Source organism: Gymnogyps californianus, chromosome 3 (genome assembly GCF_018139145.2).
Source record: "Gymnogyps californianus isolate 813 chromosome 3, ASM1813914v2, whole genome shotgun sequence".
In the NCBI taxonomy this organism is placed as follows: domain Eukaryota; kingdom Metazoa; phylum Chordata; class Aves; order Accipitriformes; family Cathartidae; genus Gymnogyps; species Gymnogyps californianus.
This window is the reverse complement of record NC_059473.1, coordinates 115,542,343-115,830,700: the sequence shown is the minus strand read 5'-3', so window position 1 is coordinate 115,830,700 and position 288,358 is coordinate 115,542,343. Positions and strand designations below refer to the sequence as shown.

Genomic DNA, 288,358 nt, shown 5'->3' with positions numbered 1-288,358 from the left:
GGAGAACACTACTCATAGGTGCACTGCCATCTTCTGGGAGAATCTATCCAATTTTTCAGTCAGATGAATTAGTCACTTAGTCCAGTTTCTGTCCAGTGTAGTGAAGATGTTGATTTCCAGCTAGCTGACAGTACAGCTAAAAGCTTTGCATTTTGATTATATGATCTCTTGCTTCATTCAGCACCAAGAAACAACTGTCATCACAAACTACAGTTATGAGCACTAACACATCAGACTGCTTAGGAAAATCTCTCTCATGGCCACAGAACGCAAGAGATCACTGTAAAACATTATTTTCAAACAAAGTGTTCAGAATTTTTAACTATTGGCTCTAAAATTCCTGTTCCTATCCAATAATCCAAAGGAAAACATAAGAAAGTTGTTGGGTTCCACGTCCAGTCAGAGATTCATTATGAGTTTGAGATATATTAGCCAATCTTCAAATAATTCAAGAGTTATTTTGTATCTATTTTTTGCCTAATGATGCACACTGACCCTCTGGAGCAGGCTGTTAATAACCTGTTTCATAACATCTTCCATGCTTAGACAGATCAGCTGGAAATCAGCTTCATGAAGGGGTCTGTGTCTCTAAAAATATTTTAATACTGCTAATAAAAAGTCTGGATGCCTCAGATGAAAAGCAAACACTCCAGTCTTTTGAAATATTTTTTCTCAAAATAATTCTGTTCTCTTTCATAGAGAACATGGAAAAACACTGCCCAAAATCTCTTGCAGAAATCAAATTAGTTTGTAAAATTTTAATATATACCAAGTCTCTATTGCCCTTTATAAGGTAGGTTACAGAAGTTCAATTTGTAGGTCCTGCAGTGCAGAGGTAAGGAAGCAGAGAAGAGAAAAAGTTTACTCCATCCACCACTTAACATTTATGTGAGTAAATGTTAAGTGAAACAACCTGTTTAACAAACTTAAAATATCTGTTTTATCAAGCCTCAAAAACCTTAAGCAACAATGTATTTTGCTGCTTATATTGATAAGCCATGGACATGCCCGTTACTATCAGCTATACCCAAGAAAAACAAAAAATGTATTACTGTGTAATTCATTTATAATCACCAAACTCATCAGGTTTCTTAACTTATCCTCTTTCTATTCTATCTCCTTTTGTCATAGGCTGGAAGTATGTCAGACTGAGGAGATTTAAAAGGACTACCCATTAGCCAGTGCTGAATCTCACATTTGCTATTTATGCTAATAAGCCATTCCCAAGCCAGTTAATGCACTCAGACGCTCAGTCACTCTACCAGGAATCGCACTCATCAAAATAGATTTTAAAGCAAATGCCTTGTCTTGAAATGAAACGAAACAGCTACTATGGCTGATGAACGCTGGTAAGCTCAGGACAGGATGCATAGATTTCAGAGAGGTCAGTGACTCCTCCTCTGCCACCACCTTGTCACAGCTCAGACTGACTAACACAGAACAAGGTTTCATTTGTTTAGTGGCTGTCTGCTACCAGCTGCTTTTTCCATGTCCCATCTAACTCTGACCTCCAGAGAAGCTCAGTTGGGACTCTCTGTCCTGTGTTTTGAGGGCAAAAGTTAATTGGAATCAATTAGGCTACAACGATGTTGTCCAATGAACTCAGCCCAGTCATGTACCTTCAGACTTTCTGTTACCACGAATATCTGTGATGTTCAGAGAGATGTCAAATTGAGGTATTTTCCAATCTCTGTTTACTCTGCAACTTAGTTTGACCATTTTTAGGTTCCTAAAAATGGGAACATCTGGGAAGCTCACAAGTATGAGTGTTAACTAATGGAAAAGGCTGCCAGATCCAAACAGCAAACTCTTGTCAAATATCTTCTTACTCTCCTACTGTTATCTACCCAGTTAAAAGGACCTTGCAAAGAATGGCAGTCACCGGACATAAAGAGAGGTTCACTGACAACATCAGTAATGAAATTCATCTTCAGTGCTCCCAAGGAAAGCTTATGCATACAAATAGGAGTTCACAGAAGGAGACATATGTTTCCCCTGCACAGTTCTTTTGTGCTATAAATACTCTTCAGAAAACTTACAACAGACAGACAGTTACAGTAAAGAGGTACCAAAGTTTGTTTTGGGGATGGGAGAGGACTGGGAGGCAAGGGGTGAAGTGATTTCTCCTTGGATTGCTATGCACAGAAATGGAATTATGATCTAAGTGTCCACGCTCACTCACGTCAAATAAAAATGAGACAACTCAATTTGAAACTGGGACCAGACGCATTTCCAAGATCCAAGCAGGTTTCCGGGGCTGCAGATGAATGGAAATAATTTGCTGACCAGATAAAATCAATCCATGGTTTTGTCAAAGCCAGCAGTCACAAAGTAATAAAGTAAACAAAAATAGTATTTTTCTAATGCTGGATAGAGTGCTGCTATCCCACACTGTCTTAGGAACCGGGGGGGAGGGGGGGGGGGGGGCGGAGGGGAAGGAAAAAAAGGATTTGGAGATAACTTTCATTAAAAGAGGGATATAAAAATACGGTAGATCTGCTTTTGCTTTCCAGACAGGATTAAAGTAAGCCATCACTCCCCTCCCCTGGAAAGGCCAACATGCCCTATGGGACAGCTTTAATATTCTCTGTGTTGGGAGAAGAAGCACAAACCATGATGACCTAGAAAACAGCACCTTTCCAAAACCAGATTTACAAATATCTCCCATCCATGAGGATCAGAAACAGAAGGACTGGAGGGGTCTGTGATACAGGGATTATCCAAACCCACTGAGCATAGCTGTGACTACTCAGGCTCCTTTGGCCCTCTTGGTTTCTTCTGTAAATTGCTGATGGTCTTTACACCAACATTGAAAAGCAAGCAGTTCTAGTGTAGATGGAAGTAAACAAGTGAAGTTCTAGAAAGATTGCAGGTTGTAAAATTATTGTAAATTAATTTTCTTGTCCATAGAGACAATTAACTCATGATGTTACCTCTTGGCTCCAGAATACACATGCCAGTCCAAAGAGTTTGTTCCCAGAGGAAGAAGTGCCTGAACAGCTCCCTCCATCTCCTCACTCCAGGACCTCTGCCCTTGCTCCTTGCCCTCCTCCCAGCCTCAGCCTGGCAAAGGCTTTCCCCTGGGCTTCCCAAACTCACCTCTGAGGTTTCCAGCAAGACTCTCTCTGGCCAGGAACTACACAAATGCCTTTGTTTGCCAGTAACCTCCAAGGAAGAAACACACAGCTTTTCCCCAGGCTGGGACGAGAAGAGTCCTTCACCTCTCTCCTACATGTGTGCCCTGTCAGAGGACTCAGACAGGGCTGTAGATTCTGCCTTTCTTCTAGTCCAAGTCCATCTGAGGTCCGTAGACTCGTATTGCTGACAGCAGCACATCTACCTGTCCTTCTCAGCGACCAGAGCTGCAGCTTTCTAGTCTGCTCCTAACAATATTTTTATGGAAGGGTCTAGAAGAAATAAAGATGCTTTGTTACAAATTGTTCTGAATTATTCTAAAGCCTACAGTATTTATTTATGCACATTTGTTTGGGACACAATGAAAATTCTGGGTTTTAAGAATTAGTTGAGCACCTCCTACCTGAATATGTCAAGACATGAAAATGAAGCATCAAAAATCATTAGATACGTAAGCAAAACGAGCAATATATTTTTGCTGACATTTGATTTCATACTGAAAGTGGCTTTCCTATATTCATTAAGGGATAAGTTTTTTGATTGAGTGGGGGTAGATGCTGGAAAAAATAATTGTTTCTTTACACCCTCAGAATTCAGAAATGTTATTTCAAACATTTACAAAGGCATGGGTGGAATACAGTTTCTAGTGAACTAATCTAGAACAAAAATGATTGCTCACTTTCCCACAGGAAGAAATCATCGAGTTTCACCCATGCTCCCTTTCCTGTATGATTAACTGATACTTCTGAACCAACAACAGATGACCTGCAGTAACCATTCACAAGGGGCTAAAGTCATAAATAGATACAGTCTCAAAAATATTTATCTAAAAGCAAAACAACTCTCAAATCAGCTGAGCAACATGATAGGTTTGCTTGGCACACATTAAGATATAAGGATTGAACCTTCCCACAACTTAGAGCCTATGCAGTTTTCTCAGATAATCCACACAAGGAAAGCAATAAAAGATCTAACAACTAAGAAAAAAAAAAGTCAGATATAGCTATAAATATCTATGCTGGTAATGAATGCATGCTGGCTATATTTCATTGACAGCAAAAATAATAATGCAGACCAGTTTTATCATGACTTTCAAACAGGAGTGCAGAGTCATAATTAAGCTCAGACCTCAACATCAATGGAAAACTCAATTGTATCAGCATCAACAAAGTCTATATAATATAAATATCTATTAATAATGAGAAGCAACTACACCAAAGGCATGGATAAATATAGAAAAAGCCTATAAATAAAAAAGACTGCATATAACTGCCTGAATAGACTGTGCTGGAAGTTAAATCTTATTAATGCTTTAATGAAATGAAAGCTACCTTCTATCAGCACAACGTTCTCTGAAGAGTTAGGAAGCAGCTGGGAACACCTATCGAGGGTACCAGCTGTCCTCCAAAGATGCTATCCCCAGAAGCTGTGATGCAAGAACCTCAGCTTTTTCAGGTCTTTTGTAAAGTTCCACAGCTGTTGTGGTAGCAAAGCAGAGTTCAAAGGTTTGCACTGCCCCATTAATTCACTCCAGGCTTTAGCCTGCTGTCAATAACTCACGTGTCAGGGTTGCTGGCTCTTTTCTCCTTTAATCAAAGAGAGGAAGGACTGCAGATCTACACAGCCAGTTGCTATGAGTGCTGCCTTACTTTGGTTTATGGAGAAGGGCCAAAGAGTACGGGGAGGTTTTGGGACTTACTAGAAATATTTTCCCCTCCAATTAAGGAGCCATGCACATATTCCAGCTCAGCTGGAGAGGAACTAAGCAAGAAAACTGGCCGGACTTAGAGTGGCATAACAGTATTTACAGTATGATTCACAGATGAAACACTTGCTAGTGGGACACAGAGATGTAAGTTATTTACTTGTGGAAGGAGCTAAACAGGTAGGCAAAGCACAGAAGAATAAGACTACCATATCCCTGACTTCCTTCCATTCTTCTTTCACGTTCAAACTTAAGAGGCTGCTTGAATTTAAGCTATGTATCTTGAAGCTTTATAGCACTTATAAAAATTCAGTGGCACAGGTGGGGTCAATGTTAAATACAATGAGATTTCATCATTCACACAGTGAACGATGAAGCTTTACAAACCACAGAAGTCTGGCATCTATTCAGAAATTACCTGAAATATTTTCTTCAAAATTGCAGGAGACTTAGTACAAAGTTTAATGATTATGTAACTGTTATACTATTTATAAGGCACTTTTCAAGCACACGCATGGACTGGCTGATCAGCATGTCAAACACAGTAAGATATATGAATGTAAGCAAAACGTAACAAAGAAGTTTAGGTCCTGACTTTAAAATGATAGAGGTTGTATTCCACAACCTTGAAGCCAGATTTGGAATAAGTTTAGTGCTTAGAAGTAATTTAAAAAGTAATAATGCTCCTCTAAGGAAAGAACTGAACTTCTATTCTAAGTATAAAATGTGGCTATACCTCTGATATCAGCACACTGAATCAAGTTATATCTGAAAAATTAAGAAAGTATGAAAAAAACCTCTGTCCTGTCTGAGGAGAAACAGATTGGATTTCAGTGAACTAAATGGAGTCAAGTGGTTAAGGACAGAGGTTCAAAATACTAGCAGGGATAAAAATGCAAACTGATGTATTCAAAAGAGCACAGGGAAATCAGACTTTTGTGTGCAAAGCCTGTCAGAAAACAAAATTTCCTGTTGCCATGGAAATTGAAACAAAACCAAAACCCATTCCCAATCACAATGGAAGGGTGGGATTTTGAAATTTCCTCTGCAAGAAATTTTCCAGGGGAAAAAAAAGATTAATTCAGAGCCATAAAAATATGTTGCTTCTGACATATGAAATGCTTTGTATAGGTAAGGATCAGGATTTCATTTCAGTAGTTCAGCTCACCTCTATTTATATAATTAAAATATTAATAGCTATATGATAACAAATATACTTAACACACAAGAAAAACCTTTTCAGTACTATATGCAAACATGTGCATGACAAATTAAACAGATCAATAAGATGATTAAATATTTCTGGTTTGCACTTTGACTTCTAAAATCAAATATGAAATGGAATTATTAGCACTTCCTTACAAGGGTGCTGCTGGGAAGATAAATCACATCTGTAGAGTGCTCACATACCAAAATGATCTATACCAAGAAAAATTAGGCAAATACGCCAAAGACTGATAGTAGCCTTGGAATTTGCTCATGGCAGACTGTCACTGTATCTTTGTCATGCTCCCAAGGACCCTTTTACTGAGTAAGAAGTTATTTCACTCTCTATTGACATGTATTCCCAGTTTCCTCCCCAAAGGTCCTTCCTGCTTTTCCACCAGTGAGACCATGGGAAAATATTGGCCAATACCACGAAGGATATCAACTTCTCCCCTTAAGTCCAAGACAGAGTCACAACAGCAATTCAAATGTACAAGGCTGCGTCCCATCATCTAGCAGTTTTCTACTCTCCACACCCCAAGTTCTTGGGCCAGGGACACCTCTGCGACACGGGTAGGTAGCCCAGTAAAGTCCTTATTGAAGCCACTGAGTCAGACCCTCAGTGGAGTAAGTTTTCCCATCCCCAACAAACTGACAAATTATATGAAATTTTGGACTGTTGCCATAACTATGGAGTCATTGAAAAAAGAGTTGAGTCTCCATCAAGAGGACAGTAATCCAGGGCCTTTTCAACTTTTCAGGCTCACAGCTCCCTTCCAGCCACTCAGCAGAGAATTATTATTTTTTTAAACCTGGGTCACTGGAGCAATCTGCTCTATCTTTATACAGATCTATATCAGCACAACTGAGATAACAAGCAGCTGGAGCTGGGGCTGGGCAAGGGGCCGCAGGGAGCAGTGTGAATTCTTGAGCCACTTCTACCATCAACCCTTCATCTTCAGTCTCCCTGGCTTGAGCTCAGCTCCTTTGCTCCCTAAACAGTACAGAAAAAAACCTGTGTTTTGTCTTCTTGCAAAAGCCTTTTGCATACATTGATTGCTCTAACTGCCCAAGCCTTCTCTTCCCTAGACTAAACAGCATAAATATTAAATAATATTATTATAACAATCTCTCTCTCGAGCCTACCTATCCATTTTAGTACACTACTTCTGCTTACCAGCCACTAAGCAGTTACTGGTTGATGTTAGTTTATTTACTGGAAAGAGCTCTATTCGAAACATATTCACCAATTATTGCAGAAGAACATAAATATCCATTTGTAACTACTACTTAAAATAAATAACAATTTTCTCTCTGATCAGCCTTCACAGCTAGATTCCCGTCAAAGGAATCACATGAACAGATGGAGTCCAACAGGCTTTTCATGTGTTTTCTTTTTTTGTGCTTCATAACGAAGTTCTCACTCATAAACTTGTTATTGTTAAAATGGGCTCATTTCCTTTCTCAGGATGTGATTTTCTTGTAACTGCTTTTTATTTTCTGTCTTGAGCAAACTAGACGATTAATTTCTCCTTACCCATCACCACCTGAGTGTCACGCACATCAAGGGAAGGCAATGGATCAGCGACAGCAATCATGGAGGTGACACAGATGTTTTTTTTTTTTCCTCCATATCAATTCTCCAAGGAAAATAAGCATTTTCCAAAGAATACAGCTAAAACTGGATGAAAACAATTTTTTTGTGAATAGAAAATTCATTGAAAAAGGCTGTGACAGGGAGACCGACTTTATTTCTGAATCCAGCCCACAGTTGGTGGGAATTTTCCACAAAATAAACAAACCGAACAAAAACAAAACAAAAAAGGCAGGAGGGATTTTGGAACAGTGCATATTTCATTGTGAAATTTTCTGAGAGCATCTTGTTTCCAAAGATGCTGAAATGTTGCATTTCAACATATTCTAAAAAAATACTTTTTCATTGTGAAACTTTTTTTTTCATGTCAAACCAGCCTAAATTTAATTAGATGCAAAAGAATTAACTCCTTAAAATCAAATGAAACATTGAGTCAAAGAAAAAAAGCCCAAGGGGTCTTAAATTACAGATTTTTTTTAAACAATTTGGTTCAGCAACCAAATAGAAAAATCTATTGTTTGCTGTAATAAATTATACTATTTTTTATATAACAATGACAGGACAGCACAGGGGACGATTATTTCCCCCTCCCCCTCATACTAATATGTCGTTTGGGTTTTTTTTCCTTAGACTTTTCATTAAAGACAGCTTATTTTAAACAACTTGGCCAAAACTAAAATCAGCTCTTCCAACAAGACCTCAACTTTTTCCACTTCTCCACAGTTAAGTCACCACTTTCCCAGTAACATGAGGTCTTCTTCAAGATCTCCACCCCATTTTTGACCACCACACTCCCCGTAGGGAAGAAGTGTATGGATTGAGAGACAACTGCTGTCCTACGTAGCTTAAATGTCAGAAAGAGAGGCAAAAGATGTGATGGAAGCCAGAAGTGCCGGATGACAGAATGGCTGGCATGGGATCACATGAAATTTCAATTAGAGCCACAAGGGAAGATCTCAATCCTTTGTAGCCCAAAGCTGCTGCTCTCCACCACGAGAGTGATCCGCCTGAGCCAGCCCAGATCCGTCCCTGATGCTCCATGCCCGCCGGCACTGCAATACCTACAGTTTTCTCTTCCTGGTGGAAGCAGGATTGGCTGCCGATCCCTTCAGTACCGTTGTTCCCAAATGACCACAACAAAACGCTTAGCTATCCACTTTCCCAGCACTTGAGCTGCCTTCACACTGCCAAAGCTAACTTTTAATTAAGGTGTCAAAAACTGACAGGATTCATCACAGAGATGGTTTCCTCCACACTGAGCTGTCTCAGATTCCAAACTCTTTTTTCAGCTACTTTTTTTGACCACTTAATTAACAAGTGGTTCATCATCTGACTTGCCAAGAGAAAGGTATCTCAGTCTCCATGAAAGGAGCCAGAGATAGGAAAGAGTCAGCAATTTTTCTTTCCTGCCCTTATTTTTTTTATGTTCAAGTGTATATATAGTTTCTTTTTGATTATTTCATCCAACAAAGATCACTCTGATAATTGTGGAATTATTTGGCCATGAGAGTGATTATTCAAGTATTTTTGCCTGCCTTTTTTCACCACACAAAAAGCCACACATTTTTCTTCTCTTTTTCTCCTCTTTTTCTCCTCCATCCAAAAACAGTCAGTCAGCCCATGTAAGGTTTATTGCAAGTGTTTTTTTGTATGGTGAACTAGATTTGTGATGGGGAAGTCACCTGCATTTTAAAGGAACTGCATACTGAAATTACATGTGGGAGAACAGGATTTTAACAATACAAAGCATTTCTTCCTGACCTCATTCCCTTCACCCTTTCTTTTAGTTTGCTGAATAGCTGGGAACATTGCATGGATTATATAGCCTGGCACACGCTGTATGCCTAAAAGGGGAGTATGTGTTGCCAAAGCCCTCTTGGATGCTCTGAAGTACAGAATCAAAAGGAAAAGAAAGACCACGAAGTGAGCTAGACTGTCCCCTTCCCAAAATGTAGGAGTTGAGGAGAGGAAAAGCTTCAAGACGTGGGGGGTAAGACTTCGCAACAAAGCATCTTTGCAGCATGTCCTCTCTACAGACATGGGTCTTGCCATGAGCCCCTTTTCCTGCTCCATTACCTTCTTCCAGCTGCTCTTATTTCATCTCTGCTCTGATTTCAGGACTGAAAAAGCATTTTAATGCTTGGGGAAATTGGCATCAGATTGAGAAGGACATTGTGGATAGAGCACAGAAGGCTGCAGTGCATGCAGTGCAGCTATGCAGCAGAAAACCACTGGTGCAGAGATGTCATCTTCTTTCCACCCATCGCCCCGAGCACAGAGTATGCAAGAGCTGCGTGGCACATCCAGCGTGCAGATTCCCCACCCCGATCCCCAGATTCCTCCAACACTTATTTTCATATGGACTCGTAATGGCCCTAAAGACTCTCCAAACACTGAATTTTCACCTAAAGTTTGTTATGCTGCTCCCATCCTTGCCCTGTCATTACTCCTATGACAAGGCAGAAAAGCCAGGGAAAAAAGTCTTTGAGCCACCTTTTCCCCCTCGTCTCAGTACTTGCTTTCAAGGAAACCTTGTGTTTTCTAAACCCTTTCCAGATACCCTAACTCTTCTTGGGATTAGTTAAACATTAAATGGGGCACATAGAGGTTTTCAGCAGGCGACAACACAGTGAAAGCAAGCTAACAGAAACCAACATTTCTGCTGCAAGTGCCCTTGGCAAAGACCCCCATTCCCATTTGCATGCTCGCACTGCACTGCCTAATGGGATCACTTTGCATGCATTGCACACTCCTGTAATGCAGCAACTCCTCGGCGAGTACCAGTACGGTAGATTAACAGAGGTTACCTTTGGTGCCAGACTTCTAAAAGCCTGCACAATAACACTTTGACAGCTGTCCAGTCAGTCTGTATACGTCTAGATATATAAAATACCCAAAGCACTAGGCTCCCATTTACAGAGGCAGTCTAAAAGCCAAGAGTACATTACTGCACCAAAAGCTGCAACTAGAACAGAACCAGATTAATACCTGAATTTCTATTAATGTTTCATTCACTGAACACTGCCAGAATTTCAGTTTTGTGACTTGAGATACATTAAATGTACCATACTTACGCATGAATCCATATGTTGTTTAGGCATGCTTCTGATGAGTTTTAAATTCATTCTCAAGCCCTGTAACAGTATATTTGACATCATTCCATACTGAAATGCTGTATCCTATCTTTTTCTTCAGTTTCAATTATCTAAAAAAATTCTCCAGGTAAATATTAATTGTGTATTATTTATTTTGATTCTTCAGTCAATACAAAAAAATGCTAATGCAAAAGTGTGTGATGCCAAAGGCTAAAGAACAGCATTACAAAATAAATTATAAAAAATTCAAGCAGCCCCCACATCCTACCCACCAACCATTTCTCTTTCCACACCTATAGCTAGAGCTAATTTAATCTTAAAAATATCCAGCAAGGAAAAATATTGCTGTGGTTTTGGTACGTTACGTTTTTGCCTTTAAAAAAAAAAGAAAAGTTGGAACAACACGAAAAATTATTGTCCGAAGGGAAAGGGGGTGTTTACAAAAAAGTCACGTTCAGTTTTAACCGCCTTAACTTCAATGTGCCCTTCATTTCATTCAACACTCTCCATCACCACAGAACAGCAAGACTGTTACTCCATCCCCTCCTGAAATATTTAGAGAAATAAGAAAAAAAATGTGTTTTGCTTTCCATCCAGGAGCCTTATGAAGCCATACTGTCAGACACCAGCATCCTTCTGGTTCGTAAGGAATTCCTGTGCACTCTATGAGCATCCAGCTGGCATTTTGGCACCATGAGTTATTTATTCTCCATGTTTTTTTTCCAAAGATCCACAATACAAATATGCAAGATTGCAACCTCATTTTCCAAAAAGCAAAGAAATGGATACTTATTTGTGTACTTGGGGTTACACCACCTGGAATAAAATGCCAAACTTATCTATCTGCTTGTCTCAGGACCTAAGCTGGTCTTCAAATAATTGATAAAAAAAAATACCTAAAGTCCTAAAGTTCACAATTCAGGAGCAGGGAAAATCCCTTTCTGTGAAATGCATGGCATTTAATGCTGTCAAAAAATAATATTGGACCTGTTTTGAACTCTGTCACACTTGTAGTTTCCAGGTTTCTAGGAAATGGGGTAGAAGCTGCAAGGATGATTTATAGCATGTGCAACACTTCAGAAACATCCAAACTCCAGTCAGCGTGAAAGGCAGAGACAGCATCACATCTACCAACTGGCTTAGAAAAAAGGACATATTAGACCTGCAACTCAAAGCCTGTGGGAAGACAGCATATTATTCCAGCTAATGGAATGTGTTCAAGGTTATATACGAATCTCTACCTGTGATTCAGTAAAAGCCCTTGGATGAGCACAACACAGAGTATCCTTCAAATGGCTGCAGCTAAATATCTGAACCTTGAAGTTCTTCCTTGTTTCTACTTTCTCTCCCAGGTCTCTTCTTAGAGGTGTAGGAGGATGGCGACACAAAATTCAGTGATACTATTCTACCTCCTCAAAGACCATTTCATACAGACCTCATTATTTTCTCACCCAACTCCATCCCTTTCTAGGGACAGCTGGCCACACACCTAATAGCCCCAGGAAGGGTCTGCTGAGCAGTCCCCAAGGCTATAGGGGTTCCTCAGCCTATATGCTCAACCAAGAAGAGCTCAGTGTTAAGTGTGCAAAGGAAGAAAGGGAAGCCCACGTACCGGTGCTTGTGCACGGTCCCTTGCTCCTCCTCTCTATTGAGGCAGCTGCAACATTAAAACAGCAGTTGCAACTAAACACATTTCTGCAATTTCTCCAAGCCCGGATTTTTTTGCAGCTCCACAGCTGTAATTCCAGGACTTGCCTCCACTACTATATTTATATTAATGTACAGGGGCAGATTTTATAACACGTCACAGTAAGAATATTTTATAGGGCTTGGAGGAAGCCAAGAAATAATGCAAATCTGGGTCACAAAAGTACTGTCAGCATATTGTGCCTGCCTTTTTGCCAACATCAGCTTGCTCCCTCTGGTACATTATTGTGTGGGGTTTTTTAATTACTACAGGAGCCTGAACTTCAACTTGCAGGTCATTACAGACTCTAACAGACAGCTAGCAAGGCTTTTTGGGAAAGTTCAAATTGTCTTGTACAGGAAGCTGTTTTTAGCAATATTACACTGAATTAATCCTTAACCAGTGGCTATCACTGACCAGCCTTCAGTCTTCAGAATGAATTCCTGTGTCTGGCTTCATGTCACCCAAGTTCAGATGCCTACATCAGAAACACAGTCCTTCCTACACATATAGTGCTGAGAAGGGAAGGATGGCATCACCAGAGGATAATCGTACCTCTACTTCTTGTCGTCTAGCACTCATCAGATCTAACTTCAGCTACCTAAGGGCCAGGCATCTAACCTAACTAAATCATATAGGTTTGTTGTATAGCCATCTTCAGATAGGACCCATCTACAGACAGGACCTTTGTATAGATAGAATGTGATTCTCCTGAGGAGGTCTGTCGTTCCTCTGCTGAGAGAGCGAGCCCAAATGACCAGCCACACAACAGCTGAAGTTAGGGGAAATGAATACTGCCCAGGGTGCCTTTCTGTCTCTGCTGATTCATAAAAGGTCCTAGGACAATGACACTAAATTAGGCTATACCAATCTCTAACACTCATATGCTAGTTAGAGTAGGATTTGCAGTGGAAATAGCGATGAATGCCATAAAAAATTTGGTGACTTAGACAATATATGTGCCATTAAATAGTAGAAAGTAACCAAAGATTAAACCATTGTAATGCAATGCCTTCTTGGGCTCTACCTTGAAATAGTTTTGAAGAAACAATGAGAGCAGATTACCTTTATAAGTCACCACACGAATCCGCATGGTATTGGTTTTAATTGACAAAATACGGGACCAGTTAAGGTTCTCCTCCACCACCAGCCCTCATCTTGGGAACCCAGTTCCTTGGTCTACAGGTTCATGGGCCTGTTGCGGATGCTGCAGAGTCTCTCCCTCCCACTGGTATATGCAATTTGGGGAAAACTGATGTGTCTGCGGATGAGAGAGCCGTTGACCTGCAGCCCTTGACCTGCTAAAACCCCAAGCAAAGACTGCCCCCTCCAATATATTCATTAACAAGATATGAGATGTAGGCAGTTTCTCAGGGAAACTGTCATATTTTATATTTAATCTGATTATATTATACACCTAAATGAGCTCTGCCCAGAGGGTATATATACAATCACATATAAACTATATCCACCCTTCAGGAGCTCTGCCTTTAACTCCTTAACTGTCTGTAACAGCTATCAGCCTATACCACAGTGAATTACCACTCCTTGTACCACCTTAGTTGTGCCAGTGAGGTGGGAGGGCAATGCCCAGAGTGGAAATCAATAACAAAATCTTGTAAGTTGTCCAGAGACACACAGTGACTTCTTCTTCTGCTAGATTGTGCTTAGACCATAGGCTCATCATGAAAAATTAACTACAACTACACATGAAATTAAAAAAGAGGTCTCAGCAAGTCAAGACATTTTGCTGTGCTTAGAAGAGACGCCGCAATTATTGTGCAGCGGGAAAGTACTGAGATGGCTTTAATGGCATCTGCTGTCTCTTGATTGACAGAGCATAAACATTTCAGAAATACAAGCAACAGCACTGCAGCTATAGAGCACCAGACAGCAATATTTACCACCTGCGACCGAGCTGCTGCTATCAGCCACAAATTGCATGTCTAGCACAGGGTTATTCTGATTTTGTTTGAGAAATGTCCTCTTTTGGACGAAGAGGTATTAGCAGCTTCACAAACACTGTCAGCTAATCAAAAAATATTAAATAAACTCTCCACAGCTTAGTGGTTTTCTGTCACTTGCTCTAGATGTTAGGAATGTGTGGAAATGAATAAATGTATTAATACACAGCAGCCTGTCAGGAGCCCTTGGCACACCGTGAGCCCGTGTACTGCTTTTGCCAGTCAAATCTGCCTGATACTCTCAGCATTCCCTGACAGCAACCCGTTTGCATGGGAATCAGCACGAAGTCTGCTTTTAAATGGTAATATTTCACATTATGGTGCCTGACACTAATTTCTACCTAACCCATAAGTGATATTTCATTTACAGGGCTGACACAGATGTGCCATTTTATTTAGCTCACGTTTATGCTCAGTGATTTGAGCCACATTGTGACTTTTCCTATGAAAAAGCACAGCCTGTAAGCGTGTTAATGACTGCTCATACACACAGCAGGAGTGGTCTCTAATTTCATCCCCGCTAAGTTCTGCCTGCTGGGGATGAAACATGCCTTTCTGGACTCAGAAAGACCCTCGTTCTGGGACAGAAACAGGACTGCTGGACCACAGGCTGGGTGGGAAGGGAGGCCAGAGTGGCAGCAGGAGGGGATGCGAGGCAGCAGGGGAGGAAAGGGAAGAAAAGCACTGGTGGGAAAAAAAAAATAAACTGAAGACAAGTGAGTACTCTCTGTCAACTTCTTTCTCTTTTCCTTTCTTCTAAGGTCCTCTCAGGCTTTTCCGTCATCCCTTTTGACTGATAGCTTCCGACCTTCTCTCATTTCTCTTTTCTCATTCCTCTATGTTGGCCTTTTCCCTCTTCTAACACACACAGAAAAATGGTGGCAGTGACAGAGCCTGCTCCCAGCAAGGCACGAGCTGTGGGCAGTTGAGTGATACACCCCGCCAGTTGGAAGCTACTCAAGTAGGGAACTGCAACGCGGTGCAGTAGTGTCTTCCCGTGCTACAGTAGGGAAAACCACTGCAAAGACGGATGCTACTGTGGAAATACTGAATATCGAAAGGGAAGCGTTTGCCATCAAGACAAAGAAACTAATAACATGCCAGTAAACTGTTTTGTATAAAGACAAACAACTCTCTCCCATACAAAATGGGATGCCTATCTGAACGGTAACCTTTTCTGTGCTTTGGTGTCTGAAACAGAGCAGCTGGGTGGGGAGAATTTAGGAAGCATTTTTAAAGAGGGAAAACATGTGGTTTGAGAATACAATAACAATAGACAATCTACCTTCTGTTGGCACTGATATTACATATCATTAATATGTAACTGTAGACCAAGGAAGAAGACAAATTAAATAAGAAACAATCCCCTCTTGTGCTTATGTCTTACTAGTAAATTCTTCTACTAAAAACTTTTACTAGCAGGAAGAACATGCAGTATCTCAGTATTTGCTCTTATCTGCTTTCTTCTGGCACTCAAGACTTGTGACACTCTCTAGTACCAGTGCATGTTACAGGACTGCAGTTCTGTCCTGCGGGCAGTATCATTTGGCATGTGGCAGTAACTGGCTCACATTCTGCTCCCAGTTACACCAGAAACCAAGGTGCTGGATTTATTCCAGCAAAGGGAACAGAAAACAACAAAGCCATTTTTTAAGATACAACTGAGTTGAAAAAAGCTGAGATCTCATCACAGAAATCAAAATAACATACACTACTTGATACATGGATATGTACTTTACCTTCTGATGTGTTCCAAAAGACATGCTTCACTTTGCTGCAAGCTGTATCTATGCACAAAAAAAGTCAGAGGAACTTAAACAGTGTCACAGCCTTAAGATTGATTCATGTGTTTGATCAAGAGCTTATCAATTTTATGACAAATTACCAGTCAGTAAAATTTAACACAAAAAGTTGTATACTCTGTGATCCTTGGGTAATGTTTGATATATAAAACAAGATTTTTCAGTAGCAGGTTTTTTTCAACTATTTAATACAAAGTTCCTGCAGTTTGTTGCATTACAATACTTTTCATTGCTTTTGAACTTCAGTGGCAATGTAATATATCTTTATATGGAGACTACCAAGAGAGTTTCTTTTGACAGAGAGTAATATTTATGCTGTTATTCTGCTGGCTTGTATTAGATTCATATGCACATACATATTTAATATTTTATATCATTGCATCTTCGTAATGTTAATTGTTCAGTAAGAACAAAACACATTTAGGCTAACTTTCCCTTTTGGTATTCCTGCACTAACTATGGGAAGAATTAACCTTAATTATCTGTGAAGCGTCACATACACTTATGACACTCAGCAAGTAATAAGCCAAATTTTGAAATGTCTCCAAAGCTCAAAATATTCTCTTTAAGTCCCACATCACTATATTGGTGCACAGCAGTCCTGAGGGACACCTCTTTCCGAGGTATAGGTTGATCCATCCTATTCTTTTTTGTTTCTCCATCTCAGAAAGAGGTTAGAGCTCTGTGCCTCAGTAAATATAAGTGCACCTCAGCTACTTAATGTATTTTGCAATACAAAACCTGGCAGACACTTGAGAAATCAACCCTCTGCAAAGGCTAAAATCAATTGCCGTCTTCTGGTTTTACTCAGTCTTGAAGTCAACTCCTACTGAGTTTGATCTGCCTGAGTAGAAACTCAGTAAGGGCTTCAGCATTTGGTGAAACAAGTTTAAAAAAAAAAAAAAATGAAGCCTTTTTTTAAGGAAAATATCAACATCACAGTATCTTCGATTCTCCATTGCCCAGCATCTACTTTAGTCACTAGACAAATGAAAGAAAATGAGTGTTCAGAAACACTATGGACTTCTATAAGGTCCTCAAGTTTCTCCAGCACTCCTTTATGCTAGGCTCAAGGGCTGGCTTTCCATTTAAATAGACCTAGAAGATCCAGTTTGAACCAGAGCAGGATTAGCTGGCTGCGTAAGAAATCCCTGGAGAGGAGAGGAATGCACGGAGCTGCAGCACTCTGCCAGGCAATGAGCACCGCTCCAGCCCACAGTACAAACGAGGAAAGCTGCCATCAGCAACAGATGAGCTTTCGAAAAAGGAGCTGAAATAGTTTCATATAATAGTTCCATACATCTCTGATGGGCAATATATTGTAAAGGAGAGCATGTCTGCACATCTCCATTGCTTGGCATTACAGCCCTGGACCGAGAGCCAGTGCAGCAAGATGCTGCTCACATTTGCTGCTACCACTGAGGCAGTAATCTCCAGCAAAGGAGCAGTGCTGACAGCAGGGAGCAATAACTTCTAGAGACCACCACAGACGTTTGCTTCAGTGTCCACAAAACAAAGTCTCTGGGGAAGCCACCGGAGTGGTCTTAATCACAGCAGGATCCTCTCCAGGCACCAGAATTGCTCAGGTTTGCAATTGTAGAAGAGGTGGCTAAACAGTACAATAAGCTCCTGTGCTGCCTACACCAGATGCTTCATCCTGGGACTCGTGATTTAGACCCTTCAGGACCTGATAGAGCTTGGCCATGCTGGACACTGGGAAAAATATAGGCACAATGGGATTAATTTATTTTAAGAAACTAAAAATGTATTGTGCTTTTGGAAAGAAATTCATAAATATTATGCTTCCATGGAGTAAAAACAATATGTACCAATATATTTTCTGCCCCAACTTAGGAAACGGGTTCCCAACTCCAAGATTACATAAATGTGTTAGTGAGCACAGTTTTACATGTACATAATTCCTTGTTTTTCCTCATGTATTTGCAGGTTAAAACTTCACTGACTTGTGCGACAGTTCTTACATGTTTGTAATATATCTCTACCTGAAGAGCAGCAAATTATAAATGCAGATTCTGTATAAGCTATCAGATTGCTGCAGGGGAAAAAACAACCAATAAAACAAACAAACAAACACCCCCACAAAACCAAACAAACACTGATCTCACATTTAAAACTGTTTTCCTGACTTTTTCTCCCAAAAAATGCATAACATCAGTTGTGTAAAAACTAAACCACCATATGAGGCATATTTTAAAGCCTCATATAAACAATGAAGCTTTTATGGCATCCTCAGAGCAAAGAATGTCCAAATATGGCTGAGAGTTAAGTACCCTGAGAATTAACTGCTCTTAATAAATTCACTGAAGTTTGTAAGTCCACATTTACCAAGAATCAGAAGAGAAATAAAGGGAAGAGAATGTGATTCAAGTCATTTTTCTGTACCATTCTCTAAAGATGTTGTGTTATAAACATCCTCCATATCTTGGATGCTGGAGGCATCTGTTGAATCTTGGTCGCTAACTACAATGCCTACTGAAGAAAGGCTAGAAATGAAGGAGTGCATCTTTTTTGCATAAATATCCCTAATGTTAAAATAAGGTAGGTCATTACATTTCTCTTTGCGGTCATTGTTGCATTGATCTGGATCAATATCTTTTTGTTTTTGATAGTACTTTGAAAACTTATTGAAAATAATGGTGATTGGAAGTGCTACCACTAGTATCCCACAGATAATGCACAGGGTACCAAGCAGCTTTCCAGCAAGTGTGACCGGGTAAGTGTCCCCATAACCAACAGTGGTCATGCTGATGGTTGCCCACCACCAGCAAACAGGGATGCTGTGCAGTTCTGATGAGTCATCATCTTTCTCCACTGAGTAGACAAGCACTGAAAAAATAGAAATCCCAACAGACAAAAACAAAAGCAGAAGTCCAACTTCCTGATAGCTATGTCTCAGAGTGGCGCCTAAAGACCGCAGTCCTACAGAGTGCCTGGCCAGTTTCAGGATGCGAAATATCCTCATTAACCGCAGAATCTGAACCACTTTTCCCATGTTTTCAATATCTTCGCTTTCTTCTTCCTTCGTGTCCACAGCCAACGTGGCATAAAATGGGATAATAGAGACAAAATCAATGATATTCAGTGGTTTCTTCCAGAACTTCTTTTGACTTGGAGCAGTGATGAGCCTGATCACTAGCTCAGCAGTGAACCAGATGATGCACGTAATCTCCACAGCTTCCAGCACAGGGTCTTCAATCTCCCTGTCGTTGGCGTCCAGCCTTTGAAACTCTGGCATGCTGTGAATGCACATGGCCACAATTGACGCCAGGACAACACTGAGGGACGACACGGCAATTAACTTGGCAGACAAGCAGTATGCAGGATTTTCCATTCTGACCCAGATCTTCTTTCTTATTTCACCAAAACACAGATTGTCAAACTTTTCCAGCTCTTTATCAAATATGGATGACTCTTCGTTAGAGGAGTCTATACTTCTGTCATTGCTCTTCTGATCCCAGTCTTTCTCAGGACCTTCTTCCTTCCTTTCTTGGTACCGATTGCTGCAGCAGGAGTCAATAAACAGCTCATTTATCCCCCAGTACTCTATTTCCTGGCAGAAGGAAAAGACACAAAGTTCTTCCATGACATGAAGTTTGCCCGTGTAGTAAAAATTCAGAACATATCGGAACAAGGAAGGATTCCTGTCAAAGTAATATTCCTTGTCTGCAACACTGTAATCGTCACACAGTTCTAGAATAGCCTCTTCTGAATGGCATTTGAGAAGTTTCCCAAGTCTGGTATGGGGAAATCGGAGCAAGGTGCTTTGATCCACCGATTGCTTAAAGCCACCCACATTCAAATTGATAAGTTCTGCATCTTTGCCAGGTCTGCGGAAAAATTCACCATAAACCATTTTGAACAGACGAGTTCTACTGCTGGTGCCCAACGAGATTACATTGAACCTGAAAAGAACATAAAATATTGTTAGAGCATTTAATTCTGTTTTGCTCTTGTGACACATTCTTTTTTCCATCTCCGGTTACTGTGAAATGCAGTTACATTGCAATACAAAAACGCAATACAAAAAACCCGAAATGATGAATACCATTATTCAGCATTTCACAGAAGTAGGTTTAAATCAGTTTGATAGTTTAACACAGCTTTAGCAAATTTGAATGCAATAGGTTCTGGTTTAGGTCTCCTTAATTATTTCTAGTGTGGAGGAAGAATGCCTAATTCGTCAGTAAATCAGTCTCTGTTCTACTAGCATATTGAAATTAATAGTCATGAAATAAATTTACTTCGATGACATAAAAAACCTTTAGTTTAAAGACAGAAAACTTGTCAATCCATCATAACACTTAGGACAAAGCTTAAGAGCAGGTGTCTCTCAATTATCGTTTCAGTAGAGTTGTATTGATTTAGATGATGCTGCAATTAATAATCCACTACTCAAGGAACAGACAGTAATTTCTATACCTGTCCATCTTTCAGTGCCTCCTGTAATAGCACCAATTATGATTCAAAGTTAGGACATGTTAGAGTTTGAATATTTTTTGCGGCTCCTCAAGGTCTCCTGACTCATTTAATGAAGGTCATTAAGGTTATATCTATTTCCCTGTTTGTAGTGTGTGCACCATGGTTGCATGCCTGCTGTACGTCAGCATGAGAGAGGAGCACCAGCACTGCTTTACATAAAAGAAACCTGGGCATTTTCCTCAAACGGGAGTCACTGTAGACTTTAATAAGTGCCAGAGTGGATGGTTAGGATACTGGGCCTCAAGGGTGAGCCCCACTTTACACCACCAGCACAAGTAGGAGGCAAAAGAAAAAAATAACCCCACCTCACAATCTTTATTCACTGTCAGCTAGAACAATTCAGCTCTCATTCAGCCTCAGGTATTTGTATTAATGGACTAGTTCTTTTGAGCCATATAGTCCCACTCCCTGAACTTGTAAAGATAGCAAGTGGTTTCTTTCCATACCTTCAAATAAAAGACTAGAGCCATGGGGTCTTGTGGAGAAGGGAAGACTTGACTGAGCTGAACTGACCTCTTGATATGAATCAACTGTGAATACCCTGAACAGAGATAAGTCTGTAGCTCCACCACTGCTAGCTACGGCTCCGTCACCCAAAGTAACTCACTATGCAACTTCTTAGGCACCTCCATCTAATCCAGAACGGATTTCCTCATCATTTTTAAAACAAACTGGCTGAACTGGTTGCATCGTGGAGGTGGAACCGTTTTCCAGCTACTGATCCCAAGTCTGTCATCCCAAATAGGAGGATCCAGTGAGGCTCCTTGCCTTGGAGGGACCTACTCTGCTGCAGAGCTCCCAACCTCCTTTTACTGCAGCAAGACCTAAAGGGAGATAACCCCATCCTGCTTCACAGTAGGGTCAACCCTCATGCGCAATGTTGTCCTTGTCACTTGTTGATTACAGCAAAAGATGGAAATGGGAAAAGCCTTAAAAACTGGGTTCAAACTTATGATTAAATGTCAAGGAGAGGAGAAGGAAATGGAGATACAGATCCACACTGGGAGGGAAAGCGCCAAACTGCCCGGAGAACTGAAGAGTTTATCAGCCCGAAGTTGAATCCCTCCAGCTGAGACTGTTTCATAGTATCTGTAAAATGCAATGATTTATTTTCTCTGTGATGGAGAACACCTACTGTTTAGAGGAGCAGTAACTCCCTGAAACTGCCATGAAGAAAAGGATTTCTGTTGCCTTTTTGCCACTCCAGTGCCTTCAAGACAGGGTGAGAACAGAGAAATAGATCACTGGGAGCTCACGGTGGCAGGGTTTCAGGGCACGAGTTGAGGCACATCAGGTTTTAATACAGATCCATTTTTCTGTTTACGGGGAGGTTACAAAGGACTTTCTGAGCCATGGTCTTCTCACTCACCTCGCCTTTAACTTCCCCACATGCAAGGGTTTCTTTAGGTTTGTCACAACCATCATTAAAGATCTACTCAGTGCTGTTCTCTCTTACTATTTTCCTTGTATTATTTTTTTATAGTCCTTCATACAAGTAGGAACACAGAGTCTGATGCTATAAACCTCACGTATTCTACTTCTGCTTCTTCATGGACTCATTCCAACCAAAGCTACTGAAAATCTCATAGTAATCTCCCTGTGTATAACAACTACTGACACGTATAACACATGAACAACCTAGGCCCAGAAGATGCTGAAACTACGTATTTGTTCTGGTAATTAATTCTGCAAAAAACAGATCTCTATCCAGAGTGAGCTTTATTTACGTAGTGAAAGAAAAATGTTATTTTGAAAAATGGGAAAAAGCATTTCTTTTTCTGGCCACACTACAGCTCCCTTTAAACAACTTATCTTAAATCCAAATTAGTTTGAAACATTAATTTTACTGCGTGCATAGCCTACCATACAATGAAGTTAAAGTTCTTGTTCTGCTAAGAAATAGGGGGGTGAGGAAAGCACTATATGAGACATACTGCTTTCTAACTAAGCAAGACAGAGAATAGTCAGGTTTTATGGCATGATAAACTGTGTACATAGAAGTGATTTTACACCTTAAGATGTAGTTTGAAGACAGGTATTTACTAGCTTACGGAATGATTGTAAGACACAGTTGCTCCAGGCATTTCCCAAGGCTCAGCTTTCAGGAATGATTAAGACATAAAATAAAAGTACTGATCTCTACTCACAGATGAAGGGCAGCAGGACTCAGCTGATAAACAGTACTACACTTCACTCATGATCTAGAGCCAAGCTGTGTTTTATAACACTTTAAATTAAAAAAAAATAAATCTTGTGGACTGGGGTCACTGGAAGTCAAAGTATATTCAACATCAAAAAGATTCTGCTTATTGATTAATTTCAATTAGTAAAATCTCTACTTCACTTTCAGCAATTCATTAAGATGAGAGCACTTGCAATGTAAACTAGTACTACAAAAACCAGGCAAGATCTCAGATTATCTGTGGGCACTTCTGACCATAACAAAAACACAGCAAGTTTTACTCAGAAATGCCTAAAGCAAGAACATAGTGCTCAGCAAATCCTTAGTACACTAGACTCTGACTTACTGTTGAGACAGCACTATAAAACCATATTGATTATGCAGATCATATTCATAATGGTGCCTCCATGTAATTGCTCTGTATAATAAATTCAGTGAGCAACAATTTACTGCTTTGTTTTGAGGGCACTGTAGTCATAATTTGTGCAAGATACAGAGAGAAAATGGATCTTGCTTAGGAAGGCCATGATCTGGAACCTCCTATAATACCACTATTAAGCGATTTTTAGATTAAGGCAAGAATGTACAGGAAAGTTTAATGATAACTAGGTCAAGAGGAGCTTCATGATCTGAAGAATGTCTTGTTTGACTTGCAGGGACCTCAATCCCTGAGCCACGGACCAGGACATTGTTGTGCCAGGCATCATCAGAACAATTTGTGGCATTTAAACAAGTGACTCCAGCCACAGGGCAAAGACCACAGATGACAACTTCTGTCTCAGCACAACATGCTCTCTACTCGAGGGAACCCTTTACTCACTCAACCAACGTTTTTACTCAAGAGTAAAACTGTGCTTAGCTGGAAACGATGTTTTCCTGGAGTGCCAAAGCCTGTGTCATGAACATCCTAAGAACATAGAGCTACCACAAACTTTGCAACTCTCAACTTAAGTGCAACATTAACCTCTTTGATCTTCTGTAAACAACAAGTATTCATATATAACATAATAAACTGCTAACCATTCCAAAGCACACACTTCTTGCCCTGGAGAGAGTATAAGAGAGTAAGCAAACACATAACAGATGTTAGTTACTTGGTTGCTTTAATTGCTTCAGTTGTTTCAATGAGCTACTGGATAGGAACCCATACAGAATAGAAAATGAAACAAAACACAAAAGAAAGATGCTTACTAGAGGAATCAACATTATTTTCCAAGATGATGAAAAAAAACCAACAAATAGAAGTTCCAAATGTTAAGCTTGAGGGCTAAATAAAAGCCAGTCATAAGGAAAGCTGTGTGAAAAGGATACAAACATTAGAATAAAAAACAAAATGACAGGATCCAACTCTTCCCAGTCCAATTTGGAGATGGGCTCTAGCCAGCGCTTCTGCAGTCATACATTGTTGGTGAGGCCACAGGCCCATTGTCTGGCTTGGAAGGGGGACTGCAAATTTCTGGGCTTTTAGCACGCTGTGAAATCCCTAAAGCTCACAAAAGGAGAGTCACAGAGACAGAGTTTGTCTATACGGTCCCTTTGAGAGAGCTATGCCACAGATGTATAACATACCCCAAAGTGCTGTGGTTTCCAACCTTCTTCCGGAACAAACCCCGAAAAGATTTTTAGTGGCAATGTGGATCCCCATACCACAAATTTATTTGTCAGCAAAGTTTCTCTTTCTCATTTATCTTTCACATATTCTCTACACAAAGTCCCTGTACTCTGTGAGGTCCTACATCACAAGCTTCAGTATATCTTTTTCGACGTGTTGCGTGTTTGAGCACGGTAGTACCTCAGCTACTGGTAATTCCAAGTTGGGACAGTTTCAGCTTTTGTTAGCATTAATCTGTCTGTGATTATCCAGGCACAATGGAAAGAAAGTTGAACTGATTTACAGTTGGATAGACTATGTTGTGCTTTGCTACTTAAAATATTCAAAGACCGCACGTCCCTACAGATTTTCTATCAGTTTGCTTCATGGCTACATTGTCTATAGCTTCAACTGCTTGCTAAGCAGTAGCACTTCATAAACCTCTCAAGACTAAGAAAAATTCATGTTTCAGGATGGTTTCCTCCAAGTTGAAAGAATATAATTAAAAAGGGCCTAGTCTTGCTCACACTGAAGAGGGATACAATACTGATGTGAACTTGAAAGGGCATGCAAATCTCTGTAACTCTACAAAGTATTTCCAGAGCTCAAGGATATTTTTTCCCAAAGAATCTGGCGATCTTGGTAGATTTCCATTTTAGGGTTCCCAATTCAGAAAATTGAGTTTTGAGCAAATTCACTCTAAAGAGTCTTATTTGGGCACCCAACCGTCCCCAGGCACCAGATTTTGCTTCCTAATGATGCAGACAACCACCTGGGCTCTAACTTCTGCTAATTTCCTGACAGTTAAGAGCTTCTACAAATCACTCTAGCTACACACGTGCAGCTTTAGACACCTAAATACTTTTAAAAAGCTGTGGATATGACCCTAACAAACTTCAGCTCAGGACCAACATTTTCACTGATTTTTTAAGTGTTTGAATTTGATCACTCATCATAGGGCAAATACTTGTCTAATGCACCACCTAAAAGTACTGTCTATGCTTTCTGACTGAGTATAGTAAAACATCTAAATGCATGTATAATTTACTTGACCAATCACAATTAAGCATTTGGACTGAAATCTTGTTAGTATGACTTAAGCTATTGTCTGTCAGCTGGACAGTAATAACTGCTTTAGCACACATAATTAAGCCTTAAAAAATGTAAGGCAATATTACTTGGCACAGCCTCTTTCATTGTGATATAAGCTGTATAAGTTAACTGTAAAATCATTCGCAAACAGTCTGTGGAGGCAGAGGTTAACTTAAAAAAGTTATCTAGCACAAACAGCAAGACCATCTGAAGAAACTGCTCTGTGGTTATGGACATTCTGTGAGGCAAAGAGGATAAATTCATCAGCTAAATTATTTGCTTAGTTGTAATTTATTTTTTTATACTCCATTGGCAGTGACATCCTTTATCCAGAATATTGCATTAAAATGCCATGAAAATAATAGAATTATGCAACTACATTTCTCTTAAAATGAATTCAGCACAACCTCCCAGAAGACTTAGGTAAATAAAGTTTGAGTTGAAATATCCAGGGCTAAATTTTGTTCTGTTGTTACTTCCACGTAAGCCTCCTTGGCTAAGTTCACCTCTGGTACAATTCTGCTGATGTCACCAGACTGTTTTAGAAACTGAACTTGTACCAAATGTTTGTGCATCTTTGCAATAAAATGGAGATCAGAAAGAAATTATCATCATTTGGAAACAACAGTAGCTGCTAGGAGCACTGCTGACAATAAAATGTAAAATTATTTAAATATCTGTATCCGTGGAAAATAGTCTTCAAGGCAAAATATATATTTTTTTTTAAAATAACCTCCTCCAAAAGACTGCATAAGGAAGAAATGGAGCTATTATAACTCAGAGTAAAATAACACAAGCAAGAATGGAAGAATAAGCACCTCCAGCCCATGGTTCATACCACTTAGCTTAGGCACACGTTTTCAGGTGGGGTGAATCACCAGAGCTGGGGTCCATCTCTGTATTGACTAGACAAGCAGCCTATATGAGTAGTGTCATAAAGTGTCTAACTTGCATGTGACTAATACTAGGTAAAATGAATCCTCCCAAAGTGAAATTCTCCTGATTTTCGCTATAGGGATGCTGGCAAAGACAGAGTATATGCCAAGGGGTGGGTATGAGAAAGGGGCAAGGGAAAAAAGCACTGGCTGTAGCATCAACATGACAGAAGCTTCTTTGGGAATGCAGTCTGTGATCTGAATTGCTTTCTCATATACATAAAGAGCAGGAAGCAAGATCTAATACCACCCAGTTATCAGAATGTCATCTTGTAAAATGATTAAAAGAAAAAAAAAAAAAAGAAAAAGGTATGCTGTCCCTAACTTGAAAAGCTCCTGAAGATAACACACATTATGACAGTTAACAAGGCTTGCACCTTGCAACGTTCCCAAAGGCTCTGCAATTTATATTCTGGTCATATAAATTAAAAGAACATTATCCACCTTAACTAAGTGGAAATGACAGATTAAAATGTGTTTGCTTGAAAATCTACCTGTAAATCCCCACCAATTAAGCATAGTTATAATGCTGCAGTTACGACACGTGTTGGCTTCCATAGACAGCTGACCATATTAAGCATTTCCTTGAGCTATATTGTCCCAATTGCTGAAGTTCACAGAAATATTTGAGAAGATGAGAAGATCCCAAAGGCATTATTACGACCAGGTCAGCATCGCTGTGGTTTGATGGTAAAAGAAGTTGTCTCCCTCCAGGTTAATTTTTTGGCAACAATCTTGTTTGACAGGTCATCTTAACGACACCCATCAAGAGCACAGTTTCAAAACAAAAAGTACTGTTTGAAGTGAACATTGTAACTTGTAGGTCAAAAGATCTCTGCAATGAGGGCAGTATCTATAGATGCCTTCCTTAAATTAATATTCTGTACCCCATTTTCCACTGAGTCCTCCATTGTTTCCATTCAAGTACTTCTCCAACAAGCACGATGAACATAAAATCCTATTGTTATTCCTATTGTAATTTGTAGTACCACTAGTGGTCAAAAACATCTGATACATGATCCCAGCACCAGACACTTTTCCATACAGGAAAAAATGACATGGAATAAAGATACATCAACATATTTCTTAAAAATAATTCTACATTCTCCTTTCATCATTGATTAGTCTAGAGTCTAAGGAGGTCCTCAGTGAAACTCTATTTCACTCATAGAGGTACTTGGCTTTGAAAGGTTAATTACCTAAGCAAGTAAGATGATGCAGATACCCAGACAGGGAAAGCAGCGTGTCTGAGGTCACACAGCAGATCAGCTGTCCACAAACAAGCACAGCCCCCATCCCCTCAAACCATTACCCTCTTCACAGTCTCCTCAATAGCTATCACATACCAAACCAGGTACTGGTACCTTAAGACACAGGATCAGGCACTTGGGCCCAGAGCCAGCAGTCAAATGCATTCTGACAGACTAGACCTATAGCAGGTAATTCCAAAAAAAGTGATTTATAGGAGTCCCCTCACAAACAGAAAGGACTGTCTCTAACTGGACTCAGTGGCAGGTTCAGTAGCCTGTAACATGCACGCTGCTGCTGTTATCCAGCGAAACTACTCAACTGGCCTGTTCATGATCCTACACAAGCTCATTTTTCCTGAAATATGACATCTTCAAATATTTCTTCATTTTAAAAAAAAGCACATTTAGCTAGAGTAGAAAATCTAAATATTATTCCTGCATTTATAGTGCAGTTTCAAGAGTCAGTGGTTGCATTGAAAGGCTATGATGGCAGAGGTGAGAAACTGCACAATCTATCCCACTACTACAACCCCTCCAGGCCTAACATAAAGGGATAAACAATTAGACATGATATTTTTTCTCTAATACACAGGTCCATGAACCATTTAAGATTCTCCTGAGTTTTTAAGAAGGGTATTAATGGTTCACAAGCCTCTGCACAGAAGCGAACCATACCCACAGTGAACCATAACTCTTCCATGTTAAGGAAAGGAATACGGAGTTTGGTGAAATTCAGAATATTCTTAACTCACTACCAGGAAGATTGACCTGATATTCAAAATTTTCCATTCATTAGTCCATCCTACATTTCCTGATTGTAAAGGAAAACTTGTTTTTCTTATTTCTCACTTTGCAGTCTGAGGAATTGTCTGCTAATTCCTAGCACAGATGACTCCTGATGCTGCAGGGCTGTTGATCATTTCTGCTCCTAGATCATCTCTTCCCCGTCCTAATCTTTATCTTTTTCTTTTCTTTTTAGAAGCAAGATAATATTTCTAAAGGACACAAAGTCCAGTCGCAACAGTCAGTTTCACTGGGTGAAAATGTTGTTCTGAACAATGACAAATCTGTGCACCCCATAAAGCAGGGCTTTTCCATCTTATGCTGGGAAGAAACATCTATGAACATAAACCCCAGGATTATGTTGTAACACATCATAGCAGAAAAAACTGTTAGGAAACATGTGAAATCAGTCCTGCCTGTGCTACCAATCACACCTTCACTAGCACTCAGCCACAGGACCAAAATAGCTAAAAGGGCAATTCAGCCGCCGATGGCACAGTGCTAAACCACTCAATTGGCTACCCATTACTTTTGAATCTGTTATAGTTTTATTCTGTAAAGTCCTGGCTTTGGGATAAGCTGCTTAAAAAAATTCTCTCCTCAGAATATTGTTATGGGTGTATCTCAGTCACTTTGGGGTTTTTTATTTATAAATAAAATGGTTACGTTAGTAATGTACTATCGACTACAGAAATTAGGTCAGGAATGGACCTTGAAGAGTATTATAATTCAATTCGTCTCCCACCTCAAGGCAGGATCAGTTATTCCTAAACAATTTTTGACAGATGTTTATTTAATCTCCCACGATAAAGCCTGCCCAGAGAGGTTGTGTAATCTAGACCAGTGTTTGAATGCCCTTGTTCTCTCAAAATTATTTTCCTAACATCTACTTAAGCATACTGTGCTGCAGTTCAGGCCCATGGATGTATATACTTAGAGTAGATTTGGAATGGGATGGAGTGACTGATGGTAGACAGCAGAAACAGGCTATGTAGAAATTCTCTGTAACAGTTCAGTTTCTTCCTTTGCTATATATCTAATTTTACTTGGCAGTCTGAGTAGCTAAAGTTACATGGTATTTATTTTTTTATGTTTTGAAAAAGTCTATTAATCTCAGAGATAAACAAAGGTTTTCTTTACCATGACGAAATTCTCCAAGATACTTGCAGAGTCTCTTAGGCAACAAGAACACAAGCAATTGTTATTGTGGATATTTTGGGTGAAACCTTCAACTGAAAAACTGTCAAAATATTTGTGTTTGAAGCACGTTAATTTCACTAAAGGAGTCTGTGTTGTTCAAAAAAAAATTCTCTTGACCCAAGACAACTCTGAAGCACAGCTCCAGATCTCACTTATGTAAGTCCTGCAGTCTGCTTCAATCCAACAACCACTTTCAAAGCATCCAAGTAACTTTTACAATGTGTGAGCATGCATGACATGAGGCCACACGCTAAAGAAGGATATGTGGAGGCAGCTGGAGAGAATATCTGCAAGAGAGACTTTCTTGAGCATTGAAACCTCTGGATGCAGAGGAGGAGTTGGACGCAGCCTTCCAGCCAACACTGGGAGCAGCTAGTCCAGCGTGCTACAGGTCAAGCCAGCCAGCTGTGTCCATCAGGTGCCATCTCAGAGTGGGAGACAGACTGTAGCATGGTGCTACAGAAACATTAGATGCAGAGCAAGCTCTGGGGACATACTGTTCAGAGCCACTGTGTAAGTCTTACCCATACTTAGGCCTCTAGAAGCCTCAATTTCTTGGAGCACTCAGATTTTGGGACACATGCTCACCACTCCTATACCAGACATCTCTTTGTTCCACCTCTCCTCTTGACTTTCCAGCTAGTATCACAAACTAATTTGTGTTGAAAAGGTCTTTTGGAGGTCGTCTTGTGCAACCCAATGTTCAAAGCTGGTCCAGTTAGAGTAGGCTGTTCAGGGCCAATTGAGTTTTGAATATCTCCACGATTTCCCAAACTCTCTGGGCAACCTGGGCCAGTGTTGGACCCCTCTTATGGTGAAAATATTTTTCTTGAAGTCTAATCACGCACTCTTTTGTTCCAACTTGGGTTCACTGGCTTGCATCTCATTGCTGTGCAGTTCTGAGAAAAGTTACACATCAGGTAACCGTAGAGCACAGTAAGGTTTCCCCTGTACCTTCTCTTCTCTAAATTGAACAAACCCATCTTTGTCATCCTCTCCCTGTATGCTGGGTGCTCCAACTCCCAACCATCTTGATGGCCGCCTGTGGGATTCACTCCAGTATGTCAATGTAGCAGAGAGCCCAAATCTGGACACAGTCCTTCAGATGCAGTCTCACAGTGCCAAGCAGGGAGGAATACCTGCTTCCATGGACCTGCTGGCTACCGCCTTGCTAATCAGGCCCACGATGCAGCTAGCCTTCATTGTGAGGGCACACTGCTCACTCATGTTCAACAGGTTGCCTACCAGGATCCCAACATCCTTCTCTACAGAGCTGCTTTCCATTCAGTCAGCCCCCCAAAACATACTGTTGCATGGGGCTACTGCAGCCCAGATGGAGTTTCTCCAGGATGTTGAAATCCCTTTTAACAGCATCCCGTCAGCATATCAGTGTAGTAGTAGCCATCTCAGTCCTCAAAAACCAAAGGTATTTTCCCCGCTTACTTCAACTTGGCTGTCCCCACAAAGCATTCAGCAAGAAAGGACATTTGCCAGAAAATGTGTGAAGCAAGTACATGACAAGCTAAGATATAAAATTGCATCACTGCACCACCATTCAATTGAATATTCACAGAAACAGCTGAGGCATTGTCATTGTACACAAAAAGGAACAGCCAGCAAATAAGTTTTTCACCAAATAAACATTAGTCCTACCAGTGCAGTTCATCTCAGCACCTGTCAGTGTTATTACCCATCGTTTTTTCAGGAAGTGTTGAGTAGCTGCTAACACCTGGATTTATATATGCAAATTAATACCGCACATGGGCACAACTTGTAAGGTACTATAGGTGTTATGTGCGTGGGCCGGATTCTGGCAATATTAATACATGTGTTTGCACGGCCCATAACAATATAGCCATTTACTCAACCCACTGTCAAGCCCCATAAATTTACTCGGGTGTAATTTTTACTATTGCCTTCCAATGACAGAAAGTTTGGAACAGAATATAAAGCCAAACCAAATTAGAAGGAATTTCAGAAGTCAGAAACAGCCCTTCTTCTCCTTCCTTCTCCCACCTTATTTTTACAAACATATTTTTCTGATGTCTAAGATGACCCATACAAATGTCCAGAGAAGAAAAATGAAGACAGGTGGCTGGGTAAATCCTAATCTCACAAAATCAGCAGAGGTTTTGCGGAAGACTTTAACAGGACGAGGGATTTCTTAGGTTTTTGCCTGGCCTAAACTTCAGCTAGACAGATTCATAAATTCCCACAATGAGCCCCAAGGATTTCGAAGGCACCACAATATGGAGGCAATTCATACCAACAGGTCCAGAGGAAGATCTGAGACCCTGACTATGCATCTTCAGAGAAAGAATTAGATTTAATTAAGCATATGCAGTGCGTTGGAAGAAACTAAGAGCAATACATATTTGTTTTTAGTTGGTAGTTTCCCTTTACAAGCTGCTGCTTGAAGCAATGTACCACTAAACACCACTTTAAGCAAAAAACTGTTTGGCCTTAGCAGCAGTGCTTATCCACTACTTACTAGGAGGAAGAAGAAGACACCTGAAACTACATTTCTTTCTTTTGGCCTACATTTGAATGAAGTACTTCAGTATGTGCTCAGTAAAACCTTGGAGAGAAAAATGATGACTTCTGCCTCTCATTTTATTTTTGCAGCAGTTTCCCACAGGCCCCAGGGGCCCCAAAGATCTTTAAAGTTCAGACTTTTTATCTGAATACATAAACACTTGATACCAGCTGAAATCAGTAAGATTTATCACTAAGAGGAATGTGTCTAATTGCCTAAGATCCAAGTCTCAGACCTAGGGCCAGGAGCTGTCAGAGGTGCCAGCTGCGACTCAGTCCAAAGTTTTCAGATAGAGGTGGATATACATAAGCAACTCTTTCAAGTCACACTGGACTTCTTACAAGCTAACGAATAAACTTGTGCTTAAGTATTACCTTGAACTGCAGCTTTTGCTCCAGTTGCATCCCCTGCCTCTAGCACTTACAGAAGACCTCAGAAAAAGCTGGCTTCACGGCCAGGAGATGGATGGAGCATCCCAGAGAGCCAGGAATAAGCACTTTGCCTAGCAGCAAGTGCTTGCAGATTAAGCTTTTCTCATTTTTAAGATTCAGAGGTTTCAATGTGTCCCACAACAACTCTTATTTGAGTGTCAAATATACTATGAGACCCAAAGAGCTAACTTGTCCTTAGTTTTGTATTTTTCTGTCATCCTAACAAATTAATTAAGATAAGTGGGAAAAACTGCTCTCTGCCTGGCCTAATACACAGCAAACAGTAAAACAAAATCACAACTCCCTGAAAAGAACAGCTTACAAAAAATGAGACCATAAACACCATTACTGTTTCCAGACCAATGGCACTGAGCTAAAATATCAGCAAGGACCTGTGCTATCCCTCTTGTTCAGCTCAAGCTTTTACCAATTTCATGGGTGAATTAAAAGAGCAGTATTGATCCATACTGGCTGTCCTTTTCAGTGCAAACATTGCACTGGACAGGGAGACACACAGATCATCTTAGCTTAAGAAGAATATACCAGGCAGCATCCTTTTCAGCAGCTTATTCAGGGAAAAGGTGTCCGCCACTAAAATGTCATGCTGAAACCATCATTCAATGCTTGTCACTAGCTAGGGCTGAAATACAGAGGACTGATTTAAATTTGTGCTGCAGTAATGAGTTAGTTATTTTCAAAATCAAAACCTAACTTATGGCTCTATTTGTTCTTCTTTCAACTGGCAATAAATAGAGTTCATAAAATTACACAGCAGCTTTGGAATCGTAATCCAGTTAAATCAGCAGTTACAATGATTCAGATAACTGAAGAATTTTAATTAAAAAAAAAAGAAGAAGATAAAAGATATAATAAAACCTTCAATAAAAAGGAATCTTCTTTGGAACATATCCGATCCTCCACCACCCCCCTTTTAAACATACTAATTGACAATAATTGTACTCTAAAATAATATTGTAGATTTATCATTGCATCTCACAAACTATGAGGTCGATTCTCCTCTCACTGAAGTCAAGAACGAGAATCCCCTCGCCCTCTGCAATATGCTCTCCTCTGGTATCAAGGAGGTTCCAATTTTTGTCAAATTACCCAGGCTGTCTCTTAACTCCTCTGTGTAAACCAAAGCTGTCATAGATTTTTCCTGAGTTGGTTATCTATCTGCCTCCCATAGGTAACCTGCCTGTAGTTACATGAACAACAGCAATCAATTTGTTAGGCTCAGAGAAAAAGAACAAAAAAATAGAGAAATATAAAATGCCTCCTATATGGGGCAGCAAATTGCTAATACTAAGTTTTACAAGACTATTACATACAAGACAGTTTTTGTCCATAAATCTCACAGCACTTTATTAACTTCAAAGTGCTGTGAGGCGGATGCCTTGAGCTCCATGCTTTGGAAGCCGAACCTGAGACTTGAGAAGTGACCTGTTCAACGTCACGCAGCAGGTCAACATGTTCTACTTCAACATTCCCAAGTCCATAAAGCCTCTGTCTTTGTTTTGCTTTTAGTGAGAACCAAAAGAGAAGACAAGCAACCCTCTGCACAGGTTGAGCTCTGAGCCTGTCATTATAGTAGCACTGGGCTAGAATGATTAAATACATGGAAGAATTAACCAGTTTTTAAGGTATCAGTTGGCATCTAAATTGCTTGTCCAAGTTGATGAACAAAGGACAAAAATGTACAAAAGAGGAAGAAAAAAAGGGGAAGCAAAATTCTCTCTGTCTCAGATGATAAATAACCTGTCCTCTTTAAACCAGCCACACTCTGTTTTGTCCATGTGGCCTTTGCTGGTTTTTACTGGCAGGCTGGCGAGACCAAAACATTTCCAAAAAAGGGAAAAAAAGAAAAGTTCATTTATTAGCCTTTACCCCAAGACAATCCTGTTCAGAGCATACGCGGCTGCAGCAGAATAGGTATACCTCCAGAGCACTCACATCTTGCTAGCACTATCCTTGCAGGGCGAGAGGGGACAACTGCATTCCTTGCTGCTGCTGGCAGAGGTAAGGATGGTGCAATGCTGCCTGACTGCCACCGCACATGGATCGATTCTGCTGGATCAAAATCAGGCAGCTCCCCCTGCCTAAGTTCAACCTTTAAGACATAAAACTACCTGGAAGAGACGGGAACAGACACAGAGCAAACTGAAGTCAGGCTGATGTCTGCAGTCAGGGCACGTGGCCACTCTGAAGAGAAGGGAGTCCGAAGGGCTGAGCCGTAACGGCCTCCCCTTGTGTCCCCTCCCAGCAATTCCTCAGCAGCTATGAGAGCCGGTAAATCAAGATCTCTCACCTCAGTCCCCACTCACCTGCCAGGGATGGGAAGGCAAAATGGATAAGGCACTTCAGTGTGAAGGGCAAGAAGATGAGCTGGAGAGCTTGTGGATAAAGGGATGGAGAACAGAAAATCATGCTAAGAACAAGGACATCGGGAGTATCTAGCAGACAGGCATCAGTGAGGGAAACAATTTAAAGAGGCCAAAATGAGCGAAGCCGAAGCTCCTTGCAGAATAGCGCATGAAATTCAAGGTCTCAGGCTTTACCTGTAACACAGCAAATGGCCTGAATCCAGAGTAAAGTAAGCCCCAAAACAAGAACAGTGACCACAACAGGACCTTCTAACTTAAGTGATAAAGCTCATCTTTCCAGAAGACAAATCTCTCTTGAAAATAAGATCATGACTGTGGAATGAGCTCCCTCAGAAACTAAGGATCAACATGGTCAACACCATCTTCGTCTTTAAGCAACATAAATCTTTTAGAAGTCATCTCTTCCAGAGTAGAATGAAAAACAAAACAAAAGAAAACCTTTACAAGCAACTGTCACATACAGAACTCCCTCCTAAGAAAAAATGAGCACGTTATCCACAAATGACAGATGACAACAGTTTAACACACTACTGTTAGGACTTTAGATATGTTATGAATGATGGTAAGACAAGACAGAATAGAACATATTCAAATAAAATGGAAAGTAGAGTATAAAGGGAAGAAGCATCAGTAAAATATGGGGAAATAAAAAGGGCCAGAAGGAAATGGGGCATAAAAAAGAATAAATGGTAAAGAATGGAGAAGGATACTGGGGTTACACCTTGGAGCAGATGATCACCTGACATTAACTGGTGCAGAACCATTGACTGGAACAGGTCAAGGACAGTTTCTACCAGCTGAGGAGTTGGCCCTCTACACAGAACCAGACAAGGGCAATCAGACAGCATCCTGCCTGGTTTTCTGGGGGTGTTTTCCCTCCTTGGAAAGTAAAGAGGCAACACAGGAAGAAAATAAGATGATCCTATAAATTAAAAAGGAGAAAGAGGCTCAATAGGAAAAAATGGATGAAGAGCAAGAAATAAGAACAAAGAGATGGGGCAAAGACAAGATAAGAAGAAAATATCCACAGGTTAGTGGAATACATTTTATTTATTCATGAGCTCTGTTTTATTATGTGTCCTTGGCAGACGTCCCATAACTGAAAATTTGCAAGGCAGGGAATGATGCGAGTTTAGAGACTTGAGCCTTGTTTCTAGTCATTAGCCTTGGGCAGGTCTTTTTAATATATGTGCCCCAGCAGCAAGTAAACAAGTTCTTTAAATCAAGAGCCTTTAGTCAGGAGGCATGCTGCAAACAAGTGGGCTTAGCTAGGGTGGGATTCCGAGAGAAAAGACAATAAGCAAGCACAGCCACAACCTGTTTTCAAGTAACAAGAGGAAGGACAGGCTGTTAGGAAAGATACTGCTCAACAGGATACAGTCTGCTTCTCACTCTGACCCTAGCTCACATCAGACTCTGCAGAGCACCTGCCTTTCACACGCACTCCTTGTTAACCAGCACTTATTTTACCTGAGAGCATGTGGGGCTCAGCTTGCTCAGCTGGCCGGGAGGAAGGATGCAAACAGCAGGCAGCCACAGGAGCGGTGGCAGCGGTCTCTGGCAGGGATTCCAGCACAGAGGCAGGCAATGTGTCCAACGCCGGCTTCGCTGGGGGCTCAGCCAGAACAAAGAGCACACCTCTGGCAGATGCACCGACACTGAGTGGGGAAAGCCCGCTGTCTCCACTCTCTATATGGGTTTAAGGTGCCTCTGCAGCTCAGCTCAGTCACTGCTGACCCTTGTTTTGCATTGAGGCTGAACCTGGCCCACGGTCTTGGCACTGAGTATTAATAGTTGATTTTACCTTGCCTATAGCTGTAATTGCACAACTAAGGCGATATTGGTGGCTTAATATGGATTTATCATCTGTTCAGGTTTGAGGTGGTTTTATTCTTCTTGCCCTGGGAAACTTGCTAAGTGCTAGAGAGGGTGAGCAAAGAAATGCTTCTCCTTCAGGACCTCTCTGTTTCTACAAAGGACATTTTAGGAAAACATCTGACCTCACGTGTCTCAGGAATAATGCTAGGGATCGCACTGGAGTTTGCATCAGTTCAGCTGAAAACCGCTGTTCATTGATTTTCTTTTGCCCATACTCACAAATAGGACGTTGAAGGGCTGCAGCCATTTCTGTGGGTTGCCTTAGTGCTGAGACTGATAACAAGACATAGACATTTAGATACGGTGTTCAAGGAAAAAGGTCTCTTCAAAAAGAGCTTTAATGTCCTCTGCTATGAATACATATAGATTTTTCTTATTTTAAGATCAACTTAAACCAATCTGTTCAGTCTGTATAAAGAAGGTCTAACAGACAAATAAAGAACTGTGACTTAGGAAATTTGGATACTATTTCTGGACCTTTCCCATTCTTTAATTCCTGCAACTGAAAAAAATTGAAATAATGATACCGCACCTCTTTATAAAAAGAACTGTTTTGAAATCTATAGATAACAAGCACCATATAAAAGCTAGGTATGATTATTGTCAGTTAAAGTTCTTTTATCATCATTTAGCTACCTACCTGTATACAAATAATCTACACAACTTCAGAACATAAAATCATCTTTGTCTACCCACAGTGCTATCTCAGTAGAAGTTTAGATACAGAAACTAAGAAGTTTTTCCTTATTAGCTGATAGTCTTCCACTCCCCCAAGTGCCACCTTTTTGAGCACTGAAATCTAGAAAAGTAGAAGGCAACTAAGAGAGGATACAGTTCTCTATAAAAAAACCCTCCCTTCTCATCGCAAACGATTAGTGGTTTCAACACTGCTGCAATGGGCAGCTTCCCCCCAGTAGCAGATACTAGATACACCTCGCAAAGTTGAAAAGCCACCTCTGCTTCCTAGTGAGCTTAGGATATGAACACTGATCAAATCCTACCAAAACTGTAGATGATTTAACCCTAACTGCTTAGAGCAGAGAAGGATTTTGGAAAATGCTGCAACTGTGATCAAGGAAAATAAGAATGTATGGCCCAGGACATGCCTCTGAAAATGAGACCTTCCCAAGGTATCCCAAGTCGGACACCCAGAATTTGACTCACACATGCCCTCCGGAAATCCTGGCTCATGTACAAAGTGTATTCTTGCCTCCTCTGTCCTCTTCGGATGTTAGCCTGAGTACCTTATGCCATCTATTGGCGTAGACCAGCGATGGATGCTCTGAGAACTTTAATTCTGGGAAAGCGACTGTGTTAAAAGGGATCTGTCGGTAGATCTGTAAATTCTGCTAATGGAATCAATACACTGCCGCTGCTCAGATCTTGAGGTCTACCTTCCCCAGCAGACGCTCTGAGTTCAGCTCCCAGAATAACCAGCAGTTGTGTTTTGCATTAGGCAAAAGAGAAACAGTATTGACACAAGGCTACCTCACTGGCAAGAAAATCCAGAAAATGAGCAGTGAGGATTTTCACTGTCTTACAGAAGCACATAAGAAAAGTCTTTTTATAAAAAGAGAAAGCCCTTTCAAAATCCACCTGGGTCTAAAATCAGGTAAACTATCCCCAACTTAGTAAGTCGACTTTAAATCGGCCACACAGAGAGAAGAGACTTCTCCCACATTTCTTTAGCCATAGAGGCTACTGTAGTGATTCACGGCTGCTTAAATCTAGTTTACTTTTTAACCTAAACGTGGTTTTAAAAGGCAAGGCAGAGCTCTGCAATGCGAAAGGGATTCAGAGACATCTCTATTGATCCGCTCCCCGCACAAGCCATTAAAAAGCAGCCGCGGAGCAGTCGGCAGGAAAACCGCGCGGCCGCCCTGCCAGCGCCCCGTCCCCTCCGCGGGGGCCAAAGCGGCCCCCACCGCCGCCGCCTCCCCCGAGCCGCCTCCTTTCGGGGGGTCGGAGCGGGGCTGCAAGTCCCGAGCCGGAGAGTTCAGGGCAAGACTTCGGCGGAGCAACGAAGCCCGCCGGGGCTCCCCCAGCACCCGGTTGCACCCCCCCCCTTCCTCCTCCTCCTCCTCCTCCTCCTCCTTCTCCCCTGGCTGTTTGCCCCGCAAAACGCAAGGAGAAGCCATCGCACCTCCGGCACCGCGCCGAGCCGAGCCGTGCCGGGCTGCACGCCCTCCCCACCGAGCCGCGAAGCCGCCCGCCCCGGGGCCGCCCCGCCGCGGTGGGGAGCGCGGCCCCGGGCCGGGGCGCAGCGGGCGGGCGGGCGGCGCTGCCTACCTGGAGCTGCGGGCCGCCGCCGGCCGCCCAGCCGCGCTCCGCCCGGCTCCGCGGGGCCGCACCGCGCAGCCCGAGGTGGGAGGGGAAGGAAGGCGGCGGCGGGCGGGCTCAGGCGAGTCCCCACCCCGGCCTCGGGCATCCCCCGGCCCCCGCCTCGGAGCCCCGCTCCCGTCCCGGCGCCGCAACGGGCCGGCGCTGTCCCGGCGGGGCGGGCGCCGCCGCGGAGCCGCGCTGCCTCCGCCCCTGAGGGTCCCGCAGCGCCCTCGGGGGGTCCCGCTCCGCACCCCGGGGTCCCGCAGCGTGCCTGAGAGGTGTCGCCTTGCCTCCGGGGGGTCCCGCTCCGCACCCGGAGGTCCCGCACCGCTCCCGGGGGTTCCGCTCACGCCCGGGCGGTCGCGCTCAGTGCTCCCTAGAAGTCCCGCTCTGTGCCCGGGGGATCCTGCTCCATGGCCCCGGGGGGTGCCTCACCGCCCCCGGGGGTCCCTCTCCTCTCCCGGAGAGTTCCCGCACTTTGCCTGTCGTTCCCGCAGCGCATCCGTGGGGCTCACACCGCGCCCGAAGAGTCCTGCTCCGCGTCCGAGGGGGTGTCCCGCTCAGTGTCCTCGGGGAGTCCCGCACCCACCCGGACCCCGTCCCCAGAGCACGCGTGGGAACCTGGCTGCGCCCCTCCCTCCCGCAGCCACCTACCAGGCACCACCAGGAGGTTGCCCTCTCTCCCACGACCCGGAGGAAGACGCGGGGAGAGGGGCAGCCCGTCTGGAGAGGGGGATGCTGCCGAGGCTGGGCCGTCGGGGGCGGGCTGGAGGCAGCCCCCTCCTGCCCCGGGGCTGCGGCAGCGCGGCGGAGCAAGTTCTGCGTCTGCCGCGGGTCCCTGCAAGCTGGGCTGCTCGGCTTTTACCTTCCCGCTTTTGTGCAGCAGCGGTGCCAAGTACCGCGCAGATAATGACAACGCGGACGGGATTGATCTGCTATCGATTCACTACCGCTGATTTGCTGAAGTGGCAAATACACGGCTTCATTTGCCGGCTGTACAGCGTGAGATGCGGAGTGTCCTCCCCATGCTGCAGAGGGAAGTGATTTCTTCTCCGTATTATACCCCAAAGTAGTTGTCTGTGTCAGAGCTCATTTCTGCCTTAGTCAAAGGCAGAGGGTAATGGGAAGCCAGGAGAGCTCTGAGCGTAACTGCGAAGCACAGCCGCGCTGGCCTTCGAGAACGGAACATTTTGCCTGTTCCACTGGTATCGTTTTGAAAATTGCCGAGGGTGAACGTGGAGGTTTATTCCTTCGTTACAAATTTGGACACAAAGAAAAGTATTTTCTGCACTTTTGGCGAACTTTTCCAAACTTTTAATTAAAAAAGTCCTCTAAACCATCAACATCATCATAACCAACTGCAGGATTTGGAAAAAAAAGAAATCTGCTTAGTAACTATTTCTGCCAATTTTTTTCCTAATTGATCTTACCTTGAAAAAAATCATGCACAAATGTTGCAGAAAATTCTCCTTTGTTGTATGGGGCTTTTGTTTGTGGTTTTTTTTAGAATTCATTACATGTTTTAAGGAAAAGTATTCAATGACCTCTTGTTGTAGAGTCAACGTAAATACTCACCATGCTGTTGTGTTCCTGGTAATAATTTTGAAGTCTTGCAAGTGTCCTCAGTTGTGAAGACTGAGGAGAGTGGGGATCCTAAGATAATATATTTCTCTCTGATTGTGTTTACTGGTATTCCCTTAAGTTACTATTGCTATGCAGAAAGGGTTCTTTTTCTTATGAGTTATGGTGTATAATTGCATGAATAAATGCATAGTTTATCACCTTCCTATTTCATTAATCATAGAAGTTTTAATCACTGCAGAATATGGCTTGTCCAGATATTGCATCAACCCTTCAATGTTGTGCACAGCAGTCTGCATTTCTGCTCCATGTTTCTTCGAAAAACACGATTAACCAGCAGTATACTAAGATCAAAAGTAACAACCTGCATGGAATGACATTTAGTTACAGAAAAATTGTGAGAAAGCAATGCATTAAGTGCAGAGTGAATTTCTCAGAACTATCCAAATACAAGAATGTGAACAGAATACTTCCTGAAGACAAATGAGGTCATCTTAGTGGGTCACTTGGAGATTTCAGCATAAAATTTGAAAGATCCTGCAGAAATATCGTTACTGACTTTGGAAATGATACTGCAGCACAGCAGCCCATCGCACGGTTACACAACCTAAGTCATCACAGGCGAGAATGTGAGATGCTGGAAATTGCCCAGGAAGGTGAGCGGCAGCTCCCTGGGCAGCAAGGGCACATACGTTTCTGTAACACCCGGTGCAACCTGTAGTGGCAAAGGGGGATGTGGTGGGCTCATTGCTCAGGTCAACACACCTGGTGACACTGGTGACCCTGTCCTTAGCCACTGTTGTGGCCACTGGATATGTCCCATGGTCCTGCTCCGCCTGGCATGGAGGGCAGAAACGTGCTGTCTTGGCTTCTCACCGAGCCTGTCAAGGTGCAACCTGTATTATCACGACTTACAGCTCCTTACATCAGAATGATCTTGCATTGCTCTTGTCTGGAGAACAGACCCAGTCCCTTGGGGGCAGCACATTTAGAAATGTCACTTCTCTCCTCCCAGTGTTCTGCAGACCCAGATGTCTTCTCTTTTTTATCTGCATCAAGAAATATCACAAGACTTACGAATTGCATTTATTTTTGTATTTGATGCATCATGGTTTCTTTTTACATAAGCAGTGTCTGAGCACTGAGCTGTCTGAAGGAGCATCTTCCCTTACAAAGCAGTTTTTCATGTGCTTCCACTAAAACACAGCAACTCCCCTGAGCTGTGATCATGCTTTTACACAGAGGGCTGACTTGAGGTTTTTGGCAGGTTTTTGCATCTTCATTTGAAAACATGCCCTGGAATTTGCTTGACTCGTTCATCTGGAAAAGGAGAGAGGTCATTTCTAGCTTCCTGATGCAGGAAAACTTATTGGCAGCTGTTTATGGTGGGCATGAGCTTAGCTGCTGGCAGCAGGGAAAAGAGATGAAGGGAAATCTAGGCTATAACACCATTATCTTCATTGCACTGCAGTGGTTTATAATATTGCAAAATGGTGTTAACTGTTGCTCGACAGCTTAAAAGGATTGTGAGATGAAGACTGTTAGGGAAAGTGGCATATATAAGGCTGGCTCACAGTATCTTGTGCTCTAGCCAAAGGTCAACCAGAAATATTTGTATTCTGGAACAAATCATTACTAAGTGTCCAGACTAGTTTTTACAAATATTAACTCCTTCAAAGCTGCTGGTAATAAGTTAACTCAGACAAAACTGTTGTTTTAAATCCCTCTTAAGATGAGAAGATTTTCACCAGTGGAGTGAATGGAGTGAAAATTTGCACTAATGAACATATGGCTACATCGGAAGAGATTGTGACCCCCCATAAAATGGCTTACATCCTTTTTATGGCTCTCTAAAGCATGCAGTGAGCCTATCCAAAGTCAAGCTGCCACTGGCTAATGTAAACTGGAAACAACAATGCCCTGAGCACTGTTGTGCATGAGTTTGTTGTGTTTGTGTAATGCTGCCATCCCTAGGGGCTGGCCATTTTTCCCTCTATTTGTTTTCATCCCTGAATTGCCTTCATTCAACCAAATTCTGTCAGCAGTTACATCAGAGGGACCCTATTAAAGGCAAATGGACTCAATGTTCTTCCTCCACAAATGCTCATAACTTAAACTGCACAGCTGTGGGACAAAGTGGGAGTAACTCTGCCTTAGGTACTTTCTTGGGGAGAAAAGGAAAAAAAAAAGGCAATTAGAATGGCAATTCTTCTGTCAGTGAGAGCTGAATCTGATCTGCTCTGCCTGTTGCAATCCCACCCACTCCAGCCCGCAGCGGGGCACGTGGGACAGGGACTGCAACACCACTTCCAGTCCCTGCAGTACTTGCTGATGTACATTCGTGGCCACCGCAGCAGCGAGCACAGGGAGTTGTCACTTGCCACGCAACGACCCATACAAATCACAGCTTTTCACTCTCCTATTGACTTACGTGTTTCTCAGTGCAGGACTCGGGGTTTCATTTGCACCCTGGTTGGATGCAAATTGTCTCATTCAATTGAGTTTTACATGGGGTTTGCACTACATCCACAGAGGCTCAGTCCTCCCTCTCACATAAACCAGAGGAACTACTGTTGTAATATTGCGAGTCCAGAGGAGGGTCACAAAGATGATCAGAGGGCTGGAGCACCTCTCCTATGAAGACAGGCTGAGAGAGTTGGGGTTGTTCAGCCTGGAGAAGAGAAGGCTCCGGGGAGACCTTATAGCAGCCTTCCAGTACTTAAAGGGGGCCTACAGGAAAGCTGGAGAGGGACTTTTTACAAGGGCATGTAGTGATAGGACAAGGGGTAATGGCTTTAAACTGAAAGAGGGTAGATTTAGATGAGATGTAAGGAGGAAGTTCTTCACTGTGAGGGTGGTGAGGCACCGGAACAGGTTGCGCAGAGAGGCTATGGATGCCCCATCCCTGGAAGTGTTCAAGGCCAGGTTGGATGGGGCTTTGTGCAAGCTGGTCTAGTGGAAGGTGTCCCTGCCCATGGCAGGGGAGTTGGAACTAGCTGATCTTTAAGGTCGCTTCCAACCCAAACCATTCTATGATTCTATGATTATGTTTTTACATTGTCACAAGTGAGAGGTAGATTGGAAATAGAGCACTCCTGTACTTGCTTTTGTGTTCCCAATCTGGGGACTGTCTATGCAATTTTGATTTAAGAAAATCAGTGGGAATTTACAACTTTTGTTGTTTAGTTCAGAAAGACAAACTTTCTTTGTAAATGATAGGTCCCTCCTTAATTAGCCTGAGAAAATAACTTCACATAATGCAACATAGAGCCTTCAATTCACTAAATAACATATTTCTAATGATAACAAAGTATTACCAAGAGAAAGATAAAGAGTTTTAAAGGGTTTGTGAGGCAGCATGATCCGGTAACTTGAAGAAACACTACATCTGCTGCAGAGCCAGGAACAGAATTTAGAGCTTCAGAGTTTTTTACTGATTTTTTAATGCTGAGTTTGGTAGTAAAGTATGAGTAGTCAGAGGGCAATACTGCTAGCATTTGAATTTAAAAGCATCTGTAAATGTTTCTAGGAATATGTGAACCACACCAGGTGTTCAATCAAGCAGAAGGAAAGAAATTTGTCAGTGCCAGCTACTCCCTGGTTGCCGGGCTATTGACACATTTCTTAGGAAGTCAAATGCACATGTGCATTAAGCATATTCCATTTCTGAAAAGTAGGTTTTCCATTTATTTTGAAAACATATTAATACAGAAGCTTGTTTAATAGAAGATGATAGACGGCAAGTTACTGAATCACTATTCGCTGAGGTAGATAGGAAATTCCTGGTACCTTTCCTAATTCAAACTAATCTGAAATTACAATGTGACCTGTAGCAGAATAGGTCTAAAGTAGGGCCTTGGAAGCACAATATATAAATGACAACTCATGTGGAAATGCTGAATGCAGGAGCTATCATTACACATGCTACTAATACAGTAATTACACATTGGATATATAATTGGCTTGCCTGTCACAGCTGAATTCTTGCCTACAACAAATACAATGGGCTTTACAGTGCTACGCCCTTTAAAAAATTAATGGGAAAGCATAGTTACTGAGGTAAAAGAAGAAAAAGTCTTGCAGTGGGAAAAGGATGTCTGTAAAGAATGGTGAAGAAGGATCATATGTAATCTTTTCATTTCTCCTACAAGTTTATGGGAGGGGGTGCACTTAGGAAGATGAAGTAGAAGGTGGGGCCTTCTTTCTTCAACTTTCTTTCTCTTTATTTTTTTATTTCTCCTTTGCTGTCTTCTTGGTTTTCAACTCTAATGCTATTCAGTGTTACTAAGGTAGTCCCTTAGGAATCTCAGTCCAGACACATAACTTCATTTGGGTAGATGTGATACAATCAAGTACAAAGGAAGAAATCCTGAAGATTGGATAAGACAGACAGGGCTATAGAAGAAACTGAAAATCAGGGTTTGGAAGCCAAGGTAACACTAAAATGTACAGAGCAGTATTAATGCTATAGCAGTTTCTCAATTTGCTTAACTTTTAAACCTTCTTTTCTTCTATTTCTCTTCAAATCTACAATACTTTTTTTCCTAGTTCTAGCTTCTTTCCTTTCCTTTTAGAGATTTGTCCTTACTTTGCATTTCTGTTCAGCTCTGAAGACCATTTCTCTGACTTGCCATCAGTCACTGGCTGCGTGGGTGAAAGATAGAATTGCAAAGATTTCCCTAAATACTTAAGAGAAAAACAGGCCAGGAATCAATATTGCTATACAGGCATATAGTACTAATTATTGAGATGTAAGGGTATTTACATCTGAAAGCATTCCACCTTGCTCTTCTCATGAATAATGAAAGAAGTTATGGCATTCTTGTGGGTCTGGGTTAGCCAAATAAAATCTTTGGAGTGTATGAAGGGACTACTACATCTTCATTACCATCCTGTGTTTACTTAATGTGTTCTGGAAAAAAATACAGCACTAAAATCTAAGAACTTTGTCCATATTTTGGAAAGTTTCTATTCTGAAGAATCTATGGAGGCAGACCATTGACACAATTACTATATAAGTTCCAAAGAGGGTCAATACAGGGTCTTTCAGCTCTAGAGATACTGCATTTTAGTAAAATGATATGAAGTTCACCCATTTGCATCCCTTCAAAGGTTAGGACTTCAGTCTAAGATAATCAGTTAGGACCTTCTGTCAGTGACAAGTGATTTATTCCATGTATCTTAGACACACACCCGGTATGAAGCTGTTTTGGAGGTGCTTATTTTCATCTGACTGACTACAGGAAAAACTTAAGCCTAATGGTTTAGGCTAAAAACCTAAAATCAAAGGACTAAAAGTAATGTAAAGTGAATTGCATTCTGTGTGTTACAGAACAGGGAAATCTCTTTCTGGTTAAGACAAAAGATATTTACATGATTATTTTTTTGTGATTTAGCAGTTATGGAAGAAGCACTGACCAAAATGGCAGCACCAACAAAATGACAGCACAGCCCGTTGCAGACAAGACACTAACACACTCTTGGTGACACAACTAAGAAGAAACATTGATGTCTGAGAAGGAATGCTTGTTCTGCCCTCAAAAGAATTGATAACCATCCTTGTCACTACATCTATAAACTGGCTAAAAATGTAGATGTTGAGTGGAGAAAGTGGATGAAATGAGGTGTTTTACCCTGCTTTGCTATGAGCTGTAAAGCCCTGCTTTGCCAAAGCCTTCTTTGGCTGCTATCTAATTTTCTATCAAACAGCAATGTGTTCTGTTGCACTGTGCTCAGTATGCTCTATTGTCTCCCCAAATATCTCCCTGAACCCAGAACATTAACATCTTTGAAACCCCAGCTTAGAGCTCATATTAGGTCCAATGTCCAGCAAAGAATGATTAAGCAGGACACAGGCTGTACCGATGGTTAATAGTGCATATGACTGGCTTACTTTTCATATTGCACGTACCTTTTTTGTGGGACTTCTCTGTTCTTTCTGGAAGTTTTTTGAATGTAAACAAGCTACATTTCATATAGCTTTGTTAACAAGGCATATAAAATGATACAGTTTTGTGCTGCTTAAAGATGGGAGCCATTTCACATCCAGCAGTTCAAATGCAGCAAGGAGATATGCCTTTTGCTGAATCCATCTGCTCAGAGTTTTGACTAGAAAGAATAGAGAAAGATATCATTAAGGTAATTGGTCACAGCATGGCTATGAGCCATCAACAGAACATGACCATAAAAACCCCAAGATATTTTCAGTAGAGATAGAGAAACATTCATATCATTATATACAGTGCTGGTGAAACCTCATCTGTATTCTGATTGTCCATATTACAGAAAAGTGTGCTACTAGGATGTTCAGAGGAAAGGAAAGTCAAGTGTAAGATAGGATGAGAAAGATTAGGATGCTTCAGTCCACAAAATGAAAAGTAACAGTGAGTATGAGTTCTCCTTTTGAAAATGAGAAATAAAACCAGGAGGTGAATAAGAGTCATTTAGGCTCAAGAGCTGTACTGGTACAAGAACAAATCGATATAAACTGCTCAAGAACACAGTCTGGATAAAAATTAGAACATTTCCAAATGTCAAGGAAATAAAGATCCAGAAAATTCTTTCATTAGAGAGTTGGGGGGGGGGCGCGGCAACAAATTTGATTGTTTTTGGAGTGGGTTTTAATCGGCTGATGAAAATGATTGTACAGAGGATTGCCTGCAATAGTGGGGTACTAAGTACATGGATTTATGAACTCATAAACTTCTTCCCAGCGCTGAGATTTTTAAGGATACCACTGCAAGTAAATGTGGAAAACCTCCAAATTAAAGTAGCAGCATTTAACATTTGCACAAAGGAAGCTGTGAATAGTTACCCTGATCGAAAACCCTTTTAATGCTATATCCATTTTCTTACAGTGATTAGAATCAGGTGCTTTAAGAACTGCTTCCTTCAGCAACAAACATCTATTTATATGCCCAGTTTGAATGTGGAAACACTAGATGAACACAGATGCAAGCAATGCATCTGATGAGACTGGGCTTACCAAAGTAAAAACAGGTGGGCCAATTATAAATCAGCTATGGAGCAACCTGATTGCTTAATGGAAAGATATATGAATCCCACAGTGAGCTTAGGTTTAATGGCACTGTAGCAGCCCCTTGTACAAATGCAATAAATAGTACAGAACTCAGTAAAATATTTATCTGGATGAATTATGAGGGTTCTAACACAGTGTCAAAACATGAGCTTTTGGACCCCTACAGATACATGAAAATTTTTTGGGATGATCCTTGTAGCACTTGGATTTTTCCAGATATCTGAGTTAAAGTAGTTGCAGCAGAATCTGTTATTTTATTAATACTTTCTTGAACACCAGCCACTGCTCATTGCCTTGCAAGAGGAAAAATCAACACTCATCGCCTTAAGGAGCTGAAGACTTTCAACGCACATAGTGCTTTCTCAAAAGCAAATCAACTTAGCATCAGCATTGCTTCCCAGTCCTGTGCTATAAAGAGACTGCAAAGGAGTTTAAAGCAAACTGCTTTGCAAACATACAGGATTCACTTGCTACTCACAGGAGCTCTAAAAGCAGTCCTGGGACATCTACTGGACTAATATGCGATATTATTAGGCTGACAAACAGTTCTAAAAGCTGCGTCATTACTCTTATAGTGATGTCAGAGTGCTGCTCTTTAATTTAAAAATAACATTGAAAGGGGATCCCTTCAACTTATGTAAAATTAAATCATATCGCTAAGTCTAACATGATTTTATTCTCAAGCTGTAGCAGTCTTGCCTCTAATATGTATAAAATCTAGAAAAGCATATTTATATGTTGTTTAGGGTATGGCAACTGTACAATAAAAAAAGTCAAGCCACTAATCCCCAGCTCTTCCCCCTGGTTTTTCTCCAGCTCTTAGAGCCAGGAGTCTCCTGATCGGCTTGCTCTTGCTGCGCAATATCACAGGCGCAGGCCCACGAATGGACCTGCAAGTTCAGCACAGTAACATAGTAGTTTTATAAACAGACAAGGATATGAAGCATCTAAACCACAGTTTTCAGGAGGCTGCTCTAGTAGTTACATGCCATGCTCAAATCACATTTTCAGATGCCTTACTTGGGCATTCTGACTACAGCCATGTCATCTAAGTTCAAGAGAGGAGTAAGTCACACTCCCTGCTATTCAAGGTTGCCAGATCCTGCCTGTCTCTGCCATAACTGGCAGAAGTAGCCAAAACATCTGCTGTGCTGAAAATACATTGTTTGACAATCTGTTATCAGTAGCAGTACACCATCTCTATACACGGTCCCCCCCACACACCAAAACAACCCAGCTCCTCTCCTTGCATCCAGTCGTGCCAACATTGATTTAGGAGAACTGCAAAAATACGTGTTTTCTTCTAATGTAGTGCAGTCGGCCAATTCAGTCCACAGCATAGCCTCATAAATAGTCAAAATCATGCTCCTATGGGGGCAGCACCTTGCAGCATGAAGACAGAAAGGTTTACCAGATCATGGGAGCCAAGCAGGGAAGATGTTAAGGCAATTTTGCCACTGTGGGCAATGCATAGTTAAACCATAGCCTATTCTGAAAAGAGCCCAATAAGCTAATAAATAAGTGTTTTCACTAAGCTGCACTAAAAGCATTCCTGAACTCTTCAAGAACCTCTAATTTGACATTTCTCCTACAACCTAAATAATGAAATTACAGCCAGAACCTCTTCAGAGCTAGATCATGGGTCATGCAACATCAGTCTTGTCCTAACCGGTCTTCACTGATTTCAAAAGAACAATTCCTAGTTTCCTGCGATGAGTAAGATCATAATCAAATATTCAATTGTTTGATAAATTGTGGGATTTTTTAAGAACCAGTTTCTGCTGCTTCTTTTGAAATGGAGGCAAAAAGCACTGTTGGCATTTTCAGTAGAAAATACTGAGCTTTTGCATGAAATCAGTAAGGGTCAATTTATTAATTTTTTTTATTAGACTCAAGTTCTGAAATCTTAGTGAATAAGTGTTTTCTTTCAGCAAAGTGAAATTAAGAAGCAAAACTTAACTTTTAAGTCAAGGTCAAATCAAAATGGGGTTCAGAGAGGGCACGTTGCTATGCCTGAATGACTCATAGCTGTTCTGATTAGTGTTGGGTAAAGGTGACTTCCACACCACTCATGAATCCTGGGATTTAAACATCACCCTGACTCCTTCAACAGTAATTGAAACTACTATAGAGTAACTCCTTTCAGCAAGATGACATCAGTATCTATATTAAAACTTGCCATGACTTACTGCCAAACTACTAAGTGTCCATGCAACTCTGAAATGATTAGTATTGGCATGCTGTCATCAGCTACCATGGTACCTCGTGGAAGCTGTGGTTCAGTTGTTGAATATCTCCTGTTCTTCTCCATGGTCTGGAGTCTCTTGCCATGCAGCATCTTCCAGGACGCGGGACAGACTGTTATCCATCGAGACACTAGAGTGCATTGCAGATGGGGAAGTCTGGCAGGGGAATTTGGCCTACTGTGGAGATGAGTGAGATCATAGAATCATAGAATCATTTAGGTTGGAAAAGACCTTTAAGATCATCGAGTCCAACCATAAAGACATTTAGTCTATAATCTCCAAATGTTACCACAGAACCTCAAGGATTTCAGCCCAACATCAAAGCAAGGTGAAGTGAAGCCCCTAGATTCTTCCAGACTGAATTTCTTCTGAATTCTTCTTCTTTCCAGACTGAAGTTCAGTTCTTCTGAACTTTCTCTTCTGCTAAGTATTTAATTATTTCTGCTCTTTATCTCTATTTGGGAGTAAAACAAGTGTCAAACTTACTACTGGGACATAATGCCATTTTTTTTGACTGGAACTGATGAACGTTCAATGACATTTATTGTGGAATCAATAGGAGTATATGAAACACAGAAAAGATGTGAGCAGTATCTCCTTAGGCCACAAACTTCTCTCTTTCCTGTAAAATACTTAATTTAGGGCCAATTTTCCCTGTAGTTACCCAAAGGCAGTGTAAATCTAGATTGATTATATTTAGAATAATGCTGCTACAGTAAAACACAAATGATCTTCCATACTTATACGGCCTTTTTGGTACACATATTCTGTAGTGTATGAGCAGTTCACAAACTTTCTTTGTATCTTGCCTGTGAAACATTATTAACCCTGTCTTATAAATGAGGGATGTAGATACTGATGTCTAATGAGACTTCCAAGATCACATAGAAAATCTGAAGCAGACTGCCCCAATCTCAGTATAATGTTCTAATTCAGTGCAATGATTCCTGATTTGTCTCATTGCTCAAGATGAAGAGGGGAAAAAATGGAAGGGGAGTTTGGAAGAGCCAACACGGCTTTTCTTTAGCATAGTCTTTTCCACAGACTGCTGTGGGGTCGAACTGGAGGTTAAGCCCATTTTGCCCCTCTGGCCTTATTCATAGGGTAGTGCCTGTATACAAGAGACTGACTGGTTCCTTACACAATCCATTGCACAAGGTGGGGATATTCCCAGACTTTATCCGTATATTTCATGGTCCTGCATAAAGGTCATTCATCATTTGGCTTTTTATGATTAGAATCTGTTTCCACAGAAGAAGGAAATCTGTCAAAAAGCCAGATTTGTCCCCTAACCATTATCAAAAGTGCTGTGAGACCTTTAACTTAACGCTGGATGGCTGCCAGTTCTGGGGAGAGGAGATGTGTCATTCGAACTTGAACTTTTCTTCTTCCCCACAGGCAATATGGAGCTCTATCAGCAGAGCAATGCAGATAAACACCGATGCAATTGAATACACTTCCAAATTTCAAAATCAATCAATCAATAAAAAAAAGGTTTTCACTGTTTACAGTGTGCTGGGAACACAGGCAACCTCATCCTCCAAACTTTGAGAGCCTAATCCAAAGCTCACTGAAATCGGAGAGGATCAGATTGTTGTTCGTTCAGACTGCAGCATTAAACATTAGAGACTTCATTAAACATTAGAGACTTCAATAAACAAGCATAAAACTGTATTTAAATAAACTACAATTGGACTTACAAGTTAAATTTTATAAAGATACTCTGGGAAGATTACTCTTCTCTTGGTTCTATATTGCTTCATTTTGATTGCTAATAAGACATGGAATTACTTGAACAGACAGAACAAACCTGTTTATTTGCTGGTGATTACATACTATTTTCACTTGCTATCTCTGTTGCTACAAAGTCTAATTAGTACTGGTGCGTGGTCTTGCACCAAAGAAAGTTTCCTTCCTTCTTACAGCACCAAAGACTGACTTACTAGATAAGTAAATGATATTGCAAGATCTCAAAGACTTTTCATAAATAGAGAAAAGATAGGATTCCAAATTAGTGAAATAGCGAGTATAAATCCAGAGAAGTATTGGAAGTGACCAAAGAAAAGAAATCTGTCTGAAGAGAAGAATCCTGGCTTCTGAGCATAGGCCTAAGCATGTCAGGTTCTTCAGCATCGCAGGAGGATCGAAACTGAAGATGAGCTAAAAATACAAAAGGACTATATTTGCATGACCCATCTGCATGACAGGAGCTAGTTTATGTGTCCATTACTTTGAGGGATATAAATGTGCAACAGCATCTTCAAATATAGACAAAGAGAGAGAATGGGAGGGAAGAGTAAAATGTGTTTGTCTATACTTGAAATAGAACTAGATCACAGATTGTATTTTCAATTTAAGAACAAGTAATTCTTTCCTTGTTTATTACAGTTGTCAAGTAACCATATATAACTACATATAGACAAAGACAGGGTTGTACAGGGGCAGCAATTATTAATGGACATCACTGAATGATAAATAAAGAGCTAGCTCAAAAATGGTATTCATTGCACACAGATGTCTGGACCATGGGCAGATGTCTTAAATTGTCTGCACAAAGCGCTTTTGTGCTATCACAGTAATCTAAATTGCTTTGCATTTGGTTCCAGACATTTCCACAAACTGCTCTCCACCGCACATAAATTCCTATTCTCAAATCCTAACTGGACTTCAAGGACCAAATTACTTCCTGGTGTAACTCTTTCGCTTAATTTTGCTCAGTTTTATTGATGCAGACAAACTTTGAGAATGGTATTCTCAATTATAGGAGGTCTCATACACACCTCCATAGGTTATGGTCTTGGTTCAGGGGAGGGCATCCACTGCTCTTGCACCACCACGTTGAAGGAGATGACACTCAGAAAGCACAAGCGGGGAGAAGGTGGGGTGGAGGCATGGCTTCATGCATGCTCTGTGTGCAAAACACAATGCGCTTCACGAGACAATATGGTCGTGATCAACACTCTTGGGGGGAGGCTTGTTTCAAATGTCCTGCTGTACGCTATTCAGAGAAGAAAGGACTACCATAGCATGCCTTATAAAGCTTTAAGTCGGGACATTTGTCCTTTTAAATGTGCTGGTCCCTGGTTTAATCTGTGAATTGTCAGCTGACAATCATCATACCTACTGCCCCTGAACATGGGGGAGCCCAAAGAAAACCACCCTTAACTCTGAGACAGATGGTTTCCTGACTCTCTGGGGCTCTTAGCAATACTGCACTCCTGTAGCAGGACTGTGCCTAACTGAAAATCAAGTCAGTGATGATTTAGGAAATCATTTGTATCCCCAGAGGAGGCATATCTTGCAGCAGTAAGTTGCTGAGTTTTAGTTAATGGCCTCGTTCTATCTAATGTGTCTGCTCTTGCAGATATCACTTACAGATGAACTGTGTGTTTTCTGTCTCCCCATTTTTTTTTTTTTTTAACGTGGAAAATATTTGAATTAGGCTAGCACATAAACACACTGTCTAGGAATAGATTCATGGGAGGAGAAGGAAACAGAGAGAGACAGAGTAGTTGATTGAATACCTATTATTCTGCATTGCAACCTTGTGAAGGAAATGAGTAATACATTTCCTGGTGGACATTTTACAAGGGTCACTTTATACGAGTGAGACTGCAAAATCTCTCTCAGTTTTAGTATTCTTATTAGCATAGAATTATCTGTTACCTAATCCTAGAGGAACTACAATTTGACTTAATTTATCATGCATTTTTGCATGCAGTCAAAATAGTTTTAAGGTACGCTTAACAGACAGCCATATTAGATTGCATGGACCTCCTTTTTTCTTTCATCTAAAGGTCATGGCACTACATGACCTGACCCTACTGCCCGGTTGCTGTTTGCTGTGGGAGAATTATCAGTTACCAGCTGAAAGGCTGGTAACATTAAGATATGCTGATACCAGCACATGGTTCCACATAGTTTTTAGCCCTGAAAGTGCGCATAATACTACATAATTTCTTCCTGTTCTTGCCCTGATACTGATTGAAAGGCCAGAAGGAAAATTTTGTCTGTCATCTTGGACATTTTGGCCATAGAGTTTGAGTAAAGCCTTTTAGTATTCTTTAGAAATTAAAATTGTAACAGACAAGACTTCTTCTTGCTTTTTAGGTAAATCAGCTGGTAATTTAGGTTTGGCTGGATATAAATAATCTCAGATTTATTTGTGTTACTGTATTGCCCAGAATCATAATTCTGATCCAAGATAACATGTGCTACATACTAAAAAAAATAAAATAAAAAACCCCACAACAACCCAGAAACATAAAAGTGCCTAGGAATTAATCTACAGTGGATTGGTAAAAAAAGAAAAAGAAGGAAACAACCAGTGACTGTGTGGGTAAACCAGATGGATAATGCTTTCAGTACCACTGTGATAAGTCTGAGTTGTAGCAGGACTACTGAAATTCTCCTCCCATTCCAGTATATGGTTGCTAGTTACCATGATCCTGTTTAAACCGCAAGAAGTGAATAAGACACCTCCAGGACGCTGCTTTGCCCCATAACCTCCGCCTGCATGTATTGGCAGGTTGAAGGATTAATGGAAACACGGCTAGAATCTCTTTAGGGTGGAAAAGCATGAGCAACCTTGACACTTAAAATATAATCGGTGTTATGGGCTTGTCAACAGCGCAGATCTGCCTTAAATGTCAAGTGGAGTTGATGCAAGCTAGAGGAAATCTCAGGCACTTCCCTGGTGGTACCTAAAATCAAGTTCTGGAGAAGTGTAATAACCTTTTTGTAATATTGTAAAAACACACTGCACAGTGAAATAAAGCCATAATTCAAATGGTTGCCACTCCAACAATAATAAACAGCAATGTGCTATCCAATATTTAAGCCGTGACTGCCTGATTATGGTTTTATTATTATAATCCATTATTTATAGTATCCTTGGTGCTTCTCAGGAAAACTCCCTGTAAGGTTAAAAAATTATCATATAGGGAATTTCAGAAGGAAACAACAGTAACACAAACTACTTGGGGATAACACTTGTTTCTGGGTTAAAATCCAACATCTTGGAGCACGGCAAACTTTTTTACATTCAATTGATTTTTTTACTCTCTTGAAGATGTGGGAGTGGTGCAGTAAGGTTAGCCGCGATAAGCAGCATAAATACATATGTCTGCCTAAAACGACCCTGTGTGATCTTTGTTAGGTTTAAGAACCAGCCCCGGCTGAATGCCGCTGCGCAGGCTGCGCTCTGGGAAAGGTGCGGCGGGCTGGAGCTGAGCAGCCCGGCAGGAGAGTCTCAGGCTCCCTCTCGAGGACATCGCTGTTAATTACAAATAAATCCTCCAGCTCTACTGCTCCTGCAGCCTTCCCATGTGCAAAGGAAGGAGCAAACCCCAAATGCTACAGGCAGAAGCCTAGAACAAGAGAATCCCCAATATAAGGTTAGTCTAGATATAAAACAGAGAGAGGGGGGGACGCAGGCAATTCTGACCACTCATTAGGAAACACTGTCAAGCTTGCCTCTTGGCACCGGTGTTTCAAACAGAAGAATGGCGTGCGCTGACATGTACAAGGTGAATATTCCTCAAATCCTAGTAAAGCTGCTAGAAAATACATACGTACACAAAGAAAATGGGGAAATGAAAGCAATATTTTTGACATGAAAGAGGAGAAATTTTCATTGCCGCAGGGGAACTATGGCTCTGAGAGTTGAGGATGTATTTGCACAGAGTGACTGACAGCTGAACTGAATGATGACCGAGACAAGGAATACTGAATTCTAGCACCCTTTATTACACAAAACAACATTGCAGCAATTATTGTTTATGCTATTGATATTGCTATAATTGTACACAAACAGTGCTCAACACTTACAGAAAATGTGAATGGATACCACAGCAACCCCTTTGCACACTAAGTGACCTGGCCACCTTCTGACCATCAGCAGCTCAGCTCAGCAACCCCAGGGACATCACGCTCCTACGCATCACCCACGGTGACCAGAGTGCACCCACGCTGATGACAGTGGGAAACCGTCACTGATCCGGACCCAGGGCCACAGGTATAACTTCTCTGCCTTCGGCATACAGCAAAGGCAAGGTCCTTTACTCCGATCTGTTTGTGGTCAGATCCACTCCTCCACAGTTTTGGGGTTAATTTTCCACAAATTTGGGGATGTTTTCTGGTCTAGATGTCCCACAGGTCACCCGGCGAGATAGTTCTCGATTTAGTTTGTGACAACCATCAGTCTCCAGCTAGGTTCCCTTTTACTGTTAGTTTTGACCACTTACCTTAAAGGTCAACAGTTTCTTCCCTTTTTTGTTACACTAATTGCCTTAAAGCTGCATTTTATACATTAGCTTCTGGCAGACTTCAGCTGTCCAGGGAAGGCTATGCAAAATCCTCCACAGAGGAGACAGGGTGTATTGCGTTTGCATGGCAAGTGAGGGAGCTGCAGGGGTGGCTTCTGTGAGAAGCTGCCAGAAGCTTCCCCTATGTCCGATAAAGCCAATGCCAGCCGGCTCCAAAACAGACTCGCCGCTGGCCAAGGCCAAGCCCATCAGCGACGGTGGTAGTGCCTCTGGGATAACACATTTAAGGAGGGGGAAAAAACCTGTGCAACTGCAATTGCAGCCAGAGAGAGGAGTGAGAAGATGTGAGAGAAACAACTCTGCAGACACCAAGGTCAGTGAAAAGGAGGGGGAGGAGGTGCTCCGGGCACCGGAGCAGAGATTCCCCTGCAGCCCATGGTGAAGACCATGGTGAGGCAGGCTGTCCCCCTGCAGCCCATGGAGGTCCATGGTGGAGCAGATATCCACCTGCAGCCCGTGGAGGACCCCACGCCGGAGCAGGTGGATGCCCAAAGGAGGCTGTGGCCCCATAGAGATCCCATGCTGGAGCAGGTTCCTGGCAGGACCTGTGGACCTGTGGAGCGAGAGGAGCCCACACTGGAGCAGGTTGGCTGGCAGGACTTGTGACCCCATGGGGGACCCACGCTGGAGCAGTCTGTTCCTGAAGGACTGCACCCCGTGGAAGGGACCCACACTGAAGCAGTTTGTGAAGAACTGCAGCCCGTGGGAAGGACTCACATTGGAGAAGTCCGTGGAGGACTGTCTCCTGTGGGAGGGACCCCACGCTGGAGCAGGGGAAGAGTATGAGGAATCCTCCCCCTGAGGAGGAAGGAGTGGCAGAAATAATGTGTGATGAACTGACTGCAACCCCCATTCCTCATCCCCCTGTGCTGCTGGGGGGGAGGAGGTAGAGAAAATCTGGAGTGAAGTTGAGCCTGGGAAGAAGGGGGGGGGGGGAAGGTGTTTAAGATTTAGTTTTTATTTCTCATTATCCTACTCTGATTTGATTGGTAATAAATTAAATTAATTTTCCCCAAGTCAAGTCTGTTTTGCCTCAGACAGTGATTGGTGAATGATTTCTCCCTGTCCTTGTCCCAGCCCATGAGCCTTTCATTATATTTTCTCTCCCTTGTCCAGCTGAGGAGGGGAGTGACAGAGTGGCTTTGGTGGGCACCTGGCATCCAGCCAGGGTCAACCCCACACACAGGGTGAAGAGAAGTAACTCTGAAACAATGAATTCCCACATGCTTTACCAGAACAGCACCAGTTATCCTACTGTCCCCTGAGAACCTGATAGTTAGGAGCTGACAGCCATCAAAATGGGGGGACCTAGGGACCTAAGTAGGAGCAGATTTAATCAGTAAAGCAAATGAACAGGTGACATGAATTATAGGTTCATAGTTAGGAGGGTAAACAGCTGAAAATGAGTTTCATCAGTATAAAGGTAGCAGCCTTTCTATTCAACCCGAGACTCTGAGAAGGCTTTGATTTCTATGCACAGCTGATGAAGGAGATTGTTGTTTGTGTGTGACTATAAAGGAAAAAGCACCAGAGGTAGAGGCTGAGCAAATGCACGATGGAGCTGAGTCTGGTACAGAGGTGAGTGTTTCATGGCTGCTAAACATAAATGGTCTTACCTAAAGCATTGAATAAATTAACTTTTCTGGTTTACCTTCCCTGCCTTTCTAGTGGTGACTAAAGAAATCTCATTTTGTAATTTCCAAGTCTGGACCTGTAGCTCTAAACTTAAGACTAGTTTAATATCTAGACAGGAACTTTCTAAGCACAGAAATTTGTTAGCAAGCTGTTGTCACAGCTGAAGCTGCTGCTAATACCTGTCTTCTCTTACAGATTGTTACTAATAGGCATATTAATCTCTGAAATATGGACCCAAGAGAGACCAGGTAATGCTGCTGTAAACTGCTTTCACATAACAATTTCCAGGCTTTTTCATAGCTGATATCTGTGTTTGTGTGTGTGTTTCAGAAGAGTCTGAAGCTCTTGTGGCAGCCATACTTGCACATTTTTCTGAGAAACTCCAAACATACTAGTGTCTACTTGGGGTGTAACTACTTATGGCCACTGTTTAGGTTTATGTACCATCATATTAAGCAAATGTTTCTACCTTCCCTCACTCTGGTAACAAGCACTGATGAATTAATAGGGCCTTTATTGTTGTTCTTGTTTTTTTGAGCCTAGTTATTGACCATACAATATGTAAGATCTTTTAAATACAGTAAAGATATCAGTGCTTTGCCTAAGAAGAAACTGTTTTCTTAACCAAAACTGCTGTCTGCTTTAAATTCTTCCTTACAAAACAGAGCTGGTAGCAATACAGAGCTGGTTCTCAGACCGTCTGCCCTACTCACTGCAGGTGCTGTGTAAACATGTTAGCATTTACCAAAGATCAAAGTAAAAAGATACTGGATGAGGTTTTATCCAGCTTGGAGCAATTATAGAGCTTCTGCAGTGAATCAAGTTGGTAGCTTGGAATATGGGCAGAATAAGGTCATGTTCGCCAGCATCTGTCTGATGTTCCCTAGTGTGACCACCTCTGACGTGGGAGTTGCATCTCTGGTTAACTTAAGGGTATAGTGCTGAACTCTCTAGGAAAAAGGATCCTCTCAGCCCTTGAAATGCACCATTACAACAAAAGGTCTCGTTGGCATTAGCTCACTATGCCATAGAAACTTCTGTTTGAAACAACAAATCCCAGTTTATTAGAAATGTGAAATAAAAAGTCGTCTCTGGTCTCTAGTCCTACATTTAGAACAGTTTGTACCTGCTTCCTACCTTTAAGAGGTTTGGCAGCCATAGCCTGGTTTATGCTGTGGTGGCAGCTTGGGACTTGAGCTTCTCAAGCCATCCTCTTTGCCCCTGTGTGGTCCCTTCCCAGCATGAGCCAACGTAGTACTGGTACTTGGGCACGTGAACAGGGTAGGCTGATGGGTAGCTGATGTGGCGGCTCCCCACCCAGACTTGGCTTCTGGCTCCTCTTGTGAATAGGTGTGTATGGGGTTTTTTGGGTTTGTGGTTTGTTTGTGGGTTTTTGTTGGTTGGGTTTTTTTGGTTTAGGGCTTGGGTTTTTCGCTCTTCCGGGGGGGGGGGGGGGGGGGATATGGACACGCACAACTTTCTTGTTCTGTTTTATTCCATTTAAGGTGTTCAGATTAGGGCAGCCAATTTAGTACTTTTTTGACCCTGTTCCAAAATCCTGTTTCCATGACTGGCTGTTGCAGGTAGCATTGCCAGCTGATTAGACACAGTTACTACTGGAATACTAATTTCAGGGCTGGCTTTTCTCCTGGAAGTATTGCCAGTTTAAAAAATAAACAAACAAAAAAACCAACCAAACAAAAAAACCTCAACCCTGACCAGAGATGCTGGAATATGACTGTCACAACACTGACTTTAAAGCAATCTGGGAAGTAACAGATTTCTGTTTGTATGTTACCTTTAATTGCCTACTTACTAGCCTTTCAATATGTTGAACACAGGACCCATGAGTTTGGAGTGCTTGGGGAACCTCTTGCGTATAACACTGAGTGCAGAATACTTTGAGGACAAATATTTATCTTTTTCTGTTGTTGGTAAGTTGATATAGCAGAACTTGGAGAGGGAATTACACATGGTAAAATGTTTAAAATTCTCTGAGGTCTTCCTATACTAGAATTCCTTGGATTATTCTAAGATCATAGAACTTAGTAGGGTTGGACCTCACTGTAAGTAAAGCCAAATGCTACCTTTATTTCTGTATAACCTATCCTGTAGACTTATTGTGTGATAAATTAGCAATGTCAAGTCTAATCATGGCTATCTCTGGACTCAAACTGAAATGCACATGGTAGTTTCTAGGTGTGTTAATGCTGGTGGATTTCCCTCCTGGTAAAAATGTTCCCCAGTAACAGCACATACTATTCTGCAAATTCACTGGTTGAAGCTGGCGCTACATTACTGATTTTGCACTAGCGGCTTTCCACCTTCTTTGCTTACAGCTAAGGGACTTGGTAGAGGCATATAAATTTGTAATGGCGTTTAAGAAAAATTAGCTGGGCCCTCTGGCTATGGGCTTAGTAGTCAACAAGTGGTGCATTCGAGTGAAAAGCACCACAGAGTGCCCTGGAAGGGCAGAGAGAGATAACTTTGGGGCTATAAATATCATCAGGTGTAAGATTATATGCACAAAATGTAAACTTAACCTTGAACTAGCTCTCTGTGCTAGTTAGCTGTCTAACTAGATAGAGTCCATGACATCCATAACATAATGTTCATCTTTCTAGAATGTTAGATTTGTGTAAAAACCTGCTTGATATATGTTCTTTGTTTAGGCATCTTCATCCATACACAAAGATACTCTTCAGCTGGGATATGTATAGCTTGAAACTATAAAGCAATTATTTTTGGAAGGAAAAAAAAAACCCAACCCTAAAACACAAAATGAAGAAGCCCAAAACCACAAAGACAGTTTTGTAGCCTAAAAAAATCCAAGCTAAGCTTTAGTGTGTTCGTCATCCTGGTAAGACCCCTGAAGAGACTCTGTTGGCCAGGCAGGCATCAGAGAGAAACACGGGCCTGTGCCAGCTGCAGATCAGACTCCTGATGTTGCTAGGCTGTCATCATCTGTCAATCCTGACAACTTTGACACTGATGACCTAACTGACTGTTCTGTGCTTACTGGGTTTTTTGCCCCTTTAGGATTTAATATCTTTCCATGTTGGTTATCTCCCCCTCCCACCCCCCCGCCCCACCTTCAGTCCTTGAGCTGCTAGTGTTCCCTGTCCCAGTCTGTCTGTAATCTTACCTTTCTAACTTTCTATAGACTTTGTTACAGCTCTCTTTCATCGTTTTGCAATTCTCTGAGCCCAGGGTAAGGAGCTGGGTCCTATTGGAGCACAGTCAGCTGAACCCTGGGGCAAGGACAAGTTGCTCGGGGAGTTTGCAGAGCAGGACTTATACTCACTAATACCACTCTTCACTAATTGCCTATAGATCAATCTGGCATAGCCTGGGAGCTAGATGAGGTCATGGCATCACAGTGTGGCTATACAGTAACTTACAGCAATTGGAGTAATATAGAGTTTCATGCTTCTGCACTAAGCTGCCATTCTCACTTAGAGGTAAGTCTATTATAGGCATTTTGACTACAGTACCATTGTAAGAGACCTTTATGTGAAAGATGACTAAATTACTGATAGGTATTAATTGAGATGTTGTAATGTCTTGAACTTCTGTTAGCAGAAAATTATTTAATTCTCCTCAAATGTATCCAGAGGTCTGAGAATATCCCATGGTATTGACATTTGAATGGCCTACAGATGAACACATGAAGAAGCGTATCACATATGCCCTTGAAGGGCAACTGTTTTCTCTTGGATAAGAATAGGGAATTCTGTCTGGCAGCTGTGTTGTGCTCTGCTCTAATATTTGGTGCCTGAGACACATTAGGGCAAAAGCTCAAAACCTTTGACTGCTTGTGTTGCTTGCACACTGCTACTATGTCATAAAACATAAGATCAGCTATATTTTAGGGAGCATATTTTTTGTCCAGTTCTGGGGCTATGCAAAAGGTGGAAGCTGCTCCCCAAAGTATTATGTTGCTATGTAGCTATACACCCATACGCATATAGCCTATGTAGTTAATCAAGTAGAAAGCAATAATGCTTCAGTATGGAGGAGCTCTTCTGCGCAGAGGCTAGTGGGTGGGTTTTGTAATTTATGTTTAGGTCACAAGGACAGGTGGTGCCTAACTAGGGAAGATCAGTCTAACAAGCAAGTGTTCCCTGTGTCCATGCAGAAAGATGTGTTCATAGTAACTATACAAATCAAAGCATCTCATACTCCTGATATGAAAAATGCGACAACTTATCTGAAAAGTGCAAGTTGCCATTATGGTCCATGGAGTCCGAGAGAGTTAGTATGTGAAAGTAACTACATGGAGGTAAGTACTGGAGGGACGTATGGGAAGATACTTAAAGTAAGATAAGGAGGTAAGCACTGGAAGATGCTCTCTTTGAGGCTGATCAGATGCTAGGAATGTGTATTGGAAACAGAATTTGAATGCCCCACCACGAACAGCTCACTAGTGAATGCACAGCATGCACCTTGAGTTTAGTGGTGCATTTATATTATGCTTATATAGCCTACTTGCCAGCATTAATATCCAATAAAGTTGTGAAATGATATTCAAAAGGTTAAGCTAATGGATTGAACTCACTGAATGTTGCCTCAATAAATATTTGAGATAACAGAAATGTATACTTTCTGAAGGAAGTTTCCCTACTGAATTTGCTGGGGAAAAATGCAGAGAGGGGAAAAAGGACTCCTCTTGGAAGAAGACATGGGAGTCAAGAACAGATTCCTGGCCTTAACTGGAAGTAGAAATGGGAAGATAGGTGGAAAACAAAAATAAGCTGAAATCAAGTGGACTATAGATAATGCACCATGCATGATGGCATCTTATGCCATAATTTTTTACTTGGCAGGAGGAAACCTCCCTCTAGGAAATGCTAGTCTCCCTTGAAAAAGACTTGTAGGGTGTTGAAGACAAGGAAATAAGTGCCATCAGCAAACCCCTTACAGAGGCTTTTTCCCTTCAGGTTTCTGTCAGGAGGGAGGTTCCACAGACTGTAAAAGACTTCATTCAAGATGAACCTGAGGACTGGACTCTTGACTTTCCAGAGGTGAAACTACAAGTTTTCTTCCTAGTAAAAGCTAGTGCTACTTCTGGCACAACCATCCTTCTATTCTATGTCCACACATTACAGAATGTCCTTTCAAAAAGCACTTAAGTAGGAAGAGCAGAACTTCTGTACCAGGTGGTTTTAGTATAGAGATTTTTATGTCATAAATAGACAGCTGTAGGCCATGTCTCCAAGGAAGAAATGGAAACTGATTTCTCAAAGTCCCTAGAACTTAAGTCCTCCCCAGGCAAGAGACTGTGCAACAAAAACTGTCTCTAAGCCCTCATGGCCCAGGAGTGAACTGTGGATAGGCTTTTTTCTTCTTGGACCCTGTATTTGCAATGCAGCAGTGCAGTTAATCTCTGATGCTCTTAATATGGAAAGTTTTCTGTATGTGTAAGGGGGGAAAGCTGGAGTGGTATCCCACTAGTAGTATTTAGAATAAGGCAACAAAACTGCTGGGCAGTTCAATACCATAAATCATTCAATATAGTAAATCTGTTACTTTGAACAGCATGTTTAAACTGTTGATGAATTTCTCTGGGTAGGCAAAAGCAGGAGAAGCCTCAATATGGCAAATAGTGTTTCATCAGCCAGAAGAAAAAAAGGCTCTGCTTGTGAGTGATGCTTGGAGTGCAGGCTATGGACTCAACACCACAGACACCAGGGTTCTGCTGCGAATACCATACACTGCTGCGCAAATTCAGCTGGTCGAGGTTGGTATGCTCATTCCAGCCCAGCAAGCTGCCAGGCTGTGTAGGTCTAACCAGAGCTATTCCTACAGGATCAGGGAATTACCTTTTCTGCAGTGAGATCAAGTACATTTTACAAACAGCGATGGATGATCCTGATGGTGGATACTGCTGTGGCATGTCCTGTAGGTGAGAAATGCAGTACCTTACTCCAATGCTTAAATGTACAGGGACCAACTTACAACTAGAGTAATGAGCTGACAGCTTTCATATCTTGTCCCTAAGATGGTGTGGACTACACTAACAAGACAATCATCTGGACTGTTCCAAAATACATTCAACTGCTCTCTGCTGGAGCGACTAGCTTTAAGGATGTCCTTGTTGAAGCTGGTGTGGATCTACACAAACTCTCTGCCAAAGAAATGGCTTCCAGGAAATATATATTATCGAATGACTTAAATGCAATTACAATGAAGATACCAATAGGTGCAGAAGGTGGCTATTACAAGGTTAGTGACTTACGTTAGGTACCAGGCAACAGACTTTCTGGTTGTGGTTTGTTTTTGTTTTGTTTTTTTTCTGGGGAGGAATAATTCTTCATCCCATTCCTTTCAAATGAAGGGTGGGGGTGAGGGGGAAGAAAGGGTATATTAAAAATTCCAAAACTCCTGACCAAAGATAGCTCTTGTAAGTGCCACTTTGTGAAGAATTTCTTTTCTTACAAGCACAGATGGACAGAATCCTACACAGAACTATTGATTTGTTTCCTTCCTCAGGTTAACACAGAGCTTTCATCTTTTAGTCCTGATGTCATACTCCTTGAAGACAGTCCGAACTGGACTGTAAAGCATGCATGGGTTCCGTTGTGTTTTACACAGACCATTTAAGAGAATGGGAACAACCCATTTGTCCACCAGCCCATATGATATTGGGATGGGCTGAGACTATACATCTAAATCTAGTTGCTTGGAGTGAATTGAATCCTGGGCAAATGTTGTAACAACTGAACTTCAAAGGAAGTTGCAGGAGGAGCCCTTTCACTGGTGAAGTAGTCCCCTGCTGCTTTGAAACTTGGGATTGGGGGACAATTTTCCGAAGGAAGTCTTCTGAGATAATCTAAACTCATAGGGATACAGCACATGCCACTTAAGCATTCATGATTCCTGAGCAGAGAAGGACAATTGTTTGGAGCTGTAGCTTTAGCTGGCCTTGAGATGCTACAATACAACTTTAATGTAAAATCATGTTATACTAAAGGGTGTTGATTTGAAATTCTAGACTTCTGTGAGCAGTGGACAGCATGGGGTAAAATACACCATCAACCTGTTCTTGGAACATCAGTGGGAAGATAACAAATGGGGACTAACCAAACATACTATCATCAAGGAAATAGAAACACCATTTGAACAAGTAGAACTTGCTATAACCAACAGTAAGTAGCCTAATGTTGAATTTACTGAGGGGTTTGGTACTGTTAAGAACTTAATGTTACTGTGTTCCTTTTCAGACTCAAATCTGAGTGCGAGGCTAATGAATGTGACAGTGGGAACATTCCTCCCAGATGTGGAGCTTGTGAACTTAACCATTGAGGGGGCAACTGTTGCTGTACCTGAAGCTGTTCAGCATGGATATCTAACATACGAGATCAGATATGCTAATGGAAGCAAAGCCTACATAACACAAGTCCCACTTGATGCGCCAAGCGTTAAGAAAGAGGTGTGTACGGAGACACTGCAGCATGCCATAGTACAGAAATGATGATATCACTTGGTGATTTTGATTTCCAAATATGATTTTCCTAGTACGTGAGAGCAGACATGAGAGCATACACCCTGAATGTCACGCTTGCATTCATAACCCATCCAACAAGTGAGACCTTCACTGTTCCAGTCATAATAGTGTCAGCTGTTAAAGATGCAGGTAAACAGTGGAACTTGGGCAAAACTGTACCAACCTGGCTGTGAACTCAGCTGTTAACTGGGCTAATTTGAGCTAGGGATACTGTTAGTCCTTAACAGCTCTATTAAACTCTGATGGCAGCTAGGATGCTGGCTGACTCTTGATTGTATTACAGTACTGCCCAGCGCAAGGGGATTTTGTGATGGGAGGAACCTTCATCTCATTATCACTCATGGAAATGTGGACCAAAACTGGCTACCCTTCATCTCAGACTGGCACCTGACCCCAGAGGCCGCACAGAAGTACAACTACAGCCTGAGGGACAATGGCACTCACCTGGCAATCTCTGTCCCTTTCCTCTCTTCCCATGTGAACTATGAGGTAAGGATGCCAGCATGTAGCAATTAAAAGGCGTGCTCTAGCTGTGAGATATGAACAGGATACACTATGTCCTTGAAGGTGAAATAAAACTTCCCTTTGAGATAGGCTTCAAAGGATTAATGGAGGACTATTTTCTGCCCTTGGAAGAACACTTTAATTTCCCTTGGTTAATGTTGGCAGAAGTAGGCAAGAAGAAAACATTCTGCAAGCACTTTAAGGCTGAGCTATCTTTAATGGCAACTGTACGTGCAATGGAGTTCGTACTGCACTCTATTGCAAAATGACTGGAAAAGCTCATTGTGTGAGCTTCTAGATTAAAAAAAAACTTTATTGTGGATTTGACTTTGATCAAGCACCATTATCTTTGGCTTGTCATAACCTGCCTTCTTAGTTTTTGAATACTTTAGTTGAACAGTGTGTCTTTATTCCCTTGTTTAACCTGTGATTGTCATCTCTAGGATTTTCATACCTCTGGAATAAAGGCTTCACTCCACTTAACCTTGAAGGATGGCATCACCTTGGCTAGCAGGAGGGACTTCTCAGTTTCCTGCAAATTTTCACCTTCAGAGCTAATACGTAATAACATGTTGGGGATTAGCTGTTAATGCTCTTTGAGTTGCATAACTAAGCCACACCAGCCCATGCAGTCTGGATGGAGTCCTGGAGTGACTATCTTGTCTAGTACAGGAGGCGGGAAACTCCACTTCCCCTCATGCCTCCAAAATCATAAAGCTTTTTTAAAGGGTTTTTGTGGTTGGTTTGGGGATTGAATGGGGGTTTTTTTGGTGGGGTGGGGGGAGGATCATCATATAAATTAGTCATTCTAAAGCTACTCATCAGTATTGAATGTACTGAAGAACTTGGCTAGGAAAATCCTTTTGGGAGAGGGGGAGAGTTCCTAGGAGAAGGCTAAGTGAAATCACCAGCTTCGTCCATGTAGTTCTTCTGGCAGTTAGCTTGAAGAAAATCAGGTGTTAGTACTGAAGAGAGTCTTGCTCAAAACTTAATCCTTGTGAGGAATTCTTGTGCCAAAAAACTTGCTAGCAAATCCATAGAGAACCTCTTTGTTGTTCTAGGCTACAAAATAAAGGAGTTTGAGTCCTGATTTGTATGAAAATGTATTTTTCTTTTTCAGAGTGCCTGCCCAATGGCACTGTGGTTATTACCGCAGTAAAATTGGTAGGAGTTGCAGACCTGGACACCAGCCTGCTTATCTTGAGGGACAGACGGTGCAAACCCAGTCTAGTAACAGAGAAGACTGCAACCTTCAAGTTCAATGTGAACACTTGTGGAACAAGTAGAAAGGTAAGGGTTTAGTTACATGAAGTTTACTCTGCATTGGGGTAGGGTTATTACTAGAACTGGCAGAGGCTCAGAGTTGAGCAGAAGCTGCAAGAAGGTCACAGCTGACTTTGTTAAGTAGTTTGTCAACACTCTTTTTCTGATGATACTAAATTCAGTTGGGCAGAAGTTATTATTTGGTAAAAATAGTTTTCAAGGTCAGAAGTGCTTTCTGAAACTAGCCTTCAGTCTGACACCTCTGAATTGTTTAGTAATGGACTTGAAAGTGAGTTTATGCTGTTGAGATATACTCATATGCCTTGCACAAGCTGGTTAGGTGTTGCTAATGACTGCCTGGCCCAAGACTAGAGCGGGTCCTGTTCCTGCCACCTACACACTGCATAAATAGAAAACAGACAAAATAACAAAGGATGAGATCATGCTCAAATTCAGGTCACCACAAATGCAGCTTGCTTCTGCAAGTGTTGCATCTCATGCTATACACTGATTCTGTCAACAGAAACAACTGATCTCTTTCTCAGGCCCAGTGCACTCCCTTTCTGGGGTGTTATGTCATATTCAAGGTATTGTTAGCTAAAACTGTTTCTTCTTGACTATGGCATAGCTGTCGGCTTTAGTTCAGTAGGCATAGGGCTGTTGGCCAGTAATTTCTGGCCATTCCTAAGTGTACTCTGCTCAGTGCAATTTGCCAGTCAAGTGAAGGGATGTGGATATTGTGTCAAAACCAAAGTAAACTCCAATGTAACTGTCCTGTTTGTAATGCTGTGTATCTTTCAGTTCAATAGCACAACTATGAGATATGAAAATGATGTACTCTATTTCAGACCTGGCAATGATACACCAGTATACCAGTAAGTGTCATTCCCTAGAAGAAGGCTGTCCAAGGTATTTTGGTTTCTAAAAATCTAATGCTAAACCTCTTCCCTCAGACTGAAATTTGTATGCTGGTACGCAATCAAGCAGACTGTTAATGTCCAATATGAATCTAAGAAGAACCCACCACCCAGTATTAAGCCAGGGTTTGGCTCTCTTGCTCTTTCATTGAAGCTTTTCAAAGGTAACATTTATGATTAGGCTCCATAGAATCACTGAACGGTTGAGGTTGGAAGGGACCTCTGAGGGTCGTCTTGTCCGTACTCTGTTCAAGCAGGGCCACCTAGAACAGGTTGCCCAGTACCACGCCTGGATGACTTTTGAATATCTCCAAAGATGAAGTGGAAACCTCTTTAAGGCCTCTAACAGCGGTTTTCCATTCCAGAGTGCAACATAAATGGTCAAGTATCTGTAGTGGATCAGACTTAGCATCACTGACATATGTGTGGTTTTCCTGCTTGGTTTGGGCATGCTAAAAGTTTTATGTAGTGGATGTGATGTCAGCTTCTCTCTCCTATCAGCTCCCTAAGTGTTGCTAAGCAGAGTTAGCACTGACCAAAATAATCACAACCTGTGTCAGAGAAGGAAGCTACGTGCAATACTGCTGTAAAATTGTAACTACCCTAGCAGAGGGGGCTAACTGAAGCCTGAACCAAACCCTCGCCCTGACTGGGGTGGCCCTGATGAATTTTTTACTTCTCCCCTGCCCTCCAGTACCTTTATAGAGGCAGTTTTGAATGAGCATCTTGCTCCAATGGATTTTTGCAGAAGGAGGAGTGTCTCACCTCTGGATCCTCAGAGCCAAGGAATGCAGTTCAGATCTTTGCTTTCATTGCCAGTTCTTACTTTTCTGTCATCCTATCCCCATTTGTTGACATTCATACACTCTCCCAGATCTTAGTATTACTGTGCCAGAGTAAATGGTGTTGAAAAGAAGAGTGAAGCAGAAAGTTTGTGAATACTTACTCTGTAAAAAGGAAACTAACATCAATACTATCTTCTAGAGAAATCCTATTCAGAGCCCTACCAGGAATCAGAATATCCTGTGGTAAAATACCTGAGGGAGGCACTGTATTTTGAAGCTGAACTGCTCCAGCCTAAAGATGTGAGACTGGAACTAAACCTGGATGACTGTTGGGCTACGAACTCCCAAAGCCAGGACAGCCTTCCACAGTGGCCCATCCTTATAAACGGGTAAGGAGGGCTTCCCTCCTGTATTTGGTAACTCTTCAGCACAAGGCCCCTTACCTTAGGTGGGAGGAAAGGGGAAGAGGACACAAGTCAGCTTGGATGCATTGTTTTGTCCTGATGGGCAATTGCTGCTAGACTATGGACCGCATGTCGGTGTCAGCACAGTGGCTATGCCTTCTGGTGGCAGCAGATCATGGGAGTGGCCAGAAGTGCTTCTAGCTAACAGCTTCCAGCTGGAAAGAAAGAACAAGAAGTAACCCTGACTGTGGCCAAAGGCAGGGATCATGAATGGCGGAGGCTCTATCTATACCCTTACGGCCCAAGGAAAACAGAGAGGGAAGCTCCTCTGTATTTCACCTACTTGCTTTGTTTAAATATCTGGTTGAAGTGATGAAGTTAAATACATTTTCTTTCACTTTCCCAAAAAGGTGTGAAAACAGCAAAGACTCCTACAGAACTGTCCTACACAAAGTTAATTATAGCCTCAGAGTAAAACTTCCTCAGCACCTAAAGAGATTTGAAGTGAGGATGTTCACCTTTGTACAAGGCACAACTCTGTTACAAGAGCAGGTGAGATGTCTCCATGGTCTGTCATGTGCTGTCGGCAGTCCCGATATATGAGGCTGGAGCGGTGCATGCAGCAAATGCTGTGTAAGGTCTCAGCTGGCCAGGTGCTGCCTGGGGCTATTAGCCACCTCCTTAAAGGCATAACACTATAAGAGTAGTGAAGACTAGCCCCTTAGCAGTGTTGAGTTCATCTCCTCTGGGGTCAGTACACATATTGGACGTTTGCCAAATAAGACTCCCCTACACATAATATATTCTTGTCTTGTAGCTGTATTTCCACTGCAGTGTGGTGATCTGCAGCACTATGCAACAGCCTTCAGGCTTTCTTTGTCCAAGGAGATGCAATCCTGGGAAACACAGACTTGGTAAGAGAACGGGCACTTCTCAAGTCATTCCTGAATCTTTGCTCAGCAATATGGCACGTGCTCTCACGAGCTGTCAGATCACAGACTGCTAGTTCTAGCGTGTGCTGTACAGAAAATTAAAACCTGAAATGTCTCACTAGACCGCAGTGCAGAATCGCATCCGCATGGGCAAGTGTCATCAGGAGCAGTGCTTGTTAGGAAGGAAAACAACTAGCAGAGGTTGGTGTCAATCTTAAATTACACTACTGAAATACCAAGCATACTGCTGTTGTAACATAACAGACTTCTGTGTGCCTCTCTTCTCCCTGTAGGTGAATACGCTGACTTCTGACAGAGACTAAACAAGAACTATTTAGTTTTATGAAGTTGCAGTTAGGTGGCCTAAGCAAGCACAGCCTGCACAGACTTACAAGTAAAGACATCTTGAAAGTATCTACTGGGAAAATATATTTATGGTGTCTACTGGGAAAAGGGTCAGCTAACCAGTATGGATGTATCTTTGTCTTCAAGTTAAATAGCGTATTGCTCTCTTGTGTTCCTCTACGGTGTTGAACTCTTAGTCTTTTGTGTGACTTGCATCTGACCTAGTCTGCTCACCTAATGTGTCCAAAACTTGTGTCTAGTCACTTTGCAGTTGGAGGCATCTGTTTTGGGGTAGGGGGAGGAAGGTGGCAACAGGTGTGAAGTCAATTGTAAATCACTTTGAGGTTTTTTAAAGCTTCAGTATGAACAAAGGATTGCAGGGAGCTTAATGTCAGTAAGAGAAAGTGTTTTTCGAATCAAGATGGGAACAAACCTACTTGATCCTGTAGTGGCTATTGACAGAAAAGCTGTAAACTGTGGATCTCACAGGAGCGTTGTGGCTCTGCAATGTCAAGTTGCCTTCCCTAGGTGGGAGGAAATTGCTCACAGGTAGCATCAGTGACTGCTTAGCTGAGTAAGCTGTCAGCCTAAATGAAAAAAGCTTTTAGTGAAGACTTGTAGTACTAGTAGTAGTAGTATTGATAATACATGGACTCTATCCACGTATATCCAAGTGTTAAGGATTCTTCCTCACTAGAGAACATGATGCTTGGGAGCTCCTGTCAGATTATCCTGTCTCTCTTTTCTCTCTCTCTCTCCTTTTTTTTTTTTTAATGGGAGGAAAATTTCTTGATTTCTTCTTGGCCTCTGAACAGTGATGTGAAAACAGTTCAGTTTCAATATTGTATTTTCCTGTTCTAAGGAAAGCTATTCCTTAGCATGAATCGTTATCCCTTAGGGCTGAAGATACAATAATGGGTGTCTGCTTTTTTAACTTTATATTAAATGGAATTATACTACAGGGAATTTCTGTGAAGGCTAACTTGAGCAAGAAACTATTTTACGAATCTATTTGCACTTTGTGAAAGAGCATGGTGTCTAAAAGATTGTAGCTCTGTTGCTACAATACCTGTACAGAAATCCCACTAAAAAGTTTGTGCTATGATTACAAGCTCATGTTCCTAAGTCTTGTCTGTCTTTCAGTTGCCTGCTAAGCATATCTGTAGTAGGTGTCTTCTACTGTCACTTCTGGAAAAATCTGTGTGGGTGTCATGATGAGGGGCATGTCAAGTCCCTAGCTGTGCATCAAAACTGTTTTCCAATAAAGGAGGCTACTGTGCTAAAGGAGTCTTATTTTGTTACTCCTGTGGTAGGTGAAGACTAAAGCCATGGAGCTCTGATATTGAGGAATGAGATGTAAATATGTCAGCATGGGAATAAAAGGGAAATGCAGAACATATAAGCCTGACAGCAGACTTGATAAGTCAGTGACTTCATGCTTAGTGCTTTCCCCTACATTAACCCAGTGGGTTAAGTACTAGCTATTCCTCAGTCTGCAGGCACAATCTATTGAGAAACCAAAACACACCTACAATATGCTGCCAGGGTTTTGCACCTAACAGAACACAAGTATGGGCACTTTAAGTGGTATGGTGACTTCCCTGTGTGTCTTGCATCACGCTGTCCCCCAAGAAATGAGACTGTTATGCAGTGTTTTCTCCAGATAGGTGAGTGGCAATCTTGATCTGTCATGACAGTGCTCTACCAGCACAGCATAGGCTGCCTTGCGTAGCCTGAGCCACCTTCTCCCCTCTTACAGCTGGGGCGGGGAGGAAAATGTAACAACTAGGGACTGCTGTGAGAGCCAAGCATGAGGTTGGGTGGCCTATTTCAGTACTGTTAACCCAGTCTCAGTTGTGGCTTCCTGGGTTTCTGATTCCTTTCTTCCAACCAAGACTCGAGAACAACATTACTTAGCAATAGAAATGTGGTATTTACAATCTTGTCCAAGGCACCTTCACTTCTTTTCATAAGATTAGTCAATATCTTGATTCTGTATCTGTTGATGGGGATTTAAGGGTTCTTGAAAAGCAAGACAATGCCCAGGTAAACTGTGGCTCTACTCTTCAGTTCTTCTAAAAGCTCTGCTTAGTGCCATTTTGCAAAACAAGAAGTGTTAATAGATAAGATGGTCCTTTACCTTTTTGATATGTGGGAAAATTCAAGGAGATTCCCCTCCATGGTAGGACTAGGATTTATATAAAGCTTCTTGTCAGATTTTCCAACAGCATGCGAGACACAAAAAATCCATTTGAATATCAGTAAAATCTTTTAAAGACATGACAGTAATACTCTCTCTACCTCAGAGGTGTCTGTTTATACTAAAATTCAGGAACTGCCTTCCTGGTTATATATATATAAAAAAGAAAAAAATCCTCTTCAAGTGTTGTATCAACACCTCTTTGCCTTTTAAGTGGATATTTTATGACCACATGCTTTTCCCCCTGGTATTTGGGATGTTATTTTTATATCCCTGTTAACACAAGTTGAAAGCAGATCAATCTTCTTTGTTTATGCTTAACGTCTTCTGCAATTTCAACAGGTGAATGATAAAAGTCTAAGGGAAAAGAGAAGTCTGGTGTGATTTGTTTTTATAGGAAAATAGGAACAATAACAGAAGTGTACTGCAGACAGTTATTTCCATTTCAAATAAATGGCGGTAAGTCCGTGCTACGAGTAGCCTCATTATATCTGGTCACCAATAGAAACGCAGAGCTCTCATTTTTACTGTAGTCTATATTCAATGACATGGCTAGTATTTTAAAACTTTGTACTGCTTTAGTGATTTAAAACATCAACAACTTACTATTAACACTGAAAAATTAAGAAACCTGACTTTTATATTTTCTGGCCCAATTGATTTTCTCTTTTGGTATATTGCTTTGCTTTTTTTTTTTTTTTTTTTTTTTTTTTAAAACTCAATGTCTTCAGTAAAAGAGTAAATGTTATGCACCTCTATCCAGAGGAAAACATGTTCTGCTAATGATCTAATGACTTGGGAAGCTTTGGTTCAAGTTTTGGCTTCTGCTACAAGTCTGAGTCTTCAGCTAGTCACTCCCATACAATTTCTGCTTTCATTTGTGCATGCGAGTCCAGAAACACCTAAATACAGCGTTGGCTAGATTCCCAAATCCCCGACAGGCATGTGCTTTGAAAGAAATGCTTTAAAGCATAAGCAAGCTGAATCGGTCTACTTACAGTACTTGGTGTAGTGATAAAAGAGCAAGCCTAGGCTCATGTTGCTGTGTAAAGAAGCAAGAAGTCAGGGGCTTGATCAGGCAGGCGGTTCAGATGGACCCAACTTCTATAGCTCATTAAAAATAAGCTGCGTTATTGGAAGCTGGGACTTCTCTTCGCAACCAACTTTCCCATCTGTTAAATGCAATAATAGCATTTGTAGTTGTACGGTAAATAAGTTAGGGAGTAAAAGTAAGTCAGATACTGGCTCCTTAGAAGCTGGGGTGTATGTAATTGTTGGGGGGGGGGGGGGGTTAGCTACTGCCATGCAGAGCTGGAGCAATGGCCCCTGGCATCCCTCGGCAGAGGGGATGTGGAGCTACGGCAGCTATGAGATAAGCAGCTCTCCTAAGGAACTGGCTGAAGCCCTTTTGCAGGAGGCTTTCTTCCCCCCCAAGCACACCTATGTGCAGCCCAAATGTGTAACCATAAAACCTCTTGGCACCTACATGGTGCTCCTCAGCGTAGAATTTCAAAGCGCTGTGTGTGTGCGGGTGGGTGGCCCCAGGCTCCCCTCTGCTTTGGGGGGTGGGGGGTGAGATGTGTGGCTCACAGAGCCAGGGCTTGCCTGGGGAGCTTCTTCCACGTGTGATTCTTTAACCACGGGGGAATACCGTCTCTGAGGTACTTTTCCCACCAAGAGGGAATTTGGCCTCCTTGCCACCTTCAGGGTGTTTGACTAGGTATTACGGCTGCTGGCAGGCAACACACTGCTGCACCCTTTTTACACGTTGGGCAGAGAAGTTGTCATTCTCCTGAATTCAGGTGGAAAGCCTGCCCTGGAGAGTGAAGCTGTACAAGTCTCCTGAATCCTGGGCTAATACCCTACCTATTAGGCTTCCTCCTTTCCTTCGGTGTGCCTTCTGCTAAATAAAGCAGCATCATATACTTCCAGCTGCATCAGAACCAGCTCTGGTCTCTGAGGCATGAGAAGAAACCCGGAGCCTATTCTCATACTGTTGATAGCAGCAACTCCTCTCCCCAGCAGCACTAACTGCCTGGCTGATGGCACCAAAGGAGTTAACTTGTATAAAATCCATTATATGTAACTGCCTGCCCTGCCTTATTCTTCCCTAATAAAAGGGTTAGGATGGCTGTGGGGCAAAAGTCTCTCTTTTCTCTGGCTTCTGAATCTTTAAGCACTCTGTCTCTCCGATCACACATGGTCCCCCACCCTCAGCAATTCACCCAGAGTGGAGGCAAGGGTGCAGCTCTCAACATGAATTGCTGCTCAGGAAAGTAACTGGTGGGGTCCAGCCATCTCACCTATGATTTGGTGCCCCTTGCTCATCTTTTCTCTTGCCTTCAGCCTGCCTCACTGCACTGCTCTCCAGTGTCTTTGGGCAAGGAGAGCATATGCAGAGTCTGGGCTGCTTCTGTCTGGCTCAATGCAAAGTGTGTTTTTTAATGTCTGGGAGCACTTGTTCAAAAGGCAAAATATCTACTTGTGTGCAGCAACTGACTCTGGGAGCAGCAGGATGGTCTAATCGTCAGTAAACTGAGAGTGAAGGACTAGTAGTTCAACAAAATCACCAGATTTCTGTATCTCAAGGCTTTTCCTGAGATTCTAAAATTCATTTCAATTAATTAATTTCTGTAGAAGATCCTATGTTCTTCATCCCTTGTCTCTTTAGTATTTGAGCACTTATCTGCTGCCCTTTCAGCTTTATGACTAGGCCCTTTCGTACTTTATGAAGTATGATTTCATGTACCAATTTCTTGTATGAGAAAACTGTGAATGTGGTGGAAAAGTATGTTTTGGTGGTGGTGGTTTCTTCTTTAGTACCCATGTTCTGCTCTCCACGTTAGTAAGGAATTGCAATGACATGCTAACCTGGAAAAGGGAAAGCTCTTGGGGCCAGAAGAGTTCATTTCGTTGTCTGAGACTAATCTCAGTTCACTCTCCTGTATCTCTTTCTCTTTAGTACAGTAAACAACTCTCTCCCTTAGGCAGAATGTAATTTAATTCCTCAGCTGTGGACTTCCAGTGATTGTGGGGCTGCTACTTTAGCTTTATTTCCATGTAGATTTTTAACATATTGTGTTGAGAGAAGATGCTTGTATGTGAAAGATGTCCTCCATTTCTGTGACTTGTGCAACTTTTTCAGACTGAGGTTCCATTTTTTTGCCTCTGTTCTATGGATTACTGGTGTTGCTGTTGGAATTCAATATAGCTTTATGGACCTTATGTACAGTCCTGGAGGCTAGATCTCATACCCTTAAGTGGGGAACTTGGTCTCTTTCACATGAATTAAATATTCTAAATTCCTGGGGGTAAAGGAAAGAGAAAAGAGGAGGAACCTTGACTGTATTCCATTTTATTGAAAAATAAATAAAATCCAACACTTAGTAGCAGCAGGACTTGTACCATCATCAATATAATAATTCAGACTATTTCCTCTGGGTCAGTGAAATGTCTATGCCAAGGGGAAGAATTACAAAAGCAGGGGTTTATAGAGATGCTCTATGTCAGGCAGAGCAAGAATTCATTTGTTTCTGGGAGGGGAGAAACAAACCTGACAGATCCTAGCAGAACCCAGTCACAGGCAGGTACTGAACCTACCTATGGCTCCTACTCATACACCTCAGTCACTTTTTTCCCCCCCCTCACGTGCAGGTGGAAGGAAAGATCCTCTGAAAGGGGATCAAACTAATTAAACAGTGCAATGTATTCTAGTAAACTAACTCCATCTTGGACATGGGCTTTGGTCCTATTGCAGCACAGGGAGTGATTTAGAGCAGACCGTTCCCTAAGGTCAGCTTAGATGCAGCCACGTCATGCTGGAGCTCAAAGTGTGTAAAGGTATGACAGTGGCCACTGGAATTCTGGGGCTAGGGGGTAGGCACAGGCAAGGTCTAGTTCGCCGTCACAGCAGCAGTAAAGTGTCCTTCTGAAACTCAAAGCCTTGCCTTTGTGGTTACTTAGAGCTGTTGCTCTACCTTGGACTTACAGGGAGACAGAGGAACTCTACAGGCATGTCACAAGCTATAGCCCAGCACATTCAGGGCCTTCACCTGCCACTTTCTCTGGGGTGGTGGGAAATGCTGACCCTAAGCCACTTGTCAAATCTGCAGGGTAGCTCCTACTGGGACACTCTTTCTGCATACAGCATTACTTAGCTTTGTCTATGAGCAGTAGCCTTCTGAAACCATTAGCTATCAGAGTCTTCATTTGTAGATGGGTAAACTGAGGCAGCAATGCTGGATGAGCAGCCAAGGTCATAGATAAACTAGCAATAAAAGTAGATCCTTCTAACTCCTTGTTCCTCTGCTTTAACCGTGACCCTATAGGTTTCCCTAGCTAAAGAGCTGAAAAGTGTAGTCATTATCTGTAGTTTCAGGTGTGCAAGATTTAAGGAACAAGGTTAAAAGTCTTCCCAAGCATAGACAATATAGCCAACCACTATACTTGTGAATGATGATGGTCTTTAACTAACATCACAGAATGACAGGGCTATTTTCCTGTGCATCTGTTGGTGGTTTGCCAGCGCTAGTGAGCAGGTACCCCTTTACAACCGCCAGTGACAATGAGAGTTTTTGAGAAAGGATGTGGGATCAAGCTCTCAGTTATGGTTCTGTGCAAGATCCCATGGGCAATGTGCAATTTCACTCCCTTGCAAAACATAATCCAGACTGACCTTGTCTATGTGGCTCTTTATCTGCTCAAATCTGGATCAGCTGCACAGGCTTATGCTGAGGAATGCTATGCTGACATTAGTGCTGCCATCTCATATGTGCATAAAATATTCTCTAGTTCGACAGTTTCACAGGGCTTTAAAACATGATTCTACTTACATTCTTGCTGGAACCCTAAAGCTTGTGAGAAATCTAACATGGGTTAAAACAAAGCAGAAGTGTATGGGATATGCTTAAATGTGGTTACATCTTGAGTGACAGTGCTACCTGCATAAATTTGAATGTAGCTGCTTTTTTGAGACACTGATGGATTTCAGGCTGATTGCTCCAATATGCACGTGCCATGTGAGAAGAGCACTGAGTCAGCTTAGGCTGAGCCTTGGAGAAAAAAATGTACAAAGACCATTGTATTTCCTTCCAAACAAACAGAAAGAGGGGAAAGAAAAAAAGAGAAGGATGCAATAAAGTTTTAGCTTTGCGGTGCTCTGCTACAGGTTGTATCCACAAACCTAAACCATCTGCCCCACACAGACATGCTGATCTATCCATCCTGGTGAGACAAGCCTGTTACCTCCTGGCTGCTGCCCTCTCTGTGCCTTACATCTCCCGGCGGAGAAAAGGTTAATCTGACCTAATTAGCTCCACACAACTCAGCCCTGGGTTTTGCTCCTCTCTGTGTGTTGCTGGCCTCGGCACAGCCAAGTCTGCAATGAGATTTACAAAGCAACCTATATTTTTTGGCGGTGTGGTGAGACCTGTGTGATACCTGTCAGATGAAAGTCAAAGTAATTAAGGATTAAGAGTATGTCCTCATTTGTTTGGTTTTTGAAGGGCTTCACTCGTGTGTTATACAGGACTCTTACTAGTTGTAGGAAATAGCAGATCTGACAGCTTTTAATAAGGAGACATTATGGTTACTAGAGCCCTCCTAGGTTTCAGTACACCTCGAGCATAAAATTTTGCATCTTTCTGATACCTGATTCAATTTATTTCATGTCAGAGAGAAGGAAGATAACTCAGCCTAATCTTATTTGTTCTAGTAATTTGATGTAAAAATGGCTTCCATAATTTATCAGGCATTGAAGCAAGGGGGTTTTATACATTAAATACAGAAATATTATATGTTTCTGTATACATTAATAAAGAAGATAGGATTTAACAGCAATTTATCTATACAAAATGTCAGTTTGCTTACATTTCATTTCCAATATTTAGCAGTCATTGCTAGATTTTACTAATCTATCAGTCAGATATATAATACAAGATGCAGACTATGACACTGATATTTATTTGTTTACGAGCAAAGATGTTCTCACTATTACTTAGTTTCTTGATTTTTAGGTACAGTGGAAATGTGGATAAATAGACAATACTTGGACTAACTATACATGTTCTTCCTCATCCTAGTATTAAAGTGCCTACAAATCAATACACTTAGTATTCTTACAGTGTTGTTGTCATTTACTTTTTAAAAAATCCAGTTTAAAACCTATGGATTTACTATTGTCCTTATTAAACAGAAGATCAGTCAGAACAGTGATACGTAAATCCTAGGAAGGTTAGTTGACTTTTTTTTTTTTTACTTTTGTATCAGACTAGGTTTAATATTTCTCAGAAGCTTATTATTATGAAAAAAAAAAGACATAAAAAAAAGCAAAAAGCAAGACTTTTGTCTCAGCAACCTGCAGCTCAGGTTTTTAGGCAATCCTACATCACCTTCCAGCATCGCGTCCTATGTACAACAGCGGCCCTTGCTCTCCCTGCCTCGCTCCGTTCTCCTCTCGCATCCTGCACCACCGTACTCTGGCGAGGAAGAAATTTTGCTGCTATTTTGTTTGTAAAGACCCTGAGCGTGCCGGGGCGGGTGCTCCAGGTGGGGTCTACACTCGCTTGACGCTGTTGAGGAGCTCCGTCAGTTCGCTGATGTACTTGATGGTGTACTTCAGGGTTTGTATTTTGGTGAGGGGCTGTCCCCTCTGGCTGTAGACGGGGGGCAGGTAGTTGCGCAGCGTGTGGAGCGCGTCGGCCAGGGTCCTCATCCGCAGCTTCTCCCTCTCGCTGGCCTTCCTCCTGCGCTGGGCGGACATACGCACCTTGGTGCCCTTGGGCAGACGAGCCTGCCCGGGGCTGGGCAGGTAGGCGGGGGGGAAGTCCACCAGGCTGTAGCCCACCAGGCTGCCGCCGCCACCGCTGCCGTAGGGGGTCTCCGCCACCGCCGGGCAAGGGGACGAGGAGTAGGATTCAAAGGAGGGCGTCGGGGATAAGCTGTGCGGAGACGAGATGGGGTGCAGCTCGAAAGCCCCGGCGGCGCTTTTCCAGTCCCAGGATGATAAGCAGACGGAGTGCTCCGAACCCAAAGCGTCTTCCATGTTTATCAACGTCTCGTGCAGTTTGTCCATGCTGGAGGAGCGCTCAGGAGAAGCAATGCCCTCTGCCCGCCAGCAAAGGCTGGAGCCGCCGGCTGCCGAGACCTTTTTATGATGGAGGGAGGAAAGTGACAGAGTGGGAACGTGGGTTTGGCGAGAGGAGTTCAAAGGAGCGCCACAAGTGCTAAGATGGAAAATGAACTCCTGATGTGCTAGTTTCTTCTCAATGATAATTATCAACCTTCAGCTAAAAAGCCTTTAAGCTAACAGGCAACAGCGAGAAAGGAGGAAAAAAAGATTATCTTCTTGCAACTAAACCAATTAAGGCTGCGCATCTACGTGTAACATTGCGCTGGGGGGATAAGTGGTGAGAGAGGAAAAAGAAAATTAACAATTTTACAAAACAATTTACAGATGTAGAATTTAAAGGTAATGACCACTAAAACAAACGCTGAATTTAAGCCACTGAGCACTGATTTCTGTGTAACTGTTTGAAGGCGATGGCACTACAGCAGTGATGATTTGATCCGTGCTGACTGCTGCTGAAGTAGTCTCTCATTATCTGCATCTTAATCGTGAAAGTCAAAGATAGTTTGTTTGGATTTGTGCGTGTTATGGCTCTGTGGATTTCTCTTCTCATTAGATTGTAACTTTTCTCTGGATCACTTTAGTTTTCAACAGGAGAAAGGAGGAAAGAACAGCAATGTATTCCCTGCAGTCTGTAGATTCATTTGCTATTTTAAGTCATGACTGGGAAATCAAAAAGGAAATCTGTAATTGTAAACAAAGTCAAAGTCCCATTTAAAAAAATAAATAGGAAAATGTAATTTAAAAAAAAAAAGTCTAGGATATAAAATAAACAGTGTATAAACTTGGGGCTCAGACAAATGTTTTACATAGAAATTTAATTCAAAGTAATATACAGATTAGGCGTGTGTAAGAGAAGACTAGAAGCTACTTCTGTAAAATTTTCTACCTCTAGGAATCCATTCTTCTGCCAAAAAAAACCTTTTCCAGCCCTGACTCAATGCAACAGTGAAGTTATATGTTAGGCAGTTCAAGTGAAAATGTATATCCTATAAATTAATAGCATTAATAATGAGCACTTTTCATCTCTAGGCTTCAGAACAGCTTACAGTGATGATTAATGATGTCTATTACTCTGGGGAAATGGATAAGCAGAGGTAAGGAGTAACTTGCCCAAAATCACACAGCAAATCATTAGGAGAGCCAGGAAAACCATCCAAAACTACTGAGGTCTGCAGCTCTACTGAGCAGCTCGGCTGCCAGCCATGACTTTCTATCAGCCCATAATGGAAGCAAAATGTAACATATAATGAAAAGAAGGGGAGAAAGTGTGCCAACCTGGAGGAAAAAGAAAAGTGGGATTTATTTTAGAGATTCCTACTGTGTAACGATCTCTGTGTGCACCATAATCCACTCAAAAAAAGAGGCGAATGCCTCTGAATGGCACATAGCCGAAGCAAGCACAGGCTTTCTGGAAGACACCATTTCTTTCTGATTGTGAAATCCTCACTACAACCATTCAGAAAAAAACAATCCAATACTCACCATAGTCATTAGGAAGGCTTTTGTGAATTTTTATGACTTTGGGATCAAACATTGGGAAGCAGCTTGTGGGAGACAGAATTTATGCTGAGATGAATAAGGAAGAACCAAAAAGCGAAGGATTTTTGCATTTCAACGCAGGCTGAGACAGTTTGACCATGATGACATCTGCCCCACACAGAACTCACGGCACAGCTCCCCACAGTCAAGATTGCTTTGAGTTTTATGGTTACCCTATTGTATTCTGAGCTCTGCTTTACTCCTCCTTTAAGGAAAATGAGCTGAAACAGTCCTAAGAATCACAAATGCCTGCTACAAATTAGAATTAAGACAAGATGAATGACAGGTATTTTCTGTGACTTCAGTGAACTGAATGAGTTTCATTGAGCACCAAGACAACGGTCACAAGGCCACAAGTTAGATACAAGGTCTAATTTAGCATAAATAGGGGACTCGTTTTTGTCCCAGTTAAAATTTCTCTCCCACTCTTTTTCTCTTTTCCTCCCCGTATTTGTGTTTATAGTGCCTTTTCCATTTGACATCCCCTGCTCTTATTTTATGTCTTTCCCTTTTTTGGTAAACACAATTGAAAGTCCACAAGTACACATAAATCAGGAGGGGGAGGAACTTCTGTCAGAATGTGCCAAGAAAAAGGATCTTGCAAATATATGAATGTGCGTGTATATATATAAATATATTAAAAATACACATATTGAGCATCTATATATATAAACTGTTCTGCTCAGCAGTTTAGATTTTGGAATCAAATGTTAATTAAATGCAGTCAAATTTAGAAGCAAAAATTTCAACAAGTCACTTGTTTGCTGACTGTAAACAATGCATGTTGCCAGTTAATTTATACCCCTAATCTATGGGTAAATCATAGAAAGTGTTGCTCAGACACCAAGGGGAAAAAGATTTTGTGCATGTCCAAGATGCCATCGCTGTAAACGACAGGTGAACACAGTCAGATTTCATCTCTATATGTAGGGATTCGGATGAGATTAGGCAGGGAAGAGGAATGCAAATTACAACAGTAGCTATATCTTTTCTTACAGCTTATGGGTAAATGTTCAGAACGACCAAGGCAGGGTATTAGACTATGTGGACAACTGCTCTGGTTGCATGAAAATCACTGGATCTTATAAGCTTATGCTTTTATAAACTGTTATACGGGCAGGAAAAAATTACAGGCTTTTCTATATTAATAGATAATACAGCGTTAATGCTCATACTTGAGAACTGCCTTGCAGTTGTGCATCCTGTTTTATTACCGTCATGCTCCCTGGTGCTATTTTAGCTTGGACCCACCCAGTTACGTCCCACACATTGCCTGACTGTGGTTCAGGGGATGCCACTGAGGGCACAAGGGTGAGCAAAGGGTTTACCCATATGAAAGCAAGCTTTGCCATAACACGTGTCTTCAGAGTCAAAGAAGGGGCTCTGGCCCTGTTTGCTCTACTGGTATAGATGCAGCCTAAGGTTCAATTTTGAAAAATAGCCACCCATTTCTACCCACAGCCCCCACGTTCCCAAAATGTGCTCACATGAAGTATACCTCAGTTTTGGCCAAATCGGGAAGCTATGTAACATCTCTCTCCACGATCCCTGTATGATCCATAGCCTATGTAAGTCGATAGAGTCTCATGGTATGTAGCTGTTCCTGGATTACTTAGTTTTGGATAGCGCTACGTTTCCACCCGCAAGTATGAGAATCCTGTTAGGAAATTATCTCGCAAAGTAGAGACAATTATAACAGGTAAAAATTACTGGAAATGGTAGAACAGTTCACAGTGTTGTTTTATAACAGGGCCTTAACAAGAACCATACAGAGGAAGGCATGGCTACAGGCTGGGTACCAGGTTTATTTTTCTGTACCCTACGGCTATTTGGTGCTCTCTCACTAAAGAGCTAAGAAAATCTAGTATTTCAGGTGGCACTTTCCTAGAAAGTAAATCCATGCCAAAAAAAAAAAAAAAAGTGGTGTTTGAAGTCTTTATTTTGTTCAACCTCACACAAATTTTAGGAATTCCCTTTTTGTCTGTCAGTAATGTCAAAACATTGAAAGGCAGTGAGATATGAGGCTAACACCAATGAAATACGAACTGACACTTAAAAAATGATGAGGCATTTTCTGCTTGGCTGATAGTTTTGATTTTCATTTCAGTAATTTATTCTGCAATATAAAGGCTAACATCTCAATCTTCATCTTCTTTAAAATTAAAGGTTCCCTGCTCATATTTCTGAATTCATTACGGAAGGGAGGAGAAGCATGGATGCGTGGAAGGAGCAAAAATTTTTCCATTTAAAAAAAAAAAATCACCCATGAAATAGAAAATTTTTAGAGCTTCCATATGTTTCTGATTCAGGTTTTAAATTTAAAATAAGTTGTCCAGATAATCGCTGTCATCCATGAGTATGGTAGATGATAAATGCATTTTTTGTGTACAGTTATTTAAGGACTGATCTACATTTTTTTTCTATATTAGAGTATATTTTCACCAAGCTGTGAGTTTGGTAGGAGAAATAGACTTGTAACAATAAGTCAAAAATCATATTGGATGGGAAGAATGCAGGCTGAAACTGAGTAAACATGGATAAATGTGTTTCAACAACACTAATCCCATAACAGTCAGCCTCCTTTACAATTAGGACAGAAGTCTAGTCTTATTTTATTGATAAGAAGCAGATCATACTAATATCCTTGTAGAGCACTTAGACGATAAAGCCTCATCTTGCAGTTCGTACCATGAAAAAGTATCTATCTCCCAAAAGCTTTTAAAGTCACTTCATCTCTTATTTAACCAGAGGTTTACCAAGTATTAGGTGCTACGCCGCCCACTCACTGCGGAGGTGGCTGTTACCATCCTGCTTTACAGAGGCGCGGACGAGGAGTCAATCACCCATATATAAAACGTGGGGCGAGCAGCTGCAAGTCTCACTAACTTCAGCAGACGCAGCAGGTGTTCAACACTTCTGAAAAATAGTGTTGAACACCTCGGTTTACGCCCAAGCTGGCAATAAAGGAAGGAAAGGATCCACCACATTTGTTATCCAGAGTCACATTAGCCACCAGATGATGCTTCTCTCCTTTTTAAGGCTTTCCCTCAATTTGGATAGATACATTTTTTTAAAATGAGTAGACTTTGAAGCTTTTTTCCTACTTGTGGAAGATGGTTTAATCTGGGTCCAATCTCAGTTGAAATAAATAAGACTTCTAGGTAGGCAAGCTGGTCAACGAATACATACTTTTTCTTTTTTTTTTCTTTTTTTTTTTTTTTTGAGGTCAATATGCCAAAGAATACGGACAAATAGCCAGCTACAATTTCCAGAGAGAAAGAAGGCAGTAAGAGAACCAGAACTGATCCTGAGTCCAGCCCTATGAAAGGGAGCCCACAACCCCCACTATAATCAATGAAAACCATGTGTAAATTGGATGTCTAATTGTTATTACCACCTTTGGCCAAAAAACGTGGGGCTAGCACAAGAAAAAATGTTGTTATTCATTTGTAGTAAGACCAGAAATAGGCTAGTTCTAGTGCTGTTAAAAAATCCTGCCATAAACATTTAAAACCTTTAATGTTCTCAAGGGCACAACTCCAAAATGCCAAACTAAGATTTTGCTCATGGAGAAGAAACAGACAAGTAAGTATCATTGATTTCACCAGGGCTTTGCATAGCGACAAGCACCTCTCTGGCGTTCCCTGGCGGATCAGGACCTATCTATTTGTTTATGTCCTCAAATGTAAGTATTTGATCCTCCAAATAGTAGCAGTCTCCATCGACTGACAAGTGACATCAGCTCTGCAAGTCATTTAAAACATCTGATCTCCAAGCAACTGGCTTCCCAGATGAAAAGGCCTACGTGTGGAATTTACACCTACCCACCTTTTAAGTAGGGAGTTTATTACCTAGTGGTTTTCAGGTGATATTTAGGAATGTCTTTTTAATACCCCTGTTAACAGAAGTTGAAAGGAGGTTCGACTATGTGGTTGGTCTTTAATGTCTACTGGCTACTTCAACCAGAAGGGAAGGGCAAAGCTGAGGGAGGAAGGGGAGCCTAACAAGGTTTATTTTGCTCAGAAAATGAGAAGTAACAGATATTATCAAAATAATAGAAGCTGTTTCTGTAGGAGAACTCCATTGTCGCTTAGTGCAGCTTAATTGTATCGGCTTTCACATTTGGTTTTAAAAAGTTTTGTCTGCTGTAATGAAGTGGATATATTTCAGTTTTTCATGGGAGAGGTGGAGGGTTACCTGTTGTAAATATTTCAAGATAATCAGCAATGCCTCCTTTTCTACCCAAAAGCATATGGTCAAATTTAATAAATGATAAAGTACAATATAGTTTATCTCCAAGCGTTTCTTTTACTCTCCATATGAACAGCTTGATGATTGCCTTTGCCATGTGTGGTACATAGTGGTTTCACAGGGCTTTTTAAAAAACTGGGATAGCACCTAAGGGTTTGTACTCTTGTTTTCCTGCTATTACAATGGGCTTTCGTGCCCTGTGCTCTAAATGGTTCATTTTGCAGCATGATGAATTTTCCAAAACTAGGTAAATCTTACAAGAAATTCCAATAGCCAGGAAAATTGCATTAAAAGCTCAGTTGTGACTATTCCTAGTCCAGCTGCACAGCTGAAGCTGGGTGTTTGTGAAGGGAACTATTTTTCAATTGCTGTGATTACATTTCAGCTCAGGCTGTTCCTTTTCATCCACTGAACCTCCTCATCAGTATCTGCTCATTTCTTCCTCCCCCGTGTCCTAGCACTGATGTGCAGAATTGCTGCATGCTGCTAATAGAAACCATGTTTCATCTCGGTGCTAAATGAAGTTATGCTCTGGGCACAGCCTGAAGTTCAGTTTAATAATTATAAAATGGATCAATAGTCTGGGTAAGAGACAACATACAAGTGTTAGATTACAAATTTTATTTCGCTCTTGCACATTTCACATTCTGAAATAAAGCGCTGTGTGCCTGTTTAAGCCACCTTTCACAAGCACGTGGTTAACCCACGGGTGAGGACCATTGATTTTAAACTGCAATCATAAATTTCTTGGCAGGTTGCTAAATCTTAATTTTAATCACATTCAATCCCACAAAAAACCAAGTCTGTCCTTCAGTCTACTGATGAACGTGAATTGCATATTAAGTTTGGGAATTTTTTTGCATTTGCTCTGAATGCTTCCATGAATTTTGCCTAACAAATTAAACTGTGTTATAACAGTCCCATGAATACATTTGAGTAAAATTGTTCCCATTTTTTTATAGGTAACGTTGAACATCATACAGAGGTTTTCAGATTATACTGACATGGGGGAAGTGGTTAATGTATTGGAGAGCAGAGCTGCCATTCAGAGGGACCTGGACGGGCTGGAGAAAATGATCCGGGAGCAGCCTCGGGAGGTGCAAGGAAAGAAAATGCAAACCCCTGCGCCCGGTGGGATAACCCCACGCAGCAGCACAGGCTCAGGGTGACTGGCCAGCAGGCAGCTTCCCAGAAGAAGACCTGGGGAACCTGCTGGGTTGACAGACTGGAGCAAGTCCAGAGGAGGGTCACCAAGCTGGCCAGGGGGCTGGCGGACACGGCGTATGGGGAGAGGCCCAGGGAGCTGGGTCTGTCCAGCCTGGAGACAAGAAGGCTCAGGGGAGGCCTGCAACTATCTGACGGGAGAGGGAAAAGAAGAGAAACCAAACTCTTTGCAGAAGTTCACAGTGGAAGAAAGAGATACAACGAACACATTAAGTTCTGAGTCTTACAAGCCTTCGACCTTTCAGTGATGCATTATAGGTTTCCTGCTGTACTTCTGGTGATAGAAGACACTGATATTTTTCCTGCCTGATTAGATTTTTGGACAGTTGTGTTTGCATGACAAGGGCATGTTGCAGAGGTCTGTATTCTCCACCTCTGAAGACCCTGCTCCCTTTCTTTGCCTCATAATCAGCTTTTATTTTCCACCTCTCCTCAATTTTTCTACCTCTAGCTTGTCCCATCTATGACTAAACATTATTTCTTTTCCTCTTTTCTCTATCTTTTCTTTTCCTTTCTCTCTCTTTTTTTTTTATTTTGTTTTGTTTAAGGTTTCATCTATGTGATTTTCAGTCTCTTTCTCATTCTTTTTGGTGCTTCTTGATACTGACAGTAGAATGTAATGCCTTTTTTAACATCCCCTGCCCATATAAATCATACATCTCTGTTTATCTGCTCATTTGCATGGATAAAGTTAATCTTAGAAGCAGGAAACATTTAATTATCCACTTGAAACAGTCTTTTCAGGAAGCCCAAAGCACAGATTATCGAATAAATAGTTACAGTAGTTACAGTTACAGTATATAGTTACAGATAGGGGCTCATTTAAGGTTGTAAAGTTGCAAGAAGTCATTTACTTCCGCCCACCGCTGTTTAGAAAACTCTTATATTATTTTCATTTCTATTTTGAAACACATGAGAGAGCAAAAAACCTAAACTCCTACCAGGAAAACTTATGTATGGGCCAGTAAGTTAAGTTTATAAATCTATTAGATCAAACAAAGAGAAGGTAAAACAAAGAGAAGGTAAAATGTAGAACTAGTGGGAAAAAGGGATTACTAATCAAACTCTTAGCTTGCCTTCGCTCTGAGAGCCCATATAACTGTATGCTGCTGGCCACCCCATCACTCTGATGAGACACAGACATCTGGTTTGCACCCTGCCCAAGTTCCTGCTTAGTTAATGGTAATTGGGACGTGTAAAATTGGTGCATGCATGAATAAGCAGGTAGATCTTACAACAGCAGCTATGCAAATCTTGAGGGCAGCTGGTCCTGGCTAAAATTCTGCTCTCAGAGTCCAGTTTGCTGCAAACCAGGGAGAACAGTAAAGCACTGCCTGGAGAGGCAGCGTAATCACAGATGGGAAATCAGGTCACAAATGTCCTGTTCTCAGCCCTGCTACTGACCTGCATGATCATAAAGAGACTCCGTCTTCTGCTCCCGCTCCCCCAAATCTCTCCCTTCCTTAGATACAGACTGTGTCAGGGATCTCTGCAGAGATCTTCTATATGATGACCATCACAGCAGTCCACTTAAAGCTTGTGACACTGTCCTATTACAAAATACTGTATAAAATGGAGACAGTATCAGAAAACAATTAAATCTAAATTCTCCAGGTGATATTGCTTTAAGCCAGTTGAACCTCCAGAGAAGTGATTTTCTAAAGTAAATACTGACAAATGGGTTGTAGTAATTAAAACAAAAAAAAAAAAAAAAAAAGAAAAAAGGAAAAAAAAAGGAAAACTTTAATTTCCCTGACATTGACCTGCCGTGTCAGGCTGGGATGCACATTCATCAGTCTCTTGCTCTTATCTGATATCTGACATTCTGTGATGAGTTGAAAGCAAAGTAACACAGATGGATAGTGCTCTCTTTTGAAGAACAAAATGTACCAGGAACTGAATTTTCAAGTACATTCAACGTGAAGTTAACTCTTAGATTGAAGGAGCATCTTTTAAAGGAGAGGGAGGGAAAAAAACAGAGGACTCAAAAGGGCTACTGGGGATTCCCTGTTAAAGTGCATATAAAGTAAGCTAACATTTACATAGTCCCTGCTACTTTCAATGTACTTCAGACAATGGCTAAGCAATACTCATTACACAGCTTTAAAAAGGCTGAGTATTCCAGGGTGGTGAGCCGCATCCTCCAGAATACAACATACAGCCTGAAACCAGCTATTTGGCCAGACACCTCCATCCTTGGAGTTTTCCCAAGATCAGACAGGCTGTCCTCCTCCAAGGAACCTAGCAAGCCTTGTCTTCTTTCAGAGGAAAAGCTCAGTTTGGAGAAATATCATTTGCTCATGGCACAGGAAGGAATTTCATGCAGGCAATTTTTAATTAGTGAACCCAGCCTACCTTAGGAATCAAGTTTGAGATGGGAATGAAATGAGCCCCTGGCTCACAGACCTGGAATTAACCATTATGATCCAGCAGAGAAATCAGCTCATTATATTAAATTTTAGACAATCACGAGGGATACAATAGTCTTGTTTCAAATATTCAGCTTTGTTCCTCCTGAATCCTGTGACTCCCTTCTTATTTTGAGGTCAATTAGTAAACATTAAGAACATCCTTTATATATCCTAGGTTATATGCTTGATTTTGCTCACATATGCTCATTGTGCCAGTAACACCTGATTTTTTTTCAAGGCTTCATCTTCCAGTCTGAAGATAGCTCTTCTGCCCAGAGCGTTATTTTCTTTTTTTTTTTCTTTTTTTAATAACAAAGCAAAAATTTAAATAATATTTAAGAAATGGCTCCACGGCTGTCGTAGTCTTTTCTCGAGCTTGCTAGGTGCCAAAATTCTTCAAGTGTCCTATGGTAAGAATTTCCATTTCAACAATAAATTCAAACCTACAGAAGCAGCCAATCCTTATGGCTCAGTGGCCTTTACGTCAGACACTGTATTCCTTTAAAATCTTCCATGAGGACTTTCTCTAGCTTGAAAGAAACTCTGATAAAAGAAGTTCAAATATATTTTGTCTTGCGTTATATAAAGGCCTCTCCATTTCAGCAATAGAATATTTTCTGGACACAAATTGTATAATGATTTTTTCTCGTGTACTTCTTCAGGGTGACACTCGAGCTTCTTTTGCTCCTAGATCTTCCACCTGGTGAAACGTGCATGTAGGTGTCTGGCCAGGGGCACAAGCACTGGAGGGAAAAGATCAAAGGCCTATAAATGTGTCAAACTTTCAAATGCAAATCACCTGCCATAACGCCGCTGAGAACAAATCCTTCATTATCACCATTCTGTGAAAGGCTTAAATTAGCCTGAATTGGCTGAAAAGAACAAGAAAAAGAAAGCCATTTATCTTCCTGTGAGTTTTATTACCTTTAGATTTATTTGGCTAATGGTCCAATAGCCCACTAATCAGAATATCTGCATAACAAATTCTTCAAATGATCCATAAATAAAATATATGATCACATAATGTTGCTATTAAAGTCAAACCGAGATCTGTGACAATAGGTTATTAAAAAAGTCTTTACAGTAAGCCACTCTCTTTTTAATTGCCAACCTCTGAGCTACTGTGATTTATGTACTAACAATTATCAACTGACTTCTTAGCTTGAATTACATTTAGGGGAATTTTTTAATGTGCACTTCTTAAACTGTATGTTCTCCAGATAGATGCCATACTCATCCTTATTTTAGGCTGTCATCATTCTGAAAACATCATTACTTTCTTAAAAGGTACTATGTCTTGGTTTTTTTATGTATAGTTTCAGTATTGTAATAGAGTATTTGATTGATCTAATTGACTAGAAGAGCAAGCGTTTAAAAAAAAAAATTGCACTATACTTAATCTTTATTTATAAGGGGAAATCCCAGCACTCTGTTTTGTTAAATGAACAACTGCAGAGAGGTTTGTTAAGTGAGCTTTATTGGGATCTTTGAAATAGGATAAGCCTTGATCAGAAAGCTCTTGGTCAGGATGGACAAGGGCTTGTCTGCGGGGAGCTGACCGGGGACCCTGAGCTCAGCAGCCATCTTCAGAGGGTGTCCTTGGCTGGGTCTGGCGAGACTCCCCAGAACATCTGTGTTGGCAACTGTTATCTGCACCAGGGACACTTCGTACCTCGCTGGCTTTTCTGTTGGTCAAAGTTTTGATACATTCCTTCCTCCACAGTCCCCCCACTTGGGTTACAGTCTGAATTATATGATCAGTTAAACACAATACACAAGTCAGGGTCTTTTCCCCAGGGGCAAGTAACAAGTTTATACGAGTTCATACAAGAAGGCTATACAAATCTACATGGATGTCACATCACGAGGACCCTACAGCGTTGAAAGCCTTTCCCCATTCACTGTCATGTCAAAGCATTTCCAAGTCTTAGGCTTCTGTGGTGAAAGTGGCCTGGCAGTTGGAAGACATTTATGATTGTTGATAGTCATTTTTTCTGCGTTTCTAATTCATGGCCTCCCAGCACAAAATGTTTGGTTTTGTTTTTTTAATAAGAAAGAAAAAAAGAAATAAAACCCAAACTTAATTTGCTGGTATTTTACAAAATAAACATGCTATCACTAAGAAGTTGTTGCAAGATCCACACCACTATTATTGGAAGAAATATAATTTTCTTGAACAAATTTTTCAGTTCTCTGTACATATTCAAGCACCTTCAGGGCAAGACCCACACGGCCATTTTGCACAGTTATATTCTTCAGCTTATCCATGCAGGGAGAGGAATGTCCTCTCTGTAAGACCTCCGTGGTGGGCTACACAGAACAGAACAAGCAAAGTACTAATGGCTTTTTAAAAATTATTTATCAAATCTGCTAGGCTGCTATAAGGAATTCAATCAGCTATTACGGGATGCCTTCCAGCCCACCTTCCAAACCACTAACACCAGACACTGCAACATGGATGGTGCTGGATAAAGGTTTGGTTTTTCTTAAATAGAATGAAACTTGGCCTTTGTAGCTGAAAAAACCCAAACCAAAACAAAATGTCATTGTGAATCCTGCTTTCTTTCTACGTTATATCTCAGAACCTCTTAACCATGTGATTATCATAGTGTTTTCTTATGGTATTGCCAAAAAGAATATTCATAAAACAGAACAACAGAATAACATATTCTATGAGTTTTTACGATTAGCATACTAACAACCATAATGGTTAGCAACTGACAGTAATACTGGGAGAAAATATAAATATACCATCAACTGAAAACAGTATTTCTTTAGAAATGACAAACAAAAATCATGAGGCTACAATTTTTCCCAAATATCTATCTTGCAAATTCTAAGCAATCTGCGAGCAGTAAGATTTGGGATTTTTAGAAAGGTAAACAAAGAAAAGTCCAGAAAACAGAGTAACAGCCTCTGTGACGATGGCATATCAGCAGACTCCAGAACAAAGGTGTATTTGTGCTTGGAGATGCATGGGCACAATCCCACCACCTTCACTTGGGCTTGATGGTAAGAACACCTACAAATCCCACACATCTCATGATGTTCAAAATAAATACATAGGGAACGCAAACCAGTATCTGAAACCATGCTGTAAAAGCTAGTATTTTCAGTTTAAAAAGGTAATAGAGAAGCAGAAGTAGATGCTGGGCTGTACGTGCCTTACTAAAAATTATGGTAGGAGCCAGACATGGGGAGGACAGCAGTTTGGCATGGGTTTGTACAAAGGCAGAGCTGCTGAACTGCATGCCTTGGGCTATCCCAGGAGGTTATTCCAGAACTTATAACACAAGTCCTTGGGAATTCTGGATTAATATATGCCCTATGCCACCCCACTGTAGTATCTCCTGCTCCTCTGCTGTATCTCCTAAACTTCTCCATAATATCAGCAGCACCTTTCTCAGGTCTTTGATAACCCCTCATGGCAAAACCACTTTTACATCCTCATGTCCCCTCCATGCATCCTCCATCTTTTTTGATCTGCCTGATAGCCAAAAGATAGCCCATGTCACAGCTTAGGGAAGCACGTGTGAGCTGACTGACCAGCTGGCCGTCATCAGAGCCACTGCCGATTTCTTTCCATCGGGAAGGCATGAAAAGTCTTTCTCTCTTCCCTGAGCAATTATCAAAAATTTGTAGCCCTGAAACCATCAAATTTGGTTGAAACTGGCCAGTTGTTAAAAAATATCAGTGAAGGACAAAGGGAAAGAAGTCACATGACATAGATAAAGCATCTTTCCATAAGGCTCTATGCCCATAACTGGGTGGTGGGGCTACTTTCCCAGAAACCCATCCAGACCAAGAAGGGCACTGAACCAGTTTTCTCCTTTTCCAACTGAAATTCTCTGTTTATTAAGAACTTCTGTGAAAAAGACACCCTACGTTCTTCTGATCTATCCAACAGAATAAGAGAGGCCTGATTAAGTCTACTAAGCAGTAGTTCTGGTTACCCACTCCCAGGAAACTTTCAGATGTCTATAAACTCAAAAGAATGTAAGAGACTGGCAGCCTGTACTGCTAAGCAAGCTTTCTGGAGAGAAGTAAGGTTTACCCATAGTTAAACCACAAAAACAATTTAGGTATAGAAAAATGCAATTAATAAAACTGTCCCAGTGCCATACAGTCATCTATGAACTGCTAATTGCCCATTCATTCAGCAGCATCTCATATGAAAGATGCTGTCCTCCTCAGCAGTGTCTTCCTAGGTCATACTGAGACATCAGCCCTGTAACTAATTACAAGAAAATAGACCATCATCTCCCCTGTTTCTAACTGGCAGGTCTTGGTAAAGAGGCCATTCAACAATTACAAAAACTAGTGTCATGTTAGCCTGGATGAAAAGTCTTATAAATCCCCTGTACTGTAGGTGTGCACGTGGCTGTAACTCCTGGAGCCCTTTGTTCCATTAAACTCCAGGCTTTGGGGAATCTGAGCCTGAGCAGAGGGCTCTTTTCCACCCAGCTGCAGATCAAGCAGCGAATTTAGCTCATCAGTGCAAAAGATTCAAAGAAAATGTCTACAACACATCGCAGTGGGCTGAGTGAGAGAGAGGCTTAAAGGCTAAAGCTGCTCTGAGACCTGGCATTCATGCTGGACTGGAACACAGCCTGAATTTGACCTGAAACGAGGCCACAAATTTCATGTTTTTGCAGCAGATAAAACTTGGACAGTTTCTAGGGTTTGGGCTATCTTGTCTGTCTGTTATTTGTTACGTGGTGTCACTGCCAAGGCAGCACTGGGGTGTTGGGATGGAGGAAGAAGACAGCACGTAAGGGTTCATCTAGTAAGTTTGCCCACAAATTTATTCAAAGCAGACCACGCTCACAGTTCCTCCCACCATGTCCTAAAGAACACCCATAGCTTGCCACAGATCCAACCTTTGTCAAGAATGTTTGGTAAATTGGACAACTAACTGGGCTTCGAGCTTGGCTGGGGAGGTGCTCTAGCAGAGCAAATTGCATTTTAAAATAAGATATTAAAATAACATAAATGCTAACATACAGCTACTTCTACGCTATCTTGGCATTAAAAATATCCCTGGTTAGCTTCTTTTCCTTCACTGTATTTTAGTCAGGCAGCTAATTCACTTTAAATATCCATCAGGTGGAATTTTAGTATAGGTAGCCGTTTTCATGGAGCAAAATTTTCAAAGGTGTGTCCCTTTTCCCAGCTGTGCTCAGTCTTTGAACTGACAAAATCTCTCCAACTCCGTCAAGGGAAATTGGGGGTGTGTGGAGACAAGGCTTGGGTTTAAAGAACTTTTAAAGTTTGATATGTGATTAATCTTACTAAGTTAAATTAAGTTCAGTACTGGTAGTAGCTACAGTGCAGAATACATGAGTAAGAGAACTGTGCAAAGAGTGGTTCTGTCACCCATCATAATTTTGTTTTCGTGAAACAGTTAAAGCGTTTTGTTTCCTGAAGGAAAAAGCGCTAAATCTAGCACTGAGTTTACTGTTTTGTCAGTAGCACTTGGGTTTATAACAACTCTCAATAATATTCTAACCGGTTTCCTTTTATCTGCTGATATAATACAGCAGGGTTTGACACCTTTTTAGACATGAAAAGACTATCTTGTCTCAAGTAACAGCTGCCATGAGTCTCTTTCACCACTATGTTTCCAAGCACCTTTCTTGACGTAAGAGCAGAGCCAAGCCTGTGCAAATCCTCAAAGTTAAATAAACCCCTTCCCAAATTGGGAAATTTCTCTGTTAACTAGCAAAAGATTTATCGAGTTCATCAATTCTATCAACAAAGTAGAAATTGGTAAATGCAATGAAAGTGATTTTTTCCTTTTGTTAAGCATGTTCACACATGTTGATATTTCAAGAATATTTTCCAATGAAAAAAGTAAGAGCATGTGTAGCTTGATAGTGGGATATATAGACATTGAAGGCTGTTTTATTTTGGTTTTTAAATTATATTTTTTGTAGCTCTCTATGCATATATTCCATGTAAACAGTATTTATTTTCCTTTCTGGTTGATTCCTCGTGGACCTGAAATAGTGAGTTACAATCACAAGGAATGCCAAATAAATGTTTCCCTTTGTTAAGCTATGCTAAATATATTTGCTACATCTAAGCAGATGTTTAATACTGTTTATAAGTGGAAATAATGACATTTATACTGCTAAGACAGAACCTATGACTCTGCACTCTCTCTCTGCAGGAATCATTCAAGGTAGAGGGATGCCAACATCAGCAGTGACAGACCAGGTGAAGCACTCGGGCTGGTACAGCAGTTCTGCAGACAAACTTTCAGAAAAGTACTTGAAGAACGACGCATCCTTTACTTGCCCCACCTCCATAGCAGGTATATCTTTATTACTTTACATGAAGCACCCTGACACAGCCTGTTTGGGCTGACCAGGACAGATAATAAATGAAAATATATTCAGGGTCATCAGGCTGATGCATCACATTCATTTATACTCACAGCCAGTTTAACATAATCTTGTAGGAATATTTCCTGCAGAAGAAAGTTCTCTGTTACACCCACTCAATTTATTTAAACATCATCTGCACAAGTGTGAGAGGTTGCAAAGCAGTCAGCTTTGGCACGGTAAAAACAGTTCCAAGGAAGAAAAATCATCCCTAATCCTTAGACTAAGTTACAGAAAGATGAGAAATCAAAACACTTTAAAAACTGTAATCTCCCTTCTGTAACGAATCACAAGTTTAATTCAAGCAACAGTCACCCCCAATGATAAATGTTCTTGTGTTTATTTGCTGCAATGAGCAGCTATAGCCTAAGTGAGAGAGGGCATCCTATACAGTTGTTTTCACAGCTATTGCTGCTTCTAAAGTAGTGGCAGAAAACTTGCACAAAATTGAGATGCATTGCAAATGAAAAAAATGAATTTTTTCTGCTTTTCATGCTTGAACTGTACTTATGAAACCAGATTAATTTGTAGCAATAATCAGCAACATAGTCTCTTTTTTTTCCTCTGCAGTTCTTAATATCTTATGATTATATCTCATTTCTGGTTTTCATCATCCGCAAAACATGAACTTGTCGTAATTCTGGCACAATATTTTCAGCGAATCATCCATTAAAGCAGTCGCCCCCGCCGGATTTGGAAAACAAACAAAAACCCTCCAAAAACCGCTCTTGCCCCCCAATTCCAAAGAAAACCCTAAAACACAGAAACCCACACACTGTGGGTGAAAATGTATGATCCCTCCAACAAAAGGGCGCATTCCCATACACTGGGAGGGAACAAAAGTGAGGTCATTCACATGATGTTGGCATTTTTATTAATGAAAATTCAAACTCTTGATTCCAACTTTCAGTATTCAAAGTCAGCAGCAAGGAAAAGAATCATACACAACCAATAACAATGTTTTTCCACAAAAAATGGTCTGATCTCTCCACTACTGACCACTGCATAAGGAATCTCTCAATTTATGGTCCCCAAGTGACTGCTACTCTTATTCTCCCTAGCAATTCTATTCTTCTAGCTACCCTCTCACATCAGCTAGGTGGTTAAGAGTCTCCAGAAGAGAGAGAGCAACTTCAAAACTGATAATAAGTTTCCAATATTCTGGATTTTTTGCTCATTTCCATAATACATTTCTCATTTGGAAAAATCAATGATAAATAAACTTTCTCCACCTGCCAACAGAGGAAAATAAGAAACTACCATTTTGGCTAATTACAGATTACATTATCTACAAACTACCTATTTCTTCCTTAAACACATCTGGAATTTAGCTTCCTAACTTTTAAAGCCTTAGCCTTCATGAAAAAAGAATTAACTTTTTCATTAAGGCATGGATATTCCAAATTTCTATTGTTAACATTATATCTTGGTAAGGGTGGCCTTCCTTCTGGTTGGTCCATAGAAAAAGTTATGACCACTTAAATGCAGGCAAGGAGGCATTTTCTAATAAGCTGTTGAAGACAGCTTTCTTTTGTGTATGAACAGAGACTGCTGCTATATTAAAGAGGCAGGAAGAACACCTTCAAAAACGTAATTGTATTCAAGTTCCCCCTTTAAAAAACAAATCTTTACATATTATTCAAAGAATCTGCAATATCATAATTAGATTTTGATTTTCTGTAACTTAACCTTCATTCTAAGTAGAAGTGAGTGTTATATGGGATTTCATATCTTCTTTAAGAAAAAAATGCCCCAAACTATAAATGTTTGATTAAAACAGCCATCAAATTTCCTTAAAGATTAGATATGACAGCTACAAAACCAGAATATCCTTACATGGCTTATTCCATTCTTTGGAAAATGCACACACTTACAATTTATTATAGAGCATGGCAGATATAAATTTAGCTACCCTGCAAGGTACATCTGCTGTGTGTCTCTATCTGGTCCGTCAGAGATAATCAACAAACCAGCATCGCAGGATTTGAAAACCCATTTTAAAACCAGCAAAATTAAGTTAGTGGAGCAGAATGGAAAATTTCAGTTTGAAAGAGCTGCATCACTTTGTCTTATTAAGAATATCCAACAGCAGTGCAGGCACTATTTTAATAAGTGGTTTTATAAGCAGAAGGACTAATAGCTGTACACAAAATCCTCACAACTGGCTGGGAAAAAACCCTTCTTACTTCGTAAATAAACCTCCCTGCTCCCTTGTATACTATATCCTGATGCTTATGTATCAAGTTCAGCATGTAACCAAGTCCAGAATAACTGGCACTTGCCTATAATCAGCTATTTGGTACTTTTGCTAACATTTTAGTTTCAAACTTTAGTTCCAGTATGCAGTATTTCACAGCACTTCTTATTCATCAAAACTGTGTCCACTTAAAATTGATAGAGCATACTGCAGAAACTTTGAGGAAGAACTCTGTAAGAGCTGAAGGTTCAGAGTTAATTGTTATCATAATCTATTTTATGGAGAACCTAATTGATTTCGATTCTTCCTTTTAGTCTTTCAGACAGGGGAAGGGGACTGTCTGCCCATGCATAAGTCAGAACAGCACTTTTGGCTTGCTGCATGGGACCAGAACCCGACCTCTCAAATGGTTGTTCTGGACTTGGGGAACAATTAACTTCCCCTACAGAGGATGGTTTTGGAGATACTTGCAATGAGAAACTATTACCAGCTTTTTTTAAATTGGTCATTTTCTTCTTCCCTTTAATTATAAGGGCTGAGTCACTGTTTGTTCTTTTGCTAGTAACATGTTACTCCTTTTCTTTGTAAAAGATTTTTTAAACTGACCAGGATTCAGTTGCCTTTTCTGCTGCTCATAAATCAGATTTTTATTCATATTCCCATCATCGCTGTCTTCACTAGAAGAACATCTGTTCTGACACACACTCCTTTTACAAGAAGTTTTCCAAGTAGTTTGAATACAAGCTTTTTTAATGTGACAGCCAGTTACAACATCTGCTGGCTTTTGAGACACTGGAAACATTTCACACCCAGGATGCAGTGTCTCTGTTTGCTCACTGAGGGCTAGAGATGTTGAACTGCTTATATTACGGTCTTTTTGCATCATTTCAGCCAGGCTGTCAGCTTTTTTGTACTGACCTTGATAAATGTGTGTGCTGGATTCCCTTGCATAGTTTTCCGATAGCACATTTTTACTTTCCTGCACTAGTTTATTTAACTGACACGAGGAAGAGACATAATCTTTATCAGGATTCAATGTTTCTTTTGTTTGTTTAAAACGTTTCACAGACTCCAGTTGCATTACATCTTCCGACAACAAAGGCTTTGATGGAATGGAAGTCTTAAGTATTCGCTCACTTAAAGACCACTTCTGAAGTTGTCCCATAGCATCATCTGAAACCAAATCATCTGCACTATCAGAATGATGTTGATCAGACTGCATAGCATCAGAATATTCTGAGCTATTTCTTACTGTTTCATGACCTAGTGGATGCGAGTGTTTTATGCATGTAGTTAAGTCAGCTGCTGGATCACGGGCATCAGCCCCACAGGCTGGTGAAGCGCTGAAGGTGGTTTCTTTCCAATCAATACTGCTTAGTTGTAGACCAGCTGTTACAGAGGAAGAGGATGATATCCCTGAATTTTTAGTAAATTGTGCTGGCAATACAGATGAGTCAGCCAACGTACTCTGTAAGAGCGAGTAAGGTGATGTAGTCAGAGAAAGAGTAGCTGCTGATGCTGGCATTTGAACAGTTGTTATGCAGGAAGCTGCAGCTAACACTAGGTCTTTTGATTCAGTACTTCTCTGGTGTATCTGATCTTCTGGAGGAGTTTTTATATCTGACATGGAGTCTTGCACAGGAAGAATTCCACATCTAGATTTTAAATTCATTTGAGACAGAAGATCACTAACTTCATCATACACATTTGATAATTCCTTTTCTTTTGGTCTGTCTTTCCTGTCTGAAAAAAATAAAGAGGGCATATCAAAATGGCATATTAACCACAGTTCAGATTTCCTAGCGCTAAAGTATAAAATGGTAAGATAAAAGCACAGTCCCTGCAAGATACCATGCCCTGATCTTGACAAAACATGATATTGCTCAACAGTGGGAGAAATGTTTGCTGCTTTTGCTTCTTGTATTCTGGCAAGACCCATAAGTTCATAAGAAATAAGCTTTTGGACTTACTTTTCTGTTTCTTCTTCAGAACTTCTGATTTTTCCACTTGATAAAGGGCAACAACATCAGGATAAGCAGCCTGAAACAAAGACTCCTCTTCTACTGTTACTACAAACAACTCCACAGGCTCATCTTCTGCATCAACATAATGTTCTAAAAGAATTAATGGATGTACATTAGACATGTATATACACACATATCAAAGTAGGGAATAGAAAAACAAAGAACATAAGATTGATTTGAGTACAAAGAAGGTATGTAAAAAGGTCAATAGTACAATGTTTGAGATTTAGCTACAAGTCAAGTCTCTTTCTTTCTGCCAGTCTCCTGGCACAAATGGACATGCTGAAGGGAGAAGTCTTGTCAGCATAGAAAAATTTCTAGCTAGTAAACAGGCACAGCTTCGGGTACATAATGAAATAAGATATGAAATACAGAGTCCAGGTCTTATTAACACGTACCAGAAAAAGTACCTGAAGAACGAGTCCCTTGCTTTCTAGGTAGGTTTTGTTTTGTTTTTTTAAAGCTTGCTTTTACTTTCAGGGTATGTGAAATTTGATGCACATTTTCTATTGTTTTCATAGAACAGTTTCCAATCTCACCCACATTTCACTGCCTCATAATGTTGTCAAACTCTCCTCCTCTTTCAAGCATGCTTTTCTTTTTTTCTATGAACTGTTTTGTTCCATAACGTACATAGAGACCAGACCAACCTGGTTTTTGCCACTCAATTTCAAAACAAGGAATTCCGTTTTTAACACGTGTCTTGACTATGCTGTAAGAACAAAAGGAAGTCCATTAAATGTTTAAACAGGAAATGAAAAATCTAAGTTATCTAAAAATATTTCAATACTCTAATTTGTAATGATTCAGAGGAAAACATATTCTTGTAATAGTGAAATTAATACACTTTTTAAAAAATATGCTACCTCTCTGTATAATTTATACAGTAAAATTTTGGGTCTAGATTTGAGTACTGAAACATTTTTATTTTTTTAACAATACAGCTCAGCAGAGCATAACAAGAAACGAAAAAGCTATTCTGTAACAGACAACCATAACGCAGATTCCTACAAACATCGGTCTGATATCTTCACCTAATGCCACAGAGAAGGCTGTTGCCATAGACAGTAATTTTTTGAATGACCAGACAAGGTCATTTATATTTTTTGCATGAGAGCATGAAGGAAGATAAAACAGGAACTGAGCAGGGACAGTCAGTCTTTATGAGATTTTTCTAAAAACATTATCTGCACCCCAGTTTAATAGGTTCCTACATGTGAAGAGGCTCCTGCTGAATCATTACGGCATTTTTAAACACTTGTTAACATAAGAAATCTTCTAGAGCACGCGTGATCTGTCTTTTAAACTCTTGAAACACTAGGAAGTGTTATAAACAGAGGTGTCACTTCATTCATCAAGGTAAATGCTGGTAATTTATCTAGCCAATCCATTTAAAAAGCAGCCCCCAATCAGTCTCTCCACTCTTTTGAAAGGTAACACTGAATAGAACAGCTTCCCTGCAAGTAATAATTTAACAGACTATAACACATCAACCCAGAAGAGATAGTATCACATTGCTACTGACTGTCCTGTCCTCCAAAATTAAGGTCTATAAAATCTTGAACAGCATCAAGGAACATGGAAAAACTACTAAGCTTCTTGCAATGTAAGAATTTGGAGGGGGAGGAGGAACGTGGGTTTCATTTGGGAAATGAAACCGGCAGATACTAAAGTCACAATTAGTCACAATTCCCTTCACACAGTGAAGTTAAGTTCAGATTTGCCAACAGACGCTGTAGATTCTAAAAGTTTACGTAAGTTTAAGAAAAGATTAGATCATTTAAAAAAAAAAATACATTGAGGGCTGATAGAGTAAGGTACTAATTCTGGCTCAGAAAACCCCTGAGTAACAGAAACCTGGATGGTGTTCTGGGGGAAAATAGTTACATGCTTATCTTGCCCTTTTTTCCTGCATATCCATTTTTAGTAACAGGATACTTGGCCATTTTTATATTCCTAAATGCAGCAGTCCTGAATGAAAATGTGGTTTTGAGAAGAAGGGGTAGCAGAATAGAACTGTAAGCCAATGATTTCATCAGACACATAGTACGACAGTCGGTAGGTCTGATAAGGAATCAGAGACCGTGACTGAATCTGCAGATGCTCATTTTTACGTCTAGGCTCTTATTTTGAAACACAGAAGTCAATTAAACTTCTGCTAAGAACCTGAGCAGAGGATCAAACCTGTAATGCTAGATCTCATGTGCAGATTCAAGGAAACAGAATAGAAAGTAAGCAGAGGAAAAAGCAGGCATTGTCAGTTAGAATGAAAGGAAACTGCTATATGTATTACTTTGTGCAGCAGTAGTGTAAGAGTTGGTGTACTGATCTAAATTTTTACCTCTACTCAAAATGAGCACAAAGCTTGAAACAGAGACGGAAGAAAAACATTTTATTTCCATTAAAAAAAAGGAAAAAACCCATGATTTTCATCCAGCAGCAGAAGTAAACATATTAAGTTCAAGAAATCAAGCTACATTACCGTATCACCTGCAGTTGTTTTGAATCAATGTATCCAGATTTTCTCTGGATCATATCATAACGTGTCAATAGTGCTAACAGTTTCTTACAAGCGTAATGTTTGGTCCATTCCATCTTCTCAGAAGCAAATATCTGTTAGTATAAAAAAAAAAAAACCATCCCAAACTTTAAAACTTTCTTATTCTGTTAGATATCATCCTTAGACAGCTATGTAGTAGGGACACAGGACTAAATACTTAAGATTTCTAGAATGCTTTTATACATTAGTGTAATGCCCAACGATATCTCACTGCCAAGGGAGGGAACAGTCACCTATAACAGGGCAGATTCATCAGCTGTCAATAACAAGCCAAAGAAACAGTTGTGTAGTGGCAGCAGCAGGGATAAGACACTTGCTAAACACCTTATCAGATTCAGATCAGCTACGCAAGGAGCTGTGAAAATTAGAGATTTTGCATGCGAGAGAGGGATGAACATGGATTTTCATTAAAGCTACATTGCTTAACAGCGGTCTATCATGCTATACATAATTCTCACACTGTCATCAATACTGGAAAATGAAACATTGTAAAAGATCTGCTTTCACCAGTAAAAAACAAATAAAAATCATTCTTAGAAAACAATGCTAACATGCATATATTAACACTCTCCTCTGCTCCGCATCCCTCGCCCCCCAAAACCAAAAAAAGAAGCTTCACAGGATATTTATCCTTTCTTCTATGGACAGAGGAATAAGCTAGACCACTTTTGAGCTTTGTGCACTTTGAATTAAAGGGTCTCTGAACTTGAAAGCTGGCAGTATTGTGCTAAACACAAGCCTGCTATCTGTTTTTGGGAAAACATGCAACATTCAGAATAAAAGCCACTTCTGCTTGTTATATACAGAAGCTGGTTATCTCGATACCAAAAATATCATTAAAAAGAAAGTTTAACTTTAAAAAAAGTCTACAATCATGACTTGCTATAATACCCAAAGTTACTATATATGCACTGTGTCAGTATGATGATGAAACAAGTATGAGTGAAAACAAGAGCTGTATCTGCTAATACCTTTATGAAAGGTGGATGAAAACAAAAAAGATAACAACCCTGAAGCATATATTATGCCATATGACCATGCAGTACTTTATACGCTATGTAGATAATGCAGCACTTAGCAACCCAATCTAGTAATACTGGACAGTGAAAACAAAACAATGGCAAGTGACCTTTTTTCTGAGTTCTCTTTCTTCCGCTTTTCTACATACCTATTTATATCAACTGATTTTTTTCAAAGTCTTCAATTTTAAGCTTTCAAAAAATGAGGTATACTAAGAAGTTGTAGCAAGATTCTTTAATTCTTATTTCCAGTAAAATTACCAATGAAGATCAAAATTATCACAGATGCCTTTCTTACTAATAAACAAAAAACTACAGAGCTGAATATCCAGTATTTTGTTATATACCTGAAAGGACAACAAATTTGGCCTTTGACATTCCTTTATGTTGATCACTTTATTCTTGTTTACAAGAAATTCTTGGATAACCTTGAGATAAAACAAAAAAGAGACAGTTTAAGAGAGGGCAGAAAACTGAAATTTCAATTAATTGACTAAAAAAATTAATCTTTTAATAGGTTTGTTTGTTACCTCAGAGAATGGAAAGCCCTCACAACTGTTAGCTTTTCTGCAGGTAAAACAAATGTGTTAGGAACTGAATACAAATGGGAAAAACGCAGAATTTAAACGCTCACCCTGCACATGAACGCAGGGAAAAGCAGTTCAATTTTCAAGACATTCCTACTTTCTGATATTGTCCTCCACTGCACTTGCTTGTTTCACTCGCTCTAACTGATGCCATTCACAAGGGCAGCAGTATTTGGAGTCATTGGATTTGCAGTATCTAGTGCTTTCACAGAATTTACATCCACTGTGCTCATGTTCCTTGTAAGATCCTATAGAAGCAGATGCACAAAGTGTGAGGAGAAAAGAGGTTTTCAAAATCTCCAAATATACAAAGCTAATAGTACAAATACAAAGCTCAGAACACATATGAATCTGACACGAATAGTAGCTGTAAGCAGATCTGAGTGCATTAGCTGTATTTATGTATCTACAGTGAAAACTGACAAATACAAGCAAGCTTTCTTTTTTTTTTTTGTGAAGACTTTTTTCCCCCAACAGTTTCAGACCTTATGCTGAAAACTTGATTACCTAAAAACTACAGAAGTAGTCTGTGACAACCTGGCAAATGTATACAAGTAACATATTTGAAACAAGCTTGTACTTCTCCAAGTGATGGGTTTGAACGAGTCCACTGATCAAAGATGCTACCAAAATGAGGTTCCTTAAGATTAATTTCTTTTTAAGAAAACACTGCAGCAAAACCTAGCAACGCTAATGGATCCAGTCCTCTTGATGCAAGACCAATTCAGGCAACTAAAGAAGTAGTTGCTTGTCAGTATAGCATACTTTCTTTACTGATAATGTTAAAAAGGCAAATATCTGGGATCACACAACAGCATTGTGATAACATTCTATCTGTTATCAACTAGTTTCACATTTGAAGAAAGGTAGTCCCCAGCCTCAAAAATATTTATATGAAGATACATATACAAAATACTGAAAATGTGAAGATACCCCAGAAGCTGAATGACAAGGAGTTTTTAATGCTAGTCATAAAAAAAACCAAAACGCAACCAAGCAAAAAAACCACCGCCCCACACAACCAGAAGAAAAAGTAAACAATTAAGCTGAAAATAAAATTCAGTGCTTTTCACACTGACCTGGATGATGGCATTCAGAACAGTGAGTTACCCTTTTAACAACCAAAGCTGGATTATTATCATACTGAAATTGTTCCTTCCATTGCTCAAACCTAAAAGGAAGATATTAAAAGGATTAAGAAATATTTTTAACTTTCATACTTAAGTCACTGAAAAATACTCCCTTTATACTTCTGAGGCATCTACCCGAGAAACAGAATTTTCCAATTTATGAAATAGGTTTTTTTACAGTACATGATATGATTGTTGGATTTCTAGTATTGACACACACAATATGATAATAGAAAGCATTTGCTATCTCACGTCCTGATCCACAACCCAATTAAAAACCAGCAAAAGTCTCTCATCAGTCCCTATGACTTCCTTTCCAATGTATCAACATACATCTGCTAGCTCAAGAGCTAGGAGCCAGTTAATGTTTAAAACAATTAAGAAGCTTGCCTAGCAAAACGCATAATTCATTTAGCAAACAAAGTAAGAAATGTGGTAATCTCTTCCCTCCCCCCAAATTAAAGCGTTACAAACATTGTCTTGGAGCTGAAGTACATACTAGCAAGTCTTTGAATAAAATCAAAGTACTTCAGCATACAACATAAATTTTCATTTTACCTTTGCAATAAGTTTTGACCTCGCAAAGTCTCAATTAACTTTAAAGCTTGCTCCTTCCCAACTCCTGGAATGCCCTATAGAGACAGAAATATGAAACATTATTTAATGACAAACAGAAAGCATTCAGATTTTCATAAAAAACTGCCTTCATAACATTATGTAGAGAATTGACAAAAAATGATCCCAGATGTTGAGAATAACTTGAGAAAAAAAATTTTTGACCAAGTTCTAGTCAGAGAAGGTGACAGATTACAGCTGTACTACCAGTGTAACACACAAGCTGCATAAAATGTTCTTACGCTCAATAGCAGCTCAGATAAAACCAGGCAAAGAAGGTAGTAGAAAACAACAGGAAAAGAGGTTTTGTTTGTTTTGTTTTCCTTCTTGCTATCTGCAACAGGACAACAATATAAAATACTGGTAACATTCTTGCCAGCTAACTGCCAGAGAGCTGAAACTTTTCAGAATTGTCTTGGAAAGACAAGACGAAGACAGACCTTTTGGATTTTAGAGTCAAAAGGCTGGAACTTAACAGACAGAAGAAACCCAGCAAAAAGCTTTCACTCGCACGAAAGAGATGCTTTACGGCAACAGAAACAACTTTTAATATTTGAAGACCTCAAGCACTTGCGCTTTTTTTTTGTCACCTCTCAGAATTGATTTTGTGTAAGAGCATTTTCTGGAAAATAATTAAAAACCCCAATAAAACCACAAACCCAAAGAATTCCTCCCCTCCCTTTCAATAATTGCTTGCTTGATTTTGATATTTACTCCATTATTACATCCGTAGTATGCATGTCCTTTATAGGAAAAGGGACTACCACTATGGGTAATAGTTAGATAGGAACAGCAAATATTTTCAAAGAATGGTTTGGGTTGGAAGGGACCTTTAAAGGTCATCTAATCCATCCCCTCCCTGCAATGAGCTGGGATATCTTCAACTAGATCAGGTTGCTCAGAGTCCCGTCCAGCCTGACCTTGGAGGTTCCTTCTCTGGAACCTAGCTCATAGACTGAAATCCAGAACTTTGTAGTAACCCCTAGACATACTGAAGAGTGAAAGTCAGTTGATTCAAAACAACCAGAGGGCCACAAAAATGATCAGAGGGATGGAGCACCTCTCCTATGAGGACAGGCTGAGAGAGTTGGGGTTGTTCAGCCTGGAGAAGAGAAGGCTCCGGGAAGACCTTATTGAGGCCTTTCAATACTTAAAGGGGGCTTATAAGAAAGATGGGGACAAACTTACTAGTAGGGCCTGTTGTGATAGGACAAGGGGTAATGGTTTTAAACTAAAAGAGGGTAGATTTAGACTAGATATAGGGAAGAAGTTTTTTTACGATGAGGGTGGTGAAACACTGGAACAGGTTGCCCAGAGAGGTCGTAGATGCCCCATCCCTGGAAACATTCAAGGTCAGGTTGAACGGGGCTCTGAGCAACCTGATCTAGTTGAAGATGTCCCTGCTCATTGCAGGGGAGGTTGGACTAGATGAACTTTAAAGGTCCCTTCCAATCCAAAGTATTCTATGATTCTAGGATTTAAAACACACATAGTGCTTTTCCAGTTCCTCTTTCAATCCTTACCCGATTTTGCCAAGAATCAGTACAGTTGAATATAAAGACTGTATTGAGTATGCTTTCTACAGCACTATTACAAATAAATCTATAGCTTATTTTTATTCAGCTGTAATAGCTGAACTGAATATATGCAACCATATGAAATAAATGTACATTCAAAACCAATTAGAAGTTCTCATTGGACTGCAGCCAGACACTCAGGTAGAGTCAGACATTCAGCTTCTGCAAGGGAAGCATCATTTTGATATATATTCAACAAAGTAAGTGCAATTATAGAGTGGTATTCTCATTTATCTGTTCTGCCAATCCCCATTCCCAATGCACTCCTGTAATTCAGCTTTCCTTAGAAGTTTCTATCTTTATCCACTTTGCCGGGCTGCAGTAACTCAAAAGATCTATCTGACATTACATAGTTGTGTCACTTTAGGACTATGCAAGTACCTGGCATTCCATGAGCTGCTAGTTCCATTACAATAACCCCTGATTCGCCACTATTTTTTTTACTCCCTCTCTCTTTATACAATTATTTTGTAATAATAATAAACAACTATTGAAAGATTCCTATAACAGAAGCGAGTCTTTCAGAAAAAAATAGAGCTATTTGCTCTTTCAGCAGTATCAGTTGTTTAAAAGGACAGTTTTATCAAATTCAAACACAAAGATTTAAGAATAACTAGATATCCACTGCAAGCCTGAATGGGAGCAACCATTGCCTGAAGTCACTGTATGATGCACTGTATGGAAATCAAATTTCATCCCGCTTCCTTTCCCTTTCATTACAACAGCTTCTGTTCAAAGTCTCCAAAAAAATTCAAGGGCTTACAGAAAAAAAAGGAAAAAAAAAAGAAAAAAGTGAAGTAGCAATGAGTGAGATCCCTCTCACTTCATTCATTAGGCAAACTTTCAAATAGGTGACTTCTACTTCATAAATCACTTATTTACAAGCAATAGAATTAAAAGTGGATACATCCAAACTGCATCCAGAACTGGCATTACCAATAACTACAGTTTGAAACCATAACTACTGAGTCTTCCAAACAGCATAGACAAAGCTGTTTTTCTCATTTTCCACAGCTATTCTGCCAGGGATGTACTTATATGCGAATGGTTACAAAGCATCCTCACAAACAACTGAGTTCTCACACCTTTGCTCAATGTAATCAACATCTAAACTTTTGTCTCCACCTCCATTATAGAAAAAGTCTGGAATAATACACAACAGTTTTAGAAGGATTAATGTTTATGAACCATTTTGATTATCTTTAAGCCTTCACAAATAAAATTTAGAGTGACTTACTAAGCATCATCTTCAACTAGATCTCAGTAATCATGCATTGCATACAGTTTTGTCAGCATGCACACGTCTCCCTTGATATAGTTTGTTTTTCAAGACAGTGTAAGTACCTAATAAAAAATAATTATATTGCTTACCTTTGGAAGATAATCACAACCCAGAAGAACAGCTAGCCCAATCAAAGACTCTCTGTCACATCCAAGCTTCTCCTTAATAGAGGACATTGTATAACAGTCAAGATGTGGATCCTGCAAGAGAAATTCATTGTACATGTTATTTCTGTAACATCAGGGAAGGAACTGCCTTGAGTCAGATTCAGTTGTGACTGCTTACCCACCCCTATTCACCCACATCTGCAGGAAATGTGTCTATCCCATAATAGAGGTCTGATAGCAAAAAAAATAAGCAGAATTAAAATTTATAGTGTAATGCATGGGCACCACATGAATAACTACCATTCTGGAATTTCAAGTTTTAAGTACGGGCATCAACTGTTGAAAGAAACTAAAATAAGCCAAGGGGTGTTTTTATTGTTTACTAGATGTAGAAGAAGTGTCGCAAAACTAACATTATCCAGTACTAGTGGCTGTGTAAGTCATCTCAGGAACTGCAGTTTTTAAAATCCATGTAAACATTTTAATGTGCTACTTGAGTAAAAAAAGAAAAAATAATTAAAATGTTACCTAGCATATTAGACATGAGCTAAAGCAACACTTGAAGCTTTGAAGGGTAGAGGGACTCAAACACAACAACATGAAATCAAGATTAATATAAATCAAAACATAGGGCACTGCCCTCCTCCCCCCCCCAAAAGACCAAAAAACCCCTCCACACAAGCCAACAATCCAAAATAATCCAGTTTTCTGGAACAGATGCCCCTGACAGACACACACTCACATGAGTTATTTTTTTATGTTGGCTTAGATATGTAACAAAGTACACCTGAAAGATTGAGGCCGCCTTCATTTTTGGTAATAAATGACAAGGAAGTTGAATGAAAGAAAAGAATCAGGTCAAGACAGAACCCAAACACAGTGCCAAAGCAAATCATCTTCCATCAACTTTAATTATTTTTTAAAAATTTAATTGTTCATAGTGCTTTTTTTCCTCTTCTGTTGATTTTCTCCTATTACTGAAATATTTTCTCAGTAAGTCTTTCAGATGAATATTACTTAAAATTCCAACACCAATATAATTTTTCCTCCACTTTCTTGTTAGTTTCACCAGACAGAACACATGCATTCCTTTCTCTGATTTATAGAGAAAGTATAAATTATGGAAATTTGGGGTTGCCTTTTGCCAGTTCTGGAAAATTGCATTCCTAACAAATGAACACTTCAGCTCAAGGTCAAATTGATTTGTTTTTCTGAATGATCACAACAATTAATTACGATACAGATGTACAATCCCTACCCTATTCATGTTCAATCAGAGACTAATAGTATTAATTCTAAGTACATTCATAATAAAACAAAACTGTAAGATGCAAGCATGTGAACACTGTTATTAGACCCAGGAGGCTGACCACTCCCATATGCCCTAATGGTAAATTTATAGGAAGCAATTACTTCATTCAAATTCTCCACTGTACAAGAGGAAAGGGGGGGGGGGGAAAGGTTGCTACTTAGCTTTATATTACACATGACAGGAAACTACAATCACTGACAATAATACCATAAGTGTTCTTCAATTCAGTAGTTTTGCTCTCACATCCAATACACAGATTGCCAGTGAATCAAACAAAATGTTCCTGTCTTAAACATACTATTTTAAACAAACCCAACTACTAGAGGGTAAGTGCGATAATATCTAAGTAATTGTTTCAAGTCCCTTTTTTCTATTTACATTTTTGGGAAGAGTCTAAAAAGAGAGTGAGAATGGGATGAGGTACATTACCTTAGCATTCATGGCAAAGTTCCTATAAACTGTTTGAGCTCCATATAAGAAGACATCTCCATCATTGGTAATGCAGCCATCAACATGTCCTTTTGCATTGAGGTAGGCACACATTGCCTCTGCTTCCCCAGCTGCTTGAACCCAAGGGACGCCTAAACACTCCAGCAGTTCGAGACACTAAAAGAAGGAATCCAAAAGGAAAGAGAGATTGAATGCTGAATTAGATCCACTTACCAGCATGTGTTTTCTCAGACACAGGTGTATACAAAAACTGCTACTGTTGCACTGCCTACAGAACACTACATCAATACAAGCACTACTTTAGGAGAAACATAGTTTACTGTAACACTGAAAAGAAATATCCAACTAAGATCAAAGTATTAGTTACAGGACTTGAACACAGTATGAATAATGGTTACTCCTTCACAAAAACCTTTACACTTTAAACATTCAGGATGTTTTCAAAAGAAGAGTAACAAAGGAATATTTATCTTTGTGAAGCAATGCTGTTTACTCAAGTAGTAATACCAGGCTAGCACAGACATCTTTCAACAGACGCCAGACTCCCTGAGAATATCAAGCATGAAAGTACAGTACTGTCGGCCTAGTAAGACTGGACCACAGTATAAGACATACTGATATATACTCATATATACTTCTTACAAATTTCAGAGAAAAGAATTTATTTTAGAATTTAAGAATAAAACATGAATTGATACATTCAATCTACTGAAGCCATGAACATCTATAAATTCTATCTCACAAAATTCTGAATAGACAAAAATGGTTAAATATCCGCAACAATGAATGAAGACGACAATTACTGAATAGGAGGTCTTTGCAATCAGAGTTGTCTCAACCATCTATACCAAGACAACTATACAATCTTCCTTTTAGCCTAATCCAGTAGGTTTCCAACAACTACATCCTCTTAGCTATTCAGCTAGTTTACCAAATCATAGATCTAGGTTACAAAACAGTTCTGTGTACCCCTTCAAAAAACAAACTAGCTTAGCTTACATAGGTACACAACACATTCCTGTTTTCACATATACTCCAATCTAGAAAAAAAGTATCAATACTAACACTGTAGAAGAACAAGGAAGTTGAATTTCTGTAATAAACACTCAATTACGACTGTGGCTCACTACAGCATAACATGCACAGGAACACATCAAACAAGAAAATTATTCTGACTGACATTGTCCCTCTTCTACAACAACAGTTAACAGACGCTGTAAGGCCCAATTTCAAAGCCATGTGTTCCCTCACAACTCAAAATATTGTTGAAATTTGTTGTGTAGAAAATTGTTAATTCTTTCAAGTTCTTGTATTTAATTTGGTTAAGATTTCTTCCTATCACATTAAAAATACTGAAACACAGCTCTCAATTACTCACCTCTTTTAAAATGCCTTTAAATAAAGATCTCCCTGTTCTTGCAGCTCCAACTTTCTTCGAAGGTCCATAGCGCATCTCATTCCTCTTACTCATGGTGTCTGCCTTCAACTTGGGGGCCTCTCCTTCCGTGACAAACACTAGTTTAATTCCCATTGATGTTAAGAAAGAGAACCGAAAAAATAGGTTTCTGCAATAGAGCAAGGTGTTCCATAAGCTGCAGAATTAGTGAAGCCCTATTTCTTCAGACGTTTTCCTTATATCCCTCAGCTTACCTCAGGCACAATCTTAGCTTTCTCTCCACCTTTTATGATTCCCTCACCCCCAAGCTAACAAACCTTTTATCTATATCCCTGTCGTCAACTGAAGTTGTTTTACTATGAACTTGTAACAGCTTTACAAAATTCCCAAGAAAATACCACATCAGAACATGAAAGATCTTTTTTGGGTGTAAAGACATAAGCAAATTTAAAAGGGTTAATAAAAAACATTCAATATCCAAAGTCTGCTTCCAAAGACATACCCACATTGATTCTTTTATATCAAGTTTTAATCTCAAATCTATCAATACAGGTACATCAGATTCTGAAGTGACTGAATGCTGTGGTATTAGACAGACTTAGAGATACCATTACCATGCCAATTTATTTCATTTGCAAACCAGCATCACTGACGGGTGGAATTTTGCAAGGGAGCAATAATAACTATTTGGTCTATAACAGTAAAACTGAGAGCAGTAATATCAGACAGTATATGCTTTTTCCAGTAATTCCAGGATCAATCTTTCAAAAGGAGTCGACCAAACATTTGTATCTCTTTGATTGACATGGAAAGACCATTACTCTAGATTTAATTGTGTACATTTGCTATTGGAAAAAAAAGATAAGCCGATATTTTGAGGCTAGTTCTATTTTCACAAATGATACAGAAATCAATCGCTTACAACAAGTTTCTCTAAAATACTTAGCAAAACAATTTAATTTCCAACTGCCTGAAAACATTTTTTTTTGGTAGAAATCTGTTCATCCCTTTGTCTTGCTTTGGAAAGACTGCATAAGAGATCTGGACTGATGCTTCCACTCCACTGCACAGAGGACATCCATCAGAGAGAAGTAATGACTTTGGTCATGCTTCAAGTTTTATAGTTAGTCATCCATTTGGGGTCATAAGCATAACATTTTAAGAAATTATTCTCAGAAGATGCTGATATTTCATATCAGCTGTATTCAACAGAAGCCACATGAATGTCTAACAGCAGCTAGTAACTCAGTATTGTTGAGCTAACCAATAACATGTCATGTATGAAAATATGAATATGTTTTCATTTTTGTCAGCATCATTTGCAGAAAACAGTGCATTGAAGTTACAGCTTCTTATACTTGCTCATCCCTTAAGTATAGGATTCATTTAAATTAAAAATATACATATTCTTCAAGGTTGTTCATAAGCCTGAAGAATGATTTAAACATACTTAATTCCACATGAGGTCTAACTAGAATTTTAGTTTATAAGCCAGATCAGCCTAGAGCATGAATGACTCTCAGTATGCTCTGAATTGAATAGCATCCAAACTGCTGTGATAACAGTAGAAACTCCCATGCCACCTTCCATCACACAGCCTCAGAAATACATAGAAATTAGCACACTGATTTGTGTTCCTTAATAATCTGATACCACACAGTGCTACACCACAGTAAGACAAACATGGCTCTGCTTACATCCATCTCAGAGTTACCTACAGTTGAGGCCTCAAGACAAGGTAGGCTGAGCCCAAGAACTTCTATTTGCACCCAAGCATTAAGTTGAATTCAGCCAGTATGACTGAGTCTTCACTTTAAAACCTTTACGTATGTAGCACAAGTGATAACAACAGAATCAAAACAACAGTCATATGAATTTCTGAGGTAGTCTTAAATTTGGAATAAGTATCATACCTAAATTATACAGCCCCAAGACTTTTGGCTACAATAATTTATGTGGATACCATACCTCAGATGTGGCTTGGTAACTACTCCAATCATCTTTTTAACAGTCTGTGCTTCACAAACCCACAGACTTAAATCAACAGCAAGTGTTTTTCCTTTGAGACTGCTCAAGTTGACCGGTTGTCTCACAGGCTCAAGGATTTGCCACAGATTAGTCACTCCCATCGTTCTAGCTTCTTTGTTGTCAGCATGAAGGTTTTAGCTGTGAAGACCAAGCAAAATAAAATACTTTCAGAATACAACATGAAGTATGACATATTATGAACATGAGTTTGGAAAATAAATATTTAGTCATTATCAGTTTTACTTTTATGAGCCAAGAACACTTGCAATCAAGCCTTCTAAGTATGTAGTGACTCCAGTTCACAGATGGTTTATTACTAAATATCTTCTTTGGACTGTACATTTTCATTGCTAACAGCTTGAACATAAATAAAAACAAACTCAGTTGGGGGGGGGGGGGGGGATATCATTCATTTCCAAGTCTCATGTGTCCCTTACATATGCACAATCCAAGCTTTATTTAAAAACAAAGAAAAACCACACCTCTCGAGGCAATTACTTCCTGATCTGAAGTGGCAGGATGCATGTTAAAACATTTCTGTTCAAATAGAAGTAGCTTAAAGCTACTTGAGGAATATTTACAATGATGACAGAACTTAAACTTTCCTTAGTATTCCAAGGTGATATAAGAAGGGTCAACAGCCACAGATTCTGCTTGGGAAATTCAAGTTGGACTTCAGGAAAAAAAATGACAGAGGGTATGGCAGCACTGGTTGCCCAGAGGTTGCAGAATCTCCGTTCTTGGAGATTTTCAACATCCAGCCAGCATACTGTCTTACTGGTTTAATCCAATATTGGTGGAGGTCCCTCTGTGAGCAAGGAATCAGCACTGATGACTTCCAGAGGTCCCTTCCAACAAACATTTCAACATTTATAACACTGTGATTGCAGAAACATGCAAATATTTTAATTGTGGTATTGTGTGACTGGCACTACCTATAATGAATGCCAGCTGAAAACATAAACCCATTAGGTGGTATATTTCTTTGTCTCTTATTTAACTTCACTTATATAGCTCCATTCTCCATGCTACCCCATTACCGGACTTAGTTTTCTTCTTTTCTTTTTCATTATTCTTCTTGTTTTCATACCTTGCCAGTTCTATACAAGGCCTCTAACACATACTCTGCTTTTCCTCCTCACAATACCAATCTATTCCTGCACTGTCTTATTGTACAAAGTTTGCCTCATGCTTATTTCTCTACTTTTCCTTCTTCTCCCTCAATATTAGAAGATAAAAATCAAATAAAAGCTGGGATGTTTTGTATTTCTTTCTTTCTGATTTTGAAACTACTGTATACTCAGATAAAACAAAACCCTCCTTGGAATAAATCATGACTAGATGAGCTAGCTACCTGTGCTCTGAGATCTGCTTAAGACACATGAGGAGCCATGCCACCTTGTGGCCTCTAGTGAGCACGGCCATGTTAAATTCAGCAGTCGTCCACATTTAACACCATCACAGTCTGTCAGAACAGCAAGCCTGTCTTTGTAGGGTGCGTTGTTTTATGCTCTAGAACTGTTTTCAAGCAAGGCAGCTGATCAATTTCAGGTTGTTTTTAAATCAAGTTCTCATGTTAAGATTTACTTTCAACAGAAATCATGTTTCTCTAATCCATTTCTTTACTACAATCACTCAACCTGATTTTAGTTGTATGCATACAGGGCATAATGTATTGCTTTTGTTGTTGTTATACCTCAAGCACATATAATGAGTTAAAAATACAAATAAAGCATGCAAATACATCGCGTAATTTCTTGAAGTCCAGGATGATCAATTTCTCTGATGCACAGGGGAGGCTAACAAAAGGCATCCAAACCTTCTCAAAAAGACAAGTGTGATATTCAGCTTCAGTGAGGTTTAACAAGAGAACACCTAGCAAAAAAAAAAGATGTCTTTTTTGATGTTATCATTTGGTTCCTGCCAGTCTGCATCAATACAAAATTAAAAAAAAAAACTTTGTTAGTTGATTTCTAAATATTGTTATGGAATGTCACATGGTACTTAATTAACAGGAAGACAAATACACTACAAACACTAAACATTCCATAAGATTACAAATAATAAAGAAAAAAAGTATTAAAAAATTGAAAACTACAAAAAATCCCACTTTTTTTCCATTATGAGATAATAAAGTATTGTTATTTGAGGACAGAACTTCTCCTTACCGCCATTCAATATATATCTAAGGTTGAGTTATGAAAGCCTGTGAAGCCTACCAGTCTTTGCTTTTTTGAGCGTATTCTGTAAAATATTTAGATCTGGATCCTGTATACAAACAGATCTACTACTTTAAATAGGAGTGATCTGTCTACTCAGATTTTAAGGACCTTCGTTCATCACAAGCCTCCAATCTGCTTAGAGAAATAGTAACTTCCAAAGAAGGGAGACTGAACCTGATTTTTTTCATATACTTAGCAATCACTGAAGACATCATGCTATTATAAGATCATTGACGGGAAATGTAAACTAAAAAATCCCACACAAAACCTTCTCAATTTCTCATTGGGCTAGTATGTGCTACAGCTATATAGCTTTTATGTTTTATAAATCGTGTTTTAAGACTATATTTTACTCTACAAAGTTTTTTACACAGCCAGAAAAGTAAGCCAGTTATTTGAAAATAACTACAGAAGGCATTTAATGCTGAAGTTTAATTCATACAGATATGCTTTCACCCATTTCCAAGGTAACTTGCAAAGACTGCCAAGCATATGCTTTATGTCTGACCCAGAGCCCTTTAAAAAAAAACAACAACAACAAAAGCCCACAACACTTTTTTAACCACTCTCCCACTCCCTCTCTGCGCTACTGCGATACCCCAGCACCTGGCACAGCTTTGCCAATAAGCCTGAGCACCTGAAGCACAGCAGTGACATGCTTCAGCATTTACAGATTCCTCCTCAAACCCCTACGTTTTTCCCCTTGATGAAAACAAAACCGAGAAGTTGCCTGAAAGCGAAATAACAAGACGCACAGGCATCTTGAATACAAGCATCTGAAATTCCCGCCTTGATGCGAGCTAGAGATAATAACGCACCACACAGACAGAAACAGGCGCTCCCCTGACCCGCTGTGAGACGAACAGCCTTTTGGAGGGCTCTCCCTGACCGCTAAGAGGACTGCAGGCCTAACACCCTGACTCCAAGTCTGGGGCAGGGGGTCTGCTCTCCCTTCCCGCCCGCGAGCGGACGCCTGCGGAGCCGAGGCGCCTTGAAGCCCGCGACGCCTCCTCAGCGAAGGCGATTCACCCTTCGGGGGGGGACTAGTAGAAACCGACATCTCGGTTTGAGCCCCGAGAGGCTCAGGGAGACCCGAGCAGGCCCAGCCGCTAACTCCCGAGGCCCTCACAGCAGAGAGAAGGGGAGGGGGAGAGGAAGACACCCCCGGCGCCGCTCACCCGCGCCGCGCTCCGCAGCCCCAACGATCGCCGCCGGCGCACGCGCCACCCCGGCGGCAGCTCCGCCCTCTGGAAAATGGCGGGCGCACGGAAACGGCCCCCTCGGGGGGGGGAGGGAGCGCGCAGGCGCCGCGCCTGCGGCGGCCTTTCCGCTGCGCCCGGGCGGCTGCACCGCCCCCTGGTTCGACTCTCCCGCCGCGCGGGGCTCGGGACCTTCCCGGGGTCTGAGCTGGCGGCGGCGGTTGTAACGGCCCTGCCCGCGGCGGCCTTGAGGGAGGAGAGGTAGGGTGCGGGGCGGGCGACCTGTGTGGGGTCGGAGGCCCTGGCGGCCGGTGCCGCGATGGCCGGGCGCGCTTCTGCTCTCTGGGAGCGGGGGGCGGCTGGGAGGAAGGGAGGTCGGTCGGTCGTAGAGTAGCGGCGGCGTCTGCCCCCGCACCGGCGCGCTGTGTCAGGGCAGTGCCGGGCCGGGAGTCCCGCGCCCCGCCGCGCTGATCCTGCCCGCGCCGGGGTTGGCGTTCGCAGGTGGTTTTGTGGGGGCACGTTAGCAGCGGGAGCTGGCTTTTGTCACCCGCTGTCCAGCATGGCTGCTCTGCCTGGTGTGAGGGCTCCCCGCCGGGTGCCCGGCTTTGCTCGACGGCAGCCGGCGCTGCGAAGGCGGGGGGAAGCGGGTAAGGGCCGGGGAGCGGCTGCCGCCTGGGCTTTCCAGCCGCGAAGGGACCGGTGTCGCTTCTGTGGGAGGTGAGTGGGTCCTTCCAGGTCGTCCGGAGAAAGTATTGGGCCAAGCAACAAATAACAGTGGGATTGGAGGTGCGAGTGGGGGGGATTTGTGCCCCCTCTTTTCTTTGTTCCTCCTTATAGAGGAGGTGGAGCTGCCTTCTGTGCTGCTGTTTGTCAGACAGTGCTTTTCCAGTGTCTAGATGGGTTGGTATAGACTTCTTATGCATTAGCTGCGAATGTATTCAGAGAGGCATTGTGAATGTAAGAGTCATGTAGTCTAGCATGGGACATCTGGCTTGGATAGCCCCTAAAAATACGCGGCACTCCATTGCTGTGTATGAAGCTAGGCTTCTGACTTCGAGTCTCTGAAACATGCGCCTTTTAAGTACAACAGATTGTGAATGTTCCCTTCCTTCATTATTATAAACTGCTAGAGTTAATTTGTAATTTATTTATCACTATCGTTTTGTCTGTTTAAACACAGGTAGTGTGCTATACATGAGCAGAAGACTACAACTCTTTTCTTCCTCTTCTCCCACCCTATGCTTCCTCCCATATCTTGCATTCATCCTGCCGTAGGGCTGCTCTAATGTCTTCTCCCTACCTCTCTTTTGCTAACTGGACGAAAGGCAGTTCAGGTTGTAGCTGGTCTGGGTTCAGAGTAGTTAAAGTGGATGTTTCGAGTGGCAGCTGCTTCCTACCTTATACAGACACCAACACAAGGCTGCTAGAAAGCCAGTGGAGTGGTTTTGGTGGCAGTAGGTTGGTTGTGTCTGCTCTGAATGAGGCCGACTGTGACCAGCCAGGAAGGGAAAGGGGAAACCAGTTGTAGAACTGTGGAAAGAGATGCCATTGGGTAAGTTGGAACATGGGTAGACATCAGTGCACGTTGCTTCCAGTGGATGCAGCCTCTGTTTTCCTATACTTTGATGTTAACAGGGTAAATACTTTTCTACTATAACATGTAATACTCCTGATAGTTTTATACAGCACATTTGTGAATCGCGTTTTTCTTTCGTCTTCTCGTTACATGCATAACAATTACTTGTAATAATTTGTAGTGATCCTGTGATGTTTTTACAATTGGATCTGTCTTGCCCTTATTTGTTCCCAATTCATAGCTCCAGTTTTTATTCCTGACTGTACACTCTTACATTCTATGATAGTAAAGTTCATTTTCTCTATTAAATCAGTACTTTTCTTTTGTCTTTCTGAATAACAGTAGGGTTCTCACTTGAATTATTGGTGTTCCTGAGTCTGTCATAACATAGTCCTACTTTATATTGCAATATAAACATAAATTTAGATTTCAGTTTTTTAAATATGATGCCTGGTCCATTAAAAAAACCTTCTGTTAACATTTGTCAGTAGTGTCCATTGTTGGCTTCCCATTAGTCTATTACATATCTTAAAATACTTGTACTAATGTGTGTGTTTTGCCAGTTTAATTGTTTCCAATATAATATTGCACATTTGAATAACCTTCATAGGTCAGATCGGCTGCTTTTCCTTTACCTTGAATAGTTATTCCCAAACTATTGTTAAAGTCATGATAAGTGGTGCTGAGAGTGAGATGAACTATTTTTTCAATTAAAAACTTAATGGAGAAAATTAGGGGTGTCTTGGTGCAAGAGTTTTGGGAGCAATTAATGTAAAAAAAGGAACTTTTTCTGTCAAAAAAGTCAAGATGAACTGAAGATAAAATTCAAATGTATGTGTCATTTTCTGTGGGTTTTAATTTTTTTTAATGTTGATTATTTCTTCCTTTAGCTTTTAAAGCTTTGTTTCTTGTGAAGTCTTGTTAGTGGATTCCTTGTTGCTACAGTCAGTTTCTCTTTCCTTCTGGCTTTTTTGTACTCACTGTAGGTATTACATCCGCTGGTACTTGTCATAATAATTTCTGAGGTCACTTCAATAAAGTTTGCTTACAGTTTCAGTTAAGTTTTGTTTGCAGTACTAGCTCTTCAAGAGTTCTGGGGTGCAGACTGTTCTGTCTTTTGCCTTCGTCACACTTAGATTACATGAGTGAGTTTTCTTCTAGGTTATTTTGTTCTGTTTTCCACTCTATACTCTCTTTTTCTTAAATGTCCAAATGGTGTAGCGATGGAACTCATAGCCCTGACCTTTAGTTCGGACATTAATAATTACAACATCTAAATCTGGTGTTTTCCCTTCTTTCTAGAGAGAGATTTCAATGGAACAGCAGATTGAATGAATGCTAGTCTTCATATTTGGGTGATGGATGAATTCCAAGAGCATACAAGTGACTCTTTCCTGGTCTGTGTAATTTAAGCATAAAAACATGTTTATGTAGGAAACTGAAAGTAGCATAGCAAAAGGTATGTAACTGAGTCATGAAGCGTGTTTGCTCCTTGGTTTCTATGTGTATGGTATTAAACTACATAACATAAAATGGAAATGACAGATTCCCTGTAAATACTTAATGGACATAATAATAATAATCCAGTATTTGATCTGAAATCCCTGCCATACAGAATTATTGCAAGAATGTCAGATGGGAAGTTTATTGCATTTCTGCATTTGCTTTGAATTTTGTTCATTGCGCTTAATGGAAAGAGATGCATATTATTTTTTTTAATTCATCATTTAGATGCTGTGTCAAAGAAAATTAATGAGGAAATTACCAGACACTGTATTTTAGAAACCAGTCAATGAATATCTAGAATAGAAATTAAACACTCTTTGTAACGATGTAACAAATTTTAATGTCTGTGGTGTTTCGTATAATAAATGCTATTGTCTGTGATGCTCGGTAATATGAGCTATCTGACCTTTCATCAGTTGAAATCAGGCTATAGTTTGACCAGAATGTTAAGGTGACACAAGTAAAAGAAGCTGCTCAAAGAAACATCTGTTTCTCTACAATGACCCAAATGTACAGATCTGCATGGTGGAATAGTTGGGGAACTTATCTAATTTAAAAAGAAAAAAGTTTTTTCCTGCATTAATTTTCAGTAGAATCGGTGCCTTGAGACTGTTTATTATTCTGCTGCATAAAGAGCTGCTTGAACTCAGGGGGATGAGACAGAAACAGAAGAGGCAGAGGGAGGAAATACTGCTTCTCTCTGTTGCAGTGCTAGTTCTTATGACTAAAGTTGTAACTTAAGTCTTTGTTTCACTGAGTTCTCTGTAGATTCTTGAAGTTTATTAATCTTAAAACATTTAAAGAGAGAATGTGGAGCAAGACCCAAAGAGAAGTTCTGGGAGGGCCAGAGGGCTTTAACGAGGGGGCCTCATGAGGCCCTGAGGCTTTGCATTGCACAGCTGGAACTGCTGTGCTGATCCACCCGACTTTCTCTCTCTCTCGGATCGTGTTGTCTCCCCTGCAGGGCACAGGAGATCATGTTAGGAACTGTTAGGCTGACCTGTCTGCCTCCTCTCCTGGATCGTCCCATCTGTCCTGTGGGACAAGGAAGTGGTCATTCATTATCGTTAAATGTATCTGTGACTAGAAGTGTTCTGATGTGCAAGCCCCCAGTGTGTTTAGTCTCCACACAGTCAATTTGGTCTCAAACCGTCAACTTTGGACATGCAATGTCTCTAATACTGGTCATTCTTTCCTGCACTGCGCTGCACCCCATTTTTTTAAAATTATTACTTTTATTTATTTATTTTCATAAATAAACTCAGCCTACTCTTAGGCCATGTGTGATGCAGTGATGTTTATATAGCAGTGGATATTAATTGCATTTAATGCCTCTGAATTTTGCTTGAACTGGTAAGATGCATTTTAAGTTCATTGCCATCCTTCCTAGAAGGGAGCTCTAGATTAAATTCTAGTAAACAAAGTTGTCTGACTAGGAGAACATACTCCATTTCAGAAACTTTTTGATGTCAGAATACTATGCAGTTGATGTCAGTTTTAGCCTGTTTTGGACATTTGCCGGTAGGTGACTTAACTTAACTACTGGCAAATAAAAAGATTGTGCGTTGCCTTTGTATAAACAGGACCTTTCTTCTACTTTGGGAAAAAGTATGTGAACTTCCACGTTTTGTGTAGTGCTTTGGGACTGTAGGTATGAAGAATGTAATAATGTACTTCTGGGGGAATAAAAACCATGCCCTAAGGTCACAGTTACAGAAAATGTGAGATTTTGACTAATCTTGATGCCTGTTGTTTTGGTTTTATGTGACTTTAGTAGATCTTGTTACTTTTGCAAGATTCATTTCTGACCAGTCGTATTAGTGCAGGAAGTCTGTGCATTATTTATTCATTTGTAGAGCAAATATATACGTATGTTATCTATATAGAGAATAGTTATCCTTCATTAGTAAAATAACAGCAATTTGTTTACTGTGATCACATTACACTGCCTCACACAAGCAGGGTGGCTGCGTGCAAGAAACCACACAGGAACAATGCTATGAATCTAAATTTTCCTTTATTCTACTTTTATGTGTTCTGCATATTAATTTTCTAGGCATTTGTCAACCACATATAATTAATACATTTTCTTCTTGGCTGCGCAGCTCACTTTAATCAAACCTGCATTGATGCTGCTGATCATACTGTGATAGTTACGTACTTTTTACACCTGAATCTTCATTACTAACCAAAAACAATTGTAGCAAATATCCCAAAGTCTAATGTACCAAGGAAAACAGAATAAAGGTTGATTTTATTGTTAACCAACAAACAAATTCAGCTTGATTAGAATAATGAAGTTGTGTTTCTTTTGTTGTAATACAACTTCTTCATAGTAAGTTTAGGCTTAAATTCACTGAGATTTCAGTTCTGAAAAAGTATTTGTTGCAATGTTTGCTATGATCTTAATGTTTCTTTTAGCAAAGTAAACAAATTGGTATGTCGGTGCTATCATCTGTAGGTATGTTTTCATCTAGAAGACTGAAACGTAGAATCTTTCATTACTTTCATTTTTCAGTACTGATGGGTAAGAGAAAGGAAGAAAGTATTTCAAAGCCTGGATCCCATAAAAGGCAGAGACAAGAATACACAGATGAACATAGTGATGAGTCTAATGAAGAAGAAAATTCACAGTCGTCAGCTGATAGTAATTTCTCTTTACTGTCGGTAAGTTGTTTAAAAAGTTGGGGGGGGGAAGATAGAAGAAAAAGTTGATATAAAAAAGTTCTGTGCCTTTGGTTGATGTTGAAATAAATGTCTTGCATGTAGGCTTCAGTGGAACCAATATAAAAGAAATTAGAGGTAATATCTGTGATGAGGGCTTCTGCATGAGTTCATTCTTATGTTATTTCTTTTGGGTCACGTAGTTATAACAGTTGATCATAAAATAACAGTGTTCTAGTTTTATAGTATGAATACTACTGAAGCTGTCAAATAACCAAATAAAGGAAACAGATTTTGTTTGATAGAAGTATGGTATATTTGGTGTATGGTTGTAGTAAGAGCAGAGAAAATATTTAGAAAAGAAATTCTTTACTAAAAGAAGCACCAAATACTTGTTTGTTTTGCATAGCTGACACTTTCAAATGACTAAAAAAGAAAAATCTAGTTTGAAATGCATATTTTGATGGAAATGAAACTTGAAAACGGGAATACCTTTTCTTTTTGCTTTTCTGTAATAGTTGAATTCTAATTTGATGGAGGATTTTTAAAAAATAATTTCTGAGATTGCAATACTGTCTTGTGTATTTAGACTGGACATTAGGAAGCATTTCTTTACCAAGAAGATGGTCAAACACTGGAACTGGCTTCCTAGAGAGGTGGTTGATGTCCCAAGCCTGTCAGTGTTTAAGAGGCATTTGGACAATGCCCTTAATAACATGCTTTAACTTTTGGTCAGCCCTGAAGTGGTCAGGCAGTTGGACTAGATGACCGTTGTAGGTTCCTTCCAACTGAAATATTCTATTCTATAAGACGCCATGGTTGATTTTTGGTGTGCAGAAGCATTATTCCTCGCTTCATTTTCTTAAACAGCAGCTGTTCTGTGTCATTGGTTTGTTTATTTTTCCTGAGGACTTTGCTTTCTTAGAAAACATTGCTTTTCTGAAGCACTGGTGGTAAAACTAAAGTTTCCTGTCAAAACAATGTTACACCGGTTGAACAGTGGGCTGTCCCACTTTTAGTTTCATTTCCCCTGTCCTGCTCTAATTTAATTTCCCTCGTTCTAAGCTGTGCTAAGAATTCTCACAAATAGTATTATTCAAGTAACAAGAAAGTCTTTCTGTGATGCTCTTTATTACTGCTCTGACAACCATATAGAATCCATGATCTTAATCTTTTATATTTTATTAATTGTAAGTTAGTTCTGGGGAGAAGTGAAAGTTACTATGGGTGAGTGATCAGCTCTGGTAACTATTTTCCTCTTTATTACGTAACTGCTCTGTAGCAAGCAACTTTTCATAGTGTCATGAAACCCTTCTGATTTCCTTGTAGCTTGTAACCATTGATGTTTTATATCATGCTGTTGTTTGAATTCTCATTATATTTAAAATGATAAACTGTATCTCATTAAAATGCATGCATAACACCAGTTTCAATTGTTAATTCTTTAGACTGCAGGGGAAGTTGGGATAATTGAAAGTATCCAGCTGAAGAACTTTATGTGCCATTCAATGTTAGGGCCTTTTCAGTTTGGATCAAATCTCAATTTTGTTGTTGGAAACAATGGAAGTAAGTATTAATTGCATCATTTCTTTGTCAAAGAACACTTTTGTTAATAATTCAGAAGATGTAATTTTTATTTGAAAAAGAATTGCTAGTCGTCTTTTAAGAATGGAGACGGGTTCACTTTTGGACTTGGGAGCCACACAGGTCTATCCCAGTAGTTCAAGGCTGGTGAAAAAGTTAGGTCTTTAATTTGGAGATTTGCGAAAGAGAATGTGAATATAAATCTTTTCATAGCTAAATCATATATAAATTTATATTTAAACTAAATGTACTCATATGTGCATTATTAAATGCACGGTAATTGTCCAAGTATATGTCATGTACAAACTGTTAGAGGAGAAGGAAGTGATACTTATTTATGAAAGTTCACTTCTTTGGAGGGAGAATTTAAAAAATTAAACGTAAATTTTGAAAGAGAGCTTAAACCCTTTCAGATAGTTATCTAAATGGTAATGTGTGTTTGATTTCTTTTGTTGTATACATGTTTTCTGTATGCTTGTAAGGAAGGGGAGATTCTTTCCTCCTGAGATAGGGCATCTTGTTGAATGCAAATTGCTAAATAGAAGTAATGGAAGTTTGGCTCATGGTAATGGTGGTTTTTTATTTTAGGGAGAACCTTGGAAGTGGCGGATGTTTTTCTAGAGTTACTGCTATTTTATATGTTTGTTCAATAAAGACAGAATTTGGACTTTGAGTGCATGAATACGTAGGCAGTCAAACAAAAATCTGTAATATGGGTGAACTGGATAAAGAGTTACAAGAACTTCTTTTTTTAAAAAGTTCAATGCTTCTATTACAGGTGGAAAAAGTTCTGTATTAACTGCTCTTATTGTTGGACTTGGTGGAAAAGCCACTGCAACTAATAGAGGTTCCTCATTAAAAATGTTTGTACGAGATGGAGAGACGTAAGTAAGACTTTTTTAGTTTTAAGGTTGAACATGTTGTTTAGCCATTGTGATTCAGGTTAGCTGATCAGTTTTCTGTTCACCTTCATTTTGTGTGTTCTCTTATTGGATCTACCAGATTTGAATAAAAAGCATAACACTGAAGAGATCATATTTAAACAAAAAACCCTAAAACTACAAACAAAAACCACATTAGGAATTTTACCACTAATTTACCAGTAGTATACCATTATCTTTGAACTAGCTAACACAGTGATACGTCCTGCATATTGCCCAGTTCTTGTGTATTACTTCCACGATGTACTTGAATATCCTGCAGAAGAATAGAGTTCATTAGAAAAAATTCATAGGAAACTAGTTATCGTTGTTCTGTGAGCAGTGAGGTTAATTCTTTTTCTGGTGACATGAATGAATATACAATATAAAAATCGTGACATATAGGTGGATTATTAAACATGCAGGAAGTGGATTCATGCAAGAGTGGGGATAACATGCTTAGGGGAATCAATAAAAAGATAGGAGAGCAGGTTTAGAAGTTTACATTTACATAAAGCTGTAACTCAGAGCCCCAGGCTTTTCCTTTCAGAGGTGCTGGGAGTCAAATTGTTGGCAGTACCTGCCTTATGTATAGTAACTTAATGTTTCAGCATTCATTTGAGAAACAAAATCTGAATTCAGAACTGAAACCACACCTCATCTTTTCTAGAACACCTTAAGCATATTGCTATAGATTACTTTGGTTAGGGATGGCTGTAGAAGCTAAGCGACTTTTTGCTACAGAAGCCGCTTTGGGGACAGGAGAACAACCAAAAAGCAACTTGATTCTGCAGCCTAAAGATGGGGGCACTCAGATGGGAAAGGAAGGTGGGGGAAATGTGCACTCACAACTATTTGGTTTTGGCTCATGATTTATCTGAAGCATTGAAGGTGCAAACAAGTGAGTGTATGGCAGCCTTTCTGGCCATGTGTCTCTGATGCCGTTTTGGCTCGGACAACATAAATATATCTTGTTCTGATTGGTACTATGACTGACTTCCACTTGTGACCTGTACAAGACATGACAATTTTTGTGGAAAATTAGAATGTTCTGATTTTTTTTTTATTTTTTTTTTTTTTTAGATTTGGAACTATTTTTAGTTGTCTTTTTTATTATTTTTATTTTTTAGTTCTGCAGATATTTCCATAACATTGCGAAACCAAGGTAGAGATGCATTTAAACCAGAAGTGTATGGTGGCTCTATTATTGTGAATCAGCACATTAATCTGGATGGAAGCAGAAGTTATAGACTGAAAAGCAAATCTGGTTGGTGGTAGTTTGTTTTCTTCTCAGTCTTAGCTCTTTAAATGTTTTTATTGCTTTAAATGCCTGGATGTTAGTAAAGGATGATGTTTTTAATTTCATTCATCATTCGAGGATGATGATGATGTCCATTTTTTGTGCTTAACTTAGACTAAGAATATTTTAGCATTTCAAAAGCAGTTGTGTCAGGTTCTGCATGATGTGAGGTCATACAGTATTTGTCTTTATGAAAATCTGCTTGTGTGATGAGGCTGAACATAGTTTTTAGTCTTTTTGAGTTTTTATTAAATTTGCTGATTTACCTAAATTCTGGCACAGAGGGTTTATGAGGCAAGGAGGGACTTTAATTAGAAGTCTTTCTGTACAAATGCAAGTATTTCAGAAAGATTAAAAAACCCAACCAAACAGTGTTTCTCATTTAGGACTAAATCTATGTTACAAAAATACTAATCTCATTTTTTACATTTACTAGGAACCACTAGATTGAACAAAAGGCTAGGGCATTGTATGTCTCTCTACTTTGGACCTATAGGCATTTTTACTTTCTTTTTTTACCATTAGGGACCTTAATTTCTTCAAAGAAAGAGGAACTCGTAGGAATACTGGATCACTTTAATATACAGGTAATTGTTATAGTGTTTAAATTCTGCGCAATTTAAGACATCAGCATGTGATGTTATAATTCTTCAAATAAAAAGCAATGTTCCATTTCGTTAAATGGGAGAGGTTCACCTCTTCTGTATTCTTTCAAGATCAAATACAATGGCAAAAGAAAATTGAAATTTATATTTCTCATACAATGCAGAATAAGAGTCTGTGCCAGAGAGATAAGTATTTACTATCATCTGTGAGCCATGAGTCGTGTATCCCGTTAATGTAAGTCTTAGCATATGTAGGTTTCTTTCATACCTGGAGCTTTTTTTTTCCTGCTCATTATTTCAGTTTCTGCTGTTGCAGAAATTTGAGTATGTTTTTGCTGCTTAAATGATTAAGGAAAGATCAGGTAGTGCACATGAACTTTAAAATATTCAACATATTTAGCTTTTCAAGTAATATAAACTTCTGTTAGTATGTATTGATTTTATTTTGTGGAAACTTCTGTAAGAATATAGGGGGCAATTCATTGCATTTAATGCAATACTTTGGTCAATTAAATAATGAGAAATTGAACAGCACTGGATGAAATTGCTAATGCTGGTCTTGTTAAATAAATGGAAAAAACAGGCGCTGTCTTTCTACAAGTCAGTCTTTCTCCTGGAAACGATTAATTAGTTGTCCTTGTTGTGGTTCTAATTTGTACTTGATGGAGTTGGATTTTTTAAAGTTTTTGTTTGTTTGTTGTTGTTGTTTTTTAAAAAGGGGTGAGAGGAGTAGAAATCTTAATTTCTGGATCTGCTTCTCTCAGCTTGTTACTGAATTGCTGGGCATGGAACAGGGAGATGGTTTGTTCACTTTCGTGGATATGCAGTTATATGAGAACTTTTTTACTTAAAATGAAAAGAAAGTAATTTATTTTTACAGGTAGATAATCCTGTGTCTGTTTTAACCCAAGAGATGAGTAAGCACTTTTTGCAGTCTAAAAATGAAGGTGACAAGTACAAGGTAAGAAAAATCATGTAACATTTTGATTAAAAATTAAAATAGTGGTTTCAAATTTTTAGAGGTGGCATTTGGAGGGGAAAAAAAAAAAATCAGAATTCTTAATTTTAATGACCTGTTGTGGGTTAACTCAGGTAAGCAGCTAAGCACTACACAGCCACTCGCTCACTTCCCTTCCTTGCTGCCCACCACTTGGGATGGGAGAACAGGAAAGGAAGAGTAAAAGCAAGAAAATTTGTGGGTTGAGATAAGAATTATTTAAAAAATGAAGGAAAAACTGGGAAAAGAGAGAAAGAAAGCAAAAAAACCAAGATGCAAAGGCAATCACTCACCACCTCCCATGGGTAGACCGATGCCAGCTAGTTCCCGAGCAAGAGATGGCTAACCCCCCTAAACCCTCTCCTCTCCCTTTTTTATTGCTGAGCATGACTGTGCTGGTTTTGGCTGGGATAGAGCTAATTTTCTTCATAGTAGCTAGTGTGGGGCTATGTTTTGGATTTGTGCTGAGAACAGGGATGTTTTCGTTATTGCTGAGCAGTGCTTACACAGAGTCAAGGCCTTTTCTGCTTCTCACCCCACCCCATCAGCGAGTAGGCTGTGGGTGCACAAGAAGTTGGGAGGGGACACAGCTGGGACAGCTGACCCCAACTGACCAAAGGGATATGCCATACCATATCATATGGTATGATATACGTCATGCTCAGCAATGAAAAGCTGGGGGAAGAAGAAGGAAGGGGGAGATGTTCAGAGTGATGGCGTTTGTCTTCGCAAGTAACCATTATGCATGATGGAGCCCTGCTTTCCTGGAGATGGCTGAATACCTGCCTGCTGATGGGAAGCAGTGAATGAATTCCTTATTTTGCTTTGCTTGCATGCACAACTTTTGCTTTATGAAACTATTTTTATCTCAACCCATGAGTTTTCTCACTTTTACCCTTCTGATTCTCTCCCCCGTCCGACCGAGGGGAGAATGAGCGAGAGGCTGTGTGGTGCTTAGTTGCCAGCTGGGGTTAAACCATAACAATGATATTTTATGGGATGGAATATCTCTCTGGTTAGTTGGGGTCATCTACCTGATTGTCTCCCCTCCCAACCTCTTGCACACCCCACCAGTCTGTTCACTGGGAAGGCATAGTGAGAAACAGGAGGCCTTGATGCTATACAAACACTGTTCGGTGACAGCTAAAACATTAGTGTGTTATCAGCATTGTTTTGGTCACACATCTAAAATACAGCACCATAACAGTTGCTATGAAGAAACTTAACTCTATCCCAGCCAGACCCAGTACACTATCTGATTGTAGCAGTCATCCACTTGCAAAAACAATTTTTTTAAAGTTTTTTTTTTCTCTAAAGACATTGATAAATTTAAAAAAATCTTAGGACACTGCTGAGTTAGTTCATTATTCAGAAATACCCCACCAGTTATTTTACTTTGGGTATCGTTCACCATGCGTAAAGGTTGGGATGAATGGTCTTTCTATGGTAATTATTTATAGTTCACTTAGATAAGCTGCTGAATCTGACATCTGCATCTCTTTATTCCTTTTTAGTTTTTTATGAAGGCAACTCAGCTGGAACAAATGAAAGAAGATTATTCATCTATTATGAAAACTAAAGAAAATACATGTATTCAGATAGAACAAGGAGTAGAGGTATGTAAAAGTGAAAGTAATTATTAGTACAGATCTGAGCACTGAAATAACTAGGAGTTAAACTACATAGTTTTGATTTGTTTAGGTCTCAGTGACATTAAATTTAAAAAAAAGAAATCTTGCCAAGATTTCATATTTTATCACAGCTTTTTGCACTCACGATTGAACTTCTCTTTCTTTTTTTTTTTAAGCGTCTTCAAGAACTTAAGGAGCTTTATTCTGAAAAAAAGGAACGTTACAAAAGCATTGGGTTTGTAAATGACATGCGAAATCATCTTGAAGATTTGAAACATAAAATGGCGTGGGCAGTGGTAAATGTCTTGTTAAAATATGTTTCCTCATATGAAACGTACTTTAAATTATTCCCAATCTGCTGCAGACATTCTAATATATGCTAATATATGCTTCTATTTAGGTAGGTGAGATGGAAAAAGAAATACAGCCAATCAAAGAAGGCATCAGAGCCGAAGAAGGAAATACAGAGAAGTTTGTTCACAAGCTAGAAGAATGCCGGGTACATATATGGTTTAAACCATAAGTCACTTTAGTTTGGCTCCTTGACTTAAGAATAAAAATAGTATTTAAACTATGATTGTCCTTTAGCTTGTAAGCTATTGAAACTGGCCATCTTAGCTTTTCACAAGCAGCTAAGAACATTCCCATTTATACACTTTTTCACCATCTAAAACTTAACAGTAGCATTTGCATTCCACATTTCATTGGATAATAATAGTAGGACATTTTGTTTTCTGATGTTTAGTAGGGGTATGTGTGTGTGGTTTTCATGCTGATACTTTTGTTTCGGGTGAGGGTTGTATTATTTTGACTGGGAATTTGAGATGACTAGCATTGCATGTACCAGTGAACAGTAATTTAAACTGTTTTATTGTTGAGAGTACTTACTTGATGCCTCTTTCTGTAACGTTGGAGCCTCTTTCAGAGATCTGTCATATAGGTTTCCTTGGGTATCATTGCCTGTAGAAAAGATCAGTGTCTGATTTCAGGAGACATCTGGAAATTTAATGGACTCTCTGGATGGTACTTAAGACTTCTGTAGGTAGCACAAAAGAATAATCTTGCCAAACATTCAGATTCACGTATGGAATATATTTTTTGCAGAGCAACACTAGACATCATTATTTTGAACTTTTCAGTCTATTAAAACTCCTTCTCCAAACTTTCTGAATTGGCACTCATTTTTCATTGATTTTTTTTTTTTAATGTAAAACAAATACATACTTCTTTTTTTTTTTAAACAATTGAGACATTTTTAGTTCATGGCTGAACATGTCTGTGTAGTGTTGAAGGAACATTGTCCAGATACTGGTTTCACTTCTTTCCATATCATGGTACTTGGCCTTATTGTATCAAGAGTCCTGTGTTTGAGTAAACCTTGAGTTAGAAAAGAACGTTGCTGTTTACTTCACAGATTTGGTAGTCTGTTGGTTTCCTGAGTATGTTCCTTTATTAATTTTCATCTTAGCATATATTTGGTGGCAATGACTTGCTTTTTTTTTTTTTTAACAAAAAAAAAAGCAAATGAGACATGTAGGATGGATTCTTTTGAGAGATATTTCTTCTGTAGCATTAAGAGGTTTTGAAGAAAATTTTGCTTCCTTACTACTTGTGTATCATTCTCTTTTTGCACCAAAGGTAAAAGTGAATGAAGCAGAAGAAAAGTACAAAACAATACAAGAGAAGTTAATAACAATAAGTGAAGAAGCACAAGCCCTACATCCTCAGTGTATTTCTTTGAAGGCTGATGTGCAGGCAAGAAGAAAAGCAGTCAATGAAGCTGAGGTAGGCAAAAAGAACTTTCAAAGTTCATACCAACTTAAAGCTTTAATCTTGTCCATGCTCTACCCATATGTACTTCACCAGCTGTGTCTAGGTTTCCTGAAACCTATAGGTACAATTTCCTGCCTGACTTGCAAGTAGTTTCTGTTCGGGGGCCATGGCGTTTATGTCTTTACACAGGTGTTAAGCAGTGTTAAGCTTAGGTCAAAATAAATATGGTTCAAGTTAACTGTGTTATTCTTTCTTTTTCACACTCTTGAAATTCAAGTTGTGTTTGTCTGTTTTGATGCAGTTCAGTGTTTATTTACTCAAAACTGTAGTTCTTTTTGAAATTATTTCTTGCTTCTATTTATTAAACTACTGTATCCTTCATAGGTGCTTTATAATCGTTTCAAAACTGAGTTAAAACGTCTGGGAAAAGACGATGAACAGCTACGTAAACGAATTGAAGAACTGAAAAGCAGGTAAATACAGATATAGTGATTATGGTGTATGTTTTTTAAGGTATAGGTATGCAGGGAGCAAGCTCTTCTGATTAATGAGAAAATCTGCAGTAACAGAAGATATTTACTTAAACTTTAGCAGGGTCCGGTTAAATATTTAAATATTTCTGATCCTGCTTCTTCACATACTAAGATTTTGACTAGAAGGTGATGAGGTAATTTGGCAGAAAAAAAGCTTTTCTTTTTTGTTGGTGATAATATACATTTAATAGCTTCCATGGTGTTGCAAAACAAATACACCTTAAACTAAATGTAATGGGAATGTAACTGGGGAGTTGTGTGATGCAAATTAAAAAAAAAAAAAACCAACCCAAATTGGTATTTATGCTTTGTAGATCTTGTAAATGCACAGAATCTTAAATATAACTTTATCATGCATAAATCTTTTGTATGATACAGATAATAAAACAAAGTTCATGTCATAAATCATCAGTGTGGTTTTAAAATATTGAAGTATGATCTTTTCTAGTGCTAATCAGGTTTCAGAGCCTGAAAAATTGGAAAGACAAAGGAAAATCGCACACTTAAGGGAACAGTTAAAGGCATTCCATGATGAAGAAATAATGATTGGTCAACAGGTGGATCAGTTTCAGCAGGCTATATATAAGTGTGAGGAAGAACATGCTAGACTTAGGTAAGTTATGCTTTTTGAATGTAACTGTTTTCCTTTGTTCCAGGTTATAAGAGGTCCCTTCTTATGTACCTGCATTCCCTGAGGTATTAGGCTTCTGTTTCTATTTTTCTTTTTTTTTTTTTTCCTAGTTTATCTTAGGACTTTCTAAACTTTTGTCTTAGGCACAACATGACTTAATTTAGAAACTTTTGAAAAATTGAGAAAACTGTTTTGTGAAAGGTATTACTAATTTAAAGCTTGATACAAATCTATATTGTCAGTTTAATGCCCTTCTTTCTTCCTCCCACCATCTGTCCCTTATTCTCTTATCATCCTACGGGCAAACTGTGATTTAAATTTTTTCATGTTGTTTAATACACTAGCACATCCTGATATGATGTCACAAGATGTATGACACAATATAAGGAAATAGATACACTTAGGGATAATTATTGTATCTATAGTTAAAGGCAGATTTATAGAGACTTTGAAGCAAGTGGTTCAAATACCAATTTAGCCCATACCCAAGCTAGAAAAATAAAGCACTCTTTGGCTTTGATTTGGAAACCTGAACTTGAACAATGATTACTGGAGGGGATTATGGCAATGTTGTCACTTATTGTCTTAAGAGATTTGAGAATTGTTGCTTACTGCACTTGATGTATTAGTTTAAACGTGTTTTATCAATTATTGTAACCAACAGTTACTTTGTGTTCTGTTGAAGACCTTTGTAGAAGACAGTGAAATTGAAGCATATAGTTAGAAATAAAATAAATTTATTATAAATTGTTAGAGCTAAAGTCTTGTAAAACTGTTGCAAAGTAGTATTTTTCTTTCTTGCTTTTTTGTCTCATGTTTCTTGAAACTATAAAAATATTGTTGCATGTGTGTAGCTAGCTGTACATTGAAGTATTGAGGTCTTGATACACTGTCCTACTAGCACTTAAAAAATGAGACTTTATAATTATTTTAATCAAATTCAGGCTTCATAAGCTGTTGCTACTGAAAAAAATTCTGTTCTCTTAGGAGAGAAGACTGTGATGCGAAACAAGCACTGGATGCCAAGCAGAAACAGCTGAGAGAGCTGAAAGATAGTAAAACAAATACGTTGAAAAGGTTTGGACCACATATACCAGCATTTCTTGAAGCAGTTGAAACAGCCTATAGGCAAGGGCACTTCAAACACAAACCTGTCGGACCTTTAGGTAAGAATGACTGCTGAAAAAGACATATTTCCTCATGAGATTTATTGCATGGCTGCTAATGTAACCAGTGATCTTTTAGAAAAACTATTTGTTCTTTAAGGAGCTTCAGATATATCTTTCTTATGTACTTCCTGGACTAAAGGTTTTATCCTGGTAGGTTATCTTTTGCTTCTGTCCTTTTTATCACATGAACTAGATGTTAAGGTATAATGGTAAACTGTCAATGCACCCCTCTGACTCCCCCACACCTCATAAGGCTACTGTGCTTTGGCTGCTTGTTCCTTGGTGGATAGCACTGTCTAGCTCTTGGACAGATTTTGTTCAAAATGTCCAGTGGCTGACTTGTGGGCTTGTCAAACTTGAGATGTTTTGCATGGAGCAACTCAGACAGAACCAATTGAGATTTTCTTGGAAAGTTTGGTTTCATTAGTTTTTTGACCAGTTCTGGCAGTGACTGCTATTTTCAATTTATGAATGGGAGTATAATGGCTTCAGCATATTCTGGAAGTGTAAGCATAAAGGCCAAGTACTTAAGTACTTGGCATTTACTGCAGGGTAAGAACGTGCAAACACACGTACTACTGAAGACAGGCGATATAATGGAAATCTTCATGTTTGTTTAACTTGCAGCATAGTTGTTCCTCTGCCTTCACCCTTAAAGCATTACATTGTTGATAAGCAGTCTTTGCCTTGATATACTCCTGCTGAGCTGCCATAAAATTGGTACCTTAATGGAAGTTAGTAGTGACCTGTCAAAGATCTTAGAAGAAAATGTAGGCCTCAGAATATGTATAGGTGTCTCTATAGGAAGAGAAATTATACATCTGTGTTCTCAGGGGAGCTTGTCTGTTGTGGAGTTTTTTACCTTTTAGTTAACTCCCCCCCCCCCCCCCCCCCCCCCCCCCCCCCCCCCCCCCCCCCCCCCCCCCGTAAGAAAGGTTTATTTTAGATTCTTAAAATAACCCATAACACAACAAAACAAAAACCTTGAGTGGTAAAAATACACTACTGGATGTTTTGTTATGGAACACAGCTCCTAAAGCCTTGTCTCTTATGTTTATTTAGGTGCTTTCATTCATCCAAAAGATGCTGAACTGACCTTGGCTGTTGAATCTTGTTTAAAGAGCCTAGTTCAGGCATTTTGCTGTGATAATCATAGTGATGAAAGAAGTCTTCAGCTACTGATGTCAAAATATTATCCACATGGATTTAGACCTCAAATAATTGTAAATAAATTTCAGAGTAAAGTTTATGATGTTAGACACAGGTAAGTTATGTTTTGAATTTTATTGCTTAGCCTTGATGGTTCAAATTATTATTAGTTGAAAAGAACTATTTGTAACTTTTTTTTCTTTTAAAGAATCTCATGTGACCTTTATGAATGGTGTTTTTTCTTCTTTTCTTCAGAGGAGTTCATCATCCAGAATTCCCATCAGTTCTCACAGCACTGGAAATAGATCATGCAGTGGTTGCCAATTGCTTGATTGATGTGCGCGGTATAGAGACAATCCTGCTGATTAAAGTAAGGCTCTACACTCCCTGTTGGTCTTTAAAGAAAAGCATTTTCTCTTTGTATGGAGCATATACGATACCTTCACTGATAGTGTCTGTAATGGACAAAAGAGATAGGGAAAGATTCCGCCCAGAGAAGAGGTGAGGACCCTGATGGCTCAGCTGACCCCGACTGTATCAGTTACCAGTGTTATAGTGCAGTACACACACACGTATGTAACCACTGGAGGGTTCCCAGTAAGGCCCTCTTGGCATTCAATAAACTGTCAGCAAACACTATTTTCTATCATGGGCGAGACAGAGTAAACTGACATCCCATAGTGGATTTAGATACTGGGATTTATTCAAGAATCAGCAAGGTTAGAGCTTTTTACTCTTAGTTCCACAAACTTACTTGTTTCCCTGTACCCCCCAACACTACCTTCATACGTCTCAACTTCTGTCCCCAGCAGGGAGATCACTGCTGGTCAGGGAAGGTCAGGCAGAAAATCTTATTAGTTCCTGCTGTGCCACTGCTCACAAGTAGCTGTTTGGGCTGTTCCTGGCCAAGGTACCTGGGCATTCCCTGGAATTTGTCTCTACAGATCTCTTCCCATGTGTTTCCAGAATCTTCCCTGTTTGTTTCTGGGATGTTCACCACCGCCTTTCTGGGCCTCTAAGTGGTCTAGTTTCCCAGTCTAAATAGTCCATGTGTGTGTGATCAGCCTCCTAACTGCTGTCTCTGTCTCATGTCTCTTTATTAATTGGTGGGTTCAGGATGGTTTTGTGTAGTCTGGGTGTTACCAAAATTTGCAGCCAGCCCCTACCAGTTGTACCTAGCAACTGGCAGCTAAGTACCAGTTGTAGCTGTAGCAGGCTTGTGCTTGGGAGTTCAAAAGTTTCCTTTCGAATATTCAACCACCCACTCTTACATTAAATTATCAGCTGCGTGTTAGCATTCACAGCCTAATTTATTTTTCACCTACCACAACAACCAGAGCCCTTTTGGACTACGCAGTGTTAAAGTATTTGAGATGAGAGAGTACAAAGAAACATGGTTGTGGATAGTCTGGTAAAATAAAAAAATAGCAATAATCAGTTATTAAGTAGGATTTGAATGAGGTGACTAGCAACTGGCATTGAATTAAGATTACATACTATTTTGATAACAATCTATGTTTTGATGACCATAAAAACATGTTAATGAACTTTTTTCTGCCACTATATGATTACTGATCTTAATTGATTTTTGATTTTCTGTTACTACTGAAGATATCAGCTCCTGCAGATAAGATTACAGATAAAATGTTCAAAGATAAAAATAAGATGTATATATTTTTATTTAAAGCAAGCAGGGTATTCTCTAAGCAGCAGAACTAACGATGCTTACTTTTTGTGGATTTTGTTTTTCTCCAAAACCACTTGTCCCAGTTTGTCCTCTGACATTCTTACTGGAAAAGAGGCATTTTATGCTCTGTCTAGTGCAGAGCTGACTGACTGTTTATTACGTGTGGCTGTTACTGAATGGGATACGTAACAGCTGAACTTCCTAGGCTTTTCTTATGGCAGGAATGCTAGTTTTGTGCTTCCCCCTCTGCCTTACCTAACCACTGATTTTTCATAATGTTACTATCTTTGAGCCCTACCTGAACAATTTCAACTGAATCTGAAAGAAGTTGAACAGGTATTGTGTGGAAGAAATGATACTTCTGAATGGATAACACGATTGCCTCGGACAAAGGCGCTTGTGACCACTTAGGCTGGCACTGGCAATGTTTTTACCAGCATGTTTCCCCAAACTTTAATTGAATATTGTTTGACGTACTTCACAGCTTGCTTTGGAAGATTGTTTCCTGTATGTGTATTCCACTTTCAATAATTAAATATACCTGTGACCTTTTGGTTAGTGATTTTTTTCCCATTGCAAATTATAAGGGACTGATTAGACTACAGAACTTACAATGCAGATAAATTTGTAATAGAATAAAAGAAATTGGCAGCTAAACTAAGTGGGTGGTTTTTGAGAACGTGAATGTCTTATTCAACTAAGAAAAGCAGATTCTTGACATTATAGACTTTTTTTCACATTGTTTCATTACTGTATTTCTTATTTTTCATTAGGAATTGAAATTATTTCTGGGTGAGAACTTCTAGACAAGTTTTAAATTGATATCTTTAATTATGGTTGCTTTTCTATTGGTATGATAAGGCCATTGTATTTTTCAGAGTAGCCGTAAAGCTCGTGAAGTAATGCAGTTTAATCGGCCCCCAAAAAATTGTAGAGAAGCTTTCACTGCTGAAGGTGATCAAGTATTTGAAAGACGGTATTACTCTTCTGATTACCTCAGACCCAAGTTCCTCAGCAAAGATGTTGAAGCAGAAATAAGGTTAGCATCTTGTAATGTTGTATTTGTAAAAAGTGCACTTGTTGACATGAATAGTGGCATTGCATATTTGTCTATTTGCATATACACTACTCTCCAGTCTCTCCGTTTTCTTTCCGAGATTTATGCTTCCTTCTGAAAATTCTGGAAAACCTCTTTATTTCAATGCCTTTCTGCGATAGGTACAAACCTGAGTTGTACCTAGGTATTTTTCAGTTTGTGGCATGTAAATCTTGCCCAGCAAGTAGGGATTTGCTGGGCTGAATACTCCAGGAAATCTAGCTACCTTCCTTTTTATTTTACGCTTGCTGAAAAAAAGTATGGAGTCAAAGCTGTTTCTTTAAAATTCTAATACCTGAACAGTGGTATCGTAGTTTACTGCAAAGGAAGCTTGATTATTCAAACCAAAGTTACCTTGGCACACGTAGTCCTACTGGTTTCAGAACTTTGCATCTGTGTTTTCTCAGGCTTTTGACTTCATTTATGGTAGGTATCTCTGATAAACTTGACTTCCCTCTCCCTACATTTTACTTTTTAGGTTTTTTTTTTTTCTCATTACTTTCAAAATGGTAGTTTAAAAAGCCAAACATATTTCAAAGTTTACAAACTTGAACTGTCACCAAGCAAATTGGTGACAATAGAAGACTTTTATTTTGAGGCTCAGATTATATTAAAGACATATTAAGTAAATATTTTAATTTTAGTATTAATAGCTGATAGTGTAGACTGAATTGAATGTTAAAAATTTATTTCTGTAAACTCAAAAAATTTAAATATGTCAGTTAACTGTACTTTGTTCGTGTCAGTATATAAGGAACTTCACTCAAAGATTATCTTAACTTTCAAAGCGTTACAGGCATTTCATTACCAATATTGCTATGGGGGAATGATGTAAGCCAGTTAAAAAGGAAAAATGTCTTCCTACCCGCCCCGCCTTCAGAACTTAGCCTAAAGCTATGACACATTTATCTGGAGTAGTATATGCAATTTATTAAACACTGATTCTGGGATCAGACTTAATCAGTCCATTTCATGCATCTATAACAAAAGTTGGATTAAACACTTGTATTACGTGGGGTTTTGTTTGTTTTTTTTTAACTGTAATATTAGTAAAGCTTCCCCTTTCTTTTGCAGGGGTGAAAGACATTATCAAAGTTTTGCCATCTATAAATAGTGATAAAAAATAGCTTTGTTTTGCATTTCAAATAGTTTTACCACAAACTGAAAGAATTATGGGAAATCTCTGGACATGACCTCCTTTGTAGAAGGAAAAGTATGAGACTATATAAACTAATTTTTTCACATCTCTGTTAATGTCTTTTCTCTCTAACTGGAAGTGTTTTATCCTAGTCAAAGTATTTGTTTTCTCTCAAGATGCAGTAGTATTTTAGAAGTAACACCACTGTTTAGTTCAAACATTGGCCTGTTTGCGAAAATTGCTAACAGAGATTACAGGTGGTTCAGATTACACGAATGGTTTATCCGCTAGGCATAGACTAGGACCATCAAGCAGTTATCTGCTGGTTATCAACTATGAGTTCTGCTGTAGAGCTTTGGTGTTTCTTTATTGATCATTAAAACCATCCAATGCATAATAAACTTAAGATTTTTTTGTTTGTTTGTTTGTTTAGGGGAGTACATTTTTACCCTTTGTCTTGTCATGCATTTAGTTTTTATTTGTGTATTTCTGTGTGTGTGTGTAATAAATAATATCTGTGTAATATATAATATCTCAATATCACTTTGTTTATAAAGTCACTTGGAGAAAGAAATTGAAAACAAAAAGGCACAGTTGACAGCATCTCAGCAACGTTTACATTCCATTGAAAATGAGATTAGGCAGAATGAAGCTCATCTTCGTGGTCATCGACAACACCAAAAAGAACTACAGGTAAATATAGGTACAGTGTTAGTTTTCAGAAACTGGTCAGTCTTTCCCTATTTCGTTTTGACTGCTGCAATATATTTTGAGTGGATGATAGTTTTTAATGTTTATCCTTATTTTTGTTGTTTGCTTTCATGTTGTTTACTTTTGTAGTATGCTTTCATCATTTAGGACAGAACGATAGAGGCCACATCAATCCTAGCATATGCTGTTGTTTCTGTATGGTATCTTTTTTTTTTTTCTCTCTTGTGCTAAATCTCACAAATTTCTACTGCTTATTTTGACACAACTAGGAAGTTGTTGCAGTATTTGATGCAAGCTTTTCCCTGCTTCCCCCTCCTTTATTTCTGTTGAGCCTTGCCTTTTCATTCCCAGAATCTTGTTTCTTTTCATGCTCTTAATTTATATTCTTAACCTATTTTAGTACGCTGAATATTTCACCTTTAAGTTTTCTTAATTTTAATTTCTTTATAAACCATTTTACAACTATTAGTCGTCTTTCTTTGTTTTCCAGTACTTCTAGATAGTATATATATTTGTGGTGGCCAGTGATGTTACAGTTGGACAGTGTAAGATAATACATACTATATAAGATTATATTCAGTAAATTACAAATAAGAACCAGCAAAAAACCTGGCACGTGGACTCAAATTGCTGAAGATAAATATTTGAAGGAAAAATAAAATATATTTTATTCAATTGTCATGTTGAATGGAAATACAATAATAACTTGATTTAAAGTGCATGTGACTTTCAGAACAAGTTATATCTTATAAAAATGGATTCCATAGGTAAGTGGGAAGAGTTCTGTCTTTTGTAGGCACTAATGAAACTGAAAGACCGAATATCTTGCTTTCTGTGTTGACTTAAATGAACAAACGTGAACTTTTCTCTTTAGATAAGCTTAGGAATATTTATTTTCTTTTTCTTTTCAGATAAAAGTAAGAACAACAAATGCAGAAATAGCGGATCTTGAAAATATGGAAGAACATCAGTCAGTGGACATCCGTACCTTAGTAAGAATAGATTATCAAATTATGTCTAATAAGGATATGAAATAATGTCTTTTAATGTTGGCAGTGTTTTGCAATAAGCAAGTACTGTAGATTTTCAACTAGTGTACAAGTTGGATAAATAGTGAAGAATGTAACACTTTACAGAATGTCTACAATTATGGCAATGGCATGATCTTATTTATTTTTGGTGAGGTTTTGTTTCGGGTTTTTTTCTTCTTTTTTTCTTCTTTGTTTCTTGTACTACTGCCCTTTTTCAAACCAATAGCACTGCAGGTTTATGGAAGGCAAGGTGGTCTTGTAAAGGGATATTCCATGCATTTGCTTTCCTCATTCCAGACCCGCAGTACTGTAAAACTCTGGTTAGGGAGAAGTGGCACTGTAGATTTGGACGTCAGAAGTGGCATCATCAAAACATAGGTAAAGGCCACTCTGGAGCATAATTAATGCCACAGCACTGCTGCTCTGCCCTGAACCCCCAGTTTCTTGCTTTGCTGTAGCTTCACCACACAGAAGTTTTAAAGTTCATATATCGCCCTAGGGAAGGATCAGGGTAGTATGATGATTCCTTCAAAGTTCTTATCCATGTGTTCTTAGAATGTGCGTATAGTAGTTTAAGAAGAGAAAAAATGTGTGATATTCTATTGTGATTTGTATGTTGGTGGCCATGAATTTCAACTGCTACTCTGTAATAAGCTAATGTATAAATGGCCAAGATTTAAATTCTGAGAATCGTGTTGATAGTTGTTAGTAATAATCCTGACGACAGTTGTTTCAGTTAAATTCCATGCCAGTTTTCCCACTATTTTATCTGGGATCAATGACAGGCTCAGTTGCCCAGAATTTTTTTTTTTTGTCACTTCTGATGTTGGCACAAGCTCACAATTTTTCGGTAGTCTGTCTTTCAGTGTGTGTGCACACGCGTGCATGTAAGTAAACATTTCAAAATTTACTCAAAAAGGGATCAGTACAGATTCTGTAAGCTCTTGTAGGGTTTCTCTTTTCCAGATAATCTAGTTCTGTTGGTTTTAAAAAAAGTATAGTCTTTGTCCTTTTGGTGAGATGGAAAAATAGGCTATTACCTTTTTGTAGGAGAATATCTTCCTGTTTAAAAACTTTTGGACACTTGCTTTTTCAACATCAACATTTCTACTGTTGCCTTCTGATAACGGTCTTATGCAACTGGTAGATTTATATATTTGCTTCTCCTTATTCCTTTCTTGGATTTTTGTTGGTTTTCTGTTTTCTGCACTTTCTGACCACTACTATGGATTAATTGCTGTTCTTTCACTTGGTATTTGTCTTTCATTGCTGCCTTGATTTCGCAATTGTTTGATCGTGAAAAAGAATCTTAGCAATACAAGGTTTCATTTACGTATTTTTCCCAGGTTTTGGAATATTTGTCTTTTTGAATCAGAAAGTACGTATGATGATAATTCATTACGAATGGTATAATTTCCTAGGGAACAGTGATGATCCACTTATTCTTCCTGTATTCTTTTGTATACTGGATGTATATACTCTGTCACAGATCCAGAGGGAAGTTACCTTGTTCTTTTGTTTAAAAAAATTACTGTAGTAAAATATTAGCATGGCTAAGTCTTCACAAAATCCTAGCCCCTTTAGTCGTTTCATCACAACTCCCAAATAAAGTCCCTTTAATTTTCAGTCAGATAATTAGGAAATTCCACTTTTTATTTTGCAGTTTGATTTAGTGGTCTCCTACAAGATCAGTCAGTCTCTTCTTTTGGGCTTTAGTGACAACTACATTGAGCTGCTTGTATTCTTATTAGAGTTACAGAGTATTGCATGTAATCGTGTACCCTGATAGTGATAATAAAGTAAAAAGCTGTACAGTAATTTGCAAATGTATGTCTCCTTTTATTATTCTTCATTTTAATATGTTTTGACAGGAAGATGAAGCTGAAGAAAATAAGGGTAAGATGGAATCGGTAAAAAAAGACATGCAGCAACAAAGCAGAAAAATGGAAGAACTGAAAAATATTCTTCAGATAGCTGAAAAAAAATTTGAAGAAATGAAAGAAAAAATTCATCAAGTAGAAGAAATTGCTGGTCCAATTAAGGTAGCAATAATTTCATATTGTATTTTTAATTCGTTCCCTTTGTGTGGCAAGGGGAATGAGGTTAAAAGGAGGCAGGAGAAAAGAGTATGCTCCTTCCTGATACGTTTAAGGTCTACCAATGAAAATGGAAACAGAGCATTCCATCTAGAGCATGTCAAGAAATAAGCCTGGCGATATTTTGAAGGTGATGTTGATTGTTAAGTGTAGTTGCTATAGTGTTTTATGTTTAAAGAGGGTTTGTTTCCAGGTGTTTTTAGTCATGGACTGAAAAGGAAGGAAAAATAGTTTCCTTGACTTTCCTTTTTAGTGCATCACATTTGTTGTTTTGGCTTATTTGTTTGTTTCTGATAAGGCCTGGCTAAGAGTGTTCATAACTGTTCAGTTTTCAAAATAACATTTGAAGTTCTATATGAAATGGTTGTTATTCTATAAAGTTGCATAATCACAGAAGGTACCAATACATAGTTTTAATTATTCAAGACTACAGAAGACACCTGGAAATAGCAGAGAAGTAGCAAGACTTAAGATAAATAGCAGAGTGGTGACATACAAAATTTCATACTGGCAAATGGAAGGCAATCTCATGTCGCCAAGAAGAATTAATGGTTTGAAAATGGGAAACAGAAATAAGAGTCCAGCATGTCTACAGTATTGTAAACTTGTAGAAGGATGGAATGAGGAAAAAACTTAGAAAGATCACTATAGGAATCTCTTATATGCCTCACTTAAACTGTCTATTGCTATGTAGTCAGCCCAAATTAAAAAAGCAAGAACAAACAAAAAGAGGAAGGAAACAGGTAAGGAAAACCACTGATAAATATGTTAGTTATAATGTATCTAATATAGAAATTCTAAAGATATGTTCTGTTTAAAAAGAACCACTGTGTAAGGAAAGAGAATAGATTTATTCAGAATATTAGAACATTATTGCTCATTATTAAGAGTACTAAACACAATAGAGGGCAACTCTTAAATTCCTGAAAGGATTTTGAATTAGATGTACTGCTATGTGTTCTACAGTTGTTTAATGAACTGTTCACATACAGCAAGTTGTGGCTTTAAGGCAGGATTAGAAAAAGGTAAGAGCATCCATTATTGTTGGTGATGGTTGGTTTTCTTGTTTGTGTCCTGGTTTTGGCTAGGATAGAGTTAATTTTCTTCCTAGTAGCTGGTATCCTGGGATGTTTTGGATTTAGTAGGAGAATAATGTTGATAACACACTGATGTTTTCAGTTGTTGCTAAGTAGTGTTTATACCAAGTCAAGGATTTTTCAGCTTCTCCTGCCCAGCCAGCAAGAAGGCTGGAGGGGCACAAGAAGCTGGGAGGGGACACCGCCAGGACAGCTGACCTGAACTGGCCAAAGGGATATTCCATACCATATGACGTCATGCCCAGTATATCAGCTGGGGGGAGTTGGCTGGGAGGGGCAGATCGCTGCTTGGGAACTAACTGGGCATTGGTCGATGAGTGGTGAGCAATTGCATTGTGCATCGCTTGTTTTGTATAGTGAAATTCCTTTAGTATTATTATTGTCATATTATTATTATTATGATTATCATTGTTTTTCCTTCCTTTCTGTCCTATTAAACTGTCTTTATCTCAGCCCATGAGGGTTTTACTTTTTTTCTATTCTCTCCCCCATCCCACTGGGTGGGGAGTGAGCCAGCGGCTGCGTGGTGCTTAGTTGCCAGCTGGGGTTAAACCACGACAGTTTGTTATTTTGGTTTTGGTTTTTTTGGGGTGTTTTTTTTTGTTGTTTTTGTTTGGTTTGGGTTTGGTTTTTATTTTTGTTTTTTAAGATAAGCCATCTAGCTGACAGGGATGAGGAAGAAAATTGTCTTCTAATTTATGTCATTCTTTATACCTCTTTGCTTCTCTGGAAAGATATGATATCACTTCAACTGTATCAACACTTACGTAGTATAGAAGTTGCTATAGTCTACATCATATTATAGGTATAGCAGGACACTGAATTTCCACACAGAAATACAGTTCTGGCTGATGTCACACAGGCATCAGAAGTCCTTGCTAGAATGAGTGCAAAAAATAAATGTAGTTTTTGGAGGTTTAGGAGAAAGGATGGCTTTTTTTTTCCCCCCAAAGATTAAAACATCCCCTCAAGATGTGATTCCTAAAAACATTACAAGCATTTATTATGTCCTTGTAAATTGAGTATAGACTTTCTGATAAGTTGCTGCTAAAGCTCCTGGACTTTAGAAGGAGTAGTCTTACTGAAAACAAAATAAATTAGACAGTGTTAAAAACAACATAATTACCTGTGATAAGTCAGTAAACATTAGAGAGATGCTTAGGAATCTACCCCAAACAGCTCACACCTTGATTTATTCCAAACAGGATGAATTAAACCAAGCTGACTCAGAAGTGGAAAACAGTAAACGCTGTTTGCAGCACTATGAAGACAAACAGAAAGAACACTTGGCTTGCATAAAAAGACATAAAGAATTACTAGCTGCCAAAGAAAAAGAATTAGAGGTAGGTGTGGGTTTTTTTTCTTTATTGAAGTCAGATGGTCATGATCCTTCTAATACTTAATAAATCATTCCACTTGTACAACATACGGACCATATTAATACTCAGCTACACTGAGTATTCTCTCAGCTATGTCTTAAGCTGACTATCTAAATCAAGTAAAAGTAATTTTGTATAAATGAAACAAGGCCTCTTTTTGTCTGGCAGAGCACCATTTCTGTCTTGACAGATGAGTTAGGGGTTATCCATCTAGGACTACATCTTCTGTATTTTGCTATGAAAAGATTAAAATTACTTAACCTTAAAATTTGTGTTTTAAGTTAAGTTGAATAATACTGTTCTGGTTTTTTGGATGCTAGGTTTTTCCTTGTACAGACCTCATACCTGATCTTTTGAAGACTTATCTAATCAAGCTTTATTAACTAACTCTGAAATCACATCTGCAAAGACTTTTGGAAGACTGTCCTATTTAAATATGGTGAATTTGATTCCTTATTTATCTGTATTAGCTAAATAACTGTGAACATATTAAAGATCTCAGATGGATACAGTTCTTAGCACTGAAATAACTACCTATAAATGTTGTTAGTAAAATTGTTAATGATGACTAGGTTTACTGTGATAAGTACAGAAAGAACGATACAGAAACATAGTTCTTGCTTGGAGACTTTGTTTTTTCATAGCACACAATATTTGTTGTGAAGACTAAACAGATTTTTTAAAACTGTAACAATTAATTGAGTTTCAAACATTACTTTAGGAAAAAATGGCACAAGCTAGGCAAATCTACTCCGAGCGCATAGAGGTCAGCAGAACTGTTAAGAGTCTTGATGCAGAAATGAATCGCTTGAGAGAGAGGATAAATTCGGAAAATGATCGCCATGGAAACAGAGAAGAAATAGTACAGTAAGTAATCTTTAAAGTCTAAAGTAGTTCAGGTAAAATGGAAAAGATAGGGGAAAGAAGAGTTTTCTTATTGACTCACAATGCATTTGTATGTGTTTTTAGTGCTTAAACCATGTACTAAGGTATGGAAACATGCTGTGCTGATTGCTCAGTCAACCAGTACTGAACAGGTTTAGAAGTGTTGAAATACCCTTTCGTGATTTTAGACAGTGTCTGTACTATATATATGAAGTTACCAATAATCAGATACCCTCTTAGTGTTTAGAAGTATCCCAATTATGACTGTGTGGTGCGAACATAACTCGCTGTTGTTCTGTGATGCAACGAGCATTAAGCATACTTCTAGTTTGAATAACTAATGAAGAAGTTAGGCAATTACTTGAGGTTTTGACTGCAGTGTATTTCAAGGAATCACACACCTTGGATATTCTTGAGCACGGGGAGCCCAGTCATTCGTTCTCCTTGGTGTAAGAGTTTCCTTTCAAAAGAATTAAAAATAGAAGTAAAATTTAATTTTTGACTACTTTTTATTTGTGAACAGTGTCTTACTTGACTCATCAAATGCTTTTAGCTTTAACGTAGATCCTCACAAGAAAGTTTTTATTTTAATGTTTTGATTAGCAAATTGATTTTCAGCATTTACAACAATAGCTTGGTTTTAATGTAATGCATGTTGATCGTAGATTTTCTGTTAATTAAAACAGGCAATTTCATGATGCAAAGGAAAGATATGAGGATGCAAACAGTAAAGTAAAGAATTTAAAGAAATTTATTAGGCTACTGGAAGAAATAATGACACAGAGATTCAAAATATATCGGCAATTCTTAAGGTGAGTTAATTTTACTGTAATTTCAGGTTTCAGATAAACTAACATGTAGACAGAAGTATGTGCCCATGTTCCAGGGTGAAAATTATAGAGCAGACCTGTGAGAATGAGATATCTTTAAGGTGGTATTCACAGCAATCTTTCTAACCTAATCTTGCTCCCAGATCCAATACTATCGTGCCTGACAGTTTAGAGGCAGCCCGGACTGACAGCTGGAAAAACAACGTGATCAGTGGAGGCTGTATTTTGCTTCACACTAAAGGCCTCAACTATGCTGACTTAATGCAAGGCCGTTCTGTTTCGGTGTTTCAGTGGTGGTTTTGGTCAGTAAAATATCAGCAACATACTAGCATTGAAATCATCTGGACTGCCACTCATTTTCGTTGAGTACAATTAGTGGTGCTGTGCTCACATAATTTCATTGTGGGCCAAACACTTTTTCTCTGCCCCGTGCTGAAGAACTCTTAAGATCTTTGTTCAGATTCTGCAATTTGACAGCTTCTCCTCTCATGGAGTTTCCATAGCGGGAGTGCTACCTCTTTCTAGCTTCAGTCCCTTAGTATCCTATACCTATCAATGAAGATTTTGTGGTGGCCTCCCTTCAAAAGGACTGATGGTCTGTTTTCCAATGCAGTCCTTTATTGTTTATCATTCCCTTCAGCAGAAATTGAGGGATATCTGTGTTGGCTCTGCTTTTTGTACTTTTTGATCTGAGATTTGGAGGCGGTGCCAGTATGATCCTGATAAATAGTAATAATCAGGAGAATCCCAACCTTTGCAGGTGGAAGTATAGAAATAACAGTGGGTAAGATTTACCTGCAGAATCTGATGCTTGCCTTATGGTGCCCATATATGTCAAACTGAATCTTGTTCCTAGTGCCCAAAATTGAATATGAATCTGTCGTGGTTTAACCCCAGCCAGCAGCTAAGCACCACGCAGCCGCTTCCCCCTCCCCCAGTGGGGTGGGGAGAATCCCACTTTAAGATGTGTTAAAGAACGATAGTTCTTTCTTGAAGGAACTGTGATGTATTGTCTATTGGGGAATTATATGCTAGAATTGGGGGGGAAGGGGATGGGGGAGAAATTAGTACTCAACACTCTTTAATTCCTGGAGTCTAGCAGAGTCTGCGTAAGTTCTTTACTATCCTTACTGTGCAGTCCTAATACTGCATAGGAAAGAAGTGGAATGTGGTCATTTTCTGTTGAAGTTGTGGAAGAATGGTGTAAAAAGCTTCCAGTCTATTGAAACAGACTTCTAGAAAATACAAAACCTGTACATCTGGATTTCTTACCTTGTTACTTTGTGTCAGTGATTCTCTCCAATAGGTCCAGTATCGAATGTCATCCACTCAAGAGCATAATTGATTTGGGAAAATGTTATTAGTGGAGCAAGGCTTAATATTTAAGATTATGATGTGGAACTGTTGATAAAAATCTGTTGTCGCTTTTTCATGTATTTTAAAACTTACTGACCTAATGTTTGTTTGCTTGATTTAAGGCTCCTTTCTTTACGATGCAAACTCTACTTTGACCATTTATTACGTATTCGAGCCTGCTCTGGAAAAATACTTTTTGATCACAAGAATGAGACACTTTCAATAACAGTAAGTTATTTTATATTACTTCAATTATCATAATATGTAATGAATTATTATTATTATTATTATTACTATTTTAATGTCAGCTGCTAGAACATGCATTGCAAAGGATAGAATAAATTGTTCTCCCCTCTCCAAAATGTGATATGCTAAATTGTAGGATGTTGTTGAAAACAGGCAAGAACAAAAACCATATTGCCATCTTACATGGGCAGGTTGCTAGATTACATGGAATAAATTTGGATGGTCTTATGCTGAGGATGAGAATTCACTAGCGTGTCATCCTAGTCAGTCTTTCAAAAGTACTCATTCCTATTTCATTGATAGGAAGTTTGCCTTTATTTGTGTGATTGTATAATGGCTCTAGTTTTTATTTAAACAACTTCTAATGGCTGAAAGCTTCAATATTATGTTTTTTCTGTGTATCTTTTAACATACCTCCCAAAAAGTTTTAGTCATGGGAGTATTTACTTTTGTTTCTGTGGGAGACTTCAGTTTTAGGAATTGAGGGGAAAATTGTGTAGTGACAACATAAATATGTGTTGACACAGTCCTAATTAAACAAGTGAAGGATATGTATCTCAAAAACCCAAACTCAGTCCGTAAAATGTCAAGTCATTACCTGGCTTTATCAGAATACTTTTTTTTTTTAATAGCTGATGTTTCATGTTTCTCATCCAAGAGATCTGTATTTAGTCAAGGAACGTAAATTGAAAAAAGACACCACCACCCCCGCCCCAAACCCCACCAAAAGACCCCACTCCAAAATAATTCTTATTTCCTGCATAACTTGTTAAAGGTAATGCAATTAACAGGACAAGAAAATGCTTAAGTTTAATCTTAAAGGGCGAGTGCCGTAAGGTGTCATCATAATCAATGGAACCCAAGGACTCTTCACAATGTTTCATGTATTCTGGTAAAGAAACTGTTCCTCCTTTAAACTCCTGCTGTAAATCAGTTACCTGCTTTTCTATTGTAGCTGGTAACCATTGGATTTTACTGTAATATAACTACACTGGTTGACATTTATTAAACATTGTTTAATAGCTATTAAAAATAGAGAATTAAGTAAGAAAACACTGGCGGAGTCATTCAATCTGTTCAACGTATTTTACTGTGATGGAGAAAGTTGCAGTGATCGTAGAAATGTGTTATTAAATGGTTAGGAGCCACCCCATTCCAGAATGACAGTGGCAGTGAAGTGCATAAAATTGTTCTCAAGTGACCTCTATCTGTTCATGTGTAATGTGTTTGCCATTAAAATTATGATTCTGTTAGTAAGTCTTCATCTCAGGTCTAAAAATTGCTGTAATATTTTTATTTCAAGGTTCAGCCTCGAGAGGAAGACAAAGCTGCCCTTAATGACGTGAGATCCTTATCAGGAGGTGAACGTTCCTTCTCAACAGTTTGTTTCATTCTTTCTCTGTGGTCCATTACTGAATCTCCTTTCAGATGCTTGGATGAATTTGATGTCTACATGGTATAGTTTAAACTTAAACTACATTTGCCATTCTGACTTGTATAAATTAGTGAAATAGTTGGCTTGTTATTTGTATTTGGTTAGATTTTAAAACACTATAGTTAACTGTAGATAATAAATAAAACCCCCCCAAACCAAAAACCAAATCCCCCAAAACAAAACTTCTTAGGAATCTTGTTCACTTTGCTTAGTGACTTTTGAAGCTTATTCGCTTTCTGAAGTTGGTACCCAGAGTTATGACCATCTCTGTTACTTTACATGCTTAAACCTTAGTTCAGCACAAAAATCATAAAATATAACTTTTTATTAGTTCCCTAAGCAGTTGTTACTGTGTTTGTCACAGGTTGCCTCTGCATATTGCTGTGACAGTTCTGGGCTTAGCATGTGCTTTGGCTTCTACCAATTTTGAGGTCAACGTGGGTTTTTTTCAGAGCAAGTGTAGCAATTGAGTTCACTATTGCTACTCAGAAACTTGTTTTATACTTCACCAGGTAGCATCTTTCCAAGATGCTCAAATACAGAATAATGAACAGTAAATACTAATGTCAGCTAAAACTGATAAACGTCATCTTTGTGTACAGCTTCCCTAGATAGGCGATTAACCAATATTTTTATATATTTTTATTTTATTTCTTCCTTATTAATATGCAGTGTGGTGTGGTTTGAGAAAATAATTAGTTCTGTGAGACATAGAGTTGATACTGGATTATTTCATTTTGCCTTCAGTGTCCCTCCCCTATCAATGACTTATTTACTGGGAGTCACAGGCTTAAGAGGGAAAAAAAGATAATATACTTTGTATATAAAGAATTTCAGAAAGGAAAGTATGTATCTAAGGTGGTTGAGCAGTCATTTTTCAGCCGACTTCCCAAGCTTAGGTCCTCTTTTACAAGTTAGTTGTGCAGAAGTTTATCCATCTGTCCAGAAGAGGGTGGATAGTCAGAACCATAGGCCCTGCAGAGAACTTCCATGTCATCTATTCCATAAATAATTCCACACAATTTGTCTTTCCACTGCTGTGCCAGTAAGCGCAACCTTACTGTCTCTACGTTTTGTAGTTACTTTTGGTGTAATCCTGGAGACCCACCACAAGAGGACTCCATCAGCATATTTGAAAGGAAGATACCTAGTTTCATGTGTAACAATGTATAGAAGCAGAGCTTTGTTTAACCCCTGCTAATAATAGCATCTTTTTCAGTAAGCCTAATGCATAAGGTTGTGTTCAAAATAGTAATAATAATAATAACAGTAATAATCATAATAAAAACAAGCTACGTAATATCTTAGGTTTCATGCAGCCCTTAAGAGGCAGGATTTTATGGGAAACATTCTACTAAAATACAGTTCATCTCAGCATACCAATAAAGTAAGAAGTACTACATGTATATCAACGCTGATAGAAGAACATTGTGACTAGGACTGTGTGATTGTTCTGATAGAAGCTTTCTATTTTCCATGTATACTAAAAAGTAGAGTTTAAGAATTTCCCAGACTATAACTTGTAGCTTTTAGAATTTAACCCTAATGTTTCTCCAGCTTAGTTTTTATTAGACTTTTCTTTAGCTAAGCTTTACTGTATATGAATTAATTCCGGTAGGTTTTTCTATTAAGATATTTTCTAATGAATTTATTCTTAAGCATTTGTCCTAACTTGTGCAATAATAGGCCAGTGAAGCACACAGTCAGTATCACTACCTGATAAATCTTTTGTCTTTAGGACATGGTTAACAGAAGAATTGCAATGGATATGATTCTTAAAGTGGCTGACTCTCAGCATCATCGACAGTTCATTTTGCTCACCCCACAAAGCATGAGGTAATACTGTTGTGTTATTTTTCCTGGTACAAGAATTACAAGGAAGTTCTATTGCAAGGAATATAACTTGAAAAAAGTAAATATGAGGAGGAAGAGATTTTGCTGTTTGTAGCAGTAGAACATCACACAATTAAGGAGTTCATTGCTGATGGTTCTGGGAATTTACTAGGTTTTTCACTCTTCCTTACGTAATGTCTCTTAATATGATAGTTCAGTGGCACTTGAATCAGTTTATCTTAAGTAGAACAGCTTTTTGAAATGTTTTATTGTGTAAAGTAGGCTCCTGGTAGCTTTTAGCCCTGTATCTGCCTCTCCCCTCCCAAAATTAACAGAAGACTGCATTTTTCCATTTTTCCTGCTAATACTACAGTACTTTCAAGATGTTTGTCATTTGAGTTGGTTTTGTTGGGTTTGGGTTTTTTGTTTGTGTGTTTGTTTTTTAGTATCACTGATCTAGAAACTGATAACTTACTCCTTGTTTTCTTTTTTTGATCTAGTAGCCCAAAATTCTTTAAAAACCTCCATGTAAGTTCCTGGTAAAGCCATACCCAGCTTAAGGGGACAGTCACTGTCTAACCTTATGCAGCCAACTCTTCTCTCTAATAGCCAAATGTAATCAGTGAAGCCTGCGGAGGGTAATTAAGCAGTCTTCAAAATGAAGTTGATTTACTCTTAATTGTCTTCCCCTACTAAAATCTATAAATAGTAGAATAATGGTATTCTGTTGTTAATTAAGTGGAAATGCTTTGTGGGGAATTTCTGAAACTGTATTCAAAAAACATACAGGAATTTTCTGTATAGTTACTGTTTAAAAGTTTAATAATTGAAGTGCAGCTTGGTTTTGTTATCTTTTGTTGCATGTTGCATTTTCAGCAAACATTTAATTTAACAAAAGTACAGAGGCACCTTCAGAAAAAATATATTTAGGATAATCAGTGGAGAAGCCTGTATAAATACATGTCTAGTAACTTTGCTCATTGTTAGTATGGTGTGAGTGATTATACATGTATAAAATGTGTGCCACTTCAGGATCTGTAAGGCAAATATGAACCATATTCGATCATTATTTCATTTGGAGTTTCTCTTAAAAGTACCTTTTCTGTAATTAAGGTAGGCTAATCGTTAGAAATTACATGATTGAAATCAGCCATTGTCTTTACCTCAAGCTTTTACTGAAGTCTGGCTCCAGTATCAGCTCAGTGAAGCCAGAACTTCACCCCATGTTACTGTTTTTTAAAACTGTCAAAGAAAAAAGATGGAGTTATTTAAAGGAAAATATGTAATGGAAAGAATCAAATGGAAATACTAAAATCTGTGGAGAAGAAACACTGTTTAAATGATGTGTACTTCATTTTTAGTTCTCTGCCTACGAGTTCCCGTATTCGAATCCTCCGAATGCAAGACCCTGAAAGAGGCCAAAGAACATTGAATTTCCAAAATAGGAATGACAAAGAGGAAGATCAATAAGTATCTCTGTGTATGAATGTGGCATACTATTGATGATAAATGTGTAAGGATGTGTGTAAAGTTATTACTTCCTGATGCTGGATAAGAGGATATTTTGTTAGATGCTCTCAGGAAAATAAGAGGTTCCTGGTGGGGGTTTTGGGTTTTTTTTTTTGTGGGTTTTTTGTTTGTTTGTTTGTTTGTTTGTTTTTGTTAGGAATTACTGTATGTGTACAGACCAAGAATAAGCAGAGTTTTGATGATGAGAAAATCCTGAATGTTCAGTTGATATTTTTACCTACCAACTAGTAGAATTTTTTATCAGTTGTTCTGTTTTTTCTTCTGGAAAAGAAGAAATATATATATATATTGTGTATAACTATGGAGTAATATTTTAATAAACAGTGAGAACTGATACTTGTGGTAATATTTTAGTGTCTCTACACACTTAAAACTAGCATTAAGTTAAAAATGTAGTTCTTCCTAGCTCTGCTTTATTTCTTAAATGTGTGCTAATTAATACCTGCAGTAAAATATGTTTCATTTTTTTTTCCAGTGGAACCACAGCAGCTGAACATGAGAAACTATTAGTACTTAAAGTGTATACTTGCATAATTAGAGAAGTGAAAAATTTATTTGCAGTATATTCTCTGGGCAGGAAAAAAGTCTTTTTATTTCTTCCTAAAGAATTTATAGGAAAGAGTGTGAGTTTCTTTGGACATTAGCTTACAAAACCTAGCAAATTGTGGCTTTTTAAACTTAGATTTTTAATTCCAATAAACTAAAGTGACAGAAGTCCTTCCAATATAGAGGAATGAAGTGGAATAAGAATTTTGGGAAATAATACAGTAACTTTTCTACAGCATTGTAGGCCTGTGTTTTGTTGCATGTCCCTGTCCCCTCCCCTTGTTCCCCCCCTGTCCCACACGGGACTATACTACAGCAGTTAAAATAAACTTGCTTTATTTAAATAATATAAGCATTTATTGGGGATAAGAGGGAGAAAGAAGAATCAGATTTTTTAAACCACCCCAAATTAACTTTTTTCTCTTGTGTTCTCCTTTCTCCAGGAACTTGAAATTGTTGGGAGTGTGTCAAAACCAATCACTTTTTAGAGTTCAGCCATTAGACATACTTTTTTCTTTTTTTTTTTTTTTTTTGACGTTATGGGGATACAAAAGCCATTGAGACTATTCAGAGAACAGTTCTGCAGTTTCTGCAGTTGTTTACCAAATAGCAATTCCTCAATAAAACCTCATTGCAGTGTAAGTTTTAACTCGACTTCATAGCCGAATTTGATTTTAGCCGCTGCACGGTATTTTGTGTTCTTTAATATTTAGTTTTTACGCAAGCATGTATTAAACTTGTCGGTATCTCTAAAATATGGAAGCTAGATAAGCATTGAAGGAAATACACTGAGAAAGCTAGCTGCAGTTGTAGTGCATTCTAACTGTACGAATTAAGTCTAGTGATCTTTTAAAGGCTTCAGATGTTTACTTCTGAAAGCCCAGGGTAATGGGCCAACAGACTCATAGCGGCCTCGAGGACATTACTGACAAAACAGGGCCAGGCTTTTTGTTGAAGTGCGTGGCAGAAGAGAGGCAGAGAGTGGTCATAAATTGAAGTGGGGAGGTTCTGGCTGGATAAACCAGAGGGAGGAGGGATTGTTCAGGATGAAGATACGAGGCATTTGAGCTTGTTGTCCTGACAGGCTGTAGAATCTCCATCCTTGGAGGCTTCTGGGGTCTGAATAGACTGCTGCACCTCCTTCAAGCAGGGAGTTGGACAAGAGACCTCTGGAGGTCCCTACCAAACTAAACAGTTCCATAATCCTGTGATTTGATGGAATATATATTAAAGATACTTACAATTTTAGGATTATGTGAAAATACTGGGGGGGGAACCATACAAAGTGCATACTTGGCAAAACTTGTCTGGAACATAAGCCCAGTTTGTTTGTACTGGGAGTCCTCGATACTATTACATGATCATGAACCACATGTTTAGTTTGACTCGATTTTATGATGAAAATAGAATATGTTTCAGACCCTTTCACAATATGAAATGATAGAATGGCATAGCGTTATTTCCTCCTGATTTTCTTCAGCATCCAAAAAATAAAGCAAGAGTGCAGAGGCAGGAGAGAAAAGCATTTGTCTTCATTAGTACTTTCATAATGAGTTGTGTGGAGAAAAGAGCTTAAGGAAAGTTACCACATTCCTACTGAGCTAACACTTCAGCTTTCTCCCAAGTTTTCTATAGACTTACTTGAAATATTAGAGCAGTTGGTGACAATTGTGGTCTTTAGTTCAAATCAATATATTGTATTTATTCTAATCTACCACTGTACTTGATGAAAATGTGTGCCTGACTGTACAATTATTATAAGCAACTGTTTTCATGGTAGAGGATTAGTTCTGAATAAACAATTACTGAAGCACTTGCTTGGATGCACTTATTTTTGCAGTTGTGATCCTACTAAGGTCTCAAAACTATCTTCTTATTGGTACTTTAAATACAGAGTTTACTGTACCAGCTACCTAGAGAGAGAATTGCAGTGCTGGTGTTACATTTTCTGACACTGTTTGAGTTGTTGGCCATTTTATATAGCAATGCATTGCTTAATGCTGCATTAAAGTAAATGGAGCCTGTCCAGCTACATAAATTCAAGGCTCAGGGAAATGTAGAATGAGGTACCGCTTCTCTAATAAGTATATGTAAACCAAAGAGGCATAAATTCCCAGGAATATTCAACATCCTCTCTACAACTAGTAATTTAAGCCTAAGTGGAAACAATGGGCATATCATCCTCAGAAGTATGTAATGTTTTCAGAATGTGTGTTTTATTTTTAAGTTACAGCCAAATGTACAAGGTATACCACTCTCTGATTTGCTAAGACTATTACCTGTGTAGTCTAAGTAAAATTCTGGTATTAAAAAACGTAGTTGAAATTTCTGCCTTTTGCTCTTTGTTTGGAATACTTAAATATGAGAAGATGGCTGTGGTTGTGGCAACAATTGATTCAGTGTTCCGCCCACCATGTTTGTTAGCAAAATGTGTAAAACTGTTTTCTGTTGGTTTTCTTCCCCCCTCAATTTTAAGATGAGCTTCACTTTTTAAAGTTGAAAATACAGAGAATAATTTGATTTCTGTCATGTTTTATTGTTTGATTTTTAGCTGTTAAGAGTATCGTCTTGTTTCTTCATAAGGTAAAGAAGAAATATCAAACATGCAATTGTAAGATGTTCAGACTTTTTTTTTTGTGTAATCCTGCAAGCAACCAACTGTTTAAAGCAACTGGGAAATGTGGTGTAGGAAAGATTTTTATCTGCAATTTCTGCAGTCTGCTAGTTTTCGATGCTTTCCCAGGGCTGTGCAGAACTTGTACTTGCCACAGTATAGAGATAAACTTGATTGATGCACATAGAATTGAGGAGGAAGGTGGTTCTCTTCACTGTCCCTTCTCAATCATCATACTTTATGATTATTTTATTAGTAAAGATTTTTAACAACATGTCTGTTTATATTAAACCCGGGGTAGTGTAGTGTCATATGGTAAGAGGAAAGACTTTTACTTAAGAAGGGAAAAACATTAGAAGACCAGGTTTAGGCCAAGCAAATAAACTGTATTTGACTTCCAGCTAGCTTAAAAAGCTGTGTAAGCACAGGTCTGGTAGGTATACTGTTAAATCTTAGCATTAGCATCTGAGAGGATAAACAGCTGCTCTGTTGGTAAATACAAGGACTACAACTTCTGGTTTTGTACAATATGACTCTTCTAGTGAGTGAGTGAGTGCAAAGAAGTTTTCTTTATGCTTTCATAACGAAATATATATTTCCCAGTAGTACAGTGACAGATAATTAAAGAGATTGAACTTTTTTTTTTTTTTCCTATTACCGTGCTGAAGACATGAAATAAGAATTAGGGGAAAAGGTCAAATGTTATAAATTTATTTTGGGACATATATATTGCAACCTCTGTGGAAGCTTTTGAAAATTCAGGCAAAGATCAATACACTTCCAATAAAACCTTTAAACTTCCAATAAAACAATATTTTAAACATTATATATATATTTATATATATTTTTAATTAAAGGGATCATTTTAGCAGGATTTTCTTTTTTTTTTTTTATACTGCATTCCTCTGACATAGCTCTTTCCAGATTGAAGGGATGCAAATGAGGTAAGAATTAAGGCAAACCTAAAAGGCATGCAAATGAAGTACATTTATATCCACTGACAATACAAGCACATGTGTGGATCAGACGTAAGAGCTGAGGAACTCTTCCCCTCTGTCTGTCCAGTACTACTTTACAGCAGAATGGTGACATGATTTATAATAAACAGTTAACATTACCATGGGAATTCAGTGTCACTAACATTACTCAGTCTAGGAGACACAGAGCTAGCATCAGTAAAACATGAACAATAAATAATATAATTCACTGCAGCACAGGACTGCTGCACAGGCTTCAGAGGAATAGGGTTGTTATGAAATGACATTGCACACATCACGTTGTGGCAGTTTATTTTTATAATATATACTTTTAAAATTCTTTAGCAAATGACATTCTCATGCACACAAGTGTTTCAAACACAAGAAGCAAGTCCATTTATAGGTAGTCCAAGCAAATTTTTGTGTGTGTGGAAATAGCTGCAAACTGAATGGAACATTAAACTTCTGTGCAGTCTATGACGCGTTGTACACAAGCTCATTTTTGAATGTCACACTGCAGGAGTAATACAATGGAAGGATCACTCTTTGCAGCTTCTTTGAATTCATCCAGTGTGATCTGGTCGTCTTTGTTCTTATCCATCTTACTGAAGATCTTGTCTACCCGTTGCTCAGGCGTCAGACCATCCTCATTCATTTTCATCATTATCACAGTGCCCACCATTTTGTAGATGGCCTTTGGAAAGAAACCAAATGGAAAATTCAACATACGAGTTAACCTGATTTTTTGATGTGATCAAATTCTGGAAAGTTATTCCAACAATAAAATGATTGCCAGTTTCCCTAAAGATTTTTTTTTCTTTTTTTTCTTAGAATCTGATGTCCATATACTTAAAACAAGGAAGAACATGTTTTACTTTCGTTAGACGTAGATTTACTTCGGTGGTTGCGTTTTGCACCCTGGAATGAATTTCTTTGGCTTTCTGTTTCACAGTGCAAAACTGTTGTAACCTGTTCTCTGAATCAACTGTTTATTTGGCTTTTAGTCACTCCATTGAAATATTTCACATAAATTCTAAATAATCAGTTTTAGAAGTCATCACCTTTTAATAGCTTTCTATGTGTACATGTGAGCAAAATCTAGTATTAACTACTGTGGTGAGTAGCCAGCAGATGACAAGGGTGGTAAACTTTATCCTTCCTGTTATATGCTGTGGTCATCTTAAAGCCCATCTGTGAGACCTCACTTAAAATAGTGTGGTGTTATCCCTGTAAATTTCTGTAATCATCTAAAGTTAATCTCCAGTAAGGTTTCAGCTACTTGAGCTACAAACCAGTAATTTCATGGGTGTTAAGTGATTTTGAGATGGGCTTTGTAAATCCTTTGCTATGCTGTTCTTATGGTTAATCCGTTAATCAGAAAAAAAACCAAAAACAAACCTCTGGATATTTAAAAGCTTCTATGCACATATGTACTCTCTGCAATTCTCAAAGATTACGTTTATTAAAATGTTAAGTGTGCTTGCACTACTTAGGTATGAGTCAGTATAGGATGAATGTACATAATGTACTCTTTTAATGATACAGTACAGCCTCTTGTGTGCTTAAGATCTGAAGGGTATGTGAACAAGTCATCAAATTTTATTGATGTTCAGACATGTTATTTTTGAGTGTCATATTGATCTCACCTCTATAATTTCCAGCATTTCCACTCTTGTAATTTTACCATCACCATCCAAGTCATACATGTTGAAGGCCCAGTTTAGCTTTTGCTCAAAACTGCCTCGTGAGGTGATGGACAGTGCACAAATGAACTCTCTGAAGTCGATGGTCCCATCTCCATTTTTATCAAAGGTTCGGAAGGCGTGCTGGGCAAACTTTGAAGCATCTCCATATGGGAAGAACTGCAAAATAAAATAATAAATAGAACTGTGGGCAACGCAGGGAGCAAGCTATGTACCTGCCAGCAAAATACTGAAGTGAGGCATTTATGAAGAGTTGCTGGTGGGCTTTGTGTGAAACTGAGGATAAGCAATGTACGCTTCCATAACAGTTACAGTGTAACGATTATTAAAAACTTATTTCTACAAAAATCTCTTCGCTTACTGCAAACTATATTACAAATATATTTAATGCTAATTTAAAGCTAAATTAATGAGATGAACCTTAAAGTGAAGTTGGGTGCAAATGCGAGATTGCATGTAATATTCTCCAACTATGAAATACAGCAACCAAGGTGCATTTTAACAGTATTTTTTCTGCCTGGGAGAAACCAGCCCTTGACATGCTGCAACCAAGTAGATGTGTGGGCTTGTTGTTATATAACTTCATTTGTTTTAAAAAAATAATCCACACATTGCATAAAAAACCAGGAACATATGTTCTCTTCTGCCAACCAACATTAATACAAGTACATAAGATGAGAACTGAGACTCAGTTAAACAATACAGAGCAAAGCTTTTCATGTTTAATACCCTTTATCAGTGAACACTGCAACTGACGGTAGCGTAACAAAATATTTTAAATGACCATCTGTGTTGGGTTTGTGTGGCAAGGTTTTGGTAGCAGGGGAGGGGCTACAGGGGTGGCTCCTGTGAGAAGCTGCCAGAAGCTTCCCCTATGTCCGATAAAGCCAATGCCAGCCGGCTCCAAGACGGACCCGCCCCTGGCCAAGGCCGAGCCCATCAGCAATGGTGGTAGTGCCTCTGGGGTAACGTATTTAAGAAAGGGAAAAGAAGTTACAGGGGAGTTGCAGTTGCAGCTAGAGAGGAGTGAGAAGATGTGAGAAGAACAACTCTGCAGACACCGAGGTCAGTGAAGAAGGAGGGGGAGGAGGTGCTCCAGGCGCTGGAGCAGAGATTCCCCTGCAGCCTGTGGTGAGAGGCAGGCTGTCCCCCTGCAGCCCATGGAGGTTAACGGTGGAGCAGAGATTCCCCTGCAGCCCGTGGAGGACCCTGGTGGAGCAGGTGGCTGGGCCCAGAGAAGGCCGTGACTCTGGGGGAAAGCCCACGCTGGAGCAGTTTGCGGAGGACTGCAGCCCATGGGAAGGACTCACGTTGGAGAAGCTTGTGGAGGGCTGACTCCCGTGGGAGGGACCCCACGCTGGAGCAGGGGAAGAGTGTGAGGAGTCCTCCCCGTGAGGAGGAAGGAGCAGCAGAAACAACGTGTGATGAACTGACCGCAACCCCCATTCCCCATCCCCCTGTGCTGCTGGGGGGGAGGAGGTAGAGGAATCGGGAGCAAAGCTGAGCCCAGGAAGAAGGGAGGGGTGGGGGAAAGGTGTGTTTTTAAGATATGGCTCTATTTCTCATCATCCTACTCTGATTTGATTGGTAACAAATTAAATTTATTTCTTTTTGCCCAAGTCGAGTCTGTGTTGCCTGTGACCATAAGTGGTGAGTGATCCCTCCCTGTCCTTGTCTCGACCCATGAGCCTTTCCTTATATTTTCTCCTCCCCATCCCACCGGGAGGGAGAAGTGAGTGAGCAGCCGCGTGGTACTTCGTTGCCAGCTGGGCCTAAACCACGACACCATAACATGTAGGTTTTCACCTGATATTTTTTCCCTCGGGAAATGTATGATTTAAGACGTTTGAGAAAGTAGTTGTTCATTCTGTGGCCCAGACTCAAGAAAACATATCTCTTAAGAAAGGGAGTTTTAAACCAGCGCTGAAGCCCCATTGCAGTGCAGGGACTGTACACAAATAATGTTTGTTTCTATATTCCCAGCACAATTTCATGGAGGTTTTCATACTCCTAAAACATAAATGTGCATTACTCCCAATCTGAGAGCCATCTCATTTTGTGCTTTTTAAAATTCCAATTCTTAGTAAGTATTGCATTTAATAATGTAAGTCTGAAGGAAAGACTTCAGTGGCAGCCAAGGAAGTGGATCTGCATTTTACAATTTTCCTTTTCCCCATCCAGAGCTTTCACTGCAGGCTGATGGTTGCTGTGGTCAGCTGTGAAAGCTCTTGAACAATACACTCAAATTTCATGGGGGAGCTTAGGGATCTCACAGCATATACAGAAATGGGCACTGCTAATTGTCTGACTAAATACAGATGTAGAACATGGCAAGCCTTTGCTGCTTTTCTTTTGAGGAAGCCAAATGACTATTTGGATACTGTGTCTTCCCCTAAAATGCAAAACTTGGTAGCAGCCAGCTGCTTGCACTATGTGGCCATGCGGGTCATGTCAGGGGCCACTGTTGCATTGCCAAAGGGGTCCTAACCTGAAAGTTTCCTTTAAACTTACTGTTTTTTCTGATACCAACTTTTCAGACACAATTCTGGATAACCTTTGCATTGCTAAAGAGGTATGATACAATCGCTTCTCTGGCTCAGTGGCATTATAGTAATTGTAAAATCTTCCTCTTCCCCTCAAAAGAGAGAGCAGGGTTAAATTTTGCCCACCTCCATCCATTCAGAATATTGCCCTCTTGTGAATTACCCCCAAAGGGATGCAAATCGCTGTATTATCCCCAAAAAAGGTATCAAATATGCCCATCTCACTTCCCAAGTATCTTTTCGGGAAGATATTTGAACATGGTGTGGAGGCATCGAGAGAGAAGGACAATGTACCCATTCCAGTGGTATTTTGCCCAGGTTAACATCGCTGATAAAGTTGTGATTTTCTCATTTGACATTGTATGGGTCAGCATGCACCCACTCTTTCTATGCCCCTTCTCCGATAGCTGAAAGAGGCATTTAGTATCGTCTCCTCCTGAAAATGTAACTTAGGTGCCTGTACTCAACCCAGCCCGTTTCTGTTTTGATAATCCAAACTGATGGAGCTGTAAATACCTCAAGGTACTGTTGCAGCTCTTTCTGTACTTTCTGTTTTTTGACCTTTAAAAATTTTTGGACTCCAGTATGGTAAGCATGATTGGGCTCGTAAACACATACAAAGATACATGGATTCTCTGATACAATGCAGGACTGCAGCGACTGCGGCTACCAGACCTTGCTGAATTGCTCTTCTAGTGCAAACCTCAACCCTTTGTCAAAGCAAACAGAGCTCCCTCTGCGGGAAGGCTCTTTGGGCTTACAGTCCTATATTCGGCTGTGTCAGAACAAAGTTATGTGAATGTTATCCAAAACCTGAACGTTATTTGCAGGTTATTGAAAATCCTGCTCACTGCTTCCTCTTCTTCATGATCTACCTTTCCCCCAACTTCTGTACCAATTGCGGATGTTAACATAGGTGATATTTAATTTTACGTGTGTGTATAGATAGATGTACACTTCTGCAGACCACAGGTGAGAAGTTAAGAAGTGGCTCTTGTTGCCCTGTAGCTCCACCGGGACTCCACTGCTCCCCCCTTCTATTCTTGGGAGCTTGCTGGCTGTTCAAAGCTGAAAAGACAAATCTCTTGCTTTTTAAATCTGTACTGATCACTGTCCTGTGACATATGCGTTACAAAACAAAATACTTCAAAATTTTACAGTCTTCCAAGTTTGTCTGTTAAGAGCTGACTGTTGCTGAGGATGCGGCCTGATCAGTATTTCTGTGAGACTGTCACTCCACAGTCTCTATAACAGAAAGGCAAGTAGCTAGAGGGAAATGGGATTGTCCTTTTCGCTGTCCAGAGAACCCAAATACATTCAGGTGCTTTCTCCTATGATCCAGACTGAGAAATGGTACAAATGTACTGGTGGGACCAAAGAACTAAACTACAATGAAGAAGCTCACCTACAAAAATGGCTAAGAAGTGGCAGACACCCAAAAATACTCAAGAGCCCAAGAACGAAGTGGGGGATTAAGAGGGGTCAGTGGCTGAAGATGCCAAAAAACATTTCTAAATTATTCTTGGGGAAACATGAACATATCATTCAGTCTCCCATTAGAGGAGCATAAGCAAACTGTGACTACCTCTTGTGCCAGTCATACCATTAACCTCACGTAGCAGGGAGAAAAGCATCCTTCTAATTTTTTCATCACAGACAAGACGACGAGTTTTTCTCTTCTGAGGTAAGGAAGGTGGTGGCACTGCTCAGAGCTAAGCCTTGGCATTTACAGCCTAGTAAGGTGAACAAATGGAACTGATGCCTTTTTGTTTTCTTTTTTTCCCTCTCTGTTTGCCTCCCTCCAGGGAGCAAATGCAGTAAAAGGTTCTTCAGGCACTGAAAGCACTCTTCTCCAGTCTGTACCTGCTGATTTGTATTATTTTTAGCTCAGAATGACTAAAAAACATTGTCAAAACTTGTTTAAAAACCTACTTGAAGACTTCCATTGGCCTGTTTTGAAATGATTCATAAATAAGAAATGGAGTAAAAGAAAACCAAAACAATTACAGAGCAAAAGAAGCCAGCTCTGGTAAAACATTATCTGACTATTAAAATACAGTGAGGCCTTAGCAACGTGTAAAGGCACAGACTTTAACTACTTTAACACTAGTCTGAGCCAAGGGGCAATGGGAGACAGGGATCTCTGGAAGACAAACACCCATTTTTGGCAGGGGGAATATGAGGAGGGTGGTTTAGTCCGCCTCACATGACACTCTGGCATGAGCTCAGTGAATGCCTCAGAAACAAGTAAAGAAACACAACTGGGATTTTCAGGGGCTACAGACACTGGGCAAGTCAGTCCCTTCAGCCTTCAGCCTTCTCTGCAAACCCTTGTCCAGGGGATCAATCTACATACGAAAGCAATACGTTCCCTTCTGCTGCAATGGTACCACTGAAAAGTGCACTCTACACACCAGCATTGTCTCCTGCTTTACCCTTTTCATCCAAAAATCAAGACAAACCTGGGCTTTTTACAGCTTTTTGGTTCCACAGATGGCCAAACACTGGTCATTCCTTTGTTTCTGCTTCTCTAGTCTCATCTCTTGCTTGGCCTGTATGTTTTCTGACTGGTTAGATCAACATGCTGGTGTGTGAAGAAAGCGTTATCTCTACAGACAACTAGCAATTAGGAAAGGAAAAAGGAAGAGAAAAAAAAAATCCCTCTTATTCTGCTTCTAAATTTTGGAGAAGATTGTCTTGCAGATTCTTAGCTCCCAGAGTGTTTCTGGACACCTTTCTGGTATATGGGGGGCTTTCAAAGGGTCCTGGAACAACAGTACCTAGCGAATAGCATCTACAAATTGTACATAACTTAAGTCTTGGGGAAACTGATCAAGTACCTAGATCAGTTTGGCTGCAGATGCTTTAGCATCTTTGAAGTGATGCTGTTCACAGACAACTCTGTGACCAGCTCTATTCAGATCAACTTTGGGAGGGAGTTATTGAAAAAGCATAAAGCATATGCTAAAGCATATGGCTAAAGCTTTAGCATATGGCTAAAACATGAAGAAAAGAACAAAACCAAAAGCAATGCACTTCCCCAAATTCCCCAGTGATGGGGGGGTCCAAAAAAGAAGGGTCTCTCCTTCATTGGTAGGGTGGGGTGGAGCAAATCTATAGACTGGCCTGAGTGGTGCTTTGTTTTTCGTGCAATGTTTTATCATGTTTCAGATGCATTTCGATTAAAAGGGAAATTCTGCTATAAAATGGAGAAAACCAGAATTAGAGTGGTGTACAGAAAGCTGAACACGCTGCCTACACATGCCCAGGTGACGACTCGGTCACTGGTGTAAGGTCACAGCTTCCAGCATCGAGGTGGGAGCTGGAGCGCAGAACGGGAGGTGGGCGAGCAGGAGGTGGTACAGGGCTTCTGTATCCCAGGCTTGAAGAAGATGGAAGAAGCAGCCGCCGATTTCCCCCAGGAGAGGAGACGCCCCATGCGGGGCTCAGCACTGCCGCGCTCTGCCGAGGGCTGAAGCAGCAAAGAGGGACAAGCGGGGCACAGCCAGTGCAAGGAGCAGTGCGAGCATCGTCGGGGGCCAGCACATGGAAACAAACCTAGCAGTTGGCTCCCATGGGAAAAACCTTATACAATTGATGCTGTTACACTTTAGGAAGGAGTTACTTACCCTTTTTCTCTACTTTGTTAGGGTTTTCTTTCCTCCCTTTAATACGTTTGCTAGGTGCCCAGTTCACCTTTGTAAGTAGAGAACATGAGCACTTTGAGAATCAGCAAGTTTGGCTGCTGGTAGAAGCTCAGACGGGTATTTTTTATAGCAAACCTCTTAAATTTGAACCCAGACGCTGATAGCTGCTGGTCAAGCCCCATCTTACAGATCCTCGGAAGGGAGGACACTGAGGGGGATGCCTGTGATGACTGAGGAGAAGGTTGCTGCTCACGATTTTTCAAGAGGACGAAGCTCTGGGTTCCTGCCAGCAGTACAAATGCAGGAGTTGAAGAGACAAGAAAAAAGATTACTTTTTAATTCTCTCCTTTAGAAAAAATAATTGTAACTTACTATAACGTACTGTACTCTTGCACTTCATGTGTTAAGGCATGAGAAGGGGAAGAGATGTACAGGCTGCAACCATCGGGACCTGTTGGGAAGGCTGTGCCGCTCTGGCACCAGGGTGACCTGCAGGGCTGCAGCCTGTGCCTGCCAGCACCTCTTTGTACAAAACTGCAAACTAATGTAACAAAAGCATAACCACAGCAGCACAAAAAGACACCGCCAGTACATTTGTCCTTCTTCTGGAAGAGATTTGACTGCCCTGGGAAAACACAGCTCAAGGGCAGGTCAGGACAGATAGACCTTTAAAATGGATAAAGACACATTTTCAAGACTTCCTGAGGATGTGTGGATTAGGAATGGATAAGGCACAATGTGCCCCTCTTACTCATGTTATGTCTCACCCTTATTCTCTGGAGTAATGGCAGTGAAATGAATGTGAAATGTTGTGAGCTGCCTCCATGCCCAGCGCTGAAGTGGAGCTCTGCCAAAGGTGGTGGGGACCAGCAGGACAGGGCAAGGCCGAGCAGGATGGGGCTGTGAGCAGGAACGCCTGTGGGTGTGAGAGCCACAGCATCACCCTGGATCGGTGCCGTGCATTGCTCTTCGGTCAATGGAGAGAGGCTTCTCCAAAGAGCCACCTGAAGCAGTCAAATTAGGTGTCTCTCCCTTGACTGGCTGCAGGGGGAGCAGAGGGATCATTAAGCTTAAATTATGTTTTTTATTGCAAAGTCAGTCTTCACAGTCCTAAGCAGGGAGACTTCTAGTCCTTGTAATTCTCAGACTAGGCCTCTTCCCAGCTATCTTCTACATACTTTTGGCTGAACAAGTGTCTTCAGTGCTTGCCTACAAAACAGGCTTTCCAAAGGCACAGCAGTGGGATGATGCAACATCCTTTCCCTGCTGAAAGGTCTCAGCTTGGACGTGGAAACCCCACACTCGCTTCCCTCCCCTACCTGAGACAAGCCAAATGAGCAGCTCAGGAGAAAGGACCGGCTACAGCATAGTACAGATCAGGGAACTATGAGTTCCCAAACTGGGAACAGCTTGTGTGAACTAATATTAAAGGGATCAGAAAGAGAGCAAACTTTTTTTTTAACACATTAGTGGTTGAGGAACCACCTTAGGAGACAGAAGATTTGGATTCTAGTATTTCCCCCACTAAATATATTTAAAAATCTACTTTAACTCAGGTAATTTTCACAATTCTCCTTTCACTTCATCTGCATCTTAACCGCTATGATGCTAAGCGGAATGTATATTATTAGCAGTATGGGCCAATGCAAACAATCCAATTACTTCAATGGGTTTTGAATTGGGCTTATGATCATGCTAAATCTGAAAGCATTTCCTTACCATTTTCTAGTTCTGTCAAAGGTTCTCCCTGAGTTACTATTCATTGGCTGAGATCTTTAATGAACTGAAACACATCCAAATGCTGTTATTCAAGTCCAGACCCCCAAGGGCCTTTAGGCAACCAAGGCAAAACCCACAAAGGGACACAGGCAATGAAGGGTACTGAGCAATCGCCTCCATAGCCAGATCTTCCATCACTCTAAGGTGTCCAAATGTTTTGGCTATGGATTTTGAAGGGCTTTTCTCACACAACTCTTCTGTCTAGACTTTGGAGATCCTCTTCCCAGAGGCAATTAACCACACCTTACTGTGCTGAAGTCCTTCTGTGGTTCCTATCCCCAACTGCCCTTTAAATGAAAAGCATTTAGATGCATTTAGATAACCACTGAGGATTTCAGTCTCAGAGCTCTCCAAGGCAGAAGTTCACTGCAGAGACATAACAGGCAATGAATGAGCACCCAAGAATTTGGCTCCACAGAAGCAGAAGTAATTTCAGCAGCTATGCATGCTTCCATTAACAATTTAATCAAATGTTAAGGGATTTGGATCCCAGAGATACAGATGTTCCTGTCCTGTACCCAGCTCTCAGCCACAGAGTAGCAGCACATCAGCCCAGAAAGGCACATCACATGCCTTTGAAAGGTCTGGGGCTGTCTTGTTCATACACATCAAAAATGAAGTGAGGGTTACAACGATTTAATTTCATTACTGAAATTCCAGGGGGTGGAATTGGATGATGTTTCTGCACTGCACTAGAGATGGGATGCTGTAACAGATCCAGACATGATATTCAGAATTGTGGTACAGATGGAGACCCTCTTCTCAACCTTCTCCTTATCCTCTGTTCCTCTCCACCTTGCATTATCACTCTGTTACACAGAGAAATCCTAGGAGAGGTCTAAAAGCTCTCGCAATAGCTCACCCCCAGCTACAGCACTGATGCCACTGATCTCCACATGACCTGAAGCAAGTGCTGCACTAATGGGGTCATGGGGATCCCCGATCTCTGCTCCACCACAGGTACAGCCAGAGGAAAATGGGCAGGTTGGCTGGGTCTTGTGGGTTAATGATGCATGTAAAACTGCCTAGAATAGCAGCAGGGTTTTGTTGAGTACGTTTCAAAGCTGAGAGCCTTGCCCAACCACATCTTGTGTGTATTACCAGGCTAGGTAGCTTAAAAATTTCTTTTGCTAAGCTATTTTTACTTTGCAGATGAAGCTGGAAAGAGCAAGCACAGCCCTAACAAACTCTGTTCATGGTTAGTGAATTGTATTTCCTCTGCCTTCCAAAATACAAATAAATGGATAAAAATGGTACTACTGTGTCAGAGTGTGTACATTTGAAATCCAAGCTCAATGTATTACTCTAAGGCACTAATGTAACTCACAAAACAGCAAGATTATCAAAGTAGACCATGATACTTAGCGTGTCCATGTGTAGGACTGCAGCTTCTGCTGATGGAATACGCAATGAAGCAACTGCATTGATGTATTTTTTTCTCTTGCATGTTGATATAGCTACACCGCTTCAGAAGTCAGATTCATTTTGTGTTCCTCCTACAGCTGCCTTTACTGGGAGCAAAACATTATCAGTTTTCCTATTTCCCCCTCTTCTCCCATTCAGCCTTTGAAGGGTTATTATCTCCTTCCAGCTTGTCATACCTGTACCAAAGCACTTCACACCCAAAGCATGTGAGTCCCTGCTCAGTACCTGGGAGAAAGGCCATTTTCTGGCTCAACTCTAGCCTTTTTATTGTGGTTTACACAGACAAAAGGTCCACTGAGCTGACCCACTGGAAAAATGCAGAATCAGAGCATGCAATGCCACAACCCAGTACTGCAGGTCTGCATGGCTTTTACCAGCCAGATTCCTGCGGAGAAAGCAAGTTCTCTCAAGTCAGCCAAAAAAATGAGTCTGATGATTATGTTTTGCTGAGTATCAGGGAAGAGATTACCCCATAGGATTACAATGGATTGATACACATGAATCTGGGCTTCAGGCTGACAGGATACAGACCTGAACATTTCAACACTGGCAAAATTCATTGCTGCAAAGCAGAAACCAGCATGGTATTTTCTGCAGCAAGGTGAATAAAAAAAAAGACATCAGGGATAAAGCATCAGTTGCAGAGCAGGAACGATACAGAAACATGAGAAAAAAACCTTATACACTGTCCCAGAGCTAATCTTCACAGTAAAAGCCCTCCAGCCTTCTGCCCCCATAGATGCTGCATCTGGTATAGCTGCACTCTTAAGCGTATCTGCAGTGTAAGGTAGAAATATCCCACCTAGGAAAACTGCCTCCAGCCACCTGGCTTCTGCTTGCCAGAGGGTCCCAAGGCAGTGGGCACCATCCACGGCCATGGGTCTATAGGTTTCAGCAGCAGCTGAGCCACGGGGCTGAGCCTCTGGAAAGGATAATCTCAAGGACCACCACAGACCAGAGTCTAAATGACTATTTAGATCCAGGTCTCAGTTCTCCATGTGTAAGTTCGTGAGATGTCCCCACCTCAGAGGTGTGCTGCGAGGATAAACACAACAAAGAATTGCGACTATTTCAGATACTGCTGCAGTGGGAGTCATACAACTTGCAAGAACTGGGGGGAACTGCCAGATCTCATGGATGTTTACTCCTTATGTCTCTGCTCAGTAGCTTTAATGCTGGGAACACGTATGCATGCATAGACACATGGGGAGGCTTATAAGCAGCTGTTAGTTCCTCACATAAAGAAGAAATTCTTCACATAAAGAAGAAATATTTAGAAGAGCCAAGAAATGTAATTTCTCCCCTTCACAGGGAAAATTCACAACTTGTACAGGCTGAAGTGGGATCAGAGAAGAGTCTGTGTCTTACCCAGACATCCAAGGAGTGACTAGCTCTTACATTATTGTTAAGGACTAAGTCACCCTGTCTTGCAGATGTTCTTAGCCACTGCAGAAATCTCATTTGAAGCATATGGAGAAGAAATATTTGAGAATTCAGGAGCTGACCTTGAATTATCAATACTAGTTCTTTGCAATTGTGTGACACACGGGTTAAGTTAGGAGACCAGAGAACAAGCACACACCACAGGCTATGATAAAGCAAGACCCACAGTAAAAAATCGGCATATGCCAAGAGGTTGGAGGAAGATGGATGGGAAAAGAGAAGCCACACTTCTTCTCAAACATCCATCTGGCAGGGTCTACCTCTAAAATAAACTTTCAACCTGAAAAATTAATCTCTATATTCACATTTGTGGGGAATTAGTTATTAACTAGCAGGAAATGAATCGATTTTCAATCTCAGCTTTTCTCTGATTAGATTTGGACAATAAGAAACTTAATTGAGCTGTGGTAGTGCTATAGGTCAATACACTAGCAGATCAGTTATTACTCAGTGCTAACAAAAAAAAATCTTCAGAGAGAATTGTCGTCAAAACAATTAGCATTGCTAGTGCATAACACCATGACTACTGCTGATTAAATGTTATTTCTCTTTGATCTTCCTTAACTGAGCAGCAGCACTGGAACACTTTATTTATTGGCACAGTCTTCCACTACCCCAAGGTCAGCGATAGCACAGGGCTATGACAATGTCAGGATCCTGCTGTGCTGTAGCTATGCCCCAGCCTAATTACAACATCCTTTTTCTCGACACCATGTTATCTCTTTAGGAATCTGGGAACATACCAGATGGAGAATACACTGATCTGGGACATTTCTTTTTTTTTTCCCTCCTTTTTTTTTTCCCCAGTAAAAATCATCTGACTCCTTTTCGTTTCTGAAAAAGGCTGTATTTTCCCAGTGAGTTTTGGCTCCCAAGGTTCAGAGTATTAACTTGAATGCTGTGCCTGCTGTGTTGTGAAGTCCTTAGTGCAAATTTCCCAACAGAACGGGACTATAGAAGCATCAGTAAGTGCTATTTCCAGCCAAAAAGGGATTTGAAACACGAGCCACTAAAGTCTGAGACAGCCATCTTACGAACATACAGATGGAACTGCAGAAGAAATTCTCGTGCCTGAAATATCTGTCTCATATACTTATGTAATGTCCTCCTAAAATTCTTATACATATGGAGTTGTTATAGCCCCGTACTGCAGAAAGGAAACTGCAGAAAGAGAAGGAAAATGGCTGTAGCTGGGAGTATCAGAGAACTAAGGATTTGAACCTCAAGATCTCAGTGAGTGCTAAACTACAAAATCCCTTTTCTTGATATTGAGTGCAAAACCGGCTAATTCAGGAATTACCAACAAATAGCTTTAACTTCTGGGGAGAACTATCAATTCCCTTACAAGCACAGCTCACTCCAGTGAGCTGGGAATTGGTGGCCTCAGATATCTTTTCCAGTTCATAAAACCTTTGGCCACAGAGCAGTCCATAAACCTTTCCATCCAAGGAAGGAAACTACAACCTGAAGTCCAGAAAGACCAAAGGAGTGGAAAAAGAGGAAAGTTTTATGGTACCACGAGCACCTTGAGAGAACTTGTCTGCTGAGAAAAGCATTGAGTATTCAAGGAGAGAAAACGGGAAGGGTGGACTGCCCCCAAAATTGGTGTGCCCTGCTGCTCGTTGCCATCACAGGCTAGAAAAGGGAACCCCAGCCTGCATCTCCAGGCAGCTCGGTCCCAACAGGAACACATGTAACAGGATAAGTAACCGGACTACAGCCACAGTCTCTAGGTCAGTCAGTGTGCAGCGGTGTGCGCTTCATCCCTTTGTGCCCAACCAACCCCAGGCAACGGACTGGGAGCGGTTATTTTTTGTGTTGTACCCAAAACGTTTAACAACACCTAAGGGCTAGGCAGAGTTAATGACACAGAGTACTTGGGAACCCACCTGGGTAAATCCTGACACCTCTTTGCTTGGAGACCACACAACATCTGTCCCTAAACTCCTGTGGTCTTGGCACACAAACAGATATCTGATCAGAGTTGGTAACAGGATGTTTTACAGAATAAGGTTTCGATGCGGGACAAAAGCGGGAAGAGCTAAGGGAATGGGAAGGACCTCAAAGTTAGAGGTGAGAGGCAGGAAGGATGGTAGCAATAGCAGCAATAGTTAGCATAATAGATAAGGGGCAGGTGGGCAATGATTTTGTATCAGCCTTTTTTTCCCTGCTGTCCCTAGGCATATCATATTGACCTTTATTTTCAGTTCTGAGTTTCAAAGCAATCCAACAATTCACAGAGGAACTGTACTAAATTGAAGTTTCTAATAATTTGAAATTGGAAATGGTCCCACATTTCTAACTGCTGCAAGGCCTGTCTCAAAGCTTTTCTTTTGCGATGAGGCTGTGAGCAGAAAGGTTTTCAGGTTTCCTTCTGAAAATTTTGTACAGCCCTACTTAGGAGATCCGTCCACCTGTAACCCTTTCAATTCTGTTCTTATGGAGAATAATAAAAAAAAAAGGACTCTTAACACAGTGCAGTTTTAAGATTCCAGCTTTGCGAGATAATGTATTTTCTTCCATATCTAGGCTTTCTCTTATAACACAAACCTTTTGAAAGGTCAATGCCAAGACTTACAAGCCCAATAGTTTATAAAAACTTTGAAATACCAGCATTCTGGTGCAAAGGATCATGTGTATGTAACTATATATATCTCTAGATATATTTAGATATATATCAAAGGAGTGGACTAAATCAGTTCTTGCTTAGAAAAAACGTCTTGGAAGACAACACTCTTGAGCTCACTGATGTTTAAAAAACTGCAGTTTTATTTATGTGAAGTGTTATGCACATTTGTAGTTCCACGTGAATAACGGTATTATTACTGCTGTTATTGACAGTCACAGTATCTAGGAATCTTGGTTGAGCAGTATTTGGATAAAACCTAAAGCTCAACACAGAAGAAAAAAGAAAGAGGAAAGAGGAAAAGTCAGTGCAAGGAGCCTGGAAGACTTTTCTTTGTGACTTGATCCAATGGATTTTCCCAAGAGTGGGAAAGGAGAAGGGAATGACACAGCCCATTGTGTCACCTTCTGGGAATTAAGAAGTATGGGCAGGTCTAGAATAAATCACAGGTATTCAAACAATGAGAGCTCTTGGGTACACTATCTCCTTGTCTATTAGCTCCACAGATCAACGCCCCTAAGGGGAAGGGACCTTGAACAAAGACTTTCAAAGGATGAATGGAAGGATGTAAAGGAGCATTACATTCTTGTTCCTTGTCTAAAATGGTGCAAGAAGGGAAAATTCTCATTGTATACAAATCGTATTTTCCATCAGTTACGTTCTTTGACATCTGTAGAAAGGGATGTAGACAAACTCCCTGTGGGCCATAAGGATCACTGCTTTCACACAGAGATGCCATCTCCCTGGATATGCTGTTGCTGTGCTAGTACTGACTGTGCTCATGAGCCAATGCAGACAAAATGTGGATATTGATACCAGTGATACTTAGTACTAGATGTTTCCCAAAGGTGTCTCCTTTTTAGGCAGTTGGCCAGCTAAAGAAGATAGTATCATCCCACAGAGTAGAGCTTCTCCCCAGTTTCATCCCTTCTACTCCAGTCAACTCTTGGGGCATGCAGACTTCTATGAGATTAACTTAAGTGAACTGGATGTTTGGAGGGGGAAAATTACCCCATAGATGCTGTTTCCTCAGTACTGTAACTTTGTATTATCACTTTCCAGTGGGTTTCTGTGGTTTTATCCACTCTTTCAGGTATCATCAGACATGACCACAAGGGCTCATTTTAGAGAAAGCCATAAACCTATTAGTATAAACTGGAACATGCTAGTTGTTCATTTAAAGCATTGCAAGCGAGAGGCAGGGTTGCCTTCTCTCCTGCATTTGCCTGCGTAAGTAACTTAAATCCTTTAGCACATGGCACCTTTGAATTTCAGCTGCTTTTTGCCATGAGAAAACCACCACTGAAGAAAAAAGATACAATGGGTAGAGCAGCCTCTTCTGTTACAGATAAATCAACCAGCTAAGAGCTTACCTGTCACTTGGTTCCTTTAAGATCTTATAATTATTCATATACTTACTCTATAAATGACCTAACATTAGAATGCAATAAGACCATACAAAGGGATAGTATAAAATAAATTCTAAAATCTGCAGAGAACGAGTTACCTTTAGTTAAAAATTATCTTTATCTAAAAAGGTGAACAAAACTATACTAACAAAAAAGATGTATCAACATGCATGCTTAAAAGCAAGCTACTATCCATGCCCATTCTTCCAACACCAGGATATCTCATTGTATGCACTATTTGACACCATTATAACGACTGAAATTTCAATAACATAATTAGGAGTCAGCTGAAGAGAAGACACAATAAAAAGCGCTTAAGCAATACACTGCTCTAATGCTGATTCCTTGCTGCTTTATTTATCACAGAAGCTTAGTGTAGTTACACGTTCTCTTTCAGATTAAGTTACCCTCTGTGCACCAGACCAACTGAATATGCCCATACCACTTTAGCTGCGCATAAAATTCTGAGCGTGACAAATGTAAAACTGATGTCTTCACTGTAGTGGTGAATGCAATTTCATTTCAAAATCAGATCCATTTGAATTCTTCCCCTCAGCTACAAAAAAATCTCTAAAAACCTGAAAGCTCAACTAAATCCACTTGCAAGGAGCAAAACACAACGTCTATTTATAGACACAGCAAAGCATAACTAGAGGGATGTATCAAAATCAATGTTTCCCATTAATAAACATTACCTCAAAAATACACTCAAAAATGTAGACTGATGCAATTTGAACTGCCCAGCAGTATAATTATGGTAACTAGCTCACACTGGGGAACAACTGTTGCTTTTCCACACTGAGTAATGAATATGAGTAATAGATTTGACTTTTTCCCCCAAGTATTCTGGTAAACATGTTAAATAAATCAGGTTGTAGGCTTTCATGAATACACAACAACAGCTACTCAGTCCTTAGCAAGCACGGAACAATACAATAACAATAATAATGGCAAAAAAAAGAGTTCAGTACTGGGGTGAGAATTCGAAGGAGGATTAGTCATACATGCCTTCAGATAAGTTAGCTCTCTTATCTTATGAGAGCAGCAGATCACATAATCTTTAATATTCTTGTACCCCAGAGTCAATAAAGATGAATAAAAAGCGCTATAGACGTTAATGGTTGAACAACAAACTATGTAATCATGACCAAACTATTATGCTACCAACTGCCTTCCAGAAGGATGCTGGTTTACGCTTGCCAAGAGGGATCCTCCCCGGAAAACTGTTCTTGGTGATGCCAGTTCCCAAAACGTCCTTTTAAAGTTTGCAGTTGGGAGATACAGCCCAATTCCTGACATATCTCCTCTATGAGTTGACTGCATATAATGCTCTCTAGAGATGAGTTATTTCTAGAGGAACAGTAATGACATATATTTCACACATATTCAATAGACTCACATTTCATACCAGATGTAATTAAGGATGAAAAATAATGAGCTAATTCTAGTAAGTTCTTAAATTCTCCAACAAAAACAAAAAATCAAAACCAAAGTTACAAGAAGACAAGAATAAATCAAGAAGCATTCTCTCGACTGGTGCCTATTACCACAGAAGTAACAGGTAGGCATCTTCTCCAGCACGGAGGCTTTTCTGAATTTGTCCTCCTATTGCATTCCTTTCTCAATACACTCCTGGCTTAAAGGGTCTTCTTGATGGTCAAAGGATTTTCAAACCTCCAAACACTTCATAAATCATCTGTGAGAGGCATTCAATGAACAACCACTCTCTCAAGGCAGCTGTCTCTAGAATGCAACTAGTTTCACAGAGACTCTATGTGGCATCTTATTTAAAATATATGACAGAGTTGGCATTTCATCTGTTTTAGAGTTCATGCTCTCATAAAAATAGGGCAAAGCCCCTCTTCTCATAGCGTGAGATCTTTATGGAGAGGTGGCAGCATCTTCATAACTAAGGTTACAACCAGATTTCCTTGTAAAGAAGTCTCAAAATTCTTTGCATCTTTCCTCAGTGACAGCCAAATACCTAAGGGTGATAATGCTGCCCAGGCAAAGACCTTCAACAAACCAGCCAGGGAATTCAGTCTCTGAGGATGTAACAAATACTTACTGAACAAGAAACACAGGAGAATTGTATATAGTCCCTGTTAAACAATAGGAGAGAAGAAACTTGAAATATGCCTTAGACAGGACATGTCTAAAGAAAAGTAATAGCCTACTAAGCTAATGGGCGCCAGCGCTTTTTAGTGCTGTCAAAATATGGAGAAGTTTGTCTTCCAGGCTGGGGTCTAGGGTCCAACTAGAAAACACAACACTGGCATTTCTTCCTGCACCTGGGATGGAGCCCAGAGGATACCTAGTACAGCTGCCAGGGCAGATTTAGCAGCATCATCTGCCATGACCCTCGGCAGAGACAACTCATGAGAAAGAAGGTAAAATCCTAAACCACAGCACCAGAGCTCTCAAATTGAACATTTTAAGCACTCACCCAAGCAAACACTATTAGTAGTCAGCAGCAGTATTTTGGCTTGTCTGAGTACGCCGAAGAGAGGATTCTGAAAGCACCGAAATCTATGAACGTCCATCAGAAACTGCTTTTTGAGGTAGCTCTGTTCTTTTCTTACACAAGTACGTGTAAGAGTTTGTACCTCTGATAGCTCAGTTTCTCCTACTAAAGTGTAACCAACTCTTAGGAAGCTCCCAGAGCTCAACGGTATTTTCACAGAAGTCTGCCAGTTGAAGACTCCCTGTGTCAAGGTTTTGGCTCTCTTCATTTGGGGAACAGTGAGAGTACACTCAAAGCAAGCACAGAAAAAGGTAGATTTTTCACAGCTGTCCAGGTTATTCATGAAGAAAACCATCTAAATTCAGTCTAAATAAAGCCCTGCTGGCAGAGAAAGAAGGTCTTGAATTTAATCCTTTCCACCTGCTGCCAGCATCAATACTTCTTCCAGCCCCACCCCAAAAAATGTTTATGGCTGGTTCTCTTATTCACTAGATTTCTGACCGCCACTCAGCTGTGGACAGTCCTGATATCTAATCGGTACCACAGTACCTACATTTGTCATCTGTGAATATACTACCTCTATTCTGGTACCACTGTTTGCTGAAAAAATACTTTTGCGAGCCGATGTGTTTAAATGTTCTGTCACGTTTAGTTTAACAGCCAGCCTGACAAACACCAATTCAAAGCTCATTGCTTCATTCTTCTTCATCAATGGAAAGAGATGCTGCATCTTGATGGGCTGATATATCCCAAGACAGGTTATATATCCCAACAGCAAGCGTGACCTGAATCCCATTCCAGGTGAGCACTTTGTGATTTCTTGGGTTATGAAGGATTGCATGACTATAGGCTGAATATATGAATAGCTCAGTGAAGAACAAGATTTTAATTCTCAACTGAAATATAAAGTGCTACTTTCTCATGCTGTCTTTAATGATGACGTACCTATAACCTCTCCAGATTTACTAATGAACTAGACAGTCCTGTTGCATTTCCAGTAAAATTCATAAACATCTGCAATCTACAACAAACTATTCTAACTGCTGATATGAAATGACAGGGAGAGAAAGCGATGGTGCGGCACTGAAGCTTGAACGCGATGCAAATTTGAGGTCACAATATCATGTGTTTGAGACCTGTCATGAAGCTGAAATACAAGTGAAGCTGTCACAGCGATACAGTGACAGTACAGTTCAGCATGCTGATGAAGTGACTAAAATCCACAATGACTGCAGAGCCAAGGGGAAAAAAGCTGGGTCTTTTCCTACCCTGTGTACATAAATAGGAAAGCTTCGATTCTGTTGTCCTATAAGCACACTCTCCGAGATGTCAGTCTAAAGCAATGACTGACCTGTGCTATATTTATAGAGTGGCAGAATATGTTGGCTTTTCAACTAAAATGTATCCTTGATATTTCCATTCCTGCAGCAGAGCTGTGTTTTCACAAGAGGGCAATGTACATGTTCTAGTCACAGCAAACTAGTTTGTACTTTTCCTTTGACAGATATCAATGCTCCCATTGCCTCAGGAGAGGTAACAATCTGTAGATTTAGCTAGCTATACCAATTTGTGAGATATGTGGTTAATAACAGGTTTTCAATTTTAAAAAGAGCTGTTTTCACACCTACAGAAATCTGAGTGATCCCAAAGTGCTCTGCTAGCACCAGTCTAATCTCACAATCTACCCACCGGGGTGGACACCAGAGTACCAGCAAAGCAAGGCAACAAAACAAACGAGCTTGCGAGATCATACATACCTACCAACTTTACCACTTTTATACCTGACCTATCACCTTGTTACTTTTGGGTCCATCTGCTTGGGACTTTTGGGTGGAAAACAGCATGGAATATTTGCTTTAAGTAGCCTTTAGGAAAACTCAAATTCCCAGATAAAGGGCCACTCTGCATTTGCAGACTGAGTCCCCAGTGAAGCACAGCAAGTCTGACATGTACCAGAGTGGCTGCCCATGCACTGCAGAGTCAATCTGCACATGTACAACATGCCCAGGGCTGACACCAGAAGGTGCAAAGCTCATTGTCTCAGTGCAAATTAGTTATACAACATATAAACATCAGTTATACAACATACAGACATTAGGAGGTGTCGAACTGTTATTCACACCGCATGGTGTGGAAGCACGTAACTCTCCCTAGGAAGACTACCAAGAAGTCCAGACACAACTATGAGAAACAGCTTTTTTTGAATTTTGGATATTGGCAAGAATTAGCACGGCTGAATCATCTACAGCTCTTGAGCCATGAGAGCAAACAGTGCACTACTGAGAGGGCAGGCAAATTTCTGGCTGCTCCGAAAAGCACAGGAATTACAGTTTCCATGTAAAGGAGGTGAGATCTTGGTTTCTAAATACCTTGGATCGTGAATCTCATCTTCTTCCAAATTCTCCATGGAAAGGTTGGTTTTTGGTTTTAGGCATAAGAAACAAATGCCAAGGCCAACCAATGAGCTAAGATAAGGCTTCTATGTCTGTGTTATGTTTCCGAACAAGTCTCAACCATTTACTTTAAGGTAGTCATTCATATTTGAATACTGCATCACTCATTGCTTTACATTACACTATTTAAAGCCAGGTTTTCAGCTTTACTTAAAGATTGTCCAAAGCTGAGGGAGAGTATGAAGCATGAAGTACCTAGTAGGAGCCTCCACAATGGGGGGCCAGTTTCATCCTGCCCTTGTGTCTAACACCGCTTAACATTTCTGGGCTGCTAAAAGGTAGGCAGCATCCAAATAAGCTTCAGGGAATTGGCAGAGCTCTGGGGCCCTGAAAATAGTGACCATTTTCACTGGAAACATTTATGACATTGGAAGGAAGATTCTTCCACGTTCCTTAGCTTGCACCGAGATCCTGTAGGCTTGTCCTCCCTCCGCCTGGGGAGCAGATACAAAGAAGCTATGGCACTGCTCTACCTCCAGAACGCCCTTCCACCAACATCTCTTTTCAGTTTAACTTGAAAAGATAAGAGCAATTTAATCTTTCCTGCCTTCGACTTGAAGGTTTTGTTCTAAATGTATTTTGACAGCAGAAATAAAGACAAAGTTTTAATAGAACTAACTGAACCACCAACTGAATTATGTATTTCCATTTCAGGAGACAATCTCACTGCTAATAACATCACTCTCCTTCCAAAAGCATGCATGACAGAATTCAAAGCATTTCTCTGTTCCTTCACGGTATTTTGTATCTGGCAGTAGCTATGCAGCATACAGAGCTCCCTCTTACACGTGTATGTGTCATGTGTCTCATTCGCTTTGTCCAGGAGTCGGGGTGGGACCATCTGAATTGCTGAACCAGTCTGTCTGGAAAATTTGTATGCTAGCGGATTAAAATGCAGACTGAACCCTGGCAACGTCCCTGCTTTGGATCTCTGCCTAGAACCTTTATTTCTTCATATTCAGTGTTCTCTGGAAGCATGCAGCAGCTGCAGGCTTTCTGTAGGACCCCCACACCAACAATCTTCCCCCAGAATGGAAGCACATGGCAAGGCAGGGTCTAAACTGTATTGACAGCCTGGAGCATCTTAATTTTCTAACATGGGATCTTTATTTGGTTCCCATCTTACAGAAACGACTGCAGTCACCAAGCAGCTTACTAAACCAGGGCCAAATCCTGAATAGGCGCCTTGCTCACAGATTTGTTCTTAATTAGCCAAACACCCACTGAAGTCACCAAAAGTGCCAATAAAATGAAGGCACATTTTATTTTGTGACCACAAGGAAGGGGATTGAAAGAATTTACATCAGCTGCTAAACATAAGCTCTAGTGACAACCACTGGATTATGAGTAGTGACCTAGATGTAAAAAGCTTTGATCTTCTTACTCCTGGGTTATTATCCAGTTTCTAGATCTCTTAAGGTCAATCAGAGTGAACAAAAATTAGGATGGGTGAAAATTGTGTGCGATACGAGAGAGGACCATGGAATATCGATCCCCAGACATTTCACTGAATAAAGCAGGCAGACACCAGCAAACATGATTAATAAGAGCAAGCCAGGAAACAGCATTACATTTCAAAGAAATCTAGGGGTGAATAGCTTGAGGTAATGAGATACAAAATCTTTCACATGTAGGTCACCAGTTTTAATCCAGCTCTGGTCATAGCAAACTGGAGTCATTAATATCTGACAGCTGTCTGGCAGTGATGTAGAATGAGATGGTGGTCCTGGTTTAATTGCTAGTGGTATCTGCAAAATAAAGCATATCAACAGAACTGTAATGCTGTTAAAAGTCTAAGCAGGAAGGTCAAGGACTGACTGGGCATTGAGAGAGGACCTCTACCCCCTTACTGAAAAGTTTCATTTTCTGTTAGCGTCAACTTGAGATATCTCAAGGGTAATAAATCTTTGTGAGAGAACAGAGGATGAAGAAAGCAAAAAACAGTTCAAAGAGAGCTGTGGAAACTTTGCTGCCTTGAACCCAGATCAAGGGCCAGCTCCCCAGCTAGTGCTTCCACTGAAGTGCTAGCGCTACACCAGTTCACATTGGCCCAGGGCTTCTCTCTGATATTTTCAACAAGAGCAGCACAGAAGCCAGGACCAGCAGATGAGAGGGCAGACACATTGAGCCATGGAGCCGGGGAAGGAAGGCAGAGAGCAGACCAAGGCCACAAAAAAGAGACTGAGAGGGAAGGAGGAGCCCTGAACAAGCTTAGAGGATGACAACACAGAAGATGACCTTAGCATGGGTCTTTCCCCACATGGAGCTCCCTGGTTTTCACATCTTGGTCCAGCGAAGAGTTATCATGTACGCTGTTGGTCCCACTACTGTCTCTGAGGTGGGTCACAGCGGACACCACGGACTGCAGGAACAACCCACGTGGCCATGTCTCACTAACTCATGCTGCCCCTCAGCCCAGGGTCCCTCTTAGAGTCACAGTAATACGCCAACCGAGGAGGTGTGGGGAGAGGATGAAGTTGTAATTCGCATAATCGGAATAAAGGGTCCACCCAGAAATGATGAATAAAAAACAGAACTCCTTACTGCTGCCTTTTCAAAACCTTTTCTTTACAATTAGAGAAAGGCCTGAATTTCCAAAGCCCATGTGAAATATCTAACATTCATATCAGGAAGAGAGAGATTACTTTACAGCTCGCAAGATAGATCCTCCCAACTGCAGATCAGAACAGAGAGCTCTGATTTCTATGTTTAACTAAAAAATAATATTTTTTTTAATTTTATTTTTTAGTAAAGGCTAAGTTTAAAAATTCAACTTTGATTTGTAAGAGCAAATGGTGATTTTTTTCTTTTTCTTTAATAACTGTGCCTTTATTTTTTTGGACGAGATTTATCTCACTTTATCTGTCCCAAAACCAGGTATTCCATCTAAGGTAGTTATCAAGGTTCCCTCAACTGTGACTGAAGAGAAGCAATCACCTCCAACAGGAGACTAGCCTGTCTTAAAATAGGAGGATGCTTGGAATAAGTAGGATGAATTCTCTCAGGAGGTGGTTGCTGGAGGTGCCCAATGTATAACTAGCTTAGACTCCAACATGGCAAAAGTTAAGTGAGTTGAACACAATCTGTTGTAACCAGAGTGACTCTTCAAGAATTTTATGGACATTCTCGTGGATATTTTGGGTTCTGCCTTGAACAATGCACTCTTGATGCTATTATATAAAGCACAACATTTTTACATGTAATGGTCAAATTATCTGAAGATATTTGTTTGCAAAAATGACAAATCAAGTATGTGCCTAAAAAGAATAGCTTAGAGTTAAAAATGATGTTTTTTAAAGTTCTTCTTCCTCACAACTACCAGTGCTGTTTTATCTGTTCAGCATAAGAAAAATGCCAAAAAAGGAGCCATGCTTTTTTTTTTTTTAAGTATTTTCCTTTTAAAACTCCTCCACTTGCTTTTGGAACTGTGTAAGTGACATGCCAGAGTCACATGTCCAAGTATTTCGCATTCAGCAATTTCTTATAAAAAACAGTACTCTTTCATACTGCATTTTAGAATTGTGCAAATTCTATACTGATGATTCAAATAGCCTCTCCAGCTGTTAAACAGGGATAGCAACAGACTTATCAACGGAATTATTTTTTTTCCTTTGACTGCTTTCCTTAAGTAAACAAATAAACGATACAGAAATGTACTGAGGTCGAACAGCCCCAGGTGACAGTTTTCCCAATTTCCAGGATAATTCTGCTTAGTACTTTCCAGCCAGCTATCCATCAAGCTATAAGGTAACCACTAGATGGTGGTGGTGTATACCACACACGAGGTACCTGACACTTTTTGCTTGGCTTTCGCAGAAACCTTGAGGAAGGAGAAACATTTCGGCACACTGTACAGACCTCCACTGTGGTGTAAGTCAGTCAAACAATATCCTTGATCCTTCCCAAGCAAGAGCCAAGTACTTTAACTTGCTACAGGCTGTTGTGTCACAAAAGCTGCATAACAGAAAGTCTTAATACTTTGGAAAAATGTCATGCCCAATGTGGTACAATCGAGCGCTGCAGGACATCATTGATGAAAACAAAAATGAGGAATTCAGGAGTTTCTCTAGACTTCATTTAAAATAATCACATTCTGCCCCATCATACTACAGCTGCCTTTCTTGAATTGAGCTCCATAATTGGCAGGGGAAACCTTTGCTTTCTCTCTTATGGAATTTACATGTTCTGCTGCTCTTTCTTCAAGCAATGTAATTAAAAGAACCTGCTTAGCATAATTAATTTCCAAACAGGTTGGATGAAATGGGATTGTATCCCAAAGGCTTTTTCAGCATTGAGTGAAACTACTTCTTCAAGTGTACTGTAATCTAGAGTCTCCTGTATATCAATCTCTTGCATTTTGCATTTTAAAAGCTCTTCATTTTGAAAGGTGCTACAATTGGCAGCCCAGTTCTGAGTTGGGCTGCTGATGTAGACCTAGATTACACAGCTCATTCTGCAAACCATGTCCCCCAGAGTATCCAGCCTCTGAGCAGAGGGAGGATGTGTAGTCAAGAGCTCTTCCATGTTGAAGAGTTTTTGTTGAAATCGACTTATCTTCCTCAAAAATCCTCACCCCAACCTGATCTGAAACAACGACATGGCATTTTAGATGTTAAAGGGAATATTACAGTCAGTCCTGCACAGCCAACCAGAGGAATGCTGAGGGAACAGGGAGGGAGGAACACCTTCCCACAGGGAGCAGCTGGGACCTCCGCTCCTGCGCGACCACTTGGACTAGCTGCGGTCGTCTCCTGCCAAGAGCAGTTCCCCCGACTGCACCAAGACCTGGCATTATTCCTCCCTCATGTTTAGGCTGTCTGTAAGGACAAGGACTTAGAGAGGGGCCCTTTAGTGCATCACCCTCACTGGCATCTGCTCCACCTGAGCAGCTGAGACATTGCCCACAACACCCGGCAAAAAGCGCACCCACAGGACCCTCCTGCTCCCTCCCCTGCCTGTGAGCAGGCTGCAGAGGCACGCACAGAGCCCCAGCCCTTTTGGGTGCTCCCTACAATTAGCAGTCTACTAACTGCGACATCCACACTTAGCTTCTTTTTTATTATTTGTTTATATTTTTAACTGAGAACCCGTCCCCTTCACTCTGCAACAGAGAGATTTCAAATTTCTCGAGCTCCCTTCCATGACAAACTCATTTCCAAAGAGTGATAATAAATCAATCATTTATGGCATTAACAGCTTAGCTCTAGAGATTTTCAATTTCAATACAGTCACCGCTAGCTGATAACAGCAGGCACATGGAAAGCCCTACCCCCAAACCTCATTTAAAGCTGATCATGCCAGATTAGAAAGAAAGATTTTAATGATCTAACCTGAGAAAAGATCATTTGGGTAGTTTTACAAAGAGGGAAGTACATTTATGACACGACACTGATGGACAAGTGATGCAGAAAACACAGTCCAGTCTCCTTTGGCAAAATCTTTCAACCACTTGAATTTACATGGGGACTAACAGACTTGATGTCTGGCAGTGCAAGGGACAGGGATTGTTCTCTACTAAAAGACTGATGTGTTGTAGTGAAGCACCTATTAAACTCGGCTATCATGCAAACAAAAGTCATTTAGCAAGGTCATGATTTCTCATGATTATATGATATTGCCTGCCAATATTATTTCTATTTAAGCCCTAGTTACACTGCTTTTATGAGCAGTTATTTTCTAATACAAGCTATACAGCTCATCAGGTAGTGAACTGGGTGATGCTGCTCAAGATATCACTGATGGGGAACACTTGGGAGGGAAGTCACCAGATTTCATCTGTTGATTCATGATTGGAAGGAATGAACATACATGATGCTGTCTGAGGCACTGGTCATTTCGAGGTCATTCCTCGAAAATCAGACATGAACCCCAGATAAATGTCAATCTAACAATGCTTCTAAAATATGGGGGCTTTTGGGCAAATTCAGTTATTAAAAAGAGCTATTATCTTTATTAATGAAGTCCTCTTCAACACACATTCACTGTATCACATCACTGGAGCGTTAAGAGATATATCACAACTAAAAAGCCATGAAAATAGTCTGCAGTGCATACCTGAAGCCTCGATTTACAAACTTATAAGAGACAGGGAGGTTTATCAAGAGCTGTATGTAAGGCTATTAATTACAATCTACTAGGTTTTAAGCAATAAATTTAAAATCAGAATGATAAGACAAAAAATAAATTTAAAATCAGAACGATAAGACAAAAAATAATGTAATACATTTTATCTTATTTTAAATTATTAAGAGAATGGGAGAGAAACAAGAACTTTGCTTCCATAGGCTACATAATTTTAGCTGGTTAATATCAAATACTTTATTAAACTCTTTAATAATTGAGTTTCATTATTAAGTACAATATTGAATGAGGTATTAAACTTGTTAAAGAGGGGACAGATAACTTCTTGAGCAGCAGACTCAGAGAAACTCATCATTGCATCTCACAATCGAGTGCCCATGTGGATTCTCTGATATCTAAGAAGGTTTCAGTGCATGTTGGTGTCTTTCCTCTGTGAGGGTATTATGGCCTCATGTGCATATTTGTTATATAAAACTTGTAGGAATTTTTTTTTTTTTTTTGCTTTGAGACTTTTATTCCTCTGTCCAAATTGTATGAATCATGGACATAGATTCAAAACTCATTAGGGGAAGTCAGAAAGACAGATGCAAACATGCACACAGCTCAATCACATCATCTTTATTTCCTTAAGAAAGGAGACAGCAAATATTGTCCAGACAGATATGACAGACTAACTCTAGGACGAACGAGTGACCTTGGCCAGAAGCTCTGGCACAGGACAGACCAGTGCTGCTCCCTTTGTTCAGCATGATGTGGAAGAGGTTCAGGGAGACTGACAAAGACACATTAATACCAAGTGTCAAGGGCACCTTAATGGGAGTTTGGAAAACTGAGTTTAAATACTCTCAGGTAGGGGTAAGATTACACCTCAACCCCCAGTATACTTTAAGGCACTACACTGGGGGCTATAACGGAGGCAGAAACACTACTTTTATGGAAAGGCTTGAATTGGCTTTGGTGCCCTGCTCCAGGAAGGGCTCTCCACTCTTGGAATCAAGAACTGAGGGACACAGCTGCCTTCAGCCCAGGTCACGGGATGGAATGTTTCCTGGGAGCAGGGCTTAACCTAAAACCCCCTCCTGGACATTTCTCATCAGAGAATCAGCTCTCCCCTGAAAATATTGGCTCAAGTGTCTCAGCTCACCCTACCCATTGGGCAGGCACCTAGACACACACCTTGTGTGAAGAAAAAAAGAAAAATTATTTCCTGTTGAATCTGTCCAGTTAGGTCAATTGTACATTTTTTGTTTCTTTAACATTTATATTATGCTGGTACACCCAGAATCTCTTGTGCACATGTCATTTGCACAAACTCTCCCCAATGGTACTTTCCTTCTACGCACACTGTTCATGTTACTTTTTCCAAATCAGACCACTTACAAGCAATTGGCAGCTCTTGCTTGGGAAGAGCTTCATCTCCTTTATGCAGATTGTTAGCACCTGGATTTCAATTCTGAAGCTAGAGTATAACACAGGGACGCTTAAGTCATCGACCTTAGCACTGAATCATCCATCTCAGGTCCCTCTTTCTTGGCAAAGGCAGATGAGTATCATCTTCTCTCATGTTGGCACAGAGAAAAAGAGATCAAACCCAAGCAAACACGCTGTAATAAATAGGACCCTGATTTGTAAAAAATAAGGCTTGCCGTGCAGAACAGCCACTGCTCACACAGTTTATTGATTACACACATCACATGTGGAGCCCTCCACTAGCAACAGAAGGGAAAATAACAACCATATGTTCTTAGTTGCACAACATTGTGGAGGGATAGCTCACTGACATCAGTAAGCCTTCTTGCTGGAAAAGTGCTTTTATATACAAAAGGAAGATGTCTTTTAAAGATTAAGCCAATGAGAGGAAGATATGAAGATATGTCCTTAATGAGTTCAAAAATTGCCTCACAAGACCACTCAATGATTTATTTCTTCTTAATTTAGTGATCGGTGGTTCTCCAGAAGAATTAAAGATTGTTCTGACAGCTGACTGAAATCATCACGGCTTTTGGACTCTTTTTTTTCCTTCTATCTGTCTGTTACCAGAACTGTCCATCTGACTCTGACTTCGCCCTCTATTAGTAGACTGTTCCTATTTTACCAGTAGACTATTTTAGCAGCAGACTGCTCCTATTTTATCTGTAAGTGAAACAGCATTGCCAGCTTCACAGCGCTGTTTCTTACTCCTTCAACATAGAATAGCAATTTGCAAGGACACTTTGGGGTGACGGTTTGAAGAGGACAGGAATAAAGACTACCTGCTTTTTCTGGATCTGCCCTATGGTCCCAGCTTCAAAAGCTGCTGGTTCAAGAGTGATAACATAATCCCTGTGCCCCGGGGAGTCCCAGCTGAGGTCGCTGCGAGCACAGCTGCCAGCACAACCATTGGCAAACACAACTCCCCGCTGTCAGAGCAGATGCAATACAGGCTCTGCTCTTGTCCAAAATCGGTGGGATTAAGGGATTCATTCTCTTGGCTAGTTAACCCAGGGACACAGTTCCTCCATTCTCAACAGGGCTACTGAAAAGAACGGTAAGTGGGTGCCTTGACTGATGCATCCAGATGTGGTTTTTATAGAATAATAGAATCATTTAGGTTGGAAAAGACCCTTAAGATCATCGAGTCCAACTGTAAACGTAGCACTGCCAAGTCCACCACTAAACCATGTCCCTAAGCACCATGTCTACTGTCTTTTTTGGCTGTTTTGGTTTTGTTTTACTTACAAGTCTTTTATTTGTGACCCATGATTCTATTTAGTCTTAGTCTTATCTTGCATTTCAACTTCTCCTTGGGTACATTAGTTCAAATTCTTTCAGTTAAGTTAAAACACATGAGCCCAGGTGAGAGCTTTAATGGAATGCTGGCATGAGAAGGAATCAAATTATTTAGAGGTTTATTTTTCTTCCCATGGCTCTTCTCCACTGGTGCCAATGACACAATCTCTTTATTCCACGCACTTCAGGTTGGTGCCTTCAGGCACTGCTATTCAAGAAGTAATAAGATCCCCCTTTATGAATCATAACACACATGAGAAAAGAAAAAGGTAGCCATACTCCGTGAGATATCAATTACTGCTCTCAGAACAGCAGTAAGATTTTCAAATGAGATAACCATTGCTTCTTCTTACAGCTTTAAATATATCCCCAGAAGAAAAGACAGTTAAGGCTGAGAATACATTGCCCTTTAAAACAGCATTAACATATTATATTTAACAAAAATAATACAGCATTGTGAGACACAGGAATCCAGAAAATCCAGTTAAAGACCCAGCATGGATATTAAAGGGAGCAGTTGCAAAGGCTGGGGTTATCCGAGGGGTACTTGTTTCCCGAAGGTCCTCTGTAGTCAACAGAGAGTGACAGGTTTCACATGTCGTCAAATCAGAGCTTAAATGAGATCCTTGTTCTGGGTGATCCTGAGGAGAAGCCTTTCTCTTTTCTGTAACTTGAAGAAATCTAGGAGACACTCACTTCTCATTTGGTGAAGGGCTTTGTCAAATTCTTTGTATCAACCAGATTATCTTTATACACATGCCCACCTACCCCTTCAGAGATCTCTAAGAGGTGAGGAAGGAACACATGGTGTTGACTCTTCCCCAGCAGACTGTAAATACATAAATCCCAATGGATAAATTGCAGACTTCATACTAGTGATGCTGACAGGGGAAATATAGCTAAACTGGACATAGTTACGTGAGTACTGAAGAAAAAAAATCTGTGTTCAGTTAGACTGAACAATTGATTTAATCTGATTTTTTGTATGTCACTTTTTCCATGTCACTTGCCAATTTTTTTCTAAAAAATACAGTGCATTTTTATTACAGAAAGATAAACTAGTCCTAAATTTTTTAAATTATGTTACAAATTCAGTTATTCTATTCTTGTTTTCCACGGCCATAAATGTGTTAGAATAATTTTTTCTGCATAGTATTTTGTTTCGTTGATTTTCACAGCCTAAATATTTTGCCCCAAATGTCACAACAGTTTTGTTGCCTCATTTCAACAATTTTTTTAGTAAAACAGTGTGTACCAAAGTACAAGCAATACATGTGAAAATGCTTTGTTTCTTACAACTCTAGTGTTAAGGGATTACATGTATACACATCATTTCCAAGCAAACCAAGGGAACTAAAGAAAGTATTAGGAATTTACTGCATAAACTGCCTGTCTAAAATGACATTTTATGATGTTATATTCTCATCAGACTGTGTCTTGAAGTGCAGGAAAGAGTAACCATTTTGTAGGAAACTTCTCTTAAATGCTTTAATAAAGATAGTTTAATGTGTTACTTGGCTTGTAGTGTTATTCTAAAGGAAGGAATGCCTTAAAGAATTATAAAATGCCTTCAAAAGCAGGGAAAAATATGAACAAACTTCAGAGGAGAATAAAAACTTCTGCTTCTGTTGTACATGATGAAAATCTGACATTTTCTCTGTCCAAACAGTTTGAAGTTGCTCGTTGACAACGTTCTCTGTCCTACAAAAATCTATCTTCCCACTGTTAACACCATGCCAACACTGCTGCAAAATACATTTACCCGTCCTGTCACTTCAACCTGCAGGCTTCATGGTACCTCTTTCTTCACTGTACCAAGGCACAAATGTAGACCAGCTCTTCACTTCAAGCAGTGATGTTGCCTGTAACTATCTACAGTTTTGGAGCAAGCAGCATTATGCATTCTTCCAGTGCACATCCACTGCAGGGTATTTCCTCCTCTTCAAAATGTTTTCTTGAAATCAGTCTGTGGCTACCCAAGGCTTGACGATGGTCACCTGGCATTTGGGTTGTGACTTCTGGGGCTCTTGGTATTTCACTATTCACATTTATTCTCGTGGTCTGTTTTCCCCCATCTACCACCTCCTCCTTAAATGCAGACTATAAGGTCTGCAGGGTAAAGACCATCTTCATGTCTTGTGTTGGTACAACACCACTCATCATGCACCCTTAGACTTAAATGCTAATGCTATTAACTGCAACAGCATTTCTAACATCCAAACCATTTCTTAGAAACAGTCCCACCCTGTCAAACCAAAGGCATGAGACCAAAAACACCAATAGAAAAGAAAGTCAATCAAGTCTTTGAAAAGCACTTGAGACTGACTCATTTGTCTTCAAATACATTTGTCATCAAAAGAAGAAGCAAAACCACTATACAAAATACTAGGAATCGAACCTGGTCTATTTAGGAATACTATATGCATTCAATTAAGTTTTATTCTTGATGTTCTCCCTACTCCTTGCTCCCCATTATCTAACATTGCATGTAGACCTAACACTTCATGGCAAGATTTGGCAAAGCAAAAACAATCTGACAACAGTTTATTTTCAAGAACAAATCACCTAAATATAACAAATTGATTGACTCTCTGAATTTTCTCTAACACATTATATTACCCCTATTTACATGTTTCTAGAATGGAATTGTATTCCTCTTATACCTCCACATTTCTACATATTTCCAAAAACACATTCCTCACTTGTTATTTTAAGTATATTACACATCTATATTTCTATCCATCCTTTTTACAGACCTGAGATTTAAATCCAAGCTTTGGCAGGTAACTCAGCCCTGTTGCTTAGCAGCGGCTGAGACACGTGTAAATGCAATAATGGAAATTCTCGCGGTTACAAAAGTGGAAAGCTCTTGCCCGCTAAAAGCTGATGTTTATAAACCGGCTGGAAGCAATATTAGATTAGAAAAATTCTTTCCAAACAAAATACAGTCTTGAATACAAAGCCAACCAGCCTGACACAACCTAAATAATAGAGAGACTGAGGTTAAAAAAGCAAGAGTCAATATTTAATTATGATTGTTCTTATGTATTGATTACTCTAGTATTTTAACCATCATCTGATTACCAGTAAAACAGACCACACTCCATTTCATTTAATGGGTGAAATAATGGATTCATGAAAGTCAACTGCAAAACTTTCGCTGCCTTTATAGAACTGGGATTTCAAATTATCTCAATTTTTTTCATTAAAATTTATTTTTAAAAGCACTGAGCCAAGTGCCCATGTGAATCCAAAGCCAACTGCTTAGCACGCCATCTCTGCTTAAAAAAATACCTGTTTTAATCTGTATTTGACAGGTCCATATGCTCACAGAAACATGTGGATTACAACTGAAGCTACCATCAGCAAGAAGGAACCTAAAATGGTCTCCAAACTGAAACAAATGGACTTGAGAATGACCCTGGTCAATGATGAGGACTGTCTGTTCCTACATGTGCTTAAGTGTCTTCTGCATTGCTGGCGTGTAGCATGCTGGAGGGTTGTGCCCATGCTCATCGTTACAGACTTAAGGCTTAATACTTTGCGCATGTAGGATACAATTTGTCTTAGGCATCTAAGTTGTCTGAGTCTAAAAGACAGCTATGAAACTTGAGAATCCCTTTATAGTGAATGGAGAACAGCATTTCCATAGCACCATTAATTTCTTCCAAAAATAAATGTTTAAGATCAGATTAATTCTTTTGAGAACTCTCCTTCAGTCCATCAGCTATTAAAGAAACAAAGGTGGTTTTGTATAAGGCAGACAAAATTAATAATCCTCTGGAAATGCCTCTCTCTTTCCACTGACTCTAGTGCAGCCTAAATGACAAACTAGCCTTCAGATGGCAAAATTAATCCCAACCCTTACATCTGTGCTGAACCTCCATGGCAGGGATGTGGGTGAATAAATAAGCAATGATCTAGTGGAGAACGTGCTGGATTTTAACTCACAGGATCTGAGTACTATCCCCAAAGGTACTAATAATCTCCTGAAAATTAACTTAAGTCCATTTCCACCTCTAACCCAGACTGATTCTTACAGTCTGTAAAGCAGTTATTTTGATACCCAGATCTTGTTTGGAACTCTTTTGACCTAAAGATAATTTAAAACATCATATTTTAGTCTACAGTGCCACATTCCCTGAGCTCTAACTCCATTTGTTGTTTATACATTGCAGATTTACACATTGCACAAGGTTTTTTTCTTCACTGAACTCTGTACAGCAGAAAGGAAGAAATAACAGTTTTTCCTATTCCGAATATTTGACAAAAGGTTTTATTTATCCCATCTGAACACCGTTTATTTGTGATTTTTTCTCCCCTCTAAATATGATGGTTTGTCAGCTTGTGTCGCTCATTCTCTATTCATTTCCATCAGCTGTGTCTCTGGCTCCCATGAGAACACTTCAATTTTGTTGCAAGGCCCAGAAATATGATAATCAACAAATATTTCTGGGTCAAATCCATTGTCACAGTGTCAGCATGTTCATGAGAAATAGCGATGCAATTAAACACTGATTTGCCACTCCAACTACGACCAAGACAGATATAAAATACAGTTTGGTTTATATAGACCTTTTTAAATTATCCCCTTTAAGAACCTTGTGAAAGATAATCAGTTATACTGAAGAAACGAAACAGGAAAAATGCTTAATACTTTTATGGTGTTTTGCATTTTACTGCTGTACAAACATTAACTAATTAAGCCTCACAATACCCAAGTGAGGAATGGAAGGAAGCATTATTACAGTTATATATTATAATTATACTGTCTCATTTAGAATTTCCTGGCTTGTGACTTTTAAAGTAATTATTATAATTATCATAAAACTAATAAAAAGTCAGAAACAACCTTTTTTTTTTTTTTTTGTGGCACGAATGTGCTCTAAGCTAAGCAAAGAAAGAGTTTACTAATGCCTAAAAGCACACTTTTTCTTCATGTATCTATCTCAGCTTCTATTTTCCCTTTGTCCATCTGAGTCCACAGGACTTGATCTTGCTTCCACCAAAGGGGAAGAAAATCTTGCCAATGACCACAGTGGATCCTTGATTTTAACAACAATAAAAAAAAAGAGTGTGTGAAGTGAGTTTTATCTCTGTGATTTTTACTATTTGCTAAGAAAACATTACGAGATCTTGATAGAAAACATTCTTATATGTTCCAAACAACATTATAAAGTCTCTATGATATCTTGTAATTGGGATTAATTTTTAATTTATTATGTAAGATTGTTTTTCTCTCAAATACCTGTCACCAGTGTCTGGATTCCTCTTTCCAATTCTAGCCCTCTAAGAGTTCACTGACACCCTTTAGATACAGGTAGACAGGTTCCTTCAAAGAATGGTTTCTGCCATCTCTCTCGTACCTCTATCTTGTAACAAGATGATTTTCCCACTGGAGATGCCTTTGCTCTCCAGTAATAACATAGTCCCATATGTTTCTTGTATAATAGTGGAATTTTCAAGGTCTATGGGGACAAAATCCATTTTATTAACCATACAAAAGTATCATACAACATTTGAACTTTCAACTGGCTCCATCGCAATAGCCAGTCACTGCAAATTCTTAGGAGTTAACCACAGCTGGATCAGTCTCTGGGAGAAGCTTCCTTATAAGGCCATAATCGATTGAATGATAATTTGGAAAAGGATCTCAGGTAGTTTCTTTTAGCTGGAAGCACAGTAGTTGTGATAATTTCTTTCTTCTTCTTTTTTACTTATATAGTATAGACTTAATGGTACTAACGTACGTACAGGGGATCCAGCAGAAGAGAAGAAAGAGCAGTAGTCTAATGAACCCAAAATACACACAACACTATTTTGCTGACAGCTGCTTGAAAAAGAAACAAAGAAGTAAAAAGATCTGATAATATCAAGCAGGTCAGGCCAAGATTAATAGAAGATTAATAGGAAGATTAATGTTCCTAACTTGCAATCCAGAAACCATCCAGAGCACTACTCAGTATTCTAGGTTGCCACCTACTACCTGCATACCCCAACCATGGCTGGACATGGTGCTCAGTTCATCTGCCTATTAGAAAAGGAAATCACCATCAAATGCCATCAACAGTGGTTTTCCATAATATAACTCCTTTTCTGCAGCAAGCTGCCAACACAATCCTTGGGCTAGTCGTAGATAGTATTTTGACTGTACTTGCCTCATGACACTAGAAAGACCATCTGGCTAAACAGATGTGGTAATCTGATTTGTTTGGCCAATGAACTGAAAAAAACCACAATGGCTTGAATGGGAGTTCCCAGGAGTGCCCAGTCCAGCATCTTCTCTTGTGCACTTCCAAATACTATATTTGTCATTTCAGGATGAGCTTGGTAACAGATTATTTGCTTGTGGAAGTTACCAAGAGAGAAGGAATTTCCATACAAAAGACGAAAAGAGGTGAACGTATTCTCATCACAAAAAAATTACTTGTAAGGCCATCTGTCATTCTTTTGCAGGATATATCATATGTTATAAAACAAGAAACTGGTAAAATGCAAGCCAAGTCTTGGTCCCACAGAAGCTGTCAAATCTCCCATGGATTTGAACAGGACCATTTGGTATTCAATCTGTTCATTTATAACCTTATTTAAAGACTGCAATACAGTTCTTCCCAGAACCATGTATTTTATTACAGATGTATAACCTTAAACATGGAATGGATTGTCTAGATAATGTCGTCCTGCCAACATTCTCTTCATCAACTGTCTTAATTTTTAAAACCCTTAGGTTTATAAAAATATATGTAACTTTAAATCTTCCAAGGTCTACAGCAAATTTACACTTATCTAGCCTCAATTTCTTCTCTTTTTAATTTCCTTTCATTCCTCAAACCTGTACTGTTTGACACCACCACCATTCATATAACTGGCATTACTGCCAAAAAAAAATTAATAATAAAAAAATTACAAAGAAAAAAACCCCCAAACCTCTGACATAGTAAATTAGAAATGTATACGTTCAAAGATCAAAAGAAAGGCATTTCAAAAATCTTTCTGAAGACATTTCATTTTAGTTCAAGTAAAAGATTCTAGATAGTTCCATTTCTGAAAGTGTTTTTCAGCTCCATTAACAATGAATAACGAACACTCGACTATGCCCACTCATTTTGCTTTGCTGTGCAGAATCTTGCCAGAGCTTGTAGACTCGTATTTTAGGAAAGTTTTCAGCTATAAGGTCCTCCTTTGCGTAAAGGATCGGTCTGGCTTTCTGATGTTGGACTGCCCTTTTCTTAAGGTAAAGAGAAAGACAAATTAAAATAAAATGACCAAGCCCACGTCATAGGCTGAATGAGCACAACTAACAGCAAGTTTCTCGTTATGTTGAAGTCACGGCATCCCTTGCCCAACAAGGCAGAGTTGCAGAAATTCAAAAGCTGGAGAAGAAAAGGACGAAGGTACAGACATCACAACAGGCCTCACCACTCATCTAGCCAGTGCCCTAGGAAAGAAGGAGATGAGCTAGCTGAGAAGAAAAGAAAAGCACATTATGGTTAAGAAAAAGATGGGGATGTAGCTCAAGACTCTTCATGCCTGACAGCCAGGATCCTGCAGAAGTTTGGAGATGCCAACGTTGCATCTTCTGGCCCACTCCAGGAAGAAGGAGGGCACTTTGCTCCTTGGGGGAGAAAACTTTTCTTTCTCATTATATTGCATTCTGTGAATTTACCCAGTGATAGCAAGAATTGAGGCCCTAATACAATAAATAAGTTTTAACAATTCTAAAAGTGCATTTTTAGTCCATCATGGATTATACTTAAGAACTATTCTTACTTTGGTCAAACTCTTACCCTCCACCATAATGCTTCCACTTCACTATACATGTGACTTGTGCACTGCTACCACTCCCTTTTGTTATACGGTAAATGATCTACACAGTAACTAGGGATTGCTTTTCTTGCAAAGAGCGTTTTTTTCCCCTTGTTCTTTTGGCTCCAAGACATCTTGTCTGTACAGTAACATGACTTCAGCTGTCCCTTGACCCAGCTATTGCTGGCAATAAAACCTGGGAGAGACTTCTTCAACCAGCGAGCTACATGAACTCACTCACACCACACATATACAGGACTTCCATGGAATTTTTATACCATTCCAGGCTTTTACTCTTGTTGTGGTTTAACCCCAGTCAGCAACTCAGCACCACGCAGCCGCTCCCCCCTCCCCCCTCCCAGTGGGGTGGGGAGGAGGATCGGGAAAAAAAAAAGTAAAACTTGTGGGTTGAGATAAGAGCAGTTTAATAACTAAAGTAAAATAAAATATACTACTAACTAAGAATAATAAAAATATAGTAATAATAATAATAATTGTAATGAAAAGGAATATAACAAAAAAAGAGAAATAAACCCCAAGAAGAGACAAGTGATGCACAATGCAATTGCTCACCACCCTCTGACCAATGCCCAAGCAGCGATCCACCCCTCCCAGCCAACTCCCCCCTGTTTATATACCGGGCATGACGTCCCATGGTATGGAATATGCCTTTGGCTAGTTCAGGTCAGCTGCCCCAGCTCTGCTCCCTCCCAGCTTCTTGCACACCTGCTTGCTGGCAGAGCATGGGAAACTGAAAATCTTTGGCTTAAGATAAGCGCTACTTAGCAACAACTAAAACATCAGTGTGTTATCAACGTTATTCTCACACTAAATCCAAACCACGGCACTGTACCAGCTGCTAAGAAGAAAATTAACTCTATCCCAGACGAAACCAGGACACTCTACATAAAAGGGAAGGAAAAAAGGTAAAAAGCGTTCTTGCCCACTGGTGTACTTCGCAGTGACATGGGCCATCCCACAGAAATCAGTGGTCCTCTTAGGACTACGTACTTGATTTCATAGAATTATATGTAGAACAATATTTCTATGAATCTGGAAACTTAAATATAGCCCAAAGTATTCTGGCAATACGTAAAATGCATGCACATGAGCCCAGAATAGATGAGAGCAAAGAAAACGACTGAGATGAACAATCACATGGAAATAAAGAACATTGGGTACATGTATAGAAAATGGAAACAAATAACTGAAAACTGGCTGAAGGCAAGTACTATTGGTGATAATGCAGGGATAATGTTTTCATAGGGATTAACTGTTCTGGAGCACTTTTCCCATGTGTAAAGCACAACATACTTTTTACTCAGATAGGTTGATTTGGCAGCCTCTTTATTGCTAGCAAAAACTATTTATTGTGCCTGTGCAGGAAAAATTCCACCCTTGGATAGCCAGAATGCAGTTCTTTTATCTCACACTGACAATTGCCTGCTGGATAGAGTTCAAGAGCTAATTTCCCACTAATAGTCCACTTCTATAGAATGCCTATTAGAAGTTTGTGTGCCAAATCAATCATTTTCAAAAGTCTTTAATAAATTTGGCTACGTGTTAATGTAATTCTTATACTGAATGTATTAAATTCAGCCTTTGGAAACAGATTTGATTTCTTTGGCAAAATGTCATTATTCTTACAGAGAGGTAACAAAAAGGTCCATCACTTTAAAAGAAACTGCTGAATATAAAGACCAGCATTTACCTTTTGTTAGCATTATTTTTTCACTAAGTTTTATTGCCCTGGACCTGCTGGTGATTTTCTGTATGAGCAACTTAATTTTCTGAGAAGAAAACAGGATTTCCTTACATGTTGTTCTAGCGCATGTGCTCTTTTTCATGATTTTTCATGCTTCAAAGATACCCCAGGGTAGTAGATACAGGAAGCAGAAACTGTCCTTATTCTCCCTACTCTTGGCCGTACATTAGAATAACCCCAGAATCTATGTCTCTGGAAAAATAACATCAGGCCCATTAAACACCATTTTCCTGCTATACAGAAAAACTCCAGGGGAAAAGAATCTTAAAAATAAATGAGCGGACAAACTAATACACCATAGGGGCTAATTTGCGGCACGGAGTTTGCAATTCTAACACAAGGCCACTAATTTGTTGGGCTTCCCTTGTCATATACCGTATTTAACTGTAGCAAGAACTAACTGATAGATAAATAATTGCTTCTTCAAGCCAAGATTAATATAGCATGCTTACAATTAAATATGACTATTACTATTATAAACTCCCATTTTCAGAATCCTATTTTATATACCAGCATTTCTTCCAACTCAAAAAAAACATAAAAGACATTAGATATGCTTTAAAGAGCTGTTCTAGACTTTAACCATAGTTTTCTTGCTGGCTTTTTAAGAACCACCATATACTGGAACTCAGAAAATGTACCTTTCTCAGACCAAGTGTTATCTGAAATATTACTTTTCTTTAAAAAAAAAAAAAACAAACAAATGCCATGTATGGACATGATATTTTAAAAAGTCAAGTATGACTTCCTAAAGTAATAAATGGAGTGTTAAGGCATCCTTTGTTCTGCACAAATGAGCATCGGAAGAGATAAGATGAAAAGTATGTGTGCAGTACCATTACTGTGAAGCTGATGCTCAGCTGTACCTTTCTGTGGCTTTAGATATACATGAAATGGTATGACTGGATTCCTCCAAGAAAACCTTGGGATTTGGTCACCACTAAGCAACTGTGAACTCAGTGGTGGATTACCACCTAAAAGTGACTTGTCCTAATCAAGAAGCTGGGAGAAGTTTAATGTGTGTATATAATGTTTGTACCAAGTTTACCAACCCACGTGTAATATAAGACTCAATATGCTGAAGATGCTTTGTACTGAAATGTAGAAATTGGACCCTGAGGGAAGGAGATGTGTTTTACTCCTGAATGAAGTTAGGAGTGTTAAAGGAGTACAGGGGATGGCACCTGACCTGCCAAAGTGCCACCAGCATCTGTGAAAGTGGGAAGCAGTGATTTAGTGGGAGGAACAACTGCATCCTTTCCCACCAGGGCTAAGGCATGTGTGTGTGAGTAGGGAGACTCTGAAGAGAACTAAGGACATCCGCATTTCACCGGGACCACGTCCAAAGAGCATCACCTTATAGCTACCCATGTTTAGCAGCTGGCTGAAAAGCAATTGGCTGGAGTTTGTTGTGGTGAAAACAGATCCATGCTAGGAGGGAGGACGCCTCCTGAAGTCATCTGCAGGCTTTACCTGTGGTGTCCTGTGAGGCTTTCACAGTACAATTTCTTGTTTTAATTGGTCCATTCTTAGACAACTCCATCATTTCAGTTACATGGTTTAATTACATAATTATCTGCACTGACACATATAAAATTAGGCACTGTAATTGCTACATTAATAAACATCAACACAATTAAAAGTGTTTCCATTACCAAAAAGGTGTTTAGATGAGGGACACAGATCTAGTCAACATGGACACAAGAAGTAATGGTAGCTGGAGCCTGCGAACATGAAAGCAAATTCAAGGACTGCTCCTTTTAATCAGTTCTTGTGTATTTGGTATCAGCCCTAGGACAGAAATCACATAGCCAAAACTCATGTGTCTTGGAATAGGGCTTTAACCGTCTCCTAGCCTGATCAGTTTGACAGGGAGGAGCAAATTAGTGAATATCTGTCAAAGCAAGCTGTGAAGAGTCATGAGTATGCATACAGGTGTGTAATTTCCTAGTAAGGGATAATAGCAATTCTAGGGTATATATAGCCTTCCAAAGGAAAGGGGACACAGGCATTTAGAAATAACTTTGTAATTGAATATACTTCTGTTGAAAGCTGCTGACAAAGTCCATATCAAATCTTATTTCAATAAATGACCTAAGAACTTTTAATTCTTTTTTTTTTTTAATAGCTTTGTTAACATGGAAATAATCCCCAATTGACTTTTTGATATTCACTTTGAGGTGAACTGTAGTGTTGATTTACACTTCTGCTTATACTGCTGTTTCTCTGGACTACAGGGAGATCTTATTTAAAGCTGCATATTCAGTTCTGGGCTATCCATGCAATCAGACAGCCAAACTTCACAATTTCTTACACAGGTGGATTTCACACCAACCTCTTCTGAGAATGTTTCATAGCTATTTCAGCAAAATGGCAAAATCTCCTCCAGTCTGAATTTCCTTGTGTTGATTACTTTATCTTCCAAACCATATGTTTTTCTCATTTTGTTTTGTTTGTGATTGAATATAAAATTAAGATAGCTAGCTAATTCCCATGCCAAGTAGCAGTAAGTCATCTCAATTCAGCAATCAATAGGTTTGTCGGTGCAAATAGTCTATTCCTATGAGCCTTAATTAAACATGAAAAGATGGAAATTTACTCTCATTGAAGAGAAAAAAAGTTGATACCCCAAGGTACTGGAAACGTTCAGACTATGATTAGTAGAAACCTGACTGGAATCTCAGCTAATGTCTACATGATAATAAAAACTGCATTTAACTTGGCAACTAAATGAGCTCCCAAATGTCTCTCCATACCACAGAACCCTGAAAAAACACCTGATGTTTCATTACTTGCACAGCTACAGCTACCCACAGCAGCGTGTGTTGCAGTGGTAACAGTGATTTGCCATCTCAAACTACCCCAAGCAGATGGAGCAGGCTGAGATGCAATGTATGGCTGCAAGAGCCATGGTCCAGACTAATCATACCCCTTTAATTTTTAGAGTATTCATACCCAGCTACAGTGACTCACAGCTGTTCATCTGGGAAGCTCTAGAAGTACTTATCACTAAGGTAATTTAATTTTCTGAACGACTGATGAGTTCCCCGGGAGGAGAGTGGGAGGTGAAGCTCAGGAATGGAGTCAGAGACGTCACATCACGGCGAAGGGAGTCGGTTCAAAGCACCAAGTTCTCATCCATACCTTACGAAACAAGGACGCTGTTTTCAGCCCCAGGCCTTGTGTACAAGCAAGATGTTGGAAGCAGACTTTGATACTAGAGGAAAACTCTTCAACGTTTTAAAACAAAATACTTTAAATCATATTAGTTTACTCCACTGCTGAAATGAAGTGTCCTGGTTTCAAGGAACCTGATTCCTTCAGGAACCCTATAATACCAAACAGCTTTTTCTATATTTTAAACAGAAATGTTTATAGTTCAAGCAATGTGACAAGCTGAAGTCCCTGAAAGACCTTAGTTCACTTTGTTTCAAGTAACAAAACCACATGCTTACTAGCCTTCAGAACAAGTTTTAGGATGATCCAGTTTTCCAAATCAAAGTTACTGAAGACCTAAAACACAGGTTTCCACTAAGACACGGTCACAGTTTAACTGTGGAGCACAGATCACAGTGTAGATCTAGAGTAGAAATTTGATTAAAGTCTGGCCAGAAGTGCCGTACTATAATGTGCATGTATGATCCCAGGAAGTCATTCCCAAGTCATTCTGTAGGAAAAAAAAACTTCACTCCAAAGAAATAAAGTAAGGGCCATTTGTATTTTGACCCATAAAATAATTTCAACCCTGACCTTGCCAAAGACATCAAGCAAGTGGTTTAACCTTTTTTTATCTCAACTGTCCATACATAATATAGAGACTTTATAAGTTCCATTCACAGTTATTTTATTTAGATTGCAAGAGAAGGGAATATCTCTGAAAAAAGTTCAGTCAGTATCACCACTCCCTCTCTCCACTGCACATCCTCAAGGGTTTTTACTGGTTTTGTGAACACTCTTCCTTGTGATGAGAAGGAAAGCACTGAGGTGGTATGAAGGGAGCTAGGAAATAGGAAATTTCAGGAGGAAAAAAGTCCAAAACACTTGACTTCTGCAACAGGTTAGGTAAAGGTTGTGAACCACTGATCAGTCTTGATGACTGCTCTGAGGACTACTTAACAATGGTAAAATAAGCATCGTTACAACAAATAGTAGACCTGAACACCCGAACACAGCTATGGGACTTGGCGCTGACAGTTTGTTGGTTTTTTTTTTCTTTGAGGTCCTTAATACTTTGTGTTAGCAATGGCGCTCTCCATCCAAGCTGCACACTCCTTCTGTATTACCCTTCAGGGAAATCATAACTGTATTAATGAATTTAGTGTTTTGCTACAGAAATAATTATGATATCCCAAATTCATTGTTTTGATTTCTCTGAGGAATCCAACACAGAGCAAAGGTAAGCTGTGAAGGAACAAGGTCTCTTATAAAAATGCATGACAGTTTTTGGAACTGGTGAGCTTCCTTCAAAATAAAAGACGAAGTAAAAGTAATTTGCATGTTATTGTCGGAAAATTTACCCAGTCTGGATTCTTTTATTGGGCTATGATGGAAACTAGGGCATGCATGCACATGGTGAGATTTTTAAGAATTCCAGGCTGGATTGTCTTGCTCTGGCTGGATATACTCTCTTCAATGCTTTGGACTTGATGTTAGTTTAGAGTGCCTCCAGGAACCACATATAACCACAGAATTACAGAACTATTCAATACTTAGTAATAATCAGAGGTTTGGATTAAACCTTCACATCCCCACACATCTGCTGACTCTGTAAGCCCTGGAGATGCCTTTGGACAGTCGGACTGCTTTATGGATTCATGTGACCATCATTCCTACCTCTTCCAGAGAGCGTGTCAGCATATGTTACTGAATTGTTCAAGCATCAGGAAGATGCATCCCACTAGCCTGGACACTCCACAAGCTGCTATTTGGAGCAATTAAGATTTAGCTATTTAGATTTCATCTCTTAGAAATGTCTGACTTCCTCATTTTCTAGATTTAGTGTCTCCAGAGATCGTCTGGAGGATATGGACCATTATGTGCTCTGCAACAAAAGCAAAGAAAAATATATTTTAGCCTTTAAAATGAGCCACTAGCTAATGCTGCAAAAAGAAAAGGACTTGTCCTTCTTTGCCTCTGAAACTGTTTTTCTACTAACTTCGGGACCCTTACTCTCACCACTCATCCATACAGACTTAGTTTTTAAATAACTGATGCCTTTAAATGACAGCTAGCAATGCGTATGTTCTTTGCACATGATGAGGAGCTCTCCAGACTCTAGATCCAGCTTGTAGGGCTGGATGTTAATGGAGCTTGCACCAGACTTCACAGGACTTGGGTCTCATGATGACAAACAATTTCAAGAGCTCAGTGCACTCCTAAGCACTTAAATAAGGATCAGGAATGAAAACTCCCATTAGCTTCAGTGAGATTAGGATTTCAATCTAAACTGACTCCATTCTACATTGTTAAAGGCTCTTAGTATCCAGTATTGTGATTTACAGCCATATTTTCAGAACAGTTCGCGACCCAGCGTGCTGGTCCTCTTCTGAATATTACTGTTTTCATTTTACTCTGCAGCTTAAATAAGAATCCATGTTTATTTACTGTATTTTATTTTTCAATATGGTTGCTGATCTTTAAAGCTCTGTTTACTAAAACCAGATTTTAAAAGATGTTGTGCAAAATGATATTAAGTCCAGCCATTATTTTTCCTGGGATCACCACAGAGACAGAAATGCAGCAGAAGGGCATGTTACCAGTATCTTCCCCTTCCCCGAATCATTCAAAGTCAGCTTCAAAGTTAACACTGCCTTCGGGGTTTATTTGATTTTGGTTTTATATGTAAGAAGCATTCTGGCCCTTTGTTTTAAAATTCATGCAGCACAATCTCAGCTTCTGTTTGAAACATATAATAAGCCTCTTATGTGGTTTTCTAGTAGACCTGCATTTTGGCACAGCACCTGCCTATTCATGATTATAAGGAGAAGGAGGAGGAGGAATAATGGCAAAAGCAGTTTTGCATGGAAAACATCCAGGCAACAAGACCATGCCTTTTTTTTTTAACCAAGCCCTGTATGAAAAGTGATTGTGATCTCTTTTGTTTTTAAAGTTATCAGAACTCAATTTTAATACAGCTTTGGAGCACTAAACATATACTTCATCCTGAAAAGCACTCCCCTGTGATAATGCTGGACCACAAATACATTTGCTTTTCAGCATACTGCCTTTTGGATTCCGCTATATTAATTTTCCTTTCACAGGAACTTTCACTGCACTTCTGGTGAAAGGTTTTTTACTCTTTAGGAGCATTTGTTTCTAATGATTTTACTGTAATTGTCTCAAATGTGCAGATTTGTATTAAGTGCTTAAGAAATGCATTAAGTATCTTTACCTCATAGATTTTTCTACAAAGCCCCCCAAAGCAAAACTTCCACTGATGCCAATAATGTTACTGTTATATCTTTCTAGCCTCTATTTGCCTATATCTACATATGTCCTGCTTCTTATAAAGCCACCTTGGAATGCCCCTGGATCAGAGCTATTCGTTGCTTTACTTGTTTGCGTCCAATGCTATTTCTAATTGTCTCTAACGTAACAATAATAGTTTTATCATTCCATATCAGTTTTAAAAATTCAATAACACAGCAGTACTATTAACCTGTTTAAGGATTTTTTTAGAGTCATGTTTATAAATAAATACATATGATGTTTTCCGTGTTGCAGTTAAATTTAGGTGGTGCATCCAACAAACACACTGTCATATTGTTCAGGAAGACTGCTAGCACCCCAGATGTGATCTTCTGGAAGGTAGCAACAGCATGGGCTAAAATCATTGTATGAGTAGATACATCAGTATTTTTGATAGTATGCATGATTTCAAAACATGCTGTAGTTCTTTAGCAATGCAGGATTGGTATAATATACCTAAATACATTAATTATATTGGGCATAATATACCTAACATTGTATAATATACCTAAAAAGTACTCCTATTATAGGGAGAACTTAAGTGGCCAAACTGCACTTGTAAAACCAGCACAGCTCTTCCAGTTAAAAGAGATGATCCCAGGAAAATCAGTTTCTGCCAGTGCAACTGCATCTATGTTAGGGGTATCTGTAAACACAGCTGTGCTGTTCTGGAATCCCACTTCTTCACAGCCACTGAAAGCCTGAAACGCAGCTCTAACCTAAGATTTTGAGGAGCTCTGTGCCATCTTTAGGAAGATGCTAGTCTGTCTTGAAAATCTGGATAGAGAAAAAGAGGCTGCAAATATACCCACTCAAATTTCAATAGATTTTTGAGATTCTTTTGTTCTACACATATTAAAATGAAGGACTCGAAATCAATTCCCTTCAAGGCAGGAAATGTGAGATAGAAGCCAAAAATATGACAAACCATTTGATTGTAATTAATCAAATAGCATTACTATTTTTTCATGTAAACATTATCTGTAAAACCCCAAAACATAGCTAAATAATAGATGTGCAATAAATTCACAAAGTAAATGACTGTATTTAATGCTAGCATTATATCATGATCACTCCTAACCCTACTCGTCCAGTTAAAGGACCATTGGTGCTTGTTTCTGTCATTAATCCAGAGGATATGCTTCTCATGTTCAGTGACCCAGTTCCAAGAAGTATCACAATATAGAAGCCTATTTTTCCACTTAATAAACATGCATAATTCCTGTGAACATTAGCACTGATTATGCACACTTACACACTCTAGGGCATATTCATCTAAGCTCGGTGAATTCAAAAGATCTGAAGGAAAATGTATTTGGCCCTCTAGACTGCAAGAAACCCTAAAGAATGATAGGAACAGTCCAGAATGTTTTATTAGTATATTTTATTTTAATGACACTTTTGTATATTAATTCCTTCAGCTCTCTGCCCACAATGCTAATGATGTTTTACATAAGATACAAGAATTAAGGACTCTTTAGAATAGAAAAAAGGAAAATGAAGAGAACAAGCAAGGATTAAGCTTAATGGTTAGGATATTCTCTTTGAAGATGGAAACTGTAGGTTCCAGCCTGTCCGATGCTACTTATCATTATTTCCTGCAGAAAAAGAGGTTAATTGGGATATTGCCAGCAGCCCAGAAGGGCATATCTCATCACAGGTAGAGCAATGAGAGGGTGAGCAGCGCAGATTCAAACTCTTTACAGGGACATGATAATTGATTCAGAGTTTCCTACAGCTTGATGAGTACTTAAACCACTGTGGTAAAGATAAGGCATTCACATTATCTTCATTACTTAAGAGAGAAAGAAACAGGACTCATCACTTGATTTTGCTTTGACTTCTAACGTCCTAGATAGTTCTCTGCAGGAGAGGTTTGAAAGATGCAATTCCCATATGAAAACAGATGCATATACCCTGGAGAAATGTAGAATTTAATATAAAATCCTGCCCTGAGCATTACCTTGTGGTTTTGCATTGGCACATTTGTTTACAACGTACTGGCTTTAGTTTCAGCTTCCTCAGAATGGTATCCACAAATTTCTCCCCCTCCCATGCTCCGTGCAGACTGTTGGGACAGCTAACTCAGTGTTTCAGAATTTAGGTGTCTTTGTGGCTCTGGGCCTACAGTATATAAATAACTCTTCAATAAACTATTTCAAAAACTGCTGAAGCATTCATCTCATTCAGCACCATGGAGGGAAACACGAGCCCTAATAGCTTGCCACAGATTCCGGATCCCAAGAAGAATCTATCCACCCAAAAATGTACCAATATTTTTAATGAACCTGTTAGATTGCAGACAATGCTAAATGTGCAACAGTATAAAGTATATTTCTGCCTATTAGCTGCTTATTTAAAAGAGGTGTTCTTGACTAAATATTTTTATAGACACTGCCACTAAAAGTGTTGCAAATAATTTTTCTGTAGAGTCCATTTGCATAACTGCTATTTATTTTAAGCACTGCATGATTTGTATTCATAATGGAAACTTCAACAGCAAAGGCTTCCAAGCCAAGCTAGAGTAATTCTCCCTTTAGTCAATACAGTCTTCATCTACATCAGTAAACAGCACGGTACAACTGATGCAAATACGTAGAGTGGAAGCGTTAGTGTTGAGGACCTGACATCCACATCACACATGTTCTGGATGTTTTACCTGAGACCAACTCTAGCTTATTAGCAGCCATTAGATACAGTAATACATTAGGTGTGATCCCAGGACACATCTTCGAGTTACATTTCATCCAAAAAAAAGCAGTTTCTGTGCCCCAAGATTGTGCACCCCACTCTGTCATTATGATGGAAGAGAAGTAAGTGGAGATAACCAGGAAATTCACCTCAAAATATTGCTCCTGATATAATCGAAAATGGTTTTGCTCTTTAAGCTGAGGATATTTTCTACTGTGTGTAAGTAAAAGAAGAGCTTTCTTTGCATCTTAGATGACCAACACCCTTTTATCAATACACATGAAAGTGCACCACACAACTCTCATGAACAAAGAAACAGCGTCATCTTAAGAAAATGTAAATCTGAACTGAAGGTAAGTCTTGTATTTCTTTTCCAAATACATTGATTTATGGAAATCTTCTTCAATAAAATCGAGCTCAGACCAGCAGATAAATGTCATCCCTCCCAACTATAAGTTCACGCAGAGGAATTACTAATCAATACTCGCTTCATACATTTTCACCCTGAATATGCATTAAAGGAACTGAAATGCTGTAAATGTAATCACAATGATTTGGGTCTCCTGCTGGTGGCTCCTCCTGGAAAGATCAAATTTCGCATCTGGGCTTTTGTCTGCAGCCAGGGCAGGCAGAACATCCTACACAGAAGTCGCCACCACGGCCAACACTCAGGCTATTAGCTCCTTGAACAGCCCAGGGACATTATTTTACAAGCATTTCTGTGACAGAAAGAGAAGTAAAGCTCTGGATTTACTACAGCTAATTGTATCTCTCCTCTGCAAAATTAGCATTTTGCCCTGTATACAGACATTATATATAGAATGACAATAAACTGGACTAAATATGTGACAGTACCATTACAGAGCAGATCTCAAAACCCCTAACTACCAAAGCAAGGGAGACAATCTTATTTGATGTGCATATCTAAAAATATATGAGGCCATAAAACTAAAAGCCAGATATTGCAGCTTAGTGAGACTACAGAGCTGTCTCCAAATTTCAAGAGCAAATACTGCTGTGCTCTTCATGTTATTTTTTGCACTACCATTTTTGTAAACACGATACTGAATTTACTCTCTGATATTTCTTCATGAGTAAAGTATGTTGTGTAATATCTGTGAACACTTCAAACACCTCTTTGAAGGGAGGAAGTCCTAACAGTTTTGAGCTATTTTCAGAAGATATCTTTCCCCACAACACATAAAATCATTAAAAAAAAAAAAAAATTAATCCCTTTGCTGTGATTTGCCAAAAAGAAAATAATGATTTCTAAAGAGTAAAACAGTTGATGTACTTTATTAGGAATCCATATTTTGTAAAGACCATTTACTTTCCTCAGAAACATGTATGAGACATGATTAGATGTCTGATCTTGCTGGATGTGCACTGAGTACTGTTTAAAATGGAAGCTATAAATTATCAGTCAATAACAAGCACAATACCTGAGGCAGTAAAAATTCTTTCATCTGAAAATAACAGTTATTACAAAGTCAGTCGTTTCTTAAGAAAAAGATTGTGAGGTAACATCTTGAGCCATAAATATTCAAATACGAAGACAGAAGGTTATTTATATAAGCTGGAGCTAGCAGTTTTTGTTAGACCATTCATTAGAAGGAAAGAGGGGCTAGGTAATAATTTGCAGGATCTGGTTCAAGGCTGAAGAAATTTAGGAAAGGACTGTAGCATGCATTTAAGGGAAAAGACAGATAGTCCCACTTGTCTGCAGAAATTGTCAGTGTGCTCAATATTAACTACTTACATTTGAAAGGCGTTTTTATTTTTATTCAGCCTCACATTGTATTTATGAACCGTTCTGATCCTACTGTTCATCATCACCATCCAATATTTTTCCTAATTAAAATTACTTTGAAGTCTCTGACCTTTAGGCAGACACTCAATTCTGAATTAAAATATAATTATCTTTGTAACATGAATACACTTCTTATGCTGCCCCCATGCTCTTCTTATTACTGAAAAAATACCTAATAAATGTAAGGAAAAGACTACATTGAACTTGATAAAATAATGAAAAAAACGAAGAAAATAAACCGAGCAGCCTGGTTTTCCTTTCCTATATAACGAGGGCAAAGCAACAGTAGGGAAAAAATAAAGGCAAAACTTAAATTTTAGAGAAAGAAATCCTGTGTGCACAGTGTGTAATTTATCTGCAGGACATACTGTCACGAAACTTCACCACTTCTTCTGAAACCAAAAGAAGAACAGTCTTTTATATGAGTAGGTCCAGCAATCACACGGTTTATATTCCAGCGGTATTACACAGGTACAGCGCCATTTATTGAACAGGACCACAACCACTCTTTGAAGGTGAAAGAGGCCCATAAATTACTGAGTGCAGAGAATATATTTCTTGTGAGCAAATCACAGCTTTTTTTCTAAACTTTTGGTTCTGATCACTGTAGCTATATGAATCACTGGTGTGACGAGGGTAGCACTTCCCATTTATCTCCTCATCTTCACCATTGCTTCTCTAAGGTATTCCTTTGTCTAAATGACTGGCAGTTCTTGACCATATGTTTGCTTTACATTACTTTGCAACCTTTTCTACGGCCAAATAATAGGAACTTAATAAATAACTTACTTTTACGTAGAGCTGCTGAAACTCCTCAAGGTTCAGTCTACCACTTGGACAGTCCTTTAGAAATCCTTTGTACCACTGTTTTAGCTCGTGTTCATTGAACTCCGTGCTCTTCACCAGATCTTCCATCACCTCAGGGGCCAGCTTGCTATTCTGTTTCCCCATTCTGCCTGAAGAAGAAATAAATTAATACAATTAGCCAAGTTGCTGTGAACATTTTAAACTGGAATTAGTGACAAAGCTCGAACTCATCACTTGTTTTGTACTCACTGCTGCTTTTAGTCAACGCAACTTCACAGATTCACTAGTGAACAGGAACCTAAGCTATGCTTGAATATTAGAGGCTGAACATGGTGAAAAAGACAACATTCTTCTTTCATTTAGGAGTCTTAAGGCCTGGAGACAGACTGCTCATTTGCATTCAAATTAGGTAATTTCTAGCTTTTCTTTACACTAAGGCTGAAAAAGATGACTTCACTTTTTCTTTGAATTTAACAAAAATTTTTCACAGATTCAGGGACGTCCACAGAATTCCTCTTTATCTTTGTCTTGAAAATCTCTTCTGATACGACACCCACATTAGCAGCTACTCCTTACAGGTACGAGGCTGTGGACAGACAGGCTTGTAATGTACAGCACTAGATCTTGCACTGGGAGAAGCAACGCGAGAGTCCACACACTTGGTCTCAAAAAATGATGAAATCAAACTGGAAAAATAAATGTAATTCTTATATATATGCACATATACATGTATATATACACATATGTATACATGTAAGTATATGTATATATTTACTGCATAGTTGATACACAATAGATGGTTTATATTTCATCACTGTTAACTCTGGAGATATCCACTACATTTGTTATATACATTTTGAATACACACTTATAAATATTAAACATAAAACATACAGAAATACAAAATATGGATGTGTGTATAAATACAGTAATTTCAGTACTACTCATGTTGGCCCTTTGAGATATTTCCAGGTCCTTTGACGTCTGACCAAAGATGTCCTTTGAGAGAACTTTTGAGAAATCCTTTTCTTTAACTTTTTCCCATTCTACTACAATTTGTTTCATGACAGGAGATGTCTTTCAGTTATTTTTTAATCAGATGACAGACAGTACTTAACTTGTCCTGTACAGAACTGCAAAGCGATGAATAATTTCTTTCCTGAGCCTAGCTTAGCATTTCCATTTTTATCTCCCAGTATAGCATCTGTCTCCAATGACAGCACCACACTGAATGCATTGATTTCTAATCCAGATCACCACCCATTCCTGATACTAATCTATTGCTTTTGGCATATTCCCCTATTCTGAAGGAAGGTGGGTCCCCCACAGGGTCACAAGTCCTGCCAGCAAACCTGCTTCAGCGTGGGCTCCTCTCTCCTCAGAAGGACATACTTTGCTCTGTTCCAATGAATCAGTATATTTATATAACTTCCTTTATGGGAACCTTCCTTGAGCAGGCACAAAGTTAATGATTCCTCCTGGTCTGTGTGTGGCCAACACATCCCCTGGTGCCATACTACCAGCGGCACCAGGTCTCTTCCTGAAACACCACATGGCCCCTCTCCCCTTTGGCCATGGTCCTCCCTGGTCTGTCCTCACCCTCTCCCACAGCCCCCAGCCCACCAAGACAACCAGGGCTGGCAGCAAACCTCTTTGCAAAGACAGCACACGACTTGGTGGCACAAACACCCCCGACACCGAGAAGGAAGGTGTCTTCCGTCGAAGCATTCAGCTGGTACAAAGTTGGGAAATTCAGTCATCGGAAAGTACGAAATGCCACAACCCATCAGGCTAGAAACTCCAGCCAGAAATGTCTCAATGCCTTCATGACATGGCTGTTTTGTTAGACAAGTGTGCTGTGCTGTGCACAGATGTAACTGGAGGTGCAAGTGGGCCACCATTTCTTGGGGTGCTTCCAGCAAGCAGATCCTCCTTCCCCAGGCTCTGCACATCCTTCTACCAACGCTGTGAGATGCTGCAGTGCTTCCCTGCTCGAGGCCCTGCACAAGAACCCACTGCAAGGACTCACACAGCTACTAATTAAGGGCAGCACACACTTCCTCTAAACTTACTTTGAAGCTTTGCCAAGCTCCCATCTACACATTTTGGTAAACTTAGCACAAATATGGGAGAGTTCAACCTTCCAGTTAATTGCCACAGGCCTAACTGTACATGCAGATGTCCAGAAATTAGCCGTTTTGACTAAACAGCGGGTTTGCAATTTATAGTATTTAGAACAATTGCCCCAGCCTTATCTTTGAAGTCCCCATCTTCTCATGTATGACATTGACCTAATTTGGCATAATCTGAATTTAAATCCCATGGAGACTAAATTATACTAATACAGTTATTTCTCTAGCTACAACTCAGATGGCTTTTAAGTGAAACAATAGACTGTTTTATTTGTTTTAGTCTTTAAGGGGCCTGTTTATTTCCCCTTTTTTCTTTTTTCTCCTTTAAACTGTTGTGCTGGTTTTGCCTGGGATGGACAGAGTTAATTTTCTTCATAGTAGCTAGTATGGGGCTACCTTTTGGATTTGTGCTGAAAACAGTGTTGATAATATACAGGGATGTTTTAGTTATTGCTGAGCAGGGCTTACACAGAGTCAAGGCCTTTTCCGCTTCTCACCCCACCCCACCAGCGAGTAGGCTGGGGGTGCACAAGAAGTTGGGAGGGGACACAGCCGGGACAGCTGACCCCAACTGACCAAAGGGATATGCCATACCATATCATGTCATGCGCAGCATATAAAGCTGGGGGAAGAAGAAGGAAGGGGGGGACGTTCAGAGTGATGGCATTTGTCTTCCCAAGTAACGGTTACACGTGATGGAGCCCTGCTTTCCTGGAGATGGCTGAACACCTGCCTGCCGATGGGAAGTGGTGAATGAATTCCTTATTTTGCTTTGCTTGCGTGTGTGGCTTTTGCTTTACTTATTAAACTGTCTTTATCTCAACCCACAAGTTTTCTCACTTTTACTCTTCAGATTGTCTCCCTCATCCTGACGCAGGGGGAGTGAGCGAGCGGCTGCGTGGTGCTTAGTTGCCTGCTGGGGTTAAACCACAACAACTGTGTTACCCTTTGCAGTCATAAGGTGCTTTGCTTAGGACCCAGAGGACCCTTAAAGATTCTCAGCAATTATAGTAACTACCTTAGGTAGATTCATAAGGCATCTTCTGGCTCTCTTAATTTAGCCAAGTGTGCTTTTACTTGACTCTTCTCACCTGGATTCTTATCCCCATTAATATTTAACTCAACGACACTTACACATGAAAAAAAGCATCTTCAATGGGTAAAAATTGGGTGGTTTGACTGACAAATTTTCTGTAGTAGCAACTTTTCTGTATTATCATGTTAGCTTTATAGCCCTTGGACCTGGCACTACACAGAGGTGGAAGCAGACAGAACTGTGAATCTCAGCAGCATCTTCCAAAGTTAGCTATGTTGTTTTCAGTAATGTGGACGTAAAACTCTATAGAAAATGGAGTGAGTGGGTCTGCACGTATGTAAGAATACATGAATAAAGAGCTGGACAAACATATCCACACATAACCTTTTCTATTATCAGATTCAGAGAAACAAGACACCAGTTTTCTGCCTCTGTGATACAGGTCCCTAGTTTTGGTCAGCTGCTTGTTCTGCCATAGGTTGTCCAATAAGTCCCAAACGCCTTCCAGCCATCCCTGGTGTACCTCACCATATAATATCCCCTAGTAAATGAAAACCACAGCTGACATCTTGATAAGCACTTTCAGAAACTATTTTTTCCACAGAACCAAACCACTATTTGAGGAAGGTATAATTTGAGACTGCTGGGTTCTGTACTCTTATTTGCTGCTCCAGCACAATATGGTGCATAATCTGCCAGGCTCTGTTTGAGACGAGGGACTGAACAAGCTGACCAAGCCAGTCACAATGCCTTCCTGTAATTAGAGGCACTCATTCTTTCTTCTCGTTTTAAAGTTCTTTTCTTATGGAATTGAATTACAATCTGCAAGAAAGCTCAAGAGTCTCATATAATTATCAAATATAAACTCACACTTCTGGCGCTGGGAGATCCGGCTTATTTGGGAATAAAAACTCAAATACATAGATTATCTAGTTAATCATATTCTAACATCTTCTAGAGTTTCATTGAATCTTTTATTATTATTGAAAAAGTACAATCACCCATTAGCAATGAGTATGCCACTGCCAACACATTTAATTTTCTAAAATGAAAACTATTTTTAATTAACTTATAATCATCGTTTGCCAAACATGTTTTTTCCTTGTGAAAATCTATGAATATGCATTAGGAAAAGACAGGAGAGAACAGCTGCACAATCACTAAGTTTTCAAGAGGAGGAAAGGTCACTCTGCAAGTATTTCTTTGTTTAGTAAATTTTATTCTTTTAAACTAAAAATTTGCTTCCAACTTCCATGATTCCAACCATGCAATGTGACAATCCAAGCACTGTTATTCATCTTCTGTTGTATTTTCTGATTAGCAAAAATCATGAAAGGGAAAAAAACAAAAAAAACACCCAAACAAAAAAGCAACATGCTTTGATTCCAAACCATCATGGGGGAGAGATTCACGATAAACAAGGAACCAGGTACGTGGGTGGCACTTAGCATGAGTAAAGGTGTCAAGTCTGTTCCCAATGAGATTACTCTGGCAGGAGAATGCTTATTAATATTAGCAAGGGCAACACAATCCAAATTAGAGATCAAGAAAAACACTAGAACTCTACTGTTGTGCCACAAGTAGCAACGGCAATAAAGGTTGAATTTAAAAACACATTATCTTGGCTGAAACGCTGCAAAGAGGCTGTCAGCTACCCAGAGAAACAAGCTTTTCAAAAATGCTTAGTATAGTAGTACTTCAGTACTTCATTAAGTAACACCTTAATTGCTGCTGTTACAGGTCCATAGGAGGGTCAGATTTAAAAGATGGTATTTTATTAAACAACCGATCCCCAACCTGAAGCAGTCCAGGCTGTGCCAGCAGCAGGCAGGGACAATATGAGGATGTATTTGCCTGCTTTGTCCTGCTGGACTTCAGGAGGTCCACGCCAGCCAGCCCGGGAAGCAGGAAAGGGCTGCAGCAGCAGCTGGAAGTTACTCTGAAATGACTCAGCAGCACGGCTTAGCAAACTGATTTTATATGATTTACTGGGGGCTTTGGAGGTAACGGGCATTAAGTCACATGCAGGAAGAGGAAGACAGTTCCTCCAGTTTTAAGATCATACCTGGTTTTAAAACAGTTTTTCCCTGTTTATATCTTTTGTTTGCTATCTTCCCTGCAATGCTATCACGTGTCCCACACATGCTTGTGCTCTCCGCTATCCGCATGATCATCATCCAAACCTCCTGGCCAATGGCAAGGTTTTATCTCTGGAATATTTTACAGCAATTCCTGCACCGGTTTATCAGGTCTGCCTCTCCCACTTGGCTTGCCAGTACTACACTGCCAGTGTGAGCACAGTTTTACAAACCAAAATTCTATTAAAGACCTAAGAAGAAGAAAAAAAAAAAAAAGTTCAACAGCAAAACATGACTTACAGAAGCTTGTTTGCTGTTTGACGATTTCAAAACACCCCCAAACTGTTGCTAACACAGCTCCATTCCCATCTGCTTCCTCCTTCCCCTCCTCTTCGTTCCCCTTTGGCCTCCTCGGCAAGCGTTCAATGTTCAAACGGACCAAGTGCAAACAAATATAACTCCGGCTGTTCCTAAGTAAGAGTAAACTGAGTGCTGCCGAAGATCTCATATTTGTGCTGAAAAAGGACCCAAATTCTTTTGAGAAGACAGCACCAACAATGCCCAACCACGTCCCTAAAAACCCAGTTCTGTGTCGTTTTGCTTGCTTTCCTTAAACCCAGTCATATAAAACCATTTTCTTTTCAAGTTGCATTAGGAAAAGTGTTGCCAGCAGGTTGAGGGAGGTGATCCTTCCCCTCTGCTCAGCACTGGTGAGACACATCTGGAGAGCTGTGTCCACTGCTGGGCTCCCCATACCAGACAGACATGGACTTACTGGAGTGAGTCCAGCGAAGGGCCACGAAGGTGATGAAGGGACTGGAGTATGTGTCATACAAGGAAAGGCTGAGAGAGCTGGGGCTGTTCAGCCTGGAGAAGGGAAGGCTCAGGGGGTCTTATCAATGGGTATCTAAATACCCAACAGGGGGAACAAAGATGGCAGAGCCAGCCACCTCTCCGGGGTGGCCAGAGAGACAAGAGGCAATGAGCACAAACTGACATTCAGGAAATTTTGTCTGAATGTAAGAAAACGCTTTTTTACTGTGCAGGTGATCAAACACTGGAACAGGTCACCCAGAAAAGTTGTGGAGTCTCCATCCTTGAAGATACTCAAAATCCAATTGGACACAACTCTGAGCAATCATCTCTAGCTGACCCTGCTTGAGCAGGGGGTTGGACTAGAGCATCTCCAGAGGCCCCCTCCAACCTCAGTGATTCTGTGATTCTGTGAAACAGTTAGGGGGAATGGGGCAGTCATACCGCCTAACTTTTGGTATCCACAGTAGCTGCCTAGTTTCTCTGAACTCCCTCCATGAGTAGCTGAGAGAAAAAGGGCTCATCCAAAGGATCATTCGGAGAAGATGTGCTGGTGACTGCAGTCACCTCCCTCCCCTCACTGACTCCAGGAGTGCAGGGAGATTCGCCTTATGTCCCTGGGCGCAGGCACCGAACTGAACAAGGCTACCCCAACTTATTTCAGTATATTTTGGCTGCTTTGATATCTGCCCATGTTCACGCTCTTGTTTTTGCAGTAATCCTGCATGAGCTGAAGGGAGTAGTCAACCAACATCTCTGCAGCCTCATGAGGTCTGTGCATGAAATGAGTTCCCTTGTATGGTGCATGTTTTTCTTGCTCTTCCCTGGCTCTGGGAAATGGGAATGAGTCGTGTGGACTATGCCAGAAGCAAATGACAACACTCACTTTGCCAGCTCAGCTGTGCTGGCAGGCACTCATTAGGTTGGAAGGAAAGCTGTGGTTCATCCCCACCCCTCTGCCCACTCCCAACCCACAAGCTCCCACAGGAACGTGCTGACTCCTGGGGACTACATGTGAAATCCAGGCATTGAGCAGGCAAGTGTGGTGGGTGTCTTTGCAGTCTTTGACACAATACAAATCTATAAACGGTACATTAAACACTGTATAGACTCCAACATACATACATATATAGGGATAACAAAACTCCAAACAATTAAATGCTGGGGAAAGCAGAGAACTATGTCTATAATTTATAATAACAGAATAATTTTCATGTTATTTTTGAGCAGGCTGCTTATCAAATTTCCAGCTGTGTGCTGATAATAACTATAACTCCTGACAACTCCCAGCATTGTTCCTTTCTCCCCAGGCTACTTCTGACACTGCCTCTTCTCTACTAATGTCAGCATGAAGGACAGACAGAAGCAGGCTATCAAGCCACACAGATGCCTCATTCCTTCAAATATACTTATTGTTTCACAGAAGAAGAAATCTGAAGCTGTAGCCTGTCTCTCACACACAAAAAACCCAATGATCTCATACCCAAAGCCCCATGGAAAAAAGTACCCAAGGAACTGTATGTGTGGAAAAGAAGAGGAATTTCCCCACCCAAATCATAAACAAAGGCTACAACTAAAATGACCTTGTCCAACAGCAGTGCTTCAACGGCGGATGACACCAAGCCAAGTGGTGCAGCTGATACACTTGAGGGAAGCGATGCCATCCAGAGGGACCTTGACAGGCTTGAGGAGTGGGCCCATGCAAACCTCATGAAGCTCAACAAAGCCAAGTGCAAGGTCCTGCATCTGGGTCAGCACAATCTCCAATATCAATACAGATTGGGGGATGAATGGATTGAGAGCAGCCCTGTGGAGAAGGACTTGGGGGTATTGGTGAATGAAGAGCTGGACATGAGCCGGCAATGTGCGCTCGCAGCCCAGAAACCCAACCGTGTCCTGGGCTGCATCAAAAGAAACGTGGCCAACAGGTTGAGGGAGGTGATTCTGCCCCTCTACTCTGCTCTGGTGAGACCCCACCTGGAGTACTGCGTCCAGCTCTGAGTCCTCAGCACAGAGAAGACATGGACCTGTTGGAATGGGTCCAGAGGAGGGCCACAAAAATTATCAGAGGGATGGAACACCTCTCCTACAAGGAAAGGCTGAGAGCGTTGGGGTTGTTCAGCCTGCAGAAGAGAAGGCTCCAGGGAGACCTTATTGCGGCCTTTCAATATATAAAGGGGGCTTATAAGAAAGACGGAGAGAGACTTTCAATACTTAAAGAGCACGTACAAGAAAGATGGAGAGTGACTTTTTACCAGGGGCTGCAGTGACAGGACAATGGGCAATGGGTTTAAACTGAAAGAGAGTAGATTTACATTGGATATAAGGAAGAAATTTTTTACGGTAAGGGTGGTGAGACACTGGGACAGGTTGCCCAGAGAAGCTATGGATGCCCCATCGTTGGAAGTATTCAAGGTCAGGTTGGACAGGGCTCTGAGCAACATGATCTAGTGAAAGATGTCCCTGCCCATGGCAGGGGGATTGGACTAGATGATCTTTAAAGGTCCCTTCCAACCCAAACTATTCTACAATTCTATGCTTCCTAGGCAACTTGTGAAGCACCTCCTCACATCAGTTGTCAAAACAATTTCTAAGCCAGCTTGCATGAACCCAAGCCCTGTCCTACACCTTGCATAGTAGAACCACATTGGACAGGGAAAGCCCTTTTTTCCTGCAATATGTGCAAAAGATGAAGATATTTTAGAGGAGAAGGTTCTGGTACTGTTGCATGATACCAGATCTTAATATGCTGACACCATGTAAGTACTACACTACTATTAAACCTTTTGAAAAAGGGGTCAGTCAGCTTAGAAGGAACTACTGGTGGCATCAGCTGTCTTTCTCCCTTCACTGTCTCTCCTGCAAGCCAGCCAACTGGATCCTCTTCAGTGACCAGGAGCCTTTACTTCATGATGGACACTGCATCATGTCGTGGCATCTGTGGCTCTCCAAAATCCCCCTGGGTCAAAGACTCCCTCACTCGGCTCAGTCCCATCCTCCCACTCCTCTTTCAAAACCCATGGATCCAAACACACAGCAGGTCCACGCCTGCACTTTGCCAGCAAGGAAGAAGGGCTGCAACAACCTGAAGGAGTGGAAGATGAAAGCATCCACCTCTAGGGGTTTCCTGTCAGGGCAGAAAAGCCAGGCAAGGACCACCATCCCAGACACTGGCAGAGGCACCTGGGGCAGAGAGTACCAGACACGGTGAAAGCCAAATGGGGCTGGAGAATGCCGAGCACTGTGGACCTGCTCTAGCTGACCCTGCTCTGAAGAGGGCCTTGCACTACACAGTCTTTGGACGTCCCTGCCAACCTCCACGGTTCTGTGACTCAAGAACTGCGGACATCCTTTCAGTAGTAATTTTGGGAGAAATTGATTATCAGGTATAGGTAGAGTTAATAAACTGTCATATTGATATATTGCCTGTCAGTGACCTCAGGAACACGTTGTTCCCCCCACTCAGAAACAAAATCCATCCTGAACTACCAGCTTTCTCCTTCACACAAAACTTAGGGCTCTATTCTGAGTGTTTAACTGAACTTATGCTTCCCATCCCAAATGATGGGAAGTCCATCAGTGAAAAATAAGAAGAACTTTGTGTGTGTTTGTGTAACAACATACTGAAGTTAGAAGCAGTCATAATCTACTGCTGATAACATAAAACTCAAACGAAGGGTGAAACAAACAGGCTAGGTTCTGATTTATATTACACTACAGCAAAAACTGGAATAAATCCAGTGATTTCAGATTACTTTACTGGCTTTACTAAAGATCAGATTCAGGCCTGCAATCTCTCCGTGTAAAAGAAATGGGGAAAAATAGAGAGTAATGACATTAAGGAATGCAATTATCCAACTGAATTGAATAGTAAATGGAGAAAAGAGGTTTAAGCAAAAGAAGAGAGATATATTTTTAAACTTTATTTGAAATGAGATGGATATTCAATTAGATTCAAGCAATAAAAAAACATTTGAAAGGGTAAAAGCTGTGCAGGAGGATGCTCTAACATAACAACAACTGGTATGTAGCGCTTTTTTTTTCTAGGTGACTAGGAAGAAAAAATTGGATTTATTTCATTATAAGTGTGGATTTGTTTTCTGTTGAGTCTGGAATAAAACAAAAAGGGAGTTCTCTACATTTTCAACATGAAAATCAAGGGCAATACCAGACTCATCAGTAGCTCCACTGTTGATGCACCACTGTGGGTCACAGTAGGGCTCTATTCAAAGCCCAATGCTGAAGCCAGCAGCTTGGGTATAAACTAACCTGCAGATGTGTTCTGAAGTACATCGCAGGGTCTTATTTCTGCCCCCTCTTCTCATTTGGATTGGGAAACTGCTTACAACATGTCATAGCTGGCTTTCCTCCTTTGCAAGTGGACATAGGAGGAGGTACGTAACATAAAGCAGAGACTTATCTGCGTTGTTCAACAAGACACAAGCGCTCAGAAGAGCTTCCACTCTGCCACTTAGCTTTAGACTTGGAGAGACAGGGACAAAATCCCTCTTTTGCTTGTTCCTTCTCTCAGTCTCTTTTTAGACCACAAGGAGGAGAGTGTCCCTATTTCTGCAGAAAGTTTAGGCTCTGGATGATCAGTAGTCCTTAAGAAAATTGTTGCTTCCTCCTTAACTCTGTTATTTGACTTTGTTGCATGCCATAACTCAAACTTGTTTGTTGGGTTTTTTCATGTCCACTTCTCCAATATTTTGACAGAATTTGGTGACTTATATGCTCTAGAGAATTTAGTGATTAATTTCTGAAGAGAACAACGTTTGTTAATGCTGAGTGTCAGACACACATAAGTACATCTGTTGCCATAGTTTCATTTTGCTATTGGCCCAGCTTCTATCAACTGTGGTGATCAGTAAGTAACAAGGAGGTGCGAGTTGAGGAAGAAGTCTCATTTTTCAGCAGTGGAATGAGTATTTTCTTCACTGGTCTATTCTCTTCAATTTTGTCCTTGTAAATAATAATCTTAAAATGCATGCAGAACATTTACTGTGCCTTTTTGTAGCAATTTGTATGCTGAATACCATTCCAATCACCTGATTATCCAGAATGCTCCAACATCAGAGCCTTGATTGCTGTGACAAGTTTGTTATATACCTTACACCAAATATAAGGTTTTGATTCCTTTCTCTGAGGTTTTATTCTAGAATATGGTTTCCAATAGTCTTTCCCTCATGAGATGCCCTGATATGTTAACAAAGAAATCCGTAACCTCCTGGACATCGCTAGTTCAGAGTGGCCTTTCTGATGCTTGTAAAGACAGCCTTGTAAACTTGCTTAGATCTGAAATTGGATTTCTAAATGCTTAAAGTGAAGCAAGAAAAATCCTACCTTGCTCATCGACTGTGGATAACCTAGAACCAAAATGTCATTCCTGATCTCACTAGGAAGCATATACATTTGCCAAGGTTGATTGTTATTCCTATGTATCACAACCTTTATTCAGGTGTGATTAATGCCATTACAAGTACAACGTGCTGGTGTACCAAATACAGGAAGTCTTCCCTGAACTACTATTTACTTCCATCAAAGCAGTGGAAAAATTAACTCTTTTCCACCCTTTTTCAGGACCCCCAAAACCAAAATAGTTTTAAGTAGCTGAACTGCAGAGACCGGGCTGCTCAAGATTGTTTCATTATGCCCTTGTCATTCCCTGCTTTTTCCTCAGTACAGTTCTTAGCCAAGTAAAGTCCCAGCCTCAAAGAGTAAGAAGAATATTTTTTATTATTATTAAATACAATATTCTTTTATAAGATATTTCACTCTGATCATCTAAATGATATATTAAAGTTTGATCTTCTCCAACTCATTTCTAATACTGAACTCTCTCTTTATCCACCACAGCCTCTTTAGCAGCCATGTCCATCAGTGCAATACACTGTCTCATTGCTCTGGATTCAAAGGCAGAAGCGGGTATGGTGAGCACTGTATGGCCCTCCTCCAGTCTCTGCTGGGATTAACGGCAGCAAGATCAGTGCCTAGATTGTTTCCTCTCTGTTCCCATCTCACAAAGCAGTGACAGGGTCTCTTTTTCATCTTGTTCATGCTCCTGTGTCCTGTGATGACAACTATGACTGACAAAGGATGGAGTAAAACTCTGAGTAGGGATATCAGCATATGGTCTATAAATAGTGTTGTGATAACTGAAATAAATATAAGCTAACACATATGGATACATTTTAAATTTTTTGCTTCCATTCAATTTCTGCATGAAAAAGGAACACTTAAGACTCTGGAGTTAGCTCGCTTTTGCATACGCATCTATGATGGCTGTGAATGAGCTGATTTCAACTGATGATTTTGACCTATGTGCTAAACAACTACATTACTAAAAACCACATGACTCTATTATGAGAGATATTAACAGAAGTGGTTAGCAGGAAAGCAGATTACAGCTTTTTATTTTACTAAAAACCTTTCAAAGTCAAAACAAAGTGTTTACCTCATTGTGGCTAGTAATCCATTCGTGCAACACTTGCCCCAAATTCATTATAAAGGAATCGTCAGAACTATCCCTTGTGACTGCTTCAGATGGAGCATGATTAAATGCAGAGGAAATACATTACTGAGAAGATGAATCATAATTCTGCAGAATGAAATCAATGGCTTTACACTTTTGAGTTGGACATTGAGGGGCGGTCAAAAATGTTACTCATACAAACAGGTGAGCAAATGAATCACGTAAACAGCTTGAACAAGAAAAACATACTTAAAATTTGACCGGCAGTAACACTGACTATCAAAGAATTACAGAAGAAAACCTGAAAATATTTTCTTAAGGTAGAATTTTCAAATAAAAATTCCTTCATTGCACTACTATGAAATGTAAAGTTTTTCCATCACTTTTGATTTCTATGGGTTGGAATAAATGTAATAATTTTACTTAGAGTGGTTTGATGGCTCATTTGAAATAACATTTTAGTTCCTTCAATCTAGTTCTAACCAGGCAGGCTGATAACCATCTCACAGCAACGAGAGGACGAGATGCCCTAGCAAGTAGCCACTGAGGTCAACTCAGCTGCCTAGACACAGGGTGTTCCGGTTGGTTCCTGCGTTAATATCTGCTAGCTCCATGTGGATGTCTCAGACACCTTAGGGCCTTTCAGATGGCACTAGACGCCTCTGCTTAAGCAGCTGAATCAGTTGAATGAGATCTTGCCACCTAATTTAGACAGCTAACTTGAGCCTAACAAACCAGCTAAGTGCCAAAGCACCCTGTTTTGGCAACAGAGAAAAGCCATCACAGAGAAACCCTACTCACCTAAATTAATTCGTCAAGCTTATATCTATAGGCTCTCCCTCTGGAGTCCATGAAAAATGCCTGCCTTCCCTTACTCCCCACTTATGCTAGGAGGACGGCTTTGTTATGCACCTGAAGGTTAGGTGGGAAATAAGGTGTTTCTGATCTAGCTTAACACGCTGATGTTAGTGTGCTAGGCTGTGTTCACCACCAAGCTGTCAGCCTTCCCGTCCATTCATGCTAGCACACGTGCAACCAGCAACGAGCGCACGTAGAGTCAGCTGTCACGTCAGCAGTGCCAAAAGGAGAGCTGCTAAGCTCACCTGTTGCTTGTGCCTGTCCATATATACTATCGTCTTTGCTATTGTATAGAATACTGCACAAAAGGTCCAAAACATAGTTGATCTCCAAGTCATTTTTCGGCCTTGACTAGTATCCTTGATGGACATTGGAGCAAAAAGGTCAAGGCTGGGAAAGTGTGAAACTGAACTGGTCCCACCAGGACTGAATTTAGAAGTATTCGTTGTGCTTCCTCCTTTAGGAGTTTTGCTTTCCAGAGCTGCCAATCCAACTTCTGTCATATACGCACACAATTAATTAAAAGTGTAAAAATGGCTTCAATGCAGATCGAAAACATGAGTTCTTCAGTACAGAGTATCTCTGTTACATGGGCAAACCCAGCATCAAAAAGCAATAATGCACATAACCATCGCCTAGCATTTCCTCATTAATTAGCACACGCTAGTAATACTGCTATTTGAAATCAGACTGACAGATAACACAGATGAGTCTCACAAACCCTTCTTCCTGGAAAAATATAAGTATTTTTACAGATGACAGAGCTCCTAGCAAGGTTATATATTGAGGGGAAAAAAAGAACGCACTCTGACATTAATATTGATAGAAACTGCAAAATGAGCAAAAAGGACAAAGCAAAAGGAAAGCTGGCTGTCTCTGAGGAGACGCTATGTCCCCAGTACAGGAGCCTCATTATTATTTCATGACCTTAATGGCAAGCCTCTAAGCCTTGCGTATGTCCTTCATAACAAAAAATTAATTACAAACACAAAACAGAAAATCTCGCATATGCAATACTTGAAAGCTGTTAGCTATTTCTTCTAGTTTTGACTTCATTTATACAGTACAATAGTTCTGAGAGACAGCAAGGTAAAACACACAACTTTTTGTAAGTCCCAAATATGAATCACAGCATATGGTCTTTCTGTTAAAAGAGAAGCCAGAGGGAGGCAGGGAGAGAGAGAAAGCCTCTTGTGTTAAAGGACTGCACAATGTTATCATTTCGTACATTAAAAATAATTGGAACAATTTCTTCCAACTGTTTTTCAATAAGAGCTCTACTGGAATAAATTTTTATAACAACTGGTTATTGTGGCGGTGCTAATAAACTGATATACTTGCTCAGCTGAATCCGTGTGTGTGCACACATGCGCTTTTTTGGTGAAATAATAAAAGAGAGACAAAAATGAGAGAGAAACAGAGTCTAAATTTCAGTAGTATTTACCATGACCAAGAACAATAAAATCTATACTGAGGAAAAAGAAGGAAACAGAGGAGACCTATACAACACATCACATTACACATCTGTAGTACCACACTATCCATAAGAACTTCAGTGTCTCAGCCTGCAAAGGACAACACGCAAGGTACAGTCTATTGGGTTGGGGTTTTTTTATTTTAAAGAGATGCTTGCTTTTCAGATTACTTTCTAAAACGCTGTTTTTCTAGGACACACAGTTCAGGAGTTATCTTTTTGGTGACGACAGAAAAAGGTGAGCAAAAAAAAAAATGCAAGCAACATTTTTGATTTGGACATCAGTGCATGTAGAATTCCTTCAGCAAAGCACATGAAAGCTGTTACAAAGGAACAGCTCTGGGACAGGCCATAGCAATACAACCAACAAAACAGAAAAAAACAATGGTAATGCAGATAAAAATATGAAAGAAAACAAATGAAAGTTATATAAACATTTAAATTATGAAATTCACAAAAAATACTGTCTGAATTCCTTGAGTTTATCATCCCCCAGGATAAAGCAATTGATAGAGGTTGCTAAGCACAGACAAGCTGACTCAGAAATCTTTTCAAAGGTCTCAAAATTGCAAATCTAAAATATCAGCCTGCAGTTCTATTAAATTGTCTAGGAAAATAAAATTTTGTTCTGATTCACTGCCCACCTCTGGTAGATAAGGACCCTCTGGGAAAACTACTTTAGAAAACCTAGCAAGAAAAAGACATTATTGTAGGCTGTGAATCCTGGAAAGCATGACATATAACTCTAATTCTGAAGGGGAAGGATGTTTTTTCCTGAAATAGGGCTGTCTGTCGCTGAATTGTCCATAGGAATAGTTGAAGCCCATGGAACTGGACTACAAAGGTGCTGGACAGAAAAGGAGAAGTAACCATAAAAAGACAGTTCCATTTTAAAGCAGAGTTGCACTTGCTGGGACAACCTCGAGGGGCTTGCCAAAGCCGATCAGGGAGTATCCCTCCAAGTTGAGGGGGAATTGTTGGAGGTAACAGGCAAGGATGAACAGCCTGGACAGCATTCACACGGCTGTGCCTGTCACAGTAACTGCTGCTCCCAGGTGACAGGAGACAGCAGTGGGTGAAATATTTTTATTCCTAACCATGATACTAAGCAGCTGCAACTTCATTGACAGCTACCCAGGACTATTTAAGTCTGTAGAATCTGGAAAGCTAGAAATATCAAACACTGCCTTCCCTGGCATTACCTCATGATTACTTCACTCATTGCTGGAGAATGTGGAGGTGAAAGGGTTTATGCTAAAAAACGGTTGTTGCTCTCTCTAGTGATTCCAGAGGCTGGGAGTGACTTTGAGGATGATATAATCTCTTTCATATTTCTTATACTTCTGCAATAAGGTACACAAATTAAACTGCTGCTAAGAAAGAGCAAAAATATCTTGGATGACAAATAGAAAAATATCCTTTCTTTATAGTCAATGCCATCTTCACCATTTAATTGCATCCACAGCTTTTTTAATTGCAAAAATGCCCCACAACTTTAGTATATGAATATAACATCTACAGTGGGATTGAAATCACCTGACCTTAATGCTCTCAAATTTTGGTGTCTACACTAAGATAGTCATTTAGGCCAACAGAGACACAGTCATCTCCAGATAGCGACTCAGCAAGTTGATCTAAGACATTTCTCCTAGGATGGGATGAGTCATACTTTGGAGGTGCTGTTCTCTCTCCATTGACTCTCCAGACTATCATGTCTAATAATCATTGATTAAATTAGCTTTCCTGAATTTGTCTGATCCCTTTTTGACCACATTTATATCTTTGTCTCCACAACATCCTGTGGAAATCAGTTTCATAATTTAATTAAACATTATACAATAATTTCATTGGTGACCCTATTTCTTGTACTGTGAGAAACAGTGACTATTTCTTATTCACCTGCTCCTCATCAGTCATGAAACAGCCAGACTCTGCCTAGCCTATGCTCCATGTTCCTAACCAACTTTACTCCCTTTTTCTAGACTTCTTACGATTTTACTAACTCTTTATCATACAAGTGACTATAATTACAGATAGGATGCTCCATATGCTTATACAGTAGAATATTTTTCTACTTCTGTCCTAGTATTTCCTAGCCATTTTAACTGCTATTTGTCATGAACTGGTAATTTCAGAGATCTATTCTCAGTAATGCCCAGTTCCTCTCCTGATTTCTACTAGTTAATCTATATTCATCAATGTATTTTGGCCCACAGACATTACCTTCCTCTTATTGCAAACAAATTCACTTGCCGTTTTATCTTCCCAATATTCAGTATTACATAATCATGCTGCAGCACTTTATAGTCAGATTTAAATCTGACTGTTATGGGTAATCTCAAATCATGCATACTTTCTCACTTTACTAGCCAACTCCCCAAGTCATTTATGAATACATTTCACTTTTTTCCCCACTCTCCATAAATTGTAAAAATGTGTGGTAATTGGTTTTATGCCTACTATCTTTTACCATATTATGTGTATATAAGTACTACAAATGACTTTTAGAAAATTCAAAATTAGATAGAGACGGCTTAAGCATGTTGCTATCATTAAAGACTATAAACTTGATAAAATATTTCATAGATTCATGTATTTTAACAACCTGGGAAGAAGTGTTGTGAACATTTAGGATGGAAATAGTAGAATTTCACACACAAATTCCTGGTTCATCTCCAATCTTTGTCATTGAACAAGAGTACAGTTTTTAGACAGGCACCTGGTATTGATTTAAAGCTTTAAAACAACAGATAATCTACCAGGTCTATAGTTGGATCAGGCCCTGCTTATGCTAAATGCAGCACTGGTAGAGCTGTTAACTCTCTCTGGTGTGACAATACAGGGGAAAAGTTAAAGGAAATGAAGGCTACAGCTTAGGAATAAGGTAAACAGTGGAATAAAATAAAATAATAACAAAAAATCCCCAAATCCCCAAAACCCAGCAGCAAGAAACAGAGTAATCTTAAAAGCTATTGTGGCACTTGCCAGGAGCTTGGAACAGCTAGTAAATCAAATCAGAGGATGCAATATAAAAACTGTTGGCTGCCAGAAGGCAAAGAATTGTTTGAGCTGGTTATAGTTGTAGCACTTTTTTTTCTTCCTTTTTTTTCCCTAAATTACTCCAAAAAGACTCAGTATAAAGAGAACCTGTTACAGAATCCCCTCTGGAACTGAACAAGACTCCAAATGATGGACTTTTGGTAGCAATATTTTTCAATCTCCAAGACGAAAGGGAATACAGAACAAATGATATTCAGGAAATCTGTCTGCTTTTTCATGGTGGAAAAAATGCCTTCATCTTTCCTGACCAGAGCAGCCCCATTACTAAGGCCAAGCAAAAGGGGAGGGGAGTGAGTGTACGTCAAGAAATAGATTCAGGGAAAAGGATCAAAAATCTCTTTTCTCACTTATAAAAAACTGTATTATATTCTGTGGGAAAATGCGTGTATCTTGGAACGGAAAAATGTAGACTTCAAGGCAAGTGGTATAAGGAGCCAGATTTACAAAGACATGTAAGCACTTCTATGGGTCTGGACTACTGGCTAATGTAGATGCTGTTATCTAATTGCCTTGGTTCATTTCTATTCAAGTAAGTCAAGGTGATGTTCAGTATAAATGTATCAACCGTCTCTCCGGCAGCTTGAGTGCTCTTATGAAATCTCACCAAGTACCTAAATAGCTGTGCAAATCTCATCTGAAGTATTTAGTTGCTGCATTCCCTGCTCAAAATACAACTTAAACTCTGTCACCTCTACTTTCTAAGAATATGACACCAGCATACAAAGCAGGCCAGGCACTGAACTTCATAATGCTAGCCTGGGCATCCATGTCTTGTTTTACGTGGTACCGCTTCTCAGCATTTTGAAGGTCCCAATTTCTCACACACTGCCACCGTGAAACATTCAGGTTGGCATTTGATTCTTCATAAAAATAGCCACGCACATGAATAATCATATGTCATATTAACATCAGACCTGGGGAGCTGTGAGTGCCAAGCTGTGAGTGCACGTTAACAGAGTGAGGTAAGGAATGTGCCTGAATAGCCCAGTGAAATTACCGGCTATAATGTTGCTGAGAAACACTGACACGTATATAGATGTACACACGCAATAAATATAGGCTAAGCTGGTTTTATTATGCAGACGTGCTTAGCATTAAGTGTGTCTACACAGTATTACCATGGCTCTGCTGTCAGACAGACGGTTAGGTAACAGTAAATTGATTGTGAATCTCAGCCCCAAGTTGTCCCTCTTCTTCCTCCTTGTCCAGTCTTTTCCCTGTACTTTTGGCTCCCTGACAGCACGCTTGCCAAGCCAGTCCCAGTAAATCTGTACCAGCTCATCCTGACTCTTTCTCCCACTTTCCTTCCCTCCTTCCCTCCTACCTGGGTCTTATTCCCTACCCAATGCCAATTCTCATCACCCCGGTGTTTTATCTGCACTTTTTCTTTTCCTTTTTTGGCTTTTCGTCAGCAAAAGCAGCGAGAGCAGTTATGTTCATAGCATGCAAGGTGTATGCATACGGAAAAAAAAAAAAGAGCTAGGCTTGCTTAAGCTGCAGAGGAATTCATCTGGGCAACATCTTATTGACATTCAATCTTGGCATCTTCAGGCACAAAGATAACACAACCACCCCCAAAGACCAGAGAGGGATGGATGCCCAGGCTGCCAGCAGGGCTGTCAGCATTTCACAGAGAGGCAGCCGCTGAACGGGAGGGACCAGGGGCAGGCCTCAGCATGTTTAAATGATGCTGCACACTGTACAATATTTGAGAGCATTTTATGTTAAAAAACAGGTTGTAAAGCTAAGTGAATTATGCAGCTTATAATTATGTTGTGTAAAGCTTAAACAACCCAAGGCAGCCATCCAAGAAACACCGTGATTTACAGGCGTGAGATGTAGATGCAGGGAGGAAGGCAAGACAGATACAAATGTCTCCCTCACACGTGGGCAAACGTGCAGGGTTTGTACATGTATGTGTACTCCTCTGACTACCCAAAATCACCACAGACTGGTCGGAGGAGAAAATGCTCATAGAGAGGAGCCGTCTGTGGGCAGGAAGAGCAGGAGAACCAGCTACGTTCATTAGCAGTAATGCCAAGTGAGACATGCAGCACATGTTCAGAACCTAAAGGGTCTTGGTGAATCTAATCACCTAAAAAGTGGGATAGGAGGAAGAAATGAGGGAGGAGTTGATATCCCTAAAGGAAGAGATTAATTTTGATATCCTCAAGTAGAAAGAGAGAATTCAAACTACCAGGGAGAGAGGTTGTTACTTATATTTTCTACATGTTATTCTATATCCCTTCTTCTCTCCACACCCCGAAAAAAGCAGCGTTGAGTGAACCTATTTGTTCGACACTTGTAAGCAGGGAAGCCGAGAACACTGTCCACTCATCTCATTGCCTAGGTTTCTAGGTGGAGGCTTGAACTGGCTTTGATTGTTTGTTTGTTTGTTTTTCCCAGAACAAATGCAGAAATGAACCTGACTCTTGCTGCTCCCAGTCTGCCCCTGATAAAAGGGTAAAATGGAGATGGAAAAGGACTGGGGTCAGAGATGTCACTTGCATTTGTACTTTCACTTTTAAAAACTAGCTATACTTCTCAAAAAAACTTTTCAGAACATCTAGGAAAAACCTTTTTTAAGGTTTTAATCAATTTGTTCCTCTGCTCTGCTTGCCATATAGATCTGTTGCCAAAAAAAAAAGAAAAAAATCTTAAATCTGACAGGCATGGGAAAGCCCTGAGGAGCTGCAATCCCCCAAACAACCAAACAACTACTGTCCTGAATTTTCCGTCAAATTAGTGCCTGCCACCAAATAAAGCCACTCGACAGTCTGCTCATTCTTCGCTGATGTCATGCTTCCACCATATTCCATTATCGGTGCTCCAAACTTTTTTAGAAACATTATTTTTCCCTAACTTGAAAGGAACTAGGTTGATTTATGACTCCAAGAACCTGGCCAGAATGCAGGAGGACATCAAACTGCCAGTCTGTAACTCAATCTGTTCCCTCAAGAAACTGAATGAAAATATTTTTTTATTATTAATCATGACAATAAATAACAAAAATCAGTCACAATTTTTAAAACTTTCGTATGACTAGGGACAACAGAAAACTGAGCAATTGTACTATTAATGCCAAACTATTTGAAATGATTGCAAAGAAAACCAAGAGAAGACTCTTTTTCTCTAACACAGCATCCACAAATCATGCACAGAATAATAACAGGGAAGTTATTATATAGTCAGTAGACGTGAACTTGATTAATCCAGGTTATTTCTACCTGGGTGGTAGCCATCAGAAGTTGGATATCTAATCTAAACCAGTCATCAAGGCTCCAATGCGCAATGGAGAGAAACAGGCACCCAATTCACCAAGAAGCAATTCATCCCGTGCTAAAAGTATATATACAAGATAAGTGGGATTAATTGCTCTCTGGAGATGCTTACTCTTGTTTGACTAACAAGAAAGCCTACACAATTAGTTTAGACTAAACATTTAACTTCTAGACAGCTAGAATGGCATGAAAAAAAATTCCACTCCTTGAGCTCCGAGTGAGCTGACTCTCCCAGTTTGGGGACAAGTGCGGAGCCTACAGCCAAACTGTGCTTCAATCCTCCTGACCCAAACCTGGGTACTACCTGGCTGGCGAAGTCCAGTGAGGAGGCAGTGGATCTTGGCTGAACTTGTGGGACAAAATACCAGCTCGACATTACAGCAGCCCCTGCACAGACTCTTCCCAAGAAATTGTCTTTCTGCCAATACAGCCAGTTACCAATCTGTTCCAAACAGCTCTGTTTTGGGGCCCAGATTTACTAACAAAAATCACACAGCTTTATGTTCTCCGATTTCTCTGGCCCTTGTATGGCCATTGTCACACATTCATTCAGTTAATAAGCTTCCCTTGGATGAAAAATGGGGACTATGCTAACTTAATTATTTTTAAAGGTATTTTTAATAGTTTTGACAGGTTAGTACCATTGACTTGCTGACACTTCCATGGGGAATGGCTTAGTACCAACTGGCTCCAGTCCTTGGTAATTAATATATAGGAAAGAACACAAGCATTTCTACAGTATTGTATATCTACAATTCTATAAACTCATTTTGTATGAATGTATCAGTAAAAGGTAACTTTAGAAAATAGCATTTATCTGGTGTTACATAAAGAATTAGTCGTATCATCCCCACTGCATCTACAGGGCTTAGTTTCAAGCACCTGGAGATAGGTAGATATCCTGTAAGTTCTACTTCTCCAAACAGCACAGGTCATTTTGACATTTTAAGAGGACTAAGATACTAGGCATCTAAGCACAATGTAAATTAATTAAACGGGTTGAAGCAAATCCAGTCACACCCAAGGGTCCCATTTCAGACACCATGTAACTCCCTTTACTTCCAGGTCTCACGACATGTTTCTCTAGATTCTTGCTTTTCTTAAAGAATTGTCCTCTGAATATAGAAATGGCATGCAGTCATCGTTAACCTCAGGCTTAGTTAAGCTGCTTTGATTTGCTTTCAACCACGACATATACTCACTTTGTCCTTGCTTTTGCTCTCTAAAGCAATTTATAAAACTTGAAAAAAGGACTGCTTTGTATCATATGGAAAATAACTGTGCTGTAAGGAACAATATCAAGGCTGAAAAGCCTAAAATTAGACCTGCAAGCTTTGCTTTTATTGGCAGCGATGTGTGCACATTCATATTGTCCCAATCCTACATTCTACCTCTGCTATTCTTGCGAAACACACTACTTTCTGAAAAACATCGAAGTTTAAAATTAGCAAACCTCTCTGATTCAAGGGTATACTGACCTTGGTGATTTGCTCACGTTCACCTTTAGGCTTTAATAGTGAATTACAAGATCAGCTTATTTTCAAAAGCCGTAGCAAAGAAAAAGCATTTGCAGAACACAAAGTTGAACATCTCTGAAATGATGCCTGGAATAATCCTGTAATTTCCAGGTTGAGGTTTTTTTTTCCCCCCTCCTAAGAAAACTCAAACACAAATCTAATAACTGTATTTTTCTATCCTGAAAGCAAGCTAGTGAGGAGATATGCACTATATAAAGTGGCTGGTGCTGGGCAACATGGGACTAACAGGGATAATTTAGTCATAATAGGTTAGAATCTGCGATATACCCATTCTCTTCTCAGCTACATCCATTCAGTTCCCACTGTAGTCAACAGGGGGAATAAATAAGAGCAAAATGTATCCAAAAGGTCAAACTTCATGGATTTTCAAATGAAGAAAGCCACAGAGAGGCTAAAGTGAAGCCAATATTAACTACTGCCTTAAAGATAATGCAAGCTGTTGCTAGTCTAGTGTTTATTTTGGGTGTCTGCTTGTAGAATTTCAGGGTAAAATATGAGATTGGCAGTGAGCCTGAAGGGGGTATAGTCAGAGCAGTCCAATTTCAACAGACTATCAAGATGAACTGTTGGGAGTTATTTTACAGGCTAATGGCTATAGCTCACTCTGAAGCACAGTGTTATTAATATTTGTAGAACACTATGATATAAACAGCAAAAATACTTCCACCACCTAGATACCTGTGGTATGCTCTGACAGAGCACTTTTTAGATAACTAAATACCATTAAATGCGCCACAAATGCTATACTTGAGTTAGGATATTAGATACAGATATAAGTAATGCAACAGTTACTTATCCATCAAAAAATGCTGATGTGGATCTCTAATGTAGCACTAACAGCCTTAGGCACTAAATCAGGGGGTGATTTTCTGTCAGAAAACAATATTTAATTCTAGCACTGTTACAGTGAACAAGGAGACAAATAGTTTCTTGGAGTTAGGACCAGGGGAAGTCTAGACAAAGCTGGTCCTGAACTGCATTCAGTGTTTCCCACTGGAAAATCTGTGGCCACAAAAAGTAATGTTTTCAAAGTAAGACAAAGAGCAGCTGGAGAATACTATTTATTTCATCACACTGATTTTGTCAGTATTTCCTAATGTTTCCTACACCCTGGAAACTGCGTAGGCTGTCCTTCAAGCTTCACTTACCCAAGCAGCAAGCTCCACAGGTCACACGGTGGCATTTCAGACAACGTTGGGCTTTTGGAAAAAGAATTGAGGCTGGTTGCGTCACTGAGACAAAACGGAGATATTAACCACCAACTGCCTCATGAGCAGGCTGTCACAGCATGGAAACCCTGAGAAAGGTAAATACACCATTCTCAGGACCAGGAAGTCTTGTCCTAGTTCCAAACTCAGGATGAGGTAATTTATTCCTGGGACTGCCCTTCTTTTGTGCCTGATTAAGCCAGGTAATTACCTCCTGGATTTTGTGGGTAGGAACACGATGTGCAATAAGTCCATTTATGGAGCTGTGGTTTCAGTCTCAGGCTTAGCTTTCTATTCTTACATATAGAGAGTCGCTTTTACTGCCTTGATAACTGCCATCTTTCAAGTTTCTGTAATTCTTCCAAACTTCTAGTGATTCAATCACTGTGGACATGCCTATACTTGAATATTAGTTCAGACTAAAATCAGGAGTGGATATGAACTACAAAAGGTATTCCTGAGAAATTCAAGGTAATAACACTCTTATCCATTTCTTATTCTTCAGAAAAGCATCTTATTAACATAGCTATGTTTTCAGAGAATAACAATTCTCTAGACTAAGACTATCTAAACATAGAACTATTTCAGAATAGCTTTTCCCAGAGAACATCAGGAACAGGAGAGCTCCTCTTTGCTATTCACTTCTCTACATAAATGTGATCTCTCATTTTACATAGAAGGTATAAGATCCATGGACCTAGATACTTACAGAAAGAAATTGTATATTATTTATTATTGATTATAATGGATAATCAATAGTAGAATTGATTCTACTACGGGATTTTACCAGAAGTGCACTAGAAGGAGAATTACCACTTAAAAATAATCAAAAATGTTATAGATTCTGCAGTGAGCTGTAGAATCCTTTTAAAAGATTTAAATTTAATTAAATTTAATTAAATTAAATCTGTGTAAAAGATTCCCCACAGATCCCCAGATCCCCACACAAGCTATGCACACAGGTGCCGAATACTTCATAAACTTTATGTACTCCATACTATACCGTATAGAGGTTCTGCACAGAGGTAGAAGGTAGCTTTGCAAATTTCTTCATGAATAATGTAGAGAAAAGTAAGTTAGGGTCTTCTGGAGCCAACTGACAAAGCAGAGGTAATGGCACAATATCCTGAGTCTGTGTGTGAAACAGCTGAGTAAGAAACTTTTCCTCAAAGCTTCACACAGACCTTGGGGAAATGTGAGGTTAAACTTGTGACCTGGGCATAACTGATGCGGGATGTTTATTTCTTCGGAAAAACGGGTTATCATTCAAGCTGCCTGTGGTGTCTTCAGGTCTTTATTCACTTGGAGTGTCTTTGTGCTAGGTGCCAGCTGTCATTAAACCAGTGGTTGCTGAGGCGAATTGTGCACCGGACTGCCAAAGTGCCCCAGCTCCCGGGCACGTCCCCGGGACGGCTCTCCCCAGCCCGCCCAAGGCAGAGACCTGGTGCCAGCAGGCTGTGCCCACACCAGATGCAGAAGCAGGACCCCAGCAGCATCCTCTGTGCTTTACTCCACGCCATCCATTCCCCAACCAAGGAAGTACTTCTTTCACTCCAAAGCAGTCTAGACATGAGCTAATATATACACAATGCAGATGCACAGGAGATTATTACCTGACACAAAACCAGAAGAAACCATCTGATAAGAGAAAAAAATTAGACACATTGAGTAAGCTTCATGCTAGTGAATATATTCCTATTATAATCTCCTGTTTGAACAGCTACTTCATCTGCTCACTGCAGAAAGGGCTGCTTGCTGCTTCCCACCAGCCATATTCTGCCTTTCCACTACTTGAGGCTTGTTTTTATTTTGGCTGAGTGGAAGGGAGACTTGGAGAAGTCCTTGCAGGAATGGCAGAGTGCAGGGAGTTGCCTTGCCTACTAATCGATGCATGCTGCCCAGGAATAGAGGCAGGATGAGCACTGTTTCCTCCCTGCTTGTTCATCTGCCCCCCTGGGAACAAGCAAAACCGCAGTGACACATTAAGGCATGTGCTGTCAAAGTGCCTCAGGCAGAAAAATAAGCGAAGTATCAAGTGACTGAGCCCTTTCAGCTAACCATGGGATGTAGGGCTGTTCCAGCCAAAGCGAAGTCCAACTACAGCTAAGCCATACCTTTAAATTTTTCATTTAGAGTGATAAAAGGTCCCATTGAACAGTCTGAAGCTACAGGAACAGAATAAAACTGGCAAGCTCTTTTGCTGAAAAACAACCAAACTGTGGAGTTCTACTTTCAGAATACACACCTAAGCTGAAAAGTTTGCTGTACGAGCTCCGGAGTCTTGCTATGCTAAAAAAAAATTGTACAACCAACTCTTACATATGGCAGATTTTCATCTTTTGTCTTCCATAATGTGGACTTGGCTGACAGCACTTAATAACAACTTAATGGAGCCTGATGGAGTTGAATTGGCTTATATCCAGTATGACTTGTGCTCAAATGACTCCACTTTTAAATATTTTGCCATAATAATAAATGGGAAGTAATGATCACCCACAGTTGGCCAAAGTAATAGAGATTTTTCAAAGGAAAAACAGGGAACACACATCTTCTGGACCATTCCACATAAAATATGTACCTTTCATTTTCTTCTGCTCTAGTACTTTTTAAAAAACTATTTTTACCAGGTCTCAAGTCTTTACATTGTCACACCCATTCCCCTCTGAAACAAGCAAGAACAGACAATAGCCACTCCTGCCAACTCTTACCGTAGTGACGAATCTCAGGCACAACCCATAGATTAGCAGAATGTAACTGGTTATGCCTGTTTACTGCACTGTACTGAGAAATCTTCATGTTCCAGTTTATTCACAGTCAAACTGATTTCTAGGTAATGCTTCACATGTCCAAGGCGAAAAGCCACAAAGCCTGTCTAAAATGGAATTTGGGTATATATTACAGGAGAGCTCTACCATTTTATAGTCTGCCATAAAGCATACAACTGAGAAGAGGTCAGCTGCATGCTTCTTTCTAAAGGATAACTTCAAATCCAAATGAGAAACTGATCTGGGACCTTATTTTTTCATAGTACTTTGACAACTATGTGTGCATGAGCAATTTTCATATTTGTAGTGGAGTGCTGACATCTGTATTTTATTATGCAAAAACCTATGAAGAAAAAATATGTCAAGGACTATGGCTAAACTGATAATTAAAACTGATGTAATAATTGTATGTAAATGTAATACAGTGATGTAATTAATCCAATGTAATTAAAACCCAGAGGTAATAGAAGCATGCATCTCCTCACTACCTACTTAAAGAGCCCAATCCGTGCTCTGCAGCCCACTTCCTCATCAGCTCTAGTCCAAGTGGATCATCATTATCACACCACCACCCGACCGAGATCTCAGCAGCAAAAGCATAGGAACCTGGGAGAGATGTAAATACCTGCTTATTTCCACTTTATAAATATTCCAAAATTAGACTGGTGGTGGCCTAATCATTTAAATTGGTGCCTAATCATTTAAATTTAAGGTATACAATAATTATTACTTTTAGTTCATTAATACTTCTATTTCATGTTTAGTTCATCAACTACACACAAGCACTTGCTTCTGTAAGAATTTGTAAGGATAGCCAATATTTCTAAACTGCACAGTTTAGCTTCATACCAAGTACCTCAGAGAGCCAAGAGGAAAGACAAGCCTCAGGAACAGGTCACAGGCAGACAACGATAACAACTCTGTATTGGTCCCATTACTCCATGGGATGATGATTACATAGTGATTTTAATATGACATAATCCAGTTCTGCTGCCAAAAAGGGTTATACCCTCCAAAGAAAACCCCTCTCATTTTTGGAAACAACTGCTTGCCTAATGTCTTGTGTATACCTTAGGATTTGTATAGCCATGTGCAAGGGATGCACTGCCCATGCCCGTTCACCCAGAAAAGAAAAAAGAGGTCATTTGGGTGAGCTAAACCACAAAGCAATAGGTGGTAATAGGGAAGCAAGGCAACAGGGAAAGCTTCCCTTTCTAGCAGATGCATGTGATTTGGTGACCATACCAACCCAGCTGGGAAAGGTTGGGTTGGGCTGGATGGAGAGCTCAGCCCAAGCTGGTGCCACCATTCATCCTCCCACTGTCAGGAACGCAGATCACCTGGTGCTGGGGTAATCAGACGTTGCTTTTCACTCGGGACAGACCAGTGTCACACCAAAAGTCCAATGGGACACTGCTTTCATCCAAATTTCTAGGTCTGAATCCTCATTCTTTTCAAACCCCAAATGTAGTCACGCCACCAGCAGATCTTGTATTACTCGTCTCACTGCCAGATGCAGAAGACAGTCATCAATATGGGAATGATACCTGAACCATACGGGCAACTCCTTTGAGGAAGAGATTGGCCTTTGCTGATGTACAGGACTGAAACACTTGTAGCTTATCAGTGAAAAACTTACACAAATGCCAAACGTTTTTCCACCTTGACTTGTAACAACTAGAAATAGGGTTTTTGAGGTTTTGCCCAGCCTCTTTCAAATTAGCAGTGCAAACTGAGTTCCTTCCATGAAAGGAACTTCACTATAGCACTGTGATCAAGCAAATAGGTAAAACATGGTCTACAATTCACTATGAGAATCAGGGTCTTGGATTCCATCCTCTGCTTTGCCATCGATTTTCTAAAAGTTCTTGGACAAGTCACATTTCTGCCTTCTGCTTCATCATGTAATACAATGTGAATGAAATCATGCCAAATTCTATAAATTTGCCAATACTGTAGGTGTCATATCCCATCCAAAACTGACATCAGTGGTGAAAAACTACATGGCACATAAATACAAATGCAAAACAATGAGCAACTTGTCATTTAAATACTTCAAAATCAGGGCCCCAAACTAACAGCTTTTTACTGCAGAAAAGTAGGATTTTTAAAAGCAGCAGTTCAGTCACAAGATCAATGAATCATATGATGAGAGAACATACAAAGTCTCATGCAAATGCTTCACATTTTATTTTTCAATCCTTCTCCCCACTTAGTTTCATGTCCCAAATGCCTCTAGACGAGCAAATTCACCTGCACCCACACAGAACTCACTGCCAGAGGGAGCCTGCACTGGGGGTGTTTCTCTGGTCATTTTTAGGACTTACTTTTATGTGACTTAAAACCATCTCAATTCTCCTTCTTCTTCCCCAACAGCTACATCTATCACCCATCTCACACATACATATAAGCAAAGTTATCACAGCTCAGCTAGCCAGCTATTGGCATAAGCACCTAACTCAGATGCTTTTGCCCTACTACAGCCTGATACAGCTTGGCTATCATTACATCTGAAGAAGCAGTTCAGAGAAAAGTGGCACAAATCTGCTGGATTTATCACTAAATTCAATGTTTCCTGGAAATTCAAATTTTCCCTGCAAAGTTTTCTCACAACACCTAAATAATCGTGAAAAGTGGTGAATCTGTCGGTAATTTTCTAATTAATCACCCTTTTTGTGAGAGGCTCTCCACTCAGTCTTTCCTAGATGCTGACACCTTTGGCTTCTGCTATCTTCACATGCCATCCTACTCCTTTTCCTCACTTCCCCCTTCCTTTTTGATTCATTTAAAATGTCTTCTCCTAGCACTGAAATCCTCGCAGATCTGATCCTGCCTACATCTCTGACATGATTCATGATCACACCTTCTCCTTTTCCCCAAGTCTCATCTCCTTTAGGCTATGAGCTTGCTGAACACTTACACCTACATTTCTAGTCAACTCTATGTGTTCAAACCAACAGATTTTCCCATGTATTTAAATCTAATCACTTGCAGAAGTGTTTTGGTCGTTCAGGATGTACTTTGTACTATTCAAATCCATTCCTTGATCCAATTTTTCCAGTAGGGATCTGACAGATCAGCTCACAGAATGAGTCCTTATATTTGTATGGCCTTGGACTTTGGTCCAGCTACTTCAGGATGGGATTGATTCAGAAAAGAAATCTCCAGTTCACATTTAACGCTATGGGAATTTTTAATAATGAAGCACCATCAAGCCATCCTTCCATTTGCTCCTAAGTATTTCCTCATGTCTGTGCTTGTCAACAGCACTGCTAATGCCACTGCCCACTGATGGCATACATTTCCTTTCACTGTACAACCACATCTAAGTCACTTTTACTGTAATTTGAATTTTTGCAGCATGGCCAATTATCATAGCACAGCTGACACACAGTGACTTTGCCCCTACAACTTGTGTGAATTTGATCGCTTATTTTTTTGTTTATTCTCCTAGATTCAACATTTATAGAAGAGTATCTCATTACTCAAGTGTCCAGAGTGATACCACTAACTTCAATCATCCAGAACAAACAAAAACCTGCTAATTTCTGCAGACTTCTTGAAGGTATTTTCAATGGAAAACAGTATAAGACTGAAATGGCTACTAGCTGCTGTGTAGGTCTTACTAGAATCGGGAATCTCATAAATTACTATTCTGAGTGACAAAATGCAGAGTTGCAGGAATAGGGAATATGTTAGTTGTCTCACACAGCTTCGGATGTTGAAGCCCTTCTGAATATATCAATGCTGACAAGAGTAAACGGTTGGGTTTACTGGGCAACACTGAGAATTACAACCTCTTAGATATCTCTGTTACATATAATCCCAGAACAACCTTGAACATTTCATGAACTCTTTCTTCTATCTGGAGATGAGCTGACATTGATATGTTGTTATTGGTCATCACTAATACACTCCTGTTGGCATCAGGGAGATGCATACAGCTCAAATGAGTCACATATTGCAACACCTTGCAATTTACATGGAAGAAAGTGGAATTTTCAAAATATCTTTCTGTCTCTTCCTCAGCCATCTATGGAATATAAGACACCCACTAAAACTCAAGCCATAGTTAGACACAGTTATTTTTCACATATTTGAAGTGCATGAAGTTGCAGGAATTTTTTTTATTTTAAATTGACTATCTGTATTTCACCAACATTAAAACAGCAATACAAAGTAATGATAGGACTGTTTGACACTGAAATACAAATTACTTTATTATTTTATATTTACCATGGATTTCTCATGCAACAATTCAGAACCTTGTTAAATTGTTTTCATTTATTTAGTCGCAGATTATGAAAAAATCTACATTCAGTGAAAAATATCTGGAGGTACTAATCTAAAGTAATGTATCTCACAAGTAATAGCAATTAACTAGCAAACAGTTCTCTAGCTCATTCTTGTCTAAAGAAAGCAAACTGCTTTGTGACTGAAGAACTCCTATTAATAGATTTTGTTAAGCTAATTAACAACATAGATGTTATGGCATGAAGTGATATGTACATACTGATAGGAGGACCATTGATAACAGTATGCAGAAACAAAAACCGCAGAGTATGTTATGCTAAATTATTGTAACATTTTCAGTCTCCTGTATCACATCTTCCTACCCCGACATTACACAACCCAGAAAAAAAAAAGAAAAAGAAATACATAGGCTGTGTTCCTACTATGCAGATTTATAAGAAGCTACATCTTGGGCCTTGCACTAAGATACGGGGAGTTAGGGCACTGAAGAGAGTGATTCAACAGATAAAGCAGACAGACACACAGAAAGAACACAGCTGTATTCAACATCTGTTCTCATTGTACTGTGACTTCTTACAGACTTCTCTTTGAAAATACCAGTCTAGAGATATTTGGATATAAACCCAGCTGTTTAGAACATGTTCTAGGGTGTATCTACACTGCAGCCGCTGCAGCTGGAGCAGAGCGTGTGCCTGAGCCAGCTTGTAACTCGCTGGCTTTGCCACTGCAAACAGTCCCACCAGGGCAAAGCAGAACGTGGTGTAGGCTGCGTAACCTGCTCAAGGGCAGGATGAAGACCTGAGTACATAAGCCATGTTAAGCGCTGTACTGCTGTGTCTGGCTTGCTGCAGGTACATCATATATTTGGTTTAGGGCTAGTTTGAGTATGTCAGCATACTTAATTCACAACCTAGTGACTGCAGAATAAATGTATCCTAATTAGCTTTGCAGGAGATGGACTCAGTCGCTGCTCTCAGTCATGCATTGGTTCAAAGTCACTCCATGACATCTCTGAACATGCACCTTATCTTTCTGCACAGGTTATAGTTACAGTATCTCTCATATGTTGTTAAAATTCTAATAAAAATATTTACCCTTATAGCACTGTACATACAGCTGTACTTCCTAGAACATACACAAAGGCCAGATTCTTGTTTTATAAAGCTCACAGTTTAAAAAAGAAACACAAAACCACACTTAAAATGCAAGATGGAGGAGGCAACCACCGTGGTGAAACATGCACAGCAAGGTATCGTTAAGGAGAGGGAGACTATTAGGCAACAGGAGACTGTTGGAGCAGAATCAAAGAAGAGAGGAAGCAGAGCCAGAGAGGGAGGAAAAAGGGATCAGTAAAAGCTGAAGGATGAGATAAGACATGAGGCAGAGTTAGTACCTGCTGACACTTCAGGATTACATTCTCATATAACAGAGTGGGAAGCCTGGATGAGGAATGTTCATCTCTTAAACCGTCCAGAAACTAATATTACTTATTGATCTGTGTTCCAGTAGCACCTCTTTGTGGCAGACACTTGAGAAAAATGTAAAGCATCATAACCCCTTCCAATCCTCCTACTTCTCAAGACACGAATTAAAATAAATAAAAAATAGCCATTGAACTAAATAGCTAAGCACTTGCCCAATGTGTACCATAGCAAGAGACAGCTCTTGTAAACAAAACTTGTTAATGAAGAATGATAAAGGCTACTTTGTGATCTACTTACCATACTGTCCTGGTTTCAGCTGGGATAGAGTTAATTTTCTTCCTAGTAGCTGGTATAGTGCAGTGTTTTGGATTTAGTAGGAGAATAATGTTGATAACACACTGATGTTTTTAGTTGTTGCTAAGTAGTGTTTATACTAAGTCAAGGTTTTTTCAGCTTCTCCTGCCCAGCCAGCAAGAAGGCTGGAGGGGCACAAGAAGCTGGGAGGGGACACAGCCAGGACAGCTGACCTGAACTGGCCAAAGGGATATTCCATACCATATGACGTCATGCCCAGTATATCAGCTGGGGGGAGTTGGCTGGGAGGGGCGGATCGCGGCTCGGGAACTAACTGGGCATTGGTCGATGAGTGGTGAGCAATTGCATTGTGCATCACTTGTTTTGTATAGTGAAATTCTTTTAGTATTATTATTGTCATATTATTATTATTATGATTATCATTATTTTCCCTTTCTTTCTGTCCTATTAAACTGTCTTTATCTCAGCCCACGAGGTTTTTTTTTTCAATTCTCTCCCCGATCCCACTGGGTGGGGGGCGTGAGCGAGCGGCTGCATGGTGCTTAGTTGCTGGCTGGGGTTAAACCACGACACATACCTGAGGAGGAAAATGGAGCCTTAGAAGCTAATTCTCTTAAGCATTTTGGCATTTCAGAAATACAGTTGTATCATTAGAAATTCACTGACAGAAGAAGGCAGGCATATTGTATGTACTTACATGGGAAAAACAGTTTGTGGTTCTTTGACTCTCCTCATTTAAGGATGCATAATATAAAAATTTTAACAAGGTAAAACATCTAACATTCTGATTTCAAGGCCAAAAAGCATGCTAATCTTCCAAATTTTCTCATTCTGCATGGATGCCAAGGACCAGATTCCAAGTCCACTGGAGCACATTGCAGAGCATCCTCTGACCTTACAATGTGGTTGATGTGATCAGATCCAGGAGTACTAACATATCCAAGTCAGATGCAAAAAAAACCCAGGTGAAACATACAGGTCAAACTTCATTAGAGGCCATTGAAGATACAGTCTTTTCGTATAAATCAGTCTGGTTTGCAAAGATCATCAGTATGATCCGATGTTTTATGCATCAAACTAAAATTCCTTTTCAGGCTATCATACTTTCAAACTGAAAGCCTTTTATGCAATTCAAAACAGGTATTTCAAGACCTTTCCTGAATGTTAGTAGTCATTTGTATCATTTGAAAAAAATATACATTTAAAATGAAAAATTCCTGCTTTAGAAAAGTACAGTATATATTCTGTTGTAATGAAAGAACATCGACTATAGCGATATCAACTGGGTATGTGCTGGATATTAGCAATACTTGCACAAATAACTTTTTGCAGCGTTATCCATTATATAAGCTGATTTTATTTTCAGTGCTAAGACCTTGTAAAAATATTCACTTTTACTAACTTTTCAAAATCACATTTTTTTCTAGATATACCAACTTCTATTAAAAACCAAAAGCATTTTATTTCAAACTACTGACTAATATCCCAAATTTAATTCTCTAAGAGTCTTCAGTTACTTTGTATTTCTAAATATAGCAGATAAGAGTACACAGAAATATGCTGTATTCTAAGAGCTTTTATAAACAAGATGTTCTAATTTTAGAGGACTCCATTCTGAATAAAGTCTAATTAAATACATAGATATTCTCAAATGCAGTCCACAAAGAGGATAATATTCAGCTCTCCTCACTGCCATTTAATTCCATCTTATAGTGAATGATTTAATATCTACTATTGAATAAAAATGTTTTCTACTAAGTGGAACACTAATCTTTTATTAAAAAAAAATAATTTCCAGTAACATACTGCCTTTGTGAAATTATCTTTAGATACTAAAATCAAGTCATAGATACTTTACACACACCTGGCTCAACAGCTGACCTATTTAAGATTAATATTCTTTCAACTACTTCAGGGACTGATTGGCTCAAGAACTGGTAATGAAGTCCAGAACCAAGATGCGAGGTGTACTTTTTAAAACTAAGGATAATTAACTATTAGAAAAGCTTAGGGAGAACTGAGATAAATTTTCCATTATCTGTGGTCTTTAAATCAAGACTGCTTCTTTTTCTTCCCCTCAAAATATGTATGTTTCATGAATAGGAGACTAGATAGAGGTATCACTGAGTCAAATGTTATGGACTCTGCTAGACATTTGGTTAAAATTATCATTATTCTCCCTTGTGGAGTTAAACATTTATGAATCTGAAAGCTTTCATCTCTAGAACACAACTTCCTATTTAGCTACAAGTTAAAACTAATTAAAGTAATTTTCATCAAAAGGATTAGAGCCTTATATTTATTAGTCTAAAAGCTCTGTAAATTACCATCACAGCTTGTTTTCTTCCTCAGTATCCATTTTGTCTTGTACAGTGCTGACAGTATATTCTTCAAAGTTTGAACAACCAAGGTAATCCCATTGGTTGTTATTATACTGGTTGATTCAACTCATTGGGAGTTAAACAAAATTCCACTATTTTCTTATGCCTAACTATGGTACGAAAATACTTCGGTAGGCCCCCCAAAAAAGTTAAAATGCCATTTATAAGTCTTACCATCATCGATCTCAGTTTTTACATCTTTCCATCAATGAACTTTGAGAAAGTCTACGTTAGTGAATGAGAAATAGGTAAAATGATTCTTTCTGGTATTTAGTAAACTATACAGTAGAGCTGCATAAAAACAATGATGCTCTTCTGAAATCATCAATTCTTTAAAATTAAATCTGCTTTAAGACAAAAGTGATTAAAGGTCATTTTAATCAAAAAGTTTAGTGTCTCATATATATTAGTGTAAAAGCTATAAAAATCACCATTATAGCTTGTTTTTTTCCTGCACATCAATTTAGACTCTTGTAATGCTGATTGTGTAGATATTCTTCCTCAAATGGCTTTGTGATGATAAAGAAAGTGATTTTAAAATTCTTTATCCTAGTAGGAAATTATTTTATTATAACTGTCTTAAAAGATCCACTTGATTACCTCAAATTATCGCTTCTCATGACTTCAAAAATTGTAGGTTGTTGACAAATTCAAGAATGTAGCAAACTCGCTTTTTCAAAACAGTGAAACTGGGAAAGCTATAATATGTTCCGTTAAATTTGTACAGTCTGGGATTGAAAATGTGACTTCTTCCTTTGTCCTTGATATCAGAATTTCAGAATACATCATGTTTAGGTCAAGAAAAGATGCATTTGTCATCTCACTCCCAATGAACACTGTTTATTTCAATTAACAAGTTACTTTACAAAACATATTCTGTTCCTTACCCTCCTCAGGGGAATAATCACAAAGAAAAACAGCTTGATATTTTTATAAACACATCAGTGAAATTGAGTATCAAGTGATTTCTATCTTTTTTTTCCTCCTTCAACTGCCTCCTTGAAACTACTTACTTTTTACAACTTTCACTTACGAGACCATCTCTAATAATCTGCCTTAATTTCCTACATGTGTATTATTGTCCTTTGGGTCACATTCATATCTAAATGTGGAAAACCTCCTGAAAGCAGAGACCCTGTGGATAATGTCCATGTAAAGTTTAAAACACAAATTGAAAAAAATACATATATATTCTTAGCAACTTAAATCATAACTTAAAAAGCAATATGGATTTGAAGCGCTACCCGGAGATTTTGTATTCCTCGAACAAGTATCCTTTTTATCATCTGTTTCATTATCTTTGAAAAGGATTATAGCTATTACTCTCAGAGCAATAGTATAAAATTCAAAAGATAAGATTCTCTCTTTCTATGAATAAAGACAAGAGTTGGAGCTGAGGTAAGAAAGCGCCTCCCCGTGATGGAAGCCCATCTGGATCCTTACATCTTACAGCACATATGCTCATAGCCTTCCCTATTCATGCTGTATTCCTGTATTCATTGCTGAAAGCGCTGCCACATAGAGAAACTATAGAGTAAGTCATGATCTTTCCCAAGGATTAAGGGAAATAAACAGTGAAGAAGACAATTGGTAAAGAGAAAAGTGATCCAAAGATGCAATTAAGGCACACAAAGATCAGAGAAGAAACAAAATTACACTCCAAAGGAAGAAAGAAAAAGGCCAAGGATGTATACAATGGCAAAAGGTATGCAGATGCAGGTAATGGGGACCCACAAGAAAATGGGGACAGATGAAACGGTCTAGGCGCATTACAGTGAAGTCTGAGTCAAAATTAGACATGAGGAATCATGCAGGAAGACCACACGGTTGCTCTTCTCTATTAGTGTAAGACAAAATTAAAGGGACGTGCAGAATCCACTGGCAATCAAAACCACTCTGAAACAAGCTTCTTTTTAGACCACTCTAACGACAAAGTGTATTTAGCCCCAGTCCACACTGGTAAAACAACATGCATTAAAAACAAAGGGATGAAGACCAGTGCTGAAAATGTTTGACATCATAGACAAGGGGCACAGTTTCTCATGGTAAGTGCTATGTGTTTCAATTCCAAGTACTTCAAAACTAAATTTGCCTATCATATTTGAAATTTTCTAAATCTCATTTCAATTAGTGTACATTGCTGTTTAATTCACAGTTCCAGGATGAGCCAGCATTATTTGCCCAAGTGACATAAACTTCTGGAGATCCACGGGAATCTGCAAAATTTACAGAACTGAATACCTAAAATACAAGCGTGAGGCAAAGATAAAATACAAAAAACTCAGGAATGCACAGTGCAGCCAGACATAAAATTAGAATTCTGTAACTGAAAAACAGAACCAGAACAACAGCTTGAAAAGTAAACAATTTTGGATGCTCCCATAACAAAGTTCACCATATTCATGTGTTTGTCAAAAGGAATCTATATTATTAGATTTAGATCCTGCCTGCAGCTATATTGAGAGTACAGACAGAAAGAAAACTCAAGAGGGCTATACCATCCCAACACACTGAAAAGCGAAGAAATGGAGCTGCAGGAGCGTGGTACTGCAGCCCATTCCCCATGCCCTCCAGCGGGACCGCGCTGGAAGGCACGCCGGGATCCCCAGCGCACCCCCGGACATGCTGCAGTCAGCAGGATGTCGCACCCTGGGACATGTGCGGCGCCTTTTCCAAACAGCACCAAAGCCAGCTTCGCTGCATCGCTTCCATCCTGCACAGCCCGCCTGATTCCTGCAAGCTGAACCGGCAGCCTTCTGTTCTGCTCTGCCCTGCCCTACCCTATCCCATCACATCCCAGTTAGACTTTGCCTTACCATTTGGGCCAGAGCATAATTTTTCTTCTGGTTGGTACTGTAGTGTGATATCAGCTATGACTCTTCTGGTGTATTACATCAGGGGAGCGCACATAGGGAACTGCAAAACGGCACGCTAAAAATATTTTGCCAGCAGAATTGTTGGGAGAAGCACCTGTATCTCTTAAACACATCTGTTACATTAACATCTTCTGTACAAGAACATGGAATTTATTCATACATTTGGCTTTTTGATAATTAGCCAAGGCTCTGGCGTGCAAGTAATCACATTTCAATTTTAATGAAAAGGGCAGGTTTTTTAGTTACTCTGTTATCTGCACGGTTTCTTTGTCAGCCGAAAAGCCTGGTGGTGTAGGTAACCGCCGCCCCCCTCCCCCGGCCTTGCTGCACTGTTTCGGGCGATGCGGGATTTGGGAGCGCGGTTCCCCCCGGCGGTACCTCCGCAGCGGGCGGGAGCTCCGGCTGCCCCGAGGGCTCCGCATGGCCGGGTTCGGGCTCGGGCTCCCCCGTCCCTGCCCTAGGAAGGCGGAGAGCCCCGTCCCACCTCCGAAAAGCTCCTGAACGGGGTCCTCCAGGGGCGGGGGGGGGGGGGGTCTGCAGTTGCATAAGATCAGGCTCCCCGCTCTTCCCCTCCAATCTCCGACCGTTCCTCCCCACATCGGAGGCCGGAGCAGTCAACCCGGGCTGGGGCAAGGCAGGGGAGTGCCGGGGGGGGACGGGGGGACACCCCAGCAGAGGAAAGGCTCATGGGGTTGGGGACAGGATGCGGGGGGCGGGGGCGCAGGGGACCGCCCGGCTGGGGGGGGGGGGGGGGGGCGTTCCCTGGTGGGGGCAGTGGGGAGAGCGGGGGACTCCGGGGGGTGGGGGCACCCCCGAGGAGGAGGGGGAAGCCTTGCGCCGGGGGAGCCGGCGGCACGGGCAGCCCCGCAGAGGGCAACGAGCAGCGCGGGATGGCGCGGGGCGGAGGGAGCCGCGCTGCACGGGGGAGCGGGCTGTGCGGGAGGGAAGGCAGCGCTGGGGGGGCCCTTCCAGCAGCCCCCGCCGGAGCCGGTGGCAGGAACCTCGCACCGCCCCGCACCGCGCAGAGCCCCCGTGTCCCGGCGCGGCACCCGCCGCAGCGCGGTGTTCAGCGCGCTCCCCCGGCACCGCACCGCCGGGATCCGGCCCTTCCCGGCGGGGACCGGGGGGGTAAAGAGGCCTTCACGGGGGGGCTGGGAGGAGGAAGGAGAAGCCCCCCGGGGCACCGGCAGGCGTGCCTCCCTCTCGCCCCCGCACACACATCTCCCCCGGGGCGGACAACTCATTTTCAAGCGGTGCTTGCGCGCAAAGTTGCGCCGGCCAGGCTGCCCCCCGCCCGCGCTCCCTCCCTCCTTCCCTCTCTCCGCGGCCGCGCACGCCCCCGGCCCCCGCAGAGCCCCCACACTCCCCTCCGCTCGGGTCAGCGCGGAAAACGCCTCGCTTTCCCCCGCGGCTGCTCGCGATCTGCCTCAACCTGCTCCTCCTTTTGTTTTGATCTCTGGAAATGAAATTCTCTCTCCCGTCGTCTCCTTTCCCTCCTCCTCCTGCTCCTTCTCACGCCTTCGTGTGGGAAATGCCTTGGATGGCACACCGGCTTTTGTTATCTCCTCCCACCTCCATTTTCACTCCGACTGATGCCCAAGTAAATAGCAGGAGCGCGGCACCTCCACCCCGCACCTACCCCGCCGGAGGGGCGAGGCGAGCGCACCCACTTGCAATTGCAACCCAAGGCTTACCCTGCGAACACCTCGCATGTTAAATAAAATCAAATAATATAATAAAGTAAAAAAATGTCTTACAGGCAGTAAGAACACCAATAAAGCGATCGCAAAGATCGGGAGCACTTCTGCCTTCCCAGTGGGTGTGATGACCTTGCGAGGACTGCTCTTGCTCTTCGGTTCCGCACGCTCTTTTATTTTTTTTTTGTTTTCCCCTACTGGAAAAAAATAACGACCTTTTCGCTATCTCTTTTCAAACGAGCCAGAACGCCAAAGACTCCCACTTTCACCAAAACGTTTCCAAGCGCAAACTGTTAAGCGACAGATCAATGCTTCCTTTTGATGTTGTCGGTATTTATATCCGGATCGATGCGGGATTCGGTCTCTTATCTCGCAACAGTTCACGGCAAATCGCGGCGGACACGCTTTCCCTCCATCTCGCCCGCGAAACAACAACTCCCGCACACGGCGCAGCCGAGACCAACCGCGCACATCAACTTTCCCGGGGAGGACGGTCCCCGAGCGCTGCGGAGCGGCCGCGCTGACCACGCCGCCCCCGGCAGCCCCCGCCTCGGCCCCCGCCGCGCCTCCATCCCGCCGCACTCGCACGCACCCCCGCCGCCTTCCCGGGAGGAAAAGCCCCGCGCGGGGCAACCCGAGACGGCCTCGTCCCTCCCGACCTCGCCGCCCGGCGGGCGGCTCCGCCGCCGGCACCCCGGCGAAGGTTCCCGCCCGCACCTCGCCCGGCGGGCGGGCGCCGAGCCCCGGAGCTCCCCCGCCCCCCCCCGGTTTATCCCCGCGCCGCCGCCGGCACCCGGGGCGCACTTACAGAGGGCGCCGAGAGCTGTCCGCGGTGCGGAGGAGGGCGCTGGGCCGCGGGGTCCCGCCGGGGTGCTGGGGCCGGAGGGACGGCGGCTCGGTGCGCGCCCGCCCGCCGCTCGCGCCGCAGCTCACTCCGCGCCGCCGCCGCCGCCGCCGCGCGCGCCCCCTCTCCGCCCCGCGCGCCGCCCGCCCGCCCCGCACTGCAGACCGCCGCCCCGCGCACGCCCCGCGCACGCGCCGCCCCGCGCCCCCGAGCATGCGCGCGGCCGCCCGCCGCCGCCGCGGGCGCGAGGGAGGGGGAGCGCGGGCGGGGAGGGACGGCGAAAGAGAGGGAGGGAAGAGGGGAAGCCCCGGGGCGGGCGGAATCGGGGGCCGGGAACCCGTGGGAAGTGCGGGGAGAGGCGGCAGGACCCCCCCCGGCGGGGTCGGGGCTGCCGCCGCGGCCGCCTCAGCGGGGTGGCCTCGGTGTCGCTCCCGGTGACTCGAGCAAAACGCCCGCGGCCTGCCCAGGCGGTCCCGGTGCCCGGCGTCGTCCGTAGACGACATCATGCCTGTGCGGGGACCTGGCCTTGCCTTGTGGGCTGCGCTTCAGCTGGCCGCTTTTTTGTCCGACGCGTGAGCCGCCCGTAACCGTCACGCGTGTGGGGACCCCACCTTGCAGGGCAGGCTGCTCTTGGGTTGGCGGCACTTGCATCCCATGCGTGGAGCCACCTGTAGCCATCGTGCATGTGTGGAGGCATCACCTCGCCTTGCAAGCCACGCTTTCATTGGTGGCTCTTTTCCACAACCTTCTTATGATAGCGTGGAAGTTAATGTTAGGTCGTTTAACTTGTGTAACGTTGTTCAGCCCTTTGATGTAAAATTCAGCTGATCTTGCCCTTCAATATAAAATCCAACTGATGTTGCCCTTCCCTCGCTGTTGTCACTGTCCTCGTAGTAGTTGCTGTTCTGGTACGAGTAAAGATCAGGGCTCTTTCACTAGACGTTGCACAGCACGTAAATAATTGCTAGGCCCCTTCTAAGGCAAAGACATACGTAAATGTTTACTTTCATGCGTAGCTGACTGTTTACAATACATAAATTAAGCATATTTAGCATGTCCCAAGCGTAACACTAGAGAAAGCAGATGGATACAGCAAGGAGGTGAAAGGAGGACAAAATAATGACATATATAAAAAAGAGTATCTAAATCAAGCCATGCCCATTTTTGTCTTGCTACTCATTATTTCAGAAAAAAATAAAAACATGAAGATTGTATAATATATGGTGGATGGTAACAGTTTTTAGTTTATTGTTGAAATACCCAAAGAATTCAATTAGAACTCAAATTGATGCGTTAGGTATTGTACAAATGCACATGAAGAGACAGTATTTTCACTTCGCTAATATAGACAATTGAATTCATTAGTTATCTGTGTGATAAGCAAAAATCACTAATTCTATACCCAGATTTACTTTTTTTGCCATAAGACAATAATTTTATTATTTTATGCTTTTTTGGAATTGCTCAGAGCATTCCTCTTCCTCAGATCGTATTTTGATTTTCTACATGTGCAAAAATGCAGCCTGAAAATGCTAAAAACTTAGGTTGATTCAAGCCTTAGCACAAACAAACAGTTCGGAGGTGATTCACTTCACTGAGTATCTCTGAAATTCCTCTTTTATTTGTTCTGATTAATTTAAATTATTTCCTGTCATCTTCATATTTTGCTACCTCATTGCTTGCTCGGCCTGCCAGATCATTAATAATCATCTTTAGCATAATGAAAGTTAGAGTGCTGTGGCATCCGCTTGATAAGTTTTAACCACATTGTTCCCTCGTATTTTCTGTCTCTTGTTCAGTTCTTTGTAAGTTTGTCTTTTACCATCACAGTGCAACATTAATTCAGTGTGACCTATTTTGATTGTGTCCATATTGCAGTTACTGCATGACTTCATCTCATCTTGGTAACTCTTCTGGTGGCAGCAGTGTAGCCATGGGAGCGCAGAGCTCTGCGTTGGCTATAAGACCAGGTATTTACTTGGTGTGTTAGCTGAGTTTTGCTGCTGTTTCATTCTTTCACAGCTACTGAGATAACAATATCTCAGTCAGCTGGTTAAAAGCTAGCTTAGGGTTGTCTCCTGGGTGACTGGCACTTATAGATGACATGCCTTTCGATATTGTTGAGGGGCGTGCTTTTCAAAAAGGTGCTGAGCGTTTGCTTGCCCTCAAAAAGCAAAACGTATAGGTTGAATTTTAAAACATTTTGGCTACTGCACATTTAAATAGAACTTTTCATATGTGGTAATTTTTTTTCATTGAATTCAGTGGCAAAATTCCCATCTACTATGAAAAAGTATAGATTAAGCGGAAGATACTATATGTAGTGTGTTTTCACGTACGACTTTCCTGATCTATGTTTAGGTAATTCTGTATAAAATCAGGTTACTTAGACCATGTTTTCGAATGCATTTGAAAACATGATGCTCATTTAAAAAAAGGAGCGTTCTGAGGTATTATTATAGAAAACTGGCTTATTTTTTCATGTACTACATCACAGCAACAATGGCATACAAAATCCCATTTGAAAAATAAATGTGTATCTATCTAAAACCTCTGCATTCATAGTATTACTGCTTAGTCCACAATGCCCACGAAGAAGCTTCATTTTGCCATACATCAACAATTTAATAAATGTTGCCTATTAAACCATGCATAGGGTTATCGTTAAAAAGGTAATAATGACATTATCAGCAACTGTGCTGTTCTGACATGTCTTACACTGTGCTGTCCTACACCTTACGCAATTACTGAAGGCTTTTGTAAGCTGGGTGTAGAAGTTTACCAGTTCAGACCGTTGGCATTTTCAGCCACTGAACATTCATTTTTAATCTATGTAAATGATAATGTTGTATTTTAGACTGTGGAGAATTAGATCCACTGCACTTGTTTATCATATAGATGATTGTAGGATTTTTCATTTTCTTGCTATTCAGTTCTTTGGATTTTGCAAATGAAACTAATTGTTGCCTTTTAGCAGCTTTAAATGGGTTTTGAACCTAAAGAACAGATTGCTTATAGTGGAGCTAGAGCAATTTAAACAAAGTCAGGAGCTGACCCAAAGTTTTCTATTTAGTGTATGTTTTTTATTTTAGCATCAGAATGAACAGTGTAAATATAAGAATTCTTAGCATATGAATGAATAGCACAACAATGTAGGTACATGCTCCTTTTACAGTCTGCCATGGCTTACATGGGTCTCCTTTAGGCTTTGATTCCTAAACGTTCTGCTTATGCCTTTGAAAGAAGCCAAGTGATGCCCTAAGCCTCTGATCTTGTCAAGGGAGATAGATAGGCATCTCCAGAGGGAAATTCAAAATCTAATGAAATCGAGGATCTTCCTCTCCTTTTTTCTCTCCCTTGTTTGCTCCAGAGCAGAGAATTCAATATTAAAAGACACGGTAGTCTCTGAGAGGAGTCACTGTCTCGGCAGGTGGCTTACTGGTAATAAGATTTTTTATTTTTTTTTTAGCATGACCTCCTGTTTTACAGGCACCAATTTAATTGCAGAATACCATTTCAGAAGTTGCATTTTCCCCTCTCCCTTTTATGCTCAATACTTGCTAAGAATATATTTGTGTATGTATTTTACAAGAATCAACAGCAGAATAAATACAATGAGAAGGAATTTGAGTCTATATCTACATCTATAGCCGTATACTTTATGTTCTGCCAGGCCTTTTAAAGGAATTATTTCCTTTCTCCCTTCTGTGTTCCCTTCATGCAGTTTCTGCACGCTGAAATACACTTGTCTGTTACATGGGGAACTGAAAGCAGCAATGCGGCTGCAAGGACTGGCAGAAGGGAGCTGCTTCAAGGCTCTATGATTAAATGAAGCTGCTGCAACACGCTGCAGTTGGAAAAGGGTGAGATTCTTGACACTCAACAGCAAACAAGGAGTGTGACCGAGATTATCAGTTTCAAAATGACTGGCGATTGTCTTCCTTCTTTAATGTGCTATATATATAATTATATGAAAATTACATTTTTATGTATATGTATTGTCTTTCACATTCATCTCTCATTCATTTTTAAATAATGCCCCTAAGAATATAGGGAAAACAAAATGTACTTACTTTACTAATAAATCCAATTTTTCTTCTTTATGAAACGTAATGATTTTATGTATATAGATCACTTTTGTATGTGTCAAACCAAATAATTTATAATTCAGGCTTTTTATTAATGAGATTATTTATCAGTCTTCAATTTCTCAGGCTCATGGAATGAAATGTAAAGAAAATACCATTTATATAACATCATCTGTGATGTTGTATAATACAGTCACAACTGGGGAGTGCATGCAATGCCTAACTTTAGATACCTAAATTTGATAGCTAAATTACTTGCCTGTTTCCTTGCATTGCCTCTGGTGTCAACGAAAATAAAAAGAAGCCCTGACAGGGTGATTCAGACTGGCAACCTGGCTACCAAGAGTCAAGAAAAAATATATTTAACTTTAGGCACCTAAATGAAGTGTCTAAAGCTAAATGACACGAGCCCAGGTTTCACTCCAGTAGGCTATTTCCCACAGAAGCTGTTCCAGTTGTTCTTCTCAAGTGAGGCATTTGCTCAAGTGGAAATAAAAGGTTGACATTCTGGACCTGAGAAATATAAGCTTCAAGTAAATAATGGGTGTTTAGAAGGATAGGAATGACAAAACTTAGAAGCATTTCATTTTCTACAAATGTCCTAAACATAGCATCATGCTTTCCTCTGCCGTTTAGTTCAAGGCAGAACTCTTACATATACAAAATAATTCCTGTGAAGTCAAAACGGTCATGCAGTCTTGAGATGTTCCAAGAGGGCTTTGTTTGCTTATTTGATCCACGAGTGATTGTCCTTAGCTAAAATATTACAACGGTGACATGTAAAAAATTGGAATGCAGCTGTAGAAATATTAGTAAACAATAAAGGAAATAAAAACAAAGGAAAAGGCCACAAATTTCAGATAGGTTAGCAGATTTATTAATAATGAAATACTTAGTTTTACCAACACACATCAAAACAAACAAGATGCTACCTAACCTTTTTTTGGACAGCAGATTATCCTACTTAGTTTGCTTGCATTTTTGTCATTATTTTTATTACTAATGTTTGTCATACAGTTCTGTATGATTAATAATACACTTCTGTGCTGTGTTATGAATGCACTTTCTATTAAAAAATGGCGGGAAGGGTAGATTGAGAATAAAGGTTGCAGCAGGACTGTTTACTTGCTTATGGACAAAATGTACTTGAATCTTGATGGACATGTAGGTAGTTATCTTTTTATAATTAAACTGCACTGTGAGACACGATGACTTCTCATAATAGTCTTTATTTCAGAAGTAATACTTTTAAATATAATTTGGTTTGAGAAAACAGCAGTGAATCAGCACTCTTAGACCATAATCGCAAAAGCAGGATGTACTGCTAAGAGTGGAGATACATCTCAGAAAGTAGGCTACTGGACATAAAATAAGGTCAAAACCAACAGACAGAAGTGCTCATCAGAGAAAAGAGATGTTAAGCAAAACATTGAAAAATTATTTCATAATTGCATTCGCAATGAAATCTTTCCATCTGTAATACTAGGTCATCTTTTTCTAGATCTATTAACCCCTAAAATAAATGCCAGTCCTCTACACATACCTTTCTACTTGCCAACATCTCTTTTTGTCAAAATCATGCTGCTGCTTCTCTCCCCAAAATACGTCGCACAGCATCTAGTCTGGTACCTGGAATCAGAGATGTCAGGTTAAGAAAAACTTATCAAAAGCAAAGCAGTTACACAATGTTTCTTTCACCAGAACACCTACCTTTCTAGTAGTTTCAAATTTAGGACCATGCAGAGCTGGAGTATACATTTGCCTCAGTATACTTAACAGGTACTGATGAGCTTCATAGTCATGAATTTGTCATTATTAAGTACTTTATGTCTGTGGTTTCTGTAACTTCCTATTGCAATGAGTTCCACAGTTAACTATGCTTTAGATATGTGAAAAAATATTCACCCATACCATTAATATAGAATCCGTTTTTCACATTCAGTGGTGAAAAATGTAGTGCCGCACTGAAAACAAGCTGTGCAATATCAGCATGTTAATTTGAAGTAACTTTGAAAATACAAATTTAAATATTTATTAAAATACATAATATAAAAATGTAAGAAATATTGATACTGAGCAAACTGTACTAATTTTCATTCTTTTCTATCTGATAAAAATGAAAAAGAAAAAATACCAACCACTTTTTAAGCTTGTAAACAAGTATTCTGGAGCATATCCCATCACCATGTGTGCTTCCTGCAGAATTCAAGGGCCTTCCCCCGAAGTCAGACCTCAGGGAGCACCTGGGGTATGCATGTTCTGATAGATTATTATATTTGACGGGGGAGGATGAAGAGGGGAAGATGAAGAGAGGTGGTGTTCTCAGAACCTGCCTCCTAAAATTCTAAGAGTTTGAAAACCTGTTCCTGTGAGAACCATCCTAGGTGGTTTAGCCCAACATCAGATACTATTCTGAAGTGTTTCTCCTTCCCTGAGCCTTCCTGAATAATTTCCACTCCCTTTTGAAGCTCTGTGGTTAGCCCTTATTGTTCAATTTCCATCCATTCTGTCTTCTCTCTCAGGTCCCTGCATCACTGTTTACTCCTTCATCCCTGGAATCTACCATACTCTGCTGCATTGAATAGCCCGTTACCTGGGGCACAAGCCCTCTTCCAGAATGGCTGGTTGCTCCCAGAGGAGGGTTGTACCAAAAAATAAGAGAAGGTAGCTGTGTAGATATTATATGTTAAAGTTCAAATGTGGCTTATTATCTTATGTAAGAGAATTTTAATATTTTTACTTGCTCTTGTGATTTGTTTAGCATTGATAGAAAAGTAAACTCAGCAAAAGGGGGAACGGTGTGGCTGTCATAAACAAATGATTCTGTAGCAAGCCAGCACACTTCAAAGAAATGCAGCAGATACTTTGCAAAACTGCTGTCTCAAATAAGCATTATCAACTTTTCTAGCTATGTTTATTATTCTGTGGTTGCCTCAGATAGCTATGTATCTGGAGAGTAATGAAAAATATTCATGCATTATTCCATACACTTGTTAGCTTATCCAAATTAGGTATAATATAGCAATAATAAATCTTTGCTATGTGCATATTTTTTCATCTTTAACATGTATTTTTATTTATTTTTAACAATTTGGTAGTTTATTTCATGTTATACAGTATTGTACACTGTACAATTAATCTTCCTCCAATTTTCAGATTCTTTACTGATCATGATTTTTGTACCCACAAATAGTTTATACGTGATGTCTAAATTACTGGTCAGCATACTTCAAGTCATTCCCAAGTGCTGTTTTGTTCAATAATGAGGCCATCAGTGTTTGTAATTTGGGAGGTGAATCAAAAATCATAGAGTAAGTTGAAATTAATTTCAAATCAACTCACTGCGAAAAAAAGATTGCCCCTAGCTCATTATTATATGACTGCAGGCTGCTGCTAACTGGGTAGTGTATTGTAATATAACACTGTACAACAGCATGAACAGCAAAGAAATGAAAGCGATATTGAGTTGGATGAGTTTTAATAAACCCAGAAACTAATAGAGGCCTTAGACTAGATATTTTAACTTACCATTTTTTATAGTATCTTTTCATTAGATTTAACAAGGTCTAGGCAAATGCTGAGTATATTTTACTTCATGTAATCATAGAATCACAGAATGGTTTGGGTTGGAAGGGACCTTAAAGATCAGCTAGTTCCAACTCCCCTGCCATGGGCAGGGACACCTTCCACTAGACCAGCTTGCTCAAAGCCCCATCCAACCTGGCTTTGAACACTTCCAGGGATGGGGCAGCCACAGCCTCTCTGGGCAACCTGTTCCGGTGCCTCACCACCCTCACAGTGAAGAATTTCTTCCTTACATCTCATCTAAATCTACCCTCTTTCAGTTTAAACAGGGCCGGTCCCAATACCGACCCCTGAGGAACACCACTCATCACTGCTCTCCACTTGAACATCGAGCCGTTGACCGCAACTCTTTGAGAGTGACCATCCAGCTGACGCCTTATCCACTGAGTGGTCCATCCATCAAATCCATGTCTCTCCAATTTAGAAACAAGGACGTCATGTGGGACAGTGTCAAATCCTTTGCATAAGTCCAGGTAGGTGACATCCATTGCTCTTCCCTTATTCATCAATGCTGTAACCCCGTCATAGAAGGCCACCAAATTTGTCAGGCACAATTTGCCCTTAGTGAAGCCATGTTGGCTGTCACCAATCACCTCCTTATTTTCCATGTGCCTTAACATAGTTTCCAGGAGGATCTGCTCCATGATCCTGCTGGGCACAGAGGTGAGACTGACTGGCCTGTAGTTCCCCGGGTCTTCCTTTTTTCCCTTTTTAAAAATGGGGGTTATGTTTCCCCTTTCCAGTCAGTGGGAACTTCCCCGGTCTGCCACGACTTCTCACATATGATGGATAGTGGCTTAGCCACTTCATCCGCCAGTTGCCTCAGGACCCCCAGATGCATCTCATCAGGTCCCATGGACTTGTGCACTTTCAGGTTCCTTAGACCCAACAGTCCTGAGTTTTTCAGCAGTAATTTGTCTCACCAGATCAGAATTGTTAGATGAGTAGCTAAAAAATGTCTCTATAATACGCTTGTCATCCATTGCCTCGGGTAATTTTAAAAATAATTTTTTAAGGAAAATGGTTTACTCTGAACATCTTCTAAGTCAAAAGAGCTAATATCTTCCCAGTTAAAAATTTCTGAGCATAAATAATTTTCAAATAACTAAACAAGAACTGAGTAGGTCTATGAACACAGGAAACCTATTTAGACCTGTTCCCTTTATTTTACTGTATTTTGGCATACATTGTTAGACAAAGATTCATCATACCCTGTACACATATACTAGGATGTGTATGTGTTTATGTCGTTTATATAGGTAAGATAGATCCTTTCTTCACATTTCTTCAGTACCTTAACCATGAGCTTTCCAGAAGCTGATTACAACATACAATTCCTGTGCTCTTAACTAGTTGTCTTATGAAGGGACAAGAGGGAGGAGGGATGCAGTTCCTCATTCCTTTTGCTCTGAAGAGCTGTCCACTAATAAATGCAGATCATGTTCTGCTCTCTCATTTCCAAGTAGAGCAACTCTGCGGGCATGCACAATCTAGAAACTGAAGAGGAAGCCCAGACGGCTCAGCCTAAATGTCTGTTGCAAGCATCAGTCTCAGTGAAGATAGTGTTTCCCCCTGTGATCCCACTGAGCTTACCTAGTGGAAAAGTGACGGCTTAACTATTGGTTAACAGTCAATAAAAGAATAATGTTGGTCAAAAGACATGCCTGTGCTTCATAATGCTATTCCAGATAAAGACACCTAATCCTGAATGATCTTGCTTAGGTTTCAGCGATAGGATAGTCATGCTAATGTATCCCTGAGCCCAGATTTATTTATCCCCTGGTCCAACTGCTTCCTATACGCAAAATTTTTTAAAGTTCATGACCTTGCATTCTGCAATGCAGTTCATTACACAATCTTTTGTCGCATTATTTTCTCTCCAGCCTTTTCTGAAGCAATACTTTACTAACTTCTCAAATGATTAGCATCTAATTGCAAACACGTGGGCTAAGATTCGCTTAACCGAATTTAGACATCAGAGTAGCCCTCTACATCTGAGTTAGCCACACTGTGTTGCCAGTATGGTCAGTTGAAACGAATAGGCATTTTTAATCGTTTATCTCTTCCTAACCATCTAAAATACTTGAGATTTAATGTCAGCCCAGAAGTGCCTATTTTTTCCCACTGTCTAAAAAGGGAACCTTGAGTGGTTAGCTCAGATGCAGATGTCCTAAATTAGGTTACATGAAAAGAACCCTGTAGTTTTCAGACTGATAAGAAATATCGCTAATTGTAAAAATGGCAGTCCTGGTGCTCAAACCTGTGGGATCTACACCGCTGACCTGGTTGCTTCACTGTTGAATTTGCATTAATTTAGATTATATTTCCTCTTCTGCAGACATAATGTATTTTAGAAAACAGAGAGAGATTCAGTCCATGTGTCATCATTTGAGTCTAATAATCTGTTAATCAGTACTCTGGTTTTAATCTTTTAGATAAGTTCAGTAAGAAATGGGTAATAGGTCAATTGCAGATTTACTTCTTGGACCTACAGCATGTTGATCTTTCAGCAGTTAAGATGGAAATGATTGTACTTAATTTAATCTTTATTATAAAGAAATTGCTGTTACTGCAAAACATTTTACACTCTCTCTGTAGTTGGGGAGATACTACCACATGGCAACACATCTTTTCTGTCTTAGAGACTTAGATGAATGACCATCTAGATGAGAGTCTGCCACACTGGACATTTAACTTTTAAATTACAGAACCGAGGTGATAATTAGCTACACAGTGAAAGGGCCCAGAGTTTAGAGCCCATTTGTTTATTACCAGGATGATCCCTTTCAGGCGCAATACCCTAAGAAAGCAGTGGTTTGGGTTTTATTGTCATATTGTGTTCTAGATTCCTTGTCTTTGCAAAACAGCTAGTAATTTAGATCCTTCACTAAAACAGCTAGTAATTTAGATCCTTCACTCTGATGCCATTTCAAACTAATGATAGACATATAAGTGTTTTGTCCCATTTAATGTAATGTGAACGGTAGTGTAACTGAGATTTTATTGTTTCTCTTGAGAAATTTATCTTATGGTCTGAGTTGTTTAAATGTGGGTTAGTATATATACGTAATTTGTGTGTGTATATGCAGCTACACTCACACACACACAATGTTATAATGTTATATCTATGTTATTTATTGCCCATTCTCATGTGTTAAATGATTTATTGTCTTCTTCACAAAATTAATTTATAAAATTTTTAGGCTGTTACCTACCTGCCTCTTAGTTGTTTTTTAGGCAGCTGGGTGGTTTGATTTTTTTTTAGCCTTTCTACAGAATGTTCCCTTTTCCCAATTTGTTGATGTTTAACAGGACATCTGAGCTATTTCATAGATGTTTAATCAGATTTCTGTCCTCTTCTTGAGTCTATTCTAAATTTCTATCCACAGTTGAAATAGGGGTTGAATGTAGGGGTTTTGTGAAGACCTACGTAACTGTCATTTCAATGTATATCTGTGTCTACACATAAGAATGCATTTTATATGAAATTGTATAAATGTAAATAACTATGATATACAATAATATATATAATAATTTTATACAAGTATAAAAACTATATATAATTCATGTATCTTTTATGTGAGAACGATGCTGATCAGTTTACAAGATACTTTATAATAAAGAAAGGCCTGCAGTCTTTCTTGTGTCATATGTTGATAGTTGACCATGTTTAAGATTGGGCCAAGCAGGAGCTGGAAGCTATCTAATTTTGCAGTTGTTCAGCATGAATCTCAAGAAAAAGCTCCATGTTCTTAAAGATTTTTTTTTTCCCCATAAAGCTTTTATTGAACACAAATTTCTGATTCATATTCTTGAAAAAAGAACATTAAATTCTTTCTGGATGTATGGACCCAATAGACCTTGTCCAGTTTCTTTTTCCTCCACCCATAATTTCCTTTTTTTTTTTCCCTAAGGCTGTGAAAAACATTTAAAAGGGAGATTTTGATCAAAATAATTAACTGATCTCTATTCATACCATGAGTATTACGAAAATTCCATATCTCTTTCAAACTAGCAACACCTGAATATATGAAAATAGATTAGAAAGAATAATTGCTGAATTTAAAAGCAAACTGCTTATTAAATCAACATAGTCTAGCAGTTGTTTTAGCAAGCAGTCAGTGTGGAAACCATTTACCAGATGCTAGGATGTCTCATTTATAGTGTTGACCTTCAGCTATATCAAATCACTACATGCTGTGAAATAGTGGAGAGGAATAGCCTACCTACCTGTACGCTATGCCTGATTCCTGGGGCTTGCTGAAGACAGATACAATGCTCTTGCAGTTTACAGCAGTGTCAGGAAAGCCCGGGATCACAGGGAAATATACTGTCCAGCCCACTCAACAGGATGGGCAGAACTGAATGCCAATGAATTGACATTTTATCCCTGTGTTTGCCTACTTTAGGTACTTTTCCTTTCTTCGAGTGTTTTTCTGTGTCTGTGGAGAAGAAGATTTTTGTAAATAAATATGTGTGTATAAATTAATACTGTAGCTACACTGTGACTTCATGGTATATGTCAGAAAGCATCTTATACATGAAACTACATGAACAAAGGTCTGCTGTTTTTTTCAAGGTAATGAGAAAAAGCCAGTGGTTGTTATAATAACCTATTGCCTGATTCTTGAATACGTAAAGAAATAAAAAGGAAGAATTCTGTATTGGTTTTATGTTGTAGAACCACTGCCTAACAGCAGCATTCTACACTGTTCCCTTCCTAAAAATAAAAATAGGGGTTTTTTTATTTTTATTTATTTTGTATTTATTTTTAACAGGTAGAGGATTGTTCATATTAATGGTCACATAACATTTTTTATCATCACTCCCATTCTTTAATATATCATGTTATTCATTTTTCCTAGACTTTGCAGTTTACATGCTAACAAATTAAAATATACATCTTGATCTACAGTATTTTATATATGTTGTTAAAATTAGAGAATCACATTCAGACTAAGATACCTTTACAAGATACTAAGAGGAAAATGCCATCCATTATGTTTAAAATTAACTTGGATAAAACATTTTAGGTTTGCTTGGTTTCACCTTACAAATACTGCACAAGATGTCTAAGTGTTATTATTGAATATTCCAAATTCAACAGATAATTGTGAATTGTGCTTCCACAGGTAAAAATATTTGAATTTTGATTATCAGCCATTTAGAATATTTCATCATTATAACCTACAGTTTCCTCAAATACTAGCAACAGTATTCCTGCTTTTGTGATTCTCTAAGTGAGTTTCAGCTTGGTCAACGTTGTTTACATCATTCATCTTTTAGTCATCATTTTAAATATAGTAGATAATTTACTCACAATAAGCCATAATCAACTCCTAATGGTTCCATATTAAATGCATGAAAAGACAGTTTTTAAATGCTCAGTCATACAAACTATGTCATAAAAAGTGAGGATCCAGTACATTAAATCAGCACATTACGAGCTGTTGTGATGTACTAGATATACCTCATCTAGATGTCCTAGATGTGCCTCTTTGTTAGATGTTTTGCAACCGCGAACCAAAGAAACATAAGAATTTCAGTTTCCAAAATGCAAGGCTCATACAGATGTGATCCATATATTATAAAAATATTTTCACATTGGTATGATGACAGTAAATTATATTTTGGAATGACAACTGAGACCTAGGAGAAGAGTTTTTTCTGTAGTTCAGAAGCTTAATCTTTTCCAGTTTTTGGAAAACCAGGAATCAGCTTCCACCCACATTATTTATATTAACAGCCACGGCATCTGGAGGCTTTACAAAATTAACAGGGAACACATAAGTTACCCACATGCTCGATGACACGCTTCAGCTACTTATTAGTTCTGTGTGCCTGCCAAAAGTGAACCCCCGACAACCACATTTTGACGCTTGACTAAACAAGTGTGGTTTATGCCCACATTTAATGCCCACAACTAATACTATTTATTAGATCAGGATAGTGGGGGAGAATAAAAAAGAAAAATAATGCATCTATCAATTACAATGTGCCAATTTCCTTACAGTGTAAGCAATACATTTGATTTCTTGATATTTAAATCTTGCTTCATGGTTGGCAGATGTGTTACAATCACACTAAATTAAAGAATTCAGAAAATGTTTATCATGGCTGATATATAGGAACAGAGGAACATGTGTCTGGAGGAGAGATTTAGTCATGGACTGCATATGTGAATAATTGGGAGTAGATACTTTGCTAAGAAATATGATGTCTTCAATTGTGATCCCATTACAGGAAACAGTTTCTGATGTCCAAACAAGACATTTTAATTTTGAAGAACTTATGGGATGTTAATGTGTAATGAAAGCACCCTCTGAAACATTTGCCATGGAGTAATGTGCTCTTCAAATTCCAGCCAATTGCTCTCAAGTCAAAACCTTCTGTCATTAGAACAAAACATGCCATTATGCTGTTCTGCCTGCTGAAAGATCAACATATCTTCTTTTTTATCACTGGACAGATACATTTTTTGGAAATAGTTCAAACAGGAATAATCAAAAAAGAGAGGAAAAACTCATTCAAAAATCTTTAACAGGTTTAAAGAGGGATTGATATTCAACCTGCATAATGGGCATTGAGTTTGTAAGGCCAGTCATTTATTATTTCATGAATATTTAGGCTTGATTACTTTTCATTACTAGCACATTTCAGAATACAGTATCTTCTTGAAAATGTAAAAATACAGCACATTTTTTAAGCATTAATAACAATCTGAAATACATATCTAATAAAAGAATGTAAAAATGGCCATACTGGATCAGATGTATATGTTTGATCTGTATACAGATGGCACAGTAGATTGTCTCCAACACTGGCCAGTAGCTGATGCTTAGAGAAAGTGTATAAGAAGTGATGCAAATATAAAATAATCCTACACTTAGTACCCTCTAGCTTCTGACAATCAACATTTTGCAATTTTCTGAATCTTAGTTTGCAATCAAGTCATTGTGCTTAATAGGTTATGGAAGTATCTTTCCTGAATTTTATCTTAATTAGTTTTGAAACCTCTTATACCTTTGAGCCTCATCACTACATGCTACCATGAGTTCCACAATTTAAATTATATACGAAAAGTACTATATTTTGTTTGTACTAAGTTTCTGGAACAGTAATTCTAGTGATATGTCCCAGTTCTTGTCCTGCAAGGAATTTCTCATACCCTACGGGACACATCCAAAAATGGTCTGGAAAAGGGAATGCATAGCAAGGTGACAAAGTTTACTGACGATATTGACTTATTTAGAGTAGTAAAAATGAGAACCACATGTGAAGACCTGTAGAAGGACCTTGTGAGATGGGGCAATAAACTGGCAGTTGAAATCCACTTTGGAGTAATGTAAACTGCTGCAGAGGGGGAAAAAATAGTCCGAGCTTCACATTTAAAATGATGGGCTCTGAAATGACTGTTATTGCAGAGGAGCCAGCTCTTCAAGTTATGATAGATGGTTCAGTGAAAATGTCAGTGATCAGCAGCAGTCAAAAAACCAAGCTGAATGTTAAAAATTATTAGGAAAGGAATAAAAAACAAACCAAAGAATATTAATATGCTGCTGCATAAATATGTGAAGCACCTGCAACTTGACCACTATATACACTTCTGATGCCTCATCTTATGGAGGATATGGTAGAATTAAAAAAGGCTCAGAGAAGGGCACCAAGGATGATCAAAGGTATGGAATTTCTTCTGTAGTGGGATCAACCAAATAAGACTCTTCTTCGATCTGGAAAATAGATGCCTGATCAGGATGTGACAGAGGTCTGAAAAACATGGATAGCATGGCAGAGGTATGTAGGGATTGAGCGTTCACTCTGTCTTTCAGCACGAGCAAGGGAGGCATCAAAGCAGAGCACTGGTTCCAAATAAATAAAAAGGGATTGTTGTTAAAAATATTGAGGTTAAGCTGTGAAATTCTTTGTTCCCGAATTTTGTGGGTGCTAAAAGTTTATGTGGAATTAAAGGGAGACTGGAAAGAAATCTATGGAATATAGAAATCCATGAAAATCCTGAATACATAGACAATGACCAAACTAGAAATGGTTGCAGACTGAGACTTCTTAGGAGACGCACACGTTTTATCCCATTCTTATTCCCTTTACAACGTGCCTGAGCTTTTCGTTGCTGTCAGATAGGATGCTGGGCTGGACTGACCTGAGTATGATCCAATATGGCCACTCTTAAGTTTCTATGAATAGTCCTTTTCTTTTTCTTTGTTTTATACTACCAATGACTTTATAGACTCATATCTTGTTCCCCATTAATCATCCCCTTTCTTCAGTTAAAAGTCCCAGTATATTTGTTTTTTTCTCATATGAAAGTTGTTTCACATTGATCATCACTGTTGCTTTTTCTACATTTTCCAGTTCTATTACATCTTTTTTTTCAGGTGGGATGACGACAGTACCACTCACTATTAAAGATTTGGACACACTGTGGATTATAGAAATATAATATTGGTAGTGTTTTCCTGATAATTTCTTACTTTTTCTCCTTTTTTTTCACTGCTGGTGAATGTTGAATTACTGTTTTCAGAGACTGTCTGCAGATTCCCCCATATCTTTCTTTCTAAGTAGCAGTAGCTAGTAAATATAAACTAAATGTACATGTACAGTAAGGGTTATTTTTTTCTACATATTAGCTCTCATTTATCGATAATGAAATTTATCTATGGTTTTATTGTGCAGTCATTTAGTATTGCAGGATGATTCTGAGATTCTTCGCAATCAGCTATAACTTTGAGTACCTCCAATAACTGTAATCTGTCTTACATAGTTTTCCAGGTAATTTATGAGTATGTTGAACAGCATAGTTCCCAGCACAGGTTTTTCAGAAATAAAAAGAGAACAAATAAAGGCTTTGTCAAGCCCATCAGCTTGTTTTCATATGAAGTTTGATGGCTATAGGTAGACTAAATACACACTACTCAAAAGTGCACTTCAGGTTTTGATTTTCTGCTTCAAAAGGCACTTTCATCTTGCACACTTAGTCTTCATCTGTTCTTGACAATGAAAAAGGCATTATAATCCAGATAATTTTAAGAAGCTAGATGGGAAGTGGCTGAACAAGACTTCAGAATTCCCCTGATAAGAGAACTAGAAGAGTTTATTATTTTCCTGCCTCTGATACATACCTAAACTATCATGAAATAATACATCATGCACTTTGCCAAATACCTCTGTGTGAAAGTTCAGGAACCAGAATCAGTAATCTTCTCTGCTTTTATTGCCTTAAGGCAGCAGAGCGCCTATTTTAGTTGTCCTTTTGCTTATACAGGAACTGAGGTGCAATCAATATAGGGAAAACTATCTTGTGAAACTTCTCAGTTGTCCTACGGATATTTTGCACTTTGATTATATGCTTTGGCAGAATGTTCTTGGGTGCAGCTCACACTTAGCTTTTACACTGTGGACTTCCCAACATAAACTGTACTTCCTGTGAGTTTCTGCAATAATATATCACCTCTTAAATGGCTCCAGTTGTCTGAGAAGCTGCCTGAGCAGCTAAGCCCTGAAACTTCTACCATATACCCAGTTAGTAATGGCAGAAGGGGTGCTGTGTTTGTTGTTAACCAGGCTTATTTCCAAGGACATAAAAAACTACTGATAAGCAGATATGGCTAACACTTAGCTTTACTATGTGACTCTGAAACATCACTTCTTAGCTGTAAACAGTATTCAAGAGGAAAGCAGGAAGTATAGATATTTTGTATCTTCACGATGTGTTTAAAGAAGAAGAGTTGTTTATTTAAATGTAATCTGTTATTCTTAACTAGCTTTTTATCCGAAATAGATACTACTATAAGACTAAGTGAATCACTATGTATGTTACTCATGTATTACACATGGTTTAGACAGTCCGTACGTGATAAGCATAGAGACTAAATGGAGACAGCAACACTGGAAAAGGGAAGATGGATTGCTTAAAATTTAGTGCTATAACTAGCTTTTCATAGCAAGCACCCCGGAGGCATCAGGGAATCTCCAGCCTTAGAGATATTCAGAGCTTGACTAGAAAAGCCCCGAGCAGCCTGATCAAGGACTGAAGTTAGATGCAACTTGAAAGCTGGCTCTGCTTTGAGCAGCGTGGTCCAGATGATCTCCAGAGGTCCCTCCCAACCTAAATTTTTCTGTGGCTCTATGAACAAGCCTGTATGTTCTGTGCAGTACCTTGAGCAAAAGTAAATCAGGCTTAGGGATCATATGGACTGAGTTAATTGCCCTGCTAGCATGAAAAGAAGAACACTGCATTCCAAGTGCCTTTGGATGTGTGTGACCTGAATTCAGCAGCACAGCAGACTTTCAACGAAGAGGTTTTGAACTGTCTGGCAGGCAGAACTGTTTTCACTGCCCTTTATGAAGAAGATGGATAGTGGCAGATAAAATTGGATGAAGATCCTTTGTATCTGTGTTTAGTGCTCTGTATACAAAATGCCTTTTTTGCTACTTCTGTTTTGGAATTAAGCTGCAAACAAGCTATTTCAGCTGGAAAATGAGAAAATCTTTGGGATTGTACAGGGATTTAATATAATAGAGAATGATATGGTCACAGCAATGGAGCGGTATGATCAAACAGTGTATCAGGGGATAGGAATAGAATGTGTCCAAAATATCAAGTCCAATAAACAGCAGTTTTTATTCAAAGTGACAGCTGTCAAATGTGTAGGACATGAGGCAGTCAAGCAGTGACTTCATTGCAATGGACAAAATAAAGGGGTCATAGAGGGGTGTGATTCACCCTACAGTTAATAGGGCTGACTTAAGTTCTTTAACGCCTCTTAAGCATGTTCTTTTCATATCCCTCAAGATGTAAAAGAACTCCCTTTGAAAGCAACAGAAGAGTCTATTACCAGCAGAAATCAGAGCACCAAACCATCTTCAAAGAATTCTAGTCATCATTGTGGCAGTCAGGCAGCAGTGACGGACCAGTGCAGGGAGAAGATGATGTGTGTCAGATGCTCTCTCTTTCCCAAGAGCTGAAGAGGGGGGCTTTGTCTTGCACTTCCCTATTACTCTTAGCTTTAGATACAATGCCTTCTGGATCTCTCCCAGTGGATCTTCACACGCTTTGTTCCCCTTGTTTTACAGCAGTATTTTTCTTTCAATTTAGCTCTGTATGAGGCTACAAGAGAAAAAAAATTGTTTTTCAGAACAGCTTCCTTCTTTAATGAGAGCTACTTTGTGTTGGAAATGAAAGCGTTGTCACCATTTATAATGGCAGAAACAAAAAGGAGAACAAAAAATTGAATATAAAAATGGGAGGAAATATAAAAATAGTAGTATCTCAAGATATGCTACTCAGCAGTTAGTAAACTTTTACTAAATAACTTTTCAGGGAGTCTGTGATTTTCAGGACAGTTTTATTCCAGGTCCAGCTTTGAAGGGCTAACAGACACTGAATCACTCTAGGACTGTTGCTCGCATACACATGGAAGCTGATAGTAACATAGTGTAGCTCCTGCGTGATGCTTTTCCTTTGTTAGTCAGTATGGACACTCTGCTGAGGATATGGAATTAATACATGCAACGCATACAGAGAGACATTAGCTTCCTTATGATTTAAAGTACATTGGGTAAAGTTGAAGTTCTATCTTTATTATACCAAAGAACCTTTAGCAAGCTTAACAGTACTAGTTATTGGGCACAATATGGGTTACTCTGGAACAGAAGGAAGGACTTAAGTTTTTATTTAAGCTATTTCAAAATTACATGGATAGGTAGGAAGTATGTGAGTTAGGGCTGCAGATACAGCAGTTGAGATAGAAAGTACAGAAAGTATTTTCACAGACCAACTTTTTTTATGAATACTTTTAATGATGAAGTGATTGTGTGACTTGTGACAGTAAGATGACAAAAAAAGGTAATTTGTAAAATACAGTGTTAAGAATGTTAATGACCAATATCCTGTTCATGAGACAAGTATCAAAATGAACCTTTTCCTAGTAAAGCAGTAAACTCCCTTTGGAATCTTAATTATGACCTTTGATGAATCAGTGTTACAAGGTGAGCTACTTTCAGAGTGGAAATTTTTAGCGTTACAGTTCATGATAGAAACATGATGGATTACAACAGTCCTTCAGTCTTGAAATTTCACGTTCTAAAAAGGCAGTTTACTTACAATGAATTGTAAGGACAAGGCTGCAATCATTAAGCTAGCACAGCTAAATTGAGATAAAGGACTTGAGCCAAATTGCACTGTTTCACTGGACAAATCAAGATTGTCAAACTTTAGTGTCTTACTGATTACATAGAGTAGCATAATTATTTTTGGTGTTGTCTTTGTTGATATTTAACTTAATTTCCTAGTATTTATTCCTGACCTTTCTTTTTTAATATTTTGTAATGTTTTTCTTTTCTAGTTTTCAACAAAAAGAAAAAAAAAAGAAAAAAGAGAATGAGCGTACAAAACCTTTTGTAAGAGTTTTAAATAATGGTTTGAAGTGAAGGAATATTTCTGAGAATTGGTTGCTGCATCAGAACCCAAAACTTCTTTGCTGACTTTGTCAAGAAGCTGCTCTACAACACACTTTGTTAACTTGCAAACATAGTATAATAATAGTTGTATACCTGATGAGTGTGATGGAGATGTAACCAAGTGACAGAAAGTTTGAAATTATCAAAATTCTACAACAAAAATGTGGTGTTTACATCCTATTAAAATATTATTGAACCGAGTAGCGGGGAAAGCAATTATGTCTTTTTTCCACTCCATTAGTAAAAATGTGCTATATTCAATTTGTACTATCAGTAAACAAGTGGCATGAACAAATTTTTTTCATGAGTTGCAAATTGAAAAGTGCAGAGCATGCAGGATATGCTTCAGTGGAAGTCTGTCAGCTTATGCTAGGTATCTAAGTTATATTTAACAAAGTAAGCCATAGATGTGAAACAACTGGATGGGGTTTAATAAACAATCTTGATTTACAGCTGTGTAGATGCAAGCAAAGGCAGTTTTCTTTATTTTTTATGTAATTCCGGTTGTTTTCACTGTTCAAAGACATAAATAATTTTAAACTGACTCCTATTTACTTGCAACCTACCATGCATACTAAGGGACTTCACACTGACAGGCAAGTGGGGGAATATTCTATTCAGAAGACGTTAGAAACAGTTGTGAACACTACAGCATTCCCACTTCAGAAAAATACAATAATTTGTCTTCCAGGAATGCTTCCTAGATGCTATTCCAACGTAGAGTAGTAGCAAACATAAGTGCTGTGGTGAATCTCTCTTACATGCCTTAAAATCCTATTTCTACTTTATGTTATGACCTTCATTCCATATGGTATTTTAAATATTTTAAAATATGAATGTAATCTAATTGATTTCAGTCAGACTATTTGTTGCTTAAAAATAGGCAGGAACCATATTTTGTTAACTAAAGATTGATTCAATTAATAATATTTCTTAAGTATTAGAAAGCAGTTATTAGCCAGATTTATTTACAAAAGCAGAAATATTGAAGAGAAAGCTATTTTAAGGCTCAGTTCTATACAATTCCTGCGTGTAACGTTTACTACCAGGAACAATGGATCTGTTGGGCTTCAGTGGATTTGTTCACTGTAGTATGGACGATAAACCTTAAAAAAAATATATTTGCAGCAACAGGCCCTACGGATGTTTCTGTTATTATTGCCCATCCTTAACGGTATTAAAGCAACCTGCTGGTTTAGTGCAAAGTTTAAAAAATAACCTTTTGGAAATGAAATTTCAGCAGTTGAAGAGGAAACACCTATGTCAAAAGTGCGAAGCTGTATGAATACTTGTTATTTTTGGAATAAAAGTCCTTGGGTGAATCAACGCTTGCTACGGTGAAAAAAAAGATAAAGGAAGTAGTGTCTTTTCTGCTGTGTGTTAATCAGAGAAGGATGGTGGAAAAAGGCCATGGACATGAGCATTTGCACATGCAGCATCTCATGCTTTTGGAATTAGGCAATTCGGGAAAACACATCCCGCTTGTAGAAATAATTGGCGGCAGGTTGCTTGGCTCTAGTCGGTGACCCTCATTGCTCAGGCACCAAAGAAAGGATTTCCCAACCAAACTGCAGTTTCTACAGCGTCTTGGCAGCCATGTGCCTTAACCTGCAGCCTTTGGCGCATAAATCCCAACTGGTCTTTCTTCTCGTTTGGTGACCGGGGCCGAGGAGAAGCCACCGGCCTCTTTCCTTTCGGGCGGAGGGACACTCCGGCACTGAAACAGCGGCTTCTACCTCACCAGCGAAGTGCTGCGAGAGGGGCGGGGCGGGGCGGGGCGGAGGGATTCTTCCCGCCTCCAGAGGCTCTTCCCGCCTTGGGCGCTGGAGTGGCGGGTCGGGCGGGCGCCCTGTCAGATCACCGCGAAGGTTGTGCTCCGCTTCTTCAGGTCTCCAGCTGAAACGGAGCTGTGTCCCGTGCTGAGAGGGCAGCCGGGGTGCTGGGCGGTCAGAGCCCTGGGAGGAGGCAGCCCCCCCGGAGAGGGCGGCTGAGGCGGGGCGGGCTGGTTGGCTGAGGGGGATCCCCTCGTCCTTGAGGAATGCACTGAGGGGAAGAACCTCAGGGCGGGATCGGGGCTGTGAGAGAGGAGCGACCCTGCTGCAGGGAGGGGAAAAACAATCGCTGCGGAAGACTTTAAAAAAAAAGCTTACAAGAGGTTATACAAACCAGGAGGAAGAGATGGCTTCCCTCACGGTGAAACTTGATTCCAAGAGGAGGGAGGAGGGTGGCTGTCTACCAGGGACGGAAACCACCTCACGGACAGGACAGAGGGGTCCTGTCACCTTCAGCGAGGGGGAAGCCGCCTCAGGGAGGGGAGAGAGCAGCCTTGTGGAGGGAGGCGAAAAAGCCACAAGCTGGAGGATTCATTCGCTGTCTCCGTTTCACGGGTATATCCCGCAATTGCAGAAGTGTTCCTTGCCAAAATGGACTTTCCTGTGCCATTAAAGAAGTAAACCTGTCAAATTAGGAATGCTACTTGATTCTTGAATCGTGCAGCCTTGGTTAAAAAATTAATTCTGTTAATTATATACTTCATGAAACATTTTGAATGCCTTCCTGTTGGCTCTCTGAGGTCAAGTCTGCGTGGTGACTGGATTGTTCAGAGATGCTGGTGAACCAGTCCGTTACAAGTATAATAAATTCCCTCAATCAGGATATGAAATTTCATTTTGCTCAAATTATGTTCCACACACTAGGTAGATCACTTCTTAAATGAAGCTGCTGAGTGCATTTAACTTGAAGAGACATGCACTTAAACATCACGAGCACCAGTACATTTAACAAGCTAGATTTGTGCCTGTGACACGGCTGTTTCTTTGTATACGAAGATACAATCTAATAACAGTGTTTTGTCATACCTGAGGACTTTGGATAAACTTGCCTACAGTTCCACATTACAAATTATCACACAGTGAAGGCAAGATTGGCAATTTCTTTCAGCTTTTAACAATTTTAAAGAGTCCACTCCCCAGATTCAGAAGAGTTCATCAGTGGGCATTATTTTCTTGATACTGGTTCTCTGTATTCGTTTTTGGCAAAAACACAGTGTGACAAATGCATGAAAAGTGAAATTAATCTCTTTTAACTTGTTGACACAGTGAAATTATCACCCATTTTAATTTTGCATACATCTGCAACTTTAGTAAATAACTTCTATCTTAAATTCTGGATCTTGGTTTTAAATGATTTTCAGTGATCTTGCCTTTATGTCAGGTCTGTAATGTATACAGAACAAATATCAATGTGGTAACATGTAGATGATAGAATTACTGATTTTGTGTCCTGTAGATTTTGGAAATCATTAAAAGATCATTAATGCCTAATACTTTAATTTTTAACTTTCAGGACTGTCTCAGCAAGTATAGAACTTATTTTTGTGAGCATGGAAAGTACATGTTCTGAAAGATTTTTATCTACGTTGTCAGATGAAACTGAATGCTACCTATATCCAAAGCGAATTAAAATAGAAAGTAATCAAAAAAGCATAGAGAAAGAGGAGCAGCAAAAACTAGAACAAAGCATACACTGTGTGAACAGATACCAAACATCACCACGTGAACCTATATATTTATCAGAAAGACAAAACAACTGGGCATTAGAAAAGCAAAGTTGTGATACAGCAAGAAAAACTTGTATGAGAGAGTTTTTCCATTTTCAAACTTGTAGTAATGAAAGATCAGCATGTAAAGTATCAGAAAATAAACTGTCCACCAAAAAATGGAGTCCTGAAAATGAAGACCAAAATACTACAGAATATGACATTTCATTGAATGTACATGGACAGCCTCTTGAAACAGAGTCGCCCTCTGTTTGGAGTGCTGCTAATACATGTAAAAATCTACAGGTACTAAATCCACCCCGAGTGCAGCGGAACAACAATATAGAACAAAATAATAAAAGAAATGGTGATAATGAACTCAAACAAAATTCTTCAGTTACACCATTAAACAGAGACTTGTTTCAGATGGAATTGTTAAGTCATAAGTCTGCCTCTGATAAAAAGTGGAAACAATACCAACTTTTGCAAATTCCATTTTTATGTGGTACCAGTTCTGTGTTTTCACACATAGAACATGAGAAAAATAATTTTCTGAAAAAAGTATGTTCTACAGAAGATAAAGATTGTTCCAGTAGTGATGATAATGAAGCTACTGCAGAAAGGGATAATAAAGAAAAAAATAATTCATCATATATAATTCCAACCTTAAAACCTTTTAAAAGTATACAACCATTGGAAATCCGCAATTTTCAACTTCCTAGCATTTCAAATAAAATGAATAGTAAAATACCATCAACTAACTTGAAGGAGACAAATTGGAAGAATTTTAAAGGCCAACCATCTTTGATGCAATCTAAACAGATATATGGTGTGCAAAAAATGTCTGAGATAGGGAAACAAAAATTGCAAAATGATAAAAGCAGTGTAAAAGCTTCAACTGTTGGCTCTGAATTTAAAGAAAAGGATTACCCATCAATTAGCAAACAAGAGCACAGTGCTTTGGCAGAAGGAGGAAAAGTATCTATAACTTATTTCAGAGGCAACAGCACTGACATGGAATGTAATCAGATGTGTGCTGAAAATGATCTCAAAGATAAAATGCTGGAGAATTCAGATGGTGATGATGACCAGAAGTCAAAGATTCACATTTACATTAGTGCTAAAAATGTTCGGAATGAGAAATGTGTCAGCTGTAGTGATCTTTTGAAGAGAATGGAGAGGAAGAGCAGTAATGAGAAGGCGGGAACATTTCATATACAGACAAGTATTCCAGTAATAACAGAAGCATTAGAGAAAAATAAATTAGACATACACTGTGGTGTGCATAATGCCAACAGTGATATTAGTTTGTACAAAGCAGAATCAAAACTCTCTACAAAAGAAATACTTGATTTCAAAAGATATTTAACTAAAAACATTACATTTGAAAGTAATTGTCCTTGCATTATTGTGCAGAATTTTCCAGATAAGAACGTGAGTTGCAATATGTTTAGGGGAAAGAAAATGTCCAAATTAAAGTTTTCATTTCAAAAAATGCTGTTTGGATGGGTCAGGACACGGACTGAATCTTTATATAAAGATATGCCCAGATGTCAGGATGACAGTGTTACACATTGGTTTCATTTTCGTGAAACATTAAACGAGCAGTGTGATGCTCAAGAGTTAGTAAATATAGATAGGAACCACAACAATAAAATATGCATTTGTTTGCTGGCTATTATTTCAAAGCATCTGAAGGTGAAACTACTAAAGACAATTCTTGCTTCCTTTTTCAATAGCACAAATACTTTATTGCCAGCTGAAGGAAAGTCTGTGCAAGTGGAGAAACACCCTTTAAGTGGCAGAAAGCAAGGTCAGTTGAACTCATGCACAGATAATACTTGGAGGCAAACCACAGAATTTCATAAAAAAAATGAAACTTATCCAGGCTTTGTAAGTTCTAAATTTGTGGAAAGCATTGGTTTTGAATTACATAATGAATGCCAGAGAAGACGTTTTTCTAGATCTTTAGGTGAAGAAGAGTCCACTTTCCTAAAAAGAGGAACCCTCCTTCATAACCAAAAAAGTCGATTGTATAAGGGAAGACATGTCAGAAAACACCACCTCTTATCCAGAGGGAGTGAAGGATTTAGCACCTATTTGAGGTCAGTCAGTAACAAAAATGGTATGAAAAAGCAAATTTTAGTTGCTAAGTGCCTAATCTTGCTGCAGGGCACTTTTGATTCTTCTTCACTAGACAAGATGTATTGCTGCAATATCACAAAAATACAGTATCTGATAGGAGCAAATCTTAGATTTTGGAGTTACTTTCCTGTCCATTCACAACTGAAATTTGAAAAGGTAAATAGTAAATGTACAAATCAGGAAATATCAGTAACTATAGTAAAGCAGGAGAAGAAGAAACGAAGTAAAATATTTAATAGTTCTTTTCATGGAGAAGGATTTAAAGATTTCCCTTCTGTTTTATGTGAAAATAAGAAACACGAAACAACTGGATGTAGAAATAGCATAACATCTACAAATGAAGTCACAAATGAAGTCACATATACCATGAAAAAATACTTGGGTACTTCTAGTTATATAAATGCTGATAGAAAAGAATGTGTTAAGTCAAAAGAGTTGCAAATAAATTCTCATAATTTTCTTTCTAAAAAATCTTTTTCTATTTTTGACATGTATGAAAAAATTCCCCTTACTACTGATTCTGAAGACTTTGACCAGATCCAAGCTGTAAACCAAGACAATTCTGTCAAAAAAAAGTTGTTTGAAGAAAATGCAGTCACCAGTTCAAAAGAGGTTCATAATTTGCCTGCTAAATCAAAGGATGTCTTAATTCTACCTGAGCAGTCGAAAACAACTATGGAAAAATGTAATTCTCTCTTGTTACAAGACAGCCAAACAAACAAACCTGAATATTGCAAAAAAATAGATACATATAGCCCACATTTAGCAAATGAAAAAGTAGAAGACCGAAGTACTTATTTAAATTTTGAAAATTTATTTCCTGGTTCCTCAAATGTTTATCAGTCTGTCACCTTGCCATTAGATAGCAGCTCTTTTGTCAATAAAGATAGAGGAGTAAGTGAAGATGGACACTGCAGGAGTTCCTCAAGTGCAGACAAACAAAAACAAAGTGAAAAAATTCATTCCTCTATACAATATCCATCCACAGGAAGTCCTACCGTGACAGATACATACTTGCAATTACAGGCTAAAGAAACAGTGCAGTTTTCTTTACAAGGGCATACACAGACAAATAAGGCAGTCAGTTTAGAGCCAGCAACTTTGAAACAACATCTTGAATATGTAAAAGAACAGGAGGAGATAAATGACGAACAAATGCATGTAACTAATGCAAGTCAATGTGCGACTGTAATGAATGACTTGATTATGTCATATTCAGAAGACGAATCTAAAACATTCATTGCTGCAGAAGAGAAATTAAAAATGCATTTATCCATAATGAACAATGGATGTCTCGAAGATGTGAAAGATAAGTATTTACCTTTAGAAAATAAAATCACATATGAATTTGAACTGAAGAGAAAATTTGATTTAGTGCTAGAAGAGCTACATATTTTTCATGAAATTAGCAAGGGAAATGAAAACAATTTACCTAGTTTGGAAACAAACTCACACAACAATTATTGTGAATTAAATAATTCTGAGGGGATAGATGAAAATGTGACAAGTGTTTCTCAAAAGGAAATATGTATTTCTTCTCCAGTCTGTGGTACTGTAGAAGGGCAAAACATAACTGACAGTTACAAAAGTTCATTAAATGAAAAGATGCCAAATGAAAGTGAAGACCAAAAAGTATCTAAGGAATATTGTATTTCAAGACTGTCAAGTGAAGAATTGCTGCATTCACCTATTGCAGAAGGTAAGCACATGGAATTATTGGCTATTATGTTAATAAGCAAATTTAAATTTTAGGTAACTTGGTTTGCTTTAAAGGTGTGTTTCTCAACTCAAATAATTCCATAACAATAACTGAGTTTTCATTGAATTGTTCAAGGTTTGTTGGACAAAAGGTACTTGCCTATGAGTAGCCAAATGCAAAAAACCTACACTACTACTGCTGTCTGCACACTGTGCCATAGCAGTTGTAGCTCAGAATTCAGACAGTCAGTTTCAGGCTTGCTCAAACCTGTCTTAATGCAAATTCCGTTACAAATTATTTTTTTGTCTTGGGTTTCATCATAATAAGCCCTAAAATCCCTAAAAGAGTAAAAAACTCAGTAAGATGCACATTTACAGAGAGAAAAGGAGACAAATGTTTCCTTACAACTGCTGTCATAGAATCATAGAATCATAGAATAGTTTGGGTTGAAAGGGACCTTTAAAGGTCATCTAGTCCAACCTCCCTGCAATGAGCAGGACATCTTCAACTAGATCAGGTTGCTCAGAGCCCCGTCCAACCTGGCCTTGAATGTTCCCAGGGATGTATTCTACTGAAAACTTTTGTAATGTCATGAAAATCAACTTAATCTTTTCAAAATGGATTTTGCATAATATTCAGAAGGCCACATTAATGAGGAGTCGAATAGTCACAAAAAATTCTTTTGCAGTTAGGTGATCAGTGGCGACAGTCACCTGTTAAATCTCTCCGGTTTGTTTAAGACCTGCAAGTGAACACCACAGCTAGTCTTGCAACATTTACATGTTTTTGCATCTGACATGGATACTAGTATCTTCTATTTAAAGAACATTAGTTTGGGAAAATAGGCAGTTTAACACAAGTTCATGTAATAGATTAATAAAGATACATATGAGTGTGTTCGTGGGTGGTAGGCACTACTTGTCATGTGTGATATTTGCATGTTTCTCTAAAGTGTGTGCTAGTTGTCTGTCCTCAGAAGTTAATTCTGGGCCATAGATCCCAAATAGGTGAAGGAAGTTTGCTGCACTAAGGCTCTTAAGCTCGGAAAGCAGCAGTAGGTTTCTAAACATATTCAGCACTTAATCATTCTCATGGCATTGCCCTTAGCAGTTCTTGCCTAGTTCATTGCTTGTATCACATCCTGTTTTGGTTGACCCAGCTTTTTCCATCCACCATAAAGGGAGCATATCTACCTCACTTACGGTTCTGACTTCCAGGCCAGGCCCTCACAAAATTAAGGCAGTACTATAGTTTTGTTTGTTTAAAGTTTAGATGCTGCCTTTTTAAAAATTATTTTATTTTTCCTTAAAGTAACAGAATCCCTGCTTCAAACAGTATGCGGGAAATCCATTTTGTAAACTCTAACGCTCCTACGCCATTTGCTGCAGAATCAAGAGGTATTAAATGAGTAAAGGAAGGACACCAAGAAGAAAACCGTTGAATGCTATACCTTCTTTCACAAATAGCTCCTATGTGATAAGTAAATTATTCAGGCACTTTTCAGAAAACAGCATGTTTATCAGCTTTTGTACGTGAAATTCAGTTTGCAGAAGTGATGAGTTCTCACAGCTGCAAATAAAATCAGTAAGAGATATGCTTTGGTCATATTTGGTAAATTATCTGATAAAATGTAGCCATCGCAAATTTGGCAGCTGAAATTAATTTCTCAGGGACTTGGCTCTAAATTTATAAAGTGAAGATTGCAGGGGTTTTGTGAAGGTAATTAGTGTTTGTGAAGCAATTAGAAAAGTGTCTCAGAAAAGCCCCAGAGGGAATTCTGTTCAGTAGAGTTTTAACAGTATAATGTGCTGCAAGTTACACCTGAATGCCTTGCCCCAGAGAATGAAAACCTGACAGATACTGGATAAATTGCTCACTAAGTGATCACTTTTCTGCCTAAGTCTGGAATAAGAAGATCCAAGTGGAGAAAATGATATGTCATCAGAGGATTAAAAACTGCATCATTGCATCTATGCAAAGGAGAACTTCATGAGGTGTATAGATCGCTTTTGATGATAAGCCTCTGAGAGTGAGACTTCATAGCTTCATTAGTATTTCCTGTAATATGCACATAGTGTTTTACTCACATCTACAAGAACCACAAAATAATAACTAGATGAAACAAACTTAGTTATTTGTTTATAGAAATCAGTTAAAATCTTAAATGTATTTATCCTTCTGTTTTAAGGCTATTTTGATGCAGCTTATAAAAAGCCATACACATGGGACCCTGCTTTTTTATCCTGCACACTTCTTAAGGAACAAAACTATGATTTACAGAAAGAGGGAGGTAAGAGTAATATTCTGTTATTTGTACCACAAATACCAGTGCTAATAAACTTATTTCTCAAACATTTGTATTTGTTTCTTCCCTCTTTATCTTTCTCTCTATAGCAATCACGTTTAATTGTAGGTTACTAGAAAGCTGTCCTATCTTTGGCTTGGGTCACAGAGCAAGTCATGCAGATGAGCGTTTTTGTTCTTTGGATAGAAGAAAAGAACTCTAACGATGTGGGTTTTCCTTTTTTGCTTGTTTTGGAGCCATTTGGAACAAACATCTCTGGCCCTCCAGTCATTGTGATATAGCCAAGATATACTACAAGAACGTGATTTGATATACTTTTCTTGGAAGAGTTGCAGTTTTGGACACATTGTGGAAGGAAATTCAGGATATTGCCAGTTGATCTATTAGGATTTCAAAAAGCATGCTTTTGCATTTTTTCCAATGCTTGGAAACGTTTAGTAAAACAAGGCTATTGGTTTATTCTGAAATGAAATACTAAAACATTGTAAGGAAAAGGCTATAGATAAATTCTGTTTCGCTAAGTCAAATCCTGTACAGATATTTTCACTTTTATTCCCCATTGCACCTCTTAAAATTGATGCACACTTTGCTGTTCTCAGAATTCAGAAAGTTGTTTCCTTCATTCAGGCCATTCTGTGAAATAATGAGTCTGAAAATCTTGAACATTTACAGATGACTGCTGGTGTTCTTTTCACCTGTTTTTTTATTGAAGATATGTCATCTTTTGATAATATTTCATATACCAAATACAAAATGTTACAGAGAATTCTGCTCTACTTTTTTCCTGTTTATCACTGCTCTATAAGGTCTTGGTTTTTGTTTTTTTTTTTCCGTGGCAGGTAGGTTCTAGTTTCTGACTTTGTAGTAGGTGGTGTTATTGCTTAGGGAAAATTCAAATTCCAGAATGCTGTATTGTGCATAACAGCACAAGGTGGTTGATATTAACATCTTCTTCTTGGAAGCTTTGTTCAGATGGCATTGAAGCTTGCTAGATGGAACATTTAGCTCCTGCAGAAGATCAGAAGATGACCGAACCTGGATCATCTTCCCTTTCTTCTTTCCCTGTTGTTTTGGGCCACAGGGCCAAGGGCGAAGAAAAAACAGACATTTTCTCCATTGCCATTAGCAGTAACTATTCCCTTTACATTGCTTCCTAGTCTCTCTTAAGTTCCCATCTGAGCTTCTCCAGAAACATTTGGAAGGAAGCCTTAGCAATGAGTGACTTCTTTTTTCCCCGTGATTGCTGAGAAATCATGCAGGTTTCTAGGGCAGTGGCAGATTTCTAAGGCGTTCTATACCTTATTTCCAGAGCTTTGTCAGAATCAATGGGCACCTAATATACTTCCAGTAGAAGCAGCTGAAAAAATGTAATGTTCCCCTCATCATCATTGTCAGTTGATAGCAAATAGGGAACTGCTGACTCTCTTCTTTCCGTGAGGAGGTACGTTGCTTCTGTGCTGTAATCTGTGGTTGGCAGAGACAGTTCTCTTCCATTTACACTGAGCATTGCCTTGGAGATTATTCTGAAGCAAGGACTATATCTGTTTTTGTCAGGGGGAATACTGTATTTACTGGACTGATAGGAGTTAATGTCAGAAGTTTCGCTGATGTGTGGCTGTCTCCCTCTATTTTTCGGTAGGATTCTGAGCCACCACATGTGCTCTTACATGATTTGGGTTGGTTATGTATCTTGAATATGATCACTCGGTTTCTGCTATGGAATCCAAGCCTGTTAATTTAGCCAATTTAGTTGCCAAAACTCTCTGGCTTAATCCAGCATATTGCTCCCACAGTTAGAAGATTAGGAGGTACAGGTTTTATACTTGCTGGTATCAATCAGTTCTGTGTTTTATGTCTGACTGGTCACATGAAGAAACTGTGACTGTCCTGGAAAGGAGATGCCTAGGTGGGACAAGAAGATTTATACTTCAGCAGTTTTACAATTCAGCATGACTAACTACCATGGTTTACTGGCTACATATAAACCCGTAACACTTGACTGACTTTTAGTGCATGCAGTTCCTCTTCCAACTGACTCTTACGAGTCTTATAAAAGATATAGCAGCATTACTGTCTCATCATTGACTTAAGAATGGAGCTTCGGGTTTTTTCTCATCCTGTCATTTAAAATTCTTGTGAAAGGCTTAGAGAATTTTTTTTCTCCCTTTAGTGGGATTCCAGCTGAGTGCCTAAGGCTCTGATGGGCTCACTATTTGATATCCTAGCTAATTGCTCAGTGCTTCATCATTTTATAGAATAATGAAAAATAGAACTGGAAGAGATCTTGAGAAATTTGACACCTTCTTGTGTGATTATTACTTCTTCTGGATGATTCATTGTCCTAATCTCTAATTTACAAGGTCATGGTCTTCCATTCTTCCCCAATGAGTATACTATTTTATGCAAAACAGAACAGTTTCTAAAGGATGACTGAATCATGCTCCAGATTACTAGATGGTGTATACCTTAGCTAATAGACTATGGAACAGAAAATCCACGTCCTCCAGTCTTGCTTTCCGTAAAATGAGTGGCACAAGATGAGGAGTCACGATTATTATCACCAGTAGAGTGATGCCCAGCTCTGTCATTTGGATTTATACACCTAAACCCCTCAGACTAGTGGTAAGTATCAAAGCATACTCCTCTCAGCATGTCCCCTCTGTCCCGGAATGGTAATTTGTATCGAACTATATGCCTTTGCCAGTTGGTAAGGAAAGCTATGTAATGTTAGGTTGAGGATCCTTCTAATCAGAAGGAATCTACATGTAACCCAGCTGTTAGCGTTTCAATTTCAACCCAAAAGAATATGTTAGACACTCTACAGCTGAACAAAATGGAGATGGGATAGAACGTAGTAAAGGACTGAGAAGCTGCAATTAATGTTCATCTAATTTACATATCTTGGCAATATGTAGTTCTGGTGTATATCATATGGAATTCTGGGTTTACTTTCACTTTCACTTTTTTTTTTTTTTAATATAGGATACTTTCTGTCACGTGAAGTTATGAGAGTACAGCCTCTTAAAACATGCAAGGGCCCCATCAGGATTGGGCTGTCAAGAAAAGCTCGGCCCAAACAGCTTCATCCTTATCTGAAATGACTTACTGGATTCTTTTACCGGTCTTCAAATAGAGTCACTCTGCTTGGAAACTGTTGAAAAGTTTTTATGTTAAGTTTTTTAGTTGATAGTTTGATCTTTGTGGGTTTTAGGTCTTTTAGATATTAATATTACAGTATTTGCTAGTGATTTATTTAGGAATACTGCTGTGAATATTTGATAGCAAAGGGATTTATAATGAATATGTACTAGTAGAAGTTTTAGTGGAAAGATGAGGCTCTTTTAAAGTTTATGTAATATTAATAAAATCTGACATGTATTTTTCATCTATTAAAATATACAGTTGCATTTTTCTGTTATACTCAGACATTCTTAGACTCCTCTGTGTGTTTATATAGTTTTAAAAACTCAATTAGTAATTTTAAAGGGATTTGTTACAAATGTTTAGAGAGGTGTAGAAGGGAATTTTAGGAAGCTAAATTTAGATTACTAAATAAGAAGATTGTGGTTTAGGTTTCAGAGGTCGTTTTCTCTGATGTACTTTCAGTTCCATGTACTTGTCCCGTCAGACAAAGAAAACTCTTGAATTTCAGTGCAGAGTTGGGAAGAAGGAAAAGTATAAGTGCTACAGACAGAATGTCTTATTCTGAGAGTACTGATTTCATTGCATACAACACGGAGGCAAAATACCAGTACATAAATTCTGGAGACTATATATCTCAAAAAATGGGGAAACTTGGGCTGATCTGAAGCATATGGATACTGGTTAGGGACATCTGTTAATAATTTTTAATATACTGATATTTGTGTTACCTACTAAAGAATAGCGACAGTTTCAACTGAATAAGAGCACAGCAAGAAACAAACATGGATGAAGTAAAAAAAAAAAATCACTGAAGTGTCAGAACAAGATTAATCCAGTAACAGATATCAAGAAGAAAGCTTTAAACCCTCTATGCAATTGCACAAAATTTTTTAGAAAGCGTATTTTACATTGCAGTGGATGAGAATTTCAGTGTAACAAGCACTACAGAATAGTGATGGAATGATGATAAACCCTAGTACAAATAATAATACCGGGTTGCAGCTGACACAAGAAAAGCTGAGCAAGCTGAATTGATAGGGAAATACATCTATAGATAAATTATTCTATAGAAACTATAGCAACAGTGCAAAGATTAAGTCACTACACCTTTTAATCTATTTAGCAGCAACCTTCAGAATATGTCATATATAATAGTAAATATATCAGTATGCTTATCCTATAGGGGTCTAAATAAGAAAAGGAAATTCAGTACACAATGTTGAGAGAAATCGATAGGACAGTAAAATCTAGGAAAATGGTTAAAATTTGGTTTATAATTTCTGTTATATGAAATAGTAAAAATGTCAGATGAACATTTGTTTCTAGGAACAGCTGGTTACCTAAAGCAAGGATTTCTAAACTTATCTGTAGATCATAGGTTGTCCAAAAGGTGTAGTGAGTGCTATGTGCCTGGTCTAAAAATAATTTTAAACAGTAAAACTTAGTAACTTGCCCATTACAAATTTGATGATGCAAGTATAAAACTGTCCATGCTAATGGAAAACATATTTCTGGAGGTCACAGGACAAGAAATTATCCTTCCTTTATTAGTAGACCTAATCTATGTAAAATTTTAAAAGGGCTAAGCAAATGGGCAACTAGAAAACAAATTCAGAAGCAATTCAGAAGCAGCTCTTAGGAGGGCAGGGCCATTAGTCAGCTCCCTTGGGAATGTGCAAATGAGCCTGAGGAGTCCAGCCAGGCAGCTGAGCAGAGCCAGGGTGGACTAGAGTTTGTAACACCTTCACCAACAGCAGCAGACATCTCTGCCTCGGAGAGGACAACTTGGCGTTATAGATCAGGGTGACAGGGTGGAGGAGCTTGTGGACTTGTGGTTGGTAGCAACCCTTCAATGGCAACTGAGGGTCACTGCTTTGTCTTCCTCGTACTTCATTTTAGCCCTTGGAAGTGTGAGGTCTTTAGGTTTTATCAGTTGTGAACAAACAGTAAAAGAATGCTGATTTCTCAGTGCTCTGTAAGAAGTGTCAGCTTAAGTTTCTCTGGATCCCAGCAAGTAGGAACTGATCAAAATTCTTTAGCTAAGTGTTCTTTGTTGTGTACCCAGCGCAGAGGAAGGAGAGCTGGTCTATAGGTATCCGAATGTCCCCCCTGGGGTTTTGTCCTCACAGCTGGGCAAACAGTTCCTTGAGTGCTGCCCAACGTGAACGGGCTTTCAGGAACGATATCTTACCAATAGCTTCTCTATCTCATATTTGTAAAGGCTGTTGTTTACAATAGGAGGATTTCTTACAATTTGGGACTGATACTTCTGTATTTACAACACATTCTCTGATCTCTTTGGGAAAGCCTCTCTCTGAGTCATTCCCTGTCCTACACCTCTGGTGGGAAAAGATATCTTTACTCCACAGAGCCATTTTCCCATATCCTCTTCCTGTGTTGGCCTGTGATCGTTAATGGAACTTGGGAATACAATGAAAACATTGCATTTATAATAATTGTGGGGCACCTCTGATGGCCATGGCTTGGAAATATGCATGCCATTTCTGTCCTAGCACAACGGGGCACTCCCAGTGTTCAGAGCATGGTGATACTGGGTGTCAACCACCTTAAAAAAGCCACTAACCGTACAACTTTACAGATCAGTGGAAGGCTGACAACCAGAGCGCGTGTGTCTTCCACCAGCTTCCACACCACAGACTGATCAGAGGTTGTAAAGTCCAGGGGTCAAGGCCTTAAATGTCTAGGGTTAAGGCCTCATAACTCTGATTCTTTGTTATTAGTGTCCAACATGGAGTCATGAAAATGGCCTTCGTCATTCTGAAATCAGTTACATCAGTAAAAGTTGTGAAGACATGTATGGAGATGATGTGACCTCACCGAAGGGTACTTGCAGTGAACGTTCACGTAGCTAATTCTGAAACTAAAGAATACACTGTTCCGTGAAATACCTAGGTAATTTTGTTCTGCTTTCTTACAGTAAACTTCGGGATGCCTGGAAACTCAGATTATACTAAAATCTGCAGGAATCAATCCCAAGGAAAGATTCCATTTATACAGGAGATCATACTTCCACTGAAGAACTTCGCTGTCTAGTAAAAAGTTAGGATACAAAAAGTCTGATACAAGACAGGAAATATCTTTAAAATATCCAAGAGTTAGGTGGTAACTGTCTATATTATATACAATTTTTAGAATTCAGAAACATGCTTATTTTTAAATCAGTGAACTCACCTGCTTTTAAAAAATGTCTCTTTATCTGATGCTTTTATATGAAAATACTACAATGCTCTTGTGTGCAGAATACAGAGGTAAGCAGGCTACTTTTTCAGGAGAAGAGACAAAGTCTTAATTCACTGAATTTATACGCAGTGGCAAACTTCCTTGTGTTTAATGGTGCAAAGTTTGTGCAAGAATGTCCCGAATAACCTGGAAAATATACTGGAAATACAAAACTGTATTCTCAAACTTAAAAAATACCCGACCACAAAAAACCAGGCAGTCAATCAACTAAAAGAACAAAAATTGGACCCCGCAGACAAGTAGAAAGAATAGTCCAGCTGAGATACTCTGTAAACTTTATGCTTCACTGATCATTCAGCTGGAGATAGCTGCTAACAACATGCCCTCCTCTGCAATAACAGAGGAAGGGCTGGCCCTGGGAATGCGAGACTGGCCGCCTGCCAGCTTTAGCTTCCCCAGCCGCCCTCAGCGGGAGAAGCTCAGGTACCTTGTTGCACTGGAGAGAAGCACGTGAGCGTTCAGCTGTGTAAATCAGCGATACAAATTGGCATCGTTCCGTTGACTTTTGGAGCTGTGGGGGCATATGCCAAGCGAAGATCCCGCCGTATGTCTTTGCATATTTTATTGAAGCAATGTGTATAGATTTTGAATTTTTTCATTGTGGACACAGTATCTGGTGATATTTTTTGAGCTAGCTAAGCTTAGTAATGCTGACTCTAACAGAAATGCAGATGTTAAGTGCCATTATACTTTAGTAATTATGCAGAAAAGAAACATCATTTCTGAATAATTTTTTATCAGCTGCTAGAACAATAGGTACAGCTATGGCTTATTTAGTACAAAAGGATTCAATTATAGCCTACTGAAAGCCTTGAATTCTGTTATATGTACCAATACATGTGATTTTTTAATAAATAGTAATTGAATGTATCTTTTTTGTCTGCCTTTCGAATGACTGTATGCAAAGCTAACACTGCTCTTAGTGTATTTTGATAAATGTGGGCGATTAATAAGTGAACAAATGCAAGATTGTTAAAATCCAGCTTAATAACAGCACTTGTACAGTAGAAGCATAGCTATTGTCTCTTTCAGGGAATTGAACTGAAAGAGGTGATGAAGCCCTGTTACTCCTTCTACTGTTGGAAGACAGTTGCCAAACAAGAATAGATGGCAAACATTTGAGGGGAGGCACCGGAGAAAGGGCTGGAATGACTATATATAATAAAAGGTTCTTCTTCAAGCAAGATGGTGCCAGGGCATTTTGTGAATATACATTAGCAAGAAGCTTCACGTGGTTAAGGATGAGCTCAACTTTTGCTCTTACAATTCACATCTGGTTTTGATCTTAATGCTCTGCTCCCAACATGGACATCCCACCATGTTATTCCCACACACCACTGGAGAACGTACCTGCCATTGTCCCTAGCCAAGCCACTGAGGTCTCTTTACTTGCTGCTGAGCCATCAGTAGAGCATTTCTAGACAGAGTGTCAGGTAAACTCAAAATTCATTTTAAAAATACCTAGGAAAATTAAAGTCAATTTTGTTCAAAATTATTTCTGTTAAGTATGATTCAGGTGAAAATGGAACTAAGGACACTGGTTTCAGCATTTGTCTGTTGACGGTCTGGGTGATAGATGAAAGGCTGACAGCTGTCTATATGAAATGCAGCAATTTAACCTTTACAAGTTGTGATGAATTTCATAAGCAAAATTAGTTCATCATGATTTGATAGGGTAACCAAAGTAAACAGTCAGTCATCTTATAAAATGTATGCTACCATTTGATATTTGATCTGAGTCAATGCTGCGATAGAAGAGACTAAGTGTTGATAGCCAAAGAGAAGTGTATGTTCC

General features: G+C 39.7%; 6 protein-coding genes across 8 annotated transcripts; 2 read left to right on the top strand and 4 right to left on the bottom strand.

The window, feature by feature from the left end:
• Positions 1-18,577: 18,577 nt before the first annotated feature.
• Positions 18,578-20,062, bottom strand: KCNS3 (potassium voltage-gated channel modifier subfamily S member 3). The gene has a single exon (XM_050894740.1). The coding sequence runs from the start codon at positions 20,060-20,062 to the stop codon at positions 18,578-18,580; it is 1,485 nt and encodes a 494-aa protein (XP_050750697.1).
• A 37,906-nt stretch (positions 20,063-57,968) lies between these two features.
• LOC127014435 (uncharacterized) lies at positions 57,969-72,030 on the top strand. Its single transcript, XM_050893823.1, has 22 exons — positions 57,969-58,042; positions 58,295-58,347; positions 59,941-60,033; positions 61,433-61,560; positions 62,238-62,381; positions 63,040-63,123; positions 63,672-63,839; positions 63,908-64,004; positions 64,101-64,324; positions 65,094-65,247; positions 65,323-65,531; positions 65,618-65,735; positions 65,890-66,095; positions 66,554-66,671; positions 67,231-67,400; positions 68,175-68,248; positions 68,327-68,454; positions 69,275-69,464; positions 69,890-70,031; positions 70,297-70,393; positions 70,534-70,612; positions 70,705-72,030. Exons 1-21 carry the CDS (start codon positions 58,020-58,022, stop codon positions 70,605-70,607), a joined length of 2,694 nt encoding a protein of 897 aa, XP_050749780.1. The 5' UTR covers positions 57,969-58,019; the 3' UTR covers positions 70,608-70,612; positions 70,705-72,030.
• A 7,479-nt stretch (positions 72,031-79,509) lies between these two features.
• On the bottom strand, positions 79,510-80,028 carry MSGN1 (mesogenin 1). The gene has a single exon (XM_050895079.1). It carries the CDS (start codon positions 80,026-80,028, stop codon positions 79,510-79,512), a length of 519 nt encoding a protein of 172 aa, XP_050751036.1.
• Positions 80,029-96,728: 16,700 nt separating this feature from the next.
• Positions 96,729-117,600, bottom strand: GEN1 (GEN1 Holliday junction 5' flap endonuclease). Its single transcript, XM_050893810.1, is given in 15 exon segments — positions 96,729-98,661; positions 98,664-99,836; positions 100,064-100,207; positions 100,768-100,829; positions 102,600-102,730; positions 104,044-104,124; positions 104,227-104,263; positions 104,381-104,531; positions 105,363-105,454; positions 105,972-106,045; positions 108,977-109,087; positions 110,736-110,912; positions 112,135-112,321; positions 114,121-114,318; positions 117,581-117,600. Coding segments are annotated over 14 exon segments (2,862 nt in total). The 5' UTR covers positions 114,282-114,318; positions 117,581-117,600; the 3' UTR covers positions 96,729-98,380.
• Positions 117,601-117,805: 205 nt separating this feature from the next.
• Positions 117,806-156,340, top strand: SMC6 (structural maintenance of chromosomes 6). Of its 2 annotated transcripts, XM_050894169.1 has the most exons (28): positions 117,806-117,862; positions 120,480-120,636; positions 123,202-123,350; positions 124,796-124,913; positions 125,710-125,815; positions 126,982-127,118; positions 127,677-127,738; positions 128,637-128,717; positions 130,268-130,369; positions 130,561-130,680; positions 130,785-130,883; positions 132,023-132,169; positions 132,542-132,630; positions 133,139-133,303; positions 134,309-134,487; positions 135,553-135,754; positions 135,895-136,009; positions 138,205-138,365; positions 140,118-140,253; positions 141,183-141,263; positions 143,174-143,344; positions 145,701-145,838; positions 146,596-146,741; positions 147,446-147,571; positions 149,068-149,173; positions 150,495-150,647; positions 152,365-152,462; positions 153,821-156,340. In XM_050894169.1, the coding sequence occupies exons 3-28, from the start codon at positions 123,207-123,209 to the stop codon at positions 153,927-153,929; spliced, it is 3,291 nt and encodes a 1,096-aa protein (XP_050750126.1). In that variant the 5' UTR covers positions 117,806-117,862; positions 120,480-120,636; positions 123,202-123,206; the 3' UTR covers positions 153,930-156,340. The 2 variants fall into 2 exon arrangements, with proteins under 2 accessions (XP_050750126.1, XP_050750127.1); XM_050894170.1 differs by lacking the exon at positions 153,821-156,340 and having other exon boundaries at positions 150,495-150,552; positions 152,365-152,427.
• Positions 156,341-157,814: 1,474 nt separating this feature from the next.
• VSNL1 (visinin like 1) lies at positions 157,815-250,343 on the bottom strand. Of its 2 annotated transcripts, XM_050893831.1 has the most exons (5): positions 250,286-250,343; positions 249,538-249,674; positions 209,798-209,964; positions 159,773-159,988; positions 157,815-158,820 (listed from the first exon to the last, which is right to left on the bottom strand). In XM_050893831.1, exons 3-5 carry the CDS (start codon positions 209,957-209,959, stop codon positions 158,623-158,625), a joined length of 576 nt encoding a protein of 191 aa, XP_050749788.1. In that variant the 5' UTR covers positions 209,960-209,964; positions 249,538-249,674; positions 250,286-250,343; the 3' UTR covers positions 157,815-158,622. The 2 variants fall into 2 exon arrangements, with proteins under 2 accessions (XP_050749788.1, XP_050749789.1); XM_050893832.1 differs by lacking the exon at positions 249,538-249,674.
• Between the last annotated feature and the right edge of the window lie 38,015 nt (positions 250,344-288,358).

Coding starts and splice junctions, on each gene's coding strand:
- KCNS3 (XM_050894740.1), bottom strand. CDS start 20,062: ATGGTTTATGGTGAATTTTTCCGCAGACCTGGCAAAGATGCAGAACTT.
- LOC127014435 (XM_050893823.1), top strand. CDS start 58,020: ATGGAGCTGAGTCTGGTACAGAG. Junction 68,249..68,326: donor AATGATACACCAGTATACCA/GTAAGTGTCATT, acceptor CTCTTCCCTCAG/ACTGAAATTTGTATGCTGGT. Junction 70,032..70,296: donor CAACTCTGTTACAAGAGCAG/GTGAGATGTCTC, acceptor CTTGTCTTGTAG/CTGTATTTCCACTGCAGTGT.
- MSGN1 (XM_050895079.1), bottom strand. CDS start 80,028: ATGGACAAACTGCACGAGACGTTGATAAACATGGAAGACGCTTTGGGT.
- SMC6 (XM_050894169.1), top strand. CDS start 123,207: ATGGGTAAGAGAAAGGAAGAAAGTATTTCAAAGCCTGGATCCCATAAA. Junction 132,631..133,138: donor ATTGAAGAACTGAAAAGCAG/GTAAATACAGAT, acceptor GATCTTTTCTAG/TGCTAATCAGGTTTCAGAGC. Junction 152,463..153,820: donor CTCACCCCACAAAGCATGAG/GTAATACTGTTG, acceptor CTTCATTTTTAG/TTCTCTGCCTACGAGTTCCC.
- VSNL1 (XM_050893831.1), bottom strand. CDS start 209,959: ATGGGGAAACAGAATAGCAAGCTGGCCCCTGAGGTGATGGAAGATCTG. Junction 159,989..209,797: donor TTCAGCAGCTCTACGTAAAA/GTAAGTTATTTA, acceptor TTTATTTTGCAG/TTCTTCCCATATGGAGATGC. Junction 158,821..159,772: donor AAATGCTGGAAATTATAGAG/GTGAGATCAATA, acceptor TTCTTTCCAAAG/GCCATCTACAAAATGGTGGG.